General features: G+C 35.0%; 6 protein-coding genes across 6 annotated transcripts; 2 read left to right on the plus strand and 4 right to left on the minus strand.

Moving 5' to 3' along the window:
• The first annotated feature begins 4,194 nt into the window (after nt 1-4,194).
• Nucleotides 4,195-156,541, plus strand: LOC148167651 (serine/threonine-protein kinase pelle-like). The gene is made up of 4 exons (XM_088047862.1): nt 4,195-4,344; nt 127,172-127,299; nt 127,344-127,939; nt 156,428-156,541. Exons 2-4 carry the CDS (start codon nt 127,273-127,275, stop codon nt 156,474-156,476), a joined length of 672 nt encoding a protein of 223 aa, XP_087903988.1. The 5' UTR covers nt 4,195-4,344; nt 127,172-127,272; the 3' UTR covers nt 156,477-156,541.
• Nucleotides 22,814-24,103, minus strand: LOC148167652 (uncharacterized). Its single transcript, XM_088046923.1, has 2 exons — nt 23,895-24,103; nt 22,814-23,557 (listed from the first exon to the last, which is right to left on the minus strand). Exon 2 carries the CDS (start codon nt 23,279-23,281, stop codon nt 22,814-22,816), a length of 468 nt encoding a protein of 155 aa, XP_087903049.1. The 5' UTR covers nt 23,282-23,557; nt 23,895-24,103.
• On the minus strand, nt 65,303-65,854 carry LOC148167653 (uncharacterized). Its single transcript, XM_088046924.1, has 2 exons — nt 65,827-65,854; nt 65,303-65,781 (listed from the first exon to the last, which is right to left on the minus strand). The coding sequence occupies exons 1-2, from the start codon at nt 65,852-65,854 to the stop codon at nt 65,303-65,305; spliced, it is 507 nt and encodes a 168-aa protein (XP_087903050.1).
• Nucleotides 156,542-220,334: 63,793 nt separating the features above from the next.
• LOC148167654 (uncharacterized) lies at nt 220,335-221,711 on the minus strand. The gene is made up of 5 exons (XM_088046926.1): nt 221,531-221,711; nt 221,176-221,496; nt 220,938-221,125; nt 220,734-220,877; nt 220,335-220,568 (listed from the first exon to the last, which is right to left on the minus strand). The coding sequence occupies exons 1-5, from the start codon at nt 221,709-221,711 to the stop codon at nt 220,335-220,337; spliced, it is 1,068 nt and encodes a 355-aa protein (XP_087903052.1).
• A 10,162-nt stretch (nt 221,712-231,873) lies between these two features.
• On the minus strand, nt 231,874-233,146 carry LOC148167655 (uncharacterized). The gene is made up of 3 exons (XM_088046927.1): nt 233,077-233,146; nt 232,970-233,010; nt 231,874-232,905 (listed from the first exon to the last, which is right to left on the minus strand). The coding sequence occupies exons 1-3, from the start codon at nt 233,144-233,146 to the stop codon at nt 231,874-231,876; spliced, it is 1,143 nt and encodes a 380-aa protein (XP_087903053.1).
• A 43,135-nt stretch (nt 233,147-276,281) lies between these two features.
• LOC148167656 (uncharacterized) lies at nt 276,282-278,600 on the plus strand (the record flags this gene model as incomplete). Its single annotated transcript, XM_088046928.1, has 4 exons — nt 276,282-277,389; nt 277,441-277,730; nt 277,761-278,043; nt 278,089-278,600. Coding segments are annotated over 4 exons (2,193 nt in total), but the record flags the coding sequence as incomplete, so codon positions are not given.
• Between the last annotated feature and the right edge of the window lie 9,758 nt (nt 278,601-288,358).

Genomic DNA, 288,358 nt, shown 5'->3' on the forward strand with positions numbered 1-288,358 from the left:
TTGGCCTGGTTTTCAAAGTAGCTTTTAAAAAGTTAAATTTTTTAAAGAAATTGCCCGGTTTTTCGAAATACTTTGTTTTTTAAGCAGTTTAGTCCTATTTTAACAGTCTTCTTAATTAAAAGATAAAATTTGCCTTTTTTGCTCAGTTTTTCTATGGAGCCACTTCAGCACACATATGAATATGGTTTCGGCCAAGAAAAGTTACAATTTAAATATACTTAAAATTCGTCTTTTGTCCTGTTTTCAAAGATTTTACCCTGTTTTGAATTTTGTACTAGTAGGCCCTCTCAGAACACTTTGTTTTTAATGCTTTTAGTCTGGTTTTCAAAAGTTTTTAAAAAGATAAAATTTTTAAAGAATTCGCCCGGTTTTTCGAAGTCACCCTTTTTAAAAAAGTCAAAATTTTAAGAAATATATCTTGTTTTATCAAACGTGAATACGGTTTCGGCCAAGAAAAGTTACCATTTAAAAATACTTAAAATTCGTCTTTTTACCCTGTTTTTTCTGTTGGGCTACTTCAGAACAAAAATGAATACGGTTTCGTTCAAACAAATTTCGGACAAAATCTCCATGAGCGAAGCGAATTTCCCTTTCAAAAACACTCAAAATTAGAGATTTTACCTTTTCAAGTATATTTTTCAGACTTTCCCTTGTTTTTAAAAAAGTTAAAAGTTGAAGGTACTTATTTTTTATTCAAACATACATTTTTTTAAGTTAATACACTATATGTTGAAACAATAAGTAGTTAAATATATGATATATTCTAACTCAGATTATTATGCCTAGTTTTCTTAGTCATTTTCCTATTTTCTATGCATTTTTTTCAACAAAAACCCGTATTTCTAGCATCAAAAACATCAAAAAACAACATTGAACTTTAATCGATAAAACTCTAGAAATTTAAAAAAGTACATTGATTTACAAGTCGAGCCCAGTCAAAAACACAAGTATCCAAAAATTGAAAGAATTTAAATATTTTTTCAAGGTATTTATTTATAGGTTTTGGGTTTTACAGTCTTTTCTTGAAATGAAAATTATGGTGTTAGCTTCGACATATTTGAAAGCTAATTGTCTTATTGGTAACCTATAAAATCCACCGGTAGCAGGTAAGATTAGAGACGAGGATTATTGTGTAAAATTCGTACAATTAAAGACACAAGTGGATTCAGATTTTTTTAAAAATAGTTTTTTTGCATAATAACATTAAACGCCAATTTTGCTTTTCCTGAGTGGTTCTGGCTTAAAAAATATTAATTAGGGAAGTATTTTTATTGATTAGTGGGATGTATTATTATGAAGAGTTAACTTTTAAATCACAGAAAACAACAGAGTCTAAAAGGTCCAAAAACTCATGTGTCAGGTAAAAGGTTTGGTTAAAAAAAATTAAATGCGTTTTTCTCAAATAAAAATATTAAAATAATAAGTAATTTTAAAATTTCCCCGGCGACCAGTGAGGAAAAATTTTGGATCACATTTACGAAAATTACATTTTTCAATTAAAAAAACATTCTTCCATTACGTACTATGGGAACTGGAAATTTGGGGATTTTATACATACATTTTCCATTAATTGAAAAAAAATTACACCCGTAAAATTTTTGTCTACTAGAACCAGAAATTTCACAAGCTCAAAACGCAGAGAAACTCAAATCCGGATATTTTAACTCATCTTTGGTCCAACACGAATTTATTGTTCCAACCGCTGGGTTTCTTAGGAAATGTGCAGGTCAAGCGACCGTTTCCATAAAGTTTATGATCCGCTCATTACCAAATCCTCGGTAATCCCTTTTGGCAGCTGTCAATCAAAGGTGTTGTTAAAGTTGCATACTTTTCAAACACGAAATTTTCGGGCAGGCTCGTAGACCCTTAACAATACTTTTATTCTGAAACGTGTTTGCGTTTCAGAATAAAAAAAGTTATTTTTATTATAGCACGCAAAACAATAACTTTTTTTGGTTATGTTGGCTATGTTATTATGCCGACACTCGAACGTTGAATCAAAATCTCAATGCCAACCATCCATAAGGGTGAAAATCGTCTGTAAAATTAGCATATTTTCTACTACAGTTTAGTAATGAACCAGGCAGATGAGTTTGCCTTGTTTCGGAGTTTGTTTCGAACGTTTTCCTGATTTCGAAATATTATGTCCCTCGAAAAGGTTTTAATAGAGAAATAATTAATAATGTATGATCTAATACACTTTATATTTCAAGTAAAGAATGTTGCGTTAACAATGTGTACCATCACAATTTTATTTTTAAAATTACACTGTACACAAATTCAAATTAATTTTGAATGTGTTATGTAATCCAACAAAGTACTTACCCAAACAACATCCTTACCTCAAAAACTTCACATCCTTTTGTTATGTCAATTTTTAACATAAGTAGTTAAAAAAAAAGTAGAAAAGAGATTCTTTTTTTTAGTTTACTTATGATTTTAATGTATGTATGGTTATCAAAATTTAAAATACAAAACTTATATTAAATCATAACTTGTTTAGCCGCCAACTTTGATACAATTTTTTTTAATCTTTACTACAAAATTCGATCTTTTTACACTATTTTTAAATTGATTGTAATTTGACAATGTAGACTTTTATTTTGAAAACAAAAAAGTTTAAAACTTACAAAATCATAAACAGTATACTTCATTTTAAAATTAAATTTAAAAATTGTTGGTGACTTGCGGTTAACGGCATATGTTTTCTAAAATGGTGGGCTACCTATAGAACATAACAGTTTTTTGGCTCTTTAAACTTTGTTACGCGGTGTTATAATCGATAATAAATTTAAATAAATTAAATTTAAATATTAATTCATCTTGTCATTTCTTGTGCTTCAACGCATACGCTGGTATTTAATAAAATCAATTCCACCTAATTTAGAAACGGATATTTGGGTACTTTCGAATAACACAAAATATTACAGGTAGGTAAAAAATATGTTCTAGAGCAACAATTTTTTTTTATAGTCGATATAAAGCATTTACGCTAGCTTTTGACAACGCAAAGTTGTCACTTTGTCGCACTAGCGCGATAAAATTGCTTTCTGCACTGTCTTAAATCTCATTAAATACACCAACTATTACGCGTGAAATTTGAAATTTTAAGTTTTACGAAGTAGTTGGCCTTTGATTTGTGTGTTTTTTGTAATGAAATGATAATCGAAGCACGGATAATCGAACGATCACCCTTGCACGGATAATCCGCGTCCGGATAATCAAGGTTTTACTGTCTTGCCATTGGCTGTGGTCTAATGAGAAGTCCTATTGAAAATGATAAAATGTTGTGCTCTCAAATTTTAAACTTCATTTACATTAGATTGAAAATAAAACTGATATATTTTTAACACAGTTTTGTTGCTAAAAATTACAATTGTTAGGCGTCGCGATGACAAACAAATCGTGATAAAAAACAATTTTTTCGAGATAAAATTTAAAATATAAATATTTAGTCAAAATTTCCAGTTCGCTGTATAGATATTTCCGACGATGGTTTATTAATGTCTAAATTAACAACAAATTTATTTTCAAAAATTAAACTTTAATGTGCGTCATTAACGTTCAATTAAAATAAAGTCAATAGAAATGTCAAACGTATAATCTCGATCTAAATGCAAATACGAATCCACCTTCTTCCACGCGAATTTTGACATTTTAAAGTTGACAACATTTCTACCGAAGCTCTGAATCCTCTTTAGATGTAGGAGACTGCAAGTAATGTGACAGTTATGTTATATTACTTTGACAGCGTGACAGCTAGCTTGGCAGTAAATTTTGATGGTCGAGGAAATTAGAAGTTTGAGTCTGATTGGTAGTATAATTCCACTTTTATATGGAGAAAAAATATAATCTTGATTGCTTAGCAACAAGAAAGGGTTTATTTGTATTTTGTGAATATTTTTATCATTCCAAGTAAAAAAGTGTTTGTTTTATTGCTAGAGAAAAATGAAAAACATTCAACTTAATTTTTAAAGGCAATCAAAAACTGTGTTTAATTTTTGGTAGTGTATGCCGAAATCATTGTTTAATCAGTTATCAGTTTTTCAGTCGTGAAACGCCATCTGTTTGTGCTTGTGCTTTCAAACATTTCACAGCCTTGTTGGAGCAGTGCACCGACGCCTGAAACAACTTTCTGTTTGGGGAATTGTGAGTGTAGGTTGGCAAGAGAAAATCAGCTGTTCAATTCCCTAACATTGTGCGTCGCATGTGGCGTTGTTAGCACGTGTTGCGTTGGCCGGTAATTGATTTGTGCTAATAAAATGGAATAATTTAGTGTTGTGAAACCGTGTCGGATAACTTTTGAATGCCAGCCAAATGCGGAAATCAATACCGATGACCAGGGTGAGTGTTTCAATGAAAAATTAATTTACATTAATATTAATGTCAACACACCCGCTACATTACTCTTTCGGGTTAGCTATTGAACAACGTGAACGAAAAATTAACTCTTTACCGCATGATTTTTTATTTTCAGTTAAAAAATTATTCCACAGAAAAATTAATACAAAAAACAATGGTTAACCGAAACAATAAGACAAGAATTTATAAAAATTATAGTTTATGACAAATTTGTGACAGCATGCAATAAATAGTTATTTGTTTCACTAGGCTAGAAAATGGTCATTTGGAAATGCAAGGAAAGTATTGAAATCCGAGCCCGGACGGCGAGGATTTCAATTTTCGGTAACCCAATTTCCGAGTATTTCCAAAACATTTTCTAGCCGTGTCAAACACGAAATTTTGTGCGCCGACAATTATTAATAGTTATTTATTTTGACTTTGGTTTGAATTTGAAACGTCATTTTCTCATTTAGGGGAATTCTTCAGCTGGGAAATTGGTTGGTAGCACTCCATACAAATCCATCCAAATCGGCACACAAATTGACACAATTGACATTTATACAGCGCTGCCAACTAAAATAAAACTAACTATTTGAAATGTCATGTTTGACTGCCTAGACATTCAAAAGGTGATTTTTTTTGCCACAAATGAGTATCACAAATCTCATGAAAAATGACGGAAGCGCACAATAGTTATTTGTTTCACTAGGCTAGAAAATGGTCTTTTGGAAATGCAAGGAAAGTATTGAAATCCGAGCCCGGACGGCGAGGATTTCAATTTCCGAGCATTTCCAAAACATTTTCTAGCCGTGTCAAACACGAAATTTTGTGCGCCGACAATTATTAATAGTTATTTATTTTGACTTTTGGTTTCAATTTGAAACGTCACTCCCTCATTTAGGGGAATTTCATCAGTTGGGAAATAGGTTAGTAGCACCCCATTCAAATCAAACGATTGCAGATTAATGTAAATTCAAAGGTGTTTCAGCAAATTTTTTTGGAATCTCCACTTAATTAATTTACCTTTATTATTTTCGATGGTCATTGGCCTCCAAATCTGCACACAAATTGACACTATTGACATTTATGCAGCGATGCCAACTTGTGAAATAAAACCAACTATTCGAAATGTCACGTTTGATTGCCTAGACATTCAAAAGGTGGTTTTCTTGCCGCAAATGAGTATCACAAATGCCATGAAAAATGACGGAGGCGCACAAAAAATATTATCTGTGTGAAATTTCAGGAAACAATTTCGATCTTTTTTTAAACACAATGGAACATTTTATTAATTAAGGGTTAATAAGTTATAAGTACGTAAACTGTTAGTAGAGAAATACACAAATAATAGTATTGTTATTGTACACCGTAAATTACACAGGTCGACAAATTTTTTTTCTGGATTTCTGTTTTAATGCATAGATTCTGGTGCTAGAAATCGAAAAGCACTAAAATTCTCAATCTTAGCTTCTTAAGTTTGCTTTGTGTGTGTTACGTCGATAGATAATTTTGAAAATTTTTATTGATTTTACGAGCAGAACGTGGTAGTACATTGATCAAAACGGTAGAAAATTGCATATTACAGAGTAGTGAGTGTTTACTTGTCTATCATTATAATAAAAACCGTTTTTGGATATAACTGAATTAGAAAATGGGGTCAAGATAGTGTAAATATGATATTGATACATTCTGTTTAATTTGCGATGAATTTATTAAAGTATAAAGCAAACAAATTTTTTTGGCAACAAATTTAAAGCATTGTGAAGCTTAAGAAGACTATTTTAACTTCCTAATCCGAAATCACCTTGGGTACCTCATTTTGCCTATGTTGACTTTAAAAATACTTTAGAACATATTAATATTTTTGTAACTTGAATATTCAATAACTGACATAAATTTTTATACGGAAAAATTAGCAAAATAAATCCCAATTTATCTTAATTCTCATATAAGCAAAAGAAAATCACAAAATAATTATTTTTGGACTCCGAAGTTCAGCAAAAAACTGTGATTGTATCGAGCGTTTGAAAAAAACGGATCAGGTCACTTATGAAATTTTTCGTAGCGTATGTCGCATGGTTTATGTTGAAATGGCACTTGATATTACTAATGCTAGTCCTTACCTCACTTTATCCTAGACTCAAAAAATTAATTAATCGCAATTTATGAGAAAGTTGTTTTTGATGTGAGACCACAAGTCAGAGAGGCTGAAGTCGTAGGCCAAGGATTTGCAGTATTTCAGCCACGAATTCTAACCTCAAAAAATTCTCAATAGGGTCAATATTCCTTGTGTACAATCAGGAGTTGCTCTGTCCTGCTAAACGTAACTCTGTTGCAGTTTGTCGTGGAATTTCTCCGTGGACCTTCACTCACATTTATTAGTTGTCACTAATGTCATTCTCAAATAGCTTAGATTAATGACATACTTCCACGCTGACAAAAGCATGTCGAAGGTAACTGTGATCCGTTTTTTATTTGAACGCACGATACTTTATAATAAATTTATGAAAATTCAATCAAGTTTCTTAAAAATTCGAAAAATTGCTCTGGTTTTTTACAAAAAGCAAACACTGATCAAAAAAAAATTTTTTTTTTGCTGGTAACGTGGAAGAAACCAGACAAATTTGACATTCAGAAGCAAGACCCAAAATCGTGTCGACCGGTGTTATTAATTACTGCTGATTAAATAAGGTGTGAAGGACGCTAAAATAACACTGTTCTTTTTCGAAAAGAAAATGTTTTTTCTTATTTAGAGAAGAATCTTTTTTTTTTGTTTTGCTTAAAAATGCCATGTCTCCATTTAAGTTAGTTTTAATGAAAGATTTTGTCATTACTATTTAAAATAATGTGGTTTATACATTTTTATTTTCTTATACATACAGTCGACTCCGCTTATAACGAACTTAAAGGGACCAGATAAAATAGTTCGTTATATCGGATGTTCGTTACAGGCAACATTATTTGCAAATACGTTATCTGTAGAAATGCATTTATTAAGTTTAATACTTATATCGTTATACATTATATATAACAATGTGTCAACAAAAAATATAGTATCAAAAACAAGTATTCTTGAGCAAAAAAAATACATATGTACCGAGGTACTACAATGTCAATATTTAAAGAATACAATTATTTCTCAAAATAGTCGGTGATTTTTTTTTGCCTCGGGGAATGCTTCTAAAACTTTGAGGGCGGCTTTCGGGCCATTCTCATTACATTTTCTAAGAAAATTCTTCATTTCCTCATCCTTCCTATCTGTAAAATGAGTCATACTCACCCTCGTCCTATGAATTCTCTCCACAAAGGCCTGATTTTGCCGCGCAAGATCAAAAGAAATTCTGTAATGAAAGACACGATTTCAAGATAGGTAAACAATGAATAGCTTAAAAAATAATTTCAAGTTTATGAAGGAGTGAAATACATAACCAAGAATTTTGCCGTTTTTTTCGGGATTGTAAGCGCAGGGGGAGTAATATATTGGGACGCTTAGCTTCGTTTTACACATTTATTTAACTTCTTAACCTACTTACATTATTGCGTGTATTCTCGTGTCGATCTGGCCCTTAGTCTTCTGGGCACCTCAGCCACCAACCACCAACTCCGACACCCACCACAAATTGACTACCTTATCACCAAACTCCGTTGGTCAAAAAACCGATGAACCCCCGCAAATCCTATTGCTGAATTGCATGGTCTGATCGTACGACAGTTCATTGATTTCATTGACCTTACATTGTGTCTATTAAGTGGTTTTAGTGTACGGGGTGCCCATATATTTCAGGATTTTAAGTTATTTGCTTACAATTACTGTCATATACTGTTTATAGTAAACCCAGTTGACATATACCTAGTAAACATTTTATGCCTTAAGTCAAACCACCCTTAGAAATAAAACTGGGTGTTGTAAATTGCAAGTAGGTGTATATTAGGGGGTATATGAATAAATGTGCAATGTATTTTAAATGGGACTTCCGGTCGGTGAATGTAATGTGGATTTATGTAAGATCTTTTATATCAATCCAACTTCTCTCCCTCTTTTTTCCTTCGGTTAGCCATTGTACATAAAGTTTATTATTTTTACGTCGAAGAACTTTTTCAATCAAATAAACATCCGGATATTTTGTTTTTTGCAATTCGTAGTTATAAAATCCTACTTTAATCGGTCTTTCGTCTTTATCTTCCAGTAAATATGTTGGAGGGGATGTATTTTGAACTTTTGTAACGTTAAAAATTTCCGTTGACCAATTAGGTGTATATCCTTTTTCAAATAAAAATTTTTCTTTGCTTACTCTCACAAAATCACCTGGTATAAACTTTACTTTCGTTGTTCTATCGCGTGCAGTAGGAAGCGGTAGATATACGTTTTTTATCTTGAGGGATGCGGTTTTATCGTTAACTATATCAAGTGGTTTCATTTTACTTGTACTATGAACTGATTGATTATATTCGTTCGTTAAATCCTGTATTTTATTAATCCATTTCTGAGTCGCATTTAATGTAAAATATTTATATAATTTAGATTTAATTGTTCTTATTACTCGTTCAGCCATCGCAGCTTTGGTTATGCTGTATGTACTATACATATTAATGTGATGTTTTTCATTAAATTTTTAAAATGAATATTGTAATATTCGGTCCCCTTATCACATAAAAGATTGCGCGGAATACGATGTTGATTATTATTTAAAATAGATTTCATTGCTTTCGCGACTTCATCCCCTTTTTTACTTTTTAAAGGTTTGGTCCATAAAAATTTCGAAAACGAATTTATTACTATTAAAATATATTTATAACCTGCATTAAAACGTGATAAGTTTTGCATGTCGGCTAAATCACTCTGCCATAGATCGTCCAAAAATTTAACGATTGTTTTGCGTCGTTTAAATTTCTTTCTAGAAGGTTTAAAAATCTCATCAACAACTTCTTTACATCGCCAACGGAGACGTTGCGTCGATGGTTTACCATGATGATAATTATTTATTTTTGCTCTGATGGAGGTCCATACGGGACTCGACACAAACAACCTACTGATATATATCCCGGGGAACATTTACTTAAATCCGTATTTAATGGTTTAATGGTCACTACCCCTTTTTCTTCGAGTTCTTCATAAGAATCTCTAATCGTTGATGATGATGATGATGATGCTGGATTTATTCTTCTTCTGTTTGACCATGAGACGGGATTGTTAACTGATTCGGAATTTGTTTTTACTAGTTTTTCCTCTTCTTCGTTATTTTCAGGTTGACGCACATTAATCACTTTAATCTCGTCAATGTGATGAAATTTATTCTCAAGTTTAGCTATTCTAATTGATAACTCTTCATTGTTATTCATCAGTTGTCTCCATTTATCTTCAATTTTCACTTGAACTTTTGTATTTAATTGCGATATTACAAGATCATTATCTTTTTCACTTTTTAGCAAGTTTTCTATATGGTTCGAGATATTTTCCTTTTGGTAATTAGTTTATTTAAATTCTTTTAAATTTCCATAAGCTTTCCAATCATTTTACTAATTTCCGCGATGTTGATACGCACTTTTTTCAATAAATCATTAAAAAGCAAATTCCAAGTTTTATCCCCTTTTTTTAAATATACATTTAATTCAGAAATTGCTTTCACCAGGCTCGTGTGATGTGTAAAGAAATACTTTTTATTCACTAAATCCAATGGTTCGATGGGATCACTCACGTTACAAATTCGTTTATTTTTAAAATCACAATTTCCTTCGGTATTTTCAAAAAATGGTAAAGCACTTGACATCAGCATAGATTTTGCAGAACTCAATGAATTATTGCTACTCATCGATGACAAATTGATTTTCCTTCCGAATAAATCAATAGGCATAGTTGCTCTTTTCTTCTTCTAATAGGGATAATTTATAACTGACTAATTCTTGTGTTACATTATAATTTTATATTCTCTGAGCAGGTTTTCGATTGATGCAATTTCATTAGAATGCGATGAATTTCCTGCAAGTCTGCTAGCATGTAACAATTCTAGACGTAATATAATTTCGTTTATATCGTTACAAAATACGAACTCTTTTCTCATGTTAGTGAATAATCTATAACCTCCTTTTGTGTTACTACTACTGCTAATACTACTAGAATGTAGTGATGTTGATCTAGTTTTATATGTGGCTGACGAAAATTTTGTGAATTTTTCCAAAAGAGCTTTTATGAAATTATATTTAGATGAATTTGATTTTTTTAATTCTTGAGTAGGATCGTAATTTCGTCTATGCTGATTGGTAATATTTAATATTTCGATATAGTTTTTGTAATCGTTATCTGTAATTTTATTATAATCGCTACTCTTTGAAGGATTAATATAAAAAAGTAACGTATATAACCCCGGAGTGGCTTTAAATGTTTTTTGTCCAATCTCAATATTACCGCTATCTTCTCTGACATTAAACGGTAACTTCCCCATTTTAAATTGATTAGAATTAGGATCATATGTTGGACCATAAATTTTATCGTTTACATCGTTTATTACTTCATTGAATGCGTTTCTTGTCTCACTAGGATATGATAATAACTGATTTTTGGATTTTTCAAATTTGTTAATTTTTCCTAAGGAGATATTATCAGAATTATCATTAGAAGCATCTTCATACATTGTTTGTTCTTCTTCTTCTTCTATTAGATTCTTCTAATATTTTCTTTATATATTTTTTTTCGTCTTTTAGGGCAGCATTTAAATATTTTGGATGTTGAAATGATGTTTATAATTTTTTCATAGGTGTCGATGTATTAATTCCGGGCAGTGGGGGCGGTGGTTTTGGGGGTAGTGCTCTTGATAACGGAGAAGCAATTTTGTTTGAAATTTCTTGAATTGGTTCGATAACCGGATTAAAGAGTTTTTTTAATGATTGATCTTCCATATTTATTCTATATTTTATTGCTTTATATTTTTTTCGAATGTCAGAAGCAGTTTTCAAAATTTTTCTTGTTAATTCTTTATTTATTTTATCAATTATCTCTACCATGATAACGATGAATACAAGTTGATGCATGCAAGTTACTAAATCTATATTTGAAACAATGATCTATTTATAATTTATTTCATAGGTATGTATATAGAAAATTACCTACCTACATATTTTATTTTAATATATTATTATTATTATTATCATTGCTAATATTTGATATGATTCCGTCAAAATCTTTTCTATAGCGTCCTGAATTTAATTCGTCTTTTTTCGATATCAACAAGAATCCGTATTTATTATTCCAGCAATCTCTACAAATTTTACAGAATTCCTCAAAACTCATATCGGTACTACCAACATGATCATCATATATATGTTTTAAATTTGTAATGTCTTGTTTAAGAAGAATAAGTAGATTTGCATTATCACGAATTAAATGTTTCGGAATTCGTGTATGTTTGAATTAAATAAAAACTGCTAATAGATTTATGCCTTCCCATACTGAAATACTCTCGAATTTGATCTTGTTTGCATGTAGCAATATCATCAAATATGAATACACTATTGTTTTTCGCACTATTCGGATGGATAATATTTTCATTGTCTTCATACTTATAATAACCCATTCCTTTAATTTTTGATAGAACGCTCTCCAAGAATTTATATTTTGGTTGATACAATGATTTAGAGAAAATGTAGATATTTTCATATTTCAACCCGTTCGGATGACATAGTAGCGATAATTAAATATTTGTTTTACCCGAACCGGACGGACCGCAAATTATACATCGATTACTATTCGGAACTAATTCATTATGAACACGTATTTTTTTCGCTATATTGCCCCCGATAATATCATTATTTCCAACAGGTAATTTCAGATTATGCTTTGTCACTTTCATTTTTCATACTAACCTAAAATGATTACGACAATAATATTTATTTGCATATCAATTTTAAATTTAGTCATTTCAATGTTAGTTGTCAAACGAAGAGGTTCTGGATTAGTGAATCATCTAATCAATAAACTTCCTATTGAGTTACATCTAGCCGGATATAACTATGTATGTATAATCAGTTCATTTTGAATAAATAATAATAATATTCTTAAAAACGTTAGTGTGGTCCAGGTACAAAACTTAAACAAAGACTCAAAAATAACGATCCGGGAGTGGACGAATTAGATACCGCTTGCAAGTTCCATGATATAGCATACAGTCGTCATTCAAATCTAGACGATAGACATAAAGCTGACAGGATATTAGAAGATAAGGCGTGGAAACGAGTAAAATCAAAGGACGCAAGTTTCAGAGAAAAAACAAACGCTTGGGTTGTAACTAATATTATGAAAGTTAAAAGAAAACTTTGAATGGGGATATCGAAAAAAAAGAAGAAAGGAAGTAGAAAACGAAAAGGTCAAAAAAAGAAAAAAAAATTTTGTTTTCGTAAAGCAATTTTGGGATCATTAAATCCGAATTACTCTAATGATATTAAATCGATAATAAATGAGAGCAAGATTGCAATAAAAAATGCTGGAGGACGAAAGCGTATTAAAATTCCTCGTGTTATACCAATCAAAAATGGAGGATTTCTACCATTTTTACCGTTACTATTTGGAGGACTTTCGGCATTGGGAGCATTAAGTGGTGTGCTGCGGGTATCTCAAAAGCATGATGTATGCATGTATGAATGATGCAAAAAATGCTAAACAAAAACTTGATGAAGCAAAACGTCATAACCAAACGATGGAAGCAATAGCAATTGGAGGAAAGAATAATAAAGGAGGAAGTGGAATGTTTTTAAAAAAAAATAATAAAGGAGGATATGGATTGTATCTGAGAAAATTTCCAAAAAATTACCAATAAAATTACCTCGAAGACCACTCACAAATATCGATCTAATTCGATACGTTAAGAGATTAAAAATTAAGAATTTTCGAGGAATTTTTATGAAAGATGAAATATTATCACTACTACGACATCCGAAAAAATACGAATCAGCAATAATTAATTTAGATAATAAAAAAGGACCTGGCACTCATTGGGTTTGTTACAAAAAACGTAACCAACGAGTAGATTATTTTGATAGCTTCGGAAATTTGTTACCACCGAAGGAATTAATTAACTATTTAAAAAAATGTAAAATCTACTATAATAACGATAGATTTCAAAATCTTGCGTATAATTGCGGTCATTTGTGTTTAGCATTTTTATATAATGATAATGATAATGAAAATAAAAATTGATATAAAATACACGTTTTTAATATTCCCTATTTAGTCATGTATAAAACATTCTCATTGAAAGGTGCAAAAAGTACTCTCTCTGAAACTTATAATCCTCCTATAGAATTAGATCCCAATTTAAATTATTCACTTGCGCTAATAGGATTTTACGGAACTAATAATATTCCGAATATCGAACCCGGTACAAATAAATTTTATTATTCCGGAATATTAAATAAACATCTATTTACACGAACACAAGCGGAAAGGAAAGCGAATAAGGGTAATGAAGAAGAAGAAGAAGAAGATGAAGTGATACCAGAAGCTGATATTTCTGATTCGAATGAAAAAGTGATAACTATTCCCAAAGGTGCATACGAAATTGAAGCGATAGAAGCATACATTCAAGATTATTTGTGTGGTAGATTAGCGAGCGATAAATTAAAGCGTGATACGTTCTCACTAAAACCTAACGGAAATACATTAAAGTGTGAAATCATATCAGCATACGACATTAATTTTACTCCTACGGACAGTATCGGAAAATTATTGGGATGTTCCAATAGAAAATTAATTGCGAATAAATTACATGAAAGTGATCTTCCCGTAAACATCATTAAAGTTCATACGATTCGAATCGAATGCAATTTAACTAAAGGTTCTTATTATCAAAATAAAGAATCGCATACCGTTTATGAAACAGCATTATCAGTCAGTCCAGCCGAACAGTTATTTATTGAACCGATAAATCCTATATATTTACCGATAATTGAAAATTCAACCATTACCCATTTAAGCGTTCAAATAGTCGATCAAGAGAATAGATTGATTGATTTCAACGATCAAATAATCAATATTCGACTTTCATTAAAAGGAATACCAAAAGAAAAATGGGATTAGTATTTAATCGAAATAATCGAAATTTGAATTCAGTCTTTACTCAAAGATTGCTCCTGACACATCGCAGCATTGAAATTTTAAAATCATTGGGATATCATGTCCTTCTCAACGGCTACAGCAAGAATGTTATTGGATCCGGTAGTGAAAATCTTCGATCAACCTCTAGTGGACGATTCAATAATGAGAGCAGAACATCATACATATAATCCGGAAACCAAATCATTCGATTATAGTGATGAAATTCATATTGTAATTTCGCAAAAGGACATCTGGATCGACTTGACAGATTCGTATTTGGAGATAGCTGGAAAATTTGAAATCATTGATCCTACTGGAGCGGGTGTAACTGCTAGCGGTGAAGTCAAATTAACTAACAATTTTGGATGTTATTTGTTCGAATCGTGCAGTTACAAGTTAAATAATAAGGAAGTAGATATGGTGAGAGATGTCGGAACTGTCTCTACAGTTAAGACATTACTATCAATACCGAAAGAAGAAACAACAGAATTAGAAACAGCTGGATGGATTAAAAATGATAACGAAACCGCAAAAACATATTCAACAACAGATAAAACTTTTCAAATAAGAATTCCTCTCCCGCATATATACAATCTTCCGTATGATCGTAAAGGAGCGCTATGTGGTGAACATAAATTTCGATTAATACGATCTCTTAATGACACGAATTGTTATATCACTAACGGAAATAGATCAGGACAAATCGTTATCGATAAGATTGTATTAAAAGCAAAGCATGTCTATCCCAACGACGAACTGAAACTACAAATTTTAAATGACATTAAAAAAGATAGAGCAATTCCAATTGCATATCGAAAGTGGGAAATACATGAAAGATCCGCTGTCGGAATAACTGATAACGATTCCTGGCGTGTTAAAACAACTACTAATTTAGAAAAACCACGATACGTTATCGTTTTCTTTCAAAATAATAAAAGAAATAAAAAAACCGAAGACGTTACAAAATTTGATCCCGTCTCTATTCGAAATATCACATTGCGGTTGAATAGCAAAACATATCCCTACGAGCCATGGCATATGGATTTTAGTAAAAATAACTACTTTGATGTCTATCAATCGTACATCGATTTTTATAAGGAATTTCATAATGAAGAAAAAGCCCGACCCATTTTGGATTACGCTGATTTTAAATCAAGACCACTATTCGTTTTCAATTGTAATAAACAAGCTGAACCTATTCTTTCATCGATGATTGATTTAAGCTTAACATTTGATACTCATATTCCATTCTCTCCAAATACTAGAGTATTTTGCCTTATCGTTCACGATAAAATCTACCAATACCATCCGCTAACAGGTGAAATACATCCGTTATACTAATTTAGAATATATACAATAATCAGTTAGTATATATTTAGTTGTTATATGAATAGTAATGTGTGTATGTGTGTGTCCGTCCGCAATGTTCAAACAATTTTGTTGTGAAGAAGCAAAAAAATTTTCTATACGTAACATCGAAAATAATGCGTATGATTCAATGTTCCAATTTTGTCTTAACAACAATAATAATGGTGTATATTATGATATATATAAATTTTATAACGATCTTATTTATGCATTAAACAAGTACTTGGACGAAAAAATATCTTTTGAAGAAGTTATGAACGAAAGACACAAGGCAAATCATTTTTATAAACAATTAAGTGGAAGAATTCCTCTCATAAGATGGATTTTTAAAATCACATGTAAAAATTGTAAAAAAAGCGGAAGAAGAAGAAGAAGAAGATGAAGAAAAGATATAGAAAGAGGGAGAAAGAGACTATGTGTTTATTACGTTGACAACTTTTATCGGACATTTTTTTAAGGTATAGTGGGGAATTTTCTTATCCAATCATAATAATAATTCGTCTTCTATATTGTCACACCTTTCAAAAAAAAGGTCGGTAGGTGACACCGCACCGGTGCTCTTATAGCCTTTGGTGAGCTGGTGTCGTGGGTCAGAGAGTCTGGGCGCCAAGAACTTAGTTGATCTAAAAGTAGCCAAGTCGCTCAATGCTACGCGGAAGTAAAATAAATGGTTTAATAAATTAGGCTTTAATAAAAATTATGAAATTAACAATTGGTGAAAATTGAGGTGATGTTGGTTAGTTAAATTTAAATGACAGGTTCGATACCGTGTCACAGCTGTGATTGGTTTACAGAATGACTATGTTAAAAAAGGTTAAATATTAAAAATAATAATGATCAGTTAAATTGGACTCAAGAAATAAATTAAATCAGATTACAGGCAAGCGAGACTCTCGATGGAGTCGATAAAAGCACGCTGTCGGCGACGTCGATAGTACGACTCAGGCGGTGACGCAATGAAACAATAATATCGCAAAAAAGGTACTTATTGCCGTCGGGAACGCTCCAGGTGCCTCTGTCGTCTGGTCCGGGCTATATGTGGCCGCTCGGGGTGGTTGTTAGCGGGCGAGATAGTCTCGGCTACTCCACGAGGTCGATCGGGGACTCAAGGCGACGGGCAAGGGTGTTGTAGGCGTACCGGCGAGGATCGGGTAGTCGTTCGTGCGAGAGTTGTAGGCGTCCGTGCGAGAGTTGTAGGCCTACGAGCAAGAGTTGTAGGCGTCCGTGCGAGAGTTGTAGGCCTACGAGCAAGAGTTGTAGGCGTCCGTGCGAGAGTTGTAGGCCTACGAGCAAGAGTTGTAGGCGTCCGTGCGAGAGTTGTAGGCCTACGAGCAAGAGTTGTAGGCGTCCGTGCGACCCTAATTTTCTAAATTAGTATCGTCAAGAAAAAACGTGAAATATTACCTCTCTGAGGGTGAACGATACCTAATGCGGTTCTGGGGTTCTTAACCGCAAGTACGGGACTTCAAATAGTACTAGGAAGTGCTTAGACGGTAAAGATACGGTACTTTAAGGTAAGATACTACGTCTGCTTCCTTCGAAGCCCAAAACGGAAAAGAGAGTTAAAATACCACGAGGAATCGTAGGTGGCACTACCTGTGATTTCGGGGATGATAAGAAGATTCCGACCTCTGCGCGAGTACCGCGGGCGCTCTCAATGTCGCACTTGTCAAAGAGTCGTGATTGACAGGTTATGTTAGTTTGTTGTTGTTGGTGAATGTCCGCAATAAACGTAGGTTGGTAAGTGATACTGTTATCTAACATAGTAGTCGCGAGAGGGTTGATCTTGAAAACTAAAATGGTTGTTGTAGGGATTTAGAGAAAAGTACGGGAACCAGTCATGACGAATTCCTGGACTGGACAACATAAAGGGGCTTTAAACCACACCGAGTCGCCCTTGGTTCGGTGCGACGATACAAGAAGGAACGTGGGCCCTGAAATTCACCGGAAGGGTGCCAACACCTTCCAGAGGGACAGTCGAAAACGCTCAGGGGTGGTCTGCGCCTCACCAACCCCTTCCTGGCGAACACACGAAATTTTTGGGGCAAAGGCTTGATCCAACTTCCCCTAGGATTGGAGCCGAAGAAAAGATAAAAAAGATAAACGCGATAATAGTAAGTTTTGAACTGTGGAGACTTACTAGACTATTATTCATTTTAGGTTGAACACTGATGTTGTCGTGTCAACGGTGGAAAAGTACCCAGGCATTTATGGGACTCCTAAATCGCCTCCCATACCAGCGGTGTCTCGCGTTTATCCCCTAATTCATAAAAATCTTAATAAATGACCTTGTTCTCATTTTAGAAACGTTACACTGCCCCCTTCCAAAAAAGAAGAAAAAGATGAAGTCTTTTTCTTAAAATAATCTGTCGTCAGGAAGAGAAAAGCTCTACAATAATCAACTCTTTGTAACCAATCTATTAATCCGGTAAAATTTCCGTAAATCCGCGTCTTAAAGGTCGTTACATCTGTGTCATGTGACAATTAAAAGCAAAACAGTGTCGGTATCTGCGCGTACCATACGCCTCGGGAGGGTCAAAATCAGTAGTTTCCGTTTTTTTTTTTGGAAACTGTCAAAATCGGTAGGGGTCAAAATTGGTAGGGGTCAAAATTGGGGGTTGTCGAGGACTGTTCGCAATTTAGTCTGTAGCATGAGGCTAGATAATACCTTGCGCGTGAAAAAATCGGTAAATGAGGTAGAGTAGTTTTAATCGTAGGGAAAAATAATTTAATCGACCAGGAATATTTCGATAAGAGGACGCGGTATCGTCCAAGGTAGTCGGTAGATTAAATAACGGTAATTTCGGTAAAAGAACGTCGGTAACGTCCTAGCGGTAGGTTGACAGATATTTTAATTTAGGTAAATGAGGAGTTGACAGTAACGGCAATAAATGAGAGAACGAGGGAGAAAAAAGTTAGTCTGAACTTTCGGTATCTTGGGTCGAATTCGATTCACTGTCCGAATCGTCCGTGTCGGTAACATCGTCATCATAATAGAGCTTGAGATCTTTTACATGCCATTTACCTGCGTCCGAGCCATCTTCGTTGCGGATGCGGTAAACTAATCTGGACACCTTCTGCGTAATGGTACCAGGAACATATCGAGGCGCTAATTTAGCCATGTATCGGTCAACAGCTGATGAGAGAGTTTTATTTTTCCGCCATACGCGATCGCCAACGTTAAACTCTTGGTCGCGACGGGAAGCGTTATAATAAGATGATTGTCGACGATATGCTCTATTGAGATTGACACGAACTTCACGAAAGACTTCACGTAACTGATCGAGATTATCCGCATAATCACGCCTATCGATAGTGGTGAGGTCGAGTTCTTCGTCGTCAAGATCGTAAGAATCGTAAAAGTCACCTGATAACGGTACATGTCGTCCAAAATTAAGGAAGGATGGGGTGTAACCGGTGCTTTCATGACAAGCTGTGTTAATCGCGCATTGAATTTTTGGCAGTTCTAGATCCCAGGTATCGTGAGTTGTCACATATGACCGAATGCAAGCGCCAATAGTTCTATTATTCCGCTCGACGAAGTTAACTTGAGGATGGTATTTTGCGTTATACCAGATTTTTTCTACATTATAGGAATTAACGAAATTTTTGAAGGTATTTCCGATAAATTGAGTACCATTATCTACCATGATAAATTGAGGGACTCCAAAGATAAGAAAAACTCGTTCTTCCAGCAATTTTATAACGGGTTTTGCCGTAGCTTTCTTGAGAGGGAACAATAGCGAATATTTAGAAAACCAATCGGAAATTACTAACAGGTAACGATGTCCGGCTTTTGACCGAGGAAATGGACCCATGAAATCTATCGCAATTATCTGCCACGGAAAATGTACGACCTTTTCACGGCCCGCGAGACCAAAGGGAGACGTAGTCGGAACTTTCTGGGACGCGCAAATTCTGCAAGCACGCACATACTTGATAACGTCTTTTCGCATACCTGGCCAAAAATAATTTTCTCTAATCCGCCTGAGAGTTTTAAAAACTCCTAAATGTCCGGCTTCCGGAGGGTCATGACAAGAACGAATCACGGTATGGCGTTGAGACTTGGGTACGACGATTTTCCATTCACGGTAGTTCGCGTTTAACGGATCTCGATTTTCGCGAAGTTTCAGTAATTTGTCGTCTTGTACACGCCAGTCAGGGTAGTCATCGGCATTGTTGTTGACTTTTTGTACCATCTTGCGATACCATTTGTCATTTTCTCCAGGTTCGATATTAATCAAGGCAAGTTCCGGGAGTACGGTACGATCTACATTTTCAATGACCGGTATACGTGATAAAGCGTCAGGAACGATATTAAATTTTCCTTTCCGGTGGACTATGTCAAACGAGAACTGCTGTAATCGTAGAATCCAACGAGCTAAGCGACCAGTAGGTTCTTTCATGTGAAAAAGGTAAAGTAGAGAGTGGTGATCGGTAACAACTGTAAATCGAGTACCCTCGATGTAGGGACGGAATTTTTCGACGCAGAATATGACTGCTAGGCACTCTCGTTCGGTAACAGAGTAATTCCGTTCGGCTTTAGAAAGTGACCGACTGGCAAAACAAATGACACGTTCGTTACCCGCAATATTTTGAACAAGAACTCCTCCTAGACCGACATCGGACGCATCGCACTGAACTACAAAAGGCTGGGAGAAATCCGGGGAGCTTAAAACCGGAGCTGAGCTTAGGGCTGTTTTGATGGCGTTAAATGCCTTATCGGCTGCAGCGTTCCACGAAATATTTTGACCTTTCTTCTTAGTTTTCAACAGTTCATTAATTGGGGCAACTAGTGACGAGAAATTTGGAACGAAACGACGGTACCAACTACAAAGTCCCATGAAGCGCTTAATTTCCGTGGTGGTGGTCGGTTGTGGGTAAGCGATCATGGATGCTACCTTTTCCGGGTCTGTTCTTAGGCCTTCAGAATCGACAATGTAACCGAGGTATTTGAGGGAGTTTTGGAAGAATTTACATTTGTCCGTATTTATCGTGAAATTGGCGTCTTTCAATCGCGCTAAAACTTCTTCTAATAGCCGAATATGAGTCTCAAAATCAGCCGAGATGATGATTAAATCGTCCAGGTAAACAAAGACATTTGGCTCGAATTTGGGACCGAAGATGGTGTCCATCACTCTTTGTAGGTTCTGTGCGCTATTTCGAAGACCGAAAGGCATGACCTTAAACTGGAAAAGTCCGCGACCCGCGACAGCAAAAGCGGTTTTTTCCTTGGACTCACTGGACAGTGGGACTTGCCAAAACGCTTTTCTCAAATCGATAGAACTGATAAATTTGGCGTCACGTAAGAGACTCAAAATGCGATCTACGCGAGGTAAGGGATAGGAATCATGTTTGGTAACCGAATTCAGCTTGCGACCGTCGAAACAAAATCGGTACTCTCCAGAGGGTTTCTTAACTAATAAGACGGGGGAGCAATACGGACTCTTAGAGGGTTCTATAACGCCGAGTCTGAGCATGTCGTCTACTTCCTGGTTAAGTTTCTGTTGCATGAATGGCGATAAGGGATACTGGTACTGTCGAAATGGCGCAGCGTCTTGAGTATCGATGGTCAAAATCAACTTATTTGTTAATCCTATTTTATCGCCACCGATTAGTTGGAATCTCTCGACAATTTCACCGACTCGCGCTTTTTGGTTTTCATTCAACGGTAACTCATCTTTTGACTCGATATTAAAGATAGGCACGGAGTTCTGCTGAGGTACACACGTTTTATTCAGAAAGTCTAACTTTAACGAGAATAGTAGGCAAAAATCGCTTCCGAGGATGATGGAGTGTTGAAGGGACGGTATTACAAGAAAAGTCATCAATTTAGTTACACTCGAAAAAGACACTTCCACTTCAACCTCTGAATCGATACTATGCACGGTTCCGTCCGCGGTTCGAGCAAGTTGAAATTGTGATTTCGTCTGGGAAGGTTGGAGACGTTTCAATAACCAAAGTCCTTTCGCGCCGATAATTGACTTAGAGGCACCGGAATCGAGAAGACAAGTCATAAGCTTACTGCTTATCGAAATTTTGACATGAGGTCGATTATCTCTTAAAGGCTGCAAAAAGACTGTGTTTACTGAAGTTGACTTTATGCCGGGTTTACAAAATTTCCGCACGCGTTCTAACCAGGAAGTCCAGTCAGTAGGAGATGTTTTAACTTTGGTGCGAGCCCTGGGGATCGCACCCATGCTTAGTTTTTTGACTTGCACGCAGGACAACTAGATACGGTAACGTCGGGGGTACCACAACGATAACAAAAACGTTTCCTAGGTAAGGTACAGCTGGCGTAAAAGTGGTTGGTACCTCCGCAATTAAAGCATTTGGTCACTTTGTTTCCCGGAGACGAATTGGGGACCTTTTTTGGAGTTTGTTTATTTTTAGAGGAGGGACTTGATGTTGACGGTACGAGATTTTCCGGGTGTGCTTCTAAAGACAACAACTGAGGTTCTATTAGTCGGTATTTTTGTTTTGTTCCCGAAGATCTGAGATCAAATGACTTCTCCAGTCTTTTACATAAGGAAATTAGTTCGTCTACGCTCGGGATTTCTTGAAGAGCTAGAGGCGTTACATATTCGGGTCGAACTAACTTAAGCAAAGTCTTAATTTTAATAGTTTCGGAAGCAGGTTCAATAAGACGGTTAAACAGAGTTTCCATCACGGCAGCAAAAATGCAAACTGGCTCGTCCGGGTGTTGTTGTCTTTGGCGTATTTCAGCCCACAAAAGTTCGTCATAATCGCTAGGAAGAAAATCTTTTTTTAAGGCCTCCTTGAGGGACTTCCAATTGGTAAAAGACGATTTCCACTTGCGATACCACTGTAAGGCAGGTCCGTCAAAGAAATCTACCGCAGACGCGAATAATTCCGCTTCAACACGCTTCAACACGCTCTAGGAAAGAGATTAAGTTATCTCGCGGCATACCGGAGTAAGAAATTCCCCATTTAAAAGCGGGAACCGATTTAGTTGAAGGGAGTTTAGCGGCATCGGTAAAAGACATCGTCGTAGAGTTAGTTAAACCACGGACGCAACGGATTCACAAGAGTCGCTGGCGACAACAAGAGACAATCTCGAAGGTCTGCTTCGAGTTTGAGAGCGGTAGCATACAGTTCGTCACGTTGTTCGAGGGCTGCATCTTTATTCTCAACCGGAATGGGTACTCGCAAAATTCGCTCGCGAACATGATTCAGTCTCGAGGTAATCCGGCGGCACAAGGAGTCACCCGGCGGTCCTGAACCGAATTCAAGGATGAGGGTCGTTACCGATTCCAAAGTGGAGGAAATTTCGCGAATGTCTGACTCAAAGATAAGATATTTTGTAGAGAAATGAACTGGATTTGACCTCTCCTTAAACAGTTCATGTTCTAACAAGCGCCTTTTTTCCTCAATAGGACGTTTAGTCTTAATTCGCCGAATTAGAAGTTCATAGTTAACCTCCGCCTCCGACAGATATTCCGGTACAATCATTATTACATCCATGTTCGTGTAAAGCCTGTTACTGATTCTATTATTTAAAAAAATACTGAAAATAGATACTTGACTTAACGAAAACTAGGCCTACTTGCCTGACAAAAAAATTAAGTTAAATCGGGCCCCACGTTGGGCGCCAAAATCTTGTGTCACACCTTTCAAAAAAAAGGTCGGTAGGTGACACCGCACCGGTGCTCTTATAGCCTTTGGTGAGCTGGTGTCGTGGGTCAGAGAGTCTGGGCGCCAAGAACTTAGTTGATATAAAAGTAGCCAAGTCGCTCAATGCTACGCGGAAGTAAAATAAATGGTTTAATAAATTAGGCTTTAATAAAAATTATGAAATTAACAATTGGTGAAAATTGAGGTGATGTTGGTTAGTTAAATTTAAATGACAGGTTCGATACCGTGTCACAGCTGTGATTGGTTTACAGAATGACTATGTTAAAAAAGGTTAAATATTAAAAATAATAATGATCAGTTAAATTGGACTCAAGAAATAAATTAAATCAGATTACAGGCAAGCGAGACTCTCGATGGAGTCGATAAAAGCACGCTGTCGGCGACGTCGATAGTACGAATCAGGCGGTGACGCAATGAAACAATAATATCGCAAAAAAGGTACTTATCGCCGTCGGGAACGCTCCAGGTGCCTCTGTCGTCTGGTCCGGGCTATATGTGGCCGCTCGGGGTGGTTGTTAGCGGGCGAGATAGTCTCGGCTACTCCACGAGGTCGATCGGGGACTCAAGGCGACGGGCAAGGGTGTTGTAGGCGTACCGGCGAGGATCGGGTAGTCGTTCGTGCGAGAGTTGTAGGCGTCCGTGCGAGAGTTGTAGGCCTACGAGCAAGAGTTGTAGGCGTCCGTGCGAGAGTTGTAGGCCTACGAGCAAGAGTTGTAGGCGTCCGTGCGAGAGTTGTAGGCCTACGAGCAAGAGTTGTAGGCGTCCGTGCGACCCTAATTTTCTAAATTAGTATCGTCAAGAAAAAACGTGAAATATTACCTCTCTGAGGGTGAACGATACCTAATGCGGTTCTGGGGTTCTTAACCGCAAGTACGGGACTTCAAATAGTACTAGGAAGTGCTTAGACGGTAAAGATACGGTACTTTAAGGTAAGATACTACGTCTGCTTCCTTCGAAGCCCAAAACGGAAAAGAGAGTTAAAATACCACGAGGAATCGTAGGTGGCACTACCTGTGATTTCGGGGATGATAAGAAGATTCCGACCTCTGCGCGAGTACCGCGGGCGCTCTCAATGTCGCACTTGTCAAAGAGTCGTGATTGACAGGTTATGTTAGTTTGTTGTTGTTGGTGAATGTCCGCAATAAACGTAGGTTGGTAAGTGATACTGTTATCTAACATAGTAGTCGCGAGAGGGTTGATCTTGAAAACTAAAATGGTTGTTGTAGGGATTTAGAGAAAAGTACGGGAACCAGTCATGACGAATTCCTGGACTGGACAACATAAAGGGGCTTTAAACCACACCGAGTCGCCCTTGGTTCGGTGCGACGATACAAGAAGGAACGTGGGCCCTGAAATTCACCGGAAGGGTGCCAACACCTTCCAGAGGGACAGTCGAAAACGCTCAGGGGTGGTCTGCGCCTCACCAACCCCTTCCTGGCGAACACACGAAATTTTTGGGGCAAAGGCTTGATCCAACTTCCCCTAGGATTGGAGCCGAAGAAAAGATAAAAAAGATAAACGCGATAATAGTAAGTTTTGAACTGTGGAGACTTACTAGACTATTATTCATTTTAGGTTGAACACTGATGTTGTCGTGTCAACGGTGGAAAAGTACCCAGGCATTTATGGGACTCCTAAATCGCCTCCCATACCAGCGGTGTCTCGCGTTTATCCCCTAATTCATAAAAATCTTAATAAATGACCTTGTTCTCATTTTAGAAACGTTACAATATATAGGTACACATTTACTCTATCGAAGAAAGAATTTAGTAGTTAAATAACTAGCGTGCTTGCTAGTTGTTAAAATCTAAATATTGATAGTGTTATTGTTGAACGGTGTTTTATTCCCATATTCGAAGAAATGAAGCTTCTTGTGTGCGATATTCAAGGATTTTGGGTTCCTGATTTTATTGCAAAAGAAATTACATTATACGATGGAAAGCAGCAGAGCCATTACTTCTTCAAACCATCAAAACCGTACCATTTTCTCGATGGAAAAATACGGCAACAAGTTAACTACCTGGAGAAGCAACATCACATGATGCGATATTCTTCAGGGATAATTCCGTACGAAGAAATCGATAATGTATTGAATTTTCATTTCAAATCGGAATTCGTCGAGCGAATTGACATCATTTAAGTCAAAGGAAGAGTGAAAGCAAATTTTTTGGAGGAATACTTCCAGCGACAATCCAACATCGGGATATGGAAACCGCAAATAATTAATCTAGAAACAATCGAGGACGATGAACACGTGTCGACTCCCATCGCCGCTGCTCGTTTAGAAAAATTCCCGAAAAGTATCCCAATGTGCATGTATCATGAAAATGCAATAGGAAATAGAAAATTGTGTATTTGTACAATTAATAATTCTCATTTCTTGTATAATTGGGTTCTTAATCATAACATTTATGTATAATAAATTTTTATAATCATCCATTTTAAGTGTTATTAATCGATATATGTGTATATATATATATATATATATATATATATATATATATACAGTTTCCCAACATTCCACCCTTCAAACCGAGCGCGTGCACGTCTCAAATTTGATGTGTCATCATAATCATCTTCTTGACCGTTTATTTTGATCGATAATCATACAAAAATTTTAGATCTATCACGCTATAATATACTTAATTTGATTGATTGAAATGTGGTTTCGAGCGATATGCAAAGGAATTATTTTATTTCAAAAAGTTTTTAGTGACACAACTAATAAATTTTTCAGAATATTTTTATGTACACTATGTTTTGAAAATGGATTTCTACCTCATTTAAGTAACCAAGATAATGACTACGATAACAACAACTATGAATTTATGTCAATAAATACAATTTGTAATGAAAGAGAATTAAATCTATTAGTAGGTCAATATAATGAAATAGTATGTTTTAAATGTAAAAAGAAAATATTCCACTTTAAAATACATCATGTTGAAAATGTAATGTTCACTTTAATTGAATAAATTCATTAAAAAAAAAAAAACAACCAATCGATTTATAATTATATATATATTTATATTATATATTTCCATATTTCATTCCTACACAGTAGTCAACCCCATAGTCAAGTTGAGTGATAGGAAGGTATTCCTTTTCTGTAATTTCATTAAATAAATTATTAAAATCAAACTGAAAAATATATATACTCACGACATATAAAAATAGCCCGTTCGAGCCATTTACTTCCGCCCCCATTGCGTTGTTTCCCAACACTAACGGAATTGCATTAGGCGGAATTATTTCCACCGGAATAATTGCTAACTAAAAATAAATAAATACTTTACACGCAAAAACTTACACACACAAATGAAGAACTTACATATCTCACATTAGGCCATCGCCTTTTAATATAGATTTTAATTTGATCCATTTTTTAAATGGATGTGAATATTAGAGAACATTTCTCAAATTTATATGAACTCTCTCTCCCACACACTTTTACATATTTCCGGTACCACCCCACAAGATTTAGAATACGCGCGCGCGCTCAGTCATTTTAATTTCCTCTCATTTCGATGCGCGCGCGATCGACGAGATTTTTAAATCTCCCGCCATTTAGACGCGCACGCGCAAATTGAACTGTTTATCGGCCCGCGGCGCCTCCTACAGACAACCTCTCTCAGGATACAGACATTTCGACGAGTACACGCACACACCACATACACATCCACCCAAGTTTCAAACCATTGACTCGCCGATAGATGGCGACTCTTTATTTGCGCCCGATTGGCAGACAACCCGTAAACATTACATTCACCGACCGGAAGTCCCATTTAAAATGCATTGCACTTTTTTTCATATACCCCCTAATATACATCTACTTGCATGTATCATGAAAATGCAATAGGAAATAGAAAATTGTGTATTTGTACAATTAATAATTTCATTTCTTGTATATTTGGGTTCTTAATCATAACATTTATGTATAATAAATTTTTATAATCATCCATTTTAAGTGTTATTAATTGATATATGTATACAGTTTCCTAACATTCCACCCCTCAATCCTATCGCGTGCGCGTCTCAAATTTGATGTGTCATTATAATCATCATCTTGTTGAGCGGTTATTTTAATCGATAATCATACAAAAATTCATACATCATACAAACGCTATAATATACTTAATTTGATTGATTGAAATGTGGTTTCGAGCGATATGCAAAGGAATTATTTTATTTCAAAAAGTTTTTAGTGACACAACTAATAAATTTTTCAGAATATTTTTATGTACACTATGTTTTGAAAATGGATTTCTACCTCATTTAAGTAACCAAGCTAATTACTATGATAACAACAACTATGAATTTATGTCAATAAATACAATTTGTAATGAAACAGAATTAAATCTATTAGTAGGTCAATATAATGAAATAGTATGTTTTAAATAAAAAAGAGAATATTCCACTTTAAAATACATCATGTTGAAAATGTAATGCTTACTTTAATTGAATAAATTCTTGAAAAAAAAACAAAAAAAAACATCGACTTATAATTATATATATATATATATATTTATTATATCAGTAGATACAGTAGTAGTAGATACAGTACTATACAGTGGATAGCCCCAAGGACAAGTCCAGTGAGCCCAATGTGTTCCTTTTCTGTAATTTCATTAAATCAATTATTAAAATCAAACTGAAATATAAATATATACTCACCACATATAAAAATAGGCCATTGAAGCCATTCGGCTCCACTCTCATAGTGTTGTTTCCGATAACGAGTTTTATTGAATTCGGAGGAATATCCTCCACCGGAATTATTGCAAGCTAAAAATAAATAAATACTTTACACGCAAAAACTTACACACACAAATGAATAACTTACATATCTCACATTTGGCCACCGGGTTTTTATATAGGATTTTATTAGCTCCATTTTTAAATGGATGTGAATATTGCAGAACATTTCTCAAATTTATATGAACCCTTTCTCTCGCACACTTTTACATATTTCCGGTACCACCCCCACAAGATTTAGAATACTCGCGCGCGCTCAGTCATTTTTAATTTCCTCTCATTTCAATGCGCGCGCGATCGACGAGATTTTTAAATCTCCCGCCATTTAGACGCGCACGCGCAAATTGAACTGTTTATCGGCCCGCGGCGCCTCCTACCGACAACCTCTCTCAGGATACAGACATTTCGACGAGTACACGCACACACCACATACACATCTACCCAAGTTTCAAACCATTGACTCGCCGACAGATGGCGACTCTTTATTTGCGCCCGATTGGCAGACAACCCGTAAACATTACATTCACCGACCGGAAGTCCCATTTAAAACGCATTGCACTTTTTTTCATATACCCCCTAATATACACCTACTTGGGAAATAGGTTGGTACAACCCCATTCAAATTAAACGATTGCAGATTAATGTAAATTCAAATTGTTTCAGCAAATTTTTGTGGAATCTCTACTTAATTAATTTATCTTTATTATTTTCGAAGGTCATTGGCCTCCGAATCTGCACACAAATTGACACAAATTGACATTTATGCAGCGATGCCAACATGTAAAATAAAACCAACTATTCGAAATGTCACGTTTGGTTGCCTAGACATTCAAAAGGTGATTTTCTTGCTGCAAATGAGTATCACAAATGCCATGAAAAATGACGGAGGCGCACAAAATATAACTTATAACCTGCATTAAAACGTGATAAGTTTTGCATGTCGGCTAAATCACTCTGCCATAGATCGTCCAAAAATTTAACGATTGTTTTGCGTCGTTTAAATTTCTTTCTAGCAGGTTTAAAAATTTCATCAACAACTTCTTTCTTTACATCGCTAACGGAGACATTGCGTCGATGGTTTACCATGATGATAATTATTTATTTTTGCTCTGATGGAGGTCCATACGGGACTCGACACAAACCACCTACTGATATATATCCCGGGGGACATTTACTTAAATCCGTATTTAATGGTTTAATGGTCACTACCCCTTTTTCTTGGAGTTCTTCATAAGAATCTCTAATCGTTGATGATGATGATGATGATGATGCTGGATTTATTCTTCTTCTTTTTGACCATGAGACGGGATAGTTAACTGATTCGGAATTTGTTTTTACTAGTTTTTCCCCTTCCTCCTCTTCTTCGTTATTTTCAGGTTGACGCACATTAATCACTTTAATCTCGTCAATTTGATGAAATTTATTCTCAAGTTTAGCTATTCTAATTGATAACTCTTCATTGTTATTCATCAGTTGTCTCCATTTATCTTCAATTTCCACTTGAACTTTTGTATTTAGTTGCGATATTACAAGATTATCTTTTTCACTTTTTAGCAAGTTTTCTATATGATTCGAGATACTTTCCTTTTCGATAATTAGTTTATTCTTTTCAATTTCCATAAGCTTTCCAATCATTTTACTAATTTCCGCGATGTTGATACGCACTTTTTTCTATAAATCATTAAAAAGCAAATTCCAAGTTTTATCATCTTTACTTCTATTCGTAAAACTACCCCTAAATTATCGAATTTTTAAGTCATTTAACTTTTAAATTAAATGTTTTTTCCAATGTTTGCTACTTAGTTTTAGAAGAAAATGTGAATACAAGCAGTTGAGAATAAGAACGAAACTTATACATTAAAAAATAAGCGAAATATTTAGACGATACTTTACATGGGATTCTCCATAAGAAAAATGTCTTGGCACTCGCCTTAACAATTCCATACCTGAGCAAATCTGAATGCACAGCAGTTGAAGAAAACTGGTTAGAAGACGACGCTGAGCTTCCAAACAGTAAAAACACAAACTTATTGTTTAAATGTTGGTATCACTTTTGTGCAGCTTCTGTGTTCTTCGTTGAGTCCATGTGGGCTATAGCGTTGATAACGCTCATATTGTGGAAGATGCTAAATAGGAACTCGATAACTATTTCTTTGTCGTCACAAAAGAATGCCATTGTCGACATAGGACTTATCACAGGCCAAATGAGAGCGTTTTTTTTCTTTCTGTGGTAATGTTTTTGAGAGGGTAATGCGCCTTTTAACAATTTCAATTTTATAGAAATGATAGATGAGAACTTGTTAACTTTTTATTTGTCGTCACAAAGGAATGACTTTGTCGGCAGAGAATACTAAAAATTCTTATCATAAAGTATAACACCGCCCGATAAATTCAAATTAATTTTGAATACCCTTTTTGAAAGTTAATGTTTAGTCATCAAAACAAAATACTGACAGTGAAAGACTTACAATGTTTATTCACTAAATTAGTTAAAAAAGTCGACAAAATGTTTTTTTTTTTTAATTTTGCAAAACATAAAGTTAAACTTATATTCATAAGACCAAGTCTTCAATTCGGTAGTAACCTTGTTGGAGTCAAAGGTCAACCGCCAGTTTGTTGGGATTAGAGACCTCCTGTTGTACCTTAGTTCGTAACAATTGGTATCAGAAGCGGGATAAGAAAGAGTTTTTTCGCCTGATTCAATCGACACGAGAAAAATATTAAGTCAGTAGAATAAATATCCTCGTAAAGTTATGTATAAATTTAAAATGTTATTATATAAATAACATTAATAATTATATATTAATAATTATTTAAAAAAAAAATATATAAAAAGTATTATTATTATTAGACTACTACTACTAAACCCTTGTAGCTGCGCCAGAAACTGCGCAGTTAGTTTAAGCATGGGAATTAAGTTGGTCAAATATTAGTAGTAGTAGAACTGCCCAGCAGCAATGCCATTTATTGGGCAGTGTAAAAGAAAGAAGAAAAATACCAAATATTTAAAATAAAGAAAAAATAAAATTAAACGATAACCCCAAAAAAAAAATCACAAATTCCGAGTCTATCATGAAACACATCTACACTACTGCACACCTTGTTGAAATTACTCATGGCTGTATGGAGTGGTGACTTTACTCCTACATTTGTTCGTGGTGTTTCAAGCCTAAAGAACTCAAAATGCCGAGTGTTGTATGCAGATATATTAATCGGCAACATAGATAAGAGTCCGGAACGCTGCACAAAGTTAAAATCTTATATTAAAACGATATTCCACTGACAATTCGCCGAGTGGACAAAGACTTATAATCATACTTATTAAGCAGAAATGTTTGCTGAGTACCTCGAGCCGGGTACTCTCCTGAATCAACTAGGTTTAAATATTTCAAAAAACGCCGTTGAACTTTTTCAATACTAAGAGAGTGTCCGGCATAGATAGGTTACCAAAAAACCGGACAGTACTCTAGCTTAGTCCGAACCAGTGAAGTATACAACAATTTGCAAACACAAATATTACTAAAATCTTTACAGTTTCTTATCATAGCCGAGTGTTTTAAATGCTGAAGACACCATATTTTCTATGTGATTTGAGAAACTTAATTGCTGATCGAACGTAACTCCGAGGTCTTTGATATAAGATACTCTGGCTATTTTAATATGTTCTAAGGCATACTGATGCTTGATAATACTTTTTTTCTTACTATATGTTACTACAAAACATTTTTTAAGGTTCAGATCTAACTGATTTCTTTGGCACCACTCATTTACCCTCAAGAGATCCTCTTGTAGGAGCCTGCAGTACTCCTCTGTCTGAATATCTCTATATATTTTGCAATCGTCTGCATACAGTAACTATTTGGAGTGTAGAACTACATCCGGTAAATCATTAATATAAAGCAGAAAGAGAAGTGGGCCTAAATTTAATCCCTGAGGTACACCAGAGACTTGTCTGTACGATGTTGACTTAAACCCTTCGATAACAACACTTAACTCTCTATGCGACAGGTAGGACCTGAAAAGTTCTAACAAGTTTGTTGAAAAACCAAAGTTATCCAACTTGGTTATCAAAGCATCATGAGAGATTCTATCGAAAGCCTTCGAAATATCCATGTATATTACATCTATTTGTCTATTATTATTAATTTGTTTTGACAGAAACTCTGTAATGCAAACTAAATTAGTGAGGCACGATCTTCCAGAAATGAACCCGTGTTGAAAAGTTGAAATTTTGTTTTGAAGTAAAGCTAAAATCTTGTCGTGCAAGATAATCTCAAAAAATTTTGAAAAGTTGGAATGAATAGAAATTGGTCTAAAATTATTTAAATCAGAACTATTGCCTTCTTTGTACACTGATACTACTCTTGTCTGCTTCCAGATATCAGGAAAAACAGATTTCTTATGGCAACTGTTAAAAATAAAACGAAGAGGTTCACAAAGAACCGAAATACAATCTCTCACAAAGAATGAAGGAATACCATCTAAACCTGCGCCATAGAGTAAACACATATAGAGGAATCATGCTTATGGGAGATTTGTAACGAGCCAACTTTTGCAAACTTGACAATTTTGTGCCTAAGGAAGTGCATCAACCTGCCAGTGGGTAGCTTAAAAAATAGTACCGTTACAGTTATCTGTAATAGTTCGGTAGCAAACCCAAAAACGGACGGTACTAAACAAAGATAGATTATTCGGAAAAGCGTTTATCGAATAATATGCTGACGATTCAATTCCTGGTATCGGTTTTATTGCAGGATTGTTTTCGTTTCTTTTTTTAAACAAAATTATTTGATAAGCTGAAAAGCACTACAAAAATCTTTGTCTCTACTTATAAAGGGAACTAAAATCAAATCACATAATATAACAATTTTTATTTCAACTTTTTGGAATACATACACTTTCAATACTACATTGAATTATATTATATCGTATACATAAAGTAACAACTAAACTAAATTACACAAACCATATTTTTTGATCGATGGTAAAACATTCTTGCTTTTACGTTTATAATAATTTATTTCGTGTACGAACTAAACAAACCTAATTACCTATATCTTAAAAAATATATAAACACTTAATTATGAATGAATTTACAAAATGTTATTTATGAGTAACATTCTTAATTTTACGTTGGACTTGTTTTGCATCTGTTTCACTAGACGATTTTGAAATACTGAACAACTTGGTATTTAAAAGCTTATTCACTAAAAATGTCCTATGTTCTAAGCAACTGTCTAAACCTGTCAACCATTGTCTGATGGAATTGTCACAATTTATTTTATTTTTTAAAAATCCTTTAATATTTGATAAATGAGGTTCTCTGCTTGTAACTTGGTGATAGATTTTTAACATTTTTTTAACAATTTGATAAGTGTCGATCCGGGGCCTAGTGAGATATTTGATCGAACTGTCACTGTAGTCTCTATTAAGTATAAGCAATTCATTAGTATCAATCTCTTGTTCATTAGCCTGTGTTAATTTAGTTCTGCAATTATTGCATTTAAATTTTTCTATAGACCGTTGTATTACAAAACCAGCTAAATAATTAACTGAGCAGGTTTCTAAATTTGGAATATTGATAGTTTCATCTTTATTATGAGATTCGGAAGACGATGAAGATGAAAAATGTGTGGAAATATTTATTTCTGACTCCTGAGAATATTCTTCAAAATCACTTTCAATTGCTTTACTGTCAAAGTTATCTGATTTGAACATGTAAACATCTTCATCGTTTTCACAGTTAGAGCTTTCAGTAGATTTATTTAAAGACGCTGATATTATAGTTTGTAGTGCAAGCCGAAAATGTTTTGTTGAAGGATTTGGATCGAATCCTCTCTTTTGCCTAATTTGGGAAAACAAATTTTCCAACGGGTCTTGATTTAGACGACTTGTAAGCAGATATGAATATGTCTCTTTATTATCACGCCATAAAGTTAGTATCCCTTTTATTGATTGAATTAAACCATCGAAACAATATGGTATGTTTTTCTCTACAGTCCACGTTTTAATCCATTTTACCGCATTTTCCAAATTATTTTCAACTTGTGGATTTTCATCAGAAAAAGCACATTTATTTGGGTTTCTGTCAAATTTAAATTTAGAATTCAAATTGTCAAAAATATCGTTAATTTTTAATAAAAAATCTGCTGTTGCTTCACCTGATTTTGACTTTAACTCTTTTGTCGCAATACAAGTATTCATTGCCGATGAAAATCGTCTACTAAATATCTGCGCTGCCAGTGACACACTCATTTTTTGAAAATTGTTAGGAGAAATATGTTTGGGTGTAATTTTTGTTATTGAATCGGACAAAATACTCCTCTTATTAATGTTATATGTTTCAACTACATCGTTCCAAGATACGCATTTAGAATCACAAATGATATCACGTTTCAACAAAACATTTCGGATACTTTTTATTAAGTGAGGAACGTCAAAAATCGCTAAAATTTTATGTTCATTAAAAAGAAAAGGTTTATCTTTTGTTACATTTAGCTTGGTATAAAGCGATCTATTATTACTTCCTTGATCACAAACAATAAGTTTGACATCTAGTCCTACGTTATATTGGTGTGACAAACATTCTTTGACCAGTTTCTCTAAATTATTTCCAGATACTGTACCGGCTGAAACAAAATATGCTACAGGTATTTTCCAGTTATCGTACAAGCCTCGAACTTCAAAAGTCAACGCGTGATTTCCTAATTTATTTGCTCTTCCCAAATTACCCAAATCTTCAAAACCCTCAATTACATCAAATTTTAAATTATAATCCAAATGTTTTTTTATGGACATCTCATCAAACAAGAGGACACATTGTTTTTCTCGTGAAGTCATTACTGACACTTTTGCACGGATTTTCTGAAAAAGCATATTACAAAAGCCGGGTCTTAATCCTAAAACATTTATCCACTTTCTAACTGTAGATACTGCGGGAAGATTAAAATTCAAGTAGTGTCTCATAAATTTGTAGCATGAAGTTGACTTATGGAAAATACTTATTGCGAGTTTTTTTTCTGTTTTTTGCCATGTATGTCTTCTTTTATATTTACTTTGCATTTCGATAAAAGTGCGAATATTACTATTTGTTTTAGTTTGAGGAAATATGTTATTAAGAAAATTATTTACTGTAGGTTTCATTTGAAAAAGTTTCTTTTTAATTCGTCTTGTCGTTTGTCTAGATGTCACTAAATTTTTCTTTAATCGTTTTTTACGCGGAGTATCTTTGTTGGGTATTGAGACAGGTTTTTCTAAAGAGGGCGAATTTTCAAACACTGATTCAGTTAATTTTAAAGGAGTCGAAAATATTGGAATGTCCGATGTTTCAAAAAGTTGTCGTTTAGCAAGAGTTTCTGATGTAAAAATATTTGATAATTTTGATTTAGAATAAGTTCTTTTAACTGGCCCGATTATTTTTTCTGGAGTAATAATTGCCTGCAAAAAAAAGTGTGAATTAAAAAAAATCTTATGAATTTATTTACCGTTTCAATATTGCAGTCTGAAGTGGTTTGTTTCTCTATTTCTGAAGCTATTGATGATCCTTGCAAGAGGTGAGGTATAGGTACTGCAGAATGAATTAATCTGTGATGACTTTCGTTCACAAAAGATCGCTCAGAAAAATGACTTTCACATATACACATATTTTTAAGTTGATTTGCGTTAATTCCTGTAATAATAAAATTCGCACATTTTTAATAACATTATATTGTTAAACTTACCAATTAATCTAGGATTTCCCGAGGCTTTAATCCACTTTGCACATCGTTCAGTATCGTTCACAGGGAAATGATAAAATTTTAAATTACTTCTTCTTTGCAGTTTTCCACAACCGGAGTAATTACATTTCGTGTAGGACATTTTTTTAGGTTGTTCAAGTATATGTTTAAAATTGGGTATAAAATTACAAAATTATATGAGCCACGAAAGAAAGTTTGAAGTTTTTCCACTCCAATCCTTTATTTGTAAATTCTAGCGGTTTTACCACCGGCTTGAAAATACAGCAGCTTATAATTTTGTATTGTCATTACATTATTCACATTTGATTTAAAATATATTTATAGAATATTTATTAAAAGCCACAAAAAAGTTCGAAGTTTTTCCACTCCAAGCCTTTTTTTATCTGTAAATTTTAGCGGTTTTACCACCAGCTTAAAAAGTACAGGAGCTAATAATTTTGTGTTGCGATCACAAGACTCGCAAGTAAAATAATGAAAAATTGCTTCCAAACTCAAGCTTTTATATTGGTTTTTAATGGTTTTCACGTGTCTTCTGAATTCTGATACGTAATGCAATTTTAGCTATGTCTCGGTTCTCACAGATATTTTATTTTGCTAGAATTTAATAAACATTTTAAATGTAAATGTATTGCAATCAACTGAGTGTCACTTTACGAAAAATAATATTGCGAAGATAAGAAAATTTGGGAACGGATCAACAAAATTATGACGCACCAGGCATTTATTTCAGTATTTGTTTTTAGGATTAGTCATCATAAAAAGCAACACGAACTAAGTAATTAAATAATCACAAATAGACAAAGTTAATTGAATTTATTCAGATATATTTAAGAGCAAATATATAATAGTTATTATTTTACAGTTATTATTACAATCAGATACAAAAAATTTTCCTAGCTTTTTCATTAACAAATTTTGTAATTATTTTATTACGACATATTTCTATTTGTATTATGTATAATTATTATATTTATAATTTTAAATTCAGTTGACATAAGTACTAGGCCTACCAAACGATCATGTAACATGGTGAAGCATAATTAATTATAATAAAGTAAATTGAACTATAATTAATTAATTATAATAAATCAAGTTTGGCAGTTAGATTTTATTTTATTAATTATTACTTTTATTTTATTATTTATTTTATTATTATTAAAAAAATGAAATTCGCCTTTGGGCGGATGGTGCCTCTCGACCAACTTGCCCAAGTCTTCAGCCGCCCCTGTGCATCACGATTGAACTAACACGCCTTTTTCAATTTAAATTTTTTCGATTTCCAAGCAGATTTGTCGTTTTTGACAAAATAAAATTTTAAACTAACTCGAGAACATTTCGAAAACTTTTATTGTTCAAAACAACGGAACAAACTAAAAAATTTACGGCATAGCTGAAGATGGAAGAACCTAATTAAAAAATTTAAGATTAAGCTGCTTCATCCAACTGTATCGATGTGCTCGAGTTGCGGTTTTGTTTTGGTTACGTGAATTTCATTCTATAAACAAACAGCCAACATTGTAGACGTTGAAATGACGTCAACGTAAGTCGTACTGAGCTTTTGGTTACGAAACATTGTACCCTAGAGGTCTCTGAATTTCATCATTTCAATTTAGTTGTTAACATTGTTCGCTAGGCGGATTTAGTGTCGCCCCCTGGATGTTAGTGGGTTCGTTTTGTTACAAAATTTAACATTGGACGATTCCTCTATATGTGTTTACTCTATGCCTGCGCACAAATTACCCTTCAGTTTCTTACTGGCTTTAACTATATCTTCCTTACTAGCTTCATCTATATTAAAGCAGGTTGAAAAAGCAGCACCTGAAACGCTACCAAGAGAAGAATTAGAGCCGGATGAAAAGTTACCGGCAAAATGAGTAGCTAATGCATCGACCATTTCAGATTTATTTCTGCTTCCAGTAGAAGTAAGAAAAGATGGAATAGTATAGGCGGACCTCTCGCTGTTAACAAATGTCCAGAATAACTTTGGATTCATTCGAATATCATTTTCAATCCGTTTCAAATATTCACGGTAGTCGTTTCTTTGTAATTGTTTTGAGTGAAAACGTGCTGTAGAGTATTTTTCGTAGTTCTGACTTGTCTTATTGGCTATATATTTTTTAAACAATTTATTTTTATTTACAAGCGACTGTTTTAATTCAGACGAGAACCAACTTGGATATTTCCGATAAAACATTTTTAACGAAGAGGCTAAAGTACGAAGTTTTTGTTTTTTTACAGTTTGTCACTACATTTTTTGTACACCATTTTAAATTTTTCTTAAATTGAGGGTGTCATGAAAATCAAAATTTTTCTGTGCACTGTAGTTAAGGAGCTCATCAACTGCTTCCATTGCTTGACTTGCCTGATTTTTTTCCTAACGTCGCTCTCATTGTCCATGTTGGTCTGAGTGGGTACGACTAATCGAGACACGGATAATCAAGGTTCTACTGTACAGTGGAACTTCGATTATGCAGGTTTTCATGCCGAGACTATTCCCGGAAAACATGGATAATTGGATACTCAAAAACGTGTAGCGAAAACAAGTATTTGTTTGTTTACATACAAATTTTTATTTTCAACGACTACATACAGGCGTGTTCCTTACACAGAGAACAAAGACTTATGGAGGCAACAATTCTAAATCAAAAAACATTCTATTTTAAATGTGAAATATCAAAGACGCAAAGGCAAAGGTTTTTATCGCTTCATTTGATATGATCACTTTTGATGCATACGTCACTACTCTCACTTTTCCATTGTTTTCTGGATGTACATCGAAGATTTGCCTCAAACTCCAAAACAAGGGAGGCGCGTTATCGCCTGGAATTGGTTTGGAAATTGCTTCTTTATCAGAAAGGGAGTGAGGGAGTACTGTATGATATGCAACAAAGTCTTGTTGGAACCCAAGCTATAAAGCTAGCTGCGTTTTAATTGGCGTAGTTAACCGGGTTAAAAAACTAATACAAACTCACTATTTTTGAAGGCTCCTATTTCTCAATCCCAGAACTCCTGAATATGTTGTCATGAGTCTAAAATTTTCAGTGGTTGAGTTAAGTGGCATCTTCAAAACTTCAATGCATTGGCGGTTAATGACAAGAGTAATGATTAGGTATTGCATACAAATGTTGAATAATAGAAAATCAAGTTCAAAAATAATATTTGTTGGTCATTTTTTTATGTTCTCGTATTAACTCCAAATGCAATCTCCTGTCATGTTTATTGTCAACTTTAAGAGGACTATGTGCCGAATTTTCACTTGATAAAAAATATCAGTCTTGTTCATAAAACATGCATATGACTTTGCCAGTACAAATTACAAAAAAATTTCTCTTATATTCATTTTCCTTTGCCTCTGAGTAAACCAATTTGGGAAGTAAACAATCCAAGAAAAATTTATTAATTTGGGTTTCATTTTTGACTAAAAAAAAGATTGTCGCGTTTAATATACTTGACTTTAATTTTATTTGGGCCTGTTCTCACCCCTAAAATACATATTTTTTTATTTTTTATTTGCAATTGGGCTTGGATTTGGTAATACCAATCGTGGCTGGTATTGATTGTAAAGTGTTTGTGTTTACATTTTACATTTTACATTTTACATTTTACATTTTACATTTACATACAGTTGATCACTATTACCGCCCACTTTTCTTTATTGAACATTTGGAAGACATCTCTTATTCTTTGTCTTATGTTCTCTGGTGTTGTCGGTTGGTTTCGTTAAACAACTTCTTTGACAGCACTCCACGTAAAAAATTCCATGGGTGTCAAATCCGGCCAAGGAACTTTTTCCGATCCAACGATGTCTAAATTGTTCGTTGACAGCATTCCGGGCAACTGGGCCAAAATGTGGAGGAGCGCCATCTTGTTGGAACCATAAATTTTGATGAACGTTAAGTGACAAATCTTCCAACAAATTTTCCATATTGTTGTTCAAAAAATCCGCGTAACAAACACCATTCAAATGTTCCATGAAAAAAAAAGCACCAATTAGACGATTGTTAAGTATTGACCGTTTAATGATTTTGGTGGTTTTGCTGTAACATCCAATGAGGATTCACAGGCGTCCAATAAATAATAATGCATGTCTGTTCGCGTGGCCAGTGGTCTTAAAAGAACACTCGTCAGCAAACAAAACATTTTGGAAAAATATTATGTTTACCCTTAAATTCGCTTGAGCTCACAACCAAAATTCTTTTCGGTTTTCAAAATCATTCCCATGGAGTTCTTGATGCAATTCGATGTGGTCAAGTATGCATTCTGAAGATTCTGCGGACTTAAGATTCGCTGATTCCCGTGTCGTTACTGATTTTCTTAACGCTCACTGGAGGGTTGTTATCAGCAATGTTAAACCACTGCTTGCTTTAATTCATTTATAAAAATATAATCAATTTTGACATGTCAAATCATTTGCTATAATTGTTTTGAAACTTTTTCACTTACTAGGTAGTAGAAACATAAGTTAATTACTAGTGAAAAAAACTGAAGAAAATTTGAGTTTTTTAGTTCTCAAACAATAACAGAAAAAGTGTATTTCTATGTCAAAATTAAAAAAAAAAACATTAGTTTATAGCTAGAAAAAAAATTGTTAAAAAAATTACACACCCGGTTTACAGAAGGAAAATTAAATCCATAATTTAGATCAAAAATTTTTACGAAACCAAATAATGTTATGTTATGTCTGAAAAATCATGTTTTAAAAACTAAAACTCGAGAAAATGAGTAAATTTATGCTTCAAAAATTATAAGTGCTAGTTGGACATAACTAAGTAGTATCATGATGTAAACAGCTTAGCAAAATCAAGAAATTGCGAAAAGACGGATTTAACATCACTACTAGTGTTGCCAAACTTTTAACAGCTCTAGGGTTGTTAAATTATACAATCTACTGCTAAAGTGATACTGTTACTCTAACAATTTAAAATGAAATGAAATACTCGCTCTGTTTCAAAATGAGTGTGCAATTTGACTTTTTTTTTGAAATTATGTAGATAAATAATGTTTATGTTTATGGAGTTGTGAAAATTCGCGTTTATGGAGTTGTGAAAATTTGCGTTAAAATCTCTTTACATTTTTTTTTTTTCGAAAGTGGACACTTATTTTGAAACAAATCAAAATCCACAATTGGGCACGTATTTTGGAACTGAGTATTTAACATTATGTTAAAGGGACATAATTAAGTTGCAAGTTTAATTTAATTATTATTGCGGTAAACCGGCCTATACTTAGTTATTTACTATTGATCAAACTTAAAAATTGATTGTTTTAAAATTTACTTTTTTAGCAACTAAAGTGAATTGTATGAAGAAGAATGAACGTTTCAGCAGTTAAATGGTCGATGTCAGTCCTTTAAGTCAAAGAAAGATTTAAAAAATCATTTAAGGTTATGAAACGAAATTTTTCAGTTAAAAGTCTCTTTAAGCAAAAGGGGGTTTTAAATTGGATTATGAAACTGGCCCTTAGTTTTTAAGCTTTTCGAGGCTTGGATCTATGTGTTGCGTATCTGAATTTTTGACTGTCAAATATATGTGGCAAAACGCCAAGTTTTATTTTCATTTTACGACTTTTTTATGACATTTTAAAAATTTATATTATAATGTAAAATATGCTACACTCTAAGACATTTAGACAACAGTAATTTGGAGTGAACTTGAAATGCCTCAAATCCAGCATCAATATGGAGTGCGCCGAGTGTAGTAACCGTGGAGTGACTTCACGCCCCGTTTCCTAAATCTACACTTTTGGGAGATTTTTTCTAAAGAATTGCCGAAAACATTTAATTTTTTGGGAATCGGTTATTTAGGCAAAGCACTTTCAACTTACAAAATAAAATAAAACTCTGAACGGGCCCATTAGATACGTATAATCCCAGTTCGTCTTTTTTCTTGAAATTTGTAGCTGTAAATTTTTGAGATTGTCTTTTAACGGTTTTTTAGCCTTTACAACAATAGAGGGGGCAAATAAGAGCTCGCTTTAGAAACAAAATGTCTTATTTTTTTGTTTTTGAACGAAAAAAAAAATTTTTAGTTTACTCATAAACATGCATAAAATCAATTTAACAATAAGACGTATAAATTCTGTTTGCTTAATATAAATTCTGCTAAAAATCCCACATTGGTAATTTTTGATGATCAATGTGAAAATGGCGTCTGACAATACTAATTTTATTCTTTACCTCACTTAATTCTCAGAGATTTGAAATAAATTAAAATGCGCTTAACAACTTATTTGTCAATATATAAACTGTCAAAAAGTATAGATGAAGAAAGAGGGGGGAGATACAAATAGGATTAAAGTAACTAAATAATGATATTGTGGTCCAAATCTTTGCACTTTATTCGGGTTCACCCTGTATACTACAAACTTTCCTTACAATGAACAGCGTATTTTTGGTATGAGTGCGTTTAAAGCAAACGTACGCGAGAGCAATCATTCGGAATAAACACTCTGAGCAACTGGGTGATATAACAAATATTGTAACTTATTCTATAAGATATCGCCAGACTATTCATTGTGTAGAACACAGAAAAGTTTTCGTTATATGGAATGCATATACATTTTTTATAAATGTCTGTTTCTAACATTGAAAATGAAAACTGTAGAACATTCCAGAGGATAATCATAAAAAGAAGCACTATCAAAAATGGTTCCCGTAATCTTTTCTTTATCAATTGCTGCAATTTTAAACAGTTGTTTATTTTTCAATCCAACATAATTATCTTTATCATTTATTTTTAATGAAAAATCAACACAAGGCAAAGCAAATTTGATAAAGATCTCGGACCACAGATTTCGTAATCAAGCTTAGAACATGCGCTTTGCTTCCTGAATCAAAGGCTTATGTGGTGTTCGAATTAATTTCAACATTTTACCTAAAAAGTTTTCAAATGAAAAGCAATTTATTTTATTTAATTTAAACACAAAACGAACAACAATACGGCTAATAAAAATAGAATAACTCTCTTGGAAAAAAAACTATTACTTAAGAAGTTGACTTCTGGGCCAGTCTGTATTTCCATCTAATGAAGAAATTTTGCGCTTTACTTCTTAGCTCTGTGGTTCGCATTCATGACAATCACAATTAAGAATGTCGGACTGCAGGGTTTTTTTCTCTTAGACTCGGATATTCTCTTGCAACATCTATTAGAAAGCGATCAAATTTAGCCGTTAAGTCATCGGGAAGGTTGTTCAAGATGTTGCGCCGCTACATCTACTTTTCGATGTAACCATCAGCTAACTCAACATTATTGACTGTTCGCAGTGTTTTTTTTTATTTCTCTTTGAGAGCATTCACACTTGTTCGTAGAAACGCGATACGTTTGTTCCATACATAGAGGACGAAGGCCGATCAATGTTTCCAGACATCTAGGCTGAAATGTGTCTGCCGGTGCCATGGATCCTAGTTCGTTGGTGGAAATACATAGTTTTCGCTACGGTTGACCATCAAGTAATCGGCAAATGGTTGTCGTACTACTCGATGATATGCTCGCCATTCGTCCAAAAATATCATCGTGCATGGTACTCCGGTGGACCACTCAATTACCACCTTTCAAGGTGGTGCGCCCCTTTCCAGACATTCTGTATTTTGTTATTAAAACATTCTAGTTTAATCTGGTTTTTTTTCTATAATAAGTAAAAATAGTTCCGATTCTTTTCTTATACTTGCTATCGCCAATCACTGGTGAGTGAAAATACTATCTTGAAGTGTCATTTTACACCAATCGGTAAATTTAACTGTATATATGTAAAATATGTTGCAAAACGTATAATGTCAAGAAAGTTCATTCATTAAGGAACCAAATGATATGAGTTATACAGATTTTTTTTTATATGGTTAGTATCTAGTCTAATATTATTTCCAAGTATAACCTTAATAGGCCAATCACTGTATCTCTTACTCAATTCCAAATCTCTTTTTTTCAATTTAGTTTTTTAAGAGTGAAACACCGTATTGGCAAAAGTACCTCGTTTCCTTTTTAGCGGAGATCGCATAAAGCGAAAAAAAGCTTTAGAGTGGTCAATTCCGTTTCATCGCGACAATAACTGTCGAAACTGAATACTGAAATTGCAATCAATTGATATTGGATGTTATTTAAATATATTTCTAATTCTGGTAAAACGAAAGTTGGTTGCTTCCGCGGTGTCTTTTACCGTTCCTCCAGTTTTATTAAGCGAGGACCTGTGGACTTTTTCTTTGCTAGACGTGTGACAGAAATTAATTGGAAATTATTTTCTTCAGGAGTAGTGGATGATATTGTACGTTGAACCATTTTATAATCATTTCTGGCATTAACTTTGGATCACCTGGTGACTCTTGGATTCCGCTAATAATCACATTGCTAGCACGATGGATCTTGTCTTCGACTTCCTCAAAAACAGTTTTTTCAAAGTTCAATATGTTGTTACACTCTCTATTGCAAACATCGCAATCACTCCTTTTGATATTTAATTCTTCAACCTTATGGAAAAAGTTCTTTTCTTTCTTTAGGTCGTTCACGAGCATTCTTATCTCCGCTATCGAAAAAGATAACGCTCGAATCGTCGCAACCAAACCTTTTAATAGACGCCTCCATGTGTGGCTCCTCTGGGGTTACGTTTCCTTGTGTGGCATTACAACATTGTTTTCGTTTGGCACAACCAGCCCCCACAATCTATTCGTTTTTTTGCCGCGGGTTTTTCACAAACGAAACTAAACAAGATATGTATATGTAAACCAACTAAATCTCTAATTTCATAAACCACATTAATTTTAGTGGAAAATGGCAGAGAACCAACTAGTTGCTGTTCTAAAATGTCATTGCCAAGCATTACTGAAAGAAACCCACATCCGTAAAAACGAGCACACGATGTGCTCAAAGTGGGCCGCATAGTCAAAGCGTTGTCGAAGCTGTCGGGGGGCCTATAAGGACTGCCCGAAACTTTCTTATGCAAGATATTGCTGAGATTTTTTCTGCTGTTGCTTTGAAACTCGGTTTGGTTCCCAACGCACTAGTAGTGACTTCACGTCTAAAGTGTAGACAGTGTGCTTTAAAGTCCGCAAAAGAGCAACTTGTCCAACACGTTGTGGATTACCATGAAGCGATGATCTACGAATTTTCCAGTAGAAAAAGGAGCAAATGCTTTTTTTTTGTCCGCGGATATTTTTTACCCAACTAGTTCGCTACACGGGATCTTTATTTCTTATCCACATAAAATTTTGTGCAAACCGTAATTTATGTTTAGTAAAGGTTGCTGTGATAAATGAAGAGAGGCGCAGCTACATTTATAAAGTAAATAGTGGAATAATGCCGATTGCAGTAAATTCTTACGAAAATTTTAAAACTACTGAAGCGGTGTTTTTTTTGTAATCCAGTAATAGTGGAAATTTCACGTTGCGAATGAAATGCTTCTGAGGAGTTATACTTGTTATACTTGTTATACATCAAACTCAATATTTTTTAATTTTGTTGGGAGGATGCTATGTTATAACTTGGTTCACTTTTTTATAACAATATTGGAACAAAAAACGGGTTTTTTTCGATTTTTTGACTGTTAATTTTAAACTAATGTTATACAGCAAAATGTGTATTTTTTTATTTTGTATGGAGGATGCTATGTTATTACTTGGTTCAGTTTTTTGTATCGTAATTAAAGCAAAAAAATAGGTTTTTAATAATGTTTTTATAATATATACGCTAAATCTTCATAGAATGTCACAAAAATTGGTACGAACATTTGATATGTCAATATAAAGGGCGCTATCTTGATAAATCATTGTAATCTTTTACATTTGTTTAAATATTGTCACATTGGCCGAAAATCAAAGTTTCGCTTTTAACAATAACAATTTATTGTGCATTATGATCACTCTCGATAATTCACAATTATTCCACTTTACAAGACTTTCAAATACTTGACTTTTTACATTTTATTGCTATTGCCTTATATACAGATATTTCCCCTACCACTAGCCTAATGCTGGAGCGCTGCGAAAATATTCGGGAGTTCCGCGTATGACTCAGCCTTATCCTACGAAACTACGAATTGCCGAGTCTAGAAGTTCACCGCATGTTCCAGTGCTGGCGCTAGAAGCTTCCAGAATCTTCTCGTAACTGTGATGTCGTGTATCTGGCTTTTAATGATACATTTGCTTAAGTTGTATTTGCTTTATTGAATTTGTGTTCATCCGAAGACAAGAAGTATCTTCTTCGGATGTTGAAATGAGAATGCGAGAATTCACACTAAAACTAACTATGTACAGTAATGGCTATTTACAACAGGGCCGACGCCAGGGTCGGAGCAGGTAAAACCCTAAAACCCTAAAATATGTTGGTACACCCAACGGCGCCTTGAAAACCCTAGTTTTTAAGATAATTAATGAGAAATGAACATATTTATATAATACAATTGCAACGTATTAATACGGCCCCGTCATCTTGACTTCGAATTTGCGTGACGTATTAATACGTCCACGGCCCTTAACGGTAGAATACAAAAGGACGTATTAATACTTCAACGGCCATTAATGTGTTAATTAATTTTGGTTTGAATTTTGTGTAGATATCAAAGCCCTAGCTATAAGGCTAGCTGCGTGTTACTAGCGTAGCTAAAAGGGTTAATTATTAAAAAACTATGTTTGTTTGAGAATCATGTATGCACAAGAAAGAAGAAGAGTCGCTTGGTTGAGAAAAAACATTTATTTGACGAAAATGACAACTGCTAATAATTCTATAAGTCTATAAGATAATTAAAATATGGTAAAATGTTGTTTTTCAATCATTTGTTTTTGTATTTTTCAATGTAGGCCATTTAAAACACTCGAATTTCTTTAAGGGATAAACGGCAAGAATATTACTTTTAAATATTGTATTCGTTTTCAAAACCATCAGATTTTTCTAATATATTGCCATCCTTCAACGGAGCCAATTGGTTATTTCTTCTTTTATTCACTGTATTGACAATAGAGTTATATGTCGCTGCTCCAACTTCAACTGTTGTTTGAAGTTGTTACAAAATTTTCAGCCTGAGCGCGTAAATTCCTTTTGTGTTTGTCTGTGTTTAAGTGATCGAAGTTCCTCTTGCGTTTGTGAGCAATATTGAGATGAGAACTGCACACGTTGCAAAACTACTTTCATCTACCTTTTTTAAACGATGGAAAATTTTGTAATACATTATCCAAAACTCTCATACCCGTCGGCACGGTTAAAGCTTAATTCTTCAAAGTACAAACTCAATGATGTATCAATGTATTATAGTATGATTCTATTCTGGTAACTCATAAAACAAAGAACAACACCAGACAACAGGACAACAGCGTACAGCAAAACCAAGGATGTGGAGTATGGAAAATACAGAACAATGCTGCGCGATTAGCACTCTAATAGCCGCCATTTTGTACGTACTCGTGAAAAGAGAAGGCGCACATTTTAAAATCAATTAAGTTGAATTTTCCGTGGATTTGATTTGTTAATTACAGCTTGATTTAGGAAATAGTGGTCGTAATTCTAGAGTTTATTGCCGGTAGAAGTTAAGTATTTGAAAGTTAGTCGTGAATCGATAGTCGGTATACTAGATAAACTGAAGCCAAAAATTTGACGGGTTCGAAGACAAGCATCAATCTTCATATCGCCTATGACTTTTCAATCGTAAAAGTAGTTTAAACCAACCACAAAGAAGGAATTAATTGATTTAAACATGTTTGGCTTTATTTCGTAGTGCAGGAGTTTTAAAATTATCAAACAAACTTGACTTGACGGACACTTAAAACAACAACAAAAAAATAACAAGAAATTCTTCACAAGCTCTGCTGTTTATTGGTTGATGTTAAGATTAAGGGTTTGGAATAACACAACCAGTCGGTCGGACGGTAAGAACAAGACTACTTTATTTGCTAATATAAAGGATAGGTGGTGTAAGAGAAGATAAGGGAGCGCTAAATTTGAAATAGTTTTTGGTATGATTTCAACACCCCCACTTAACAAAAACACTATTTCATACTATGCTTAACTAAACCTAAGAGTTGACAAAATTTGCCCATTTTGACAGCTGGCAAACTTTTTGTCAATAAATCTGCTGGCATATCGTCTGTCGGTACGTATCTTAACTCTACATACTTATTACTAACACTATCCCTGATAAAGTGAAACTTTATATCGATATGCTTCGACCGTCTGTGGTGAATAGGGTTAACTGCGAGACACTGCGCACTTTGGTTATCGTTACTTAGTGAGATGCAATGGATCTGGCTTGTTAACTCCTTCCACAGGTTTCGCAGGTATATCGCTTCTTTCGCCGCCTCACTAATGGCCATGTATTCTGCCTCAGTGCTCGACAGGGCCACAGTGGACTGTTTGCGGCTTTCCCAGGACACCACCGAGCCAGTAAGTTTAAAAACAAAACCAGTATAGGACTTTCTGTCTGTTGAATCACTTGCCCAGTCAGCATCAACAAAGCCTTCTAGCTCGCTGTTGTCCCCCTAAAACACTAAACAATGGTCTATCGTTCCTGCTAAATACCTTAGAACCCTTTTAGCACATTTCCAGTGTTCTAGTATAACATTTGTTAAATTGGCTAAGGAAACTAATCACGTAAGTCAAGTCAGGCCTAATCAATACCGACAAATACATCAAACTACCGATGAATTGCTGGTAAGGCAAATTTTCATTGCAAGTCGTACCCTTGCTTAAATTTATTTTCGTTTCCATAGGGGTTTTTACCGATTTGCAATTTTCCATTTTGTATTTCTGCAATAACGTTTTAATGTACTTTGACTGATCCAGTATAATTTTTTCATTCTCTCTTCGAATCCTGACACCTAGGCAATTTTTTAAGTCACCCAGATCTTTGATCTTGAACTCATGTTTCAAAGCATTTTTTAATTTCTTAGCATTGTCGTCATCGCTAGAGAAGATGAAAAAATCATCAAGATAAAGCGCTACAATAGTCAATAAGTCATTTTTCTTAAGAGTATACAAACATGGCTCAATCTCCGACCTTTTATATCCTAAGCTAATTAAAAAAAGTCAACTTTTTGGTTCCATGCTCTCGATGACTGTTTCAAACCATAAATTGCTCTTTTGAGCTTACAAACTTTACCCTCCTCGTGAGCAAAACCTTCAGGTTGTTCCATGAAAACATTTTCTTTCAATTCTCCGTTTAAAAAAGCTGTAGGTACATCTAAATGAAACATGTTTAAACATAATTTCGCGGACAAAGCAATCAACAAGCGCAATGTTGAATGTCGAACTACAGGTGCAAAAGTCTCTGTGTAATCAATTCCCTGACTTTGAGTAAACCCTTTTGCGACTAACCGTGCGCGATATTTCACGTTTTGATGTATATCAGTCTTTCTTTTGAATACCCACTTGCATTTGACGATCGTTCCATTATCTGGACAGCTTACCAAGTCCCAGGCTTCGTTCTCTTCGAAAGACTTCATTTCTTCTTCCATCGCCTTTTTCCAAAAAACTCGATCTGGTCTTGACATGGCTTCAGCTACTGTCATGGGCTCTCTTTCTGTTTGTGTGTTGTTGCAGTTTGTAAAGAAGGTCACAAACCCGTCAAGGTTCTTCGGCTTCTTTGGTCTCTCAGATCTGCGTGGTTCGGGGTCTGGTTGGACAACTTAGGTACTTAGGTACTACCGCTTCAACTTCCTCCACATCTTCTAAACTCTGAGCTGCTTCAACATTATCTTGTTGGGTTTCTTAAGGTTGTTCTTCTTCAGTTGCTTGCTGCTGTTCTTTAAGGGGTTCCACCATTTCAGCCCCCACTGAATCGACGCTTACAAGAGGAACTTCAACTCTCTTCTCACACTGTTCGATTATTACAACATCTCTGCTGATGGTTATTTTTCCTGTTCTTGGATCGTACATTCTATAGCCCTTCGTGTCCTTACTGAAACCCATGAGGATCATCTTTGCTGCTTTCTTGTCCCATTTTAGTCTGCGTTGTTTTGGGACGTGTACCATGACTTGGCTCCCAAAATCTCGTAAATGTTCCCACGTGTGGCTTTCGACCGGTCCACATTTGGAATGGAGTCACCTTCAACCCTGAACAGACAGAACGGTTTCTCAAATACACAGCAGTATTAACCGCTTCTGCCCAGAACTTCTTATCGAGGTTAGCATCAAAGAGTAGACATCTGGCCTTTTCGACAATGGTCCTGTTCATTCTCTCCGATTTACCATTTTGTTCGGGCGTGTAAGGGGTTGTCGTCTGGTGTTGGATGCCCTTGTTTTCTAAGTACTTTCTGAATTCATTGCTGCTGAACTCAGTACCACCATCAGTGCGAAATGTCTTCGTTCTTCTGTTTTGCTGGTTTTCAACGAAATTAGTGAAATTTCTGAAACAATTAAAAACTCCGCTTTTTGATTTCAAGAAATATACGAACGTCATCTTCGTGTAATTGTCTTCCAACATCAAAAAATATCGCGAGCCCCCAATTGACTTGTGTTCCATGGGTCCACAAACGTCTCCATGAATGAGTTCAAGTGGTGAAGACGTACCACTCTTACTACGCTTGAAAGGTAATCTTGTTTGCTTTCCCTCACAGCAAACTACAAAAGGGGTCTTTCGTTTTGTTGTGTCCTTGCACTTCAGTCCAACAACGACGTCACTGGATGTCATTTCACTTAAATCTTTGAAGTTAAGATGACCAAATCTTCTGTGCCATAATTCAGGATTTTCACTCTGCACCGATAACAAACACTGTCCTTGGTTTTTCACATGCAGTCTGTATACATTTTCCACTAAACTTGCTGTGGCGATCAGTTGATTTTGCCGGTTGTGGATCAAACAGCCATCGCTCGTGAAAGTCACTTTGTTACCGTTTCTAATCAATTGACTAACTGACAAATGGTTGGTGCTCAAACCTGGCACAAAGGATACTTTTCGAATAACTACGTCGTGAGTCTTATTTCCAACTACCGTCTGTACGTTCACTTCCCCTGAACAAACTACTGAGATTTTTGTTTTATGGGCTACCATTATTTCCTTTGGCTCTGTGTTCGTCCTGACATTGATGAGCCAATCTTTCTTTGTTGTCAGGTGATTGCTGGCTCCTCAATCAATGTACCAATCATTCTCACCAAACGATCCACTTAGGAACACTGCACTAAAAGCATTTGACGTTCTTCCCTTTCCTCTGTTTCCAACATTGGGACATCTGCTCTTGAAGTGGCCATACTGTTTGCAGTGGTAACACTTTACGTCATTCCTGTCAGCTGTCATGTTGTTTCGGTTGGTACTACCTGTACCACCAGAGTACTGATCTTGGTTGGTATTGCCGGTTCTTTTTGAGCTGTTTGAGCTGCCCTCTTTGAGCCTGTTTCCTGAACTATTCCAACTCTTTCCTGCAAATGCGCTACCCGCTTTGTCGCCATCTATCTGCATATCTAAGAGTTTCGTCTTAATGGCGTCTGTACTTATTTTTATCCCAGAATGTTCAATCGCCATTATCATTGGGTTAAATTTTTCTGGCAATCCCGCCAATAGTAAAGAGCCTACCCATTCATCATCAATTTTGAAACCCGTCCTGCTCGATTTCTGGGCCGCTTCTATGACTTGAGTCACGTAATTCTCCATTGTATCATTCTCTTCTAACCGAAGTGATATCAAATTCCGGAGCAATCCAATTTTTCGCGTAAAGCCCGAGTCATCATAAAGGGATTTCAATTTGGTCCATGCATCCTTCGCAGTTTTTGCCTCTTTAATGTGTCCAAAGTTAGGATCAACTTTGCTTTGGCTTTGGCGTCCTTCTCTAGGTCCTCCATCACGGTAGTAAGGCATTTATCCAGCCCATCCAGAATTAGATAATTCTCAAAAGCAAATTCCCAATCATCGTAATTTTCTCGGCCTAATAACTTCGGTACACTCGCCATATAATTGATTGCCATGACTGACACTATTCAACTTTTTGAAATCACCAAAAAAGACACACACACAAACAGCAAACAACAAAAATGGCGGACACTAGCGTGGGTCTGGGCCCATAACCTGTTAAGATTAAGGGTTCGGAATAACACAACCAGTCGGTTGGACGGTAAGAACAAGTCTACTTTATTTGTTAATATAAAGGATAGGTGGTGTAAGAGAAGATAAGGGAGCGCTAAATTTGAAATAGTTTTTGGTATGATTTCAACAGATATGCAACAAACTGTCTCTTGCAAATTTATAATTATGTTACCTTCCATTTACATAACCGAATTTTTTTTTAATAATGTTTAATAAGAGAGATATTAAGTTGCATCACTAAGTATTCTACTTTAATTTCTTTTTTGTCTAAATAATATCCAAACGGTATTGCATCAAAGTTTTCTAGAATAACTCTCTTGTCAAAGAAAAAACCAAATTCCTTTGTTTCTATTTTATTTAAAAGTTAGTTTTTCATTGCCAGATTTCCTTTTATTTTTAACAGGTAAAACGGGGTAATACAAACCTCTTGGTGGTAAAATTGCACATTTTATTAAACCATACCATTTTGAATATACGTAGGAGGTTTGAATATTTTAGTAGGATGTCCAACTGGATAATCATGATAACATTGTACTGTTGGATATAAACTACAAATATCTATATATTTCATTTTCTTTCCCTTGACTTTCAGTTTTGTAGCATTAGTTCTTCCTCCGAAGAACGCATTTCTAGGATTAACTTCTTTAATTTCTTTAGATTTGCTTTTAATTTGTTTCATTTCTTCTTTATAGCTTTTTTCATTTGCTCGCTTTTTTCGATAGTTTGTTCATAAAGATCTTTCATAGTTCTTTTATTCCTATTATTAATAAAATCTGAACTATAACATTTTGTACATCCATGCCAAAAACAACCGTGGTATTGATAGACTGTATTAGTTTTTTCATCAAAGCTATCAACTTTTGATCCACATATTCTCTTTTCACCATCGTTTAATGCATGTTTTATATTTGGATTATGAAAACTATTCAACCAAGAAATTGATTGTTGAGATATATATATATATATATATATATATATATATATATTAAGAAAGATACAATTGCAGTTGTTGATAATCTGAAAAATGATCAATATTCTCAACAACTGCAATTGTATCTTTCTTAATATATTTTGATCTATATATAGTTATACAAATACTAGCAATTGTAATGTATCTAAAAGGATCTATGTTAGCTATGTCTAGAAATTGTTTTTTTAATTCAAGACATCCTTTTGTTAATATATCCACATCAGAATTACAATAATCATAAAGTTCATTTTTAAAAACAAACAAATAATTTTCTTTCCTTTTTTGTTTATGCCATTTTAAAAACTTATGCCTATCTTTTATTTTCATAGAATTAACATCATAGTATTTTGTATTCTTTTTGCAACATGGGGTTGAAATTTGTCTTTGCAAATTGGGAGGGTGAGAATTTCTGTTCGAAAGAAGCGCTCCACATAATTATAATTGAACTTCACAAGTAAGTTCGTTTGATCATTAAATTATGTTCGCGCTTCTTTCGAACAGAAATTTGAATTTTACCACTATGTTAAAAGACTGCAAGTGGTGCAAAAAGAAGATTTAGACGTAAGTTTAATTAAGGCCTAGAGAGGTTTATCGGTTTATAGAAATAATACCTCTATTGCATCTATTGCAACAATAACACATAGAAAAATGGCTTTCTAATCCTTCTTTGTTTTGAAAATCGAATTTGCCAAAGAAGTGGAAGATGAAGCAATTGGCCTGTCGTTGAATTTAGCGAAGGTGGTTGATCGCTCAGTCCAACCTGAAGTCTTGAAAATTGCATCAACTGGTACGCCTTGTCTCAGGGCAGCTGAGGTTGAGGCGTGTCTTGTTGAGTGTGCTGAAAAAGTGGAAGTATTTGTTTCACTATCTTTTATAAGACCTTTGACCCACTTATTGAGGGTTTGTTTGGAAGCTAGGTGATAGGGTTTTCGCGAAGAAATAAAAATACTGTCTTCTGTGGGATTTCTCATTGGTCCGCTCGGCTTTAAGAAATATTCGAGAGTGGTGGCAGGGCAAACTGCGGGTTTGTCTTTGTCAAAAAGAATATGCAAATGAGGCTGTTTGCTATTTTTGCCTGCGGTCTTAAAGTGGTCGATAATAAATATATCGAAGTGCTCTTCAGTTCTCCTAATGCAAGAGACTCTGATCTTAGAAATTGTTGGCAGGCGTTGTCCTGTACAAAGGACTAGTAGTACCGGAAGTTTTCTAGATAGTTCCGCAAAACTGAAGTTTTGGTTTCGGGGTAGATTTGATCCCATCCCAAGTACTATTTGGGGGTCCCAAGTCGTGTCATATTTTGGCATGGACGGTCGTAGTCTAGATATTCCTTTGAGAAATCTTTTGACTAATAGGTGGCTTCCTATGTCACCAGGTACAATAAGTGATAAGGCCGAACGGTGTGCGTTAAACGTGTTGTATTTGACATTGGAGGTTGCCAACATTGTCTGTAGGAATTTTATGAGTTCCTATGGCTCGGTCTTGAATGGATTGGTATTTCTAATGGAACAGTAAGACCCCGAAGCTTTGTAAGTTGAATTTTACTGTGCCATTGTTGACGATGAGATGGAATTTAGGATGGTGTCAAGTGCCTACTCCGGGATGCCTCTTATGCGGTAGGCCGCCCTGATAACCTGGCGGCTGCCAGGGTAAGGTCCTTTGTAAAACTCGGTGATGTTCTACGAGCAGAGATTAGAGAATTAGATTTTACATGAAAATTTTAAATTTTGCTCTCTGCTAGTCTTATGAATAAGGGGTACCAGGGTTGAGAGGGCCATTGTGGTACAACTACTATACTGATTCCTCTATCATTGATTATCTTTCTTAACACTCTCAGAATCATACTGAAGGGTGGAAAAGCATAAAAGTAAATATTTGACCAATTAAGTGTAAATGCATCTATTTTGAAAGCTTCGGCATCTCGTTCCCATGACACGTACTTTTCACATTTGTGATTTGTACTAGACGCAAAGAGGTCTATTTCAGGGTCACCCAGTTCTCTAACTATCGTATCAAAATTTTACGGTGAAAGTTCGAATTCTGTTTCAAGTGGGAGTATTCTGGACTCCTCGTCAGCAATGTTATTATCTTTGGATGTAATATATGAGCCAAATATCCATAAGTTTTTAGATTCGCACCATTGCCAGATAGCTCTTGTTAGAGAGCAAAACTTAGGATGTTGAACACTCCTTATGTGGTTAATGTAAGCAATTGCCGTTTTATTATCTACCCTCAGTAGTACATTGCGATTAGATTTGGAACACAGAAAGGTTTTTAGACCGAAAATACTGCAAGTAGCTCAAGGAAATTAATATGATTAGTTTTTTTTCTCTTCGGACCACCATCCATGTGCTCGAGAGTGACCATCGAATGCCCCCCAGCTTGAAAGGGTGGCATCTGTGAACGCTCTGATAAATTGGTTTCGAATAAATATTCGTCAGTTGGAGTTGCGATTGCAGTATCTTTGATTTGTTTGCTCAAAGTGAGGTTAGGCTTTCTATTGGTGGTAATTGTATGTCTTGAGTAAGTCCTCCTTAAGTTAAAAATCAGGGTCTCTATTGTTTAATAACAAAAACATTGTTTTTCCCAGAGCTGCAATGCTGCCAGCTATTTGGGAATGGAGTTCCACCTGACCTGACCTGACCTGACCTGACCTGTCCCGTTTTAGGGGAGAAGCACTTAATGCACCAGTTAGTTCAGAATTGAATATAGGCGTTTTCAGTAAGGAGCAGTTCTCTGGAATTGGGTATTCGATAAGAATGTCATTTTTGTTGTGTGCTCCAAGCCAGGATGGACCGAATTTTTGCTATTTTTGCATTTGTGTTTGAGGTGTGGCACTTATTACTTTCAACTAGAAAACTAAATGATATTCAATGATTAAATAAAAATTAAAATTATAATTTTACACGTGGTCACTGACAGAATTGTCAGGTGACAATTGGTTCCAAGTCTCCGAGGATCTGTTTGACAGCTTCCTCTAATTCTTCGTCATTGAATACAATGCTGTCCTGTTGAGGGGGTGAGTAATGACAACCACCTTGGTTCTATCAATACTATCGTTTATTCATAAAAGCCTATCTAATATAATATTAAATTGAATTAAATATCACAGTGATGCTAAAAATGTTAACCAAAGCTATTGTTCGTAAACATTACAAACGACGTAACTAGTTTACGGTCGCTGGTACGCAACCGTATTCTGCTGTCGATGCATCCACAACTAATTGTCACATCAGGATTGCTCCACCGTGGACTGTGAGCCGCTCTACTTTCGACACTTCCAGGTGAACAATCCCTGATTAATCGATGATTAATCATATTGGCGAGGGCGACGAAATGGGTTGTGGACCTCTCCAGCAGAATGTTGTCTCAGTCGTGGCATTAAAGGTTGGGTACTGCGGCCTTGATCCCCTGGATGATACACTGAAACATCAGCTGACCACAGTATTTTGTTTCACATCAAGTTATTTATAGTAGATATATGACATTTGTATTACAACTACTTAATCCCCCTTTAAAATAATTGCTACATGATTAAGTACAAGGTGTTTATAAATGTTTCTAGCATCAAGCGTGGCTTTGGAATTCCAGTCGTACACTATTTTGCCGCTTTGTTTTCATAGTGAATATAACTACATTGAAAATTATTTTAAATGTTACTTACTTCCATGACGTTTTAGTTACGGTTTTGTGCCCAAGTTTTCGATTTTCAGGTTTCAAACCACAACTGGAACAGTTTATTTCTCAAAACTTACTTTGCTTCATGTCTGAGGTTAACTGCAAATGTCAATTGAAAAATTGAAACCCATATTTGTAATGAGCGGCAAATTTCTTTGACATTTTATAGCCACCTTTGATGCTAGAAACATTTATAAACACCTTGTACTAGTTTCCTATAAATTACTAATTCCCATTAACAAAAGAAATCTAACTGGCTTAACTTAAGTTCGCGACAACCCTGATGTGGAGTAGTTATGATATAGATCCAGAATCCCTAACGGTTGAAGCTCCACCACTTCCTGTTGTGCTTTGTCCCTTGATTATTTGAATCCTCCTGGTTTCCTGTTGGAATCTTCACCAACTTGTGAATTGGGCGTTTTGCTTCCAGTCCGGACGCCCTTCGAATTGTCACGACCCTTACCAATCCTTCTTGTCCCTTATGAACTTGTTCAATTTTCGCCAACGGCCACTTACTGGCAGAGATGTTATCTTCTTTCACTAAGACGACATCTCCTGGCTTCAAATTTTCTACTTCTGACTGCCACTTGTTTCGCTGTTGCAGCTGGTGTAGGTAATCTGTCGTCCATGCCTTCCAAAAGTCCCTTTTCATCTTTTGCATGACTCTCCATCTTCCCGTTAGACCGTCACAACTTTCTAACGCTACGGGATTGGTTGGTCCCACCTGACAGGCTGCTTCTTCCGTAGCAAATGCAGCTTGCGATCCTGGATCAATGAGCGCTCGCAAGTACTCCAAATCTCCAGATGCATTCTTTACTCGAATTAATGCCGTCGCCAACAAAACCGTTTCGTCATGACGTGCGATGTGACTTGCTACCTTCGTCAGTTGATGTTTTGTTTTTTTCTGACTCCATTTTCTTCTGATTGACTGATCTTTCTTCATCCCGATGCATTAGGATATGATGAGTTTTCCCACATACGCGACATTAACTCTGCGAGTAGCATTTCTTCCCAAATTCATGACTCAAACAGTTGTAGCAAAGTTTTCGTTCCCTCGCGAAGTTAAACCGTTTATCAACATCAAGCGATTTAAATTCAGGGCATGCATGAATTGCGTGAGACAAAGAACAAAATTTGCAACTTGCCTTATTTGATGTTGGAGACTCCTTAAAGCTTCTTGCGTTTTCTCGTTCCGACTTCTTTCCAAGATGATGAACTGCTTCCAACGCCTGGAATCTTTTCATCAAGAACTTGAGCACACTCTCCAAGGATTGTACTTCGAAAGGGTTGTCTATCGACGCTTCAAAGCTTTCATTGGTCTTCCAATTCCACTTGTTTGCCATCACACAAACAATGATTGGATCCCACGATGAAACCTCAATCTTCTGTTGCTTTATGGCTTCTAGACACTCTTTCACTGTGTTGTACATCGTCTTCAGTTCTTCTGCTCCGTCATCCTCCTTCATTGATGTTAGTTGCAAGATCTTGTTCACTAGTTTGTTCACGATCAACCTCTTATTGTTGAACCTTTCTTGAAGTTCATCCCAAGCACTGCTGTAGTTGTCTTCAAGAATCTCAAAATGTTGAATGGCCCGTAGCGCTTCACCGCTTACGTACGTCTTCAAGTACTGCAGCTTTTCCACCTTGCTGAGACTTGTGTTTGCGTGAATGATCTTCGTGACTAGGTCCTGGAATGTGGGCCATTCTTCGTATTTGCCTTCAAATACGGGTATCTTAATCTTTGGCAGCACCACACTCGTTGACCCCGAAGTTCCATTACCTCCGCTTGGACTTTTCATCTTCTCTTCCAAATGAATCATCACTGCACGATACTCTGCACGCATCGTGCCAAACCATTCCTCTTTGAAATATTTGGACTCCCGGTTGCCCCTCGCACACCTGCAGAGTTCCACTTCCTTTTCTCGGATGGTTTCCCATTGAGTTCTGATGTCTTCAGAATACTGTCGGAACCCGTTTGTTGCCGTCTTTGTGCTGTTAATGTCAATTCTCAACAGCTCCATCCGACGGGCTTGGTCGATTAAGTTTATTTTCAGCTCAACTTCTTCAGCTGATTCCACCTTGGTTTTAAGCAGATCTCTACATTTGTCTATGTAACTTGAAACCTCCATGTAGGCTGCTTCAATTCCGCTGTAGCTATTGTTTACGAAATACTGACTTTTTTGCTCACGATCCAGAGCCTTAATCTTCGCATGGTTAGATTTTAGCTTGGCCACAATTGAGTCTATCTCTGCGGCCTTTTGGTTTAGGTAGTGCTCCGTCTTCCTCTCTTTGGAGTCTTTCTTCATATTTATCAACTTCCTTGTAAGCTCATCCTTCCACTCTAGCTGCTCGCTTACCAGGTCGTTGATTTCTTCTATTTCACCAGGTAGCACTCTCACTTTCCTGGCACAAACACTTTTTGCCACGAACAGACACTCCCGTTTCGCGAAAACTTTAGGAATTTGGCAAAGTTTTGCCCACTTGAATCTTGCACACTTTACAAAATTTTTCCACGAACAGGCACTCCCGTTTCGCGAAAACTATAGGAATTTCGCAACGTTTTGCCCACTTGAATCTTGCACACTTTACAAGATTTTGCCACGACGATAAACTTAGTTTGCTCGAAGGACCATGTTGAGGGGGTGAGTAATGACAACCACCTTGGTTCTATCAATACTATTGTTTATTCATAAAAGCCTATCTAATATAATATTAAATTGAATTAAATATCACAGCGATGCTAAAAATGTTAACCAAATCTATTGTTCGTAAACATTACAAACGACGTAACTAGTTTACGGTCGCTGATACGCAACCGTATTCTGCTGTCGATGCATCCACAACTAATTGTCACATCAGGATTGCTCCACCGTGGACTGTGAGCCGCTCTACTTTCGACACTTCCAGGTGAACAATCCCTGATTAATCGATGATTAATCAGTCCTCCTGGGGACCATCTTTGATAACTTTTTCAGGCCGTGGAGAAGATCTCTCTGGCAGAACGTTGTGTTCCCGCCTTGACACAGGTGTTGAATTACCTGGTGGGCACCCTGCATCGTTACGAGAGAGAGTAATGCTACGAGAGCCGTGTCTAGATGACGAAAAGAGATCGAGATCGAGAATTTCGGTAACATAGGCGCTCCGTATGTTCCATTCTCTTTTCAAGGGACTTGAGATGTTTCAGTACCTTTTTTTTCAGCTTTTTTCCTCCCCCTCCTCTTTCTTCTGATGAGTATATGGATGATCTAAAAAACTTTAGATTTAATTAGTAAAATTGATGCAGCAATTTATTTGCGGCACATAACCTAGCATTGAAGCGTGGAATGACATTTTCTGTGTTACCGCTCTTCGGCACGCACCCGTACCCTTGTTACAGTTTTCTTTAAAAAACAAGAGAGAAGTAATTGTTTGGTCAAGAATTGAATTAGAAAACGTTGACTTTAAAATTAAATGTAGCATCATTTACAGATTTATCGCTATGTTTTTACATATTTGCACATTCGTTAATTTCTGTGTCCATATTTTGCATCATTTTGCTTAAACTATTGATTATTGATAAAATCTTATGCCAAACTATAAGCGAACATAAAAAATTATACTTCTGAATTATCAAAACCAATGATTTTGCTTTGTGTTGCTCAGTTTGATCCAGATCGTTATTCTCTACCATATGTTAAAGAAGGTCAAAAATTTCTGAAATCTGGTACCGAAGTGGCCTAATTGCATCAATTCTTGATGACCAGCGAGTATCACTTAACGGTTTAAGAGTATGTGCTTTGACAGAATTCATTAATCAACTCCACCTTTTTGTTGAACATGAAAAAAAATCGTACAGTTCGTGAGCAATGTAAAAGAACCCTTTTGTCTCGAACGAAATTTTTACGGCATTGTTAACGACCAGACATAGACTATGAGCCGAACGAGGTACAAAAAAAGCACGAGGAATTATATTTAAAAAAAAAATTTGCAATCCATTGCGTTTTCCACGCATATTGGCACCATTGTCATACCCTTGACCTCTTATGTTGTAGATAGAAATATTGTATTGACACCGTTGTCATACTCTTGATCCCTCATATTGTAGATAGAAATATTATATTGAATATTGTATAATCTTTTTAAACAATTATTAAAAAATGTGTCCCTGTGGATGAAGATATGGGACAAAAAGTGATAAAATGTTCCTGAACTGTAACTTTTTTTGTAGACTCATTTTAAGGAACGAAGCGAAAGATCACGGTTATCTGTTTGATATGACTAACATCGGGAGTACAGTTCAAAATAATAGAAAAGTATTTAAATTTTTGAATATCATCAGTTATACATTTTCGAATTTGCTCACTTAATAATGAAATAATTTCATTTTGGATTTTCTTGTCTAAATAATTTGGTAATCGACTTTGCATTTTTTGCTCTTTTTGTACTTTGTTAACGTGCTCCCGCATTATGGGATCAAACTGAGCAACCATTTCCACAGCATTGAAAAAATTACCATTATCATGCTGGAATAATTGACTTGAAGAACCTTTTAAAGCTATACATTGTCTGCTAAAATAACGAATCATAAATATAATTCTTCGAATTACGTCATTCCAATATTTTGCTTTTAAGTCTAACCGTCCCAACTGTTCATCATTAATTGTTGATTTTTGTTTCAATCTTAAATTCAATGTGTTTAGCACTTGTTTCATGTCTTGAACAAGCCAAAGATAAATGTTGCCAATCACAAAAGCCAGAAGAAAAATTTGAAAAACTTTTACCAAAAAGTAAACATGCGAAACAATAAACTGATTTTTTTTGACTGAACATATTAACCCTCTTTTAACGTTTTCTTTATTAGATAGTATACGATAATAATAAATTATTAACAATTATCACCTGTACAGGGCCACGATTAACCAGAGTTCGAACTTCATCAGCTGAAAGTTGTTCAGGCCATTCTGTTTTTTTCCACTGGGATTTCCTCCGATAGGAATTCCTAATCAAGCGGATAGGTAATGTCCGTGTCTAACTGGATTGAAGGTCCTGGCTGAGATTCTTCAAAAAAAATTTTCAATTATCCAGCCAGTTTTTCCTTCTCCTTATTCCCCAACTTTTTTTTGACAATAAAAACTCCCTAAATCTTTCTATGGATACAATAATTTTTTGTTTTAATTTTTATGGATCATTTACTTACCGTAATTATGTATTTCTTCGACACAAAAAAACTCTAGTTTCTCTCTAGTCAAACAAGATAACTAAAATCCATTATTCAATTAATCACAATGTTAACATGCACAAAAATTTTCAGTTTTTTTTCTCTTGAAAACGCAGTCCGTTATGGATCGATCACTAAATGCAACTAACAGTAAAAATGTCAAACCTGTTTAATTACACATTTTAGTTGCACAAAAAAATGCCAAAAGAGCACATAAATATGTCAAATTGTACGTGCCTATCGACAAAATAAAATTCTGCTAAATAAAAATGAGGGTCATTTAAGAACTGTAATTCAATAATTCCCATTTCAGTTTGAGAAAATAAAAAACATATAACTTCTGAAGTAACAAAGAAATATCCTATAAATTCTGCGGATTATGGGTCAGTTTTCACAATAATTTTATTGAGATTAACAATGACACCATTTTAACATAGAATAAATACTTAATTTCATTTAAAATTGAACTTAGAACTGATAGCCATGTTTATTTTTAAAAGCTACTGAAACTTTACATTTATAATAATCGAAATAGGAAAAGGAAATAATTGTGAGAATTTATAACTATTAATAATATTTCTTGGTATACTACTAACACTATGAATGAAATCGGTGAAATAAGCATTTTTAATTCGAATTTTTATTTTGCTTGGGTATTTGTAATTTTGTTATTGTTAAAACGAATGGCCTGATATACTAACAGCGGTGACTGATTCTCTTTTTTTGAAAAACGCTAATTTAAGAATTTTGAATACACGCGGTGTTTTCTTACCTCGTCATTCACCACGAAAAAACTTTTCCACCTCGCCTTCGCTCAGCATCGCGATAGGAAACGTTCAAAAAAAATTATATTCACTACGAAAGTAGAAGTACTGGGCGTGTATTAATTGAAATTAAAATTTCTTACATACTTTTTCTTTGGAAGTGATGCGAATGTATATCTTGCTAAGAGCCCTGTAATATCATTCACGTTAATTTTGTCATAATTTGCAAAAAAAATGACCGATGGTGGCGCTGCGATCGTTGCAAAGATGGCACACGCGAAACATATTCTGAAACTACAAACCGATGTGTACCAGATTTGAAGCGTTTCGAGACAAAATTGCAAACTACAATCATTGTTTTATAAAATTTTGTTAACTCGTCTTGGTACTCCAGGATGCATTGGCTTCCCGACGCCCAAATAGTTGTCTTAAAGACTTTGTTAGTCATACTTTGGGTATTTAATGGAGTTTACCTGGTTTTATTTTAACATTCCTTTGAGGTTACGTTTGCACTTTGTCAGTCATTTACTTACTGTACCTCAAAGGACGAATTACCCACAACGTATCCGTTCGCTATTCCTTGGTTTATTTATCTAAAAGTAGATTTATCAGTGAAAACCGTTCCTATTGTTTGATTTGCTGGTTTGGTTTGTAATGTGAGCCATGGAGAGTGCGGGCACTACCGCCTGTAAAGTATGCAACCTTGCACTGTGGATGATCAACAAACAAAATTCCGCCATAACGCTGTTACGTGCTTTGTTAAGATTGTAGTGTTTTATTGCATTTTTGATGTCTTTGAACTATCGTGTATCAACAAGATGACACATTTAGTACCAGATGACAATGAAGTGCGTGATAGGTACCAAGAAAAAATGAATTTAATGATGGGAATTGATCCCTATCAATTGGACTTCACGTTGTTTAATAAGGATATTGAACATTTTTCCTAAATACATTATTTTAACATTATGGATTATTTGCCACACTCAATTAGTCCTTACACCAGAGAGGAATTGAGGAACATAAAAGCAACAAAAGCGTGTAAATTTTACTCTAGTGGTTGGGTGCGAGATTTAGGAGTCAAGATGATTCAACATCATGTCTTGATAATGGCTCAGGTAATTTTACAAACTTATTAACTCATAACAACTTTGCATTGTATTTGCAAAATTGCAAAATTTTAATAAAAATTGTCAAACTAAAACCTGGTTTTTATACGTAATGCATTCTCAGAGACTGAACGAAAAACCTCTTCGACCCGGGATTCTTTGTATACCGGGGGGCGAAGTACTTTGTGCCCATTGTACGTATATAGCAGGATTGGGGGAAAGTTGTTCACATGTAGGTGCAACGCTCTTTGCCATTGAAGACTCAGTTAGAAATTCTGAGCCAGTATCTGTGACAGGAAAAAAAGCGTATTGGGTAACAGCTTCAAAAAAAATTGGTGAGCCATGTACCATTTCTGCAATGGTGTTCAATGTAGGGAAAGAATAATTGAAGAAAAGCCAAATTCCACAACCTGCAAAAAAAACAAAAATCTATGTCTGAACCAACTTCAGAAGAACAACGAGAATTTCTAAATCAACTTGTCCCCCATGGAAGTGCAGTGTTGAATGTGACTGCACCCTTTTGTTATTCTATACAGGAAAAGAACGAGGAAGTAGAAGATCGATTCTTGACTGCATTGTATTCTGAAATCCATGTGGACAAAGCCTTGGATGTTCTGCAAATGTTGTCCAGTGATATAGATATTTCTATGGACGAAGAAGAAAACCAAAAGATTGAACAGCATACAAGACCAGCAACCGGGAATAAAAAGCTGTGGTTTGGATTTGGCAGAGGAAGAATAACTGCCAGTGTTTTTAAACGAGCGAGCAGAACATTAATCCAAAATCCATCTATATCCCTAATTAAGCAAATTTGCTATCCAGAGAGTTGCAGCTTTTCGTCTGTGGCAACAACCTATGGATGTAGTCATGAGAAAGTTGCTTTAGAAGTCTATAAAATGGAAATGGTAAAAGCTGGTCACACCAGCTTGCAAATTTCAAGTACGGGATTAATAATTAACAACAAATTTCCTCATCTGGGAGCAACGCCGGACGGCTTGGTTTCATGCGATTGTCATGTAGATGCATGCATTGAAATTAAATGTCCATATTGTGTGCGAGACATCAATCTTTTTGAATTGCGTAATTTAAACAAACTGTGCTTGAAGAAAGAAGATGAAAAACTCGTCCTCAAATCAGACCACAGTTATTTTATCCAGATTCAAATGCGAATGGCACTCTCAGAACGAATGTTTTGCCGTTTCATTGTTTGGACTAAAGAAAGCATTTTTTGCAAAGGGTGCCATTTGATGAAAAATTCTGGGTTGAAGAAGAAGAGATGGCCTCGAGATTCCATAGGGAAGTTGTTATGCCCGAGCTGTTGGGAAAGTATTTCTCTCAAAAACAGGGGATGGATCAAAGCCAAGAAGAAATTGTTTGGTGCATTTGTCGCCAACCAGAAAATGCATTGCCAATGATTGCGTGTGACAGTATTAACTGCAATATTGTGTGGTACCATTTGAATTGTTTAAATATGGAAATAATTCCGGTGAGTCCGTGGTACTGTAATACGTGTCAAGCACAAGACTGATATTGTTGTATTTATGAGTGATTTGTTTTTTTACTTTTAATATATAATTATAATCTAAATTATTAAAATTTTAACCAACAGTTTAATCTACAGTTTTGCCTACAACAACCGATGGACATAAATTTACTGTGCTGAACAAACTGTAACAATTTTATCCAAGGCCGAAATGTCATCATCATACATGTATTGGATAACATCCATGGTGATGAACTTGTTTAAAATTGTATATTTTAGTTGCAGGCATCCAATTACCCTTTCCACATGCACCCGAACTCTTGACAATTTTCTACTCATTTCCAATTCTCTTGGTGGCATCTGAACTTGTCCTTTTAAAAAAGCAGGTGTCTTTACTTCCGCCAAAGTATTTTCGACTACTTCACTTATTAGAAACCCCCTGTCTGCCAGAATCAAGTCTCCGGGAAGCAACTTATCAATGAATCCACTTGTCTGTGTTATATGTTTATCACTAGCTCTTCCTCGATAAGCCTTCGATATGAACATGATGGTACCTTGAGGTGATATGGCGATTAGAGATTTGATCGTTTGGTGGTGTTTATAGTGCGAAAACATTTGAGACTGAGCATTTACGTTCGTTGCCTTCTCTGTAAAAACTTAAAAGCAGTCTATTATTGTTGTAACTTTGTTACCAAAAGCCCATTTAAAGCATGTTGGCATCCAAGCACGTAACTCCTCTCATTTGGGCCAATATACTAGCCATTTTAATTTATAGTACAGGACATGTAGACATTTGTAAAAGATTCGACTTGCTGTACGTCTATACAGGGTGGCCCATCTAAGACTTTCGGGCTCAATATCTTTGTCATTTATGAACGGATTTTTCTAAAATTTAAAATAAAATTTCTTGAATAGGTAAGGATGATGTGACATTACCAGCGTCATCCTTGTCTTAAAAATGTTAATTTTACTTGTCTTATTTTCAAATTTAATTAGTTAAGATTCATGTCATTTTATAAAACATCAATAATTATCCGAGTGTGCCAAAACTCAACCGTCTAGCTAGTCAAGTTGCCGAGAAAAAGAGAAAAAAGACCCTCAACATTTCCAAAAGATGCAAAATCATAGTCGGCTATGAAAAAAAATAATTTCCCACGCCCAATTTTGGACATCCCTGCGTTCGGTCTGTCAATAATCGCTGACGTCAGTGACGTTCTTGACATTTGTAATATTTCTCATTTGAGGTTATGTTTACTTTTGAGCATGATGATGAAAATCATTGATTTAAACTTGCGCAGAACGATTTATCTCGATCTTTGAAATTGGAAACTAATCACAATACATCAGGCAACGTTTTGGTGCAAAAAATGCGTAGGCACAAGAAAATGTGAGTAAAAAACTTGTTGAAAGTTGGTCGTCACCAAAAAAATGATTGCAGAATGGTTCGCTATGAGGTGCAACTAGAATTGACGACTTCTTTAGATATGTCACTGGTTTATTGGAAATGGAAATTCAGTGACACGTATGCAGTGAAGCGATTTGACTCATTTATGATTGCATTTACGTTAAAACAGTTATTTCAGTTGTGATGGTGACAGAATTAGATGATTTCATCCTTTTTCAGCAAACTTCTTTACTGTGCCTATAAAATGTATGGTACTAGATAGTTTTAACATTTTTCTTTTATTTGATAATGTCATTAATCCAAAGTAGATTAAGCTCGAAGCTCCAATATGTGAACTGCCGTAGTCAAGAAGTTAAAATTGGTTCAAAATACGTATAAAATCTAGGACGTAGTGCTGCTATCGAAAAATGCTGGTGCAGAATTAAGCTATGAGCCATTTGTGCGCACTAGCTTGTACCTACATGAGTGTTTGAATCACTTGATTCACAAGTGAATGTCAGTAGAGTTGGTATGCAAAAGTAACGAAGAATGCTGTATCGTTGAGTGGCCCAGCACCTACAAGACCAACGACAAAGACAAGTTTACCCATGTTAAAACGGAGTTTTATGGTATTTAGTGGCTATGCGACTAATAAATTCGTATGTTTCAATTATGATTTGTAGAAACTAGGTAGAATTGACAAATGTAGGCACAATTTTGCACATTTTTAAGACCGCCATACTAAAAGGTGTTATCAAGAAAGTTTCTTCAAGTCCAAATTGGCCGTACAGTACCATTGGCAAATGAAACTTCGAATAGGAAATCAACTAATGATACCAAGACGTATAAGTAATATGGAAATCAAATACATGTAGGTACTTACCTACAACTACGCGGTTTTGGATCACCAAAAACGCATGATAGTGAGTTACATTTTCTAAGGTCATTACAAATTGTAGGAAAATACTGTTTACATCTGATATTTCAGATTCGTGTTTTCAAACCGAATATGGTGCATGATGTTGCAAGTTGTATTTGTTGCTTCAACAAACCTTGCGAACTACCTAATGATCTAGGACGACCAGTATGATATGGAAAATGTGCTTGCACGGTGTCACGACGATTTCTCACTAAGAATGAATAACGAGTCAAAGAAGTAGTACAAGAAAAAATGAAACAAAATGACAATGAACATCATCTATACCTACGTTCCAATGAAAATTGCACACATGATATTTCTAACAAAGTATCGTCGGTCGACTCTTTCTATGGGACAATTCTTTAAACGAACATTAACTTTAGGGCATTGCAACATTCATTATGAGTGAAAAGACGATCAAGACTGAAAGCAACACACTGAAAATGATGCAGTACTTCAACACGGACTGTTACTTTAAATCTTGAACCTGTTCTTTCTCATTGAACCGCCAAAAGATGCAAACATGTAAGGGACGTTTATTGACACCCTATCGTACCCTGTTGAAAGCATTAAGAACGATTGCAAAACGTTCTGGACGGTTTTGTTAACCACCATGAACGACTATGCCACTTGGATTCTTTTCTAACATGGGTGGATATGTTTGACGGACAGTAACCAAGCTGCTAAAAGTGCAAAACCCTGCTTGTTGATGAATTCGATGAAGAGTCGCCGCAACATGATATGGTAAGTGTTCAGCGAAGGCAAGTGACTAGTACCATCGAAGCAATTGTTCCAGTTGAAAGCGACAAGCGATTTGCTCGGACCAAGGTATCGCAAATTTATTCTTCACCATCACAGAACATATCCAAAAACTTATGCTGCCCCTAATTTTTTTGTTCACTTCGTTACAAGGAAGTTCAAGAAATTAGTTGATAGTAAAAAAAAAGCCAAATCTCATCGCCAACAAGCAAAATGGCAGTGACCAAACGCTTACAATATTCCAACATTATTGGCACTTGTTTTAAATGTTCAAAGTACAGAGACATGTTGTAACAGTGTAAATATCTGATACATTTGTAAATTTTTGTACATTCGTTCATTACTATTGTAGAAAATATGGTGTTACATTGCTATAATTGTCACTGGTATAGTTGATTCACTGTTAAAACTTTGAACTTTAAAATTAAATACCTTGTGACATATTATTTGTTAATCAAAGTAAAGTAGTTTCCTGAAAAAGGACGAAATCTTGTGATCATCTAATTCTGTCTCCATCATAAGTGAGATTACTGTTTTAACGCAAATGCAATCATAAATGAGTCAAATCGCTTCACTGCGTACGTGTGACTGAATTTCCATTTCCAATAAACCTGTGACATTACTAAAGAAGTGAATACTAGTTGCACCTCATTGCGAACCATTCTGCACTTATATTTCTGGTGACGACCAACTTTCAACAAGTTTTTCGCTCACATTTCCTTGTGCCTATGAAATTTTTGCACCAAAACGCTGTCTAATGCATTGTGGTTAGTTTTCAATTTCAAAAGATCGGGATAAATCGTTCTGCGCAAGTTTAAATGAATGATATTCATCATCATGCTTAAAAGTAAACATAACCTCAAACGAGAAATATCACAAATGTCGAGAAACGATGCTCGGTTCAATGCATTGTGATTAGTTACTAAAAGATCGAGATAAAAAATCGTGAATGTGCATGTTTAAATCAATAGTCCTTATCATAATGCTCAAAAATAAACATAACTTCAAATGAATGTCACAAATGTCATGAATGTCACGGATTCATCAACAAGTCAGGGATGTCCTAAATCTAAACTCGCTGTAGAAGTCAATTGTTTCATAGCCGACTATTAGTTTGTATCTTTTGGAAATGTTGAGGTCCTTTTTTGTCTTTTTCTCGGCAACTTGACTTGCTAGACGGTTGATTTTTGGCACACGCGTATAATTATTGCTGTTTTATAAAATGACATAACTTTTAACTAATTAAAATTTAAAATAAAACAAGTAAAATTTACATTTTTAAGACAAGGATGACGCTGGTAACCTCACATCATCCTTACCTATTCAAGAAATTATATTTTAAATTTTGGAAAAATCCGTTCATAAATAACAAAGATATTGAGTCCGAAAGTCATAGATGGGCCACCCTGTGTATTAAATCTATACCCTAAATCTGTAAATAGAAAGTTGTGTCGTAATTTCATCAATGTTAAAATTAGTTGTTCATCTTTTTGAACGGTAGTTTTATGACTAATCAAAATGTCTGCCTGAACAAAATTATAAATTTTCTTTAAAAACTCAAATGAATCTAATCTAGTATAAAATTTAGCTTTACCATCATCTCCTCTATATGAATCAAAATTATGCTTCAGTTTTTTCAGTGATAATTGAACTGCATCTATTGGCATAGATGCAGTAATTTCTATTTCATCATGTAATTTTTCAACATTTTCTCCTGTATTTTCTAATATCTCAGTTCTTTGAACAAGTTCGTCGTGATTAGAAACCTTGATATATAAAAAAGCATTAAAACTTATGAAAACGTATTTTAAAGAAAAGCAATGAATTCTCCAAAATAAAATAAAATTCTTGAGCAATGTATCATGCCGTGAAGCAAAAATACTTATTATAGCAGGCTAAGCCCTAAGATAAGTAAAGCAGTATAAAGTTGGACATCCCAAGCAATAATATAAGCAAAGCACAATAAAGCCAGAACATGCCAAGCAATAAGGTAAGCAAAGCAAAAAAACTGAATAGTATTCTTAATAATTTCCTTGTGAGGAATTTCATTATTTGTTATATTTTACCGTCGCAATAACTGTTGAATCATCTAAGATTTTCTTCGTGTTTGTTCTATTTATATACCTGTTTGATCGTTTTTTTAAGTACATGTTTAATACTGGTTTATTATATCTCGTATTAATTGATGGCACCCAATCGGGGTTTTGCTCTTCATATTGTCATGTCTGTGACGGGGCTTTTCAATAATGACACAGTTTTGGGAGTATGTATTGTTTATTCCTAACTATTCCTACTAACTACATTGACACTAGAATATAATAAACTTAAAACTACTTACAATATGGATAGTGGTAGGCATTTTCCCGCTTGATCCAAAGGCTCGCTAACTTAATAATAATCACTGCTACCACTCGATGACCACTACCACTAACACTAACTCCGTAATCTCTACTACTACTGACTAACCACCCTTTGTACGTCGCCCATGTCACCTCGTTTCCGCAAGCTGACTTTGCTAGTCCTCCGTTTTGGAGTGCTAGCTAAGCCACTTGCGAAAACCCGGTGTTAATTATTATTAATTACTGACAATATAATGCAGCTGGCTTTCCTTAAGTACAAAGGATATTAATAATTGACATTATCCACTATATATTATTACCTGAAATAAAATGCTTAGAACAAACACTGGCATATTTTAGCTTTTTTTTCTGTTAAATCAGCACGTTTAAGGGCTATAATCCATAATTCTCGTCTTTTTTTACAAATTCCCGTTACTTTTCCGCTGTGGTCTTTCACGGAAGGAATTCGAAAAAACCTAAGCTTCTCCTTTGTACCCCTAGTGCTACCACATTTGTAAACTGCACAAAAACGCTGGCATTTTTTTAACACTATTTGGGCTAAAAATGTCTTAAATTATACGTGTGCCACTTACTTATAATGTAAACAATACATTCTATAAAACTTTAGCACAAACACATTGAAAACAACACCAAAATTAATCGAAATGCTTAATGTAAACAACTTGCGCAATGTTATTTAAATGGACAGGCACGGTTTGTTGATCCTCCACAGTGCAGGGTTGCATACTTTACAGGCGGTAGTGCCCGCACTCCATTTCATGTAATAACCTTCAACCATGCGTTACCAACACATGAATTTATTGAAATACATTAGAAGGATTTAAACTACTGCTTTGAAAATGTTAATACACCTGAGAAACATGATTGTTTTCGGCTATAAATGCATTATTTCTTATGCACCTTCACAACACTTATGTTTCTCAACAGTGTTAAAATGCGACACCAGAGGTCGTATCGGAACATTTTCATCGCGAATGCTGGGTCTATATGAAAATCTCATTCTTTGCTATTGAAAAATCTCGTTTTCAACAGTTTATGACTGTACATTTTTGTTTTAAATCATATTATTTCTTTTTAATTCTTAATTTTCATGCATATCTGCGCTTTTCTAAATTTATTTTAATCATTTACGTTGATTTTCATATAAGACAAAGACTTAAAATTTGAATCAGAATTAACTAATGTCAGGATCTCTAACCTAAAGCAAAGCCTGGGAAAATAGGATTTGTAAAATTATAGTTTGTTGAGTTGCAGTACAGTGTAAAATTTTGAAACTGTATCAAGCTACGTTTTTTCAGGCAATGTTGAAAAGGGTACAATTTTATAAAAATCTCAATTTTCGTAAAAAATGCAGTTAGAAACTTGTCATTCCAAACCCGCGTTTTGTCAACAGAATTTGCCATACTAAATGCATCTCGGTTTCTTTTACTTACTACTACTACTCAACGTAGAACTGAATAGTTCATAGGTGTTATAATTAGTTTAAATTAAGGGGGCTAATGAAAATGGCATTATAATTAATCGAGAAAAAGCAGTTTTCAAAAAGTTTGAATAAATTTGTTGTTACTAAATTTGTTTCTTCATTTAATAATGATGATAATAATAATATTTGTTATGGTTCAGTGAAGGTTTTTTTAAACTTATCGAAATACATATACTATAATATTATTTTTAAAATATTGTCTACCCATTTTGATGTTGAATTATTTTCAGACACGGTGATTAAATCGAATGTTCAGTGTAATATTATGAATCGTATTCATCTTCCTCACACCAATTGGTAAAATTGCCGCTTTTGTTACTGCTGCACTATGTATTAAAACTGTGTTAATCACCATGGACACTCCTTAGAGTAGGCTGTAAACGTTCAGATATAATTTATGGCCGTTTTGGGCGGCCAACTGTAGGTAGTAAAAATTTGTTCCTATATATTTAGAACAAAGGCAAAAATTGTATTTACATTTATTTACATTTGAAATAAATATATTTATGGTGGACCAGTGGTATTTGTAGTCAAAAAGGGTATACAGTGGAACCTCGATTAACCGTGCCCACCAAACATGTTATATCTAGACGGTGAAAAGCTGGTGGTGGGGGTGGAGATGCATGGGTCATCTTGGAGATAGCATTTGTGTATGCAGTGATATAAATCTGATACACCGGCGTATCAATTGTTCGTATCTGTTTTATACAGGTGTCCCAGAACTCACGCCTAGCCGAAAAAGGGCGGATGCCGGCAGCAATCAGGACGCCAAAAATGCAATTTGTTTTGTCCTGATGTGCATTAAAATTGAGGAATTGCTTAACGAAAATGACCAATCCCAGACGCTCAAGCACAAATAATATTAATGTTGCTAGGTTTCATAATTAAATCCTAAAAAGGAAAATTGATTTGGTCCACTACATTTTTATAACTGACATCTAATGTCAATTTGACAGATGAAAACCACACAATGGCGGTTCTAAAAAGAACCCTTTTATTACAACAAGAAACAGAACAAGGCACATGGTGTAATAGTTAAATCAAATGCTTGAACAAACCACCATTATTTTGGACACACAGATGAGCTCTCCTAACCAAACTTTGACATGCATTTTAAATCATGTGATACGTGATGCCATCCACAGTTTCCTGAATGCGTTGTCTGAGCTCTGCTTCAGTATTTAGCGGCACCACATAAATAACACTTTTGAAGTGACCCCAGAGGAAAAAGTCTAGCGCCTTTCAATGAGTAACCATTTGCGAAAACCTCTTTGACCGGATAATCTTCAGAGAGTAAACGTTGAACACTGGTATAGTGGTAAAAACGGGTGCCGGTGATCTGTCGCGAGAATTTTTTGTACAGAAGATCGTCCGATTTCTAACTGACGTGCCACAGTTCGGATACTTTGCATAAAGTGTTCATCAACCGCTTCCAAAACGGCTTCTTCATTTTCAACAGTTCTGCCTTGTCTTGGTGCTCCAACTTCGCGCCGATCTGTTAATAACTGTTCAGTGTGTCCAGCCAGAGAAATAACACTAAGATTGGTTTTGTTGTCCGGATAATGATCACGACCTGGAAAATGTCCTCGGTACGTTCTTGCTGCTAACGTCGAATTTCGATCGCACTCTTCAAAAATAAGACGCATTTCGAGGCATTCTGCCGCCGAGTACTTCTGAACCCTTTTAGACCAGAAGTCTTGAACCCTCTAGTCAATTCCTAAAGTACGCTGAGCCGTTTCTGCACACTAAGTTAAATACGAGTTAGATTTATTGAAGCCTGTCATTCTAACGTCAGTGAAATTTATAGTGGACCAGATTGTTTATACAAAATTCAAAGGAGAAAACTTAAACTGGTTTCTTAGCAACACGCGAGTGTATCCTCCAAACCATCTCCACGAGGCCTTGTGATTGGTCAACTTTGTCATGTCTTTTCTCAGTTTCTGTTGGAGCTGGAACTTTTTTTTCAGCAATTTATACATTCACACCTTTTCCCAATATTCCCGGTTTTCGGCTGGGCATGAGTTCTGGGACACCCTGTATTTTGAAAGGCAAAAAAGATATTGTTATAGTTTTGTTGTTGTTCGTATTCCAACGATCTCATTAAAACAAGTTGACAAGCGTTGTCATTTATTAAAATAATGAGATTCACAATAAAAATTTATTTCTAAAGCGTCTGTTTTCTTTATTGTCGGATAATTTTCAATGATTTTTTAATAAACTAGTTTCTACTGTATCGTGATCCAATGATAATAAGTGCAAATACTAAATGGTCTGTAGTTTTTGTAATGTATAAAAATAAATGAAAATGTAGGAGAAATGATCATTTAAAAAAAAAATTAAATTGGTTAAATAAAACTTAGTTTTTTTCTATTAAAATTCTTCATTATTATTTTGGTCGTTCAGTATACAACTTGAATTTAAACTGTAAAAAAGCAAGAACTTTGTATTTTGTCCCTATAAACTTGGTAACATGACATCTACATATATGTCATACCAATTGATAGTGTGGCCCCCATTTTAGTGTTAAAGAGTATATACACATTGAGCAGTGTATTGTACTATGCTAGGAAAATTTGGAAAAGTTGGTATGACTTGGAATATAATAAAGTAGAGGGGGATGATACTGTCAAAACCACTAATTATGTCAGTTTGTGAAATTGTATGTTTACTTTAACCTATAAACAAAATTTATTGAAATTAGTTGCTTTTCAAAAAGTGGATTATAAGCGGATGAAAATGCGTGCACCAACGTTAGAAATAACGGTAAATGTGACGCTTTATGAGAACTGTATCAATGTGTAAGTTTCCATTTAAGAAATCACCTAAGGGTTATTTGTTTTAAATTTTAGAATACAATACTACCAGAACGTATAACATGGGTACAAAGGAATATTTTCTGGCCAATATAAAGTTCACTGTATGTGTTACAGGCAAAAGACAGGTGGTAGGTTATCGTTTTACCTTTCAAGAAAGCTAAACCTAACCAATTTTTAATTGGTGATGTTACAGTTATATTATAAAATGAACGCACATTCAAGAGCACTGGAAACTCTAACTCTAGAAGGGCCAAGTTAGATATAGTGCCATGGAGGTTAGTAGAATGAGTTATAGAAGTAGAGAAATAATAAATGATTTTGTTTAGACACATTAGATTTGTGGAACGAGAAATTAATGCATTGGGCATGTTGGGAATCATATAAAAACAGAAGAAGACTGCTATGATGTTAAGAAATTACGACTGGAGATGGAACGAGTACAAAAGTTGTTATAAATCCGTCGTTCAACATAATATGTATTCGAAAGTGAAGCACTGGTTTACTGGTAGATGTATTATTGTCCTTATGTAGCAAAATCACTGTTTTAAAATTCAGTGCCACATTAACCTTAAGAGATTTAATATGTTAAGTAAGGCATATTTTCCTATGTCGATTTTTTCATCAAACTAATTATCAGATAATATTTACAATGTTAAAAACAGACCAAATTATCAGTAGTAGTTTTATCTACAATCTTTTTTCAGTTTTTAATATATCTCAAAAACTAGCTAGCTTATTTCATTTTTATAATAATTCCACTCTCCTTTGTACCTTTGACACAGAAATGGCAAGTACATCAAATAAAGTGGTCTTACGCAAACGCCTCACCGCAAGTGAGAAGTGTGCTGTCGGTAGGTGCTTTTCTGAACTACAGGAAGCCTACCCGACAGCCACTAAGGAATTTATATTGAAAAAAGTGTCATTTATATTTTCGGTAACAATGAGCTTATTTTGGAATATTTACAATACTTGCTTTATAGATCAGTGTTAGCCAAGCTCGGCAAATAGTTAATGGTGCCCAGAGGAATGAGCCCATTGTAGATTCGAAAACTGGGCGAAGAAAAAGGGCCGAAATTTATGATGACTTCTACTTCAGAGAAGAACTTTCTCTAAAAATTTTTGAATTCCATAAAAATAATACACATTTTACCCTTGATGATTTGTTTGATCACGCAAGGAAAGAACTTGATTTTAGATATTCAAAAATGACATTGTGGAGAATTGTAAGGAAAATGGGGTATAAATACAGAAAATGCAACGGGAGGAAAATTTTAACTCAGGGACCATACGTAATTGCAAAAAAAATAACGTTTTTGCGCAAATACCAACAGTATCAAATGTCGAGTGAAAAAGTAATTTTCGTTTATTTGGATGAAAGTTGGATATATCAAAATGGTAGTCCAGTACGAATGTGGTGCCACGACAGCGATGTAAGAGGGAACCCATCTCGTGTCAAACAAGAAGGTGCTCGGTTCACCGTGTTGCATGCAGGCTGTGCGTCTAAAGGTTTTCTCGATGGCTGTGAGTTTTTCCTAGATAGCAAAATTCAGCATCGAGATTACCATAAGACCATGGATCAGCATGTCTTTAAACGTTGGGTGGAAGATCAGTTATTGCCAGCAGTGAGACGGCTTGAGGGGAAAGTCGTGGTCGTATTGGACAATGCTCCGTATCACTCGGCAATAATGGATAAGCCACCCACGTTAGGATCCAGCAAGCTTGTAATGCAACAGTGGTTGACAGAGAATGGGGTGTCCTTCGATGATGGGTTCACCAAAAAACAACTCTGGGCCTTGATAAATCCTCTGACCAGAAGCCGCTCCAAAAAATACGTGATTGACACCATGCTCGAGGAATTCGGAGTAGAAACTCTTAGACTACCTCCATACCATTGTCAATATAATCCAATTGAAATGGCATGGGGGTGGTGTAAGAGTTTCTACAATAAACACGTCCGAGAGAAAGTCGTGACGAAAAACGGAGTTGAGGCGCTATGGAAAGAGGCTCTGTCAGGGTTTACTGTCGAAATGTGGCACAATTGTGTGAGGCATTGTGAGGATCTGATAAGGAATGACTGGGTGAAATGCATGGGTGAATTTACTAGTTTTGAGGATATTCCTCCAATCATAATTTCATTAGCCGAATCAGATTCAGATTCAGATTTTTCTGATTGTGATGATGATTCGGTTAGTGAAATTATGAATGTTTCAGAGAGAAGTTTGAATGAGAGTTTAATGAATGTTGATGGAAGTGATTTGATGATTGGCGAGGGACGGATGGATTGGTCAGATGTAGAGTGTGAGGAAATAATAATATGTGTGAGTGAAGATGAAAGTGTTTAGACGAAAATTACTTTTTCAGACATTTGGTACTACGTTGGAAGAGCAGATGGTGCAGCAGTTAATAACCAACTACCCCTGGTTGAATTAAGTTCAAATCTCATCGAAATATTAAAAAACGTTTGTCTCTTTTATTTGCAAGTGCATTCCAGGTGCGTTATTTGCTGGTGGAATAGAAAGTTTCTGGATTGGGGTTCATTTTACCTTTTTTGATTTAAAAATTGATTTTTCATACTTCAAACTTCTGGAATAGCACAGAACTGTTTTGTACATCCATTTCAAAAACACTTTGTATAATAACCTCCACAATTTTTGATTTATATCGTTCGATCCAGGTAAATGTGAATTATTTTTATAATTCTGAAATTTTTTTAGTGGATAAGCTCCTGCAAATTGAAGTAGAAGCTCATACGTACGTAGATTCAAGGGCCAAATTAACACATTATTAAATGACTTCAATTTCAGGCCCAAGTCAGTACCTTTCTATACTGAGTTCCATAAAAAATGCAACACCTAGAAGCTGTAAGCAGATTTTGATGAAATTTGCAAACAAGCTTTATTTCTGCATAAAATTGAAATGATGAAAATTTCATCAAGATATTTCAACTGGTTATGACTTCCAGAGGGCTTCTTGCTGCTTGAGAAAGTACTTTTAAGTGTGTTTTTATTGAAGAAAAATTCGATTTGTATCAGTTGCATCGACACATTCTTAACGAAAGCCTTTTAAACAATGCCTCGAGTTCCACAGAATTGATACTTCAACAAGTGAGTGATTTTAAGCGAGAACGAATTATTGGGCTGCGGGAGGCTGGTCTTTCTTTCCGAGCAATTGCTGTTCTACTTGGATTCAATGTGAATACCGTGTTACGCCAGTGGAGAACATGGTCTGAGAAAGGTCGTTTTGGTTGTCGTCAAAGATTTGGACACCCTAGAGTCACTACTGACTGGGAAGAATGGCGCTCACGACTATAAGCAGTTAGGGGTAGCCGACCCGATCTATTAAAAATGTTTGAAGGGAAGGTTTGACCTGAAGAGAATCGATGATGTCATAGGCTATTTTTGTTCATAAAACTCACTCCTCGACATCGGGCTCGCAGGTTAGAATGGTGCAAAGAACGGGTAGATTGGAGGGAAGAGTAGAACGGATGGTGTGGTCCGACGAATCCCGATTTTGATTGTGGACTCATGATGGTCGAAATAGGATCACATGTCAACGCGGCGAAAGACGGAACTTGGACTTTGTTGTTGAAAGGCATGTTTCTCTTACACGGGGTGTCATGGTCTGGAGTGCCATCACTGACACAGACTCCTTTAGTTTTTCTGGCAGACAATTTAAACGCGCATCGTTACGTGAAGGACATTCTGGAGCCTTTTGTAGCTCCACATACCGCAGAGTTGCTTGAGAGTTGAAGATGCTCACATTGATCGCCGATTGAACATGTCTGGGATTTATATGCTCGGTGTGCGGCTGCAGAATTTACACCATCTCCCAAACAATTTACGGGACCTTCGTGACCATATTCAAGAAGCTTGGGATGACATACCTCAACCCACAATAGACCATCTGATTTCGAGTATGCCCAATAGAGTAAATGAGTGTACTAGAAACCGCGGCAGGCCGACATATTAAATATCATATGTATAAATAAATGTATTATGCCTTTTTGCTCAAATTTTAATCATAATTATATTTATTAATTATGAACAAATAGAAGTTTTGTATAAATTTCACCAAAATCGGCTCACCCCTTCCAGGTGTTGCACTTTTTATGGAAGTCAATATATATTTGATGGTTTGGTTATTATATAGTCGATTTGGTGCATTTTTGGGACATCGCAAATTGTAGAGAAAAACACCGTTCAAGTAGGTACTTGGTAGGTACCAGAAATCTTAAAATTTTGCCATTAAAATGTTACAACTTCGTTAAACCTCACTGTAATGGAAAGTTCTGAGCTAACTCTTGATGTACGTCTAGGTATGAATTCCACAAAAACTGATTGATCATTGGAAAACAACATTTCATTTCTTTTTGGTCTGTGAGGTTAGAATTCATCCAAATTCTGCACACTTAAACTAAGTATCTTTTCAAAATCTTCGATGGTTGAGATGTTTACCCAAATACAATTTGAACATTAAAAGATTTAGTAAATTCTCTATTTGTTTAGCTTCTAACTACGTCTAAGATAACTACCTAATATTCCCAATTCTAAAAGTGCTGGAAGCGAACAGTTAATTATTTCACTGTCAACAACTACAACAACAAATCACTTGAACTTCTATTAAAACCAAGTAAAAGCCATTTCAGTTTTAAAAGTAACTCCAAATTTTCATAAATAGGAAATCCAATTGTCAATGTTTACAAATTTAGACGTTTCTGTCAAAATGTTGCACACAGAGTAGGCAATTTTTGGTGTATAAAAATGTCCCTAAAAAGTACATTCCTCCACACAATTCTTTGGTACAGTCCCAAATTTCGAGCCAAATTTGACATTTGGACCACACTATCAATTGGTATGACATATAGATAGGTATACGCTAATGTAGTAAGTAATTCGTTAAAAAAGTAGTTTCCGTGCGACTTTTCTTTTCCATTACCTCGAATAATCGTGGCTCCACTGTATTACAATTTTATAAATTGCAGACAAGCAAACAGAATATTTTTCGTGGAATTCTTCACTGCCTCCCCACCACCTTCGGAGGTTTTTGTGGCTTGACGGCCGCAGTCACACTCTTAGATGAAAGAATATATAGATAGCCCACTCTACAGTAAATGTTTGGAACTTGTTCGGAAATCCGCCTACCTCAACATAAGGTGGAGACATCTATAAAAATGTCACACAAGCTTTGCAGAAAAGTTCAGACCCAAACCAGGTCGAAAATCTAGGACGCAAACCATTCCTTTATTTGTACTGGTTTGTATGCAGGATATTAATAAAGGCAATTTCAATTGTACATATTTATTTATACATTTTATATACATTTACACATACATATATTTATACATTCATATATTTCACAAAGCCACATAAATTATATTGGAAGAACAAAAAATGTGTAACCAGAAAACAAGTAGGTAACATGGTAATTAATATACTATGTAATATAAACATAAATTTATTATTCTATTTTTTTTTTGCTCGGTCACTTGGTTTGACCGAAGGGAGAGGAAATCCTTTATGGACCCCTCGCGCGACAGTTCTTATGCGCCAGGGAGTGTGGGAGTCTGAGTCCCTCCAGGACCCCATACCCACTAAAACCTCTCCCTAACTTACTCGAGGAGAAAAGATCATTGACTTGATCACAGATTTGTATCCGTTTACCTACTAACACCTTGGTATATGTACCATATCTATTTAGTCATGACCTAATGACATGCGTTAGTACCGAATAATACGTACTAATAAAATATAGTACCAAGAGATGCTATTAAATTGAGTCATGGTCATATGACACATGTCTTAGTACTAAAGTGTACTAATAATAATGTAATGTATAGTACGATAGTCTCGATACTATATATTTGTTATGAATTAAAAATAATTCATAAGTGAACATGGTACATAAATTTAATTTAGCAGGTATTAATTACGCACGTAAAATTTGTCGCAATATGTCACAAGCTTAACAATGCCATCATATGCAAAAGTATTTTTTCATTTTCTTCTTTTTAATGATTTCTGATACTTAACGAATGCTAATTCTGTTAATTGATCGTGATTTTTTCTACGAAAATCTACTCCTCTCAAAATTCGGTTCAAGATTTTAATATAGTAAAATAGCACCAAATTAACTAAAATATTTAAAAATTTCTTTAAATTTTCTTTATGATCATTACAGAATATGTTTTGCAGTGGGGTACCCAAAACGTCAATGGAATTTAATAATTTAGATTTTACTCCGAACGAAGTAACAATCGTAGGCATTAGTGACAAAAGCGAACGTCAATTGACCAGGCTTGTACTCATGCAATTCTATTAATGCATTATGTTCAAGTTTCAGTTGTATCTACTTGTACATATACAGGGTCCGGCAACACTTGTGTCCACCCCTAAAATCATCTTTAATTTTAAAGATAAAATTTTCAAAATTTCCATACGCTCATGGTTGACAAAGCTCTAGAAGCTGACGCAAAGATTTGTTTTTTATCACTAATAGTTTTGGCGTCGCGACGCCTTAAAAATGTAATTTTTAGTTAATTGTGACGTTTTGTGATCTCAACCTCTAATTTATTTTTTTTTCAATATAAATGTGTTAAAAATATCTCAGTTGTCATTTTAGATTCAATGCAAATTGTCTTCAAAATTTGAGAAAAAAATGCAGTTTTATCAAGTTAGTTTCCAATTTTATTACGTCAAAATTGGGAACTACGTTTACACCCATCTGTCAACATCTTGTGTCACAAATGACATCTATTCTTTGGTTAGCTTTGGATTGTAACAAAAGTCTTACTTGGTGAAATTGTCGCTTTGTCGATGTTAATTAACGATTTCTGGTGTCCATAAAGTGCAACATGCCCGTGTTAATCAAAATGAACCTTTATAAGAGTGAATGAAGTGACTTGTGAAATTTTGGTGTAAACGTAGTTTGCCACTGCGCCGTCATAATTTTGAAAACTAACTTGATAAAGCAGCGTTTTTTTCGCAAATTTTAAACACAATTTGTATTTGATTTAAAACAAAAACTCAAATATTTGTGTTACAGTTATGTCGAAAAAAATTTGAATTCGCGAATATTTCCGCAAAAACTCAAAAATCGCTAAAAATTATACTTCTTAGGCGTCGCGACGCCAAACAAACCATGATAAAAAACAAAATTTTTTGTCAGCTTCTAGAGCTTCGTCAACTCTGAGCGTATGCCAATTTTCAAAATTGTAACTTTAAAATTAAAGACGAATTTGGGGGTGGACACAAGTGTTGCCGGACCCTGTATAAAAAACTCATTTTTAAAATTGATGACAACCTGCCTTGATATGTGTACAACAACGCACAATATTTTTTTAGTATGTAAACGTATGCCGCATTATTATAGTAAGTTATTGATATACAAAATTTTTAAATGTTGAACTCAAAATAATTTAGAATTTTTTTTTTTATAAATATTACCTTTAATCATGAATACCAATGCATGATCAGCAAATGCTGGTCTCCTGTTTCCATTTCCAAAATCGACAAATCCCTGCATAGAATCTGTTTTGCTGTCGTACAATAAACCTTCTTGTAGTTTCATTTCATCAAACATAAGTACACAATCTTTGTCCATGTCTTTCATTTTTTCCACAGATAATTTTAATTGCTCAAAAATATGAGAATTAATTCCACAAGAAGAGGGCAAACGATTCAGAACTCTTTGGAGAGTTTTTCGTGACGGCAAACTAAATACTTTAGCTAAATATCGGTAAGCTTTGCCACTTTGTTTCATAATAGATAAAGCAAAAGTTTTATCTTCGTCGGAAAATCTTCTGCCTCTTGATTTCAAAGGCTGATTTCTTACTTGGCTCTCTATAAAATTTAGAGTAACCGAATTAAGCCTACTCAAACCTCTCAAGAGTTGAGGTTTATCTTCAGCTTGCGAAGAGTCACTTGCAACGTCTTCTTGCCAGCCTTTAATCTTTGAATACGTTTGTTAGCAGCTTTTATTGTTTGTAACAATATTTTTTCCCTGGTCGTCACCGTCAATTTCGCTTTGGCGTTGACTTCTGGAATAAAAATATTATTGCTTTAATTTCCAATTTGAATACGTTGATGAAGAGTTAAATAATCAAAAATTTTAATTAAAACTGAAGAGTTAGTTTAAAATTTCGCAATTTAAAAAATCAAGTAGCATACTTTTTTGTGGTGAAACAGGAGGGGGAAGCTTAACGGTATCGATAGCAGAAGATGAACTTGGAGAATCTTCAAATGTGGACGTTGAAGGCATTTGTATGTCTTCACTTGGAAACAGCTGCGATTTGAATCGTCCATAAACTCTTTTTGTAGTTCCCCTAAGAAGTTTGATTTTTGTTGGACTTTCAGCTGATGTCACTTGTGGCTGTTGCACTTTTTTAATTGCTTCTAAAATAGTTTATATAAAACATGATATATTTTTATAAACTCCGATCAAAGCAAATTTCCCACGCAATTTTTCCGGAGTAATGAAAGTTGCATCTCCTATGGGGCGACAAAAGCAAGTCTCATGGCTAGACTCTTGTTCAAAGTCTACAAATAGAATACATTAAAATCCATACAAGTATCTGTATATTAAATTTACCAGGGAGATAAAGGGTTGGTAATGAGTACCGCTTCAGTTTGTCATTATCCAAACACAATTCATGAAAGTGTCGAGCACAAACTCGATAATTGCTCAGCAGATCCTCGTCCCGATTTTGCAATTTTGGGTTTTTTATGCGATCCAGCCAAATTTTACGAACGTCCACATTTGTGGGAATACCGAATCTACAATACATACAATTTTAACAAAACGAAATACTTACAAACATGTTTATTATTGTTATTGGTTCAGATTCGGCCATTTTGTGGCCGACCAAGAATATTCATATGAATAAATAAATTATATTGCTAATATGCACCTGTATGATATGAAGATACAACAAATAAATTGTACATACCTTGGAAGACCCTTGTTGTCACATCCAGGAACACAACATGGTCTCAACCGTTGTCCTGAGATCATTTTTGTAATTTCAAAAATTGTTCAATTTTACCCACAAAACACGATTTGCAAGTTACTATAATAACTGAATGAATTACAAATAAATAACATTCAAATGTAAACACAAATAATTCAAAGAAAGAACTCAAAAAGTAAAAAACACAGCAAGCAATAAATTGCGCAATATTCATTAAAGCACGCTATACTTTTTCTGCTGACTATAACAAATTTTTGTTCGTATCAACACGGACCTTCCATAAGAAAGCATTGAATGACTTGGAGTATCAATTTTATTGTAAAAGTGATTTTAATAAATTTAATTTTTGTTAATCTCCTTTCCTTTTTTTATATAAATCCAGTGTTTTTAACTATAATTATAATTACAAAAATACTGATTCTTCCAAGGTCACAGAAAAAAAAGTGCTTTCAGGTCGTTTATGTTTCTTTTAATTGTTATCAAATCCTAGTTTGGGGTTTAATAATCAATTTAACAAAATGGAGTTTTAGCCCGCTAATAAAATCCCTGCAAAAATTAAGTTCGAAGTGAAATAAATATGAAAAATTTCACAAATATTTGTGGCTTTGACAACGAAATGTATAAATTATTTTGTGTAGAACATCATTTTCTTCGTATTTTTTCCATAAAAAATTATAATCAATTTTGTTTAAAAATTTATTTAAAATAGAAAAAATAGATACGTTATACTTTTCTAAAACAAAATTGTAGTTAATTGTTTTCACTTTATCTCTATCTTCTTACGATCCCTGATGGAAGGAGTATTCAATGAGGCCAATCATTTATGAATATATATTTTATTAAAAAATAACAGAAAAAAATAAAACAAACAAAAAAAATTCTATAAAAAAAACTAAAAAAAACTATTACAGAAAAAAAATACAAACAAACAAAAATTCTATAAAAAAATTAATTATTGTAAATGTATAACGTGCCACCACCATGAATGGTGACATGGCTGCGGCCGGCTCTGTCCTCACCATCCCCTTGGTGGCTGCCACCACTGCCACAACCACCACGATGGTCACCGCCGCCACAACCACCACGATGGTCACCACCGCCGCGACCACCGCGATCGCCGCCACGACCGCCACGACCTCCATCGCCGCCACGACCGCCACGGCCTCGTCCACGGCCGCGACCGCCCCGGCGAAGTCGCCGCCCTCGGTCTTGCCACAATATTCTCCTGAAAAATAGAAAATACATGTAAATAAATCAAAATTACAATTAACATAATAGTTTACGAAAATTTTTGTGCAATTAGGTACTCTATATATCTTCACTTTTAAATTCTATGTATTTATGCAGTATATACCAACCTCAACATGTTATTTGATACTTCGTATCTCCGAAGCATCGTGAGGGCCGTGTTGTCCGCCCTTTCATCCTGTTGGTAAAAAAAAACAATTAAGAATTATTTTACTCGCAAGCACATGTATAAAAAAACAAAGTAGTACAAATATTATACAAGCAAATGTTTTGTAATAAAAGCAATTACTTACAGCTTCCCTTATTTCTTCTTCTCTTCTTCTCTCCACTTTTTCTCTTCTTCTTTCTTCTTCTTCTCTTCTACTCTCCTCCTCTTCTCTTCTTCTCTCTTCTTCTTCTTCTTCATTTTTTCGTTCACTAAAACACATAATAATTAAAGATTCGAAATAATTTTTCCTTAATATTTACTTACTCAGTTTTTTGGTTTTCATTATTGTCAGACATGCTGCAAAAATAAAAACATAAATTTAAGTATTCTTCCAAAAATTATGCAGTACTTACGCTTCTCTTTTTGTCGTTGGTCTGTTCACAACTGGAAACTTAACCGACAAAACGGGCAAATGAGGTGATGGGGATGACAAGTTCTTAGAAAATAGTGACGAAAATGTGGGTAAAACTCGACTTAAAAAACACTTGAGAGTGATATAAAATTCCGTCGGTCAGTCTGTTTGTTGTGACATTTCTTGATGAGGGTCGAGCAGATGAGGCAAATGCAGCAAATATTAGGGGTGCAAAAATAATTGAAAAAAAGTCTTAAAAACTTTTCCTAGAATAACTCTTGTAGAGATATCAATGCGTCTACTGTTAGTCAGAGGACAAAAAAGCAAAATTTAAACGAATTACTTTTGTAATAGGTATAATAAAAATAATTCTTGAGGCAAAATTGCATTAAAAACAATTCATAATAGTTCTGACATTTCCATGGAGGAATACGTAAAAACATGTCCATTCAACAATGCTAACAAATTAAATTTATTACGAGTTAGATTTATTTAATAATTTGTAAGATTTGGACACCCCATACACTAAAACCACCTAATAGACATAATGTGAGGTCAATGAAATCGATGAACTGTCGTACGATCAGACGATGCAATTCAGCAATAGGAAATGCAACGTCTTGATTTGAGGGGGTTCATCGGCTCCTTGACCAATGAAGCTTGGTAAGACCAGAGTCAGTGGTTAGTGGGTGTTGAAGGTGGTTGTTGGTGTCGGGGGTGTCCAGGAGGCTAGCGGCAGATCGACACGAGACTACCCCTCAAGAATGTAAGTAGGCTTAAGAGTAGAATAAAATATAAACGAAACTAAGCGTCTGAATATGTACCCAACACCCTGATCTTACATGGTGGAGGCGCCCTGTTACAATCCCGTAACATTGATTAAAAATGAATGAAACCGTTAAAAAAAAATTCAATTAACACTTAAAAACTTAAATTTGAAGGGTGAAGTATATTGCAAGACGTAAGATAAACTTAGATTACAAACTCTAAAAGTCCTGTAGATGCACGACAAGTCAAATGAATCGTCTGTACGGGTAATCAAAGGTAAAACCGCGTTTGATGCGGCAGCAATTAAAAAATTCGCACGATCACTTACGCTTATACATATGTCATTAAATTAATGTCGGGAAAAGGTAAAAAAGGCGGAAAGGTAACGCAACAAGACAACGAAGTACCACAAGCAGGCACATACAGAACGTTCAGGCCGCCAGTTAGAAGCTCCGAACTTTTTATCCGGGACGTTCAAACGGGTCAGATAACAACTGCTGAATACATAAGAATCGCGGGGACAAAACCAGAATCATCAACGCATGAACTAGAAAAAATCGAAGAGTACGAAAAGGAAGACGAGACAATAGATTTTTCAAGTCCAAATTCATCACCGGTAGAATCTGATATAGAGGAAGAAAATCCTGATAAACAAATAAAAGAAGAGCCAGAAAACACAGCAATAATGGCAGACGACACCATTCAGGCGGCGATTCAAAAAACAACATCACCAGCAATACCAAAATTTATTTCACCCCCAATCTTCAATCCTACGGACACGAATCCGACAAAATTTATAAGCAGTTACGAAAGAACAAGCCTGAGCAACGGATGGGACGATGCTTTGAAGATCAAATATATGCCAAATTTCATTGAAGGAGCAGCACTGGTCTGGTATGAGGACTATGTGCAGAACGTCGCAAATTCAACGAAACACTGGAAAGACCTCAAGGTATGTTTTCTAAAGCACTTTGAGGGCCCGGGAACTCAGAAAGCGATTAAAACCAAGTGGCTAACAAGACGACAAGGAAACAACGAAGATGTAAAGTCGTATTTCTTTGACCTCATTTCAATAGCACACGGTTCGACGCGAAGATGGAGGATGAGACCTTTAATGAACACTTTGAAAGTGGACTGACTGACTCTGTGGCTCAACTGTACACGCTATTTAAATCACCAACCATGAACAGGGACGATGTTCGAAGGCTAGTTTTTCGTCTGAGCGAAGCACAACAGAAAACCATCAAAAGAGAGACGACACTGATGTTAACAGAAAACCAAGAAACAACGAGAAACACAAGATTCTATGATGGAAGAGCGCATAGATACAATTACTCTACTCAAAACTGGAACAGTCAGCACAATCAACAGCATAAACAAAACGGGGCTAACACACGCGACAATTCGAACCCGAACAACAACCGTCAAAGATATAAAAACGGGGATGGACCGAACTCAAGTCAAGAAACATCAGCTTTACCGGATACGAGGACAAAGAATATGCATCCAAGATGCTGGAATTGCGGCAGAGTGGGTCACTATGTAGCAACTTGTTGGTTCAGGGCCCAAAATCGCGACAATAAGCCTAAAGCTAACCCAAACGATTCCGGACGGCAGGGTCAGTAGGAAGCTTTGTCACCGTCCTCCAAAATTATCTAAAAATTCCTAACATTCCAAATAGCATTCTCGTGTTGCGTGGTAAGATAGACGGACGTGATGCAGAAATAGCGTTAGATAGCTGCGCGGGGAAAAACATAATAGATTTAGAATTTGCACAGAATATTTCGAAGTCGTCCGCGGTGACCAAATTGCGTACAGCGGGGGGCGTCGTAAAAACTATCGGGGAATGTAGAGTAAATATTAGATTAGGAAAATGTAACTATAGTTGTCAAGCGCTCGTGGTCAAAAATCTCTCAACACCACTGGCCCTTAGTCATACCTTCCTCCATGATAACAAAATAGACTTGATATACTCGGAAGGAAAAGTCCGACTGAATACGGAAATCCAACATCCACAGAATCAGTTTAACGAAGTCGAAGAGATTCCGATGATGATTCATCAACAAAAAGATCAAATAACGCAAGGGAAGATACGGACGCTTAAGGTCGTGAGTACCGACGATTATATCATGCGATCTGGAGAAAAACTGAATATCGGCGTGAAGTTAAAAGGATAGTCTACACTGATGGATGACAAATACGAATTCGTTCAAAACGATAAGTTTGCAATTCCAAACGGGCTCACTATCGAGTTAAGTAACGTAAACCCACCAGAAGAAAGTCTAGAAGTCACGGCTGAAGCCAGAAAACCTGTGAAAATTTTTAAAGGAACAACGCTAGGATTCGTAGAACCAATTGAGGACACTACGTCACTAGAAGAAACGTATTTACACACCCAAGTTGATGATGAAATTGAAGATAGCGACCATAATCTCGACGGGGACGTAGAAAACGGCGTAAAAGATCAGCTGCTAAAACTACTACGGAATTATGATGAGGTTTACGCAAAAACGACAGCTCAGCTTGGTCGTACAAGTGTCGGTGAATTTGCAATCGACGTAGAAGGACAACGACCGATAAAATGCAGACCACACAGAATTTCCCATACGGAAAGACATTTTATAAAAGAACAAGTAGAGGAAATGAAAAAGCACAACATCATCGAATTATCGGACTCAAAGTGGGCGTCACCCATTGTACTCGCCAAAAAAAAGATGGGAAGTTGAGGTTCTGTGTCGACTATCGGAGATTAAATGACGTTACTAGAAAGACTGTGTACTACAATCCAACGATTGAAGAAATAATGACATACCTTAACGGCTCGAAATGGTTTTCCACAATCGACTTACAAGGCGGATACTGGCAAATTCCAGTTGAACAATCATCAAAAAAGTACACGGCTTTCGTGGCCGGTGATAACCTATATCAATGGAACGTAATGCCGTTCGGAGCGTGCAACGCCCCAGCAACGTTTTGTAGGATTATGGATAAGGTGCTAGGTGAAACTAAATTTAGGGACGCTATTATTTATGTAGACGACATCATCATCTATTCTCAAACGATCGAAGAACATTTACAAAACTTAGAACGGGTCCTAAAAAAATTGAAAAACGCTGGGTTGACGCTAAAACCAGAAAAATGTAAATATTTTCAGAAAGAAGTCGATATTCTAGGATTCCGGGTAAGCGAAGCAGGTCTACGTGTAGATGAAAAAAAAACTTGCAGCCGTGAAACAATTTCCAACTCCAAGAACCGTCAAGCAGGTTCAAAGCTTCGTGGGCTTGTGCAATTACTACCGAAAATTTGTAGAAAATTTTTCACGAATTGCGAGACCTTTACACGAACTGACGAATAAAGGAAAAATATTTGAGTGGGAGTCCGCACAGCAATCGGCATTTGAAACTTTAAAGAAAAAACTTACAACGGCTCCAGTTCTAACCCATTACAACCCTCACAAAGAGAGCGAGTTGAGAATCGACGCATCGCGTAGTGGGTTAGGAGCGATTCTGTTACAGGAAGACAAAGAGAAACAACTTCATCCCGTTTGCTACTTGAGCAGAAGCCTAACACAAAACGAAAAGAATATACCTACCATCACCGAACTTGAATGTCTGGCGTGTGTGTGGGCCGTAAGCCACCTGAGATACTTGTTATTTGGAAAAAAAGTGAACATAAAAACAGATCACCATGCACTTTGTTGGCTGAAGTCACTTAAAGATCCCATCGGTAAATTAGGCAGATGGAGCTTAAAGATGTCGGAATACGACTACACGGTAACACATAAACCCGGTGTTCTAAACGGAGATGCTGACGCACTCTCTCGTTGTCCAGCCTTCAATGCAACACAACAAGACGAAGATGACGCACTAGAGATTCCATTCCTACTAATATCAACACCAGAAGAATGGGGAAACATTCAACGAGATGATGAAGAATGTGCGAAAATAATGAAGTCAATTGAAGAACCTGACGGGACCGAAGTTACTATCGCGATGCGTCGGAAAGCAAGAAATTTTACAATCATCGACGAGACGCTGTACAAGAAGAATGAAAACGTAACAGGCAACGGTCTTGACTACCTGGTAGTTATCCCAAAGGACAAAATCGGGGAAATTCTTTTTGCCCACCACGCAGAGCCATTGGCGGGACATTTGGTGGTTGTGAAAACCATGCACAAACTCTGAGATCGATATTATTGGCCTACAATGCAAAGAGACATAGAGGAATATGTCAGAGGGTGTCCTGATTGTCAAGCAAGAAAAGGCGACTGGAAAAAACGTGCAGGACTCCTCCAAGAGATCCCTGTAGGACTTGTGGGAGACAAATGGTGCATTGACATTCTGGGACCATTAAAGAAGACGGAAAGAGGAAACACAATCATAGTCGTGGCAACAGACTACGCTAGCAAATGGGTCACCGCAAAAGCAATGCCAGACGCAACGTCAGCGAGAATAGCGGAATTTATTTTTAAGGAAATTATAACTAAATTTTCCGCACCGAGAGAATTCGTTTCGGATCAAGGTCGTAACTTTATGTCAGACTGCTTGAAGGACTTGGCGCAAATTATGGGCATCGTCCAACGCTTTAGTTCAGCATATAACAGTAAATCACATGGACTAGTCGAACGATTTAACAGAACCATCGAAGACATGCTGTCAAAATTTACAGATACTGAACACAAACAATGGGATTTATATGTCGACCACGTTGTCTTTGCGTACAACACAAGTGTTCACGCGGCAACAGGGTTCGAGCCATTTAGACTAATGTTTGGAAGACCACCAATTTTACCCACAGAAGCCACGTTGACGAAGCCAGCTAAAACACAGGGCATAATCGAAATGCGTGATAGGGCATTAGCGGTACGAGCAAAAGCAATAGAAAACATCAATAAACAACACAGATACAACAAACAGATCTTCGACACGAAACACCGTGACGCTACATTTGAAGTCAACGACAAGGTCAAACTGTTCGTCCCAGCAAGCATACCCAACAAAAGTAAAAAATTGCTCCTGTTTTGGAAAGGACCATACAAAATTACTCGGGTAGTGGGACCAGTTAGCTATGAGATCGAGAAGAATACAAGAAAAAGCAAGAAAAAGAAATCGTTCATGTTAGTAGAATTTTACCCTATTACGACTCTTGGCAGGAACTGCAAGCGCAACGAGTCAAGAGGAAAGAAAATTAAACATAGGCTAATAATAAATATAAGTAGTTTTAGGTTAGACAAACTTTGAACCATTAGAAAACACCACCTACGATCCACAAAATCCACCTAATATCAATTACAAAATTAATAACATTTCATTGCAGGTATAAGCTATTACTTGTTCTTATTATAAAAGCTACCCAAATAGAAATGGTTCAAATAACAACAGGAGCGTTCTGGGAAGGGTTTCCCACAGATACGTTATTTTACGAAGCCACCGTCCCAATTGTGTATAAAGCAGATTTTGTCATGAGAAGCGACGATCAAAAGCAGGAGAAGCAAACAACATGCCCAAACGGATCAACAGAAGAGATCATGCAGTTCAGATGCAGACTTTTAAAATCAATGCAGGAAGTAGGCTCCCGATGTGATGAGGACATTTAGAAATTAAATGAAGAAATAGTGAGTATCTCAAATACGAACCTATCGAATAGTTTCAGGCACACGAGGTCCATCGAATTTATAGGAAACGCTCTAGAATATTGTTGTAACGTGGCTACAGCCACACAACTGAACAAATTGGCGGTTGATGAAGGAGAACTAGCGGAGAAAATTGAGAAAATTCAAATCTAAACGTCACTAATCATTCATAAACAATCATTTGCAACAAAGGCCCTAATAATAATAATCTTTTAAAGAATTAACACAAATTAAAAATCTCCTAATTAAATCAATTTATGCTGAATTATGGTTGACTTCCGCTGTTAAAAGGGTTAGTAACTATATCGAGGGTGGTATCAAAATGTAGAGAAACTCTTCGCGAGATTTGTTGGAATCGCGTTGTCCCGATGAATGGTTGATTATGATCTTAATTCGCGAATTTTACAAATTACGGTTTTGGTCACGTAGCCCCCAAAATCAGATACCTCCCGAACACATGTGGTTTCGCTGTCCGCGCGGTCTTTTAACCACTTATCTGGTTATCTCATTATCCCCTAGATTATGCTTGCCAAAGCGTGTGATTTTTTCTTCTTTAAAGTTGGCCAATTAATTGGTGCACTTTGATCACGTTACTTTTCCAACGGTACCGGACGACTTTTCACGGGTTAATTTTGATTGTGCGGCCCCCCGTCGCTGCCAGTACTACATATTCCGAACATTTAGTTTTCTTAATTTAATTTCTTTTTTTAACTGATCCTAATTTCGATGTCAGCTAATCGTGATTACGTCATCTAACGTTCCTGTAACCAAATTTTACTCGGATTGTCTTTATTTCCTGGGAAGCAGGCAAAAACGATTTAAATTTCTTTGTTTGCATAGACGCGGGCTGTTTCTCGATTTATCACAACTAAAAAGGGCCACTGTAGCAAACGCTTTTAAGAGCTCAGTTTTCGGGAATCTTTAACACGGTTAATAAGTGGATGGCAAATTTATGGTGCTCGACCCGCACCTCCCCAAACACGTGTGGCGTCGGCGGTGGGAACCGTGTTCACCCTACATTCCGATACCGGGTACATAGGTTTTAATTCGTTTCGTACAATTTTTTATTTGAACGCGAGCGCGGTAATTTCTTCTTTTTCCATCCAAACAATAAACGCAAGTTTTAAATTTCACATTCAATTTCGCTCACTTTAAAAGAGGGAAACCTCAAATCTTAAGTTAAAAATGCAACTAAAATGCATCATTATCGCTTATGTGCCATTAAACTTTGGTAAAATTTCCTATTGTCTACGCCAATGGCGGCGGCTATCCTTGTTCATGCGCGTGTTTGGTGGTTTGGTGACCTTCATAACATTCCTGTTGCAGTTTGATTTTTTACTTACATATCACCTGTATATAATAACGTTTCAATTTAATCTCACGTAATAGTCTAGATGATATCTATAATTATGATTTTAGCAGTTACTTCCATCTGTTACAGTTTAGTGCTTTACTTACATAACACCGTGTATAATAAATCATTTTAGGTAAATTTTTGGTTTAACTTACCTCGTGGAAATGTTCGCCTCGGTTTTTCATCATATCACTTCATGACTTTTAGAAACCAATACAATCGATTTAAGCTACCAGCACAAACAAAAACAACCGACACCAGCAACACCTAAAGTCGGAAAGAAGTGTGACCCTAGATAAAGAAGCAAAATTGGGGGCTATTCGGGTGTCAATAGATGGCGCCACCAAACTGAAAATGGCGGTTTTAACGGTGAACAACAATATCTAACAAGCAACAAAAATTTGCATTTTTGTTTGTTTAAAATGCCCTTCGATGCAGATAATTGTCTTAAAGAAACAAGGATTTTTCGGGCATTTAAAACAAGGCTGTTGTGGACTTATGCCGGTTCAGGTTAATAGTTCTTGACGATTTTATTCTGTAATTCGGCTCTGGTTTTAAAAGAAAGTTACATATTTATACAATAGTCACGAAAATGATGCACCTGTGGCTATTGAATGTTTTCCAACAATTTTTTTGCAAGTAAAATGCATAAACTAACATCAACGTAGCTGTATTTGGCTTTTTTCAATTTTATAATTTTAGTGCCTGCGTTTTCTGCCAATTTTCAATATCTCATGAAACAAATTGTTACTACAAGACTTCTTCCAACATTTAACAGCGTCAGTGAGCCTGATTCGTTTAGTTATGTTAACATTTCTTGCCAATTTACTCTTGAACAATGACACATTTGACCATTGAATATTACTAAACAAAACGACAAATCACTTTTGTCATACGCAGAAAAGGGCCTAGACACAAAGTAAAAGTATTTCAAATTGTTAATTTGCAAAATTCAACAACGAAAACGGTTCAAAAAAACTTTTCAAAGACAGGCCGTTTTTGTTGTTCACCGTTTCGGCGTTTCAGACGAACGACGATAGATGTCGCACCCTTCGCCAATTTTCCCAATAGATAGACCACTCTCTTACACTTATTGTAACCATATGACTTTTACCGCCATCTATGAGATTGACGCAGACATTTAGTGACCCAGCTGCGACACGAACCACTAATGCAATGAGGTTGTTGTCGTAACTTATTTATTGCTTTGGGGTTTGTTAATTTTTTGAAATAAAATACAATATCAATTTAGAATTGTATTAGCAGCACAAGATACATCCTGGAAATAACAAAATCTGTACAATTATCAGTATCATCACCCTACTCTTCACACATGTTCAATGAAAAAATTTCGATAAAACACCTTTTAAAGCACTAAGCAACACTAATTCAACGAAATTTGTAGTCACCGGCACCAAAAAACAGTTCAAATAAAGAAAACATAGGCTGACATCACACTTTAACTTGTGAATTTGCAGAACTTGTAAAATTTTCAACGGTTGAACCTGATGCTCGAACACACGTGCTTGAAACTATGACTTGTGGCGGCACCTATGCGATTGAATTTGAAATTATTTGAAATAATAATTTATTTATGCGTCAATCTCAGAGAGGGAGCTCCGAAACGTGATTTCAATTGATTCATAAGAGTGACCACCCCACGAGTGTGACCACGGGGCGGTCACTTCATAGCCGCTTATTGGGATTGGATGGGATTGGCCGACGGTAGCGAGCTCTGTGTTTTTGTCACACAAGTTATGCATCATTGAAGGAATGAGTCTAGATTTCTGTTTTAATTTAGAATGATGTTTGCAGAGAGATACACATAATTTAGAGAGAGAATCAAAATACTTTAATTTGGGATAAGCGCTCTTATGTAGGAAAATCCGCCTAAGGCATTTTTTTCAGCGCGATATTTAAAACATTGTCATTTAGTTTGTCTTTAGATTTCTTGACTCACCTTTAAATTTTCTTGTCGTTAATTTTTCTACCAATTTGTAAGATCAGGGTGTTGGCTACATATTCAGACGCTTAGTTTCGTTTATATTTTATTCTACTCTTAAGCCTACTTACATTCTTGAGGGGTAGTCTCGTGTCGATCTGCCGCTAGCCTCCTGGACACCCCCGACACCAACAACCACCTTCAACACCCACTAATCACTGACTCTGGTCTTACCAAGCTTCATTGGTCAAGGAGCCGATGAACCCCCTCAAATCAAGACGTTGCATTTCCTATTGCTGAATTGCATCGTCTGATCGTACGACAGTTCATCGATTTCATTGACCTCACATTATGTCTATTAGGTGGTTTTAGTGTATGGGGTGTCCAAATCTTACATCCCCCCCGTTACAAGGTCGGCTTCCAGACGACACACCCCTTTCAATTTGGTATACATTTACCAAAGAATAAAAAATGAAACTTAATTTCTACCAAAACCCTAGCCTGACTACAATTATCTAATTTCTACAACGCTAACCTAACCTTTAATCTATATTGTTCTCACGACACTATCACAAAGATCTGACACACTACACAGAATCTTCTTCTCGAGCCCGTCAACTGCCTTTCCATGGATTACGTTTTCGCCTCTTTTTTTTTTCATTGTCCAGTTCTGCCCTTCCCGTTCCTCCGCCGGACGACTCATTGCTGTTTACGTTTGGAATCCTGACCATGCCTATGTTGGTCCATATTACGTCCTGTCTCGTGTGGCACTTTCTCCTGACCTTGCCTTGTTTTGCTGGCGTTGGTGTTTTCTTCATGCCACATCAGCTACTTTGTGAGTTGGTTGGCCTTTCATTTGTAGAACTGACCCTGGAAGTCCGTTGATGGCTTCCACCTGGGACCTTAACTGGCGGACGTGACCGTAGAGCCTTCTTGGGCTCCCCTTGTCACTATCCCGGATCATGCTGTTTTGGCAACTTTTTGGGTCCTCGCTTCTCTTTCAGTCGGATCTCGGAAGTCGTTCCGTACCGAAGGTCTGAAGAGGGCTGGTTTTTTCGGCGCCATGGTTGGTTTGTGCAGTTGTCGTGCTCTGGTCGATTGTGGTTCCAGTGTGTCTACAAGATGACACAGTTTGCAGTATTAAGTGTCATGAGACAATGCGTGCGTAAGCGCAGTGTTTACACTGATTTGAAACTTAAGTCGGCTTCGCTTACGCACCAAACTTATTTTAATGTTGAAAACATCTCCCCCCCCCCTTTTGTTTTTTTTTTAATACTTAACTTATGGTTCTTGTTCTTGTTTCGTGATAACGATTCCACCGCCTTCTCTGTTTAGGCTCAACCTGCTTCCAGCTGCTGCGCTTACGAAGACCCCCGTTTCCATTTCGAATTCGTCCATCTTAGCTTTTCTTGACTCCCTTTTTGGGTTGTTTGTTTCATTTCTTGTTTCTTGCCTTTTCCTTTGTTTATCTATTAAACCTTTTATTATTCTGCAAAATAAACATAAAACAAACATTATAAACGTAACAGCAATTATTAATAATAGGGCCTCATGTGTCCATGTGGTCCCGTCACTCTCCGCTCTTACTGGCGGAAGTAATCCTGCCACCATAACTTCTTGGTGTCCTCTTCGAAAAATTAGATAAACAATTGCGATGCTCATAATGAGGTTCCAACCCCAAAAGAATGCATCTGCATGACTTCCATACTTGTCACTGAATGTACTTACATCTACTTGCCGTTGCTCTATTATTCTTTTGATCTCGCCTAGATTTTGCTCCGCTGTTGTTAAGTTCAGATGAATCATTTTAAGGGTCCAGTTGAGATTTACAATTTCGGTCCAATTTGAGAATTCTATGGGAGAGTCCATTGAGTCAATTATGATATTTTTTGTTTTCAACCAGATTGCTGGCAAAATGTGGGTTATTGTCGGAATGTTAAGTGTTCCGCTGTCACATGGAAACTGCTTGCTTATGATGACGTCGCCTTGCTCCTTCAATTGACATCCGCATGGTAACTTCACCTTTAACACTCCTGGTTCGTTTCTTTGTTTAAGAGTTATGTTCCTTTTCCCGCATTCAATTTGCATGCCCTCCTTGGGGTGTGTAATCGCAAAGGTCTCGCTGTTAATTTCTGTAAGACGCATCGCTGTTCCGTGAGTGCACGTCATCGTGCAGAGTTCTGCCAGTTCATCAATCGATGAACTGCGGAACAGCTTTCTCATGCATGATGGTCCATGAAAAACGTCTGTGGTGACTCGCGGGATGAAGCACATTGAGTCCACCAATGGTTTGCAGTGCTGAAGTGCTGCTCCCGTTATTGTTCTAATATCTTCTTTGTTGGACACAGCGATGTACGTTGCGGCCTGGTGGAATATACAAGTCTGGTCTTGCCACGCGAATGGAACGGTAATTAACTTAAACAGTCGCCATAGTTGGTTTGCTGTTGTGATTGGGATTCTTACATGGATGACGATCATCTCTCCGTTGATAGCGCAGTCACCAAGAGGAAGTTGGTAGTATCTTGACATTTCTGAAAGTGAAATTGCCAGTTCGCTTCCAGAGGCTTGAAGGTACTTTCTGATTTTGCTCAGATCGTGTGTTAAAACTGGCTTGGTGCCAATGGCGTGCGGTATCATGTGAGCTTTGCATGTCATTAAAATTTCTTTCCGTTCCAATGACTTGACAAGGTTATTAAGTCTCTTAGTTTCCCAGTATTGCTGAATCAGTAACTTGTTGATTGTCCTGTCCTCGTTTTCGATGTTCAACTTGATGTCATTTGTTATGTCCTTTATGTTGTTTTCAGCTAAATGGATGTGATATTCTAACTCTTGCATGTTTTTCTTCATATTTTCTTGAGAACTCTTAAACATTTGAGACCTATCCCCGATGTTCTTTAATGTTTGAGTCAGTCCTAATTAAATCAAACAGGTAATAACTGTTCTATTCAAAATCTGGTTAAGCCTTTAGAAACCATTGTCCGAACTACCTTAGTCGACACCGCTAAATTTTACTAACATAGAAATAGAGCATGCCAATTTCGGGAAAATAGAACTGATAAGGGAAATTTAGAAAAAGGGATTTCCGATTTCACAAATCATCCCGAGAGTGCCATCTAGGTCGAAACGGCCGAAACCCTTATCTCAATTTCTTAATCAGAGTTAAATTAGGTTTACACATAATTATAATAAACGAAACAGGGCCGAAGGCCACGTTTGTTGTTGATTTGGTCAGGTATAAAATAATTAGATAATTTTCAACAAATTAACAAAAACATTTAACAGCAAACGGGTCAACTTCATCGTAGAAATTTCATTCTTTTTTTATATCGGTGATGCCTAGTTGAATACAACATAAAGGTGCCTTGCGATATCTTCAATTACCGATATGAACGTAATAATTAAATAATGGGTAATTAATTTGCATATGTGCTAAGAGAGTGGGGGATGAACGCGAACCGAAACCACCCTCAAGCGTCCAATAGGGAAACACAAGTCAAAATTAAAATGCGCGAGCAAATCCGGCTGAGCCGTTTCTTAAAAAGCGAAAATTAAGGAAGAAGAGGCAGTCATTAGACGATCTTTGATTCCTGCAGTCGTACTTTCGGGTGACGATCTGTTTTATCGAAGTAATTCCGTGCTAGTGAATTTTCTTGTGCCGTGCACTTAAATTTAAATTGTTTCATTTAGATTTGTGTGTTTGTGCTGTATTAATCGTTTCTAGTTTTTTTGTAATTTTTTTCTTTGTGCGTAACAAACTTTAAACGCGTTAACCTTACCGAGTGGTAAAGTGTGCAGTGGGTGTCCCCGTCCCTATAGTCGGAGTTACCGGGTGCCCAGCGCCAAGGTAAGATTTTGATTACAAATTGCGCGGGCTTGAGGTGTGGGTTCGCGGTTAGAAAATAACTAAACTACTACATCGGTCGAGAGAAGTCGGGGAACCACGCGAAAATTCGAATATATACAGGACCGTGGATTTGACGAAATCCCCAACGTAATTAACGATTTAACGAATTTTACACTAAACAAAAATATCGAAAAACCGAAAATTTGAAAAATCATAAAACCACCAGCAAATGAATTTCGTTATCGTTCTTGTACGGGTTTTAGCTAACGCAAACGTTTTTTGGAATAGGGGTCCGGGGGGGACCTGAAAGTGCAGTTCTGAGATGAAAAAAAAACTTATTTATTTGGGGGCTCGTGTCGTGAATCGTACGGGTCCTTGCTCTTACGAGAGCCACCTTTACTTTAACATCGTGGGAGGAAACAAGAACATTCAAGCAAAGAAACGGATCCCTCAGTTAACTGTAATCCACTGGTCATTTGTTCGCAAATTCAGTTTGCATATTCCGAGCTTCGTTTGTCGTACATTCGGTGTATTTTGCTACGAGTCGAATTCTAGACTTTGTTCGCGTGTGGCGTTCCTGCCAATCTTAGACCGGACTTGGACCGTCTAGCTAGGGCGTAATCTAAAAACCCGCGATGTAAACCAACCGTAAACTAAACACTTATTTCCTAAAATCCGCGGCGCCCATGTCTAAGTACGGTGTAAGTTCGAAGTGTCAAAATTTGTCTGGAAATCGAAGCACATCAAGAGACCTGAAGTTAGGGGCAGTTGAAAAAGGTATTATATTTGGGAAATCTCTTCAAGATGCCCAAAACTCGGTTTAGTTCGAGAAAATCTCTTTCCGAGATTTCCGAAGAGGAAGTCCGCCAATGAATTTACTTGCGCCACCCCGCGTCGTGCAGGAGTTAACTTAGACGCGTTGCGTGATTTAGGCGAAATAACCCCCTCTGCTCTGGCCCATATTATTATCATTTGTATTGTTTATGTTGCATGTTATTGTCTTCCGGATCTAGAATTTCGGACTTAAGATTTGGCCCTGTAAATTTAATTGATGTGTGTCAAATAACTCCTTTATATGTATTGCTGCTTTTAAATGGGTGAACCCCCTCCTTTGGTGTGTGGTGCTACTTGGCGGGAACGCTGAGGATACTGAATTTTGACCCCGAGCATCCTTCGATGTCGGGAATAAAAAGAAAAGGGGTAATTAGCTACCCCTACTCAAAATACACAACGTAGGGTAAGTGAAGATTCGATTCATCTTCGGTGACGATCACGCGAGCGCATCCGCCAACACAGCGGGAACTAAACGTACCCCGTTAGGGAACAACAACGTTGGTTGGAAGGAAACAGTCGGAAAAACCGAGGTCTGTGGGCGAAAACCGTCGTGTTGAACCGACAGTTTTGCCCACAGACCTCGGTTTTTCCGACCGTTTCGTTCCAACCGTCGAAAACGTCGTTCAGAAACGTCGTCCAAGAACGAGGTTTGTGGGGCCCTTTTTTACAGCAGATACCAAATAGTGATTTTATGGCTTACTCACTACACAAAAGCAATAAACCGGTAAATTAGCAGATTCGGTAAAATTCACCAGCCGCTTGTCTGATGGTCGTTTTTTTCGGGTGAGGATGGGTGTGGACTGTGGAGATCTGTCTCGACTTTCGATAAAATCGCGCCAATCTATTTTTTGATAGTCGAAATTTCAAAAAAGAGCCCGTTAGATACTTGCTATCTATGCAAATTTTTTATACAGAGTGTCAACAAATGTTTGTCCATCATATGATGATTTGTGATAAATAATGAATTCGTGCTTGTAAAGAGGAGTTTCGAAACATGCTTTCAGATGTTCAAGTGTAAGTTACGCATACATACCGAGAAAACACACACCTTGATGGTCAAAGAGATCCTGTATTAAAACAGGCCGAATTCGATTAATAAATCAATCTTGGCTAATGTTTTTTTCGTTGCTCGGACCGATTAAAATAAGTGCCGAAACAAAAAAGTCGCTACCGTACATGTTACGTATACAAAAAAAACAGACCCTTTTCTAAAACGGTGAGAGATTTTTATGACTCGCTCGACATAATGGTTATGGTTTTGTCCCCGCGACAACCGATGTACGGCGATATTTAAAAATCGCCACTTTGTTAGTTGGAAACTCGTCAGCAAAAGGGCAAAAGGAGCGAAAATGGTTTGGTCGTGAAAACTGTCAAATTTTTGACGTTTGAAAAAAATTGTAGATTTTGTTAGACGGCAGAAAAGTGGTACTTTTTGTCGTGCAATTAAGCTGTAGTAGCAAGGCGAAGCGTAGCGTATGCAAAATTGCGAGACAGCAAAGCCACTTTTCGCCCAAATAACAAATACTACTTTTTAGAAATCAAAGCCTGTTATTTGATATTGAAAGTGTATCAATGCAAAGCCTAACAATCTATAAACCTATGAAAAAAATTTCAGTGTCACAAATACGTTCAGTTCAATTCAGAGTACTTCAATCAATCTCCGATTATGTTTTGGTCGTCGCTGGGATCGATTTCAAGTGGCAAAAAAAAATCACTACCGTAAATGTAAACCCTTTTGGGTGGCCGCTTTTAAGTCAATAACCGTGTTTACATCTCAATCCCCCAAGAATTTTTCACTATGTCGACGAAAAGCAAAAGTCGGAAAAGGACGAAACTACACCCACCGTAATTTCGGGAAAGTGTACGTTTGGGAAAGCTCGGCGAAAGTGTCGAGAAAAAATCGGTCCAAGAAGGTATTCGCGCAAAAGTACGTCACCCGTTCGCCGGTATTCTCGTTTTAAAAGAGGGGTTCCGCCTGTACACGTTTTATATATATAGTAACAATTGACGGTAAACTGTCACTTTCCGTAATTAATAATAATTTATTTATGTTTTTTTCTAAATAAGAATTTTTAGATAACTGCAGCGGTCTGCATTTACTTATCAGTAGTTATTCAGTTTGAGTCCATGACTGGAGATAAATAAACATTTTGACAATTTTTTTTAGGAATGGAAATAAACTGTACGGCACGCAATTGGAAATCAACTATGATTTGCGGACAATTCGTCCCCAAACCTTTTAGTCCCCGGTCAATTTGTCTCCCGGTTAATTGCAAATTTGTCCCTAAAAGCTTTCATTACATAATAAGAGCATCAACTTCAATAAAAATGTAATGCGTTTTTCATAATATCTGAATAGTGTCTGGCAATAATTGTAGCTACCCCTAAAATTGTCGTTAATAATAATAATTTTTTTTTATCGTGAGAGTTTAAACAACCTGGATTTATTTTATTAATATTGAAGAAAACTAATGCGCTCATTCAAAGTTAGTTTTTAGACGTTCTCTGCATCTGATTAACAAAATGTTCTTGTTAATATATTACGGATGTAATAATTTTATGTAATTTTTTCATTTGGGAGACACGGACAGAGTTAAAAGTTGAAAATTCATTTGCAGATGTTTGCTCTTAAAAAGACATTTTTTTCGATCATTGAAAATGATTTAGAATTTTTTTTCAAACAATAATACTACTTATTTAATTCTTCGTCGGACTCTTATTTTAGTACATTAACTAGGTGGACCTCGGAATTCTGTAGATCTCGCTTTTTTCGTGAACCTCGCTTTTCTGTGGCGTTGGATTTTAATTTGAGATTTATTTTTTATCCTATGAAAAAAAAAGGCCTCGGAAAAGTTAGGTTCACAAAAAACCGTGTTCTACAGAATTCCGAGAGCCACCTAGTAAATTGTATTTTGTCATTTAACATTTAGCAAAGACAGCTTTAAGATAACTTCATATTTTGTCTTTTTCGTTTTTTGAAACTCTGATACAAATACTTACGCATGGCAAAATGTAGATTTTCCTGAAAATTTTAGAATATAAAAAAAAAACTTTGCATAGCAATTCATAGCAAGAAGAAAAGATACAACAGAATCTTGCGAATTTATATAAATTGGCGAATTTATATAAATTGGCGAATTTCTATAAATACAGGTGATTTCTGAGTTGGTGTCCTCTAAGCCATAAAATGGGGCTGTTGTAAATCAGTAATAATCACATCCTATTTACCCAACTTACGATTTTCTTTTGTGAATGTGGTACGGGTACGACCCTCGGCTAAGTGTTTGCTATTTTTCTTCACAATATCTGATAACAGGGGTTGGAAAAGAAAAACAACAAACCATCGATAATAGAGCAGCAGTTACAAAACTGGTTCAAAAAAAATTATGAAGAATAACAGGGTTCGCTCTCTTACTAAATTTTTATTAAATTGAAGAAATAAAAAATAATAAATAAATAGAATGTTGACGTAGCGGTGATGTTAACGGGGATAATTTTGAAGTTACAAAATTTGTTCTATCTTTTATGATAGGTTTTGCGTTTGAAAAGTTTTGGTACTTGTCATAGATCCCAACCATTTTATGACCTAGCCGACATCTACTCAAAAATCGCCTGTAATTTCGTTAATTGGCAAATAAACATTGCATTTCAATATCCTCGATATTAAGAATTATTATTCACACAGGGTGTTTGGGATTTTCGCTGCCATATTTGAAACGGACATACAGAAAAATGACCGTCTCAAAAAAAAGGATTTTGAGATTTTAGCAATAATTATAAATGGGCTACAATAATAATTTATATTTTGGAACTCATGGTTTGGAAACGAACTATTTGTTTAAGTTTATTCATTCATAAATTGGTATTGACCAGAGGCTGAGTCCACCTGATTTCCTCGCTGACTGTCTTGTAATTTCGTCTAACTTCCCCCTGATTTTCTTTTGATGTCTACTCCTGATGTACAATTGATATCTTAATGTCTTAATATCTTAATGATTTTTTCTTATTGTCTAGTGATTTGTCATTGATGACATGACTTGTCAGAGGTTAATACTTCTCAAAAATGGCACACCCTTAACTTCCTTTTATTTTCTCCCTAATTTACCCTGATTTCTTTGAGATTTCGTCTGACTATCCCTAGTTTCCTATTGATTGCCCCTGATGCACTAATGATTTTCCAATGATTTCGTCATCTTTTTTTGATTTTATTTTATTCCGTCAAGTTTCCTTGATTTCGTAACGAATCCTCTGATTCATAGTAATTTATTAAGACTGATACACTGACTTCCCAGGAACATTCATCTCAGAAGTTCAATTTTTCAAAAATGGCATACGCCAAACTTTCCTTGATTTCTTTGTATTTATTTTTGTCTAACTTCCTCGGATTTTCTTGTAATTTCGTCCAAATTCCCCTGATTTTCTTATGACTTTGTCTAACTTCTTCTAATATTCTAGTGATTTCCTCTGATTTCCTTTTGATTGGCCCCTGATGTTCTAATATTTTTTCCTGATTTTTTAGTGATTTCGTATAACTTCCCCTGATCTAGTGATTTTCTCTGATCTTCTATTGATTGACCCTAATTTTCAAGTAATTTCTTATTAATTTCCCTGATTTCCTCGTGATTTTCCTGGGAGGTTAACCTCTCGGGTATTGATAAGCAGATCCGCTGTTTGCAAAAAAGGTTTATTTGCGCTCTTTCTTGAACTCATGCAATTACACAATAGATTCTCAGTTTTTGAAGAAAGACTGCTGTTAATAATTTTTGTTCATGACGACAGTTCAATTTATGGAATTCCACAGTAATTAAGGCGATTTCTGAGTTAGTGTCCGCTAAGTCATAAAATGGTTGAGACCCATGACAGGTACCACAGCTTTTCAAACGCAAAAATGGACAGCAAAAAATTTTGTAACTTTAATTATTCCCGATAACATCACCGCTACTTCAATATTCTATTTATTTTGTATTATTTTATTTCTATGTTTAAATAAAAATGTAGGCAGAAGGCGAATCCTGTTATTCTTCACAACCTTTTTTGGATAAGTTTTGTTACTGCTGTTCTATTATTAATGCCGTTTTGGTGGTTTGTTGTTTTCCTTTTCCAACCCCTGTTATCATAAGCTATGAACGAAGATGAAGAACACTCATTTAGTCGAGAGTGGTACCCGTACCACATTCACAAAAGAAAATCGTAAGTCGGGTAAATTGGATGTGATTAATACTGATTTACAGCAGCCCCATTTTATGGCTTAGAAGACCAACTCAGAAATAGGCTATACCTTCCGAAACATTCTTTTTTTACCAAAATAAGGACCTAAAGAACTCATTTAACACACCCAAAGCAAATCTTTGTATCCGAAACATGTGTAAAAAATCTATTTTCTTGTAAATCGAGAGTACGGTTGTAATTAATTAATGTCAAATTATGTTTTTTTTTCAGAGCTCGGACTGATTTTAATAAGTGACGTTTTTCTCTCTCGAGGAAAAGAAGCCGCTACCGTAAACTATATTTTATGTATTTAAACATTTGGTATAAACATCGTGTAATTGTAGATGTACGGTTTGGGGTATGTTCAAGGGTTCTGTTTTTTTTGTTGAACTACAATAAAATGGCCATTAAGATGTTCGTTTTTTTCTGGTGAGAAAGGGTATGGACTGATGTCGGTACTTGTCGTAAAAAACAAAACTAATTAAGAATCATGCAATGTGATGGTTTACTCTTTTTGTGTAATAAGTACTCTAATTAAGCCATACATACTTGGATTTTTAGTCTCTCTAATATCTACTGCTTTAGATCGATTAAAAATCGGCCGAGTCGTAAATAGAACTTATGTTTTGGGGTATTTATGTTCAACGATTCTGTTTTTTTTTAACTACAATAAATCAGGACGTCCGATCGCATTTATTGTATAGGTTTCGCATTTTTTATCTCTTGTTAATTTATTGTTTTTTTCGAGTTCATATTTGTTTATCGGTTCATTCGTAATGAACATTATTTTATCCTTAATTTATTTACTCGAATTACTACAGACCCTGCGAAAGAATCGAACAACATTCGAAGCTCGGCTATGAACTTCTAGTTGTCGGTACTAAATAATGATTTTATGGCTTAATTGGGGTAGTCACTACCCAATAGGACAAAACCACCAAATAGCAGATTCTGAAATTTTCTCATTGTAAAAGTCATCGGTAAAATTCGCCTTATTTGTTTAATCCCTCTAATATCTACTGCCTTACAACGATTGAAAATTCACCGAGTCGTAAATGCCCACCAAAATTTGAACTCGTCGCATCAATTTAATTTATCTGTTGAAATTTTGTTAACTGTAAGTATATAGTATCCTTTTTACGTCTGCTTTGACTTTCGATAAGATTGTGCAAATCAGTTTGTTGATATTTAGTCCGAATTGACACTTTGAAAAAAAATGCCTGCTACTTGACATTAAAAATGTATCATTGTTGTGTATTAAATATTAAAAATAAGCGCCGAACAGGCACTTTGATGATTTTTTGTTTTCTTCGAGTTGTTTATCCGTTTATTCATTATTATGCAAAAAATATTATTTTATTTATATCATCAGAACAGAATAAGTTAGGATTCATTTGTAGATTTTTTTTGTAACTTCTCTCCGTACCAAAATCACACGCTTGCAATAAAATTTCCATTGGTAACTGTTTTGAAAAATATCCCAATATGCGAAACATGCATGAAAAAACGTATTGTCTCGATACGCTACGGTTTTGATAGATAATAAAGTACGACTTTGTTATAGTAGAACAGGAATGAAGTTAAATTTAGAAAAACGAAATTCAATACACGTTCGGTTCTTTGATTATTAGTAATAAAATAAAATCTTTGTCACCCGGAAGGGGCGTTCCAGTTCCAGATACCACTACAGATCCCGAGAAAAGAGGTAAAAAATACTGGTCATAATACTCGGGCAACATTTGAAGCTCCGCTGTCAAGTTACAGCAGGTATCAAATAGTGATTGTATGGCTTAATTGAAGTCCTCACTACACAAAAGCATTAAACCGGTAAAGAGCAGATTCAGTAAAATTCACCACCCGCTTGTCTGATGGTCTGTTTTTTCGGGTGAGGAGGGGTCGGTACCTGTCGGTACCTGTCTGTTTGTCCATCAATTGATGATCAGTGATTAAACAATGAATTCGCGCTTGTAAAGAGAGGTTTCTAAAGATGCTTCCAGATTTTCAAGTGTAAGTTACGCATACATACCGAAAACACACCTTGATGTGGTCAAATAGATCCTGTATTAAAAATAAGCCGAACGCAATTAATAAATCAATTTCCCCTAATGTATTCTTCGTTGTTCAGACCGATTTAAATAAGTACCGAGACAAAAAAGCCGCTACCGTACATGTTGTGTGTACAAAAAAATCAGACCCTTTTAAGTTGTTTATGACTGTGTCTCTCGACTTAAGGCGAGTGCCAAGACATTTTTCTTATGGAGAATCCCATGTAAAGTATCGTCTAAATATTTCGCTTATTTTTTCATGTATCAGTTTCGTTCTTATTCTCAACTGCTTGTATTCATATTTTCTTCTAAAACTAAGAATCAAACATTGGAAAAAACATTTAATTTAAAAGTTAAAGGACTTGAAAATTCGATAATTTAGGGGTAGTTTTACGAATAGAAGTTTATGTCCGATTTTTGTGAATTTTTAAACTTAGAATTAGTAAAGAATACTTTCAAAATCACTTTCCCGCTAAATTTAAATCGATATCATTAAAATTGGTCTAGTTATGAGTGAGATAAACTAAAAAATTTTCAATCGAAGCTCTGAGCTTTGCAGATAATTTACGACTATGGTGATTTATAACCGAACCCTCATTTGCGGTTTCTTGACCAGCTTTGGAAGTTGTAAATCAAGGGATTTCTTCTAAAATTTTTACCTGCTTGTTTCGCACAGAGGATAATAAAATGGTTACAATTAGAAGAGCGTTATTAAAAGTGCTAATAAGTACAAGCACATCGAAGTTTCATAATGCTTGATGTATGAAATTATAGAAACAACTATGTAGTATGAAAATTCATTTAATTTATAGTCATGTTTTCAACTAAAGTCTTTTAATGACACACGAATTAATTTCTCGACTATTTCACGGTGTTGGACGTAAAATTTAGAAAATGAAATTTAATAAAATAGTAATTTATTATTATTTTTCTTATTACATATTTTATTATTTATGTTTATTTTTTTCTTATTTCACTAGAATTTAAAAGTTCATCAATGAATAAAAAATGTTGAATGAAACAAAATTGTTTTGAATGGTATGACTCTATGGGGCGACCTGACCGGATGCAATTTACCTGATGTTTGCAATATTGGATTAGAGTTTATCTAAGAAACTGACCGGAGTTTTACTAGGTGATGACAATTTCTTTCATTTTGCCGCCGGCCGGTTCAACTTTTACTGAAAAACCCACTAAATCTTGTTCCTTTGAGAACAATATAAATTTTTTTTGGGAGAATAAAAAGGTTGACTTCTGGTAACTAGAAAAAAATGGAACATACATTGTAAATTCAAATCATAATTGGTATTACCAAATCCAAGGGCAGTTAAGAATAACACGAAAAAAAATGTGTATTCTGGGTGTTTGGTTTGGACAAGAAAGTGATATGAAATATGAATATATTTATGAAGACACAACTTTTTGGAAAAAAAAATGGAACCAAAATTGATTAAGTTTTATTTTGATCACATGTTGCTGGAATTAATTGACTCTAGGAAACAAAGATTGTCTATTCCGATCTGCCGTCATTGAGTTTGTATTACCTATGTATTAGTTAATTGTCAATATTGTAAATAAGTACCTATTATGTAAATACCACTTTTCTTATAAATACTTACTAACATGTACATATTATACACATTATTATACTATGAATTTTATATCTTTTGAGTATACCTTCTTACCAAATACGTATCTATTTGAAAACAAATAAAATTAAACATAAAACAGATAAGTTTAGTTTTTTTTAGAAAATTTCTGTTTGGCATTCTAATATTAAATAATACTTTAATCTATTTATTATTTGACTAGTTAAATTATTTTTTGAACAACGTACTAATGTACTTACAATTTTAAAATAAATTTTTTTGATTCATATTATTTTACCCATGAAGAAGTATTTCTACCAGACAGAGGCAAAATAAGCATTTATCATTTTACAATCACTTTACGATAGCACAGTAAGGGGTGTTGTAAACAGAGGTACCGCTTGACAACCTTCCCGATGTGACAGCTCAGCTCGAATTCTGACCAGCGACGAGTCTTGGCACTCGCCTTAATGGTTATGGTTTTGTCCCCACGAAACCGACGTACGGCGAGGCTCCAGAAAACACAGGACTCGTACCCAGAGTTTTAAAAATTTATTTTGAGAAAACCAAACGGCCGAAGAGGACGAAAACCGGCCAGTTTGTTAGTTTGGAAACTTGTCGATTTTTGGAGCGCGGCAAAAGGAGCGAAAAAGGTACGGTTCGGACGTGAGAATTTCCTTAAATTGGCATCTTGTCGAAATCGAACATCTCAACTTCAGAGAGAGGCTCACCCAGCGCGTTTTAGTATAGAGTTAAAGAAAGTGTTTTATAGTGGCCAATTTGGTAGCCGTAGGCGAGTTTTGTATAGAACGAGTGCACCAAATTGGCCATTATAAAACACGTTTTTTAATATACTATTAAGAAATTTGGTTTAAAACATTTTTTGTCCTTCCATTGTTCCTTCGAAAAATCTCTTCTGTAAAGAACCCTTAAGAACTGTTTTCGCTTAATTTAATTATTTGCTATAATAATTTCTTATCGTAATATATACCATAGCAACATCAAAATCGCATCCTTTGAAATTTTGCCACGAATTTTATTTTGAGTTAGAATTTTTATTCATTGTCAGTGGTTGCGATGTTGTTTTTTGCTGGTGAAACTGAATTTACACGTGAGGATATTGTGGGTTATCCACTGGGGAGCATTTAGTCATTTTTCGTAATAACTTAAAGAGCCCCACAAACCTCGTTCTTGCACGACGTGTTTGAACGACGGTTTCGACGGTTGGAACGAAACGGTCGGAAAAACCGAGGTCTGTGGGCAAAAACCGTCGTGTTGAACCGACAGTTTTACCCACAGACCTCGGTTTTTCCGACCGTTTCGTTCCAACCGCCAAAACCGTTGTTCAAAACCGTCGTGCAAGAACGAAGTTTGTGGGGCCCTTAAGGTAACGTTTTTATTATTTCGTTTCTAATTAAAATTTCAATTTTGTCCACAAAATTAAATATAATAAGTTTAAATAATATGTCATAATTTTGTGCTAATTCTGTGCTGCTTGATGGTGCAATTTTCAAATTCTGTGCTCTTTTCGTTTTTGAGTTATTTAAATAAATCTACAAAAATAGTAAGCAACCCAAAATACAGATTTCAACGACTTTTCTTTGAACCATCGTCAAATGATTGGAGCTTTTTGATATTCATATTTAGAATTAAAACATCTTTGTTTTGATTACCGGACATACCAAATGTACATACATAATTTAATTAACGCCCTTTATATTCTTCACAATTAAAAATTTGCTGAGTAAGAACTGTTCTATCATTTATTTTCCTCTAAATCACGTCGTAAAATGAGTGTTCTAGGAATAGTTGGCCAGGCGCGTTAGAATAATGTCTTTATAGAATATTGCTCTATGCAAACACAAATACAGTCGAATTCTGTTAATTCATATTTCAAGGAGGGATAAATATACAGGGTGTTATGGAAATGAGTACACAAAATTAAACTGGTAAGAGAACTCAACATATGCAACAACTTTTCTTAATAAAAAAAATCCAAAATGCTTTCGTTTTCGAATTAAAAATCAATGAAAATTTGCTGTGAAAAGCATTACCCGCCTATGCATTAAAGATACTAACCTTCATTTATGCGGCAAAAACCAATGCTTCATAAAAACGAGTGTTTACATCCAGGTGATACTTTGCCGTTCATTTGTTTGTACGAAAAAAAAACAATAATAAATTCACAAAAGCACAATTGTCCAGGAGTGCCGAATTTGCTTATAAAAATTGCTCAAAATGCCGTCCTTCACTATCAATGCATGCCTGAATTCTCTGGGCCATTGAAGTTTGTATTCTCACAATCATCGCGGGGTTTTGGCGAATTGTTTCAGCCACAGCATTTACACGTTCACTTAATTCTTCCACTGAATCCACGGGGTTTGCGTACACTAACTGTTTCATATGCCCCCACAAGAAAAAATCACAGGGATTTAAGTCTGACGGACACTGTCTGTACATTTTCCCCATACAGAAGCACCATATCCGTGTATTCCATGTTGGTATAAACCATTTTGTACCACCTTTTGCACTTTAAGAACAATCTGATAGCTTTGACACTGTGAAAATTCACGACAAACTGAGCGTTTTTAATTAAACTACAGCTGATCAGTCGTTTTTGTGACAAAAAGTTGTGATAAGGTTTAAGTCAAAAAACCTCCTCGTTGCGGAAATGAAAGTGAACTTGTTTAGAGATATCAAACGGTTGGCCAAATTAAGGGCGGAAAAAGACGAAAATCAAAATGCGTTTACGGAAAAAATTATCTAGAAAAGATGTAGATCTTGATACGTTCTAACCGGTTAAATTTTGTGTATTTAATTTCATAACAGTCTTATGAATTTTTTTAAATAAAATTTTTGTAAATTCCCAATTTTTTTTAGTTTATCTTAAACTTAACAGGGCTAAACACCACCGCCCCCCTCCTCCCCCCAAATTAGTTTAGAATAGCCATTAATAAAGTTTCTTACGGGCGGACTGATAACGCAGAGTTTTTTGTGCTTTTTTGTTCCTTAATTTTATAAGCAATTCAATGGCAGGTGGGCGACTCGTCAAAATATGGGGGGGAAAAATTAGTTTAAAAACATGCGATTTCGAAAAAAAATTATTAAGAAAAGTTGTTGCAAGTGGTGAGTTCTCTTACCACTTTAATTTTGTGTACTCATTTCCATAACACCCTGTATAAATACAAGGTGTCCCAGAACTCATGCCTACCCGAAAACTGGGGATATCGGGAAAAGGAGTGAATGTGCAAATTGCTGAAAAAAAAGTTCCAGCTCTAACAAAAACTGAGAAAAGACATGACAAAGTTGACCAATCACAAGGCTGCGTGGAGATGGTCTGGAGGATACACTCGCGTGTTGCCAAGAAACCAGTTTAAGTTTTCTCCTTTAAATTTTGTATAAACAATCTGGTCCACTATAAATTTCACTGACGGGCTTCAATAAAACTAACTCATATTGAACTTAGTGTGCAGAAACGGCTTAGCGTACTTTTGGAATTGACTAGAGGGTTGAAGACTACTGGTTGACAAGCGTTGAATGACGAGAGACACGACGGAGGACAACTGACACAGTGAAAAACCAAGTGGAGTGTGAAACGGCGTTTCTTTCGGTTTTCCTCGCTTGCTGGTTTCCTAGTTGGTGTTTGGTGTTAACAAATATCCTAAAACGGTTCAGGAGTGTTCAGCGGCAGAATGTTTGGTTTGGTTAGAAGAGCTCATCTGTGTGTCCAAAATAATGGTGGTTTGTTCAAGCATTTGATTTAACTATTACACCATGTGCCTTGTTCTGTTTCTTGTTGTAATAAAAGGGTTCTTTTTAGAACCGCCATTGTGTGGTTTTCATCTGTCAAATTGACATTAGATGTCAGTTATAAGAATGTAGTGGACCAAATCAATTTTTCTTTTTAGGATTTAGTTATGAAACCTAGCAACATTAATATTATTTGTGCTTGAGCGTCTGGGATTGGTCATTTTCGTTAAGCAATTTCTCAATTTTAATGCACATCAGGATAAAACAAATTGCATTGCTGTATATTAATTAAGCAAAGATGTAGACAAGCAAGATTTTGGCATAGCACTCAATCTCTTTTGCGATATATGATGCTCAAACTTAACGATCGTTCAAATTTATTTATTTGAATAATTCAAAAACGAAAAGAGCACAGAATTTAGAAATTGCACCATTAGTTAGCACAAAATTATGGCATAATATTTAAGCTGTTTCGTGATGCATGATGCTCAAACTTGACGCTTCTTGAAAAAAAAAATCGTTGAAATCTGTATTTTTGGTTGCTACTATTTTTTGTACGTTTTTTGAAATAACTCAAAAACGAAAAGAGCACAAAATTTAAAAATTACAGCACAAATTAGCACAAAATTATCAGACTAGTTTGATTTATTTTGATGACATATGTTGCTAGGCGTCCAGTTTGTCATTTTTGTTTCATGAATAACTCAAAAACGAAAAGAGCACAGAATTTAAAAACTGCAGCACAAGTTGGCACAGAATTAGCATAAAATTATGGCAAATGTTTGAATTTTTTTGCAATGTATGATGCTCAAACTGGACGAACCTATTTTCTGTTAACAATTCTAAAAACAGCTGTGCACCAATAAGTAGATTTACTCGATTGACCGGACCGCTTTTGTTAAAATGGTCGGCCAAAAGAACGTTTTTAGGGATATTTATCTCTTCAATTGAAAATGAGTTTGATGGGATATTTGCTGTTATATTTTGTAAAACAAGACAATTTATTGCGGTGACAAAGTTGCCATTCCTTGAAACTGTCTTGATATTGATTGACTCACTAATTTTGTTCGAATTCATATTGATACCTGTTATTTGATGATTAATTTTATGAATATTTAATTTTAGTTTGGTGCACAGTTCCTTTGTTATAAAATTTGATTGCAATCCTTCGTTTAATAAAACACGACATTCATGAGTTTTTCCGAATTTGTCAAAAATGTAAATAATTGCAGTTGATAGAAATTATTCGGCTTTGAAATCATTACAATTTTTGTTGATACTAGAAATGACTTGTTTAGTGTTATCATGAATTAAGCGGATGAATTAATCAGATCGAAGACAGTTTTCAAATTTCAAATTTTAAGAAATTCGTGCATTGATAAATTAAATGGTTGTTCTTCTTGCATAAGTTACATTTAATTTTGGGCTGACTTTGATAAGCAAGTCGAATAGTTAAGGCCTTCTAAATATTGCTTTTACGCAATCTTGTAACATTTGCATTTCTCTTTTGAAAACCTAAGGTGAAAATTTCGGCTTGACTGGAAGTGTGTTAGAAAGGGTAAATTGTTGTGACCTTTTGACACCTGTAATTTATTGGTTGCCTATTTTGGTATTGCAACATAGCGAATTACAATTAATTGTTCATAACAAATTCTGTTTAATTGACTTAATTTATTAGTAATTACAGTTTCTTGGTATATTAGGGCCCGATTTCATGTTGACTTGCGGCATTGCAAACCAGAGTTCTTTGTGAAGCGATGAAGACTTCCGTTTGAATTTCCTAACGTTTCAAATTTAGTTTCCATCTCCTTTTTCCTTTTTCTCATACTAATCCACTCCCTAAGTTTTCGCTTTACGCTTGCTACATTTTGTCCCTTAGCTAACATCACCGCTTATGTCATTTTTACCAATTTTACAGGAGACGAAAAAAACTGTTTATTTAAAAAATTGGTAAAATTTTTCTGTTATTGCTTAATAAATACTCTAGGTAGCGGTTAAGAAATAATTATTTACACTTATTTTGACGATTTACTTTTTTAACTTTTATTAACTTAAGCTGTGTTGACTAATACAAAGTGTTTATAAATAAATGTTTCTAACATCAAGGGGGGCTCTGGAATTCCTGTCATGCGCTATTTTGCCGCGTTGTTTTCATAGTGTATACAACTATGTTCACAATTATTTCAAATGTCACTTATGTCTACGACTTTTCAGTTACGGTTTTGTGTCAAAATTTTAGATTTTCTGCCTTCAAACCACAACTTGAACAGTTTGTTTTTAAAACTAACTTTGTTCAATGATTGAGGTTAACTACAAATGTCAGTTGAAAAGTTTAAATCCACATTTGTAACGAGCGGTACATTTATTTGACATTTCATAGCCACCCTTGATGCTAGAAACATGTATAAACACCTTGTATTTTATTAGATTAAGGCGGTGTTGTTTTAATAGGTCAATATTAAAAACATAGTCTTTAATAAACTCCAACGAAACAAGGTATAATAGTAATAAAATTATAAAAATTAAGATAATACTCAAAATCTCTAGTCTAATAGTTAGTTGCATCATAAAAAGAGTGGCAACTAGATAGTAATACACTTTTTAGGTCTTGCAAATCAATTTTCAAACTTTAATTAGAATCGATAATATTGGATTTTTTATTTAATTAATTAATTCTATAATTTGAAATTTTTCCTCCCGAACTTTCGTTAATTTGAAGTCCCTCGCGTGGGCATACAAGAAAAACAGAAAACTTCTGAACACGCCATTCTTAAAAATTCGATTGCACCTTTAAAATCAGATTTTACATTTTTTTGACTCATGTCTTTTAATAAAGGGTTCTTGGAAGTTTCGTCATAACATAAATCTGTTTCACCGGAAGACTTAATAGTTTACAAAATATAAGTTTTACGATATTTCGTCAAATTGGAGTTATTACTTACGATTTTACGTTCGCTTCTCTGATTGTTTTCTTTATTCTGACTATTGTCTGTTTGCCTGTAAACTCTCGTTTATTTGAATTTTTTCTTGTCTTTTCCTCGATTATTTGAATCAAATAATATTTTCATCTCTCGATAATTTGAACTTTTTGCCAGGTCCCTTGAGTTTCAAATCATCTCTGGCCCAACATGAATTTATTGTTATATCCGCTGGCGCTGGGTTTCTTGGAAAATGTGCAGGTCAAGCGACCGTGCCTACAAAGTTTATGATCCCCTCATTACCGAGGGATTACCAAGGATTTGGTAATGAGGGGATCATCAACTTTATGGAAACGGTCGCTTGAACTGCAGATTTACCAAGAATGTTTGCTTTTAAGCCAAAAAATTATAATTATGCAAAAACTTTTTTCTAAATAGGACATCTTTATCCACTTGAGTCTTCAATCCTACGAACTGTACATGAAACTTCTCTCTCAAATAAGCTAATCATTACCTGCAACCGGTGGATTTAACACGATCCCAAAAAAGACGTTTTGCTTTCAAAAATGCCGAAACGAACAATATAATTTCCATTTCAAGAAAATATTGTAAATCCCTAAACTTCAAATCATCCAAAAGCAATTTAAAGTGGATTTCGTTTTCTTAGTATACCTACTTTAAAAAAGACTTTTAGAGGGTGATAGCTCCACTACTTTATCCCATTACTGGTTATGAAAAATGTTAGGAGGAGTTACAAAAGAGTTTTGAGTCAGAATAATCACTTGAAGTTTTTGAAATAGAAAATTTACTCAAAAATGGTCTAGTGCGGTTACGGCTTTGACTTTTTAAATCGTTTACAGCCACCTTACCGCAAACCCCCATAAACATAATAATCCTCAAGTGGTTGGGTCTTATCTGCCTTGAAATGAACCGTAATAAATATTTTTACCCAGCTGGTCAGTCTTACAAATCGAAACAATGAAATTCCTCAAAATATCTAGCGTTTATCATTCTGGTAGAGCAGTTATTAGAAATTCTACAATTACAATTATTATTAGTCGTACGAATACAGCGGGGGAAATTCTTAAAATAATTCTTTTTTGAGTAAATCATTATCGACAATGGAATGAATTATTTATTATCGTTAACTTTTAAAATTACATATCTGATTTTGGACGTTTCGTTTATTAATATACTGAATTAAATTGACCTATAATAATTAAAACACTACATTCAAAACACGCCTAGGATGATCGGGAGTTGCTATGTTTTTTTCGGCATTTTTGATCTTTGACCCTCTTAACCTGCAGGCAAGGGCTAATGAGAGTATAAAATTTTTCTTGGAAGGTGGATGAAAATGGTTGGCATAATTTGATTATCCCAGGTATATAAACTCACCAAGACCCCAAGTTTCTGGAACTTTTCAGTTTCTTTTATCATGTCGGTTTAAAGTTAAAGTAAAAGGGCAAATGGTGGGGGTGAGGATTCACTTTACTGCATCCACTTTAGAAAAGAATCAGTCTCTAGTAAAATTCAGCTTCGCCAACGTGGGTCTTCCTGTTTTTTCTGTGTCTTCTTTGGTTCCTGAGGTTCGAGTTCGAGTTTCAAGCAGTCTTTCTCAAGACTAACAATAGAAGATCCTTATTTTCATAAAGGTATGTTTTATGTATTTTACAAGGTGGGCCAACGAAAACGAAAGGCTTTTGTTGCGTTTTCGTTACCCCACCCTGTATATATTATATAAAATCTGGGGTGCGATTTTGTTTCTCGATCGAAGCGATAAATGTCATTGCGTAGCTTTTAAACTTTTGTTTGCATTTATTCTTTGTATATAAGCTTATCAAATGCTCAAAAGTTTACAATTACCTTAATTTTAAAAACTTTAACTCAGAATTACGATTTTGAACTTCTATTTTGACATAAATTTCGAGGTTATGTCTCCAAAATTTATCACTTCATTCAGAGCTATCGCGAGAATATCACTTTTTACCACTGGAATTTTACCTTGAATTTGAAGAAAATACAGAGTTATTGTTCAACTCGGTCAATAAAGTTGTAAGCATTTTAAAAATAATTCAGAAAACATGGCAGTAAGCACCGTTTTTTCAATTACGGAATTAGTCCCCTCATATGACGGTGAAACCAGCGTTCGTGATTTTATTGATGCAGTCAAAAATTTTAAAACTTTGTCGCAATGACAAGATGATAAAGTGTTGATACTGGTAAAAACAAAATGCACAGGAGCCGCACTAAGCTTCTTGCAGTGCGATCAAAAGGTCCGCGAATGTAAGACTTGGGCAGAATTTAGTGTTTTATTAGCAGCGCGATTTGAACGACCAAAAATTCCGGGTCAAGCACATTATATTTTACAAAACTGTAAGCAAAAGGTAAATGAAACAGTTCAAGACTTTGCTGCGCGTCTCCGTAAGGCTATAAACGACACAATAGTTTGGGGTGAAAACGAAGAAGAAAATAAAGTCATAACTAAGCAAACCGAAATTAGGGCAATTCAACATTTCATTGACGGCGTTTCAAAATCATATCGGAAGCATTTAATGATTACCGATCCTAAAACCCTGGAAGAAGCGATTAAACAAGCGATAAATTTAGAAATAATTGAGAAACGATTAGAGGCGGGAAGTGCTGAATCAGACTTTGGTGAAGAACAGCGGTTAAAATCTATTAGGAAAACGGTATCTTTTCCATCCCCAGTAAATTCGCGCAACGCTTCGCGAAGTCCATCACCAAGTACCTCGCGTGGAAAATCTCCCAATGCGCCTCGATCAGAAAATAATAAAAATTTTGGAAACCCCCAACAAGTGGAAGTTCAAAGATCCGCGTCACCACGGCAAGATATGTCTCAAAATTTCCAAAACCAATCCGGGAATTGGCGAAATCAACGGAATGACTGGCAATCGCGGCCAAGAAATTTTCAACGGCAATTACCGCGAAATGTTCCGTCGCAACAAGCACCGCGAATGCAGTGGAATTCGCGACCACCATCCCCGCGATCAAATCAAGTACCCTGGGCAAATAGGACACGGAATTATCGTCCCTCCTACTTCAATTCTCAATCAGGATGGGAAAATCCGCAATTTACGCGACCCAGAGGAAATTTTCAACCGCGCCATTTTTACACTCCATCGCCAAGGCAAAGTCCTCCCCAAACGCAACGCCCTCAAGGTTCACGAACACCTTCGCCACAAAACGCCGGAGGTCAATGTCGGATATGTGATTCACCTCACCATTGGGCAGCAAACTGTCCCCACATAAGGTGTTGGTCATGTAATGCAACTGGTCATTTGTCCACGCAATGTCCAAATAAAAATTTAAACCACTAAGGAGCGGTGTAAATATGGGCCAGATACGCCACTCCCATAGTTCTAGTGTACGCATTGCTAAAAACGCTTTTTGCTTAAAATTTAGGAAACGTAATGTTAAGTTAGTCATAGATAGTGGAGCTGTCACGAGTCTCGTGAAATTTTCATTGGTGAAAAATTTAGATATGGAAAGTATACCCCAGTCAATTAATTTGAGAGATATTCAGGGATTTTTCATACCAATTTTTGGAGAACTCGTGCTGAATCTCGAAACTCCGGGCGGCCGACAAATCCAACATAAATTTGTGGTAGTCAAAGATACTCTAGATTTTGCAGGTGAATTTTTAATCGGACTTGATTTTCTCGTGAAATATAATTCAACAATTAATTGGAATCAAGAGTAGATGTCAATAGATAATGAGATTATTCCCTTAGAAAAGGAGTCGAATAGTTCGACTTATGTAATTTTGCCTGATGGAAATCACTGTTATCCATCAATGTCAAAGCCGGTAGAATCGCGAAGTGGTCAGATCAAATGGCATCGGCCACAAAATTCGGATTCGATAGCGTCTAGTTCAAAGTTAACTAACGTTAATAATAAAGTGTCTGAATCAAGCCATACCAGTCGAGAATCAAAAATTAAGTTGTCACATGCATTAAAAATCCCAGCACGATCCCAAGCGATCTGTTTAGGAAAATTAATTCATTTTGTGCCAAATGAAGAGATCATTATTGAACCAAATATTGTACGAATTCATGGAATTCTTGTTGCCCGATCAGTGTGTTTAGCAGCCGCATCCGTCCCAGTTAAAATAATAAATGTCACTAATGCTGAAGTGGAGATTCCAGTAAATATATTATTGGGAATTGCATGCCCGGACGAAGCTTCGTGTAAAAATTCGCGAAAAGAAACTATACGGAAAATAAGAACGACTATTAGTCCGCAAGAACGCGAAAGTATATTAAGTCAATTCAATTTAGCGCACCTAGCACCTCCAGAACGTCATAAATTAATCGCCTTACTCGATGAATATATCGATATTTTTAAGTCACCGCGCCGAAAACTTTCATGCACCACATATGTAAAGCATCGAATTATTACGGAAGAAGTTCCTTCCATCGCAAAACGACCTTATCGTATTCCGCACATGAAACGTGCCGCGTTGGACAAAGAAATACAAACTCTGTTAGAAGACGGTGTGATTCGCGAATCAACCAGTCCGTGGAATAGTCCGGTTGTTATCGTTGAAAAGAAACGACATCCGGGCGAAGAGTCGGAAATAAGAATATGTATAGATTATCGTGCCTTAAATACAATTACGAAAACTTACTTCTTTCCGTTACCATTGCTGACTGAAGCACTCGATCAACTTTCGGGTGCAACTCTATTCAGTGTCTTAGATTTATCAAAAGGATATTTTCAATTAGAAATGGACGAACGTGATATAGAGAAAACAGCATTTTCAACACCTACGGGTCATTATGAATTTACTCGTATGGCTATGGGCCTTAAGAATGCCCCGGCATCATTCCAACGAATGATGTATGCAGTATTTTCTGGGTTAGTTGGTTTTCATTGCCTAGTTTTTCTTGATGACGTTTTAGTATTTAGTTCAAGCAGTATTGATGAGCACCTTTATAGACTACGCACAGTCTTTGACAGAATGCGTGAATGCAGGCTAAAATTTAAACCCACAAAATGTAATTTTATGCAAACTTCTGCAAAATATTTAGGACATATTATTTCATCAGATGGGATACAAACAGATCCTGATAAAACAAAGGTGGTAGAAAAATATCCGCGGCCGAAATCTAAAAGTTCGCGCTTTCCTTGGTTTATGTTCATTTTATCGTCGTTTTGTTCCCAAGTTTTCCGGAATTTGCAAAACCGTTGACAGATTTGACAAAGGACGTCCCATTTCAATGGACAGAAGCTCAACAGGCAGCTTTTGAAACCCTGAAAAACACTTTAATTACGCCACCGATTTTAAAATATCCAAGTTTTCAAAAAGAATTCATTTTAAATACGGATGCATCTTCAACTGCAGTAAGTGCGATCTTGTCACAAAAAGATGACAAGGGTAGGGAGCACCCAGTTAGTTATGCAAGCCGAGTTTTAAAAGACGCAGAACGTCGTTATTCAGCAACCGAGCGAGAATATTTAGCAATTGTTTGGGGAATTCAACATTACAAGTATTACGTAGTGGGAACACATTTTAAAATTATTACGGATCATTTACCGTTAAAATACATTTATACCGCGAAAAATCCGGGATCTAGATTGGCCAAATGGGCCCTTGCGCTAATGGAATATTCATTTACCATAATTTATCGGAAGGGAAAGGAAAACACTAATGTTGATGGGCTCACCCGCCTTCGACCAATTGATACGGATCAACCCGAGATAGCGTCGGTAGTACGCACCATAAATCCAACACCGGAATTTCAACCCTTGTTATGTAATCTAGAGACGATAAAAGTCTTTCAACAAAAGGATCCGGAAACGCAAAACTTATTAAAGTCAGATAAATTTTATTTAAGTTCTAATGGATTAATTTATCGACAACGTGGAGCACAAGAAGTTGATGATCAATTTGTGATTCCATATCAAATGCGAAATGAAATCATACGGTTACATCATGATACCCCATTGGCGTGTCATGTAGGAATTCAGAAGACGAGTGAGTTAATTCAACGTCATTTTTATTGGAAAGGAATGCAAAATGATATCCGCGAATTTTGTGAAAAATGTCATAGTTGTAGTATCCATAAAACTCAACCACAGTCTCCAGCAATGTTACAAAATATACCTGTACCTACAGGAGTGTTTGAAAAAGTTTCAACAGATCTCGTGGGTCCTTTAAATTTAACAGAAACAGGAAACCGCTATATTTTAACTTGTATCGATTATCTTACGCGTTATGCAGAAGCCATTCCAATTCCCGATATCAAAACTACGACAATTTGTCGCGCTTTAGTAGATAATATTATAACACGTCATGGAGTCCCTGCCATTTTGTTAACCGATCGAGGTAGTCAATTCGTGTCAGACTTATTTAAGAACCTTTGTAAACTATTAGGCATCACAAAAATTCAAACTACCGCGTATAGGCCTTCAGCAAATGGAGTAATTGAACGATTACATAGATCACTTAAAACAATGATCTCCCACTATGTAAGTGAAGATGATCTTAATTGGGATTATTGGTTGCCGTTTGCAAGAATGAGCTATAACAATTCAGTTCATTCTTCCACAAACTTTACACCTTTTAATTTACTTTATGGTCATGAAATGCCATTACCATTTTTAACAACCTTAGAAGCTTCACGCCAACGATATGATATAGATGAAAATTATGCCGCGGAATTAAGTGAACATCTCAATAAAGTTCGGGATGTTGCTCGTGCAAATTTAGAAGATAAAGCCGATGAGCGTACAGATAAATTTAATAAAAAGGCTAAAGAGCGTACTTTCAAAATTGGGGATAAAGTTTATTTAGATTGCCCCGCGCCGAAAGGTAAAAACCTTCCAACAAAGTTCCGACCCAAATGGGAAGGACCATTTACGGTTATCGGCCAAAAAGGCCTTGTTGCGTATGAGATTCGATTCTCTGACGGAAAAATAGATAAGGTACATGCTAATAGATTAAATTATGTAAGGGTAATGAGCAACACATTCCTTCACACCGAAGGGAAATCTCGCTTAAAGATGTTGCATCCGACCCTGATACTCAATATAAAACAGAGCCGCGAAAGGTTCAAGTTTTGCAGAAAAAGCGCTTTAATTCAGTTCAAGTACGAATTTGTCTAGTTGAAATTACGCGTACAATTTATCATTGTGGTATGTTCTCACACACGAGTGTTGTCAATAATGGCTACGATTCGTATATTTATCCGGTGGGTGCAGACGCTTGTGATCGCATTCACACGTTCCACGAATGGCGAGGACCAAGTGGACACCTAGTGGCAAGAATTCAACCGAACTCCACCACAACTTCTACAGTGTTTTTAGCTGGAACAGCCAGCAGCACTGGCTCTTGTCAGGGCTCTTCGTACCATGAAGATGGAAATTCATGGGAAGATGTAGTAGTACAAGCACTACTTAAAGTTCATAATGAAGACTATTATGCACCAGTTACCCTAGATGAAAACAAAGTACATCTTAGGTCTGGAATTGCATGCGATTATACAAAAGGACATTGTATGGATTTAAGTGTGGGCGAGGCCTACTGGACACTCAATCCACAACAATCATGCGCGGAATATTTTGCGCTGTATGCTGGACCTGGTCATCAAATTACAGAACTAGTAAACCCCAAGGAACCAATAGATTATGTGGTAGTAGAAGCCCAAGAAAAAGTGTTCGCCCTACGTCTCGGAAAAGATACATACAACTGTGGAGCCAAGATGTTTAACACTGATCACCCTGAACTATTAGTAATTTTGTACAATACTACGGAACCAATTCGTGAATGGACTCAAGACTTTCAAAAAGGAGATATTGACTTAACAATCTACGTGAATACTAAATTTCTTTATGTCGAACAATCCCTAAAAACTTCATTGGCAGCAGCTCATACCTATGCTGTACATCGCCGTTGTCTTTTACATCGAGAGATTCTTCTAAATCGCCTAGCTCTTGCACCAGTTTTACCTTCTGTTACAACATCCTTAATTCAACGCAGTATGGGATAACTCGGGAAACTCGCAGGCGAGGTCTTGTATATCCTTCAATGTGTACCAAAAGTAGCTCACATCCGTCGCGAAGATGTTTGTTACGCCCAACTTCCAGTCACAGTAAATAATCAATCATACTTTATGGCACCGTTAACGAGAATTCTTCAAACCACAGGTGAAGAAATACCTTGCAATAGTGTTATACCTCCTATGTACTACATAGATTATAAATGGGTTAGTTTTCATCCTAAACCAGCATCATCTCAACCACCCAAAGAACTCCAAACCGAAATCGAGACAACGGAATTATTTCAACCGATCCAGAATGTTGGATCTGGTGGCTTGTACAAAGAAATCGAAGTCAAAGAGGCACAAAAAGCATTTGTTTTTGGACTTGAAAGAGATGCTTTAAACAATATTTTAGTACGAAAAGTATCAGGCGAACCTGTCAATTCCAACAAATATACGGGATATAGTCTATTAAATCAAGAAGATTTGGAACGATTAGCCCAAGATACAACGAAAAGATTGTATGGATGGCTTACCTTTATTGGAAATTGGACCAGTACTTGTCTGGGAATTTACGTCGTGTGTCGACTATTTAAGTTTATGTTGGAAATCGTCCTCAACGCTCTAACAATTCACCGTAGTGAAGGTGGATGTACTTGGAAGTTTTTTGCTTCCTTTTGGGATACCATGACTTATTACGTTCTTCACTACTCATATAAGAAATTTGTACGTCCTACCACTGAAGAGACCGAGTCAAATTCCTCGGATTATGAAATACCAGTCAAGTCGGATATGGAAATTGCAAAAGTTACATTGCCACCTCCTAGCACAGCGCCTCCACCCCCGCCGCCGCGTCCTACATATCTTACCTTACAAAAACACGTTGAGAACGAACTGCAAAACCCGTTCCCAAATTACAGGGGTTGGATGTAATTGATCAATACTCTAATTATAATCTAATCTTAATACTGCACATTTTACTCCTTACATCTATTCTAATTACACATAGATATAAAAGGAAAAGAATTTATAGTAAATGACCCTTGTATCTTTACAATTTATCTCCCAATAATAATATATTCTTTAGCACTTAACATTAAAAATCTTATAAATAATCTACCTCACCTACTGCACTTAGCATAAATCAAAGATCCATTGCACAATGTACACCCTTCGGGTTTCGCGAGGTGACAGTAATAAAAGTTCAGTTCGGGATTTTGACGATAAATACTTTTAGTGCTTCTGTGTCTCCTTACCTACTGGACGGTAGGGTCTGCAGCACCCCTACCGGGTACTCTGGCATTGGGAATCATCCCAACCGTGACATGGGCCGGCATGTACCGTCACGTGACGGTCCCGACAAACCAATGTCTTGTCCAAGTGGACCTAACTGCATTGTCCAGCCCACCATGGGACCACACGTTGGTCGTCTGGACAGACGAGCAAATGGGTGACTTTCGCACCCTGAAAACCACCCTTCCCACCATCCTCCTCCAAGGCCATGTAGATCGATCTTATAACGTGACCATCATCTCCATGTCCTTTAACAATAACACTTCCTCCAAGCTGGAACGAAGATATACCACGATCCATTGTTTGCCCCCATCCCTAAATTACCGGTTCTTTCTGGCCGGTTGGATAACTGGCCTCCTTTGTGGCCTTTTCGTCGTGGTTGCTACCTGCACCTATTTGGCCCATCGCATCCAGAACCCTGCATCCCCTCTCCGTCGCCTTACAACTATATCCCAAGAGCAGTCCACCCCCTTAACAACACCTCCTCCAGCCACTTGGCGATTTGACGAGTCAGACCAACCCCATTATGCAACTCCTCGAGTCCCCCGTCGACTTTCCTAATTGGGAGCCAATGTAGCGGCCCCTTTACAAAGCATCATTAATCTGAATGCACTTGTTCAAAAATCTATCATAACATTGCCCAAAAAGAATACACCCATTGCTTTTAGCTGTGTCTTTTAAGAAATCAATACCAATACATCTATTCTAAAAATATACCATGACATTGCCTCAAAGGAATGCACGCATTGTCTTGCATGCGTACCCATAATAAACCTTCAAGTTTATGAAGGCAGGTGCATGCCCTTATCTTTAGGACCAAGTTGACTCATCCTCAATTGCTCACTCAATTGCTCTCAAAATTGCACCCCCACACCCTAAATACCAATAAGGAATAAAATATCACTATGCAGCAGGTACAAGGGGGCCGCCCAGGACAATAGAACCACCCATATCTCAAGTATTAAATACCGATGTAACAAGAATAAACTATGAAACGGGGTTGACAATTATTAGACAGGCTAACGTTTTATAGTATCATTAACACCTAAAAATAGGATTTCTGAGAAACTCTAAAAGCTTTTAAGGATAATTGGATAATTGTAGTTGGCATAATTTGAAATACTCTAAAACTTTAGATTTGAGTAATTATCTTTGATTCTTAATTCTGATTTGTTGGTATACTAAGAGATAATGATTTTAAAGTCAAAAGACATTATAAACAATTAATAAATGATTTTTAAAAATAATAAACTTAGAAAACAGACACACAACGACATCTCTTTTCCAATAGCTGAACTAAAAAAAACACCCCTAAATTAGAGAAAGGGAAGAATTTAACTCCCTAACCAACCCCTAGCAACCAATCGGATTAGGGCAAAACAAAAACAACCAATCAAATATGATTGCTGGTATTACGACCCATAATCATGCAAATAATGGACTATATAAACTCAAGAAATTTGGTAAAAAAAAACTCTCAGACTCTCTAACTCTCTGAATCTTTTCATCTTTGAAAGTTCAGTTTTCCATTCGTTGAAGTGCTTGTGCCATCAAAGTTCGCTAAATTCCATGATGCAAACCATCACGAAACAAATAAATGCATTCGAATTCTGCTATGGGCCGCCGCGCCACTCCACCCGGCCCTATGGGCTCTTTGTGAGAAATGGTGAGAAAGAAAATTGACTTTGTTTTTATAATTCAAGTGATAATTATTACTAACATTCTTACTCTACTAACTCTTGTGTCGCACGCCCTTGTATGTTTAATATTAAAACCTGGATCTTTGATACAGTGGTTTATTGCCATGTTCCTATGTTACGCTACCATTTATTTTGAGCCAACATTGTATTAGCCTCCGAAGAGAATTAAACATTAATGGCTCCAGGAGGGTTCAATTGTAAGTTAACATTTGGCCCGAACACTCCTGTGAGTTAGAGCCGGTAATGGAAGATAATTGCTCGGGAAACTTTAATTAAGACCTTCACCGGCTACAAAGTGAGTCTCTACAACGCTCTTTACTCGGAATTCGCGAATTTTGAGAAATCTGTATAAGCATTGAGAATCGAAACATTGATAACTTTCCTTGCTCATTGAACCTCAATATTTTCACTTATTTTGAGTCTAAACCCAAATTCGATTAAAATGCAAAATGGTTGCCTAAAAGTTTAATTCAGAAAAATAGACGATTTGTTTACACACATGTTTACTAGTCAAGAAAAGACTCACATCACGTATAGAAATTTTTTATTATCCACCTCTTATCAAATAAGACTTAAATTTGCGTGCGCAGCCATTTTTATAATTGATCAAAACTAACAAAATTCTTACAACTCAAAACAATAAAATATTTTCTCTTCCAGGTTCCCAAAATGCGTATTAGCGACCTGCCCTACGACGAAAGACGCACAATTTGCACCATTTTGGAATCTGAGAACTTTTTCACGAATTGGGTTCCAACTACATGCAGTTAGAAGCCCCAACCCTACAGGTGAACCCCTCAAAACACTCTCAATCTACAATTGTTTCCCTTAGGCTATTCTTTTAGAATGTAACAAGTCCAGGCGCACCCCCATAGACACCCTTTTGAGCGAATGGAATACTTTCGGACACACAGTCCTAGAGCTGTTTATTCTCCTTTATAAAGTGAAACAGTTTGAAGCCATGAAGGTACTAAAACCATTCGTTGATCGAAAGTTTTATCAGTACATTAAGGATGTTGCGCAACCCCCTCAATCGGTAAAAATTTTAAATGGGGCTCCACATGACACTATCCAAACTCGTGATGTCACCACTGACCAGAACGATTTGGTTAATACGAGGTCGGCTTTCCGGAGATTTGTGGGAGTTTCCCATACTTCCATAATGATGGAGTCTGCAGGGCTGATTCCGCAGATCCCTTATGAGGAGTTGCAAAAATCTACGAATAATTGGGACAACGCGAATATTCGGGGGAAAGGAGGATTCGGGATTGTCTTTAGAGGGACGTGGAAGTTCACGCAGGTGGCCATCAAGAGGCTTGAGACGAAGGTAGACACTCCCAAGTCGACTTGCGAGCAGATTGTGCAGTCCAACACTAAGCTGCACTGTTTGAATGCTTATCGGCATGATAACATTTTACCACTATATGGGTGAGTAGATACTTACAGTTTATCAAACGTTCTAGTGCGGTTATGGCTTTGACTTTTTAAACCGTTTATAGCTACCTAACCGCAACCCTCCATAATCATAATAACCCTCGAGTGGTTGGGTCTTAAGGGCCCCACAAACCTCGTTCTTGCACGACGTGTTTGAACGACGGTTGCGACGGTTGGAACCAAACGGTCGGAAAAACCGAGGTCTGTGGCCAAAAACCGTCGTGTTGAACCGACAGTTTTACCCACAGACCTCGGTTTTTCCGACCGTTTCGTTCCAACCGTCGCAACCGTCGTTCAAACACGTCGTGCAAGAACGAGGTTTGTGGGGCTCTTTATCTGGCTTGAAATGAACCGCAATAAATATTCTCAATCCCTTTTTAAATATGCAATTTAAAGCGAATTGCGAGTTATTGATGACTATTTATTTCAAATCGTGCGTAATAGTCGTAATTTTTTATCCAAAAATATTTTTTGGGCATGTTTTTACGCTTGGTTCCTTATGCTTCTAAGAAAAATTAAATTATCTGGACCTAAGTCCCACTTAGTAAGTGAAACTTTAAAAAAACAAACAATGTTTTTACAAAAAAAAGGTAATACGTTATTAGAAATAATGGCTAACGAAGATATATTAATTAACCCAAATTCAGGAACTTGTATGGACTATTTAACCTTAAAAAAACTCCCACAAATTTCGTCATTGCGACACCAAAAATGTCGAAATTAAAGGGCGTTCAAGTTTTTTCTGTAGTTTTTTTAGCTGCTCGAAATAAAAATTTCTACAAATTCTTTTTTTCGGTCTAAATTTTTCTAATTTGACATTCTTAATAAGACAGTCGAGAGTGATAATCTCCACAAATGTCGTTAAAATCGCATAAAAAATAAAGAAATTACAAAATATTAAAAAAAGTTGGTGAAATTTTTTTGGTCTTACAACATAAATTTTTAAAAATTCGACTTTTTGATCTAAATTTTTGCAAATTAGTGATATTACTAAAACAAACAAAAGAACCAACATGCACGAATTTTGTTCCCGTCGCACTAAAAATAACGAAATTACAATGTTGAAGAAAATTGACATTTTCACAGTTGACCAAATAAAAATTTCTAAATATTCTCCGTTTTGGTCCAAATTTTTCTAAATCGGTACACTTAATAAGACAAATAAGACAGTCAAGACCTATAAACTCCACAAATTTGGTTATAGTAGCATCAAAAATGAAGAACTTACAGATCGTTAAAAATTTTTGGTCAAAAAACAAAAATTTTTCTTGGCCCCTCGAAATCAAAATTTCTAAAAATTTAAAAAAAAACTATAAAAAAAATTTCGTCGTTTGAAGAGCTTCTATCGCTTCTTGAATTGGTTGCTGATCTTCTGGTGTGTGAAAGAGCGCAGAACGGAGGACTTTGCAGGATAACATTTCTACTGGCTACAGCAACGGGCAAAAGTAATTTTTTTAAATCCTGTCAACAAGCAAAAACGCGAAAACATGATAGGGGGAGTAAAACTAAGAAAAGAGCGGCTTAAAGGGCAATTAAGGCAAAAAACTTTAAGAACAACATCAAAAATAAATGCAACAGGTCGACTCAAAAGGTCTGTATATTAACTATCTTTTCCATGAACATTCTGCATTTGACTATTATATAATTTAGGCTACACGCTTGCAAGAAGAGCTTGATAAATGTAAAAAGCTCTGCGCCAACATTGAGGAAAACGTTCTAAACCACACCATAGAACATTTACCTAAAGAAATGCGAGAAGCAGTTAAAAATTGTTAGCGGTACGCTAAGTGTGAGGATGAGCGAAGAAGAGTGCGGTACAAAAGAGAATGGATTTTGGAGTGCCTACTGATACGAATTAAGAGCCGCATAGCTTACCTTCATATTCGCAATCACAACATTTAACCTCTGCCAACGACAACACTGAGCAAGTATGTGAACCCTCCATTCGGCTTTTATTCTTCTGATTTTAATATGCTTAAGACAAAAAACTTATCAATAAAGGCTGAACAAAGACGAGGTAAGATAAATTCAACAATTACATTAATCCAATGCCGCCTTTTACAAGAATTCTTGTCTTAGACGAAATTAAGTTGAGCGAGGGAGTTTAATTTGAGACCAACAATTTGGCAGTTGTTGGTTTCACAGATCTTGGATTACATAGTCCAGAAGAGCCCAAAAAAGCAAGATGGGACCAAACGTTAGTCTTTCTTTTTCAATCCTTTCGTGGGCAATTAAGCCACACCCCTCCTTCATTTGACCAAACCCCTTCTTCATTAAACACACCTTTTTTCTATAGGTCATACCCCTTCTTCAGTAAACCACACCTTTTTTCTATAGGCCACACCCCTTCTTTATTAAGCCACACCTTTTTTCTATAGGCCACACCCCCTCTTCATTAAGCCACACCTCTCCTGCGTTTGGCCACACCCCTTCTCCGTTAAACCGCACTTTTTTTCTATAGACCACACCCCTTCTCCATTAAGCCACACCCTCTTCCCCTCAATGAGCCACACCTATTCGCCATTAAGCCACACCCCTCTTTCATTTGACCACACCCTCTTTTTCCATTAAACCACACCTTTTTTCAATAGGCCACACCCCTCCTCCATTTGACCACACTCCTTCTTCATTAACACTTTGGTTACCTTGTGTCACCGGTGACTCACCGAGTTGAGTTACCAAGGAACCAAACCGATTAAAGATTTTTTGAACTAAACCTTCCGTACAGATTCTACCATTTTAAACTTTTATCTTTGCCTCGAAGGGGTGTAACATAAAGTAGCAGCCAATAGAAATCTAATGCGCAACTTTTGAAAACGTATCACCGGTGATTCACATCGTCTATAAAGGCAACTTTAACTCTTTTTTGTACACGTTTGTATTTTGGTGTCAAAAATGGTTTACAAAGAAGATGAAAAATTGTTACGTCGGCTAAAAGAAGAAGAAGCTAGAGGTAGGATAACATGATTATCATGTATTCAGAGCCAGAATCATCCGAGGAGTCCGAAAACTCTAAATTAAGTTCTTCAGAAGTCGATGGTCCAGCCACAATGCAATGGAGAAATGTATCTGGTACCTCTTTGAAAACTTTTACATTTACGGATGTTGGAAGAACAAATATTCCTTTTTATTCGTAGAAACCTACAAATCGATAGTTAATGAAGACATAATAAATATGATTGTCGACGAAACTAATAAAAACGCAAAAAATAGCAAGCTAAGTTGGAAGAATGTTTTATTTGAAGAAATGGAAAAATTGTTTGCCATAGTACTGTATATGGGGCTGGTAAAATTTCCAAAAATATCTGACTATTGGTCAAGGAATTTTTTTTACAGACATTTTTTAGTTCGACACGTAATGCCGAGAAGTAGATTCCAAGAAATTCTTCAAGTCATTCATTTTGCTGATAATGAAACAGCTGATAAAAATGATAGTTCTTTATAAAATAAGACCTCTGACAAATATGTTGACAACACAATTTAAAAAATTTGAATTGAAAAAATATCAAAGATACTCTCAAAGATATCCTGAGTGACAGAGGATTAAAATAGAGAGAAATAAATGGAAAATAATGTGGAGGTAAAATTATCGCAAACTGGAAAGATAAAAGATCTGTGAGATTTATTTCCACCAGGTATACAATAAATTTGGTAAATATTAACAAAAAAATAGAAAAGGTGAGGACGTTTTCAAATCAGAAGCAATAATATTTTATAATAAATATAAAATGGGCATCGATTTATCGGATCAGATGTCATCTTCTTTTTCCGCTCTACGTCGGACAATAAGATGGTACCATAAGGTGGCCTTTGAATACATTTTTGGGACGTCGGTAATAAATGCACTTATCCTCTACCAAATTTCAAATAACAAAAAAGTACAACAAAATTTGTTTTAGGATTATTAGATGATATCCTAGACAAAACAAACGATTCAAAAAAAAAGGTAAAACATATTTTACAAGAAACAAATGACAAAACCAAAGATAATAGAAAAACAAGAAGACGCTGCATTGGATGTTACAGAATTAATCTTAATTTATATAAAAATTCCAAAGTCGCAGCTACAAAATAAGCTGGTTTCGACATATTGCACGGAATGTCCCGATCAACCATCAATGTACATTAAAAGTGTACAAAACATTAATTTAATTTAAATTTATTTTTTATCGAAATGGCGTTTTAGGTTTTTATTATATACTTTTTGTAAATAAATCTTCTTGAGGAAGCCTTTTTATCACGAAGTTTTTCGAATCATACTTTATTATTTCCCAAAAATTCAATTCCTATTCCATTATGTTACTTAACCTGTATGTTAGAAATATCGCAATTGTTATCTTCAATTTTAAGCAAATTGTGGAAAAAATGCTGTTTTATCAAGTTAGTTTCTAAATTCATAACCTCAAAATTGGAGACTGTCAACATTTTGTGTCATAAAGGATTACTCGTCATTCATACTTGTTTAACTTTCACTTAATTACTGATTTAAAAAACATCTTCAAAAGTGCCTATTGCAAAAAATTAATTTGTTTGAAATAAATAGGACCCTCAAAAAGGCCAATCTTTATTTTGATTGGTCCTAAATGTGACGTGTGAATCACGCCACATATTTTCTATGGCACTGAGATTAAGATCTGATTGTAGTCTTCATGGAGTTTTTAACTTTCATGCCGTTTCTTTTTTGCATAACCAGTGTCTGAAGATGTGGGCAACTTCAGTTCCTAGTGTTTGTTAGAGCCTATTGTAGGTCGAGTACCTTAACTATTTTAGCAGGAATTCCCATTTTTTTTTAACTTTCAATTGCATCAATTTTCTTAAGTTAAATTAGAATTAAATGCTTGGTCTTCAGATTTGTTATTACTTGTAAAACTACAAACATTTTCATACATTATATTACTCTTATTATTGAATTAAGTTAATTCTTACAAATTGGTTTTTGCCATTGAACTTGTAGGTACAAATGTGTTTTCGTCTTTTTCCATCTCCAAGTTTATAGCCCTAAAATTTTATTATTAATTTGTTTAGTTATTCTTCTAGGGCTCATTACTATCAGTCCACTTATTAAAAAGTAAAGTTGCTAGTAGTCCCTAGAAATTTTTATCGAAAACAGTTGGCAGAAAAAGCTAATCGTACTGCGCAAGTCTGCCAAAACTTGTTTAATCTTTATTTAAATCTCTCTTTTGGAACTTATCTTTGATTAATTCTAAACTAACGTGAAATGTTGATACACTAAACTTTGACAACGTGTTAACCTTAATTTTATAAATAAAATAAATAAAATCAATTTTCACCCAATTTTCTTCCTAAAAAATTGAAAGCCGGATTAACACCCAAGAATTTTAGAAAATTTATTCAGGAGAGTGGACTGATAGTAATCTGCTGGACTTTATACTGCTATTTCTTGATATTATAAAATTGAACGGTTTTAAAAATGTTATTATGTTATGTTATGTTTATTATGTTGGACTTTGTGTTCAACTAGAAATAAAAAGTTTGATAAATTATTTGAACTAAATAAATTAGAGTCGCTTAGGTTCTCCTATATTTATTTTACCGTTATTTACTTCGGTTGAAAATCCAGGTGAAAATGTAGTTTAATTTTGCAATCGTATAAGCGCCATCTGTTAGTGCTTCTGTGTACCACACACAGCGGTCTTGTTGGAGCAGTTTACCGACGCTTCAAGCAACTTTGTTTGGGGAATTGTGAACGTAGGTTGGTAGTGGTTGGTAGCGGAGAAATCAGCTGTTCACTCTTGTTGTGTGGCGTCCCGCGCAGTGTTAGCACGTGTTGCTTTTGCCGGATATTCGTTCTTTTTTCAAGAAAACTTTCGGATTGTTTTAGTTAGTGCGGTTGCTCAAGTGGAAGGTTATTTGGTTAGCTATGGGCTCTTGGGTCTAGGGTAGAAAGAGTTGTCCCATAATGTTGAAATTTTGCACACATGTTTTCCTTGGCCCCAATATAACGTAAAAAAAAAATCAACCCCAAATTCCAAAATTTAAGGGTGGCATGTTAGGGGTAGGGGGTTGAAAACAAGAAAAAGTTGAGTTTTTTATTTTTTTTTGAACTCTCCAAGTGCTCCAAAGCCCTTATGTCAAATTTGGCGTTTCTAGGGGGATTATGGGACTCACAATAAATTTATTAAAATTTAACGAAATTGTCAAAATTATGGATAAGGACTTGATTTGTAACGGATAAACTAGCTCAAAAATTTTGAAAAAATTCACGAACACATTGGAGATCAAAACAAACTAGAAAAAAAATATGCCATAAATTTTGCCCATTATTAAGGGGGTGCATTGGGGTGAAGGGGTTGTTTTTTTTAAGAAAACAAAAATGTAATTACCACACGTTTTCGACGTCAGCCAAAGGCATCTAATCTGAAAATCTCGTATTTTTTGCTCAAAGTTTACAATTTATCCAGATAAGGGGGTTTTGTAAAAGCGCATCCTGGAACTCGGCGGCGATTAATAAGTGTCAAGTTTACCACGAAAAAAACGTTCAAAAATTCTGAAAAAATTCAGATGTGCTAGGTTGATTAAGGTGATAAGGAAAAAAAATACTTCACTATTTTAGGCCTTCAGGAAAGGGGTGAAATGGGGTGAGGGGTGGTTTTTTTCGACCAAAATAAAAAAATTACGTACACGTTATTTTGGTTTCTACTAACAGAATCCTCCTCTAAAATTTCATATTTTTTTCTCCAAGTTTGGTTTCAACCCCAAAAGTGGACTTGGAAAATAATCTTTCGAAATCGGCCACCTGTGGGCTGTTGGGTCTAGCCATGTTAGAGTGGATCGAAAATTCTGAAAAAAATCAGGTATACTAGGTTGACTGGGCTAATAAAGAAAAAAAATACTCCACAATTTTAGGCTTCCAGGAAAGGGGTGTAATGGGGTGAGGGGTAGTTTTTTTCAACTAAATCGAAAAAGTAACTAGCACGTTATTTTGCTTTTTAATATCAGGATCTCCCTACTAAATTTCGTAATTTTTCTCCAAATTTTGTTTCAACCCCAAGAGTGGACTTTGAAAATAAATCTCGGGAAACCTGCCGCCTATGGGCTATTGGGTCTAGCCCTGTTAGAGTGGCTCGAAAATTCTGAAAAAATTCAGCTATACTAGGTTGACTAAGCTAATAAAGAAAAAAAATACTTCACAATTTTAGGCCTCCAGGAAAGGGGTGAAATGGGGTGAGGGGTGGTTTTTTTCAACTAAATTGAAAAAGTAACTAGCAGGTTGTTTCGCTTTTTAATAGCAGGATCTCCCTACAAAATTTCGTAATTTTTCACCCAACTTTGTTTCAACCCCAAGAGTGGACTTTGAAAATAAATCTCCCGAAATCTGCCGCCTATGGGCTATTGGGTCTAGCCCTGTTAGAGTAGTTCGAAAATTCTGAAAAAATTCAACTATACTAGGTTGACTAAGCTAATAAAGAAAAAAAATACTTTACAATATTAGGCCTACAGGAAAGGGGTGAAATGGGGTGAGGGGTAGTTTTTTTCAACTAAATTGAAAAAGTAACTAGCAGGTTGTTTCGCTTTTTAATAGCAGGATCTCCCTACAAAATTTCGTAATTTTTCTTCAAATTTTGTTTCAACCCCAAGAGTGGACTTTGAAAATAAATCTCCGGAAACCTGCCGCCTATGGGCTATTGGGTCTAGCCCTGTTAGAGTGGCTCGAAAATTCTGAAAAAATTCAGCTATACTAGGTTGACTAAGCTAATGAAGAAAAAAAATACTCCACAATTTTAGGCCTCCAGGAAGGGGGTGAAATGGGGTGAGGGGTAGTTTTTTTCAACTGAATTGAAAAAGTAACTAGCACGTTATTTTGCTTTTTAATAGCAGGATCTCCCTACAAAATTTCGTAATTTTTCACCCAACTTTGTTTCAACCCCAAGAGTGGACTTTGAAAATAAATCTCCCGAAATCTGCCGCCTATGGGCTATTGGGTCTAGCCCTGTTAGAGTGGCTCGAAAATTCTGAAAAAATTCAGGTATACTAGGTTGACTGGGCTAATAAAGAAAAAAAATACTCCAGAATTTTAGGCCTCCAGGAAGGGGGTGAAATGGGGTGAGGGGTAGTTTTTTTCAACTGAATTGAAAAAGTAACTAGCACGTTATTTTGCTTTTTAATAGCAGGATCTCCCTACAAAATTTCGTAATTTTTCTCCAAATTTTGTTTCAACCCCAAGAGTGGACTTTGAAAATAAATCTCCGGAAACCTGCCGCCTATGGGCTATTGGGTCTAGCCCTGTTAGAGTGGCTCGAAAATTCTGAAAAAATTCAGCTATACTAGGTTGACTAAGCTAATAAAGAAAAAAAATACTTCACAATTTTAGGCCTCCAGGAAAGGGGTGAAATGGGGTGAGGGGTGGTTTTTTTCAACTAAATTGAAAAAGTAACTAGCAGGTTGTTTCGCTTTTTAATAGCAGGATCTCCCTACAAAATTTCGTAATTTTTCACCCAACTTTGTTTCAACCCCAAGAGTGGACTTTGAAAATAAATCTCCCGAAATCTGCCGCCTATGGGCTATTGGGTCTAGCCCTGTTAGAGTAGTTCGAAAATTCTGAAAAAATTCAACTATACTAGGTTGACTAAGCTAATAAAGAAAAAAAATACTTTACAATATTAGGCCTACAGGAAAGGGGTGAAATGGGGTGAGGGGTAGTTTTTTTCAACTAAATTGAAAAAGTAACTAGCAGGTTGTTTCGCTTTTTAATAGCAGGATCTCCCTACAAAATTTCGTAATTTTTCTTCAAATTTTGTTTCAACCCCAAGAGTGGACTTTGAAAATAAATCTCCGGAAACCTGCCGCCTATGGGCTATTGGGTCTAGCCCTGTTAGAGTGGCTCGAAAATTCTGAAAAAATTCAGCTATACTAGGTTGACTAAGCTAATGAAGAAAAAAAATACTTCACAATTTTAGGCCTCCAGGAAAGGGGTGAAATGGGGTGAGGGGTGGTTTTTTTCAACTAAATTGAAAAAGTAACTAGCAGGTTATTTCGCTTTTTAATAGCAGGATCTCCCTACAAAATTTCGTAATTTTTCACCCAACTTTGTTTCAACCCCAAGAGTGGACTTTGAAAATAAATCTCCCGAAATCTGCCGCCTATGGGCTATTGGGTCTAGCCCTGTTAGAGTGGCTCGAAAATTCTGAAAAAATTCAGGTATACTAGGTTGACTGGGCTAATAAAGAAAAAAAATACTCCAGAATTTTAGGCCTCCAGGAAGGGGGTGAAATGGGGTGAGGGGTAGTTTTTTTCAACTGAATTGAAAAAGTAACTAGCACGTTATTTTGCTTTTTAATAGCAAGATCTCCCTACAAAATTTCGTAATTTTTCACCCAACTTTGTTTCAACCCCAAGAGTGGACTTTGAAAATAAATCTCCCGAAATCTGCCGCCTATGGGCTATTGGGTCTAGCCCTGTTAGAGTGGCTCGAAAATTCTGAAAAAATTCAGGTATACTAGGTTGACTGAGCTAATGAAGAAAAAAAATACTCCACAATTTTAGGCCTTCAGGAAGGGGGTGAAATGGGACAAGGGGTAGTTTTTTTCAACTAAATCGAAAAAGTAACTAGCACGTTATTTTGCTTTTTAATAGCAGGATCTCCCTACAAAATTTCGTAATTTTTCTCCAAATTTTGTTTCAACCCCAAGAGTGGACTTTGAAAATAAATCTCCGGAAACCTGCCGCCTATGGGCTATTGGGTCTAGCCCTGTTAGAGTGGCTCGAAAATTCTGAAAAAATTCAGCTATACTAGGTTGACTAAGCTAATGAAGAAAAAAAATACTTCACAATTTTAGGCCTCCAGGAAAGGGGTGAAATGGGGTGAGGGGTGGTTTTTTTCAACTAAATTGAAAAAGTAACTAGCACGTTATTTTGCTTTTTAATAGCAGGATCTCCCTACAAAATTTCGTAATTTTTCTCCAAATTTTGTTTCAACCCCAAGAGTGGACTTTGAAAATAAATCTCCGGAAACCTGCCGCCTATGGGCTATTGGGTCTAGCCCTGTTAGAGTGGCTCGAAAATTCTGAAAAAATTCAGCTATACTAGGTTGACTAAGCTAATGAAGAAAAAAAATACTTCACAATTTTAGGCCTCCAGGAAAGGGGTGAAATGGGGTGAGGGGTGGTTTTTTTCAACTAAATTGAAAAAGTAACTAGCACGTTATTTTGCTTTTTAATAGCAGGATCTCCCTACAAAATTTCGTAATTTTTCTCCAAATTTTGTTTCAACCCCAAGAGTGGACTTTGAAAATAAATCTCCGGAAACCTGCCGCCTATGGGCTATTGGGTCTAGCCCTGTTAGAGTGGCTCGAAAATTCTGAAAAAATTCAGGTATACTAGGTTGACTGAGCTAATGAAGAAAAAAAATACTCCACAATTTTAGGCCTTCAGGAAGGGGGTGAAATGGGACAAGGGGTAGTTTTTTTCAACTAAATCGAAAAAGTAACTAGCACGTTATTTTGCTTTTCAATAGCAGGATCTCCCTACAAAATTTCGTAATTTTTCACCCAACTTTGTTTCAACCCCAAGAGTGGACTTGGAAAATAAATCTCCCGAAATCTGCCGCCTATGAGCTATTGGGTCTAGCCATGTTAGAGTAGTTCGAAAATTCTGAAAAAATTCAGGTGTGTAAGGTTGCTTGAACTGATGAAGAAAAAAAATACTCTATAATTTTAGGCTTCCAGGAAGGCGGTGGAATGGGGTAAAGGTGTTTTTTTTAAGTTAAACGTAAAAGTGTCCTATACATAGAATAATCGCCCTGTTTTGAGAAGATTTACATGAAAAGGTGGTATTTTTTCGTTAAACAACTTCGGGCAGAAAATACTGGTTTTGTGACAAATTTGTAGGTGTCCGACGGCATTTGTCTGCCAGTTGTATTAATGTGATATTGTGAGCAAAACAAAGAAAAGAGTACCTCTATGTATTATGGAACGTTTGAAAAAGTAAAAAAAAACGGGGACGTTTTATGAATAAGCAATAATCCTTGAATTTGTAAGTTTGAGTACTCTTAGGAAATGAGAATGTGCTTCTTTTTATACTAATGTAATGGATATGGTCTCCTTGAAACTTTAACCCTTATTTGCAGCCTGCGACGTTTTGAAAAAATTACTAATACTGAGCGTTGGGTTACTAATACCAACCCTACCACAGATTATATTCGTCTCCCCACCAGCAGCCGTCAGAAGAAAAGATAACCGCTTCATGTGAATCTGTAAAAATGGAAACGGCGACATGGGTGTCAAAAGAAAGTAACAAACGTTTGGATTTATCTCTCGTATCCGATGTACCCCCTAACATCAGCTTGGGTTGTGATTGTTTAAACAAAATAAACGGGTTTTCCACTGGCAACTCAGAATGCACTTGTGTATTGTAAGTTGCATGGTTAGAGTCTCACCCTCAATACAGCTCGATAAAATCGATAGGAAAGTATAAAAATGACAAATAATTCGTTCATTTATTCTACAGATTTCATTTACCCACACCTGCCGTCATAAAGAAAAAATTCCTGTTTCCGTAAATCGGTAAAAATGAGAATGTAGCACGGCGGTTTGGGTGGCAATAAAAGTAAAAAATGTTTGTGTTTATCTCTCGTATCCAGTTTACCTTTGCCGACTGTCGGAAAGTAGGGTTGTGATTGTTTAAACAAATTAAAGAGTTTTTCCCGGCAATCCAAAATGCACTTCAGTATTAATTTACGACCATGATGATATCTTGACTGTAGATAGCCTCACCAATTTGAACTTTTAACTTCCCAACCTTTTTTTTACATATCTTTTCTTGAAAGCAATCTGGATTGGTAAAATGTCACTGGTTTGCTTGCATTGCAACCATTAAATATAAGGATGCCATAATAAAACACAATGGGCAATTTTTGGAAATATTTTATTATTATTAACAAAATGTGGCATAAATCTTTGTTCTCTTGGGTGGTTTTGTGGAAGAAATAGGCATCCTGATAGGAACCGACAGGAAGCCAATGGTCAAGCGTTAAAGTTGTTTGAGCATTGTGAAGTATTACCGACGCGAGACCAACAAAATGCGCGTTGTCCTGTTTGCAACGTCCCATTCAATCGAAATCCTCCTGTTGTTTTGATGGGGACGATAACAGACAATGCAAGAGAGGGATGGCGCTTCTGTTGCCCCAATGGCCACAAACGCTCACGCTTTTGTGGCTCCTTCCTCGAGCGTGCTCGGCTCAACGATGTGGGGGGATCCAGGATTCTGAAGATAATATGTTGCTGGTTACAAGAAACCATACTGTGCATTGTACCACCGACACCATCAACGCGTGGTACAGTTATTGTCGCGACGTTGCGAGGAAAATTGCGTGGCACGACTTCGTTCCGATCGGCGGTGACCACGATATTGTGGAGATTGACGAAACCCATCTCTTCAAACGGAAGAACCATGTTGGGAGATACACACAATGGACGCATCATTGGCTATTTGGGGGAATCTCACGCACTACTGACAAGAGGTTTGGAGTAGTGGTGCCCAGACGTGACAGGAACACGCTTTTGCCATTGATGCAGCAATTTGTTGACTCGGACTCGGTGGTATTTTCGGACGAATGGCGAGCATATCATCGAGTAGTAGGACAAGCATTTGCTGGTCACATGATGGTCAACCATAGTCGAAACTTTGTATATCCACCAAAGGATGAAGACCCACTTTGGGCACCGGCAGGCACATTTCATCCCAGATGTCTGGAAACATTTATCGGTCCTCGTCCTCCAGGTATGGAACAAGCGTATCGCGTTTCTACGAACAAATGTGAACGCTCCTGGAGGGATTTAAAGAAGACGCTGCGAACAGTGAATAATGTTGAGCTGGCCGACGGTTACATTGGGGAGTGGATGTACCGGCGCAACATCTTGGACAACCATCCTGACTTAACGGCCAAATTAGATTGTTTTCTAAGAGATGTTGCTTCAACAAATCCGGGCTTCAGAGAAAAGATGCAGGTTGGCATTCACAACTACGATTGTTATGAATGCAATCCATAAAGTCTAAAACATAAGAGGTGAGAGTAGTGAGCATAAGTATTACAATGTATGACAAGGTTTTGCTACCTTAAAAACTTTTAGGGGCAATATAATCTATATTTTGATACAATCTATAGTGTTAATCGCAAGTTCCTATGATGTCGTGTTTAAGAGTTATGTGCATATCTTTAGAAAAAAACCGATTTTAAAGTTTATTATTAAATCAAGTGGACTTTGTAAGAATTAAACCATTCTTTTTCAAAAACCAAAGACTAACGCTGGTCAATTATAATTGATTCAAAATTAGTGCATAAAAACAGATTTTTGTGAGTGTAAAAATTCACATCAAAGTTGGCGGCTAAACAAGTTACGATTTGCAGATAAAATGGTTGTTTGGTCACGCAGTTATCATAGTGCAATATATTTTATAAAAAATCAAAATGCAAAGTCTTGAGCACAAAGCAGCGTTCTTTTTAAAATAAAATTTAATTAAGCAAGTACTTTGACACGTCTAATATGAGAACAATAATTGAGATGTTTCATCGTTCTTAAAGAAATGAATCGCAAAAAGAGCTCAGCTTTATTTCTGTGTAATGAAAGACTTTACGCCTTACCTTTTAACTCTATGGATCGCATTCATGACAGTCACAGTTGAGAATGTCTGGCTGCATCTTCTTTCCTCTTAGACCCGGATATGCTCTTGCAACATCTCTCAGAAAGCGATCATATTTAGCCGTTAAGTCATCGGGGAGTTTGTCCAAGATGTTGCGCCGGTACATCCACTCCCCAATGTAACCGTCGGCCAGCTCAACATTATTCACTGTTCGCAGCGTCTTCTTTAAATCCCTCCAGGAGCGTTCACATTTGTTCGTAGAAACGCGATACGCTTGTTCCATACCTGGAGGACGAGGACCGATAAATGTTTCCAGACATCTGGGATGAAATGTGCCTGCCGGTGCCCAAAGTGGGTCTTCATCCTTTGGTGGATATACAAAGTTTCGACTATGGTTGACCATCATGTGACCAGCAAATGCTTGTCCTACTACTCGATGATATGCTCGCCATTCGTCCGAAAATACCACCGAGTCCGAGTCAACAAATTGCTGCATCAATGGCAAAAGCGTGTTCCTGTCACGTCTGGGCACCACTACTCCAAACCTCTTGTCAGTAGTGCGTGAGATTCCCCCAAATAGCCAATGATGCGTCCATTGTGTGTATCTCCCAACATGGTTCTTCCGTTTGAAGAGATGGGTTTCGTCAATCTCCACAATATCGTGGTCACCGCCGATCGGAACGAAGTCGTGCCACGCAATTTTCCTCGCAACGTCGCGACAATAACTGTACCACGCGTTGATGGTGTCGGTGGTACAATGCACAGTATGGTTTCTTGTAACCAGCAACATATTATCTTCAGAATCCTGGATCCCCCCACATCGTTGAGCCGAGCACGCTCGAGGAAGGAGCCACAAAAGCGTGAGCGTTTGTGGCCATTGGGGCAACAGAAGCGCCATCCCTCTCTTGCATTGTCTGTTATCGTCCCCATCAAAACAACAGGAGGATTTCGATTGAATGGGACGTTGCAAACAGGACAACGCGCATTTTGTTGGTCTCGCGTCGGTAATACTTCACAATGCTCAAACAACTTTAACGCTTGACCATTGGCTTCCTGTCGGTTCCTATCAGGATGCCTATTTCTTCCACAAAACCACCCAAGAGAACAAAGATTTATGCCACATTTTGTTAATAATAATAAAATATTTCCAAAAATTGCCCATTGTGTTTTATTATGGCATCCTTATATTTAATGGTTGCAATGCAAGCAAACCAGTGACATTTTACCAATCCAGATTGCTTTCAAGAAAAGATATGTAAAAAAAAGGTTGGGAAGTTAAAAGTTCAAATTGGTGAGGCTATCTACAGTCAAGATATCATCATGGTCGTAAATTAATACTGAAGTGCATTTTGGATTGCCGGGAAAAACTCTTTAATTTGTTTAAACAATCACAACCCTACTTTCCGACAGTCGGCAAAGGTAAACTGGATACGAGAGATAAACACAAACATTTTTTACTTTTATTGCCACCCAAACCGCCGTGCTACATTCTCATTTTTACCGATTTACGGAAACAGGAATTTTTTCTTTATGACGGCAGGTGTGGGTAAATGAAATCTGTAGAATAAATGAACGAATTATTTGTCATTTTTATACTTTCCTATCGATTTTATCGAGCTGTATTGAGGGTGAGACTCTAACCATGCAACTTACAATACACAAGTGCATTCTGAGTTGCCAGTGGAAAACCCGTTTATTTTGTTTAAACAATCACAACCCAAGCTGATGTTAGGGGGTACATCGGATACGAGAGATAAATCCAAACGTTTGTTACTTTCTTTTGACACCCATGTCGCCGTTTCCATTTTTACAGATTCACATGAAGCGGTTATCTTTTCTTCTGACGGCTGCTGGTGGGGAGACGAATATAATCTGTGGTAGGGTTGGTATTAGTAACCCAACGCTCAGTATTAGTAATTTTTTCAAAACGTCGCAGGCTGCAAATAAGGGTTAAAGTTTCAAGGAGACCATATCCATTACATTAGTATAAAAAGAAGCACATTCTCATTTCCTAAGAGTACTCAAACTTACAAATTCAAGGATTATTGCTTATTCATAAAACGTCCCCGTTTTTTTTTACTTTTTCAAACGTTCCATAATACATAGAGGTACTCTTTTCTTTGTTTTGCTCACAATATCACATTAATACAACTGGCAGACAAATGCCGTCGGACACCTACAAATTTGTCACAAAACCAGTATTTTCTGCCCGAAGTTGTTTAACGAAAAAATACCACCTTTTCATGTAAATCTTCTCAAAACAGGGCGATTATTCTATGTATAGGACACTTTTACGTTTAACTTAAAAAAAACACCTTTACCCCATTCCACCGCCTTCCTGGAAGCCTAAAATTATAGAGTATTTTTTTTCTTCATCAGTTCAAGCAACCTTACACACCTGAATTTTTTCAGAATTTTCGAACTACTCTAACATGGCTAGACCCAATAGCTCATAGGCGGCAGATTTCGGGAGATTTATTTTCCAAGTCCACTCTTGGGGTTGAAACAAAGTTGGGTGAAAAATTACGAAATTTTGTAGGGAGATCCTGCTATTGAAAAGCAAAATAACGTGCTAGTTACTTTTTCGATTTAGTTGAAAAAAACTACCCCTTGTCCCATTTCACCCCCTTCCTGAAGGCCTAAAATTGTGGAGTATTTTTTTTCTTCATTAGCTCAGTCAACCTAGTATACCTGAATTTTTTCAGAATTTTCGAGCCACTCTAACAGGGCTAGACCCAATAGCCCATAGGCGGCAGGTTTCCGGAGATTTATTTTCAAAGTCCACTCTTGGGGTTGAAACAAAATTTGGAGAAAAATTACGAAATTTTGTAGGGAGATCCTGCTATTAAAAAGCAAAATAACGTGCTAGTTACTTTTTCAATTTAGTTGAAAAAAACCACCCCTCACCCCATTTCACCCCTTTCCTGGAGGCCTAAAATTGTGAAGTATTTTTTTTCTTCATTAGCTTAGTCAACCTAGTATAGCTGAATTTTTTCAGAATTTTCGAGCCACTCTAACAGGGCTAGACCCAATAGCCCATAGGCGGCAGGTTTCCGGAGATTTATTTTCAAAGTCCACTCTTGGGGTTGAAACAAAATTTGGAGAAAAATTACGAAATTTTGTAGGGAGATCCTGCTATTAAAAAGCAAAATAACGTGCTAGTTACTTTTTCAATTTAGTTGAAAAAAACCACCCCTCACCCCATTTCACCCCTTTCCTGGAGGCCTAAAATTGTGAAGTATTTTTTTTCTTCATTAGCTTAGTCAACCTAGTATAGCTGAATTTTTTCAGAATTTTCGAGCCACTCTAACAGGGCTAGACCCAATAGCCCATAGGCGGCAGGTTTCCGGAGATTTATTTTCAAAGTCCACTCTTGGGGTTGAAACAAAATTTGGAGAAAAATTACGAAATTTTGTAGGGAGATCCTGCTATTAAAAAGCAAAATAACGTGCTAGTTACTTTTTCGATTTAGTTGAAAAAAACTACCCCTTGTCCCATTTCACCCCCTTCCTGAAGGCCTAAAATTGTGGAGTATTTTTTTTCTTCATTAGCTCAGTCAACCTAGTATACCTGAATTTTTTCAGAATTTTCGAGCCACTCTAACAGGGCTAGACCCAATAGCCCATAGGCGGCAGATTTCGGGAGATTTATTTTCAAAGTCCACTCTTGGGGTTGAAACAAAATTTTGAGAAAAATTACGAAATTTTGTAGGGAGATCCTGCTATTAAAAAGCAAAATAACGTGCTAGTTACTTTTTCAATTTAGTTGAAAAAAACCACCCCTCACCCCATTTCACCCCTTTCCTGGAGGCCTAAAATTGTGAAGTATTTTTTTTCTTCATTACCTTAGTCAACCTAGTATAGCTGAATTTTTTCAGAATTTTCGAGCCACTCTAACAGGGCTAGACCCAATAGCCCATAGGCGGCAGGTTTCCGGAGATTTATTTTCAAAGTCCACTCTTGGGGTTGAAACAAAATTTGGAGAAAAATTACGAAATTTTGTAGGGAGATCCTGCTATTAAAAAGCAAAATAACGTGCTAGTTACTTTTTCGATTTAGTTGAAAAAAAACCACCCCTTGTCCCATTTCACCCCCTTCCTGAAGGCCTAAAATTGTGGAGTATTTTTTTTCTTCATTAGCTCAGTCAACCTAGTATACCTGAATTTTTTCAGAATTTTCGAACCACTCTAACATGGCTAGACCCAACAGCCCACAGGTGGCCGATTTCGAAAGATTATTTTCCAAGTCCACTTTTGGGGTTGAAACAAAACTTGGAGAAAAAAATATTAAATTTTAGAGGAGGATTCTGTTAGTAGAAACCAAAATAACGTGTACGTAATTTTTTTATTTTGGTCGAAAAAAACCACCCCTCACCCCATTTCACCCCTTTCCTGAAGGCCTAAAATTGTGAAGTATTTTTTTTCCTTATCAGCTTAATCAACCTAGCACATCTGAATTTTTTCAGAATTTTTGAACGTTTTTATCGTGGTAAACTTGACACTTATTAATCGCCGCCGAGTTCCAGGATGCGCTTTTACAAAACCCCCTTATCTGGATAAATTGTAAACTTTGAGCAAAAAATACGAGATTTTCAGATTAGATGCCTTTGGCTGACGTCGAAAACGTGTGGTAATTACATTTTTGTTTTCTTAAAAAAAACAACCCCTTCACCCCAATGCACCCCCTTAATAATGGGCAAAATTTATGACATATTTTTTTTCTAGTTTGTTTTGATCTCCAATGTGTTCGTGAATTTTTTCAAAATTTTTGAGCTAGTTTATCCGTTACAAATCAAGTCCTTATCCATAATTTTGACAATTTCGTTAAATTTGAATAAATTTATTGTGAGTCCCATAATCCCCCTAGAAACGCCAAATTTGACATAAGGGCTTTGGAGCACTTGGAGAGTTCAAAAAAAAATAAAAAACTCAACTTTTTCTTCTTTTCAACCCCCTACCCCTAATATGCCACCCTTAAATTTTGGAATTTGGGGTTGATTTTTTTTTTACGTCATATTGGGGCCAAGGAAAACATGTGTGCACAATTTCAACATTATGGGACAACTCTTTCTACCCTAGACCCAAGAGCCCATAGCTAACCGGTTATTTAGTTGGAACTTTTCATTGCCAAATGCGGAATTCAGTACCGATAACCAAGGTGAGTGTTGCATTCATAAGCTTCAAAATAACGATTTACACTGGATTTGAATAAATTTGCGAACTCATCTTTCTAGGTTGAGTTTACCTTCATCTTGACCCTGACAGATTCAAAAATTAATTAAATTACCGAGAATGATGGAGTGCGGGCACACCGCCTGTAAAGTATGCAACCTCCCACTTTGGAGGATCAACAAACCGTGCCCGTCTATTTAAATACCATTGAAAGCGTTGTTTAGATGCAAGATTTAATTATTTTTGACTATGTTTTTACTATGGTTGGATTGAAACCTTTTAATATGTATTATCTATACTGTCATTAAACACTAATTGTTTATTTTAGGACACTTTTGGCGAAATTAATGGTCCAAAAACGCGAACGAATGACGAGTTTCCAAATTTGGCATTTTAAAAATCGCAAAAAAAGTTACAGGCGTTTGTCGCTTGACGATGAAAATTATAATAAAATGAAAATATCTGCAGATTAGACAAATAAATAATAGTGCTTTGTATTTTAAAAGAATAAGCTTTTATCTTCGTTAATTTTAGAAGAAAGAATTTGAAAATGATAAATTGTCCACGAGTTCTTGAATAAAGTGAACTTTTCCTTGGTGTTGGACGTCTTCGATTTTTAAAAAAAGTTGCTCAGAATACACTTTACAAAATTTCAACTTAAAATTCTTATTTCGGTTTTCTTTAAGGGGTTATATACAGTTAGAAGGCCGAAAAAAAGCGAATTTTCCAGAATTTTTTTTGAGAAACTTTTTAAATTTATTGATCTAAATTTTTGAACATGTATTATGGTATCTTTTAACAATATTTTCAGACTTAAAACTAGTAAAAATATTAATTTGAACAGGAGCTACAGCTGATCTCCGGGAGCTCCTCTCAAAAAAGACGTTTTGCGGTGACCACTATTTCACTGAACTGGATCCTCTGAAATTAAAAACCAAACAGATTTCGTTAAAGTAATGTTAAATCTAGTAATTAATCGAAGGAATAAGCAAAAAAAATTTTTTTGACAAAATGGTAGTTTCTAGAAAAAAAAATTGATTTTCGGCCTTAAATTGTTTATAAGAAAAAAAGTATTAATCGGTAAGATAAAATCTTCGATCAATTACTAAAAAATAAATTTAAGAAGCTTGTGTCAAAATTTGAGAACAATCGGTTTAGCCGTTTTTGAGTAATGTTGGTCACCGTCTTTGAAAAAACCATTTTGAGAAAAACGCGTTTAAAGTTTGAAAAGCACTTTACATAGGATAATTTTTTTTTTTTCAACTTACATGGAGTCGTCTATTCCAGGACCATATAATAGACCCTCCATCGCTTTGGCAGCTTCTAATAACTCGAGCTGATGTTGTTTCCGAGCCATTCTTCCATCTCGGGTGCTCTCACGCGCTCTAATATCGGAAATGGTCACGCGCTGCTCATCTTCTTTTTCAGCATATGAATGCGCATTAGGTCCAAGTGTGATTCCTATTGCCTTCATATAATATAATAGTGATGCCATTCCTTCATTAAATATGCCAGCAGCTATGTATGCAGCGATTTCCACAGTTGTCGAACCAGCCGGAACAATTTTGGGAGAGATTTTCCAAATTAGTTGATTGTAGCTCTCGTTGTTGTTTTGGTTAAAACCACCTACACATCTTTCTAATAAATTCTTACTGCTGAGATCTGTGAAAATCGGAAATATAGCCACAGCAACATCTTCTGGTAATGGCTGATAATCATTGTCGAAAGTGGATAATTCATCGGAAGCTGCAGCCCTCTGCCAGCTGCACCATGAGTCTGGTCCGTCCGGGCACTTATCGTGTTGAGGTTTTTCGTCAGTTGAACAATAATGATAATATGTGGCCCATATAGCATTATACATTTTTTCAACGGAATCACAATTTCTCCTTATCGCTAAGCCATAATAAACTGTCAACTTATCGATCATCTTTCCAGTAAGTTTGCCTTTTCCACCGAGAGTTTTTTTTTTGTTTTTTTTTTCCTATTTTGTTTTCAACTGTTTCAACATTTTTTTTGACACAATCTCGGAGTCGCGTGCCCATTCGTTTCTGTACGTGTCCAATACATTCTTTTTTCACAACTTTTTGATTACCGTAAGGTGCAGCTTTTAAAATTCCCGAGTACGTTTTAGAGTCACCGTCTCCGATGTAATTTTTGTACATGACTCCAAATTTTTCCAATGAACGTTGGAACATTTCAACGACTGAATCTACTTCCATTTTGCCAGAAGAACCAGAATGATTTGCAGTGCAAGTATTTTTATGTTCTTCATACCATTCATTGTATTCTTCGGTATTGAGTTTCTTCTTCCAAGTTTCACACAGTTTGCAGTAGGCACTTTTTACAACAATATCAATGATTTTACCAGAATAGTATCCGATTAATGATGTCACACCGTACAAGGAAGTAAACCCTCGTTTTTTCCATGTGCCATCGCCAGATACAGTTAATTCTGTCGAATGTTCATCTCCTTGATGTTCGGAAGTCAAATTTTTTTCTTCAGTACAAGCATGTTGAAAAAGTTTTTCGGTGGCTGTTTTTACACTGGAGTGAATATTATTAATTATTAAATCGTAAGTGGACTGTGATATAAAAGCCCGCATATCCATTAATCCACAAAATTTTGCTGCACCTTTTAACCCTAATCCGAGGACTCTCATGACAAATAAAAATCGTCGATTTATTTCATAAGAATGCGCGACAAAAGGACTAGAATTTATGTTACGATCTGCACACTTATCACACAGCAAAACTATTTTAAAACCAAGTCCTCGTTCAGAAGCAGTTTGAAACTTCACATTTCCGTCACAGGTCTTACATTTCACATATTCAGAAATTGCTGCAAACACTGTTATAAAATTTAAAATGCGATACTCAACAGACGGATCATGCGGAACTAAGATTTCCTCTTGTTCTTTAAATTTTTTTGCCGAGGCACTGAAACTACTTTCATCCGTTTCGGCTGTTTTTGGATTATAAACATTTTTTCGCTTTTTTGGTCTCGACTTACGTATGTTAAGAGATTTTCTCATTTCTCTAGAAGCCTTCATTTTCAAATTACAAATAAAATTTTAACGAACTCAAAAGTTTACTGCTTGGCTTAGCTGCTTATACGCTTATACTGACTACCACTCTTAAATATTTTTCAGTTTGGGGAGAGCAAAATTAAAATTTACCTTTCGGGTATAAAAACGATAATAACACACTGATGCTTTACCCATCTAAATACATTAGAAGGGAACATTTACCATAGGTAGGTGCGCAAAAGAGACAGCGTTCTAGGTAAGCGCTGCCGCTCCGGCCTTATGCTTCCAACCGCTCTGAAACGCCTTTTAAAATTTGCGTGTAACTTCGAAAATACTCACCGGAACGATATGAAATTTTCTGTGTGTATTCTTAAATATATGTACATTAAGAAAATAAAATAAAAAAAAACACGAATTTTTGAAAATTCTAACTGTATATAACCCCTTAAATATTAATTTTTTTAACCTGATCGTTAATTATTGATAATGAAATATTATTATTTTGTTCATTTCAGTTAAATAAATGATTTTGTTTATTTTTTAGTTCACATAAATTTATACTTAGTGGGAACTCAAAATTTAAAGTTGAAAGTGTTTCAAAATTGTGTAAGAGAGCATGGACAACATTGTATGTACTAAAGAATTCATGGCTTATTTTGGTTCGCCAATTCTTATTATACAATGTATTACTGCTTAAAAGAACTGTATGTGTTCAAATAAAAATTGGAAATACATCGCGACCTGAGAACTATAAGGTTCTAACTAACATTTGCATTAAATTGATCAGTGTTTACGTTATCAACGATATCTCTTCAATTTATTAACTATTTATTTAAAAAAAATATAGGATCTATTAATATCATTTTGGCTTGTTAAAATATCAAATTACTTCATTTTTATACTTGATAGAAAATGTTTAAAAAAAATGGTAAAACAAACAATTTGAATTTTCACCAAAATCATTTAAAACTTTATAATTCTAACGTCACGACATATTGCATATTGTTGCAACCAGCAATACAGTTGTAACTACAACCCCGGAGAAGGGGTGGTTTCCCCCACTATTGTTAAATTATAATTTTTTAAATGGTACAGAGTTGAAGTAGTACGTTACGAGACTCAGATACAGAAACTTCACTGGTACCTATGTACATATTGGGTTAAATACACAAGTTATTCCAAAACAGTATTTTTATACCCTGGTCCTTCGAACAATACCTTCAACATCAAGGCACCTCAACGATCAAACATTGGTCTATTTTTAATGACTCTAGAGCTTTTAAATTTGAATTTAGTTTGTCCGTGAAAGTTCTGAGAATACTAGGTGAATCCTTTGTTACATTTGGTAGATCGAATAGTGCCCTTAAATGACTTTTAACTATTAAACGTTTGTGTTCGTACCTTTCTATCAACAATTCCTTGGCGACCATGTAATTTTCCGCGGTAACCGCTAAGTCGCTAATGATATTGGATGCATCTTTTTTAAGTGCCGATTTTAAATACTGAAATTTTTGTACATCATCTAATGCAAATTTTTTATCAATTAATGACTCAAACGTATTGTAGAAGTTTTGCCATTCCGTAATTTCTCCGTTAAATTGAGGAATGTCTAATGTTGGAAGTTTAACTTGCGTACCATTTGAATTGTTTTGTGAACTATGATTTGGATTTGAAATTGTAGGCTCAAATTTAGAAATGAAGTGTTGAGAACGTCTCATTACACTGTAGTATAAATTTTCATACATTTCGCGTGGATTTGATAAGTCCTGCTCTTGGACATTTTCTTCGCTCTCATCCGATTGAACTACCGCAGCTTTTAACGCATCTAGTTCTGTTTGCACTTTATCTAATTTATCAAGAATTGGCTCAATTCGCGTCAGTCTCAATTCGAGTTCGATGACGTCTTCGTCGCTATTTACATTATTTAAAAATGACTCGAATCGTTGCAATTGATCAGTTAAAGTCGTGAAGTTTGAATGCAAAGCAACAGAACGCTCGGCTTTAGGTGGCATATTAAAAGAATAACGATGTATGCAATGTCAAACAATAGATATGAATGAGCAACTATGAAACTGAAGCATGTCCGTTATGAAGGAGTGGATAGAAAAGGAAAAAGTCCACCAACCTTTGACGACCTGGTCTGTCCAATTTGCTGTGGTGGTTGTCTGATGTGGAGTTGTTGGAATTGCGGGTGATGATCCATTGTGTAGGAATGCTGATCACTGCCGCTGAGTATCCCTGAATTGTGTGTTTTGTGATCAACGGGGTGGTGCCTTGAAGATGCCTGCCACTGCTGCCGGTTTTTTTTTACGATTTGTAATTTTCACTTCACTAGTTTTCTTGCTGAATCACTGAATTCGTAAATCCGGCTCGATATGGACCAATGTTGCACCCTTGAATCCGGTTCGAAGGACCAATGTTTGATCGTTGAGGTGCCTTGATGTTGAAGGTATTGTTCGAAGGACCAGGGTATAAAAATATTGTTTTGGAATAACTTGTGTATTTAACCCAATATGTACATAGGTACCAGTGAAGTTTCTGTATCTGAGTCTCGTAACGTACTACTTCAACTCTGTACCATTTTAAAAAGATTATAATTTAACAATTGTGGGGGGGAAACCACCCCTTCTCCGGGGTTGTAGTTACAACTGTATTGCTGGTTGCAACACATATATAGGTAAATATCCCTAAAAAAGAACTTCACAATTTTATCAAAGTTTAACTTAATATGCCAAAAATTAAAAGAGATATCCTTATGTATTCTGGCTGAAATTAAACATGTACCATTCTCTGATCAAAATTATCATTAAATCAATACATTTTAAGAAGTTGCAACCCAACTACAATACAAAAAATAATTAAATATTGCATCTAAACAACTCTTTCAATGGTATTTAAATGGACCGACACGGTTTGTTGATCCTCCAGAGTGGGAGGTTGCATTCTTTACAGGCGGTGGTGCCCAAGGTTCCTAAATTAAGCAGGTTTGCTCGTTACTGGGGGGTTGTGCACTTTGGGTTTTTGTGTACAAAAAGTTCCACTTCCAAAAAAATTCCACCAATTCTAGATAATTCCAAAATGATTGATCTAATTCTAAATAATTCCAGTATTTCCACAAAATTCCACCTTTACTTCCAATTTCAGTTTTTCAATTTTCATTTTATATGGATTTATACAGATACAATAATAATTATGAAATTATGTATTAATTTTTTACATATTTATAAGGTATACTTAACGAAATTCTAATTCATAAATTGCCTTAATCTATGAGCGCTCACGCGTTTGCTCTCCTTTTTTACCAACATCGGAGACTTATGTTCGACCTGCACACTCATCGTTACAATTCTTTGAGGCAGTTGGCAAATTTAAGGTCTTACGGGTCGATTTCAAGTCACTGCGTTAACGCAAATTTGCAACCGTTGCCAAGGTATGAGCAATGTGATTGGCGTTGCTATGTTGCAAATGGGATTTGCAGTAACGCAAGTCGCACTTGAAATCGACCCCTTAGTGCTTTTGAGGTTATTCAATTCTGCAACATCCACTTCTTCCACGAAATCACCTTGACCTTCTTCAGCAAAAGCAATGTCATTTTCTTCGTCGTTTTCTTGAAGATTATAGATCTATAAAAGCATTTCATGCTTAAGATACATAATCTAAACAGATACCTCCTGTGGTAGTTTAATACAATTAAATGTAGTCACACAGTCTCCTTCTACGTTCAAGTCAAATAGAAATCGAAAGAGAAGCTCGAGATCAATCTACTGGCTAAATTTGAGATCGATCGGACAAATAGTTTACGTGTTATGGCCAATATTAAAAAAAATTGAAAAATTTTCATCGATTGAGTCGGAATTTTTTTTCGAAAAATTGACTATCGAATTTTGGGGTTTTGATAACAATAACAAACAAAAATTTCTAAAGCACTCCCTCCGTTTTTAACATATCTAATAATTACCAAAAGTTGAGAACGACACGTTATAAGTCATCTCATCTACCTGCCACGAAGAAATAATTGAATTGTTAATTTCTATTTCTAGTTTTGAATTACAACTTAAGCAATCGAATCCAAAAATTGAATTATTATGAAAGAAATTCTTTAATATATCATTTCGTTTAGACATTAATAAAACCACTTCTTTAAAATTCTTTTTATTCAATGATTCTCGACTTTCGTTGTCTCCGCGAAACGATAGTTCCTGATTAGAAAGAAAGATACAACTGTCAACAAGTATTTTTTCAGTTTCTTTATTTTTTTTTAACTGAATTTAAATTTTAGTATTTCGTTCTGACAGGCTGTCTATCAGAGTTGATATGTTTTGTGTACTTATCTGCAAGTACAAGCGATGTGCTCTTGGCTTTTTGCATTCTTTTCTAAAGAAGGACCCAAATTTTTTTATATTATTGTAACCCAATTTTGACCAAATAAAATTTTTTTGGCAGTGTTAAAGTACCAGTTTATAATTTACACTTATCGTAGCACGAATTTACGACACTGCGTGACGGTAAAAAATAAATAAACATGGTAATACTTAAATATATATATATTAAAAAAAAAGAAAATTAACTAAATGAATATAAATGTTACAACTACTTGCAGTAAAATAAAAATGCATATACAGTATGTCCCCGGATTGAGTTCACAAGAGGGAAAAAAAGTTTATTTTCCATTTTACAAAAAAATGACAAAGAAGTGACATTTTTTGCTTATTTCAAAACAGATAAATTTGACATTAAAATTTCAAAATTATTAGTTTGTACTCTTAAAATTAATTTTTTCATTGTTTTTGTTATTAAATTTTGTAATCGTATTTAAATAATAGCAGGCTGTGGATTAACAATATCAAATAGTGCGTTCAACATTAAAGGAAAATTTAGCCTATAATGATTAAGTATTAAAAAATTGGAAAAGAAATGCAATTGCATCCTTAACAGTAATTGAGAAAATTCGAAACAGTCTTAAAGAATTACGAGTTAGAATTGAACTAGGTGCTAAAACAGGTTGATTTTCGTTGTTTTCTGGCTTGAATTCGCCAAGAAGAGCACAAAATCTACAAAATCACCACTTTGGGTCCATCAAATAGTGGAATTTGGTTTGAGATAAAGAACAAATTTCATTCCTTTGACATTTTTTAAAATTAAAAATAAAAAAAGTTCTTCGTTATTTTTTGTTTTTTTCGATTTTAAGAACACAGCTTGATAATATTAAAGTTTTAATTCAAGATTTATTTATTTTAAATCAAGCAAAAAATATTATTCCTTTGTAATTTTTTTGTAAAATGAAAAATAACGTTTTTTTTCCTCTTGTGAACTCAATCCGGGGACATACTGTATAATATTAATTTAATTTAATTGTTTTAATCGGTTTTTTCTAGAAACAAAAAATTTAACAATTGATTTATTGATTTCTAGACCGGAGGCACTCTCAAAGCGACGACGTACAGCTTCTAAAAATTAGAAACAAAAGTTTAAACTGCGTTGAGAAAATTACATATAATTTACTTTTAAGCACAGTGCTTAAATTTAATGCTATCAGTAGCGCTAAACAGCAATGTTGCCTGTGGTGTAACGATTCTTTTTAATATTTCGTAAATCGTTCTGTGTATGTTCTCTCCGCCTATAAGAGCCATGAAATTCAGCAAAAAAAAAAAATAAAGTAAACCCGTTTAATTAGTTCGAAATGTAAAGCCCGTTTTTGAGAAAATTTGATCCAAACATGCGATGGTCATTTTATATTAAGCTTGCTGACCCTAAACCAATTTCGAAGCCTAGAAAATAAATTCGTCAAACGCCCATATACGATTTTAAAAACATCTTTTCTCGATTTCGATTTTTATTTCTAGAAACGCATTTTTTAGGACTTTTCGATGACTGCCTGCTGAAGATGTTGCTTTACAGTTATTACAAACTCATCAGTACAGGCGCAAACTGTTTCATGAGAAAAACTGTGAACTTTGCGACCGACAGTGATATAAAATAAATTCAAAATTAAAAATATAAAATGTTTATTCTGTCAGAAAATTATAAAACTAATAAAAAAAACACCATTCTAAAAAATACTATAAAAATTTAAGTTCATTAAAAATATATAAAAAAAAAAATTAAACAACAAAAAATAAATAATTCTGTTAAAAAATTAAAAAACAAACATAATAAAACATTCTAAAAAATACAACAAAAAATATATAATTCTGCTAGACAACTAAAAACAAATATAAAAAAGCACGTCTAAAAATTAATTGAATAAAAAAAAAATAATTAAGCAACAGAAAACACATCAAGATCTATTAATGTTAAAAAAATTATATTATTAAATTATTAAAAAAATATAAACCTAAACTATATCGAATTTAAATCTAAGCTACGTATGTATAATTAATAAAACATTGTTCCAACATTACTTTTAATGAATTAAAAGTAATGTTGGAACAATTCTTTAGCACGTAAGTGCGTTTCTCTAATGACACGTTGCCGGAAACCTTTGCTGCAGAGCGTTGCTTTGCTTTGCGTTGTCTCCACATCTTTTTTCTGAAAACAAAAATTTTTACTTTCAAAACGAAATTGCACATAGCAGATTTGCAAAGAAATATTTAGATATCCAACATTTAATAATCTCAAATATCAAGTATAAAATTTTTTTACTTCAGCGTGTTTTGTTTTTATGTTGGGATTGTTTTGTTTATTGCAGGGGCCTGTCTTCCCATCAGCAGTTTTCTCCTTCGGATTTTGCCAGCTAGGGCCAGCTTCCCTGTCGGAGAACATTTGGAACGTCCTCCTCCACCACTGGTTTACTGGCCCATCCTCATTCTGGTGACTGTGACTATGATTGGAATAATCAAATGAATTTTTACCGATAATAATAATAATAATTCATTGAAAAACTTACGTTTGTTCTTTGTTGGGGGAAACTGATAATCGCTATTATTATCAGAAGAAGAATCACTGCAAAAAAAATGCATTTCAATTTTAACTGTTTGGTTGAGTTTCCATGTTTGCTAAACTTTCATTAACTGATTAGTAGCCTCAAATAACAAAATGGCGGTCATGACCAGTTAACTAACAATTGGAAAAACAAGCCCGTGGAGTAATTTTGTAATTATTATAGTGATTAAAATTAAGAACTTACTTTTTTTCGGCGATATTTTCATCGGTAGACTACAACAAAATAAAATATTAGTAGGTATAGTTAAGCCAAGTTGGTCTGAGCTACCATAAAAGTATAAAAATTTGCGGGCTACCGCAACGGGACAGCTTCAAAAGATTCTCAAGTGCACATAATGAGGGTTTATTTCCTCAAGTTTGCACCCTGCGATAAGAACAGTATCCCTAAACAGGCAAGATGTCTCGTCATAAATGACAAAATACCGCAAACTGTCCGGTTGCGGTTGCCGTCTAATTTTTATGATTTTATGGCGGTTCAGACTAAGGGCCAGTTTCGTAATCGGGCCTTAAAAGCGCCTTTAACAAAAGGTACCTTTACGCTAACAGCTCCTTTAAAGCGGCCCGCTGTTTCATAAACAGTGACAGACGAATTTTTAACTAAAAGCGCTTTTAGGGGAAATCACATTCTAAACTTCACTAAAAATAGGGAGTTTCGTGTTAATGTTCGCATAATCAACCGGGAACTTTGAAAATTCTGTTTGAGTATGGATAGTAGTAAGTGATTTTTTTTTTTACATAGCTACTAAGTACATGTTTGAACTTGTATGTAGTGTTGGAATAATAAATTTATGGTACCTGTTTTTAATTTTTGGTACTTCAACATTTGGAGCAAAAATGCAAGGGATGTTTTTAGCTATTTGAGGCTAGTTTTAGTATTCCGATTATCTTATAAACAGCAAGACGAACAAATTTCATACTTTTCACAATGATTTTCGTTATGTGAGACCAAAATTTTATGAAAATGTCTCATCGTAGACCGGATCTTTTAGATTTGTTCGATGGTCAGCCAATAAAGACAAAAAGTTGAAGGAAACAGCATTTTCTATTTAATACATTTTTAAACAAGTTTAATGAAGTGTGCCAACCGGTTGGTTCTAGAAATTATAAATATTAAATGTTTAATTTGTATTAACTAAAAAGTCAGTTTACGTAGATGTATCAAAGAATTAGTAGATCCGAACGCACAAATGTGAGCAGTTTTTGAGGTTAGAATTGCTTTAAAGGCGCCTTTTAGCAGTTAAATGGTCGATGTCGGTCCTTTAAGTTAAAGGAGGATTTAAAGGAACATTTAAGATTATGAAACAAAATTTTTGAGTTAAAAGTCCCTTTAAGCTAAAGGAGCTTTTAAATTAGATTATGAAACTGGCCGTAACTTGGCTGAACTATACATCTAAATACAATTCAAATAAAACCACTCACCATTCCTGTTTAGGAGATCACTCGCAGCACAAACTACTGATGGTATGGGGTAGTTCATGATTGTGTTTAATTTTTTTAAAACTCCGAAATTTAAATTTTGGCAAAAGTATGGCTATTAGTCAGATTAGACGTGCATGCGCACTACAAAAAGTGTCTTTGAACATGTAGCGCCACCGTTCGTATTGCGGTCTACTCCTATAATGGACTAGGGGTTGTGGAGTAGAAAGAGTTTCCTTGACCATTTAAAAAAAAGACAAATAATATATGGAACTAGATGGCCCTCGGAAATTGGTAAATCTCGCTTTTTTCGTGGACCTCGCTTTTCCGTGGTCTTTGATTTTAATTTGGGATTTCTTATTTAGTATACTATAAAAACAAAGATGGTCACGAAAAAACAAGATCCACAAAAAAGCGAGATTTACGGATTGCCGAGGGCCACCTAGTTATATGTATACGTAAAAATGGTGACTACATAGGTCAATTGTATAACTTAAATAATTATACTATATACAAAAAATATCTACAAAAAATGTATGTACAAACATAAAATAAATGCTGTTATTTATTACTATGTATTTGGTTATCGTTTTCTAGATTTTAGAGAACTCATGTGAGCTAATTTTGAGACGGGGTCATCATCAACCCGTCTCAAATCCTGTCCTCTTAAAATACAATTAACCTTTAATACATAGTAATAAATATCAACATTTCCTAAAATATTCATAAATGTTGGAATATTATCTGCATGAGAAGAACAAAATAGTGGCCAAGGATCTGGTATTTCATCCAAATTCAACAGTTGTTCCTTTAGTTTATACTTTATGACCAAATAAGGTGAACGATTCAAAAAAATCATTGCCGTATTTCTAGCATATTGGGTAAATTGAGTACTAGGTGGCACAAGGTTGTGTAGTCCATAATTTCGAAGCGCTGTTAATGTATCCTGTGGCAGTTGGTGTTTTGTTTCATGAATTTTAAGACATTCAGAGCATTTAAGCAACTGCTTCCGATTTTTTTGCCTATTTCACCTGCGACATAAGCAGTCGCAAAGTCCTAATCCCTTGTCTCATCCACATGAACATGGGGGGCAAAAATTGCCAAATCTACTTTTACTTCGATAAAGCTTTTTAATGTGTCTAAGTATCCAACCGTTTCGTCGGCCTCGCAGTTAGCTCCAACAGAACGAGAAGAAACAAGGTTATTAATAAGAACAGATTTAATAGTGGAAATGAAAGAAGAACATATAGGTTTAGAATTCGGCCCTGCGTAGGCTCTTACGCATGAAAAGAAATTTTCCAATGGATCTTGGTTGAAAGCTCTTGGCGCCATTTTGAAAGAGAAAGTATGATTGTAGTTTGTTGTGTAGAAGGTGAAATGAAGTACATAGACTCAAGAATAGGAATAGCAGAACGCCAGAAAGAAATGTGTGAAGAATTCGAGCTAAGTGCGCACTTCAGTATTTTACTTTTTTGAGGCTTTAATTGGCTACTGTTGACACTATCAACAAGCTTTGTCGCTTTTAGTTCAACATTTAATTCTTAATAAATATCTGATGGAATACTTAAAATTCTAAAAGTAGAATTAATTTTTAAAATGTAATATTTTTAGAATCTGAACTCAAATTGAGCAAAAACAGATAACGAGGGATAACGATAAGAACTTTTGAAACTTACTTTTGGTTGACTTTTATGTCTAAATAAAACAAAATACTGAAGAATTCTAAATTAACATTTATTACACAACAATTTAAATTCGTAGTTTTATCACGTATTATCCACTTAAGAAATTTAAACACCCGAACCACGTTCTAGTGATTTTAATGAAAAACTAGCTAATTACTGATTATGAATGAAACACTATAACGTTAAATTCATACTTACAGTCAGAGGTAGGGGATAATTTTACTCTTGGTCCCCTATAACCCTTTTGAGTTTCAGTTTTTTGGAGCTTTGGTTGGGGACTTAATCTCCTTTTTCAGGTGTCTCTTCTAAGGAGGTCCACATCAGACTTCTAGCCAACGATTCTGTTAAAAGTTTTAATTAATATATATATAAATATTTAATTCCTTGCAAAACTTACTGTGCACTTTTTCAAGGGTAACTATTGCACTGTACCCTATTTTACCCTGAAAGGGGAAAAGTTTAAAAAACCCTAACTTTATAAAATTCTTGCTGAAGACTGTGGATTTTAAAAGTGCTCGCGCATCCCACTTAATAAATAATTAATTGGATTATAAAAAATATACATATGTAATTTTGAATTATTGACGGCGAATGTGTTGAATCCGTTTTAAGGGCACTAAATTAATATCTAAGTTTGTTCAGTTTAAAGTTTTTTAATGAGAATATTTATGCTCCCCTGCCCTGCATGTGTTAAGATTTTAATTAAACATACGTACATATTATGTTTTTGTGGTGAGAAGTTTGTCTTGTGCAATCAAAATGAGAATGATAAGCAGACGATACTTTTAACAATTTTATTATATATTATTACATATTTTTATACGAAAGGATATTGATCAATTAAACACAGTAAAAATTGCCCGAAAATATTCGTGTTTTTTTTTAAATTTGTTTCGCCACATAAATTCATGCATATACGAGACGAAAAGGGCTTGGGGGGTGCCAAACTGTCGCCGCAACTTCATTTTCGCCCTCATCCACATGTTTTCTGCGTTTTGAGTGTGGACATCAGGATCTTGAGGATCCACAAAGTGGTGCCCTCCATCCATCAGACACTATAATTGTTCCTGGCAATATCATCCTAAAGAATTTTGAATTATAAATAATGATAAATTGAGAACAGTAAAAATAACAATAATCTTTAAAAAACATGCAATCCAATTTTGTTGCAAAAACAAGGGAAGCGTAATCTATTTCGTCTGCTAAAATTTGGGCTCTTGTTAGAATTTCGGCCGACTCAACAATGAATTGTGGGGCAAACGTTCTTCCAGCTAAAAATAATTCAATAAAAAATAAACAAAACTAAATAAAAATAAAAAACATACCTGCCATTTTAAAAATTGTCTGAAAAATATAAAGAGCGGGGGAAAAGAAACAATAAAACAAGCACTAAACTACACAAAAGTGGAGAAAAAGCAGGCAAGTATGAAAGCAATGAAGAGTTATTAAAACTAAATTTTTAATAAAACTATGAGTACACAAGTACCTAACTAAAAAAATATAATATAAACTAAAAATACTAAAACATACTCTAACTATAACACTAATAAATTGAAATTAGACAACACTAAAACTACTTTAAAGATAAACTAAAGGCTACTAATTAATACTACGAAAAAAATCAAACTAAATAATCAGAAAAAATCGGGATGCAAACTAGATACTGCTAAGAAGCCAAATAAAAGTGTGCAGGGTAAAATTTCTTAAAATTGAAAAATTTCAAAGTGGGGGTAGGTTCTGCAGCATTGCGCAAGTTTGTCATTATTTGAATTCACTTCCTTGTGTTCCAGATTTTTTGAAAATATTTGGTCTTTATATACATCCATTTACTGGCAACAATTTATTTATTCGTCGACAATGCGAATAACGAAAAAAAAAAAGAAAAATCTGCGATATATCCGACATTCTGTAAACTGTCTTAGAAAGGAAATTACAGGCAACTTAGGCATTTTTCTTTCTTTAAATGTTCATCATATCAATAGTACAATTAATATTTATATAAACGAATTACCAAACAATAAAATAATTATCCTTTTGCCTCTCGATGGTGGTGCATCCAAAATACAATTACCCGAATCGTCAACCCAACCTCTTGTGACTACGTCATAGGTATCAAAAAAAGTTTCGTCGAAGTAGACGAAACTTTTTCTACCTTCTATATTTCTATATTTTCTAATTTTCCCAATAAATTCCGTACACCACCTTTTTTGTAGGTGAAACCGATTTTATGTAATAACATCCGTAGAGCAGAATCTGAATAATTAAACGGAATTTCACCCTCGTTGAGTGATACTTTAATGGATTCCACAGTTAGTACGTTCTCTTTGTAAAGCTTATATATAATTCGCTTAATTTCCAAAAGTTCGTGTTCACTAAATTTAGTGCAAATATTTGGCCTACTAGTTTTTTTTCGTTTTAGGTCTTCTTCGTCAGCATGAATAATTTTGTGCACTGTGCTGTACGGAACTTTTGTTAACTCGGCTGTTAATTTAATTGGGGCTGGTGCATTTTTGGCTTTTAGTCCGTGGAAAACATTTTTGATGAGAATTTTTTCGCCTTCGCCGAAGTGTTTTCGTTTTTTGCCAGTGCTTGATTGTCCGCTGACAACACCTTCAAGGAAAAACATTTAACTTTCTGTCTAAAAATTTGAAATAATACATACCATCATCAGCCTCTTCGTCACTATCATCGATTACGATTACGTCTTCTCCGTTTGGTAGATTCTCCGCTGATTCCAACCAAGGTTGCCACATTTTTTCGCTATGAAACAGACACTAGCACGTAGTGATATTCAGTCAAAGATCAACTGTTGCAAAGAAATATTAGCAATAACTTTAAATAAGGCTCCAATGTCATTAAGTCCCGAAATAAATTGGGAGGGATGAATGACACATACCGATTTGTACCCTAATGAGAAGTAATAATTATTACTCCTATTAGATACTTACAAAGCAATTGAGTCACCATTATTAGGTAAACCTAAGATTATCTCTTTCCCTTAAATGATAGGAATACATAATTATCTTCCGTAATGAGAAGTTTATCTTTAACTCTTTGTATAACCAAATATATTAAGAAACAAAGTCGCTTTTTAAAAAGCAACCAGGTAGTATATCCAAATTGTTTGAAAATTTAAAATGCACCCCGAAAATGTACTGTTTTCCTACTCAACTACCAAGGCTCCTGCATCCAATTGTTTCTCCAAATCTTTAAACTACCCTGAGACGGCGATAAACCGGTGGTCAATTTTGCCGGGGCCGGTCATAAATAACAAGATATAAGAGTCAGCTAATGCGGTGGTTTAGTCCCTTTGTGCAGTGAGTACCCCAATTAAGTCATAAAATCACTATTCGGTTGCGGAAACTGTACCATCATCTTGTGGTCAGGACAATAGCTAATAGTTTTGACTGCACTGATGGCCAAATTATTATTGCCCATGGCCAGTAAATCTTAAATAATTTGATATTTAGTAGAGTCCGATACTTTACAAATTTCACCCATAAAACTTAATATTTACAATATCTCATTATTATTAAGTCTGATACTTTACAAATTTCACTCATAAAACTTAATATTTACAATATCTCATTATTATTATTTAATGTTTATCATCATAAATAAATTAATTTTTTCCCGAAAAGGTGGGATTTGTGTAATTGCAAAAATCGAAGAATTAATATATGCACCGAGATCTTCGAATTTTGTCCAAGATTTTTGTAAATGTAACAAAAAATTGTGAACATAATTATAAATAATAATTATATTCTGTTGTTTTAGTGATTGATCTATCTTTTAATACCTTTAAATTACGAGAAATTTTTCAGTCTTTCCACCACCCCTAAGTCATAATTTTGACATCAAGACGTTATACTACTGTCTGGTTGTTCTCAAAATATGTATGTGTGAATTTTGAAAAGGCTACGCATGTGAAATGCTAAAAATTATTTCGCTTTCAGCCAAGTTTTCGTATTTAATTAATCAAAAAGTCATTAAATATTTACTTTACAGAAATTGTATATAGCATTTAACATAGTGCACGTTGAACAGATTCATATGCAAAAAACAGAAACCAATTTACTCAAGTAGTTTTCGAGTAATCGTGTTTGGAAAAATACATTGAATTTGCCTTATATTGAAATTTGTTCAAGATCTCCTTAAAAAAATAAAGATAATGGCAACTATTTAGCACCTAAACTATTCTAAAACAATTTAAAATCCTAATTCATCAGATATAAAGTTCATAATTTTGAAATAATTATCCTCAAAGCTACGTTCAGTTTTAATGAAAGAGAAAAATCTTGTTTCAGGCAAATTTAAAATTTTGTGTGTTTATGGAAAAGCTTCAGTTGTATAGTAAACCCAGTTGACATATACCTAGTAAACATTTAATGGCTTAAGTCAAACCACCCTTAGAAATAAAACTGGCTGTTGTAAACTGCAGCCGAGAAAATTCTAGGTAGAAAGTTGAACGATGGTTGAATTGGCGTGCGCCTATTTTTATGGTCCCCAACCGCAAGGATTAGACTGCCCGGTCCTTTCATAATGTGACCATAAACTTAACTAGGTGTATGTCAACTGGGTTTACAATAAACTATCCCTTCGGCTACAAAATTGATTTATGGTACCCGCATTTCTACCTACCAGACAGACCTCTCTGGTACAGAGAAAAGAGATGTCACTGCTAGACAAGGATAACATGCTTCGAATATGAAAATTTCCAAACACGATTTCTCAAAAACTATTAATTTAAAAAAAATCGGTTTGATCGACATTATGTAAAATTAGTCTCCGCATGTGGAGTGCTAAAAATTATTTCACTTTTAGCCAAGTTTTCATATTTAATTAATCAAAAAGTCATTAAAGAATCATTTTACAAAAATTATATATAGCACTCAACATAGTGCACGTTGAACAGATTCATATGCAAAAACAGAAAGCAATTTACTCAAATAGTTTTCGAGTAATCGTGTTTGGAAAAATACATTGCATTTGCACTATACTGAAATTTGTTTGATACCCTTAAGTCAAAAATGTGATTTTTCAGAGTACCTATTTTGCTAATTTTTTCATTACAATGATTTATGGATTTAAGCTTCTATTCATACTTATACTGAAGTACCGCTGTATGAAAACGCAAATTGGAAAGCTTATATAATATATAATATATATAAATTTTATTAACGTTCAGAATAAGTTTGTAATAATTTGCTGCCACCCTTCCATCCTTTCATTTTTGTTAAATTTGAATTAAAACTTATTTTTGAAAGTCTGTTTTAAACTTTAAAAACTGGATACACGAAAAAATAACAGTAATTAGTAGTAATAAAAGTGTTTTCCAGCTCGTGAAAAGTTAATTAACTCGCCTTTGCACTCATTCGAAAACCAGCATTTTTCATTACTTGTAGAACAATCTACTATTAATTGTTGTTTCCTTAGTTTATACTTTATGAGCAAATAGGGTAAATGATTCAAAAACATTCTCGCTGTATTCCTAACATATTGGGTAAATTGAGTACTAGGTTGCACAAGGTTTTGTAGTACCAGGCAAATTTAACGTGGGCAGAGAAAAATTCTTAAGTGTGTCTTCATAGAAACATCTGCTAGCGAAATGACCCAAGCAAATTGTATAATTTTTGGTGGACTCGCCAATCTTAGGATTATTTATCCGCTTCAGCCAAACATTCCTAATATTTTTGTTAACTGGTATGTGTACTCTGAAAAAATTTAGATATATATCTTTCACTATTAAAATAATATTGATTTTTATTTTTTGGATCACTACACTCAGGAACACAACACCCTCTTTCTCCTGGAGTCATGTTTTAATAAAATAACTAGGTGGCCCTCGGAATTCTGTAGACTCGCTTTTTTCGTGGACCTCGCTTTTCCGTGGCGTTGCATATTAATTTGAAATTGTTTATTTGTTAGATTAAGAAACAAAAAAGGCGAGTTTTACAGAATTCCGAGGGCCATTTTGTAAAATTTTAATTGTATTTTGTCATTTAACATTTAGCAAAGAAAGTTTTAAAATAACTTCATATTTTGTGTTTTTTGATTTTTGAAACTCTGATACAAATAACTACGCATGGCAAAATGAAGAATTTTCTGAAAATTTTAGAAAAAAAACAGACTGAAAGGTTTAAAAAAAATAACCAACGGAGTTCGCTATTAAAAATTTAACAGTACTACGCTGTTGATAATTTTTGTTTATGACGACAGTTCAATTCATAGAATTCCACAGTAATTAAGGCGATTTCTAAGTTAGTGTCCGCTAAGTCATAAAATGGTTGGAACCCATGACAGGTCCCACAGCTTCTGAAACGCAAAACCGACAGCAAAAAATTGAACAAATTTTGTAACTTCAATTATCCCCGATAACATCATTGCTACTTCAATATTCTATTTATTTTGTATTATTTTATTTCTATGTTTAAATGAAAATGTAGGCAGAAGGCGAATTCTGTTATTCTTGACAACCTTTTTTGGATAAGTTTTGTTCTATTATCGATACCGTTTGGTAGTTTATTGTTTTCCTTTTCCAACGCCTGTTATCGTAAGTTATGAACGAAGATGAAAGTTATGAACGAAGATTAGTCGAAAGTCGTACCCGTACCACATTCACAAAAGAAAAGGGCAAATAGGATGTGATTATTACTGATTTACAGCAGCTCCATTTTATGGTTTAGAGGACACCAACTCAGAAATCGCCTGTACCTTCCAAAATATTCTTTTTTTTTACCGAAATAAGGACCTAAAGAACTCATTTAGCACACCCAAAGCAAATAATTGTATCCGAAACATGCATGAAAAATCGTATTTTCTTGTAAATTGAGAGTACGGTTTCGTAATTAATTAATGTCAAATTATGTTTTTTTCAGAGCTCGGACTGATTGTAATAAGTGGAGTTTCTTTCGAAGAAAAGAAGCCGCTACTGTAAACTATATTTTATGTATTTAAACATTTTGTATAAACATCGTGTAATTGTAGATGTACGGTTTGGGGTTTGTTCAAGGGTTCTGTTTTTTTTTTGTTGAACTACAATAAAACGACCATCAAGATGGTCAGTTTTTTCTGGTGAGAAAGGGTGTGGAGTGATCTCGATACTTGTCGTAAATAACAAAACTAATTAAGAATCATGTAGTGTGATGGTTTACATTTTTAGTCTCCCTAATATCTACTGCTTTAGAACGATTAAAAATCAGCCGAGTCGTAAATAGTACTTAGTTTTGGGGTATTTATGTTCAACGATTCTGTTTTTTTTAAACTACAATAAAACGACTATCAGGACGTCCGATCATTTTTTATATAGGTTTAGCATTCTTTATCTCTTGTTATTTTATTGTTTTCTTGGAGTTCATATTTGTTTATCAGTTCATTCGTAATGAACATTATTTTATTCGATCGTACATCATTAATTCCATCAGTTCCTCTCAAATTACTACAGACCCCGCGAAAGAATCGAACAACATTCGAAGCTCGGCTATGAACTTCTAGTTGTCGGTACCAAATAATGATTTTATGGCTTAATTGGGGTAGTCACTACCCAATAGAACAAAACACCAAATAGCAGAATCTAAAATTTTCTCATTGTTAAAGACATCGGTAAAATTCGCTTAATTTGTTTAATCCCTCTAATATCTGCTGTCTTACAACGATTAAAAATTTGATCGAATCGTAAATGTTCACCAAAATTTGAACTCGTCGCATCAATTTAATTTATCTGTTGAAATTTTGTTAACTGTAAGTATATAGTATCCTTTTTACGTCTGCTTTGACTTTCGATAAGATTGTGCAAATCTGTTTGTTGATATTTAGTCGGAATTGACACTTTGAAAAAAATAGCTTGCTACTTGACATTGAAAACATATCAAATTGTGTACTACATATTAAAAATAAGCGCCGAACAGGCTCCTTGAAAATTTTTTGTTTTCTTCGAGTTGTTTATCCGTTCATTCATTATTATACAATGAAGAATATTTTTTTTATATCATCAGAACAGAATAAGTTAGGATTCATTTGAAGATTTTTTTTTGTAATTTGTCCTCGTACCAAAATCACACGCTTGCAATAAAATTTCCATGGGTAACTGTTTCGAGAAATATCCCAATATGCGAAAAATGAATGAAAAATCGTATTTGTCTCGATACGCTACGGTTTCCAGAGATAATAAAGTACGACTTTGTTGTAGTGGGTCGGGAATGGATTAAAATTTAGAAAAACGAAATTCACTACAGGTTCAGTTCTTTAAATATGCTTTAAGTAATAAAGTCTTCGTCACCGAGAAAGGGCGGTCAAGTTTGTTTATACCACTTCAAATTCCAAGAAAAGAGGTAAAAAATACTGGTCATAATACTCGGGCAACACTTGAAGCTCCGCTGTCAAGTTACAGTTACAGCAAGTACCAAATAGTGATTTTATGGCTTAATTAGAGTACTCACTTCACAAAAGCATTAAACCGGTAAATTAGCAAATTCGGTAAAATTCACCAGTCGCTTGTCTGATGGTCGTTTTTTTCAGGTGAGGATGGGTGTGGACCGTGAAGATCTGCCTTGACTTTCGATAAAATCACGGCAATCTATTTTTTGATAGTCGAAATTGCAAAAAAGACCTCGTTAGATACTTGCTATCTATGCAAATTTTTTATACAGAGTGTCGACAAATGTTTGTTCATCAAATGAACAATTAATTCGCGCTTGTAAAGAGGAGTTTCGAAACATGCTTTCAGATGTTCAAGTGTAAGATACACATACATGCCTTGACGGTCAAAAAGATTCTGTATTAGAAATAAGCCGAACTCGATTAATAAATCAATCTCCGCCGATGTTTTCTTCGTTGCTCGGACCGATTGAAATAAGTGCCGAGAAAAAAAGCAGCTACCGTACTTGTTATGTATACAAAAAATCAGACCCTTTTTTGGAACGGTGATAGATCTTTATGACTCTCTCCACATTATGGTTATGGTTTTGTCCCCGCGACGACCGACGTACCGCGATATTTAAAAATTGATTTTGCGAAAATCAAACGGCCGAAGAGGACGAAAACCCGCCACTTTGTTAGTTTGGAAACTCGTCGGCAAAAGGGCAAAAGAAGCGAGAATAGTATAGAATAGAATAGTTCGGTCGTGAAAACTGTCAAATTTTTGACGTTTGAAAAAATAGATTTTTTTAGACGGCAGAAAAGTGCTACTTTTTGTCGAGCAATTAAATTGTAGTAGCAAGGCGAAGCGTAGCGTATGCAAAATTGCGAACAGCAAAGTCACTCTTATTTATCCAATTCTCATATACCTCCTTCTTATCTCCGCTTGAACAGTTGTCGGCATTACTTTAAAACTCACTACACAATAGTACCAATTTACCGAATAGCAGATTTTGTTATTGATGAAAAACATCGGTAAAATGTGCCACCCGACTATCCATGTCTGAAGGTCGTTTTTTTTTCTGGTGACAAAGGGTGTGGAGTGGATGTCGGTACTTATAAATACTCATAAATAACAAAACTAACTCAGATGATGTACTCTTTTTGTGTAATAAGTACCTTATTAAGTCATACACACTTGCACTTTTAGTCTCGTCTAATATCTATTTACTGCTTTAGAACGATTATAAGTTGGCCGAGTCGTAAATGGTACTTGCGTTTTGGGGTACCTATTTATGATGAACGGTTCCCTTTTCTTTTTTTGTTAAACTACAATAAAACGACCATCAGGACTTCTTAATCCCTTGTTAATTTATTGTTTTCGTCCAGTTCATATTTGTTTATCGCGACTATCGCTGTGTGATGGTCGTTGTTTTAGTTGTGTGAACAGGAATGCAGTGATGTCGATTTAGAATTAAGAATTAAATTATAAAGAATATTTTATTTATATCGTCAGAACAGAATAAGTTAGGATTTATTTGTAGATATGTTTTTTTTGTAACTTCTCCCCGTACCAAAATCACACGCTTGGAATAAAATTTCCATCGGTAACTGTTTCGAGAAATATCCCAATATGCGAAAAATTAATGAAAAATGATACGCTACGGTTTCGAGAGTTAATAAAGTACGACTTTGTTGTAGTAGGTCGGGAATGGATTAAAATTTAAAAAAACGAAATTGATTACACGTTCGTTTCTTTGATTATGCTTGAAGTAATAAAGTCTTCGTCACCCGAAAGCGGCGGTCCAGTTTGTTTACCACTTCAGATCCCAAGAAAAGAGGTAAAAAATACAGTAGTATTTGAAGCTTCGCTGTCAAGTTACAGCAGGTACCAAATAGTGATTTCATGGCTTAATTGCAGTACTCACTATACAAAAGCATTAAACCAGTAAATTAGCAGATTCTGAAATTTTCTAATTTTTTACTCCTTTTGTGTAAAGATTTCCCGCATTTTTAGTCTCTCTAATATCAACGATTAAAAATCGGCGGAGTCGTAATAAAATTCGATAATCGTCACGTTCATTTCATTTATCTGTTGTACTTTCGCATAAGTATCCTTAAAAATAGCCTCTTAGATACTTGGTATTTATGCAAACTTTTTATACAGAGTATCAAGAAATGTTTGTCTATCAAATGATAATCTGTGATTAAACAATGAATTCGCGCTTGTAAATTGAAGTTTTGAAATATGCTTAAAGATTTTCATGTGTAAGTTACGCATACATACCCAAAACACACCTTGATGGTCAAAGAAATCCTGTATTAAAAATAAGTCGAATTCGATTAATAAATCAATCTCCGCTAATGTTTCCTTCGTTGCTCGAACCGATTTAAATAAGTGCCGAGAAAAAAAGCCGCTACCGTACATGTTGTGTGTACAAAAAATCAGACCCTTTTGAGATGTTTAAAGTAACCCAAAAGCTATAAGGCTATATTGCACTAATAAAAATTTTGACCGTCAATTATCATTTCTTTTGTACCCTTATCGGCAAGCGCGTGTCCCAACAATAAATCATGGTTTGCCTGAACTTACCAGAACCGGCTTAAAATATTTTAGTAATCATAAAATTAGGATTTATCTGCGGTGCTAAATTTACCATTTATTACATTCTTTAAGAAAAACAATAGAAATGTGGGTAATCTGCGATTAATAATAATCTCTTTGTCCAAGTTTGATGTAATTCATGCACATGTTTCTGTAATTTTTAAATATTATTAAGCCGGGACTGGTCGAAGTGACCAAAGTAAGCGCTGCGGTACAACCAGATGGTTTACAACTCTGGGATGTTTTCTATTGTAGACAAGTTAACTTTTACACAATGGGATAATTTTACTGCTGCTATATAGCCTTATACCTTTTGGGTTACTTTATAACTGAGTCTCTCGACTTAATGGTTATGGTTTTGTCTCCACGAACATTAAAGCATTTTGAAACATCTACTACGTCAGCAAAGGCGGACGAACGAAAACGACTTTCAAAAGTCTCTCACGCGAAAAGCAAAAATCGGAAAAGGACCAAACCACAACCACCGGAATCTCGGGAAAGTGTACGTTTGGGAAAGCTCGGCGAAAGTGTCGAGAAAAACTCGGTGAAAGAAGGTACTCGCGCAAAACTACGTAACTCGTTCGCCGGTATTCTCGTTTTATTAGAGGCGTTCCGCCTGTACACGTTTTATATATATAGTAATATAATGTCTGTTTTAACTATGTAATTAAATTAGGTACTAACACTACACTAACTTAACAATATTCTAGGCACTATATAAAACACTTAACTATACACTAAACTAACAGGAAACTTAGAAAATAACCAAAACTTTTTTCAATAGAAATGAGAAAATATGCATCTTTTAGATCGATTGTTGCAAAAAACATTTTTCATTGATTAGTCTTGCTACAGTGCTAGTGTCTTCAAGTTTGAAGTGTTTAGTTTTTAAATGTTTGTTGAGACTCTTTAAATTTAGAATTAGACGTTTAGTTCCGTCTGGTTTTGGACCCAAAAAAACATTAGAAATAAATTGGTCTCTACAAGCTGCAACTCTACTAATAGCTCCCATTTTTGTTAATTTGTTTATAGAAACCTGTAAGTCTTGTGCCTCAGAAACCGACCATTTGGGTTCCTTTGGAGTAAATACTTGCAAAGGCTTTGTAAAAGTTTCAAACTTATACGACTGAATGTGAGATAAGATTTTTCTTTTGCATGTGATAGCTTCTCACTTATGTTTATAAAGAGCTAATCTCTCTACCAGTGTAGTTATTGTCGCATTTGTGGGCGACGATGTAGATTGGTTCTCTGGGTGTTCTTTTAATTTCTGAGTAGTGTTAGGATGGCAATTACTCTTTGGTTACATAAAAAGGCCACGAACTTAACAATTGGTATATTGAGATACTTTTTACATGGACGAACTACGACTTGCGTAGACGATTAAGACTCGATACAATACTTGTGAATAATGGATAATAATTAATTTTTGTCGAAAATGGACGCGAGTATTTAAATGATAGTGAAACAAAGGAAATGCATGAAATGTACGTGACTTCCTAATCTACATATTCGAAGAACGGATATCGGCTGAACTTTGGAGGACCAAAGTAACAATTATACAAGAATAGACCATAACATCCCTCCCCCCTTACATTGAGGTTAGAAAGTACAAAAATATAAGTAAAATAACACATTCATAAAAATAGTATAAACAATAAAGTAAAATGTTGAATAATTTGCGAGAGAAGAAGAAAGGAAAAACAAGTCTATCTCCGTGATCTTAAATTATATGGATTTCCGATGACAGGTTCGGCAACAGGATCATTGTCGATTTCGGCAGGTACTTCATCGGCATTTTGTTCAAAATAGACTGTTGGTTCCGGGGTGTTGTTTCTTCTATTAGTTAATTGACGGAAAAGTACACTAATTCCCCTGAGACAAGGAATCTTCTTCCGATTGCAACAATAAACTGAAATGCAATACCAACAGATGAATGTAAATGAAAGTACTATCAGAATTGCAATAAAGATACCAAAATAGCTTAAATGTTTTGAAATGAATGGTTGATTCAAGTTTTCCCTCAAGGTGTCGTCAAATTGCTGAAGACGATGTTTGGCAAGTCTGAGTTCATCGAGGCTTACACTGTCGACACGAATCGGTTCCATTTTCACGCCTTGTAATTGATCTTGATTGTTGACACAGCAATCATCCAAGTTGATGTCAGCATTAGGAATATAGTTGGTATAATTGTGCGTGACATTAGAAGAAGCGAAAAGACTCGTTGACAACGTGTAGCAGCGGCATTGAGGAGTTAATTCGAGAATACCCACTCCATGAAGGGTTATCTCGGAAACCTTCTCGAATGAATATCCACAGGAGATGGTAGCTGGTACTGGTTCACTTAGTGCGTAAAGCCATTGGTTGTGACTGAGTTTGTGCCAGATCTCCATCTCAGCCTTGATTGACTTTGTTGAACAATCGTCCGGAATCTCCCCGAGATCTTCTATCCTCAAACGAACTTCGCAGATAGGTCGCTGGGAAGACAGCATGATGATTGGTTTCGGACAAAGGAATCCGGAGTCCGACAGTTCCGTGCAGGATGAGATATCATCTAGTCGACCATAATGTGTTCTGGTAATACTCATTAGAAGGAAAGGAAATCTAGGACTAATGTAAGAATAGACATTAGGAACTTGTGATAATGAAGGAAGAGGTATCAATTTATATAAACTAAATTTTGAACTATCTACTAAAGGTATGCGAATGATAAAAATTAAATTGGACCCATCATAGATCATTGAAATTTTGCTTATTGAGAAATATTTGTGGATTTCAAATTCTTGATCAAGTGAAATGGGTAGATGATTATCATTGTTAAGCTTGATCGTTAATAACTCATTTTTAAAATTTGTAGGAGTGATTATAAAAGGGTGTAAAATGTTTTGTTTTGCAAATAATATGGACGAGATTATAATATCGCATTCTTATATCAACTCTAAAGATAATTCCGTTAAAAGTGTCAAATGACTGGGTGCAGCTTGAGCTGAGACCACATCGTTAAAATTTTTAATTATTTGTGAACTGAATTTGTTAAATTGATTGATATTATTATTTAGACGTGCTTCATTTTGCTTTAGAGATTGAACAGAGTTATTATAATTGATTATGGCTGAAGACAATATGTGAATTTGCTGTCTCATTAAAGTAATCGTTTCACGATGGTTGTCTTGCATAGAATGTATGGCTTCTGAATAAAATTTCGCATCATTGGCATCTGGAACACCAAATAACCATTTTAAACCCGTTGAAACGCCATCAATGAACCCACGGCGGTTTCGAGTTACTTGAAGAGTATGATCCGTTAAATGACGAATGGTTTCAAGCTTATTTTCGATTTGAGTTATCAAAAATTTTAAATTAACTACTGATTTCTTACAAGAAATTCTTTGGCCATTGTGGTTCTCACAACGCGAGCAAATGTCTATACTTTTTTCGTGATAATTTTTTATTAAATTAAATTTTTCTTGATAAACAAACATGTTAGTATAAGATAGAATCGAAAGAAAATTATCAAACATTTTGACTTGTCCAATATTTTGATAAAATATTCCCGAACTTGATGTGATAGGAGTTATTCGATAAGGTTCTGTTGTTTCAGAGTGTGGAGGAATTATTATTATTACGAATAAAAGGAAAAATGAGTACAAAGACTGGGTAACCATTGTGATTTAATCTGAAACAAAAGGTTTCAATAAATTCTTATGATATGTCTTAAGCTTATTTCCCATTTTTACTACAACCGTCTGATTTGGATTGATTTTTTCGATTGTATACGGACCCTTATAATTTGCCGATAATTTTTTGCTAAATCCAGGTTTGTTGGACTTATCTTGAATAAGTACCGAATCGTTTACTTTAAAGTCCTGATTACGAGTAGTTCTATCGTAGCGTATTTTAGATTTTTCTTTACTTAGTGTAGCATGGTTTCTGGCGATTTCAAAAGATTTGTTTAACCGAAGTTTTAATTGATGATGATAATCGTCAAAACTAACGAAATTCAGGAGCGGAAATGATTGTTTGTGGTAATATGGCTTTATGTCCATAAATTAGCTCATATGGTGTGTAATGAGTTGTGGAATGAATGGAGGTGTTATATGAAAACATTGCACTTGAAACAAATTGATCCCAATCAGTTTGTGATTTGTTGATAAAGTGTTTAAGATAATCTTTAAGTGTAGAATGTGAACATTCTAACGCTCCGTTACTTTGTGGATGGTAAGGTGAAGTTGTAATATGACGTATTTTAAAAAGTTTGTTAACTTCCTTAATTAGGTTGGAGGTAAAATCTGTCGAGTTATCAGTTACAATTGACTTAGGTATACCAAAAAGCATGATGAATTCGCATAATTTTTCTGCAATTTGTTGTGCCTCGTGATTTGAGCTTGGATATGCATATGAAAATTTGGTTAAATCGTCTTGTAAAGTTAGTATGAAGCGGTTATTACTTTCAGTAATTGGTAATGGACCAACGATATCGAGAAATAATTTTTCGAATGGTTGAGTTGCTGTAGAAGTTATTTCCATTGGTGCTTTAAGTGGGTGACGATTTGTTTTGTTTAACTGGCAATCTTTACAACTTTTTATGAATTTCCGTATGTCCCTTTTCATGTTTTTCCATTTGTATGTTTCTTTGATTAATTGATACGTTCTAAAAAATCCTCTATGGCCTGCGATAGCGGTATTATGATTTTCTTTCAAGATTTTGTTAATTTCTTCTTCGTTTTTTGGCTCTTATTTGCAGCGATCAATTATGGAAATTTCAACATCAACTGAGTTGAAAATGAAATGAATCATTTCGTGTATTAAATCTTTTTTAAACTTTTTGTTTAATAATTGTGGATTGTCAATGAAAATTTTCCTCAAATTGTTTTCGCGAAGTTGTTTTCTCAAATTTTGCAAACTGTAGAAGATATCTTTATAAGATGGTATATCAAAATGATTAAGGTGTGAGATCAAAAGAAATGTTGTTTGTTGTTCATTATTTGTCAAAGTTATCGTATCATAGATGTTGATGTCGCGAGGAATTAGGTTTAGATCATAGCGGTCAGATATTAAATTAAAATATTTATTATTTTGATTGAAGTCTTTTGCAAAGAATAAGGCATTAGGAGATTTTGCGAATGGAGTATCATGTATGTGAGGTATTTCAATAAGGTCTTTGTTTTCGTAATGAAAACGAATGAATTGATCGTATGTTTCTGTTATTGACATGACCGGATTTCGTGATAGAGCATCCGCATTCAAATTTGTGGTTCCAGGTTTATAGTGAATTTCATAATCATATTCTTCTAATTTCAAACGCCAACGAATTAATCTTGATGAAGGATCTTTGCAATTAAATAACCATGTCAAAGGTCGATGGTCGGTAATAATTTTGAATTGTTGCCCGTAGAGATATGGTCTGAAATGTTTAGTAGCCCAAACGATTGCGAAAGAGTTCCTTTTCGGTAGTACTATAATTTGATTCTGCCCTATTAAGGGTACGCGATGCGAAAGAAATTGGTAAGTCCCTTCCGATTTCTCCCTGAGATAACACAGCACCGATAGCAAAATTGGATGCGTCTGTTGTTAGAATAAAAGGTTTTGAAAAATATGGATATTGAAGTAATGGTTCGTAGTAGTGAGAGAATGGGGAGGCAAACGAGGTCATCCCAAGGCCATTCTAAGGCCACCTCCCACCCTAGTTTTTCCCCAAGGTCAATTGCGGCAGTGTCCACCCGACCACCGACCAGGGACAGTCTCCCTTAACTCTCCATCTAAGACAGTCATGCGCTATTTCCGTTTTACGTGTACTGGTGGTAGTTTGTTTAGTGAAACTTGTTATTTCAATCAATTGGGCCATTTGGACTTGGATGGTAGTTCCCTGCAAAGATTTTTTACTTTGTCAGATTATTGCAAGTGTTGCTACGATAAAAGAAAGGAAGAAGCAAGTCGTGTGACGCCCCCATGTGAAACGTTTGATAGTACCGAATTTACCATCGACGTCATTTGTGATGAGAAGAAATTGAGGGAATGCATTCAAGAATATGGAAAACCGTGTAAGGATTGTAAGGAGATATTTTTCAAAGTGACTTCAGTGGAACCTTACAATACAACACCATTAGTGACAACATGGCAGTGATTACCAAATTATTATCGACATACATTGATTTGGGTCTCCTAACAGTTGAACGCCACAGAATAGTTTATTTGGCCTTGAACCCAGTGCTCACCAGTCTCGCTCTCCGTCATTAATTGATGAGTAATCGGAAGACCATGACCGAAGATATTATCGAATACCCGTTGAGACAAATGAAGTGTTTTGAAGATCGGTTGTTGACATTTCACGATTGGCCGCTAAAAGATGTTGATCCATTAAAATTAGCCAACAACGGGTTTTACTACCTCAAGAAGTTCGATATTGTGCGCTGTTTTCATTGCAACATCGAGCTGGGATCATTTCGTTCAACGGATGTAATTTCCGAAGAACATCTCAAGTATTCAAAGGATTGTGGTTTTGCAAAACTCTGTGTTAGTAATAAAAAGTTTTATAGGATTGAATATATTGTGATCATCCTACTTATTACAAAAATTGTATGTATAATGTTGACTTATAATAAATACTGTTAAAGAAATGTTGTTGACCTTGCGGAGACGTTGACCGAATAATGCACACCTATGACTCGTCATTGCAGCCTGCAGCTCTACGGTTTCTTTTTAAGATCGATTCTCGATCTTCAGAAAAACCTTTCAAGTCGGAGTTTTTCAGCAGCAGTTGCTGCTTAAAAATGACGGAAAAGTTAAGCAAAGCTGAGTAAAAAAAGTGGCTTTGAACACCACAGAATGGATTGTTTAATTTGATGTCTATGCAGGGTCTCCTTAACCTTGAACGCCACTCATGTAAAGAATGGATGGATATTTTTTAAAAATGACGGAAAAGTTAAGCAAAGCTGAGTGACCTTGAAAAAAAGTGGCCTTGGAAAAAAGTGGCCTTGAAAGAAAATGTAACCTTGAAACTAAAAAAATGCTATCGTGTATAAATTGAATGGTGTAATGGAATAGAGGGTTAGTTCAAGATGTGTTCCGAAGAAAATACCGTTGACTATGTGTGTCCTCCATATGCAAACCCCATGTTGGTGGGTGAGCGTATGTTCTTTTTAAACAAGAGCAAATCAAAGTATGTGAGTGTCGGTTTAGATGTGAACGTTCGTTTTACCCCAATTATCCATTTGGGTAAAATACTTGGTGTACCAACGGGTGTGGAGCTGACGAAGGAAGAATTTCTCACTTTTTTGCAACACAAAGAGTGGATCTTCAGCGCTTTGGATGGAAAACAACCAATGAATATCATGAAGTCAACACCCACATTCACCCTCCGAGTAATCGAACAGCAATACAAGATGTTGTTGATCCAAAAGAACAATGGTATCGATCATTATTTATATTTTGGAAAAGAGTCGCTACAAAAATTATTTCAACTGAAACCAGTACTTAATGATTATTTGGGGAAACTAGGACAACACCAATTTGAGGAATTCTTTGAAAACACCAAACGAAGGGTAATTTCTAAGCAGGGTGGTGACCCTCTTAAACATATAGAAGAGTTGACATTTGACAACACCCCTAACAACAACATATTGATGGAGTTGCGATACAGATATCCCGAGTTTATTATATCACAACTAAATGAGTTTTATAGATGTAAAATGCCTTTTTGATGTATCAATAAACAAATGATTATATATATATTTATTTTATTAAAAAAACATTTAAGTAAGGATGTTTGATAGATTAATCCAAGAGTTGTGCTTATCATCCATTTGCCACCATTTCACATAAGCCTTTTTACCTTTCCTGCGAAGTATTTTTTCAACCAAGTGTACACCGTGTAATGAAGGTGGTACTAATTGTAATTCTTGCTCGTAAAAACTCCCGGCTATGTTTTCATTAAACATGTCGCGTAATAAATATGTACGTGGGTAGGTGTTGTTTACCTTATAAACGGTAAAGACCTCATTTGAATATTTTGGTAAGTAACCCTTTTGAAAAATCGACCTATATTTACTAATTCTAACGACATCATTCAGGTGAAAGCGAGGTGTTTTAGGGTCGACAGTTTTTAATTTATCGTATACATTATGTAAGATGTTTTTAGCATTTCTTTTATTAACTTTTCGGGGCTCCATTTGAATCGTTCTGTGTTTGGTAGCATTGTATTTTTCCACTATTGAATCTAAAATATCTATCCATTTATAGTTGCCTCTATAGCTGAATTCTTTCCATAATTTATTTTTTAATGTGCGGTTAACTCTTTCTACAATACTGGCTTTTAAATTTGAGAATGTACGATAGTGTTGTATTCCATGCTTTTCCATTAAAGCTTGAAAATGTGTATTTAAAAATTCTTTTCCATCATCAGATTGAATTTTTGAAACGGGATATTTTATTCTATCCAAAATGGTACTCATCGCTTTGGTTACTTCAAGACCTGTTTTAGTTTTTAGGGGGATACAATCAACAGATTTTGAAAACACATTTATGTATACTAAAATGTAATTATATCCTTTATTGGTTTTTGAATAATCACGCATATCAATGAGATCAACTTGACCCAAATCTGTTAAGCCTTTAATTATTACATGTCTACGAGGATAATGGACCCTGGCTGATTTGTGTAATAAATTAACCAATTGTCTCTTGAGACTTGTTTTGTTGACCTCCTTTTTGCGCTGTTTTGGAGTGGGTTTCTTCATTTAAAAGTTCCAGTCGTATGAGTAGTTCGAAAAATAACGTAGTGTCCTGCGTGGCCGAAACTTGTCTGAACCAAATCAAATCTCCTTTGTTTAAAATTGATCCTTTCTTCAAATTTGCTTTTGTGTTGTGCACGACTTCAACTCCAGATGGTTTGCAAGTATAATTTATCACTGTGGCTTTATCGTAAGGAAAAATGTAATGTTGTGATTTATGCGGAAATAATTTATAAATAATTTCTGAGTCTTCACGGGTTGCATATAAATGTATGTGGGTTGTTGAATAAAGTTTTTCTGATGGTTGTAAAACTTTTGTAGAGTTTTTCTCAAACAATCGTTCAAACTGATGTTCCGAAATGTGATTGTAGAATTTATCTATCGTCATGGTAGCTGGTATACTAAACAATTTTCCATTACTGATCCATTAATATATTATTTTTGCTTCGCGTAACTCATCGATAATTTCATTAATCTCATTCGTGTGACTGGTATTTCCAGCTTTTTTCGATGCCATCAAGAGTCGTAAGCGATTTACCAATTTGTTAGGGTTTTTCCACGGTACAAATTCGACATTTTTTTTCAAATCATCCAGACGCATTCCTTTACCTCTGCGTACCGGTGTTTCATGATATATCGTTGACACGCTACCACTACGGGGACGTGATTGAATAATATTTTTATACTTGTATCCAACATTGCCACTAATCTGTGATGTGGGATCGTAATTCTTTCTATTAGCATTTGTGGCTTGAACAATCGAGATGTAATGATTATGATCTAATATTGTGTATCCATGTGGAATCTTTTTAAACAATAATTCCATTAATCCAACTGTTTGTGGAAATTTGAGTCCTTTGACGTAAATCATAGTATCATCAAAATCAATCTCAGAGTCACCAATATAACATTTAGCCAATTCATGATCAAAACGTACTCCATATTTATGATCAAACGCATCTTCAGTGTCTGTAATCATTTGTTCAATATAGTCTCTAGCTAGACCACTCCACTGATCTAAAAACTCTTGAAATTCCTTGGAATTTTGCAATGTTAGTACTTGGCTTTTTAATTCATCGATACTTGGGGATTCAGGTGAGTCAGGTTTAAATTCGGTCACTGGAACACTTTTTAAAAAGTCCGGAGTTTTAGAGGTCGTTTGTTGTTGTTGTTTAATCGGTACGGCGGGTGTGGATGTAGTGAAAGATGTCGGGAATTCGGTTTTAACCATTGGTTTTTCTCGTTTGAGTTCAGTTAATAAACTGTGAATGGGGTCAGTAATTGGTTGATATTGACGTTGTATTTTAGACTGAGACATAACTATATCAGTATTAAGGGATCGTAACTTTTGTTTAACATTGCGTCTTGCTTTGTCTAACGCGAGAGCGGTATGTTTATCCATATTGCAACGACTACACTGAGATAAAAATGCTTTTCAGGGATTAATAAATGTATCAAACTTTTGTCTATAATTACCGTTCATCACATCACTTTCTTTATCAATCACAAGAAAACTAAACGGTTCGATCCAACACTTTTGCGCCATTTTTTTAAACTGAATAAATGATAAACCTGTTTGATTCCCGTGATCATTATATATATGTTTTAAATTTGTTTCATCTTGGGGGAAAATCACTAGAAAATTCGCATTATCTCGAATAATCTGTTTTGGAATTGCCGAATATGTTTGAGCTAAATAGAATGGATCCAAGTTATAATGTCTACCATATGCAAAGTAGTCGCGAATAATATTTTGATTACTTGTAAGAACATCATCAAATATAACAACACTATAAGGTTCAGCTTCTTGTGGTGGTATGATGTCTTCATGATTCTCGTACTCGATGTATCCAATTTCAGGAATTGCTTCAAAGACCTTTTTTAAAAACTGATACTTGGGTTGATTAATAGTCTTACTATATAAATAAATATTACGATAGCGTAGACCATTATTTTCTGTTAAAAGACTAATTAAAGCATTAGTCTTTCCTGAACCGGATTTTCCAATAATTAATCCTCTTTTGGAATTGGCACCAATTAGAGCACTATGTCGTATAAAAGAAGGAATATCACACACATAATCATGGTTAACAACTTTTAATTTTTCCTTTTGTTTTACAAGCTCCATTCTTACGACTAACTATATACAAAGTAAACATATTAATTTATACAGATTTTAATGCTAATTCTAGAAAGGTGTCAAACCTAATTTGACGATCTATATCGAAATGACCCCAAGCGAGTGTTTTTGGTGATTTTTTTATTAAAAACCTTTTATCGTCCAAACCAGAAAGAGCGACCTTGTTTCGTAATTCAGAAAACATTTCGTGTAAATAAGATTTAAAAACAGACATACAACAAATAATTGTAGCATTTGTTTCAACAACTTTTACATAATCCAAAAGTTGTAATTTAGTTTCGGTGATGTGTTTACTAATACCTTTAGCTCTTTTAATTAGTTTATTTTCTAATTCAACACAATAAGCTTTTGCACCCGTTCCATAAAACGCTTTCACCGTCTGTTCACAAAATTCCACTTTAAAATTTCCTAGTTTTGATTTATTTGGGGTAATACCATAAGGGTTATTGCGTGGGAAATTTGATAAATCAAAGCGTTCACTGTTTGCTTGAATATCTTGGTAAACATCATCACAGAAAATCTCTAAAATGAATGAATCGGTGTCGGTGTATAATAAATTTAGATTATTTCTATATTGGGGTTGTAAAAAGTCATAATAAAAACCATACATGACATACTTGGCCAATTCTAAAATACAAAATCCAACATAAACAGGTTTATCATACACGATTTTCACTCTATTCATTTGAATTGCAACCAGTTCTTCACAAAAAATTGTACAATTTTTAAAACTTGCTTTAGATATCCAAGTTTCAGCTCCAAATTGTTTCCCTCTCTTACCCCAGTGTGAAGCCAATTTTATATCAACACGTTTATCAACATTTTCTATACATTTACCATACACGCTATTAACGAGTAATTTAAATAAATCTTTTTCAAATTTTGTTTGTGCTTTATTGCGTAAATTTGTATTCAAAGCAACATACTTTTGAAGCCAATTGGATTGTTTAAATTTTAATATTCTATGAATTTTTATCAACTGTAAGCCATGTTTAAGACACTGCTTTAAATTTTTATAATGAATAATATAGTTAGTTTTGTTATATAAATTTGGAATTAATTTTGGATATTTACTATTGGGTGGTAATATGCTTTCGGGGCAAAACGGCATATCATTATGCAAATCATGTAAATCTTCGGGATACTGCAAATCAACTTCCAAAACGTATCCGATATCCGACTCATCTTCAAGTGTAAAAATATCGAAAAGCTGAATTTCTTCATCAGTTAAAAATTCGAACGCACCAAAGGGTAGTTTTTGTATCATTGAATAACCATAGAGATTAGTAGCGTCAAAATAAGTTATATAACTTGTTGGAAGTGAGTCATCATAATTTTTTAAATATTTATTATTGGCGGTGGCATATCGTTTGATACAAGAACTAACACCACCTCGAATACCTTTTTTAAAAAAATGAAGCATATCTATATCGGTTAAAAGTTCCAATTTTACTTTAGTAGATTTTAGCATTGCATCCCAACTAAGCGATGGAGCGGTTACATAATGAGCAGGATCTAATTTATAATGTTCCAAACAAATACTTCTAAAATTTTCAAAAATATCAGCCAATAGTAACACATCAGTTTTTAAATAAATATCAGAGTAATCAGCCAAATTTGTACATTTAAAAACATTCCATACTTTTTGAGCTCTCTCATAATCCGAATCAGATATTGGTTGTTCTCTAAGGTTATCGAAAAATTCATCTTTTGTTGGTAAATTTGGATAATTTAATTTTGAAAAATCATCAATGAAGGAATAGGGGAAAACACCCTTTTGTCTAATCAAACAAAATTCCTCATCAATACTAAAATATTTGTTTACAATATTACATTGGTGTGATTCCAATGTATTTGCCAATTTTTCCAATGATGTAGCTAAAAATTGAAATGAATCCACGAATCGTAATTTTAAATATTTTGGTTGAATTTTGCCTGTTGCATCTGGATAGTTACCGACATGAACATACTTTCCAAAAGTTATATATTTTTCGGTAGTTTTACCAATTACATCCAACTTTTCTTCATGACAAGCTAATCTTTTGATAAATAAATGACAATCATAATTTGATAAATTGTGAAATACTACTGGTATAAAATTTGGAATCTGATACTGCAAGTTACATGATTGGTGGGCTGTACCGTTAAAACTACCTGTAAAATGATTGTGATCGCGAACTTTTACATCATTTTGTTTAAAGGGTTGTTCACATAAATAGCATTCCGTTGCCATGAAATGTTGATATTGTTGTTCTGGAGTTAGAGGAATCATTGGTTTTATAACACTAAAATAATTTTCGTATAAATGACGAACTTCAGCATCCAAAGCTGCTACAAAGTCATCAATACACTTTTCACCACGAAACAGTACAAATTTGGATAGAGAATCATTAAACGAACAGTGCAAGTAATATGCACAAGAGTATGGAATGTGTTTAAACGTTTTCATAGAAAATGATTCAGTTGGATTAGGTGAAACTGTACTTAAAGGTGTCAACATGGCTTCACAATCGCAATAGAAAATAAATGGGATTGGTAATTGACGTTGGAAAGCAGTAAATTCTAAAATATCTTCCCGAACTGTTTTACCAAATTTATTAATAACTGGATCTTTTGAGGGTAATTTCGTAACAATGTGGTTGCAATCATTTTCTAAATGTCTATCAAGTAATTTTTGAGTAGTGAACGATTGTAAACAACCATCGCAGAAAAATATTTTACCCTTATGTCTTGACATTTGACTTCTAACAAGTTTAGGTAAATTTATTATTGTGGCATAATGTTGATTACCACAACCATCTTCCAATAATAAGAGATTGATATGAGTAGCTCTTTTATTTGTTGTATAGTATAAAGGTCCGACTATATCATGAGTTCTCTCACCCTGGTTTGAACACGCTTCTAATCCATAAACATTTATAGAAATATTGTTTTGAGATTCAAAAATTTTTATCTGATCTAATTTAACCGGAAATTCAATATTACTAAAATCACATACGCTATTAAAGTCTTCGTAAGATGTTGTTAAGGTCTTTTTCCCATTCGGTTTTCTTAACGCAGCCACTATGGCCCAGGCGAAGCAAAATACATCTCTGTTGACTACGTTTAAAACTGCCTGCTTTTTCGCAATGTACGGTGGAAGTCTGATGTAAGAAGAAGCTCGTAGTGGGTTGTAATAGTTGATTTTAATATCGAGGTGTAATAATTTAATTAAAGACCATCCTAAAATAATAGAAAATTAATTCTACAAACATGATGTAATGCTTCTTACCAGATTGTCTCTCTGCAAACTCCAACATTTTTTCATGCAGTTGCTCCCTCTCATCATTTATGTAGTCTGTTAAATCTAAACCAAAAGTGATAATCTTGTTTGGAGTCGTAAACGATTTGACCTCAAACTCATCCTCAGCATCCGACTGCTTTACGTAAAACCCAAACAATTCTAGATTCACTTTTAACGTTTTCATTTTCTGTAAATGTAACTTTAGTAACTGTTTGAATTTTGAATCAATGCTCGCAAAAAACTGTTTCAAATCTATATAATCCATATCGGGGTAAAGTCGGTAGGTCGCAATTCTACTTTTAAACGCACTTTGAATTAACGCCACACCATCTTCTACTTTAAACAAACTTTTTTGTAGATGTTGAGCACTTTTGTAATGGTTGCAAAGAGATGTCTGAGGAATGGTGATTTGACAGCTTTCACAAAATGCTAAAAGTAAAAAATTAATTAATAATTATTAACAACTTGTCAATTACCGGTTGATCTTTTTGAATTGGGTACTGAATCAACCGCTCTCTTCCTTTTCCCTTGACTACTCTGTAAACGTCTGTTGCAAGCAGCTTCACTATGCTTCAAACGGGTTTCTTTGGTTTTGAATAGAAAACCACATTTTTCACATGGGAACTTGATCTTTAATTAAAACCAATTAGTACCCATAATTTGATAAAAATTATCACATACCTCCTTTGTAAAAAGAGTATCCTTTATAAACAATGAAAAAACATGATAATTTTGATTTATACTCCTCCAACATTAAACATAAAAACAAGACATAAAAGTGTCGATTAAAAAATATCTTTTTTACGCAATTTAATCAAACACTTTCTTTTTGATATGGCAGCTTTACGTTTTCTTTCAATTCTATTAATAATTTTGTCATCTAATTCTTCATGTACTGGGGAAGGAATATTTGCATATAGGTCATCTTCCTCATCAGGAAAGGGATTAGGAGAAGGAGGAGGAGGAGGAGGAGTATTTATAAACATTGTTGGAGGTGTTAATAATTTTTCCAAATTAGAAGTGTTACTATCGAATAAGTTTGGTGAAAAAATAATTTCAGATTTTGGGGTAGATGTTATAGAGGGACTAAAATCGAACGACTCATCGGAGGAGGGGGCTGCCTTTCCCCACGACTCGTTAAAGTCAGATGCATTAAATGAAAATGATAAAACACTCTCACTTTTCGACTTTACTGATGGATCTGAATTTGAGCGACGTGAGATTATATATGTTTTTGAAAGTGGAGAAGGACTATCAACAGTTTCAAACAATGAATCTGATAAAACGGGTAACGATTTGTCAGGGGTGGAAGGGTTTGGAAAAAACGATTCAATTAGTTCTTGAGTTTCAAGGTTTAGCATTTTCGAAATATAATTTTGAATATCAGACTCATGTTTTATATCTAATATTGTAGGAGTCGTCACACTTCGTTTAATGTCTAAAGTGGTGGGTGGTTGCACCAAAATATTTTCAAGAATAACTATTTTTTTGTAAGGGTTACAACCAGGTTCACCCTCCAGACATCTTTGTAAAAGCGTGGTACTTACGGGTTCTGATGAAGAATGCTGTGTTTCAACATGTGGAGTAGAGGGTGGATTCTCTACGTTCTGTTGTGAACACTTATGACACTCACACCCTCTCGACGTAGAGGGTTGACTACACGGTTGAAAAGATTCTATAAATTTTTTCATTGTTTATGGTATAATGTTTACAGTGCTAACGAGAAAGCAAACTGAAGTAGGACTGTACTCCGTAATCTTTTATATGCAACTGCAACCATGCAATTCTACAACCCCCCTCTTTTCTGGAAATCACAAGGTTAACCTTGTTTTAAACATTATTTTGAACAAAGGAAATAAATCTGTTTTAATTTTTTTTATTAACATCGATATTAAAAAATGCCTTCGCTAACATCTTAACATTGCTTAGAGCACAGATACAATTTTGTGATGTATGACTCATACAGGAAGGGATACCGTATTGAAGACTTGGATTTTCGGGAAGTAGAATTAAATCCTTGTTTAAAAATGTTCGAAGATAATTAGCTTTTTCAAGTCCTTTAACATAAATCTTCTTAACATTCTTCACCACTGTTTGTAGAATAACCTTGAACTTTTCCTGTTCAATCCATCCGGTCTGCCACTTTATACAATGGTGGAACTTCATAAGCCATTTAGCTTGTCTTTTTCGATCGTTGGATAATTTTGAAAATTTAAAGGGTTCTTGGAAAACATAATGTTCCATTTGTAGATGGTTATTTAAAATTGCCAATTCTTTAACAATAAATGTTTTCTTTCCCACATAAAAACCTTGAACGTCCACAATCACACTATCGGTCTCCATTTCACACTCCTTTTACAGCTTTCGTTAGAGGATTATATGAAAACATTCGATCTGATATTAAAAGGGCAAAGATATTTGTATTTGCTTCGATAGGTTTTTCTGTTTCTAACTCTATTCTAACAGATACAGCTTGTTGTGCTAAATTGCTTCGTTGATTACTGGTATCGATGTGAATCAGTGGATATTTTGTTATAAACTGCTGTAGTGTAATGTTGACTTCACTTTTATTGATATTATAAAAAGTTGATCTAAATTGAGTGAACATTTCATATAATGTTGACACTTGATTCTGCTCAAATGAAACATTAATGTTTTCATATGGATATACCTCATTGTTTAGATAAACTCGAATATTTGTGATATTACAATTATCAAATTCACTGAAATCTTTTTTTAAATTCCCTTCTCTATCAGTTTGGAAGGCTATTAAAATGTGTCTAGGCGTTTCAAAAGTGGTTGTTGTTTTTACTGGCCAATTATGTTTTTTTGTTCCTGGTATGAGAGGACATGTATGTAAATCCCACGTTCTAAAGCCGACCATCAAATCTTTTCCTTTTTCAATTATTTTTGTTAGAGCTAATTCTTCTTTTAAATTTGGTGTAATATGTTTGTTTCTCCATACAATCTTATCAATGACAACGGTAGCTTCCTCGGTTGAATTTTCTTTTTTGTTAATTAGTGCGTTTTTATCGGTATTACTTCTAATTAATATTAGTTCTTGAGGCATATTTACAAGAACTTTATCAAAATCTTCCATCATACCGAAAATCATACTTAATGGTATGCAAGCATTAAATTTCCCATTTTTTACAATCGTACAAGGTTTATCTGGGAACCATCCTGCATTTCCTAATTTAATACTTTCAGCTTGATTAAACGAAACCAATCCTTTTATGGTTGAAGTTATTCCTGGTTTTGTACAAGAATCAATCTTATGACCATTGAGCTCTAGTCGAATTTCGTTAAATAGGGATAATATACCGTTTGACACTAACTCTGTATCTGTTGCAATTTGTGAAGTATCATTTGCCTTGACTATTTTTCCCGAGATATAAAGATAACTGTCTTTTGGAAAAACACACAAATCTTCCTTGAGACTTATTCTGATTTCATCATTGTGATTAAAATTAGAAAAATAACTTAGCGAAGATTGAAATTCCTTTCTAGTTATACTATCATCGATAGATATTGGATCTTGAACATTCAACATTTTACACGAGTTTAAATCCAAGACTTATTAAAAATTGTTTGTTAGTTGTAGTTAACACTTCCACACACTTCTTCTTACTAACTAGTTTCTTACATGAATAGGGTTTATAAGGTTTGAACAAAAGACCCATACCTTAACCTTGCTTCTGTAAATTTACTACCACTGTCACGGTTTCGTTTTGGAAATTGATGAGTTTCCCCTCTTGATCTACTATTTTAAGGGTTATATTTCGAATCTTATCGGTATTGAGTGGGAGGTATGTTACATGTTCAGGGGCCTCTATTATTTTGAACCCTGGTGGGACAGAGATACTAAATAAATGTAGGGTATGCGATTCTTTTCCGTTTTTAAAACTACCCACTGTCACATTAGATTCTATACAAATACTAGACACTCTCATTATTTCCGCTATGTTATCTGATTCAAGCCCGGTATTTTTTTTAATTTTTTTCGTTGAAGTGAAACCAAAAAGTGGTCCGATTGAGTTAGGTACATTAAAATCTATTTCATGTGTTGACTTAATATGTGTGTGGAGAGTATTTGGATTTCCATATAATTCCAAAACAGCGTCGGGAAACTCTTTTCCAATTTGTTTATTTAAATAGTTCGAAATATCTTGTAACTGATAACACCCAATAGGAATTGTATACACCTTTCCACCAAACTTGAACACATTAATGTCTGAATCTACATTTGGAATACTATTGAACGCTTCAAATGAAACTAATCCTAACACATATGTCCCATCTTCAATTTCCACGGGTGGGTTGAAATCAGCACTTAAAACAGATGATTTTCCAGTAAATACAAACAACATTTTGCTTCACTTATTTCTCCTTTAATGATCGATTTCTTCTCCGAACATTTGTATATAAAAAGTTTACACACAATTGTCCACAATTATGTGAATCAAATTTTTGATATCTATCATGATTATATCTGATTTTATTCATCCGATTATCACTTTTAAAATATTTCACAGCTTCTCTTGGGGGTGGTAATTGTCCCATACTGTCGAAATAGATTATATTGTTTCGTCGTTTTATATAAGCTGTCCAATGTGTTCCTTCACCTTTAGAATGATCCATATTGATGATACCAGTTTCGTATAATTTAATCCGGTGGGGTAGTTTTGTTCTCATAAAAATCCCACGGAAATATGGAATTTTTAATTTTTTTACTATTGTAGCGAGTTCAATATTATTTAACGCCCGTTGCGTTTTCCAGAATTTTTTAAATACCATTGATAAGGTCCTAGATATAAACCATTTCCACTTTTCTTTCCCAACCCTTTCCCTGTACTAAGAGTATTTAGGCTTTCCATAGCTTTATTATGGCGTTGTGTTTCTTCCAACATTTGTTTATCTGATTTAGCTTTATTTACTGCTGTAGCAATACCTGCAGCTCCACCCCCTAACGCTCCAAGAGCCCCTAATAATGGAAGAAGAAAGGGTAGAAACCCTCCACGTTTTGCTGCTGTAAAGTTGGGTGCTTTTACTACCCGAGTTTTACGCGATTTTCGTTTACTCTTCTTCACACCTAAACCGATCTTCACTTTACCCTTCATTATATTTTTAACTAAAAAAGCTGCTGCTTTTTCACCTACTGAGGCGTCTTTTGATTTAAGTCTTTCACTCGCTTGTTGAATTAATTCACGATCAGCCTGATGTCGGGTTGGTAAATCGGTGGATTTACTGTATACAATGTCGTGTTTTTTACAATACTCGTCTAGTGGATTAATACCCTTATCACCTCTTGCTAATCTTTTATCTAATTGAGTTCTGGGACCGCAGAAGCTTTTAGAGGAAAGAATATTGTATTGGGATGGTATATATTTTTTAACTTACTTATATGAAGGAATATGCCACTCTATATTCTTTATTTTATCTAATGTTCTTTTAATAATTGAACCTCCTGTTTTCTTCTTAGTAACACACGATTTTCTTTTCATGCTTTTAATCTCTACACATATTCAAGACTAATACAATATATGTTTTCACATGCCTTATATACCTCTAATCACTACTTATCTCATCATCGGACCAAGATTCAAAACAGGTTTCATCCCCCAATCCACTATCACTACTACTTTCGAATTCTTCATCAGTGTCATAATATATTTCACTTCGCACTGCAGAAGTATAGTCTATATAATACATAATTTGACACTCCTCTTCACCCCTACAACTTCTTGGTCCCTCATCACATATAATTAAATTACAGTGATGACACTGATAATGAGTTGGTCCGACTGAATGGATATGATAAAGCGTCAACCAATTTTTTTGTTGAAGCTTAATGCACCATTTACAGATGAAATCTTCCTCTTCATCTTCCCAAACTTTATAACAATACATATTCTAAAAAATAATAATTACTTCTGGTACCCATAAATTACTCACTTGTTAACCTTTTTCACTTTCACGTATGCGGATGCAACTAAACTGCATGAAGGTGCATCCGACAGCAATAAGGAAAACTAAAAGACCTTGAACCGTCTACCTAAAGTCCTTCGTAATAAAGGAGGGGACTTCTTATAAAACACTGTCAATCATATCAGTTGATAGTTAGTCGCAACAATGGGTAAGAAGCTCTTCTGTAAGTATTCTTCCAATTATTAACAATTGTTAATTACTTTATTTTTAACAGTGGTTCAATGTGGTTTGGTAAAAAACCATTGGGTGAAGCCCAAAAACTTGGCTAAACATTTAGCCAAGTGTCGGGCTGCCTTGGTCGCGCCGCCTCCACTGCCAGAGGACCCATGGCAGCCACCATTTGAACCTAAGGAGGAGCGGTATAAGTTTGTACAACTCCCCATCTTCTTTTGGGATGAGGAGTTGTGGGCTTAAGACCCTAAATATGTATAGTTTTTTTTTTATAATAAAAAACTTTTTTTTAATCAACTGTTTATTTAACCCAACTCGTAAGTATGATAACAAATATCCATCCTGTATATGATCTACAATTAAAGAATATCCATCCTGAGTGAGTATAAGAAATGAGTAAAAAATATCCATCCATTCTTTACATGAGTGGCGTTCAAGGTTAAGGAGACCCTGCATAGACATCAAATTAAACAATCCATTCTGTGGTGTTCAAAGCCACTTTTTTTTACTCAGCTTTGCTTAACTTTTCCGTCATTTTTAAGCAGCAACTGCTGCTGAAAAACTCCGACTTGAAAGGTTTTTCTGAAGATCGAGAATCGATCTTAAAAAGAAACCGTAGAGCTGCAGGCTGCAATGACGAGTCATAGGTGTGCATTATTCGGTCAACGTCTCCGCAAGGTCAACAACATTTCTTTAACAGTATTTATTATAAGTCAACATTATACATACAATTTTTGTAATAAGTAGGATGATCACAATATATTCAATCCTATAAAACTTTTTATTACTAACACAGAGTTTTGCAAAACCACAATCCTTTGAATACTTGAGATGTTCTTCGGAAATTACATCCGTTGAACGAAATGATCCCAGCTCGATGTTGCAATGAAAACAGCGCACAATATCGAACTTCTTGAGGTAGTAAAACCCGTTGTTGGCTAATTTTAATGGATCAACATCTTTTAGCGGCCAATCGTGAAATGTCAACAACCGATCTTCAAAACACTTCATTTGTCTCAACGGGTATTCGATAATATCTTCGGTCATGGTGATTACTCATCAATTAATGACGGAGAGCGAGACTGGTGAGCACTGGGTTCAAGGCCAAATAAACTATTCTGTGGCGTTCAACTGTTAGGAGACCCAAATCAATGTATGTCGATAATAATTTGGTAATCACTGCCATGTTGTCACTAATGGTGTTGTATTGTAAGGTTCCACTGAAGTCACTTTGAAAAATATCTCCTTACAATCCTTACACGGTTTTCCATATTCTTGAATGCATTCCCTCAATTTCTTCTCATCACAAATGACGTCGATGGTAAATTCGGTACTATCAAACGTTTCACATGGGGGCGTCACACGACTTGCTTCTTCCTTTCTTTTATCGTAGCAACACTTGCAATAATCTGACAAAGTAAAAAATCTTTGCAGGGAACTACCATCCAAGTCCAAATGGCCCAATTGATTGAAATAACAAGTTTCACTAAACAAACTACCACCAGTACACGTAAAACGGAAATAGCGCATGACTAGATGGAGAGCTAAGGGAGACTGTCCCTGGTCGGTGGTCGGGTGGACACTGCCGCAATTGACCTTGGGGAAAAACTAGGGTGGGAGGTGGCCTTAGAATGGCCTTGGGATGACCTCGTTTGCCTCCCCATTCTCTCACTACTGTTCGTTAATCAAAGATTTTTTAAATTCTTGAAAGGCTTTTTCTTGTTCGGCATTCCAAGCAAAAGTTATATTTTTCTTTAATAAACTTGTTAATGGTTTCGCGATTGTGGAAAAGTTTTTAATGAATTTACGATAGTAACCCATTAGTCCCAAGAACTGTTTTATAGTTTTTTGATCGACTGGAGTTGGATATTCAATTATGGCTTTAATTTTTTCTGGATTTGGTTTCACGCCTTCGTTACTTATTACGTGACCCAGGTACGAAATTTCTTTGTGTAAAAATTCGCATTTCTCTGGTTGTAATTTTAAATTATTTGATCTTAATCGATCGAAGACATTCCTCAGCCTTTCGTTATGTTCTTCAAGTGAAGAGGCATATATTATGATGTCATCTAGATACGTAAAGCACTGACTACCTTCTAAACCCGTCAAAACTAACTTCATGAGTCTACTAAAAGTAGCTGGGGCATTTTTCAAACCAAAAGGCATTCTGAGGTATTCGAAATGTCCATTCGGTGTTGAAAAAGCAGTCTTTTGAGTATCTTCTGGTTTAACTGTAATCTGATTGAATCCCGATGCTAAGTCTAATGTTGTAAAATATTTACTGTGACCCAATTGATCTAAACTGGAGTTTGATTTGTGGTTATTATCTCATGTTGAAGACTATTTGTATGAGTTAAATTATCACCCGGTAGATAAAAGATGTCGTCATACGATTTACATAGATTTAAAAGTGAAGATTTTTCTTCGGAATTTAAATGTTCAAGTCGTAGGTTATTTTCAACAAGGGTTAATCTGTTAGCAAGATTCGCGTTTTTATTGACGTCGATTTGAAAACATTCTCGAATTGAATGTTTTTCTAAAAACAAATTAAGTTTATCTATTCTCACAGTTTTATTTGATGTATTTAAAATTTTAGTGTATGCTTTGCCATTTGAATTGACTTTTAAAATTGCCTTTGCCAAATATACATCTTCCATAATTTCGACTTCTGGAGTTATACCCTCGGAAATGTTTTTGTTGATTATTGTGGCTTCTACAATGGTTTCTGACCTTGGCGAAAGATAATAACAAGTGTCATTTTTAATGTTAGCTTTACGACAAAGTTTTAAAGGAAATGGAACATCTTTTAATTTAATTTCACACTTTTCATAATTAATTTGCGATTTCTGTTGTTCCAATAAAAAATCGTTGCCAATTAGGCCATCGAAGGGTACATTCGTGTCGTTGTTGACAATATAAAATTTAATTGTTAGATTATGGTTGTGGATTTTAAATTCGAGCGACACGCTACCTCGAGTGTTGATAGGACCATTTGCACTAAGACCATTTAGTAAGACTATCATTTGGATTAAAAAAAACTCCCTTTAATTTTTTAAGTTTGTCTGATTTGATTAAGCTAAGGCTTGCTCCCGTATCAATTAGAAATTTGAAATTTAGATTTTGATTATTTAGACAAAGATATGACGCCGGACTTGAATTTGATAAAAAGATATTTTGAGTTGGCGCATGTTTGTTTTCGATTACTAGGGGTGAACGATTTGAAGAATTAGATGTATTTGGTTTGTTATCGTGATATTGTGATCCATTTATAGCTGTTGGTTTGCATACATGATTTTCGCACTTTGTTTGTTTATTTGCCGATTTTGAATTTACAGAGAGTCCACAGATACGGCATTGATCTGGGACTTTTGTAAGTTTAAATGAACATCTCGATTTTCATTTTCTGCTACTTGATTTCGCTTTCTATTATTATTATATTCCCGTTTTCTGCATTCGTTGATTGTATGACCGGATTTTTTGCAATAATTACAAATTTTGTTAGAGTTTGATGATGAGGCTGGGATTTTATGAGATTGATTAGATTGCGAATTAGGTGAATTTGATTCCGAATTAGGCCTATCATGAGAGTTATGCTTATTTTTTAGTCTACAATCTTTAGAGAGGTGACCAGATTTTTTGCAAAAGTTACAAATTTTTACATTTTGATGACTGCTACTAGAATTGAAATGTTGTGGTTTGCGCGCCTGTAAATACTTTTCTTCTAACAAAGCTTCCGATAAAGCAGCTGGTAACGACGTTGGTTTGCACCGACGGAGTGCCATTGAAATTTCATCAGAAGAGTGTAATACAAATCTTTGCAAAACCATTTCGCGAACCGATTCTTTTCTTCCCGCAAGATTTGGATCATTTGCGTGCTTAAAAGATATTGCATTTAGGATTCGCGTTTGGATTTGGTCGAGTCTGGTGTGGAATGAAAGAATATTTTCGAATTTGTCTTGTCTTAAACCATGTAATTCTTCCATTAACTGCGTTAAATCTCTTCTATCTGAAAACGTGTCAGTTAATGTTGACTTCAATTCGTCCCATGAGTTAAATTCTTTTTCGTGAATCTGAGCTCGCGCTGAACTCTTTAATCGTGATACGATGTAAACAAGGATTAGCTTTTTCTGAGAAGCGTTACATAATTTATGTGCATTATCACAATTTTGCAGGAATTCGTAAAATTCTCGTCTGTCTCCAGAAAAAGAATCAGGAATTAACGATCTTATGTCTGAGAATGAATGTTCTGGAGTTTCTTGAGGATTTGGCATGATTTTGGGATGAGTAAATTACGAACACACAAGAAGAAAGTCGATAGAAAAATATCTCAGCCTACCTTGTAGATCCGCGCTGGATGTGCCCTTTATTGACCAAAGGATGATGATGATGATTCCCCACAGAGTTGTCTTCTCTGGATCCAAAATTTTGTTGATAAGGAGTCCCGTTTTGTTTTTCGAACTTGCAATCCCACTTCTGACACCACTTTGTTAGGATGGCAATTACTCTTTGGTTACATAAAAAGGCCACGAACTTAACAATTTGTATATTGAGATACTTTTTACATGGACGAACTACGACTTGCGTAGACGATTAAGATTCGATACAATACTTGTGAATAATGGATAATAATTAATTTTTGTCGAAAATGGACGCGAGTATTTAAATGATAGTGAAACAAAGGAAATGCATGAAATGTACGTGACTTCCTAATCTACATATTCGAAGAACGGATATCGATTGAACTTTGGAGGACCAAAGTAACAATTATACAAGAATAGACCATAACAGTAGGCTTGGGTCTTAGGGCAATTCCAGACTGTTCGATGGATTTTGTTGCTTTTACGCGAGTATCCAAATCGCTCCCAAAAAGCCAGCCATCCACTGTGGCTTTCTGGAGAGTTGGTTTTAACTCTGGTTTGATGTTGAGCAAAACAAGTTTCCTCCTGGCTACAGATTCTCTGAAATGCAAGTCGGCTAACATGCGTCCTGCATCGCTCAATGACTCCACAATGGTAAGATCTTCTCTCCCCCCCCCCATCCCCCTTGTTTCTTCAAAATTAATGTAAGGGCTCTTCCTATTGCAGATATACTTGCACCAATTTCGGATTGTAAATCTTGCAGTCTCTTGTCTCTACGACGGTTGGATTCAGCAAGTGCTGGAGGTTATTTCCACTATGGAGTCTAAATGGGGAAAAAAAGATTCTGTATTTTATTGTCAAACTCAGGAAATAATAAGTTCATAGTTTTAGAATGATGGAATAATTAAAAAACTAAACTCTAAAACTTCAAGAGGTGCAGTCTTTGGCAGCCACCATCATCTTGAAAGGGGTTGTACTACATTGACGACCAAAAAACAGTGTTTTCATGGACACTTGTTTAGTGTACTCATTGACTCTTGTCTGTAGTGTACTAAATGTCACCAGTCAGCAGTGTAACAAGTGTAACCCTTGACACCTTGTCTGCCGTGCTCTTATTGACATTTGGTTGCAAACATCCCATTTCACATGGACCATTAAGTGAACTCATTGCCACTTAATGTTGTAGGCATTTCATCATACCTAGAAACTGATGCCAGTAACTTACTTCCGTCATTAAAACTTTTGGGAGAAGGCAAGGTGGAGTTTGGTTGATGGTGAACCTGTGCTTCCACAGACACGACCGTTGGAGCAATGGCTGCCGGCGTGGTCGCCACGTTTTGTTATTCAAAACGTCTGCGAGAGTTCCATTTGAACGAAAGGATTCGGTTCTGGATTTAGAATGGGTTCTCTTGTGTTTGTGGCGGCGTTCTTTGGGCATTTTGTATTCACAACACTAAACTTATGCGTACGGCTTGGCATAGTAACAAAGAATGGCGCACTGGGCGGATGGAGTGGGAGTTAGGGATTTTATGTTTCCCTAGCTTTAAAACTGTGCGTTTTGGCGTAGTACCACTGGAACTACATGTTATTATTTTCCAGACTAGGCCGAAATATAATTGAAATACAGTCGAATCTCAAGGGACCAGAAAAAAAATTCGACTTAGGGAAATTTCGAGTTGGAGAAAATAACAAAAAATAATGATATACAAAATTATGTGTCTATTTTAAAATATTCAGTAATTTTTTTTTGAGTTGTGTTACACCATTTTTCCTTCTCTACAAAATGTTCGAGTAAATTTAAGGAATTATGTACAGAGTCTGGAACATGTTCTCTAAATTCCATAAAAGTACGGAACTTCTGAAGAGATGCATTAACTTGGTCGAGTGTGGGCATGGAAATAGATTGGTATATTTCGCCTTCGTCACTATCATCATCGGATTCTAAAAAGTCTTTGTAAAAATAATCTAAGATGACTCAACGTGTCTAAATTATTACCGTCTGCAGTAGGAATACGACTATCTAAGACGCTGGCTAATATATCTTCGTCTGTTGGATAATCCATGGTAGATACATCATTATCTACGTTGACATAATCTTCAAATGTTACGTCCATTTTGATAACAGTGCTATATGAAGACCAAAAAACATTTAAATCCGACAGTGGCAAAAGGTCTTCGTCATCCCAGTCTCCTCGCATTCTTGTGGCAATTCGTCTTTGGTAAATCCTGCTTTCCGGAAACAATTAACAATTGTTTGCTCTTTTACATCAATACTCCACGTTTTACTAAGGTCTCTTATCGCGTCGATCAATGTTCTAATAGTAGGGGTTTCTTCCTCCATATTTGCCAACTTTTTGCACAATCCTTTTCCGGTATAGTTGCTTTAAATTTTTTATTATACCCTGGTCCATGGGCTGTAGCACTGAAGTCATGTTTGGTGGGAAATACGCAAGTTTAATATTTTTCAGTTGATTTTCGATGTCCTTTGGGTGTGCAGGACAGTTGTCAACAAAAAGTAAAATGTTTCTTTTTTGAGACGCAAATTTCTTATCTAGCTTTAACAACCATTGCTTGTAAATTTCACTTGTCATCCATGCTTTTTTGTTATGTTTATAATCCACGTCTGGTGATTTGATTCCTTTGAAACAACGTGGATTTCTTGATTTGCTAATAACAAGCAGTTTTAATTTATCGATCCCCGTCAAATTACAAGCAACCATCACAGTTATTCTTTCTTTGCTGTTTTTGCCGCCATCTTTCATTTTTAAAAGTTAGTGTTTTGGTCGGTAAACACTTAAAAAAAAGCCCTGTCTCGTCAGCATTAAAAATATCATTTTTATGATATTGTCTTATTAGATTAGGTAATGCATTGTCAAGCCAATCATCACGAGTTTGCAAATTTACTGCTGCACTTTCTCCACATAACACTTTATGCACAATATTATGCCTTTTTTTAAACTTATCTAACCATCCCACGCTAGATTCAAAAGCTTCATGTCCCAAAGCCTCTGCGAATTCTTTAGCTTTTTCTCTAATTATTGTTCCCGAAAGGGGTAAGTTTTTAGCCCGTGCCGCAGTCACCCATTGAATCATAGCTTCGTGTATATCGTCGTAGACACAAGTTTTTAGTCTTTTCCGTTTACCTGCGTCATCAAACTCGCTGGCTTTCTTTAAGATTGTATCTTTGTTTTTTAAGATGGTAGATAACGTGCTGGCGGGAATACCGAACTTGGCAGCAATGTCCTTTTTCTTCTTGCCACTTTTTTCTATTTCATTAATTAATTTTCTCTTCAAGTGTTAAGATTTTTAAGGTACGTTTCGCCATTTCATAGCCGCTTATATTACCCTTTATACCACGGAGAAATCGCCTTAATCTGTGCAAGTGCTCGACTACACTGCAACTAAGACAAAGAATAATTTCTGTTCTAGGTATTTAGGTTTTTCCCCGTGAAATTCGAATTGTAGAAATATTCCGGCAAAACTTTAGTTCGAGTTACAGAAATATTCGAGTTATAGAAATTCGACTTAGAGGGACAAAAATACATTACATATTGAATGAAATGTTACTGTGTAGGATAAAAATTCGAGTTACGGAAGTTCGACTTAGAGAAGTTCCACTGTATCTACATTTTTGCTCAGGTTTGGAGCAACATGAACAAGTCCATGCTTGAGCTACTTGCGTAGGTTTTTACGTAATTATAAGGACTGTTCAAAAAAGGGTACAAATTTGTTTGATATTTTTAAATTAAATTACTAAAAGTGAATAATTCTCAGTTTCTCTCGTATAAACGATTAAAATATTGTTTCCGACATATGACGTTTAAATCATTCCTATTGTTATTATTAACGATCATAGATATTTGTTTTTTAGACAATACATGTGCTAACAGTGTCAACTGAAGGATTTTGGCACGCGTGTTCTTTAAAGACACCTTACAAAAGTGATCTTTGCCTATGCAGTCATTGTAAAAAATCGGTTCCAATCGTGGTATGTTCGTTCGTTGTTGGTATCTCTTGTCAAAAGTTTAGGAATTTATTTTTGATTTTCGAGCAAATACTTGGATTCCTCTTCATTGTAGTTTTTGAATATACGTGAAAAATCGGGCATATTTGTAGTTATAAAAAGATTTTAATTTTTAATATTCTTCATTTTGAAAAAAGTGTTTTAATGGTTTCAAAACAAGTAAACTCGGTACTGTTTATAAATTACACTTTACCATAATGAAGATTGATCACCATAGTGGTATTTACCTAAATTATTATCTCAATGAAGACAATATTTCTATTTTTGAAGTCATATTAAGACATTTTTTATGCAGCGCCATCTTATGTACTTTTTGTACACCAACTACAAAATTGACTGAATTGACAGATGATCAAATTTCAGATTATTTCAATTAAAAGAACACAAATAGTTGGACAGTTTCTGTGGCGTAAACTCCAAACTCATCAGGATTAATTTAGTTTACAGATCCAATTACTTGAAGTATTACTGCAAACCTTTTTATTAACTCTTCATCAATGCAAACTTTTGGATTTTGAAAAAAATTCCGAGCAGTATTTCCATCATGTGTAGTTCTTTTTCCTTGCCTGTCTTGATCAACTATCAATTACTGACGTTCACGAAATTTTTCTTGAATTCTTTGTTTTGATGCAGATTGTAAAATTTTGTGTTCTTGAGATTTGACTGACCACTTTGTAGCATCTTCTTATTCAGAACCGTGCAAACACAAAGCAAACGGCAGCTTTTCGCCGGAGAGCATTCAGGTCGAAGTAAGGACTCTTATAAATTTCCAAAACAGGCCGATAAAGATAATGGGCGCCACTGCGGTTTAACACTATCAGCAACCCCCGCAGAAGGTCACTGAAATGAGACTGAATAAAATGAAAATTACTAATACAAAAATTGTCTATTAATGAACTCTACATAGTTGGTTAAATTTGACTAATACAAAGATAAATGTTTTGAAATTGCTAAGTCAGGACATCTGTGAAGCAGGTCCTGATCGAACAATTTATCTATTAACTAAAGAAGATTCAGATCTGTTTCTTTTACAAAATGAAAATAAAAAGAAAATACACAAAAGAGACGAGCTTGACGCTACGGCATGTGTCGCTCACTCACATGTCGGTAAGGGCATTGAAACTGCCTACCAACTCGCCCTTCTAAGTCGATAGGAAATTACAAATACAGGTAATTAAATCTCAAGAGGCGCCGGTGCAACTTAACTCGACTCGAGGTTCTTGAACGTAAAACTAAGGGGTATCACTTATCTTTGGTTTTATCTGGATCGCTGACAATGGGCCGAGGACGACGGCATCCGCAAAAAGGAACGGGACGCCCGAAAAGGTGGACGATTGTCCTATGTCCTCATGGCGCTCAATGTGGTTTCAAGCGGTATTGTGGCTAGCTAATATTGGGACTCTCCCAAAGAAGTTTCTAACGGGAATTTAAAATTAACACGGGTATTGCGAAAAATTCAATAATTACCTCTAATCTAGAGAAACTTCTATTCGGTACGCTACGATTATATCGACATCCACTGGCGGATCGACGGTAGAAATGAGGATCACTCCTCGCACCTCGTGGTACGATATCGAAAGTCACAATGATGTCTTCCTCATCACGGAAATCTCTCGCGGTACTCGATATTATAAGGCGGTAAAATAAATCGCTTAAACCCGTAATGAAAAAGTGTCATATTTTGAATTCACCGGAAGTCACAATCGGTTATGCGCACTCACGACGCTTGTCGCCAACACTCGTCGAAGAAAGTACCAAGATACTCTAACCTATGACCTGACAGGTGACAGGCCGGTACCTTGTTTACATTTGAGGTTAGATTTTGTAAGGTGCGACTGGACCGATATTGAGAGATGGTAAATAAATGCGCTAACGGGAGATAATTAAATTATGAAATTTTAGATGGGAATAGAAAAGAAGAAGAAGAAGAAGAAGAACAAGAAGTTCGGACCATTGTACTCGAATGGGACCGAAACATAAACGTTGTGAAGAGATAAGAGAAGATAGGAAAGTTGAAACGGGATTACCGAACCCAACGTGAAATTCGGGTGGAAAGTTGTAGCACTTCCACTAGCTGAAACTCTGAGGCGGTAACACGTGGTTGATCCGCTGCCTCAAGGCGGCCACAATAAAAAATAATTCCTAACACGCATACAAGGTTAGATAAACGGAATGACGGTAATTAAACAAAAATTCATCTCATACTGACAAAACTACCGTTTCAGTTTTTTGAGATGATAGCTCTACTCTGGCTTCGATGTTAACGCCGTGATGTTATGAACCCAAGCATCTGAAGAAGTCCCTAAAGTATTTAATTATTAATTATGCCCTTCTTCACCGGCAAATTTTGAAACGCTACACCATCCTCCTCCCAAAAGAAATTTTCGTAAAGCAGTTGCGTAAAATTGAATAGGGCAAAGAGATTCAGGATGAATAACGTCCTGTTAAAAACAAGAAAATACTTAGTTTTCCAATTGACTCGCGAAATCAAAAGAAAGGGGAAACAACTAAACTTACCTAAGGAACCTAGAACTAAACCTAAACTAACTTAATCTAACCCTAATCACTAAGATAATAATCTTTCCTTTCTTTAAGGAAAACCGAAACTAAGTGAGTTTCCAGGGAGGTATAGACTGTTTATCGTCTAATAAATCCTAACGATAAATTTAAGGGAAATTTTATATACAAAATTTGGTTAATTCGAGCGTCCTCGATACCAAAAGGGGAAAGATAACTCTTCATTTGGAAGATAAACGGGAATTATAAGAGAAAACTGAATAATCTTGATTATTCAAAATTTGAAAAGAAAACTCTCAATGTTTTCTAAGATATGTGCCTACTATTTTATTGAGGCAAAAGGGAGATAGATAAACTATATGGAACTATCCAAATGGGATGTCTAAGCAGACAAGTAGACTGAGGTGGATAGTACCATGAAATAGGGATTTATCCAACAGAAACGTCGGAACTAGAACCGTAGTATGGTTTCAAATCTTTGATGTGCCAATCACCGGCATCAGATCCATCAATATTGTCGAGAGAATAAATCAGCTTAGAAATGCGCTTCCTAACCTTACATAGGACATATTTACTAGCTAATTTAGCGGAAAATTGTTTTGTGGCATCCGATAAAACTTTATTTTTGCGCCACACTCTGTCACCTTGATTAAATTGGATATCTTTTTTACGAAGATTGTAGGTGTCTGCATATCGCTTATGCGCTGCGTGAAGTTTTTGTTTAACGCTCTCAAAAACTTCCTTCATACCCTTAATATCAGAAACGTAATGGTCTAAATCACACGGTTCAATTTCCAAACCCTCGGTACTGTTAATTTCACCATAATAATCTCCAGAGAGTGGAACATTCCGAGCAAAGTTAAGAAAAGCAGGAGAGAAACGGGTGATTTCGTGAACAGCAGTATTAAAGGCAGATTGAATTTTGGAAATTTCGCGATCCCAGTTCTGATGTTTTTTTATGTAGCAGCGGATAGCTGTTCCTATAGTACGGTTATTTCGCTCGACGAAGTTGCATTGTGGTGAGTATTTGGCTACATACCAGATCTTCTGTACTTTATATTCTTTTGCCAATTTCTGAAATTCATGGCCCGCAAATTGAGTACCATTGTCGCATAGGATAAACTGGGGCACTCCGTATACCAAGAAAATATTATTTTCCATGAACGAAATTATGTTGGAAGCAGTAGCTTTACGTAACGGACAAAGAAGTGTGTATTTTGTTAGCCAATCACTAACTACAAGCAAGTGAGTAAAACCACGGTTAGAACGAGGAAACGGACCAACGAGATCACAAGATATTATTTGCCACGGAAGTTGAGGTTTCTTCTCTGAACCCATCAGACCCATACGCGCAACTCCAGGAATTTTCTGAGAAGCACAAGTCAGACACGATTTAACATATTTTAAGACATCCCGTCTCATTTGTGGCCAATAATATTCTTGTTGAACACGATTTAAGGTTTTAAAGAAACCGAAATGTGATGATGTGGGTGGATCATGGCAAGAACTGATCACTTCTTTCCTAAGACTTTCAGGAACCAAAAGTTTATATTCCTTAACGTTAGTAGAAATAGGTAAATTTGATGGAACATATTTGTAAATGAGACCGTTCTCGATTTTCCACTGGGGGTACTTGTCAGGGGATTGAAGAATATTTTCACGAAATTTAACATAAAAAGGATTAAACGAATCTGGTGTTATGGAAATCAAAGAAATGTTTGATTCAGGAATCGCACGCGATAACGCATCGGGCACAACATTGGTAGAACCTTTTCGGTGGATGAGAGTAAAATTATGCTGACGCAAACGTACAGCCCATCTGGCCAGTTTACCAGTCGGATTTTGTAAATTGTTTAGCCACAGGAGAGAAAAATGATCGGTAATGACTTTAAACCTGGTTCCTTCGACGTAAGGTCGAAATTTATCAATCGAAAATAAAAATTTTGTTAGCAGCTTTTATTGTTTGTAATAATATTTTTTCACTGGCCGTCAATTTCGCTTTGGCGGTGACTTCTGGAATAAAAATATTATTGCTTTTCTTTATAATTTACAAATTGCAATTAATACTGAAGAGTTAGTTTAAAATTTCGCATTTATAAAATCAAGTAGCATACTTTTTTGTGGTGAAACAGGAGGGGGAAGCTTAACGGTATCGATCGCAGAAGATGTACTTGGAGAATCTTTAAATGTGGACGTTCAAGGCATTTGAATGTCTTCACTTGGAAACAGCTGAGATTTGAATCGTCCATAAACTCTTTTTGTAGTTCCTCTAAGAAGTTTGATTTTTGTTGGACTTTCAGCTGTTGCACTTTTTTAATTGCTTCTAAAATAGTTTATATAATAACATGATATATTTTTATAAACTCCGATCAAAGCAAATTTACCACGCAATTTTTCCGGAGTAATGAAAGTTGCATCTCCTATAGGGCGAGAAAAGGAAGTCTCATCGTTACACTCTTGTTCAAAGTCTACACATATAATGCATTAAAATCTATACAAGTATCTATATTTTAAATTTACCAGGGAGATAAAGGGTTGGTAATGAGTACCGCTTCAGTTTGTCATTATCCAAACAAAATCCATGAAAGTGTCGAGCACAAACTTGATAATTGCTCAGCAGATCCTCGTCGCGATTTTGCAATTTTGTTTTTTTTTTTATGCGATCGAGCCAAATTTTACGTATGTCCACATTTGTGGGAAAACCGAATCTACAATACATACAATTTTAACACAATGAAATAGTCACAAACATGTTTATTATTGTTATTGGTTCAGATTCGGCCATTTTGTGGCCGACCAAGAATATTGATATCGTCGTTGATTCTGCAACATCTGCTATGTGCAAAAACGCAAATTATTCAGGAGACGCATAAAACTAATTTTAAAATGAATGATTTTATATTCATTTCTCTTAATGATACTACAAAGTCAATATTGTTCTAAAGATATGTTTAATTTGCAGAAAAGTGCACTTCCGGACCAATTGTTTTGTAAAAGTCCAGAAAATTTCCTTTTCTTCACATAGCAGATTTTTCACAACTTGGTTTTCGCACATGTCATTAATTACCTTTCAATTGCAAGTTTACTAAAACGTCAATAATTACTATCTATTTATTAGAAAATTATTGTTGAAACGTTACAAAAGAAAAATATGTAATTATAAAAAATATACTCAAGAATTTATATACTATTTTTATTGCTTTTATTCTGATCTGGTTTAAATGGCAAGGCATCATAAAAAGCTTGATGATCTTTCTCTATAACTTTCTTTAGTTCTTGCAACTGACGGTATTTTGATTCTGCTATTGGAACTGCAGACGTGTACATTTTTTTAGGGTCGTTTGATCCCGTCTTCCTTCTTTGGGGAAGTGGTTTCCAGTTGCCAGAAAAATCTAGTTGGAATTGAATGTCACCGTTAGGCGAATATTTAATTTGTCTTATATCTGTAACTGTAGGGTCACCAGTTTTTTTTCCCGGTCTTAATGATGGTAGGTTGGTATTCAATTCATCATATTTAAAGAAAAAATTGTAATTAAGTACATTGCCGTTGTACGGTTTAGGTCTAGCTAGCCTCATTCGTGCAATGTAATCCGTTGGTGAATTTATTGGAGGTTTGAAGTATTTTCTAAGGTGGCATGAACATTATCAGCTTCCATCATCGTATGGCCTTTTTCGAGAAACAACTGTTCAATTGTTATCGATTTTGATTTTGCTAGATCATTTAAGTACTAGCTAGAACTTTATTTCGGTTCTGGTAATTACAACCATCAGAGATTAGAACGACGTGTTTGTACGACTCAGATATCACATCAGAAATATAATGGGCAATGCATGAAGTGAATTCGTTACTAGAGACTCCTCCATTCGCTTCATGCCAAACGTACAAGTATACATCTCCTTTGTTTAGTTCGTATATTGTAAAGTTATGAACCTGAAGTTTTTGTTTGTAGTACATGGATGAAGCATCCGTTTTTAGACGAAGGACACTTTGTAAGTTCATTGTAATAACTAACTTTTCTGAATTAGCAGTTTCTTTAGCTGCATTCTTAGCAGCACGTGCATCATCCTTTCTTTTGATGTGGCTTCTATGTTCTTCATCGTCAATAGTACCGACTTTGAAGCCACAACATACGTTGCATTAATCTTTCCTAGGATGATGAACTGATATTTTCTGTTTTTTTAATGTAGCTGTGAACTGCATTCTTCCACTTGCCGACAATTCATGTTCTATACACCATTCCTTGTAAACATTGTACATGTGAAGTTTAGATCTAAAAGTTGATTCAACCTATGTTTTCGTTGATGAAGTACGACAGTAATGACTTGGCACTTTTGGGAGTAGAGCCAACCATTCTTCCACTGTTTGGATCTTTGTTTTAACATTCGGGATAACATTGGCAGCTTCCTCTTCGCTCTCAGAGGACGAAGAATTGTTAGAAACATTGATGTCGCGCTTAACCCATCTCATCAATGTATCTCTTCCTAGATCTAAAGTGTTCAGGAAAAAAGTACGACAAACTTTCACTTTCATTCCTGCCTCGGTTGGAAGAAATAAATCGTGACCTTCAGACTTTAGATGCTTTGTACCAGTTTGCTTTCTTCTTCTTTTGATACCCCTACTAGTTACCAATCCCTTAATGTAAGCTTTTTTCTCCTGTCATGTTTTTAAAGTCTTCCAAAAATGATGAAAATTATTGCTTCTATCTTGGTCGCTTACTTGACTACACGCAAAAGAATTTGAAGTTTTCTTTTTTGGTAAAGAATTATGTTTACAACGACTTTTCATACTCTTAGGGCTTCTCATTTTGTTGTGCGTAATTTCCTTTTTAGATGTTCTTGTGTAGCCAATGTAACCCTCGCCGATCATTCGATTTTGAGTTGCTTTTTTCCTTCTTTTTGAAATAGTCTCTCTTTTTTCATCGCCTCAGATTTCCATATTACTTGTTGATGCTGTTACACTCTTTCTATTTATTTTCTCTGCGGTATTATGCCCTATTTCTTCAACAGCATTCTCTGTTGCTTCATTGTATTCAATCAAATTCATTTGGGGTATTCCTGGTATAGATGGTTCGTCGAAATCGACATCCATGATTTCTTCATGTCCTATAATAGTTTCTTGCTTCTTAAAGTTTATTTCAATTGGAATTTCTTCTTGTGGGGACGGCGTATAATCTCCAAAAAATGTTTTGAAAGTATTAACATTTTTAGAACAATTTAGTTCAGCGATGTTAGGCGTATTATGTTGTGATTCATCAGAAGTGTTTTGGGATACTATTTGAAGTATTTCTTTATCAGGAATAATTACTAAATCATTTGAACTTGGTTCTGCATGAGGGATGTTTAGAAGACTTTTTTCAGAAGAATTGGCAAAAATATCTTCTTCATCTTTCGAATTGGAACGTTTGCTCATCAGCGCCAAATGTAACAATTTTTTGCTCCGAGTAGACATCTGCAAGGATTACAGTTTTGTAGAATTTTTAAATTAATTAAATGTCAACAATTCATTATTTATACATAATCATAATTAATATTTTACTCGATTTTAATGTTTTGAGGTTATAGGAACGTAACATCAAAGTCTGCATCAATGTGAAATTAAACAATAATGATTATTGCATCAATAATACCTATAACTTATCATACTTACAGTTATTTGTTGTTAAGTCACATTAAAAATTTACAAAACCGCACTATTTTCTATCACGATTTTCATGTAATAACAACTGATTAAGCGGGAAATTCTTGCAATGCAGGTTTAGCAGGAGAAGCGCAAACTGTTATGTGCAAGAAATTGGCAGCGCTTGGGGGACGTAATACCTGCTATGTTTTCTTCTGGCACATGACATCTATTCGAATATCAACACATAGCAGGTTCTTTATATTCAATTTAAAAAATAGCGGGAAATTTTTAACACATAACAGCTATTACGAGTCGATGCGCATGAGTTAATAGAATTACATCATGCTTGAACCTAAAAATGGCAAAAAAATGCACATAGCAGATGTTGCAGAATCTACGACGATATGAATAAATAAATTATATTGCTAATATGCACCTGTATAATATGAAGATACAACAAATAAATTGTACATATCTTGGAAGAGACTTGTTGTCACATCCAAGACACAATTTGGTCTCAATCGTTGTCCTGAGATCATTTTTGTAATTTTAAAAATAGTTCAATTTTACCTCACAAGACACCATTTGCAAGTTACTATAATAACTGAATGCATTGCAAATAGATAACATTCAAATGTAAACACAAAAAAGTTAAAGAAAGAACTTAAAAAGTAAAAAACACAGCAAGCAATAAATTGCGTAATATTCAGTAAAGCACGTTTTACTTTTTCTGCCGACTATAACAAATTTTTGTTTGTGTCGACACGGACCTTTCATAAGAAAGCATTGAATGACTCGGAGTATCAATTTTATTGTAAAAGTGATTTTAATAAATTTAATTTTTATTAATCTCGTTTCTTTTTTTATATAAATCTAGGGTTTTTATCTATAATTATAATTATAAAAATACTCATTTTTCCAAGGTCACAGACAAATAATATTGCTTTCAGGCCGTTTAAGTTTTTTTTTAATTGGTATCAAATCCTAGTTTGGGGTTTAATAATCAATTTAACAAAACGGAGTTTTTGCTCGCTAATAAAATCTCAGCAAAAATTAAATTCGAACCATACTAAAAATGAAAATGTTTACAAATATTTGTGGCTTTGACAACGAAATGTATAATTTATTTTGTGTAGAACATCATTTTCTTCGTATTTTTTTCATAAAAAATTATAATTAATTTTGCTAAAAAATTTTTTCAAAATAGAAAAAATTGATACGTTATAATTTTCTAAAACAAAATTGTAGTTAATTGTTTTCACATTATCTCTATCTTCTAACGATCCCTGATGGAAGGAGTATTCAATGAGGCCAATCATTTATGAATATATATTTTATTTAAAATACTACAACTAAAATAAAAACAAACAAAAAAAATTTTATAGAACAAAAAACTAAAAAAAATAATATTACTAATTATGTACATATTAATTATTATAAATGTACAATGTGCCGCCACCATGGCTGGTTAATTACAGTTTCCCTTCTTTCTTCTTCTCTTCTTGCCTCTTCCTCTTCTCTTCTTCTCTCTTCTTCTTTTTTTCTCATTCTCTGTTCGTCTCTTCTCCTTGCTTCATACCTTTTTCTTTCTTCTTCCTCTTCTCTTCTTTTCTTATTCTCTGTTTTTTCTTCTTCTTTCTTCATACATTTTTCTTTCTTCTATGTTTTGGCCTTCACGCTCCTGTTCGCTAAAACATATAATAATTAAAGATTTTAAATAATTTTTCTTAAATATTTATTAACACAGTTTTTCCATTTTGATTAGTGTCAGACATGCTGCACAAGTAAAAACATAAATTTAAGTATTCTTGCAAAATCTATGAACACTTGTTTGGCTCAACCCCAAATTCCAATCGTTTCCGATGCTCCGCTGATAGCAGCCAGCTGCATAAAAGCGCGATGCCGTTAAAACTGCGATTTCAACCGACACGCCATGCCTTCTAATGGAATTATGCAGATGTGGTTGTAATTCGTAGATTAAAATTAAAAGGTTTGCTATCATTTCGTATCTCCAGCCTATTTCTTAAGAGATTGAGATTTTGTTCCCTTTGTGATGTTGGGGAGAAGGGAAAACTCACTCTTTCTGTCACCATTAATTTATTGAGTAGAACTTAACAAAAATCACATGATGCACGTACGTTCATTACATTGGACTCTTAATAATAATTAGGATACTGCTCTCTACAATCGTCAGCTTATATTTATAACCTTTCAATAGTGCTATAACATCAAAATACTTATTACCATAAATGGGCATAGAATCGAACGATGGGCTTTGCGGAATAAGCAATTGATTACATCATATCCGACCACATCGTTCGATCTACGTTAACATAAAATAGTGCGTTGACACTTTTGCAATAATAGTTCAACGACTTAATTTATTACATTACTACACCTTCGGGGTGGCAGAAAAAAAAATTGTATTTTACTAATTTTTTTTTTGTTTTTACTTTAGTGACCCTCTTATAGCTAACTAATCTTATACTACTTAAATTTATAAAACTACATAATTACTTAACTAAAATTGATTTTACTTTACATTATGTACAAAACTATCTATAAAATATTTCTAAGAATAATATGGTTTAATCCTATTTTTATGTACAGTAATTGTCTTGACATTTTCTTTTATTGCTACATTTGACATTCCTATATCGGTAATTTCATATGGGCCTTTAAATAATTCTTCTAGTTTATTACTTATTGCATCAGTTCTTAATAAAACAAAATCACCTATTTTAAATTTATATTTCGAATTGAGAGCATTATTTTGGTCATAATAAACCTTCCTTTTTTCTTTAGATTTAAGTAAATTATTTCTTGCATCCAAATTTGCTTGTTGTAATCTAAATTTCAACTCTAATGGATAATTTTCGAAACAATACAAAGGATCTACATGGTTGTCGATGTTTGACGGTAAAACTGCTACTTTTCCAAAAACTAACTCGTATGGCGTGTATTTCGTTTCAGAATGCACGGTGGTGTTGTACGCAAAACACCAAAACGGTAACCATGAGCTCCAATTATAATTATCAGATGATTGCATCCTTAAAAATGCTGTAAGATGTTTATGCGAATTTTCAATTGCTCCAAGGGTTTCATGATGATAAGCTGTAGAATTTAGTTGTCGAATATTTAAAATATTGCATGTGTTCTTAAAAATTTCAGCTATAAATTCTTTGCCTTGATCGGTAAGGATTTCTGATGGAATTCCATACCTCAAAATAAAATTATTTACGAATGATCTAGCTACAGTTTCTGCTTCTTTATTCTCTAAAGGATACGCTTCAACAAATTTTGATAAATCACACTGAATTGTTAAAATGTATTTATAATCATCTGAATCTTGCGGTAAAGGACCTACTAAATCTAGAAATACTTTCTGAAATGCTACGGAAGATGTTGTTGTAATTTTTAAAGGTTCCACATAAGGTTTGGAAAGTTTAAGACGTTGGCATTGATCACAACGTTGAACAAACGATACAATACTTTTATGTAATCCTTGCCAATAGTAGTATTTCTTTATGTTATTAAACATTCGGTTAATTCCTGCATGTCCTCCAGAAGGAAGCATGTGAAAATCATTTAAGATTAATTGTCTTGTCGGTAAATCGTCAATTATTTGAATATTTCGCAAAATTGATACTTTAATATTTGCTTTCTTAAAATCTTTGGAAAGTTTAATTATTTCTTTGATAGCTATCACATTTTCATTATTTCTTATAATTACTAAATGAAAAATATTATGTTGTGCACAAAAATTATTGAGATCTTTCAACGACGACCTAAGTTCTGACGTTGAACAAGAATTACTCAATTTCAAATAAATCATTTGCAGTACTGCATCATAAATAATAAAGTTTTTATATATTTCAAATTTCTTTCCATCTTTATTTATTTTAGTAAACTCTTTATCTATTTTAGTAAATTGTTCATAGTCGACTATTTTAAGTTCAATTGCATTTTTTGGTTTTTTCAGTAATTCAACGATCCAAGGTTGATCAGTCCTTTTCTCGTCACCCGAAATATTGTTATTACCGTTTTTTGACGTATTATTATTTTCTTTAATTTTCCTAGAACGACTTCTAGTAATTACATGTATTGTTTCGTCTTTGTTTTTTACCATCTAGCGTAAATCTGATACTGGAATTTCAATACGAGATAAAGCATCAGCTGTTACATTAGTTTTTCCTTTTATGTACTGAATTGTAAAGTCATATTCCTCTAATACAAGTCTAAATTTCGTTAAACGACTTGACGGATTTGTCATGCCAAATAAATAAATTAAAGGACGGTGATCTGTTTGAATGATAAATTTTCGCCCGTACAGATAGGGTCTGAAATGTTTAACACCCCAAACTATTCCTAATAACTCTTTTTCTATAATACAATAGTTGATTTCAGCTTTGTTTAAAGTGCGAGATGCATATGCTATAGGTTTATCATCATTATTACACAAAACAGCTCCGATTGCTTTTCCTGAAGCGTCAGTTTTCAAAATAAAAGTGTTAGTTTCAGAAAAATCTGGTTGTTTTAAAATCGGTGGGTTCGATAAATGTGATTTTAGATCTTCAAATGCTTTTTGACATTCTAGTGTCCAGTTAAATAGATATTTTTTCTAGTTAATTGATTCAAAGGATTAGCAATATGTGCAAAATTTTTGATAAATGAACGATAGTAGTTGGCAAATGCCACAAATCTTTTTACAGATTGTGCATCATTTGGTACTGGAAATTGTTGAATAGCACGCGTTTTTTCTGGATCGGGAAGAACTCCTTCTCCTGCTACTATCAAATGTCCTAAATATAAGATTTCTTTTCTTAAAAAGTTACATTTACTGGGATTTAGTTTTAATTGAACTCTACGTAATCTTTCAAATACTTTTATTAAATTTCGATTGTGATTAATTAAATTATTTCCAAATACGATCAAGTCATCTAAATAGACAAAACAACTTTCATTATTTAATCCCGACATTGCTATTGTCATAGCTCTTGAAAAAGCACTGGGACTGACTTTTAATCCCATTGGGAGTCTAGTCATTTGAAATTGACCTTGATTTGTCGTAAAAGCTGTGAATGGTCTACTATTTGGATCTAAATCTATTTGGTAATATCCTTGAGATAAATCTAGATGTGAGAAATACATTGTCCCCGATAATGAATCTAATATTTCCTGAATGTTTGGCAAAGGAAATTTGTCATCTTTAATTTTTTGATTTAGCAACCTATAGTCAATTACAACTCTCCACTTCCGAACACCGTCTTTGTCTGGTTTCTTCGGAACTATTAACAATGATGCTGACCATGCTGACTGAGCTGGTTCTATGATCTTATTTTTCAGCATTTTTTGAATTTCGTTTTGAATTTCTTTTTTCTGTGCTTCTGGTAAGCGATATGGTTTTGTATATGAAGGTGTAACGTTATCTTCCAGCTGGATTGTATGTTTATAAACATTAGTGACCGTCAAAGGGTCATCGCTCAAATGAAACACATCAGCATATTTAGCACAAATGTGTTCCATTGACACAATTTCTTCTTCATTTAACCCGTCAAAGTTTATTAATTTAAGCACTTCTTCAACTCTATTAACTGATGATGTATTTGAACCTCTAAAAGAAATGATTTGATAATTATTTGCATTTGAAAGTTTTGGTTCAAAATTTCTAAGTTTTACGTTTCGATCTAAAGTATTTAAAAATTGAACTGGAATTAAATTATTTGAATTAGAACGAGTAAGACTTCCTGCAATGAAAACTCCATTTTGTAATTCTTCTGGTAAAATTACGTAGTCATTTGGTTTACTTACACTGAAATATTTAATTACTTCACACCGTGGAGGTAAAGTTATACTTTTATCAAATTTTGATTTCATAGGCAAGGTAATGCGAGTATTATCAATTAAAATTGAAAGCGAAAAATTTTCATAATCAATGAAAGCTAAATATTCTTCGAAAAAATCTGCACCTAATATTCCATTTATTTCATCGTCAAAAGAGTTTATTATTACAAAGTTATGAGAAAAATTTAATGTGTCAACATTTAAAGAAATATCTGCTGATCCATGTGATTCGGTCGCATCTGAGATACCATTTATTTTAATCTTATTGGAATAATCTATGTTTTGTAAAGCTGTATTTATACTGTTTAAAAATATTGCCGAAATTGATGCTCCAGTATCTAATAATAATCGAATATTTTTGTTGCCATATCTTAATTCAATATATTTAATTTAGACTGTCTATATTAAAAATAGAAAATTTTGAATTTGTTACATTTTTATTTTTATTGTGAGACTCGAAAAAACTGTTGTCTCATAGGATTGTTTGACGTTGCTCCTTGAGATTGATTCTGTTGCGGTTGTTCAACTGCCGTATTTATTCTTTGCTGTCTTTGTTGTGAGTTAAAATTTTGATTTGGTTTAAAATTTGAATTGTGATTGTTAAAATGATTTCCTCTACAAGATCCCCGCTTACTCTCATTTTTTAAATTTTGACGAAAATTATTATTTGGATTGTTATTTCTTGTGTTGTAATGAAACCAATTGTGCTGACAGGGTCTACTACTATTACTGTGGTTATGACCTCTGTTTGCACTGCGATTAAAGTGTGAATTTCTTTGATTATTATTGTAAGAATTTTTCGCGTGAAATAAATTTTGATCTTGTACATTTTCTTCCTTTGCTCCAACAATTGCTTCCGCTAAGGATTTATACTGCCTAGATTTAATAATAGTTCTAAGCTCACCATTACGAATTCCCCTTGTAAAAACGTCAATCGCAATTTTCTCATTCTCACTACGAAATACATCCATATTCTCCGGTTTATCCCTACATTGAGACAAAGTCAAATCAGCCATCAAAGACTCTATAGATCTTCCATACTCCTCGATGGATTTTCCACTTTGTTTTGAATTTTGAAGTTGCGCTGCTAAAGCCGCGGACGAATGTTTAGGTAAAAATTTAATTTTTAAATCTTTGATTAAAGTTTTGGTGTCATTATAAGTTTGGGCTAGACGAATTTTATGATGACGCGAGATGCAAGCTTTTAGTACATAATTAATCAATGCCGGTTTAGCTTCTGCATTTAATGTAGGCTCATACAATTCGATTCCTTCGATTAAATTATGTACTGAGTTTTCGTCATCAGTAACTTTTCCAAGCAAATTTGCTGCAATTTTGAAATCAAAATCCTTTCCCATATTGGTAAGTGTATTGTTGACCAAAATAACCCCTATAGCCTCTAAACGCGATTTTACGATACTTTCGGATTCTCTTAATGAATTCTTAATTAAAACTAAATATTTTTCTAACTTTTCTACTTGTTCTTTCTTTATCTTTCCGCTCTCTACGCTTTTCTTTAATTCGTTACAAAATTTATCATAATATTTTTTCAATGTCTCTAAATCTACCCACTTACGTTTATTATAACTTCCTTATCACTTCTTCTCTGAAGATTGTCTTTCGTTAAATTTTCTCTAAAGTTCTGTACCTTGTTGTAGAGATCCAACAACGTTTCCTCTTCGGTCATTGCATATTTTTCAACACTTTGAACCCTTTTGTTACTCTAAAAACCTCACTGCACACACTTCACTTCAAGATTTCTTCTTCCTTTGGCCGTTGATCCTCTCCTAAGCGTCTTGAATACCATCGTCCCTTGATCCGTTGATCCGCTGATCCGTCGTTCTTCTCAGTGCCGCCCTTTCCATTGTTAGTCGGATTCTCTTGCTCTCTGACCTCTTCCAGTTTTTCACCAGATACCACAGCCCACAAACTAGTACCAAGCAGAACAGCCCGACCATCATCCATTCGCTTCTGTTTAGTGATGAACTTTGGGAGGCATCAAGACATGACAAAGTTGACCAATCACAAGGCCGCGTGAGATTGTCTGGAGGATACACTCGCTTGTTGCTAAGAAACCAGTTTAAGTTTTCTCCTTTGAATTTTCTATAAACAATCTGGTCCACTATAAATTTCATTGACGTTTGAATGACAGGCTTCAATAAATCTATCTCATATTGAACTTAGTGTGCAGAAACGGCTCAGCGTACTTTAGGAATTGACTAGAGGGTTGAAGACTACTGGTTGACGAGCGTTGAATGACAAGAGACACGACGTGAGGACAACTGACACAGTGAAAAGGCAAGTGGAGTGTGAAACGGGGTTTCATTTGGTTTCCCTGGCTTGCTAGTTTCCTAGGTGGTCTTTGGTGTTAACAAATATCCTTAAACGGTTTAGGAGGACTCGGCGGCAGAATGCCTCGAAATGCGTCTTATTTTTGAAGAGTGCTATCAAAATTCGACGTTAGCAGCAAGAACGTACCGAGGACGTTTTCCAAGTCGTGATCATTATCCGGACAACAAAACAATTTTTCGTGTTATTTCTCGGTCTGGACACACTGATCAGTTACTAACAGATCGGAGCGAAGTTGGTGGAGCACTAAGACAGGCCAGAACTGTTGAAAATAAAGAAGCCGTTTTGGAAGCGGTTGATATACACTCCTCGTAAAATATCCGAACTGTAGCACACCAGTTAGACATCGAAAGATCTTCTGTACAAAAAATTCTCGCGACAGATCACCGGCACCCGTACCACTAAACCAGGTTTCAACGTTTAGGGCCAGTTTCATAATCGGACCTTAAAAGCGCCTTTAACAAAAGGCACCTTTACGCTAACAGCTCCTTTAAAGCGGTCCGCTGTTTCATAAACAGTGACAGACGAATTTTTAACTAAAAGCGCTTTTAGGGGAAATCACATTCTAAACTTCACTAAAAATAGGGAGTTTCGTGTTAATGTTCGTATAATCAACCGGGAACTTTGAAAATTCTGTTTGAGTATGGATAGTAGTAAGTGAATTTTTTTTACATAGCTACTAAGTACATGTTTGAACATGTATGTAGTGTTGGAATAATAAATTTATGGTGCCTGTTTTTAATTTTTGGTACTTCAACATTTGGAGCAAAAATGCAAGGGATATTTTTAGGTATTTGAGGCTAGTTTTAGTATTCCGATTATCTTATAAATAGCAAGACGAACAAATTTCATACTTTTCACAATGATTTTCGTTATGTGAGACCAAAATTTTATGAAAATGTCTCATCGTTGATCGGATCTTTTAGATTTGTTCGATGGTCAGCCAATGAAGACAAAAAGTTGAAGGAAACTGCATTTTCTATTTAATACATTTTTAGACAAGTTTAATGAAGTGTGCCAACCGGTTGGTTCTAGAAATTATAAATATTAAATGTTTAATTTGTATTAACAAAAAAGTCAGTTTTACGTAGATGTATCAAAGAATTAGTAGATCCGAACGCACAAATGTGAGCAGTTTTTGAGGTTAGAATTGCTTTAAAGGCGCCTTTTAGCAGTTAAATGGTCGATGTCGGTCCTTTAAGTTAAAGGAGGATTTAAAGGAACATTTAAGATTATGAAACAAAATTTTTGAGTTAAAAGTCCCTTTAAGCTAAAGGAGCTTTTAAATTAGATTATGAAACTGGCCGTTACTCCCTGAGGATTATCCGCTCAGATAGATTTTTGCGACTTCTTCCTCTGAGGTCACTTCAAAAGGGTTATTTATGTGGTGCCGATAAATACTGAAGCGGAGCTCAGACAACGCATTCAGGAAACTGTGGATGGCATCACGTATGACATGATTCAAAATGCATGTCAAAGTTTGGTTAGAAGAGCTCATCTGTGAGACCAAAATAATGGTGGTTTGTTCAAGCATTTGATTTAACTATTACACCATGTGCCTTGTTCTGTTTCTTGTTGTAATAAAAGGCTTCTTTTAGAACCGCCATTGTGTGATTTTCATCTGTCAAACTGACACTAGATGTCAGTTATAAAAATGTAGTGGACCAAATCAATTTTCGTTTTTAGGATTTAATTACGAAACCTAGCAACATTAATATTATTTGTGCTTGAGCGTCTGGGATTGGTCATTTTCGTTAAGCAATTTCTCAATTTTAATGCACATCAGGACAAAAACAAAATTGCATTTTTGGCGTCCTGATTGCTGTCGGCATCCGTCCTTTTTCGGCTAGGCGTGAGTTCCGGGACACCTGTATATTTTACAGCAACTATTTATACAAACATTGAGTGGTATCAGCAGATTCACCTGCAATAATCATTACCATATATGGAAGTATTTCGCTAAAGGTAATGAGTATTGAACTCATTACTTAATTGCATTTTCAGCAATTTTATCATTACAATTTAATTTTAAATAAAGATTTTGAATAAAGATAAACATTTTTAAATTTAAGCCCTCTTTCACTATAAATTAAAGAAAGCAATGCGTTCGTTGCGTGACGCAATCTCAGGCCTAGCGCGCGTTTTGGGTATCGGCTCGGCCAACCCTGACGGGAGGCGGGGGTTCAAGAACAAAAAAAAAAACAGATGGGCGCCACGGGTTTTCGGTACCAAAACTCAGCGCCACTAGGCTCGTTAAGAACCCGAAAACTTACCTTGTTAGTGTATAGGGGGTTGAGAGAAGGGACAACAGTAATGCCAGAATTTTAACAAAAATCTATATAATATCTAACGAAGTTAAAATGACAAAAAAAAAACAAATATGAATAGTTACAGCAATAAACAAGATACTCTAGAAACAAGCAATTATCAACAAAAATATAAAATATTCAAATCCACGCAGTTCGACCGGTTAGCGCTACATGACCAATTCCGCTCTTTGATTGTTCGGCGCAATCACCCACCGTCTAGGCGCACTTCGCGAAAATCGCAGCTGCAAATTTCGGCCTCCGCTCGCGCCCGCGACAAACAAGTGACAAACCGGCAATCAATCGATCTTAACTAACCCAAACCTGAATATTTGTAAGGTATTACAGTCTGAAGGACTTAAAACAAAGAAAAATTGAACCTAATGTCTGAAGGACTTAACACAAAAAAAAAGGTTGAAACTAACGCGTCTGAAGGACGTAACCAAATGGGATGGTACAAAAATTGGCCTTATCTCAGTTAATCTCGCTGGGACGTCTTCTGGCGGATGCGTCCGGCTGGTTGGTTCTACTCCTTGCCCTTCTGCAGTGACAGAACCTACGGACCACTCCTGGAATCGGTGGAGCCGAGATGGAAAATATTCGCCGATGTTGCCAAGATAAAACGGAGACGAGAGATACGAGAAAGAGACGAGGGTGAGAGAGGCCTGTAATTACAGAACTTACTTCTGGGTCCAAAAAAACGACTATAATCCCATCACCGATTAGAATACGTGGACACGAAGGAAAAACTAAAACCGGCACAAAAATATAGAATTACGAAGAGTTTTAGGTGGACGATCACAGAGTGCTTACAATGGGGATGATTTTTACCTTTGGATGGTGGGCGGCCTCAAAGATTTACAGCTTTGGGGTGGTTCCGGAACACTCAAAATCCGACCGAAGTCGAGGGCACTTCACTGGCCCAAACTAGGGTATTAGGGTGTTACATCCGACCTAGCGTCGTTTGCTATAAAAGGTCTTTACCAATGTATTGTATTCCCAGTGGAATAAGGTTATATGCCCTCCATAAACCTATTTAACTCCGTTTAAGAGGTAGCCACCCACCATAATTTGTACCATTGTTAAAATGATGGGGACGCTTGTAAATCAAAGGCCTGCTGTAATCCGGGGAAACAGCCAAATGTAAACTAGATAGCCAAGCAAAAATTTTTAATTTATGATGGAGGTAGTTTGGATAATTTCGCCTATTGAAAGAGGAATGACTTCACAACAATAGCGTAAGCAATATAACCTTAAGAAACTGGGAATTCTATACAATTTCCACTTTTGAGGCTTTTTCACAGCGTTTTCCCGGATACGTTCCTGTCAGTACGACCACCAAAACGGAAAAGAATGAAGACCAAGGTGAAACCTCCCACTCACGATACTCCAGAAAAAGTATAGACGTAGGTTACAAAAACTTTCCACCTTCGCGCCGTTGGATGCGCGTTATATTTGCCTAAAAATTTCCCTTCTGTTCTTCCTTCTAAATTTGACTGTTACAACATCCACTGAGCCCACAAAAAATTGCTCCAAATGAAGTTGGTTGTAGTTTGGATATGAATTTTCGGTTTTTCAAAAAAATCTAAATTAACTATGGGTAGAGTCTCTTCTTGTTGTGTGCACTGCATTCTAACATAAACTGATGATGGAAATAAAAAGAATTGTTTATAACCTTTTATCACCGTCATCACTGTCCACTGTCAAAAAACATCAAACATACTTTACAACAATCAAGTAAACTGCATGATTCTAATGATGATGTTGATGATGCATCATTTTTGATTAATTTTTCGAGTATACATGTACAAGTATCAGGTCCACATGTGGCGTTTGGATTCGACCGTGGACATGTCACATAATGAAGTCCATATTTATCATTGTATATTTTTTCTGGTTTGTTGGTATGTGCTTCATGCATTTTGGACCAATATCTAAAGAAAATCTACAACATCACCTGAAATAGATCTGATAGAGAGAGGTTGATTAATAAAAGGTTAAAAACTCTAGCACTTATTTATTTTTTTCACCCACTGGTGCAAAATTACACAGTTTACATGAAGTTTTTTTGATTAAAGTGATTAAAGCATTTTGGGCGTTGTTTTTAAACTTGGTTTCCAGGACCTTTATAAATCCATGTAGTTGTTGGTCGAACAAAGATTCACACAACCTCACCACATCAATGTTCTGATCGATGTGTGTGTCAGTATATAAAAGTTTGCAATTACTTTCATTAATTTTTTTTAACATGAATTCATAATGAAAATCATAGACACATGGAAATATCTACAATAGAAATACCAATGTACAATGGTTTATTGAATATGAGTTCAGTTTTTGCAAGCTGGACCGCGATAAGATTTTCACTAAAAATTGTACGAATTTGAAATCTGGTTCTGGATATTAAATTTTTTGCTCCGTATCTCTCTTCCCACTGGTATACCAATTGTACAATTCGATGTTTTCGTATTTTTAGCTGGTGCACGTAATTTTTTGCTAACTTCAATATACGGTTTTAACTATGGGGCTTGCTTGAAACTTAAAATTTTATGAATCTTTTTAACAACTACACCGTTATGTATCGCTTGTTTTAAATTTTGATAATGAAGGATATAATTACTTTTTTATGTAGGGTGGTTATTAATTTAGAGATTTTTGAATTTGCTGGTTTTCGGTGTTCAGCACAAAAAGGTAAGTCTTTGTGCCGATCATGTATATGTGGCGGGTATTCAAGATCGACTTCTAAAATGTAACCTCTGTTGGATTTGTTGGAAATATTTGTAACATCAAAATCAGTAACATTATGTACCTATTTAAATTCTCTATAGGGTAAATATTGCTGCATGGCCCAACCATAAAAATTATAGACATCCAAATACATTAGATATTTGTTTGGTTTGATAGCATTATAATCGGCACCCAAATATTTATTATTTGCTTCTGAGTATCGATTGCAACATTGACTTATACCACCGCGAATACCTCTTTCGACAAATAATAACATATCAATATCTTTAAGAATTTCGAGTTTACCTCCAGTGTATTTTAACATACAGTCTTATGTATAAGCGGGTAAAGTGTTGTACCATGCGGGGTCCAAACCATACGTTTTATGCATCGCGCGAGGGAATTTTTCAAAAACATCGGCCAATAGCAAATTTTAATTTTCATATACAAATCTAAGTATTCGCCCAAGTTGTTAATTTTGAATTTGGTCCAAACGTTTTGACCATATTGATAATTTTCTTCGGAAATGTGCGAATTATTTAGTTTACTATACAATTTTTCGTTCGGTGGTAAACATGTTTCTGCTAATTTTTCAATTGAGTCGAGGTAGTCGTATGGAAATACACCTTTACGTGCGAGTAATTTGAAGGAATCCTCATCTAAGTCTATAAATTCGCGTTTTAAATGTTGTAATTTATCTGCTTCTAAAGTAGATACCAATTCATCTAAGGATGCATTCATAAATCAGAGAATCAATGAACCTAAATTTTATATCAGTATTTTCATCTTTCAGCGTGAATGCGATGTACTTTTCTAGATTGATTGGCAAAAGTGTGATTTTTCCTAATTTTGAAATATCTTCAAGGAGGAAATGACTATCATATCCCGATAAATTGTGGAAAACAATGGGAATCATAAATCGCTTTTATCATTTAAATTACATATTGAATGAGCAAATCTTCTAAATATCGATGTAAAATGATCATGATCTCTTACAATGTTTTTTGTTGTCTATCTTGTTCGGTAAAACATTTCCACATATGTGACATAAAACAGCTGATTTAACCCTTGGACTTTGGACCCATAGGTTTAGCTTTGATAATTTTTTCAGAGACATTTCTTGCAATTTGTTTAAGCTTATTTGTAAACTACACAGCAACATTCCACGATAGAAATCATAAAAGGACAGATTATCATCAGTTACATTTCAGGAATAGCTCATCACTGCACGCTTTATGTTGTTGATTCTTGAAGGTTTTGGATGTATTTTTACAATTTTTTTCGATAGGTAAAAGCACAGACTCAAAATCGCACTATAAAATAAAAGGCAGTGTCTGCTGATTGATATAATTTGGAAATTCTACATAATCATATTTTGGAAATGAAATTTTCCTAAAATTTAATTTTTCACATTGCTCCGAATGTAGAAGTATCCTCCTTCTTGAAATATTTAAGGCAACGCTTACCTAAATAGACTTTATGATTATGTTTGTTAAGTTGACTAGAAACAAGTCGAGACAAGCTTTTAATCCAACAATAGTGATACTTTATTTCGGTATTATCCACATCGTCATTATATGGAGCCTCATAATCGTTTAATTCTGGAAAATAAACGTTTTGGACTTTTTTTTTTAGATGTTTTTCTAATTTTTTTGATTTAGTTTGATTTAATTCCAAAACGTACACGTTAATTGAAATATTATTTAATTTTTCAAATGTGGAAATTTGATTAATATTGACAGGAAATTGTATCCCCTTCATATTTAATTTTGATGACCAATGGGGATACGATTTAATTCTATCAGAATGACTATTAGCGGGAAATAAGGCCGAAATGATGCTTCAAGAAAAGCACTCGTTATCATAATTTTTGACTTTAACACAGGCATCTTTATTAGCAATTTGTTGTGGAAGTCTTATGAAAGATGAACCTTTCCCAATTTGACATCTATTTATATTGATTTCCAACGAAATAATTTTATGAAATGCCCAGCCCGAATCGCGAAGTTGCGAGTTTTCCAGTTTACTTAAAATTTTGTCATTTATATAATTTTGAAACCAATCTTTAATATTTCGCCCTTGATCCAACAGTCCATTCCTGGTGTTAAACGATTTTTCTTCAATAATTTCACTTCCATCGTTCAGATTATTTTTAATAAATTCACCATGAAAACATCCGTTCATTTTAAACAAAGTAATTTTTTGAAGCAATTTTTTAATGCGAAAATTAAAGCAGGACTATGCATCATTTAAAAACTGAACAATATCAATGTGACTTAAATTAAAAATTATACCAGTTCGAACGCGTCTTAAAAGCAGTTTTCAATTCTTCCCACTGAACCCTCATTTGATAATTTATCTTCAATCCTTGACCACTGATACCATTATTTGCACACAAACGTTTAAGTATGACGTGAAAATGTTTTAATTTTATTAAATTAGAATTAAGCTTGAGTCAAGCACCAACACCCAATTTCAGGCTTTTAAAAGGTTTTGAATAAAGCTTAAAACAACTTTGTTAGCGCTTATGGTGGCTAACGTTTGTATATGAAGGTGCGGATCTTGGGGTGCAAATTAAAGCTTTGAGATTTGCTAAGAGACTATATTTACCAAAACTATTTACAAGTAAAGTAACCTACGGGTACTGGGGTAGTTTTCTCCCACTCTGCGCCGACTACAATTTAGTCATTGGTGCGCTGGGACGCAACATAATCACTGCCCTTGACACGATGTAGGTGTCAACAAGATGCAATAATTAAACTGAATGACACAAAATACATAAGATACATAAATTCATTATAAGTAGCATGCACTATACTAGGTATAACAGTACACAAGAAGATTGTAATAAAACCAATTAAATCTTAAATCTTAAATCTTAAATCTAATTAATTAAATGTTAAGTTTGTGACACAAAGCATGTGCTGACACACATATAAAATCAAAACACAACTTAAAATTAAATTCAAGAACACAATCACTGTTTAAAGACAGTCCCTTTAAATCACTCCGACACTGGAAGCGCGCACACCTTGGATATTTCTCTTTTATAAAGACCACCTGGGGTCTTCACCGTGACCACTCGAACTACGCCGTCCGCTCCGGGATGTACTTGGTGAATTCTGCCGAGAGGCCAGCTGAGCGGCGAGATATTATCTTCCACTAACAAAACCATGGTGCCTTCCTTCAATGACTCCTTGTTTTTCTCCCATTTTCCGCGAGTCTGCAGTTGACATAGGAACTCCTTTCTCCATCGAACCCAGAAATGCTGTCGCATTCGCTCAGTCCGTTGCCATCTGGACAGCCTGTTTATTTGGATGGCGCTCAGGTCGTGTTTAGGTGGTGCCGTCAACGGTTCCCCGATGAGAAGGTGTGCGGGAGTTAGGGCAGATAAGTCGTTGGGATCGTTGGATAACAGGATAAGGGTTCGAGAGTTGAGACAGACTTCCATACGAGTTAATAAGGTATACATTTCTTCATAAGTTAATCGGGTCTCGCCAATCACCCTCTTTAAATGCGTCTTTACTGACTTAGCGCCTGCTTCCATTAACCCTGCAAAATTTGGCGAAAATATCCAACTGATACCATCGTTGGCCAATGGGGCAACTACTTTGTCAGTAAACTCTTTGCCTTTAAAAAATTGAGTTAACTCTTTCAACTCCTTATTGGCACCAATGAAATTTTTAGCGTTGTCTGATCTAAGCAATTTTACGTAACCGCTCCGCGATATCATCCGTTTTATTGCATTGAGGAATGATTCGGTCGTAAAGTCATTTACAAGTTCTATGTGTAATGCCTTTGAACTTAAGCATACAAATACGCAAATATTAGCCTTGGTAAATCTTTTTGATCGTTTATTTCCTTCCTTTATATAAACTGGACCCGCGTAATCAACTCCCGTCTTTAGAAAAGGTCGAGCAGGTTCTAATCTATCTGCTGGTAAATCGCCCATTTTTTGCTGCCAAATAATTGGCCTTGTCTTAAAACATGGAACACATTTATACAAAACTTGCCGAACTTTACTCCGACCTGCTAATGGCCAATAAAATTGACGAATTGCCGCTACGGTACCTTGCGTACCTGCATGTAAGTGCTTGATATGAAAGTATTTTATAATCAATTCGGTCACACGTGGTGATTTTTGGGAATCACGATCGGGTGTTTTTGATCACGGGGACAGTTGGCGTGTCGCAATCTGCCTCCAACTCGTATCACGTCATGTTCGTCGAGAAAAGGACTAAGGTTAATTAATCGGCTTGATTTTGGAACCTCTTGCCCGGATTTTAATTCTGAATATCCTGCGCAAAACTTTCTTGTTGACTTAAACTTATTATAGTAATTCTGGCACAATTTAATTCGTCACAAGTTAAAGTACCACTCTCTCTTTGGTTTGAGTTTTTGAAGTTGTGAATAAATCTCCGAATGTACGCGGTGACTCTAATTAATTTGGAAAAACTGCTGTATTTTGTTAACAGCTCACTCTTTGGAATAATTGTAACCAGTGAAATAACCTTTGATTTCTTTATTTCGGGTAAATTCTGCATATCAACATCTAGATCAAGAATCGACATTGGTGAATTTGAAGTTTTTGGGCATTTTAGCCACTCTGGCCCATGCCACCATAATGAGTTGTTAAATAGATTTGCTGGTGATGTTCCTCGCGATAATATGTCGGCTGGGTTGCCTGCACTTGAGACATGATACCAATTTTTGATGTCCGTATTCGATTGAATTTCGGATACCCGATTTGCGACAAACTGTTTACATGTTTTACTGATTATGGCCAACTAGCATTTATAATTTTTGAAGCGTCAATTTATACATTTTCTCGAGTTTTAGTTTTTCAAACATAGTTTTTCAGATGTAAAAACCCCAATAACGTTCTTTGGTTTCGTAAAAATCTTTGATCAAAATTAAGGATTTAATTTTGTTTCGGTAAACTGGGTGTAAAGTCCGTTTTTTTTATTAAAAAAACCACCAACACCGCACTCTCCCACCACTTTACAACCGGCAACGTCGTCGATGGTGACATTTTGGTGATAAAATCAAATAGGTTAGCTGCCTAATTGACAATTTGATTACGCAAAACGGCCTTCCTGGCTGTGCCGAGTCTATTAAATCCTGATTTGCAATCCAACAGGCTGTAAAAGAAACACGTTTTTAACGGAAACACTGCCTAATTTTCAGAAATGTCAAAAAATTGACAAATGTTTTCTCACCAAAAATCTCCCTAGGCAACGTTGTCGGGTGTAATGCAGGGGAAAATTGCGGTTTTTTTTAAACGGACTTTATAATTTTTTTAATTATTTGTCTCTAGCTATAAAATATAGTTTTTTTTTTAACTTTGCCATAAAAATACATTTTCTGTCATTGTTTGGGACATAAGAAACTCAAATTTTCTTCAATTTTTTCACTAGTGATTAACTTATGTTTCTACTAACTAGCAAGTGAAAAAGTTACAAAACAATGAGAGCAAGTGATTTGACATGTCAAAATTGACAATTATATTTTTATTTAATTTAAGCGAAATTTGAAAAATTTTATACTGCACTTTTAAGCTAATCTAAATTTTATTCATTCGTCAACTCTATTATTACAAGTTAACATTAGATTAAAACAAAACTTAACTTCACACGTTGAGTAATCTACTATATTTTGCCTGTATGTCCTAAAACTTTATTTCCAAATATTTTTTCCCCAATTCCAGTAAATTTGAATTAACAAAAAGGCTGTAAATTATTGGGGATCAATTCTGGTCATCAGACAAGACCCACCACTTGAGGGTGATTATGTTTATAGGGTCTTGCGGTAAGTTTGGTGGAAACTGTTTAAAAAGTTAAAGTCATAAACGCTCCACCGTATTTATCCGTTTCTTTTACCATCACAGCACAGCAAAATAAGATCTAAATAATTTTAGAACAGGGTTTTTTGAAAAATTACCATTTTTTGACTACCCAGATGTGCTGGGACGGTCAAGAACGGACTTGTACAATTGCGTCCAAAAATAATGCACCATCCCATTGCTTATTTCCAAACAGCATCGGAAAACATTTTGAGGGCCTCGCCAGGGCAGGTATACAAGTCCGTTCTTGACCGTCCCAGCACATCTGGGTAGTCATAAAATGGTAATTCTTCAATGTTTGCAAAAACCCTGTTCTAAAATTATTTAGATCTTATTTTGCTGTGCTGTGATGGTAAAAGAAACGTATAAATACTGTGGTGCGTTTATGGCTGTAACTTTTTAAACAGTTTCCACCAAACTGACCGCAAGACCCTATAAACATAATCACCCTCAAGTGGTGGTCTTGTCCAGAATGACCAGAATTGATTCCCAATAAATTACAGCATTTTACTGGAGTTAGGGAAAAAATATTTGGAAATAAAGTTTCAGAACATGCAGACAAATATAGTAGATTACTTAACGTGTGAAGTTGAGTTTTGTTTTAATCTAATGTGGACTTGTAATAATAGAGTTGATGAATGATTAAAATTTATATTATCTTAAAAGTGCAGTATAAAGTTTTTCAAATTTTGTTTAAATTAAATAAAAATTTAATTGTCAATTTTGACATGTCAAATCACTTGCTCTCATTGTTTTGTAACTTTTTCATTTACTAGATAGTAGAAAACATAAGTTAATTAATTACTAGTAAGAAAAATAAAAAAAAATTAGTCTCTAACGGGTCGATTTCAAGTCACTGCGTTAACGCAAATTTGCAACCGTTGCCAAGGTATGAGCAATGTGATTGGCGTTGCTATGTTGCAAATGGGATTTGCAGTAACGCAAGTCACACTTGAAATCGAGCCCTTAGGTCTCAAGCAATGACAAATAATTAAAAAAATTATAAACCCGGTTTACAGAAATAAAATTAAATCTTTGATTTTGATCAAAGATTTTTACAAAACCATATAACGTTATTGGGGTTTTTACATCTGAAAAACTATGTTTGAAAAACTAAAACTCGAGAAAATGTATAAATTAATGCTTTAAAAATTATGAATGCTAGTTGGCCATAAGTAGTATCCAAGATGTAAACAGGTGGGCAAAATCAAGAAATTGCGAAACATCGCATTTACCAACACTAATATTGTTGCCAAATTTTTAACAGCACTAGAATTGTTAAATGTGCCTTTATACAATCTACTGCTAAAGTGATACTGTTACTCTTTACAATTTAGAATAAAATGAAATATTTAACATTATTTTAAAGTGACATAAGTAAATTGCAAGTATAATTAATTTCAATTAAATTATTGCGTTAAACCGGCCTATACTTAGTTACTTACTATTGATCAGAATTAAAAAGCGATTGTTCTAAAATTTACTTTTTTAGCAATGAAAGTGAATTGTATAAAGAAAAATGAACGTTAGAATAATCAATAATTTTAAGAAATAAATTAAAATTAAAAATTACATCTTTAATTAAAATTAATATTTAATTCCATCAAATGTCAGCAACCAAACTTAAATGCGAGATTAAATTAATTGCAATCAACTCATAGTAGGAACGGGGTCATTGATTAAGAATACAAACATTGATTCTAAATTTCTTTCAATATTCCTCAAACCATGTCGTTGTGTCGACTCAATCTGAATGAGTTGTCGAGTGAGTTGTAAATAAAATTTGGTTGTCTGATGCACCCCTGTACGAAAACTGACCGCTCAGATCTGAAGCAGACCAACCCAAAAGTTCTAGGGGTAAAATGTATTGTTGGGTGCATAATCTGTTCATACCATGGTGCATTATTTTTGGACGCAATTGTACCTGCCCCGGCGAGGCCCTCAAAATGTTTTCCGCTGCTATTTGGAAATAAGCAATGGGATGGTGCATTATTTTTGGACGCAATTGTACTATCATTCCGCCAAAATATCCTGTGTAAATCCAGATCTCGTTCATTAATTTTGATTTGTCGGTACATTTTAACGATGTCTGTACTAAAAATGTATTGGTAAAGTCTTGTTGTAGGCTAGGACTAATTAATAAGTTGTCATTAAGACTTTGACCGTTAGTAGTTTTCATGGATGCATCGAATACAACATTTTGCAATGCAACATTTTGTTAAATTTTAACCATATTTTCGCACAGATTGAAGTTACCTACGTCGGAAATTAACAATTTGAGCTTAGAACGAGAGTTTTGAAACGTTAGACATCGTTGTTAGCCCTCCAAAACGAATCTCTAGATCTTTAAAAAGTGAGGTTAGTTTGGACTCACGGTGATTAACTCTGCTGTCACAATGACAAATATTCAATTTCAAATGTACCGACATTCCGGCGGGAACTTTAAAATTAACCGTTTTTAATTTGATTTTTTTTAATAATGCTATAAAAGCATCGAATTTAAAAAAATACGGTCTGATTGAGAATCATTCAAAGAATAATTCACCGCTGACCAAATTCAATTTGGAAGTTCGAGAGAGCAGGAAAAAAATTAAATTCATTTTCCCATGTTATTTCCTTATGTTCACCAGTCGCTGGAACACCCGGTACCATTCTAGATAGGATGAAAATAACAAGTTCTATTAAAGACAACCTGGTAAAAAATTAAAGTTTTCCAGAAATCTTCATAATGATGACAATGATCACGAAGAAATTGCAGAGAAAGGGGAAGAAAATTAACTTTCAAATAAGCCATGATTTAAAATGTGTACGTGTTTTCTTAAGGGTCTACGCTACGCATATACCCGGTATATGGCTGACGATTTTTCGTTTTTGAAGCGCATTTTGGACTTTGAAAAATCGCTCGACCTCTGTATGTATGTGTCTCAGGTAGAGCTATGGAGGTGACATCTTCGAATTTTGAAAAAGTGAAAAATTTGACTTTAATTAATTAAAAACTGAAATTCCCATTTTTCGTTTTTAAGGAATATGAAGCAACCTACGAAGTTAAAAAAAATACCAACATGTGGAGAATTAAAACCTCTATGGAGGTGACATTTTTGTTTTTGTCATTATGCTATAATTTTGAAGTTATTAATAAAAAAACAAATCAAAAATAGGCAACCAATAGTACAACTAACGCAAATCATCTTATGCAAATCTCATGATTTACGACCGCTCACTAGGGGGTCACTGACGTTCCGCCCAATTGTAATAAACTGCTATCGGGTAAAAGCAGGTAAAGACCCAACTGGCCGCTCTCGGCAACAAACATCGAAGACACTTGTAGCAAGTGAATTGAGAAATAATATTTTTAAACTGTAATATAATTCACTGTTTTCCACACCACCCTTAGGGTACAGAGAGACGGCGCGTTTTTTTTTAAGTGCACTCCCCAATAGGCCTACTGCAATTTTTTATCATCGTCTATAAACAAACCGCAATTTTGAACTTTTAAACCCGTGATTTCCATAAATTTATTTGTGGCTTTTTCTTCATTATCAACACCGTATTGTAATGCATTCGGTAGTTTTTTTGACCTCAAACCAGAACCATATAACAATGACTTTACCGTGTTTGACGTGTCTGTTCCGTCTCTCATTTTACTAATTTTTCCGAAATTACTCGCTGTCAATCTAATTTCCCGTTCTTTGTTCCATTCATCGCTATGCCGCTGCTGAACTGTTTTTCTTTCAATATCTAAACCATTGGCCAATGACAGCTCATTTAAAAATATATTTTTTCTTGTTTCGTACTCCTCCAATAATATGTCCGGAACTACTTCGTTGGATTCTGAGTTTTTGTTACACGCACCATAATCCGAATCTGCACTTTGTAATCTAACATTAATTTTTCTACCATGCTTTTTCTTCTTTTGTTTTAATTTATGTACCCGAAATTTATTAACGTATATTCCCGGAGAATCAAATCCCGCATTGTTTTTTAAAAATTTATATACAAAAGTATGATCACTATTAAAATTCAATGCTGCCGCATAACATCTCCCTTGGTAAGACCCGGCAAGAGAAAAGTTAATTCGTTTCCCACCTACAAATTTATTAACGACAGAATTGAAACATTCCACTATGTTATTATCCACGTCGTAAAGTAAACTAACTGACAAATTCGCGACTCTATTTAATGCAGGTAAAAATATATCGTAGAGAGAACTATTTTTAAAATTATTATACTCAATCAAATTTGTGGTATTTCCAACTTGAAGGTCTGTTCTGGGAATTTTTGAAATTTCGCGCAATTTTGTACAATAATTTCTTAAAACATGATTTCTACACTCAATTTTTTGAATAAAATATGTTGGTCTATATGGTCTTGCTTTTTCTTATACACACTACTGTCTCCATCACCGATAATAAATTTAAATCTTAAATTATGCATCTGAACAGACTTTTTAAAAGCCTCTAAAATAACACCTGCCTCCATTGATGTGGATGATTTTTTCAAATTTGCAAAACATTTATGGCGGGGCACTGATTTCTTATCAGTCTTGAATCGTTTACAAAACTTGCATAATTTATTTTTAACAGCCACATATAAAATTTTTTTGGTTCTCGCACCGATTACACATCCAACTCCCGATAAAGCATTATAATTAGACTTATAAGAACGCTTGGACCATGCTCCATCAACAATTACAGTAATAAAAGGTACCCCATCAGCATCAATATCACCTAATTCCACCGCTAATTTACTTTCTTCTTGTCCAGCAGATAGCATTTCATCAATAGCCAATGTTTGCGTTTTTTCAAAAACTTTTCTTTTCGTGTTAACGTATTTTTTAGAACTCATTTGTGGAATATCTAAAGCGGCACCTACTAGAACCAGAAATTTCACGGGCTCAAAACGCAGAGAAACTCAAATCCTGATATTTAAACTCATCTTTGGTCCAACACGAATTTATTGTTCCAACCGCTGGGTTTCTTAGGAAATGTGCAGGTCAAGCGACCGTTTCCATAAAGTTTATGATTCCCTCATTACCAAATCCTCGGTAATCCCTTTTGGCAGCTGTCAATCAAAGGTGTTGTTAAAGTTGCATACTTTTCAAACAGAAATTTTCGGGCAGGCTCGTAGACCCTTAATATTGCCCCTTCTCACTACCACTACCAGTGACAAACCGGTGGTGAATTTTGCCGAGGTCGGTCATAAATAACAAGATTTACGAATAAGCTGACGCGGTGGTTTAGTCCTTTTGTGTAGTCCAATTAAGTCCTAAAATCACTATTTGGCCGCGGAAAGTATACAGACGAGTAGGTTCCAGTTTGATTTTACCATCCAATAAAAGTTCCAAGAATAATTCGGTTCCCAGCAAAATATCGATATTTCCCGAGATATTAAAATCTTCGTCAGCCAAATTCAAATTATCGGGAATCTTTAGATCATTGGTCGAAAATGACACTGACGGCAATAAATCAGTAATCTTATCTAATATTGAACATTTGATTTTCGCGTTATACTTCGTGACACGTGATTTTAAATGTAAATTTACGATCTCGGTGGTGAAACCCTCCTGGTTGCCAATACCTTTAATGACATGGCTCGCCTTTTCTGATTTTAACCCGAACTTACTGCACAACTTTCGAGAAATAAAATTTAGTGCACGACATTTCAAAAATTGACCATTTATATGTTGTACTAAAATCATTGCAGTTGACAGTAACATTTCTAAATAATTAAGACGATTTAGAGAGGAATGATGATTAGAACTTATGCTAGGCTGATTTATTTGAGTATTTTCTATTACTGGGTGTAATAAGGTATGGTGTTTTTGATTGCACACGCGACACACACCCTTTGACAAGCATTGCTCAGTAGTGTGGTTGTTTCGCAAACAGTTATTGCAGATTTTTAGCCCATTGATTTTTTCTATACGTTCAGCGACGCTTAGTCTTAAAAATTCGTTACATTGATTGATATAGTGGTTTAGTTTTTTGCAAAACAAGCATGTCAATCTTTTTCCCGTAGCAAGATGCACAAATGACGGGGTTTTAGTTTTGATGTTATATTTATTTGTATTTTGCATTGGCTGGGTTTTGTTATAATTGATTATTTCAACAAATTGGCAACGCGTATTCAAAAATTCAAGCAATTCTTCCGTAGATGGAAGTTCGTTTGTGAGTTTAGCATGCCATTCTTTGCCGCTGTGATAATCCAACTTATCGGTAATAATAGGAACTAAAATGGCATACCACTGTTCGATGGGGATTTTTAGTACCTTTAAAGCTTCTAAATTTACTTTGACGTTATCAATCAGTTGTCGTAGCCAGAAAAGTTCCGACAGTCCTCCAAGTCATCGCTTGCAGTTGCTTGCAATTCTTTCCTAGGTTTGTAAATTAATTGTAATTAAATTTATATCTTTGAAGCTTCAATAAGATTTTCTGCAAACGTGCCGGGGTTGAGCTGAGCGGTTTGTTTACGAGAGCCAGTAATGGTTTATGATCGGTTTCGACTGTCATCGACCGTGCGAAAACATAATCGTGAAATTTGGAAAGACCGAACTATCTCTTTTGTAATCTGCGCTTGATTCGTCTGACTATCCGTTAAAACTTTAGACGTGTACAATATTGGCTTGTTATCTTGCATTAAACATGCAAAAAGCTCATTTTAATTTGCATCCACGGAAACAGTAATTTGTTTTTCCGGATCAAAAAACTTTAGAACCGGACTCTATATGAGATCATTTTTTAGCTTTTTGAATGATTCGTCACGATGCTGCCTGCTCTCACGACAAATGTGAAACTTTTTTTAACTGAGAACTTTTGTCTCTTCCGAAAAGTTTGGGATGTATTTACTGATCTAATTTATGACACTCAGCAATCGTTGTACACTCAGCAGCAAATGTATTGAGCTCATGGGCGGAATGGGTCGTAACGAAGTGCAGTAAACTCTCAGCGGGTGGTGTTCGTAATCTGCACCCTCATAAATCAAATTTGCGGGACTAAAGAAATTTCGAAGCTTTGTTGTTGAAAAACTGACCAGGGATATTTGTGGGGTTTTAATTTACACAGTCGTGAATTCATGAACGACGAATTTCGTAATTTCGACCGGCAAGTTTTAACTGCTAAAATCTTACGATTTAGTTTTGTTTTTCTAAGGTGGATAAAAGGTTGAATGTAATGATTGATGAATCAATGTAAATAAAAAAGTCACGAGTTAAAGGAAACAAACAAAAAAAATTAACTTTATCGTAAACAAAAAATTAATAAAACAAATTAAAAAAAGGCTTAAATATGAGTAAAAAAATTTAAGCAAAAGGAAACAAAAAAATTAATCTTTATTGTAAGCAAAAATTAAATAAAACAAATTAAAATAAGGCTTCGGTTATTTTGCCCTCTGGCAATCCACCTCTTCACCTCTTCAACGTCGTTTCCTAAAAAGAAAAAAAATTGAATATTGCAATGGAAAAAGTGAATAAATTAAAATATGTTTATTAAACTTACCGATAGATTGACCCTTTCCGATATTTTACCCGCCCGCTCGGCAACTGAGAATGAAACCCTTGGTTTCCAACGTCGAGTTCTTTATTGCTCTGGCAAACGTGGTATCTTGGAGAAAATTAACAAATTATTTTTTTCAAATGTTTACCGCATAGTTAAAGAGGTAGAAGATAATCCGACAGATATGTGGTCACTTGAAGTGGGGATGCGTGAGTATTTGCACTCAAAAACGTAATTTTTTAAACTTTTTAAATTTTTATTAATTATGATTTCAAAATCCCAAGAAAACATAACCAAAATACTCTCAAATAGAGTTTGCTACATGAACATTAAGATATAAAGGTAGTAAAACTTCGTGCAGTTTCAGCACTTTTTTGTCATTTCATTGTTGCGCTAAATTAGCAGAGAATGCATTTAACACGTCAAAGTAGACAATAAGGGTCCGATTTCATGTTAACTTGCGGCACTGCAAATCAGAGTTACGTCTTAGCAACCCCAATTAAACAGCAACTGCGTCAACGCTACTTTCGCCACTGACTTGAAATTGGGCCCTAAGGGGTCAATTTTAATTCAGTGCCGCAAATCGGTTACCCAGCGGCAAAGTTGCCGCACTGTAAAATGCAAAATAAAATTAAGCAGAGGGCGCTAAAGCATGGTCGAGCGTTATATTTTTTAAAAAATGGGGAAGACAAGTAGTTAACGAAACGACTTGCAGCATTTCATTGTAGTGTTAACCAATTAAGCAAGATTTAACTCCAGAATTTGGGTAAAATTAATTTGGGGTCAATTTCAAGTTATTTAGCGACGTTGCTCTTTAGCACTTTGTGTTTGCGACGTAGCAATGCTAACTATATCACCTTAGCGACGTCGCAAACGACTTGAAATTGAAATTGAGCTGTAAAGATAAAAAAACAGTAGGTATATTTCACTTATTTAGTTAATTAAGGAATTTTATGGTAAGTAAATAATTCACGGCAAATTTGAAAACGCTTGGAACTGCATGAGATCAATATGATTGAATATGTTGAGAACAAAATTGTTGGTTCAAATCTTGGTGTTGGCAAAAATTATCAAAAATACAATTTATTCCCAAACACCAAATTTCGTCAAAAATGCTGACGCGCGTTTCGATAGCAATGCCACCATCATTCAAGTGATTAACTCAGTTTAATCAGTTTAACCAGATGATAGCATTGCTATCGAAATGCGCGTCAGCATTTTTTGACAAAATTTGATGTTTGAGAATAAATTGCATTTTCGATAATATCATTATGTTCAGAAATATATAAAAAATTTACTCTACCGACATGATTTTGAAAACTACTTTGATAAAACAACGTTTTTTCTTCTCAAATTTTAAACATGATTTGCATTTAAGGTTTAAAATAAAAATAGAGATGTCATACAAATTTTTAATTAGCGAGTGTTTTCTCAAAAACTCAAAAATCGATAAATATTCCAATTCTTAGGTGTTGCCAAACTAGCACTAGTAAAAAACAAATTTTTGCATCAGATTCTGGAGCTTGATCAACCGTTACGTATACAAATTTTGCAAATTTTTATCTTCTAAATTAAACACGAACTTGGGGGTTAATAAGAAATTATTAAAAAGTCAAGATCGAATAAGTATATTTGAATTTTTTTGTCAAACGTTCTTTCAAAAATTCCAAATAGGTGCAAATTATTCTGAAATTCTTAGGAAGGATTACAGTTGATCCGTTTAGTGGAAATAGGATTACCTGTGTTTAACCTAACCTAATGACCTTACTTTGACTGTTGCCGACTGCCGCTCTACTTAACAATTAATACAAAGTGAAGTAACTCTTTTTTTTATCTTTATAGTTTTATTATTGTCTACTTTGACGTGTTAAATGCATTCTCTGCCAATTTAGCTCAGCAATCAAATGAAAATAAATTGCTGAAACTGCACGAAGTTGTGGTATCCTTATATCTTAATTTTTACATAGCAAACTATATTTGAGAGTATTTTGGTTATATTTTCTTGAGATTTTGAAATCATAATTTGTAAAAATTTAAAAAATTGTTTAAAAATTTGCGTTTTTGAGTGCAAATACCACGCATTTTCACTCCAACGGACCACATACCTGTCGGATTATCTTCTACCCCTATAACTATGCGGTAAATATTTGGGGAAATCAATTTGCCAATTTTCTCCAAGATACCACGTTTGCCAGAGCAAAAGAACTCGACGTTGGAAACCAAGTATTTTATTCTCGGTTGCCGAGCGGGCGGGTAAAATATCGGAAAGGTTAAATCTATCGGTAAGTTTAAATTATTATTATTATATTATTAAATTATTTATTATTAAATAAACATATTAAGTTTAATTTATTCACTTTTCCATTTCAATATTAATTTTTTTTATTTCTAGGAAACGACGTTGAAGAGGTGAAGAGGTGGATTGCCAAGGGGCAAAATAACCTCGAAGCCTTATTTTAATTTGTTTTATTTAATTTTTGCTTACAATAAAGTAATTTTTTGTTTGTTTCCTTTAACTTGTGACTTTTTTATATGCATTGATTTATCAATCATTACATTCAACCTTTTATCCATCTTAGAAAAACAAAACTAAATCCTGAGATTTTAGCAATTAAAACTTGCTGGTCAAAATTGCGAAATTCGTCGTTCATGAATTCACGACTGTGTAAATTAAAACCCCACAAATATCCCTGGTCAGTTTTTCAACAACAATGCTTCGAAATTTCTGCAGCCCCGCAAATTTGATTTATGAGGGTGCAGATTACGGACACCACCCGCTGAGAGTTTACTGCACCTCGTTACGACCCATTCCGCCCATGAGCTCAATACATTTGCTGCTGACCGTACGTCTTTCTTTGACTCTGGCCTTGGGAAGTTATCTATTGCTGCTAGTTTGTCGGGATCGACGGCCACCCCTCGTTCTTTTCACTTTTTTTTGTTAAAACTAGTGGATTAACCCAATGACTTGGCCCTTCGACTCTTTTTATATTGTTAATTTGTTCCAATTTATTTAATGTTGTTTTTAATTTGTCCATTAATGCAAATGGGACCCGAACCAATTCCCGAAAAAACGTCTCCGTAAGTTTGGTACATTTTATTTTGGCACTTTGCATCGTTAATTGTATTAATTGACGCTTGTACTGAACTATCCGGCATGTTTTTAGCTATTAGTTCTAAGTTAATACAGATTTCTAAATCCAAAAGCGGCTCATTTATATTATTTACAACAAAAACTTTATTTTGTGCTCTTTATTTTGGTTTTTGCATTTTAAGTCGACTTTACCTAATATTGGCAATACGTCACCTGTGTATGATTTCAAAATAACTTTTGACTCTTTTATTAGTGAGAATGGTATTTGAAGTTTTGGAACTCTTTAACAGAAATTATGTTAGCCATTGCGCCAGTATCAGGCTTAAATGTAATTCTTTTGCTATTAATGACGAGATCTCAGAGCCAAGCTCTAATTTGATTAATTTTTGTATTACACTGATTTTGTTTAATAGATCCTATGTACATTACTTGTAAAAGACGACAAAGAGAAGAAAACGATGCGTTTTTGTTGCCTGATATCCGGTAATTATTAATCCTGAAAATAACCTTTTGAATGTCTAGGCAGTCAAACGTGACATTTGAAATAAAGTAACCCAGAAGGTATAAGGCTATATTGCCCTAATAAAAATTTTGACCGTCAATTATCATCTCTTTTGTATCCTTATCGGCAAGCGCGTGTCCCAACAATAAATCATGGTTTGCCTGAACTAACCAGAACCGGCTTAAAATATTTTAGTAATCATAAAATTAGGATTTATCTGCGGTGCTTAATTTACCATTTATTACATTCTTTAAGAAAAACAATAGAAATGTGGGTAATCTACAATTAATAATAATCTCTTTTTATTATTAAACGGGGACTGGTCGAAGTGACCAAAGTAAGCGCTGCGGTACAACCAGATGGTTTACAACTCTGGGATGTTTTCTATTGTAGACAAGTTAACTTTTACACAATGGGATAATTTTACTGCTGCTATATAGCCTTATATAGTAGCCAGCTTTTACCATGGCGTACCTGACTTTTAGAGTCGAATATTATCTTATTGCACTCATAATGTGGAAAGTGTAAACAGGCTATTGTGTCCGAAAATTAAAATTTACGACATCTTCAAGTAGGTAGAAAAATGTGGACCCGTGCCGCTTCCAGGTATTAGCGCGGGGGCTTAAGATGATTGTTGATCCCTTCACCGTGTTATTTTTAATGACGTTGATAAGCTTTTAATTTTTGTTTATTAATTTAAATTTTAAACAAGTTAAAAAAATCGAGGGCAATCAAGTTTTCAAAATTTTACAATGAGATCGAAAAAATTAGCATCATTTTAATGTTGGAACGTGTATTTTACATAATTATAAAGAATTTTTTAATTACAGTAAATTTCTGACACTTGCTGTGCCGTTTATAAATTTAAAGGTTATAAAGACAAAGGACAGTTTACAATTTTTAAACATCAATCAATTTGTTGTGGGAAATTTTAATTTCACGATAGTAATTCAAAATTTAATATCAACAAGATGTTTCTGAATTTGCGAAATAAATTATATACCTACATTCGTTTCCTTCTCATTGTTTTTTCCCAGAACGGTAGGTACCATTTGCACTCGTATTTGACATACGCAAAATTAGATTTCTATCGCAATCCAATTTTGCTGTTTAATTAATCCACAAATAGGTAGTTTCCAGAATCTTTTGTAAGAAGTCTGTTTAACTATGTATTTGTTCTTAATTCTTTCATTTTTAGAAAAAGTGGGGACTTTAAGTCAAACTTTAAAATGTCGTTAAACTAATAGGTTTTTTTAAACAATCTATTTAGAGTGGTAATATGTGTAAAGACGACCGATAAGTATGAAAAATCATTTTGATGTTAACTGTTTGGCGAATTTTGTTCACTTTGTTTTCTTTACAACTTATTTCATGATGTGGCAACCTTGGTTAGATCAATCTAATGAAGAAGTTTGAAAAATTTATGTCTCTCGGGTTTTTCAAATTAATAAACAAAAATTAAAACTTTAATAACGTTTTTAAAAGAAAACATTGAAGGGATCAATAATAATCATCTCGAGCTTAATACCTGGAAGAGGCACGGGTCCACCTTTTTCTACCTACTTGAAGATGTCGTAAATTTTAATTTTCGGACACAATAGCCTGTTTACACCCTCCACATTATGAGTGCAATAAGATAATATTCGACTCTAAAAGTCAGGTACGCCATGGTAAAAGCTGGCTACTTTTTTTATACCTTCTGGGTTACTTTAGTTAAAGTTTTGCAGATAGAAATTGGTTTTTATGGTAGGGTCCCATTGTGCCGCAGTTAAGTATGCCAACAATGGAGCAATACCGCAAATATTACCCTGTCATAAATAATATGCTGCTGGTCTTGCCCAGGTCCGTATTGTGTAGTGAAGCGTAATATTAACGCAAAATTTTAAAATTCACCTACTTTGAAAAAATAAGTAACTTTTTGTAATCTTGGATCATTCATACAGTCTGATCTTTGAATATGTGATATAGCTACTTTTGACTACCTACTTATACAGGGTGTCCCAAAAGTGACGCACCACCTTAAAAGGGGATAATTGGGTGGTCCTCCAGAGTACCAAAAAAATGTTAAAAAAAATTCCAGACTCTCTGTTTTCGCAGGAGGAGTAAAAGAAAATTAGGAAAATGGCAACATTGCAGAAGTGTACCCCCCTATGATTTAAATTTCCAGTAGTCAAAGCCATAGTAACGTTGCTGTTGTATTGTTGGCGTTAGTCAGGTCGGCTCATGAACGAGTATTGTAACTATGGTTTCACGTGAACGATGCCACACTGATCGAGATTGTTAATTCAAAAATTTTCTTAACAGTTTTTAGGCATTTCTTACAAGATTTTTCCGATTTTTTTTGCACCATGCCATTGCGCAAAATGTTCTTTGGGTAACAAATTTATTTGAACGTAAAATTATTGCACAGAAATCGTTAATTTTTGCATCAAACTTTGCCTCTTCAACCCATCGTATCTCGAAAAATTGAAGACATGGATTTTTTTTAACATTTTTCCGGTGATCTATGGCATTGTCCGATGATACAATTTCACGGTGGTGCGTCACTTTCGGGACACCCTGTATTTATTATTGGTTCTTAATGATCTGATAATGCATTTAGAAATATTAAATATTGTCGTCATTAATCTGTAGCAGAATTTATTGTGACAAATTTTTGCCGTTTCCCTTTTATCTGTTGAATGATAGCACCAACCCTTACTATTACAACGTAGCTCGCAGGTAGTACTCTCAGCGTGTAAACAATCCCGGCCCTGTGGAATATCGGAACAATATGATTTATTGTGGGTACGGTCAGCTCTAGGAGGGCTGTGGTAATGACTAGATAATTTTTATTTCGCTGCCATAAAAACCAATTTCTATCTGCAAAACTTTAGTTTCATTTTGCTAGTTGGCATCACTACATAAACGTCAGTGGTGTCAATGTCAATTCGTGAAAGAGATTCTGTGTGCCGTTGTTAATGACCTTCGAAAATAATTTAATAAATTGCTGCACCATCGTGATCAAGTAATCTCTTTTGGTAAGTGGACAGGTGAAATCAAAAATTAGCTTGTATATTTTTTAGGTTATGGAGGGAAGATGAAAGCATAAAACAGATCTCGATGCAAATTCTTTTATTAACATAATGAAAAGTGTTATTGATTAAAGCAATAATAATAATAAACAATACTTAATGAACTTATAATGAAGTGAACTAAATTATTTGTGAAAATTAAAATTAATAGTGCAGTTTTTACAATCTGTGATACTAATATTTTGCTGGTTTGCATCACTCATTTTTAGCTTAATATTATGAGTGTTAGAAGAGAGTGAAGAGGGTTCTGTATGCTGAAATTCTTCTAATGACTCTTGGTTAGTAAATACTGATGGTTCTTCAAATAAAGTAGAGCTTGTGGAAGCTGAAGTGAACTTGTGTTAATTTATTGGTAATTGCAATTTTGGAAGTTAGGGTGTCTTCATTGTATAGTTCAGCCAAGTTGGTCTGAGCTACCATAAAAGCATAAAAATTTGCGGGCTACCGCAACGGGACAGCTTCAAAAGATTCTCAAGTACACATAATGAGGGTTTATTTGCTCAAGTTTGCACCCTGCGATAAGAACAGCATCCCTAAACAGGCCAGATGTCTCGTCATAAATGACAAAATACCGCAAACTGTCCGGTTGCGGTTGCCGTCTAATTTTTATGATTTTATGGTGGCTCAGACTAACTTGGCTGAACTATAACCTTCAGCAACCGTGTTACTTTTCCAGCCACCGTGCTTTTTTAATGTCAATAGGTCTCCACCATTTCCCGCTAAAGCAGTGGCACTGCTTCTTCAAAAACAGTGCCCTGTGTACTCTCGTGGATTATTCAAGTTCAAAAACGTGGCAATTTTTAACGACATTTTGCCAAATGAATGGATTCCGATTGGCTGTCTAGAGCATTTGTTTTTCAAATATTTCAAGAAAAATCTGATGTAATTCCCCTAAATGACTAAATGACGTTTTAAATTTTAACCAAAAGTCAAAATAAATAACTATGAATTGTCGGCGCACAAAATTTCGTGTTTGACACGGCTAGAAAACATCGATTTGGCATTTCAAACCCGTGCTAGAATAATAAACAATTATTTTAATGAATATCGCTTCCTTATTTACCTGTTCGTATTTTCTCTATTGTATTTCACTTCTGCAACACTACTACTGATTTCCTCTTCGTCAATCACCATGTGCACACGACCAATTTCTACCATTTTTCATTATGTCGTTTACTTTGTGCGCAAATGCAGATTTTTAAAAAGAGCACAGACCTCACGTAACGTGTCTTTTGTGTTGCAGATGAACATAGAATTATGTTGAATAATTCAAGGTGTATCAGATCACTTTCAATTGCCTTTCTTTTGCTTATAAAAGCAAGCATTTCTTTGAACAGAATTTAAGTTTAAATGCCATTAAAACATTAAAAAAATACAGTGCAAAAAAAGACTTGTTGGTTGGTTTCTTCAGACTAATACAATTTCTCACAACTTGCACAAGCGTAATAAAAAATAATTATTCCATCGTCCAGCATAGTCTGGCCCCAGGATTTGCGAGATCTTCAGATCTAGCTGATTTAGTAAAACTAAATCTGGATATTCACTGGGGCCAGCACATCCTGTTTGTCCCTGCTTTTTCCTCAACGCCATGGCTTTCGCTTTCGTCGAGGATTTCCAATCCCCCCAGCACTAAAATTCATACAAAATTATTTTGGATTTAAGAGGTGACCATACTAACCCGTTGCCACTGTTTTTTGTCCTTCCGGACCTCGCCAGACGCATTCAGGCCTAAGGTTGAACACTTTGACGGGGTCAGAGTCCTGATGGGGAGCGAAAGCTAGATGTTTTAGCATAAAGTCCACCATCAGGCTCTTTTACTGAGGCAGTGGCTTTCCTGCACGTTGTTTTCCTTTACCTTGGTTCATCTAAATTAACATTTAAAACATTGTAGAATTCTTGATATGTTGTAATTTCATACGGTTTTTACATATCTTTGTTTACGTAGGCGAAGTGGCGGCAAAACTGGTGGATGAAACTCCCACAATGCACAAAACCACTATAACAGTCTCTTCAGCACATTTTGTTTTTTCAGCATTTTATCTTCGATTTTTAATGGTCTTTTAAGAAGTTAAAATTTTATGGCATCTATCCCGTTTTTTAAAGTATCTTTGAAAAGTTTAAAATTTTAAAGCAGGCACCTACCTTGTTTTTTGTTGGGTCACTCTATAACACATGAATACAATTTCGTTCAAACAAATTTCCCTTTTATGAAGGTATATTTTAAAAGCAGAACACTTCGTTTTTTTAATCATTTTGCTTCGTTTTTAAGATATATTAAAAAAATTAAGATTTTTCGAAGATTTTCCCCTAATTTTAAACGTATATTTAAAAAGCAGATATTTCAATGATTCTGTCCTGTTTTTAAGGTAGAAGGCATATTATACAAACCTATGTGGATAACGATTTTAAAAGAAAATTGATAGATTTTTCCGACGGGATAAAACACCTTGTCTGTAAAATTGATGTAAAACTGTATTAATAATGATTTAGGATTATATATTATATGGACCTATTCAATACAGAGATGAATACGGTTTCGACCAAAAAAAAATCACGTTTTGAAAAGCAAATATGTCAAGGATTTAAAAAAGTAAATGGTTTTTGAAATTAGTTAAAATATAAACTAATTAAGTATATACAAAATTTTATCTGCAATGATAAACACACTTCAATGGAAGAAATATAAAAAACTCTAAGGGTTGGGTTTTTCCAACTTTTAGTTAACAACAGTTAAAAATAGCTAGAAGTTAACTTCTAAGTAAAAATTTAAGTGTTTTTCCACAATATTTCAGCTTAGAGTTAGTTTACTGATAGTTAACCAAAAAAATTGTTATGTTGTCAAAATTTAAATGACGGTTTCTAGTGGTTTCTAGTTATTCTTGGCTAATTTTTGACTTTTTTCCAAACTCCATAAGATCTCTTTAAAACATTTTTTGTTTTGATCTGTAATTCGTTGTATAAATAATTTTCTGCCATATTTCAAGTTTAGCGTAAACAAGTAGGACTTCACAAGATAAGCGCCATTTCCTAAAAGAACACAATTTTTATAATTACCAGCTGCAAACCAACGCATCAGTAAAAAATAACAAAAAATATGCGCATCATAAGATCCTGGCCAGCGAGCAACAATATCTAAAATATTTGTGATAGTTTGCACATTGAATGAAAAATATTGTTTTTGGTTTCTGTATAAATGTATAAATTAAGGTCTAAGAGAAGCCAAGGCCTTAGTAACCAACCCAATTTGAATTCGCAAGTATTTTTGCAAAAACTCAAAAATCGCAAAAGTTATACTTTTAGGCGACGCGACGCCACAACTATCGGTGATAAAAAACAAATTTTTGCTTTAGCTTCTACAGTATGTCTCCGGATTAAGTTCACAAGAGGGATAAAAGTTTATTTTACATTTTGCAAAAAAATGACAAAGGAATAAGATTTTTTGCTTATTTCAAAACAGATAAATCTGCAATTAAAATTTCAAAATTATTAGTTTGTACTCTTAAAATTAATTTTTTCATTATTTTTATTTATTAAATTTTGTATTCGTAATAGCAGGCTGTGGATTCGCAATATCAAATAGTGCGTTAAAGATTAAAGAAAAATTTACCCAATAACACTGGTCTGCAACAAAATCCTCCTTCAAAAAATTATGTCATAAATACCAAGATTTTGATGCTCTAAATCTGTTCTCGGTGGTCGATATTTTTCTGAATTTTTTTCCAAAATATAATGTCAGGATTTTTTAAATCTTTTTATGCGTTAACATTCTAAACAATGTATATACATATATATGTATCATAACTGTCTTGGTAATACAAAAGCTGACAACTACCGACAAATGATTCGCCAGCTTCTTTTTGCTTACAAAGCTTTAGGATGCAATATGTCACTCAAAATCCATTTTTTGGATTCGCATGTAGATTTCTTTCCGGAAAATCTCGGTGCCGTATCAGATGAGCATGGTGAAAGATTTCATCAGGATATTATGCATACTGAAAGACGCTACAATGGAAAATGGTCACCAGCAATGCTTGCTGATTTTTGTTGATCGATTTGCCGACAATACTTCATGGAATCGATGAAAAGAAAAAAATCTACAAAATAACTTGAAATATGTATATTACCATCCTGACATAAATATACTTTTTCTATAACTCGTAACTGTAAAATTAGCATATTTCGCTGTAAAACTTAGACCGCAGTCACTTTCGCTTATGTAATTGTTGTTATTTTCATATCTTATATTAAATTAATTGACATAATTTTTAAAATACACCTGCTGTATTTATTTGCATGTTAAATTCCGTGTTTAGAGTACCGACAATAATGCATGAAAACATGAAGAAAAAAAAAATTTTTTTGCAGACCAGAGTAATGTATTAAAAAATTAAAAAATGCAATTGCATCCTTAACAATAATTGAGAAAATTCGAAACAGTCTTAAAGAATTACGAGTTAGAATTGAACTATGTGCTAAAACAGGTAATGGGTCAATCAAATAGTGGAAATTGGTTTGAGTTAAGGAACAAATTTCATTCCTTTCATATTTTTTGCAAAATCAAAAATAAAAAGGTTCTTCGTCATTTTTTGTTTTTTTCGATTTTAAGAACCCAGCTTGATCATATTAAAGTTTTAATCAAAGATTTATTTATTTTATATTAAGCAAAAAATATTATTCCTTTGTCATTTTTTTGTAAAATGAAAAAAAAAATTTCCTTTTGTGAACTCAATCTGGGGACATACTGTAGAGCTTTGTCAACTATAAGCGTATACAGAGTTTTAAAATTTGATCCTTTAAATTAAAGACAATTTTAGGGCCAGACCCTGTATGTAGCCGACAAGCGAAAGCATTGGGAAAATTCGTTTGCCTCCTATTTTTCAAAATGGTTTACTCGTTGTTCTAACAGACGACGTCTTCTCATAGGCAAATAATCCTCACTATTATTGTACACATTTATATAATATCAATTATCTATTGTGGCACTTGTAGTAGAATTTGTAAATTCTTAATTCTGTAAATTAACGTTAAACTACAAGTTAACTCGAACTTCATGTACTAGTCAAATTAAATTGTGAGTTAACTCAGAACTATTACTTTAGGGCAATGGAAAAACACTTATATGGTAGTTAACTATTTGTTAATTAAAACTGTAAGTTAACTAAAAATGGAAAAACCCAGCCTAAGTAAACAAAAAACAGGTTAAAATACTGATACTGATGTCATTTTTTTAATTACACTCCTCCGATAGCCATAAGTTACTTATTTTGTCAATTAGATAAAAATTTAGTGGAGTGCAATTGCACTGTAGATAAATTGAAACTCTAAAATTCTCCTCCTTATAAAATTTGATAGAATACTTTTTTATATTGGTTTTGAATGCAGCTTTGTGTCCTCAGTCACATGGTGTAGAGCTCTTCTCTTCCAAAGAGGTTGCCTTGATTTTCTTTAATCATTCGATCTTCAGGATCGATCTTGCAGGAGCAGCACATCTCAAATCCACAAGGTTTACTAACTGAAGTTAATCGTTTGATATATACAATTTTCACGTTAACTGGCCAAAAACAATTTCGGGGAAGACATGCATTAATTCTGTTTAAAAAAGATAGTTTAACGCTCTACAGTGTTGTGACAGCTTTGCACTTCTGACGTGTTCTGTTTTTTAAATCTTCCACATTTAAGGGGATATCTAACAAACTGTAACGGTAAATTCTGCTTCAAAATTCTGCGTAAAGGAAAAATTATATGAAACATTTTATACTTTTCCAAGTTGAGACTCGTTATTATGGCCCTGCAATAACGATTACCGCAAACATTAGCAGTGGTTTCGAGGTTGTAAAGAACCCTGTCATAAATTAGTTCTTAGGTAGTCCGAGAGGTCTCAAGCCAGGACCGGACCGCAATTTTTTTTTGGTTTTCTCCTTTCATTTTAAAATTTACTAAATAAAATAAATCCCTGATTAGTATAATTTGTATAATAAAACAAAAAAAAACAAACAATTGAAACAATTAATCGGAATCATAATCACTTACAGACTCATCGCTATCTTCTTCTAAATTAATTACAAAAGGTCTAAAATTTGGCGACACAAAAGTCTTCTCTACATCGACAACATGCCTGATACAATTTTTCCAAGTTTCCGACGTTATATCTGCAGCTTCTTGGCGGATTAAATCTACAACTTTTGAGCTTAGCGTCGGGAAAGTATTTTTTCTTCTAATTGATCTTTTTAATGTGCTCCAAATCAACTCGATTGGGTTGAGAACACAGTAGCATGGCGGAAGACGAAGGACGATGTGGCCCTGTTCTTTTGCATATTCATCTATCAAGGAGTCTTGAAAAAGACTGTTTTAGTAAAATCACAAACAGAAAAACAAACAAACAAACAGAACGCAACCGAACACCAAAAAAAGCTCCTTACTGCACTGAGTACGAACGAGAAATAAACTTCTACGTGAAAATAGAAAGTTTGCTCAAGACTACCTGATTATCCCTTAAAACCTGCCCTTATTAGGATTTACCAACGGGTTGAGGGTATTATGGAATTATCACTAAATTTTCCAACAAGACAAGTTTTTCTAAGACTATTTGAATAGAGTTCAAGCAACCTTTTGTACCTGGCAGACGTCATTAAATTATAATTTGTACAAAATCTTTTTTTCCAAATTTTTCACTAAATGTTGCCCTTGTGCTTGGCTACAGAAATTGAGATAAACTAACTCTTGTGATAGTACAGTTTCAGATACAGAAAATTGTTGGATCAAATCTTGGTGTTGACAAAAATTTTTTTATCAAAAATACAATTTACATATTTCCAAACACCAAATTTCGTCAAAAAATGTTGACGCGTGTTTTAATAGCAATCCTACCATTACCAGAGCGATGATTAAACAGTTTAATCTAATTTAAAACTAATTTTATCCTTATCCAATGTACAGCATCATTACGCTAATTCGCAAACTTTTGTCAAATTATCATTGGACACATCAACAGCATTTAAATCATGACAAAAAAAGTTTTGATCGTATTTGATCGAAGAGTTGGCACCAAAAGCACTGTTGGGTCCGGTGCGGTCCTGGTCGAACCCTAGTGATGAGTTGCAACCACAATTTATGGTCTGCATTGTAGAGCCATTTAACTTTTACACAAAGACGTACCCTCATAAAAACGAGTCTCAACTTGGAAAAGTATAAACATCCAAACGTCAAATGTAGCATCTCCCTCAACCCTCATTATTTGTAGACGGCACTCTTTTAGTGAGTTACCCCTGGTCAGTCTGCTTACTACAATAATAAAACCATAAATAAAAACCCCAGCCCGAGTAGTTTAGATTATTATTCCCATCATCTTGTGGTCAGGACCATAGCTAATAGTTTTGACTGCACTGATGGCCAAATTATTATTGCCCATGGCCAGTAAATCTTAAATACTTTGATAGTAGAGTCCGATACTTTACAAATAACACGCATGAAACTTAATAATTACAATATCTCATTATTATTATTTAATGTTTATCTTCATAAATAAATTAAATTTTTCTCGAAAAGGTGGGATTTGTGTAATTGCAAAAATTGAAGAATTAATACTGAGATCTTCGAATTTTGTCCAAGATTTTTGTAAATGTAACAAAAAATAGTGAACATAATTAGAAATAATTAAATTATAAATAATATGAAGTTATATTCTGTTGTTTTAGTGATTGATCTATCCTTTAAAACCTTTAAATTACGAGAAATTTTTCAGTCTTTTCACCACTCCAAAGTCATAATTTTGACAACAAGACGTTATACTACTGTCTGGTTGTTCTCAAAATACGTATGTATGAATTTTGAAAAGTCTACGCATGTGAAATGCTAAAAATTATTTCGCTTTCAGCCAAGTTTTCGTATTTAATTAATCAAAAAGTCATTAAATATTCACTTTACAATAATAGGATACAGCATTTAACATAGTGCACGTTAAACAGATTCATATGCAAAAAACAGAAACCAATTTACTCAAGTAGTTTTCGAGTAATCGTGTTTGGAAAAATACATTGAATTTGCCTTATATTGAAATTTGTTCGAGATCTTAAAAAATAAAGATAAAGGCAAATATTTATCACCTAAACTATTCTAAAACAATTTTAAATCCTAATTCATCAGATATAAAGTTCAAAATTTTGAAATGATTGTCCTCAAAGCTACGTTCAGTTTGAATGAAAGAGAAAAATCTTGTTTCAGGCAAATTTAAGATTTTATGTGTTTATGGAAAAGCTTCAGTTGTAAACTATCCCTTCGGCTACAAAATTGATTTATGGTACCCGCATTTCTACCTACCAGACCTCTCTGGTACAGAGAAAAGAGATGTCACTGCTAGACAAGGATAACATGCTTCGAATATGAAATTTTCCAAACACGATTTCTCAAAAACTATTAACATTAAAAAAAATCGGTTTGGTCGATATTATGTAAAATTAGTCTACGCATGTGGAGTGCTAAAAATTATTTCGCTTTTAGTCAAGTTTTCATATTTAATTAATCAAAAAGTCATTAAAGAATCATTTTACAAAAATTATACATATATAGCATTCAACATAGTGCACGTTGAACAGATTCATATGCAAAAAACAGAAAGCAATTTACTCAAATAGTTTTCGAGTAATCGTGTTTGGAAAAATACATTGAATTTGCCCTATACTGAAATTTGTTCGATATCCCCTTAATATTGGTGTGTCACCCTTTGATTAATAACCCCTCATAAAAAAAAATCTAATGGTGTCAAATCAGGACTTCGAGGTTGCCACATATTCTCAGATCCTCGACCTATCCATCGATTTCTAAACCTTTGATCTAAAGATTCGCGGGCAATTCTATGGTAATGCGGAGGAGGTCTATCTTGTTGCAGCCACAAATTTCCTCGGGTATTTAGATCAAGATCCTCCAACAGTTCAGACTACTCAGTTTGTAAAAAATTCAAGTACATTACACCATTAAGATACCCATCAAAAAAGTAGGGACCAATGATGTGATTATTTATATTGCCAGCCCAAACATTAACTGAGAATACATTTTAAAAATGTGTTTCACGAATCCAGTGCGGATTTTCTTGGGCATAATAGTGGCAGTTGTGGCGATTTACTTCTCCGTTATTATTGAATTTGGCCTCATCACTGAATAGTAAGTAAAGTAACCCAAAAGGTATAAGGCTATATAGCAGCAGTAAAATTATCCCATTGTGTAAAAGTTAACTTGTCTACAACAGAAAACATCCCAGAGTTGTAAACCATCTGGTTGTACCGCAGCGCTTACTTTGGTCACTTCGACCAGTCCCGGCTTAATAATATTTAAAAATTACAGAAACATGTGCATGAATTACATCAAACTTGGACAAAGAGATTATTATTAATCGCAGATTACCCACATTTCTATTGTTTTTCTTAAAGAATGTAATAAATGGTAAATTTAGCACCGCAGATAAATCCTAATTTTATGATTACTAAAATATTTTAAGCCGGTTCTGGTAAGTTCAGGCAAACCATGATTTATTGTTGGGACACGCGCTTGCCGATAAGGGTACAAAAGAAATGATAATTGACGGTCAAAATTTTTATTAGTGCAATATAGCCTTATAGCTTTTGGGTTACTTTACTTGATCTAGGAAATTAGGATATTCATTTAGTTTTCTTTGCGCTCATATTTTGTCTTTGACCAAATGTACCCTATAAGGAATTTAAGCATATTTTTGCAACAGCTTTCTTTCCAGGATTATTTTCTATTTTACCCAATTCAAAACCTAAATTTTCTTTTTCAGCTTTTCTATATTCTAAAATCTAAAAGGCGGGTGACATCCCCCATCCGTCAAGGGTTGCACCACCAATGGGGTGGAATGGAATATTCCACATCCCGCGCTCTTGAAGTTAAGTTAAAACTTCAACATAAAGAGGCTGATTAATGAATATTTCAAATAAACAATTACATATTATAGAATAATGCAATATTATACACAAGTTAGGCATGTCTTATGACTACACTGAAAAAAAATGAAAAACACTTTAAAAAGGAAACAAAACACACCTAAAACTAAAATATCTGTACATAAAAACAGTGACCCTGCATGAACATAATGAAAAAATCAGAAAAATTAAAAAACTAAGGGTTAATGAACTTGATCAATAACTCCTAACTAATTATTGTCTATTGGTAAGATGCACACTTTTTTACCGCACGTTTAATTACGCCACTTGCTGTTTTGATTGACACTATGCGCACACAACCGTCACTACCTGGGTGCACCTCTACTACTCGCCCCAGCTTCTATCGTAGGGGTGGTAAATTGTCTTCGAATTCTACACTAGGTCGTCTTTGGCCAGGTTCGTCGCGTTTGCAATTACTCTTTTCATGTGGTTTTTCATGTTTTTAACTCGTTTCCCAAAGTTCTTCAAAATGGGGCGAATGGGCGGGAATGAAATTAAATTTTACACCCTTTGATACAAATGGGTCGGATATTTTTTCTTGAAAGTTTTGTGACCAAAGTAATTCCCTTTCGGCACCTTCAAAATTGGTATCGTTGTCGCAAAAAATTTCGGCAACATTTTCTCTGCGGGACATAAATCGTTTGATTGCGCCTAAAAAGAATTCTGACGATAAATTTCCGATCAGCTCGAGATGGATTGCTTTGGCAGCTAAAAAGATAAAAAGAGCTACGTACGCTTTGACCTTTCTTGAGTTTATACTTAGATTTTCTTTAATTAAAAATGGTCTGGCATAGTCAACGCCTGTGATGTAAAACGGGTCGGGCTAGTTGTACCCGTTTTTGAGGAAGATCTCCCATTTTAGGAATGGAGTTTTTTGGGCTGGTGCGGTTACATCGAATTTAGTAATGAATCACTTTGCGTACTATGCTTCCACCGGCTATTGGCCAATACGTTTGTCTGATGGCGACCTCGTTTTCCGCGTGTAACTCCTTTTACAATTAAACGTGTAACATGGTGATCTTTCATATAAAAGTCCCGTTTTATGATTTCGCTAGTTTCGGGGTCTTTGTTTTTAATTTCGTCGTCTAGTTGATGAAGGGCTCGAACAGCCAAAAAAGAGCGCAGGTATTTTATAAGAACTTTATTCAACAAAATAATACAATGAATAAAGCATTGCCGGGTTTGCCGGTAGTGCACATTCCTGAAACCCGGTAAATGGTAATATAAACCTCTATATAAACAGTTACGCTCTATCTAAACAATGTACATAGTATTGGGGGCCCTATTGCACACAAATCTAGAACACAAACGCCCGCGTGTACAAATAAAAAGAAAAATGACAACATATACACAAAAAACGCAAAAAAAACGCAAGACAAAGCTTTACGCCACTGACCCTCTTCCCACGACCCCCATCCTCAGCCGCTGTGTCTCGCCGCTTCCATACCCGGGCCATAAAGGTACGGTGGGCGGAACAGCCCCATCGTAGAACCGACGCGACGCACGACCTCCGCACACTTCTCTCAATTCCCAAGGCAGCGACCGCTGGCCCGTTGCAATCCGGCTAGATGCCCCGAGCGCCCAGGATCAAGGGGGTGAATGTGAGCTCGGTCCTCGGCCACAACCTCTCTGCTGCCTCCCTAAACTTGGGGTTGTCGTACACCACCCGCTTGGCCTCCCAGATGGCGGACATGTTGGGCCCGACCTCCTAGCTGACCTGGACATCGGCCACCACCGCACTCCCCATTCCATTCGAGATTACCAAGTCGGGTTTATACAGCGTGCCATCCGGATGTCTGACGTGGGGCTCCTCCAAAACCTCTAGGCCGTGGCGACGGCAGTGAGTGGCCACCTTGGATGCCACGGCATGTCGGGTCAAGCTTGCAGTATATGACAGATTGTTTCTTCCTCCCGGCCTCCCCCACGGCATCTGCGGGCCTCGGGAGGGTTGGAGGGTATGTCCACCGTAGGCAGATTGGCTGAGCGAAGATGGACGGCCCAAACCCAATCTCCCACGCTCCATCCTTTTGGGCGATATCCAATCCAACCTCCGGACGATTCGTCTTGCCCCGCTGCCGATAGTCCCCTGGTGAAGCAGCCCCTCTCGATGGCCTCCCTATGATGCGTCCTGGGGGATGCAGGCATCGCAGAGACTAAACGTTGTTAACTTCTCCATCCTCTCCATGGTCATTATACTCGCCAGCACAGGATCTACGCTACTAATATTTCTCAGCGCTTGCAGCCTTTTGACCATAGAAATAGGGATTAACGTCGTAACCTCTGTAACCCCCAGACCACCGTCCCGGATCGGAGCATGAATGGCGGCATTGGAGGTGTGCATATGGAGGTGTAGGATCCTATTGACATAGTGTCTCGTCACACGATCCACTGCTTTTAAGGTGCACTGAAAAACTTTTGGACCCGCTAGGGTGTAATAGAGACGCGTCAGGAGATACCTCTTTAGAAGGTTAAATTTTTGATCGGGTTTAAGGGGCAGGGCATGTAACCTCTGCAGCCACACCGCATAGTGGGCTAGTGACGACTTCATGGCCCCGTGAGTGTTAAAGTTGTATCCCAGGTACCTCATCGGATTTAGGTCCGTCATGGCAGGGATGATAGCGCCATTAATGGAGATACTTGGCCTTGGACTCTCCCTCACCGAACCATGCACTACTGTCTTCACCACAGCCATACATTTCGCGGTGTTGATTGTCATGCCCCTTTTACCAAAGAATGTAGCCGCCCGGTCTTGCAACTTGCATAGGCTAGTGCGATCCTCCGCTAACAGATCCAAGTCATCGGCACAGGCCAACGCGTTACACCTCGCTCCTCCCGGCAATGGGCACCCCTCCGAAGCCTATATAAGGTCGTCCAACAGTTCGTCCATAACATGTTGCAATAGAATAGGGCTTATAGGGTCACCCTGTCTCACACCACTCCTAACCGTAATGGGCTCAGTTTTGTGCGGACCACATGTGATGGTGGTGGTCGTCGATCCCATTGTTTCCATGATGTAGTCCCGAAGGTAATGGGGAATGGACATACGTTTGTTTAAGGTCCAGGGAAATCAAACCAGCCTCTTCTGCCCGCCGTATTGGTGTGCATGATGGTGTCTAGGATGAGTCGATTTGCTAGACACCCGTCAACCTTTACAAAGCCCCTCTGGTTTACATTCATGGTCGATAGAGCAGATAGACGCTTCAGAATAACTCGGTGGAACAATCTCTGAACAGCTGAGCCAATGGTTATCGGTGTCCAGTTCACCGCTCTCTTACGATCCTTTGCTGGCTTAGGGATTAGGACCGTCCTCATTGTACGCCAGTCGGCAGGTTGGTAAGCCGATCTCAAAATGAGGTTGAACAAAAGAGCCAGTGGTTTGGCCGAATCTACCTTCCGGTGTTTGCGTTGTGTTTTTCGTAGTGCTTTTCGCATTCGACTTGTTCTGGCGTCCATTTGGTATTAAATGATGGCGCGACTTCTCTTGACTCCAAAACTGAGCAACTTGATCGCTTAGTAGTTTGTCCTTATCCAAAGAAATAAAATTGCATGATAAAGGCTTATTATAATTATCGCGAGCAGAATAAATATCTCTCAGCCTAGTTTAGTTTGTTGAAAGTATGATTGATTCGGTTTAAATTGAATTGGGCTTCCCATTAATAACTGCCGAAATATTTCAGCTCCAATAAGCATGTCAATGTTTTGAGACATGTGAAATTCCGGATCTGCAAGTACTGTTTCGGCAGCAATTTCAATTAATGCTTTGTCAAATGACTCAGAAGGAGATGGTTTTGTTATTCGATTTAAAATAAGACACTTGAAATCCGCCGTGAAATTTAACTTTCTTGCTTGTATGAACACATTCGCACATTGACTAACCGAATTCTCCTTTAGATTTACACCGATTTTCTAACATGATCGCGCTCGATTTTCTGTTTTGCGTGAGTTGATCTGCTGAGATTTCTTCAGATGTTGGCAAATAAATCAGCTTGTGGACAAGTTGATTCACAGTCGTCCCACCTGATTTCATAACTGTCACAACCCGTGTTGTGCCCTCATCATCCGGGTTCATCTTGATAACACTTGCAAGCGGCAAGAGTTGATGCAAGTATTCTTGGTGCGAAATTTTCCAAAAATCCTGGTTCATTTTTTAAATTAACTTCCATCTATTGTTCAGATTTTGATCAATTTCTTCTGGAATAATTGTATGAGGTGAAAGTAGCTATCTTCCAATCATGAAGTGTCCTGGGGAAAGGACTTGAATAGTGTTTATGCCATTCGTTAACGTACAGAGTGGACGTGAGTTCTGACTGACCTGACCTGACCTGATGTGACTACAGAGTGTGGCGAGCCGTTCGTAGGTTAGAGTAGAGTCGCCTATTACTCTCTTTTGATGAAATTTTGTTGATTTAACGCCTGCTTCCCAATTACCGCCAATTGCATTTCTTGCATCGACAGGTGTGCTGAAAAATTTGATGTCTTGGATCGGCAGCGGTTAATGAACCTTTTACAATATCCTATCACGCGAACTAGTTTAAAAAATGACGAAAATCTCGCAATTAGTGCATTTTCTTCAGTGACGTTGGCAGAGATCATGCAAGACGTCACCTAAATCTTTTTTGTTTCTTGCTCTGTATAAATGACTGATGGTGCCCTGGGATATTCTGTATTCTGAAGCCATGTTGGACCATTCCACCAAATAAAATGTTCTTTCATTTTACGTGGGTCAATTCCTCTTGACACTGCGTCAAATTCTGCTTAACCTATTACCGCTCAGTGTCCTATATACAGAATGTCCCAGAACTAACGACCCAGAGAGCAAGGGAGAATGCCGACAGCAATACAGATGGTAAATTTTCAAACAAAAATTGCTTAAGCTTAATAGAATTCCAGAAAGGATAAACAATTAACCAATCCCGGAAGCTTATTCTAGAGATGGAGTAAAATTTCCTAGGCAACGAGAATGTAACGTTCATCTGACCAATGGACGATAGCATGTGTCCATAGTTACCGATTTTTAAATTTTGTTCAGCTTCCGGATTGGCTACCGTTTTTTGAGCTAGAAAAATTTTGTTTAGAAATTTTGGTTCAGATTAGTTGCCTTTTTTCTCTGGGTCACGAGTTCTGGGACACCCCCTTTATAACCAAGCATAGACGGTTTTGAGTCATGTTATATTGGTCAGTAATAGTATATTACGCAACGTGTGGGGTAAGAAGCTAATTACGCACGAGGGGAGAAATTATGCGCGAGGCGAAGCCGAGCGCTATAATCTCACGAGAGCGTAATTGGCCTTACCCCCGAGTCACGTACTATACTTTTTCTACGACTTTTTCTCCCGCAGCCGTGTAAATTTTTTCGATTATTGATAAATTCCAACTAAAGTTGAATTTTACATGATGTTTATTAAGACATTGGAATTTCAAATATTTATTATAAGGAACAACAAGAACAAAGAACAATTTTCACAAATTACGAACAATTTCACAATGTTTTTTAACATCTGTTATGTAAACTATGAATTACTTGAATCTATCCAATTGTCTCATCTATCCCCGTAATTTCTCGTAATTTGCAATATTAACGACGTGTTTGAAGGTTAACGTGGTTCTCAACATTGAATAAGAAGCCCATAGGGACGACAAAGGCTTAAAATCTTGTTTTAACTTGCTAAAATACGCTAGTAAAACATTGTCTGTAGTTCCTGACACTCAGTTCGGATTTCTTCCTCATAGATCTGTATGGTCAGCTGTTTGAATATGTGGACAGCTGCAGTTGACAAATCATTCCCAATTGATATTATACAGGATGTCCCAGAACTCATGCCTAGCTGAAAACCGGGCCTGTCGGGAAAAGCTGTGAATGTGTAAATTGCTGAAAAAAAAGTTCTAACTCCAACAGAAACTGAGAAAAGACATGACAAAGTTGACCAATCACAAGGCCGTGTGGGAATGGTCTGCAGGATACACTCGCGTGTTGCTAAGAGACCAGTTTAAATTTTCTCCTTTGAATTTTGTATAAATAATCTGGTCCACTGTAAACTTAATTGACGTTAGAATGACAGTCTTCAATAAATGAGTTAACTCCTTGAACTTAGTGTGCAGAAACGGCTCAGCGTACTTTAGGGATTGACTAGAGGGTTGAAGACCACTGGATGACGAGCGATGAATGACAAGTGACACGGCTCCGGTTTCCCTCACTTGCTGGTTTCCTAGTTGGTGTTTGGTATTAACAAATATCTTAACACGGCTCAAGATGTACTCGGCGACTGAATGCCTTGAAATGTGTCTTATTTTTGGAGAGTGCGATAGAAATTCGGCTTTAGTAGCAAGAACGTATCAAGAACGTTCTCCAGGTCCGGACAACAAAGCGATTCTTCGTGTTATTTTTTGGGCTAGACAGACTGGTCAGTTATTACCAGATCGACGCGAAGTTGGTGAAACACCGAGTCAAGCCAGAACTGCTGAAAATGAAGAAGCCTCTTTGGAAGCGGTTGATGAAGACCCCACGCAAAGAATCCGAACTGTGGCACGCCAGTTAGACATCGGAAGATCTTCTGTACAAAGAATCCTCGCGACTGATCATAGGCACCCGTACCCATGTACCAGGGTTCAACATTTACTCCCTCAGGTTATCCGGTCAGAAGAAATTTTTGCGAATGGCTTATCAACGAAAGCCGCTGACTTCTTCCTCTTATGCTATTTATGTAGTGCCGCTAAATACTGAAGCGGAGCTCAGACAACGCATTCAGGGAGCTATGGATAGCATCACGCATGAAATGATTCAAAATGCATGTTAAAGTTTGGTTAGAAGAGCTCATTTGTGTGTCCAAAATAATGGTGGTTTGTTCGAGTATTTGATGTAACTGTTACACCATGTGCCTTGTTCTGTTTCTTGTTGTAATAAAAGGTTTTTTTTAGAACTGCCATTGTGTGGTTTTCATTTGTCAAATTGACATTAGACGTCAGTTAAAAAAATGTAGTGGACCAAATCAATTTATCCTCTTTAAGATTAAATTATGAAACCTAGCAACATTAATATTATTTGTGCTTTCGCTTCTGGGATTGGTCATTTTCGTTAAGCAATTTCTCAATTTTGATGCACATCAGGACAAAACAAATTGCATTTTTGGCATCCTGATTGGTGTCGGCATCCGCCCTTTTTCGGCTAGGCGTGAGTTCTGGGACAGCCTGTATATCTGGAAAATGCGTTTGAGCGAGTGCCACACATGTTGCTTCTTCATAAACTAGAACATTTGGGTTTTCGAGGTTTCCTACTATCTTGGATAGGGTCTTTTCTTCTTAATAGAACATTCTACGTTAAGGTTGCCGACAGTATTTCCGACACCTATTCGGTAACGTCAGGAGTTCCCCAAGGGTCCGTATTGGGCCCACTGTTTTTTGTGCTCTACATATCTGACATAAGTGCATTATTAACATCGAAACATGCTTTCTATGCAGATGACTTTAGATTGTTTGCTAATCCATTAAACAATAACACCCTGCAATTAGACCTGAACACTATTGATCAGTGGTGTAAAGATTGGTTAATACCCTTAAATTATTCGAAATGCGAAGTGGTGCACGTAGGTAAAAAGAATCCGTCAACGCCCTACTCCCTAAATGGAATTTATGTCAAAACTGTCAAGAGTCATAATGATTTGGGAATTCTAATTACTAATGATCTGAAGTGGTTTGAGCACATTGCGCATACAGTTAAAAAAGCCAACACTAAATGCTATATATTATTCAAAGCTTTTATCAGACCTGAACCCAAACTATTTGTAAAATTATGTAAGACCAATATTCGACCTTTACTTGAATACGGCAATATTGTTTGGAATGCCGCAACTAAACACGATGAAGATTTGCTTGAAAAAGTTCAGCGCCGTGCGACTAAAAAAATATATAAATTCAGACATGTTGCGTATCGAGAGAGGTTGGATAGACTTGGACTTAAACGCATCTTAAATAATCTTAAACAACGAAGAGTGCGAAACGATCTAATCTGGACATTCAAAGTTTTTCATAGTCCGCAGTATGAGAGACTGCAAGCTTTATTTGATTTAAGAGTAGGCATCACTAGGGGACACGCATTCAAACTGAGAAGAGAAAAGTTTAGGACGAGCGTAAGAGGGAATTTTTATACCAATCGTGTTTTTTACCAATGGAATTCACTTTCTGATGATGTCGTCAACTCAAATTCTTTGAATATTTTTAAAGCAAAAATAGACACAGTCCTTTGTTCTTGTCTTAGCTTGAGCTAACAACGTAATGTGTTTTACGTTGCTACAAGGAAAGAGCATATAGCAGAAAATATTTATGTGGCGCTTTATAAGACATCTGTATCAGCTCCACCGTTTCTTAATAATAATTATACAGGGTGTCCCAGAACTCGCGCCCCAGAGAAAAAGGGCTTATGGAGGCAACAATTCTGAACCAAAATTTCGAAGCTACATTTTTTAACTCAAAAAAATAACCGAGATAAGACAAAAAAACTGTAGCCAATCCTGAAGCTGAACAGAATTTGAAAATTGGTAACTATGGACACATACTATCATCCATTGGTCAGATGAATATTAGACTCTCGTTGCCTAGGAAATTGGAATGGCCTTTTACTCCACTTCTCGAATAAGCTTTCGGGATTGGTTATTAACTTTTTATCAGTTCTTGAATACTATTAAACTTAGTCAATTTTTGTTTTGAAATTTACCATCTGTATTGCTGTCGGCACCCTCCCTTGCTCTATGGGGCGCGAGTTCTGGGACATCCTGTATACTCCAGAAGAACAGAAAAAAGCAAGAGGGGACCAAGCGTTAGTCTTTCTTTTTCAACCCTTTCGTGGGCAATTAAGCACGAAACAACAGTTCAACACTCTTCATACCTCTTCGTGAAAAGTCATTTGAAAATAGAGTGAAGACTTTTAAATATATAAACAAACAGTATAAACAAAATAGTGTTAAATATTTAGGACATGTATTTTCTGAGCCAGGTTTACAAATTGATGCAGAAAGAGTAAGAGCATTACAAGCAATTAAAAAACCTACAAAGTGTATTAGGTATGTTTAGCTTTTTACGTGCTTTTATGCCAATTTTTTCTTTTTTTTTTTAAGAAAAATTTAGAATTTCAGTGGATATCTGCTCATACTCAAGCATTTGAAACTTTAAAAACACAAATTTCAACTGCACCGATTTTGGCTAATTTTGATACATCAAAAGATACAGTTCTACAATGTGATGCCTTACAAAATGGATTAGGCTGTGTTCTTCTACTCAACCAGTGAGTTTTGCTTCTCGTAGTTTAACAGAAACAGAAACGAATTTGAGAAAATTGAGAAAGAATTTCTAAGTATTGTCTTTGCTGCACAAAAATTATATTTATACATTTATGGTAGACCTATCAAAGTCCATACAGATCATAAACCATTATTAGGTATTATGAATAAGAAAATTTCTGACATTGCATCTAACCGCATTAAAAAAATGTGTATAAAACTTGAGATGAATGGCTAACTGAAGAAGTTAATACTATTTCGATCGGTTTAAATATCACAGATGAAAGAAAACATGACTTTCAATGTGCAACTGCAGCTGATCTAGTTTTGTCCAAAATACATAGTTTGGGGTTTTTAGGGGATAAGCACCCTTAATAAATCATGTGTTTACTGTATGTTTTATACCAAAATATTGATTGTCACTATGCGACTTGCTTCATTAGGTTCTTGGGTGGCAATTTTGGGTGCAGCAGCGATGGTATAATTATAAGGCATGGACAATTTCCTACTATAACTTGATTGTCCAGGGTCGTTAGACCCGTTGCAAAAAGATACAAAAACGATTTTGATCAACATCTTTATCAGAAACTGTTTTTCGCCAATTAATGTCAAAATTGAATCTATCAAAAAATTTAACTTCAACTGAAATACCCTGCGGTTATGAATTGCGCTGTTCTTCCAAATTCGACCCCGAGGATCGCCTAATTAAAGAAAATGAGGGAAATATGTTTGGAAGAGAAGAGTTTATACACTAAGTTATTGCAGAAAACATAACAGCATTCAAAATGAACATAAAAAAACGTTCGATAAAATTTGATGACAAGGAAAAATTTCGAGTTTCTATTTATCTAGACTGCAACTGTGTTGTGCCAAATTTTTGGCTATGCCTATGTGACAAAATAAGTAACTTACGGCTATCGAATTATTAAAAAAAATGTTATTAATGTTTTACCTGTTTTTAAAAGTTAGTTACCTACAATTTTGAATTTTTCTTCAATTGACCTATTTGTAATGATTAATATAATAATAAAATAATTTATATTAATGTTGACGCCGGTGTTTTGAACAACATATGCAAGAAGATATTCCTCAACATTCGCGGGTTCGACATTTGCGAATTCAACATTCGCGACCCCCCTGAAACGGTAAAGAAAAACAGTAATATGCGGGGATTTTAACGCCAAGTCAGAAGCATGGAAAAAGGACACAAGAGGGAAATTTCTAGCTGACTGGTTTGCAGCAAAAAGACTAGTGATCCAAAACATAGGCACACAGCCAACTTTCACTAGAAACAATTCTTCCTTCGTGATAGATATCACACTAAAACTGAAAAGTTTGCAAAAAACGTTAGTGGATGGACAACACGTTTAGATGAAAACCTGAGTGACCATCTACATATTATGTTTGATGTTATACTAGACGAACAAAACGTGAATATTAAATGGATTTTAAAAAAAAGAGAGTTGGTAAATTTGTAGAACAATTTCAATGGCACATAGAGCGGGAAGACACAAAGATAAGATGCTTAATTTTAGTGAAGCTCTAAAAATGCATGTAAGAATAGTTTTCAAAATATAACAATGGGACGTGGACATAAAAGAAGTGTATATTGGTGAAACAATGATATTAAAATAGCACGGACGAGCTGCCAAAGAGCACGGCGCAAATGGACCGGGGCCAAATCAAAAAATATCTTAGAACTAGACTTACTTAAGAACAAGTACTTTGATAAACAAAGCGAGCACAAGAAGAAAATACAAGCAGTTAAGGAAGCAACTTGGTAACAACTTATTAAGAAAACGGATAATAAAAATGAAAACGAATGTAACATGTTTGACGAAGCAGAACTGATGCAGGCAGCTAGGAGTTTGAAATTGAAGAAAGCTGTAGGCACGGACGGTATTCCTGTGGAAATAATAGTTAGTTTGGTAAAGAATTAGACCACGACCGTACTAGATCTTGTAAACCACTTAGTTCAAATAGGCAGTTTTCCGAAAGAGTGGAAAGAAGCTAGGTTGATCCTTATTGAAAAACCAAAGTTAATTCCTTTAAACACCCAACAATATCGGCCAATATGCATCCTAAATGCAGTGGGTAAGCTATTTGAAATTTTAATTATTTTAATTAGTTATGAGCAAATAACTAAATGGTCATAATTAAGGTATTTTATTTCTTTGCACAATTCTGAGATACAAGTGCACTAACACCTAAAAAAATTGTAATAAAATGTTAAAAGAGTTAACAAGTAAAACTAAATGTATAATAAAGCTATGTTCTAATATGGCTCCTTGACCATTTTGTCTCTTTGGACAAATACTTTTACGAGCCCGTTTTACAAAAAAAACTTTTCCATTTTGACCAACATTATTTTGCAACATTGCGGTCGTGCAATTGCAATCGTGAACCACACGTTCCACAAAACAGTTGTGATTACAAACAGGAATATGTTTCAATGGATTGTAAGTTAAAACAACATGGGAAAAATTGTGGTTATCAAAAATTTTCTCTGGTAATTCCTCGATGTTGTTACCTTGTAATTGTAAACGAATGAGACCATTAACTTTAAAATCATCAAAGACATATTCATCAACTACAGAAATATTGTTACACATTAATCCAAGTTGCGGAGATCGAAATTGCAGATGACCAAAGAAACCTTTGGATAAAGTAGAGATATAATTATTTTGCAATGACAAAACACTGAGTTGTACAATGTTGATGAAACCTGCCGAATTAAAAGTAGCCATTCGGTTAAAAGCAAAGTTTATCAAACTTAGATTCGTTAAATTGACAAAGGCAGCATCTTCGATCGTCGAAATGAAATTTCTATCAAGGTCTAGTTCTTTAAATTTTAGATTTGTAAATGTGCCCCTTTTAATCACCTTCAATTTATTGGAACTTATGTCAAGTTTTCGGGAAACTTTTTGTAGTTTTTCAGACAAGCAATTTTCTTCTAACATTGAAATTTCACAGTTTGACAGAAACAAAATTTCAAAATCGCGAGTAAAATTTAAAACGTTGCAAAGATGTTTCGGAATATTCCGATTTAGAACTTTTAATGTTGTGTGGCTATGATTAGTAGGTGGAAGAGAAATAATTTGTGAACTATAGAATTCTTTCTTAATCGAATCCGAGTATGTTATTTTGTAGTTTAAAACTGTTGATTTGGTGTTCAAAACACACAAAATATTACAAATGTACGACAACGAAAGAATGTTTAGTTTGAGCGACATTCTGCTCTGGAATGGCAATATTCGAGAAAAATAAAAAGTCTGTGGCAGTTAGAAAGTGTTTAAAATTATACTATATATAATTATATATAATTACCCCATTATAGCTTAAAGACTTCTAGTTAAATCGTCAGTAGTGTAATTTTGAAACGAATCATTCAATGAGTGACTCAATCGTGTCGTATAAATTGGTTTTAAATTACCCTTCTAAACTCACACGTGAGGTTTAAAAGTCTTTATTTAAAATATACAGGCGTCCCAGAACTCGCGGCTAGCCGAAAAAGAGCGAATGCCGACAGCAATCAGGACGCCAAAAATGCAATTTGTTTTGTCATTATTTTGGACACACAGATGAGCTCATCTAACCGAACTTTAACATGCATTTTGAATCATGTCATGCGTGATGTATCCGCAGCTCCCCGAATGCGTTGTCTGAGCTTTGCTTCAGTATTTAGCGGCACAGCATAATTAACATTTTTGACGTGACCCCAGAGGAAGAAGTCTAGCAGCTTGCGCCGATCTGTTAATAACTAACCACTGTGTCTAGCCCGATAAATAACACAAGGAATCGTTTAGTTGTCCGTTTAGTTGCTGCTAACGCTGAGATATTTGTTAACACCAGACACCAATTAGGAGACCAGCAAGCGAGGGGAACCAAAAGAAACGCCGTTGGATTTCCACTGTGTCAATTGTCCTACCGCCGTGTCACTTGTCATTCAACGCTCGTCAACCAGTGGTCAACCCGTAAGCACAATATAAGGATCTATCAGTATGGACAACTAAAGGATTTGGCATATACCGATTTTTTTGACGTTTTTTTTGACGTTAATAACCCACGTAGGCGTTATTTTTCCAAGCAATTAAGTCTTTTTTTAATTCAGCGCTTTTGAGTAGCGACATCTACAAACAGTAGCAATAAGGACCACCAGCGCCGTCGAAGGTCATGAAAAGCTGCAAGTCAACTTCAAAGGGGCCGACATGAGTTGTCCATACTGAAAGATCCTTATATTGAGCCGTAAGTGCAATATGAGTTAGATTTATTGAAGTCTGTCATTCTAACGTCAATCAAATTTACAGTGGACCAGATTGTTTATACAATTTTTTTATGTAAACTTTTATACAATAGCAGAATTTTATGATAACCATATACGTTAGCTCAGTTGGAAAAGTACAGTATGTCCCCGGATTGAGTTCACAAGAGGGAAAAAAAGTTTATTTTCCATTTTACAAAAAAATGGCAAAGAAATAACATTCTTTGCTTATTTCAAAACAGATAAATCTGCAATTAAAATTTCAAAGTTATTAGTTTGTACTCTTAAAATTAATTTTTTCATTATTTTTATTTATTAAATTTTGTAATCGTATTCAAATAATAGCAGGCTGTGGCCTCACAAAATCAAATAGTGCGTTAAAGATTAAAGAGAAATTTACTTAATAATGCGTAAATATTAAAAAATTGAAAAAAAATGCAATTGCATCCTTAACAATAATTGAGAAAATTCGAAACAGTCTAAAAAATTACGAGTTAGAATTGAACTAGGAGCTAAAACAGGTAAAGGGTCAATCAAATAGTGGAAATTGGTTTAAGTTAAGGAACAAATTTCATTCCTTTGACATTTTTTGCTAAATTAAAATAAAAAAGTCCTTCGTTATTTTTTGTTTTTTTCGATTTCCAGAACACAGCTTGATAATATTAAAGTTTTAATTAAAGATTTATTTATTTTAAATTAAGCAAAAAATATTATTCCTTTGTCATTTTTCTGTAAAATGAAAAATAACGTTTTTTTTCCTCTTGTGAACTCAATCCGGGGACATACTGTATATGTCGATTTCACTGTATGTGACAATTTCGCACTATAAAACTCACATTTCTCCACCACTATTAATGTTAAACTGACTGGAACTTCGATAAAGACACTTCTGCCACTTGTTTATTAGCGTTTTTATTCCCAACTTATTTTGATGGCCTGGACTGAACTTGACAACGAACTGACTTGCCATAATAGACCTCAGTGGCGCACATCAGTTTCTGCAGAAAAGCATAATCTTTTTTTTCTCGGAAACGGTGACGTTTCGGAACCCGAAATTTGGCGATTATGTCAAACTGCGTTGTGTGATATTGGGGTTAAAATCTTTGTACTTTATTCGGGTACACCTTGTATTTCTGTTCACAATCTTTACATTTAATTTCAAAAATTCCCGACTTTTCTGTTGTTCCTACTTGTTCTTTTGGATCGCCTAAAAGACTTCGAGTTGGCCAAGTCATGAGTACGGACGTGAATATTGTTTGCTGCCTGTGTTCAATATCTTTTTCTGATCAAAAAGATATAATCCTGTGTACAGGTTGTTTTAAGTCTTTTCATAGTAAATGTGCAAATGTGGATCTTCGTGGTTTTCACAAAAAGAAGTCTGCGTGGAAATGTGCTAAGTGCAGTGTTCCTCCACAATCATCTGCTGATCTTTATTTATCATCTGAACCCAACAAGAAAAGAGCACGTTATGAGGGATCATCGATGTCCATGGACGACATTATGTCACATTTTGCCAACCTTACATCTTTGGTCGTTGATCTGAGTCGATATGCTTCTTTCAGAGAATAAAAAGCTACATGTCGAGATAAGGAATCTAAAAGAAAGAGATAACACTCTCACTAAGATAAAACCATCTTTTTCGAATGCTGTAAAATGTAAAGGGCAAGTAAATTTGTTAGATACTGCACAAAAACACTTCCCTACTTCTGTCATTGAAACAAATTGTAATGGATTTAATTTCACGCCTTCAATATCATTTAATAAAAATACAAAATTACCTAATTTTGATTCAACGTGTTTGTCGTCACTCAATCTCCCGTCCAATCTATCTTCGAACGTGCCTAAATTCAGTACTGATGCTAAAAAGGATAACGGTGTGGGTGTTAGTTCTCATAGCCTTAATTTTAATATGGAGAGGAATAATCCTAGTGATGTTGTTGGTTACAATGTCCTGACAAGATCCCAAAAATCTAAATATGTCACTGGAACTGAAAAGTGTATTTCTGGTCTGAAAAGTGTTCCACGTAAAAAGTATCTGTACGTAGGCAATCTTGCACTTGACACAACGCCTGATAATGTGCAGGAGCATCTAAAATGTAAATTCCTGAATGAAGAATTTACAGTCGAAATTCTTGCTAAAAGAGATCATGCCAAGAGTTCTTCATTCAAAGTTACAGTCAATGAGAATATTTTCTCTTCATTGCTTGATGGTTTACACTGGGCCGAAGGAATTAACATTAAAAAGTTTTTTTTTCTACAGAAAAAATCAGATGTACCACCGATAAGGCAGGTCGAGCCAGATGTACAAGTCAAGTAAAAAGTCTTTGAATTTATTATCAAAATGTTCGGGGATTGAAGACAAAGCTTCAAAAAATATATTCATCTGTATTAAGTGAAGATTTTCAAGTTATTGCATTAACGGAAACTTGGTTATCCCCAGATATTCAAAGCAAGGAAGTGTTAGATGACAGATATATTGTGTATCGAAATGATCGCAGTGAAAAAAATAGTTTAAAAAGCTCTGGTGGAGGCGTTCTATTGGCAGTTAATAAGGCTTTCAAATATACCCAACTTAATGTCAGCACCTCAACAGAAGAAGTCTGGATAAAAGTTTTCTGTGATAATCGTGAGTTAATAATTGGTTGTGCCTATTTTCCTCCTGGCTGCGATATCTTAAAATATTCTAGTCATCTTAATTGTTTGGAAAGCATCTGTGATAAAAATTCTGTGATGTTGTTGTGCTCGGTGATTTTAATTTGTCGTGCATTGAGTGGTGTCAAGCAAAAGGGAGCGCTGAATTTATTCCTATCAAAACAAGTCTTCCAAGTGAAATCATCGTCTGTGATACATATTTTAGTCTATGTTTTAGTCAATTTAGTGGTTTCAAGAATGTCTATGGAAATACTCTTGACCTGTGTTTCTCGAATTGTCTTGATATTGTTTCGTCACTTTGTAGTCCATTAATTAAACCAGATGACTGTCATCCTACATTTACAGTCACTCTAGAAATAGGAAATAATCATGTTTTATTTAACAAAAATGAATGGTTTTATGATTATAATAATGCTAATTATATAGCTATTGATAGGTATTTGTCTAATATTGCATGGCCTTTAATTTTAAAAAATTTGGACATTAATGAATCTGTTAATATTTTTTATAATTATTTATATTTTGCTTGTAACTTATATGTAAATCATCAGCTTCTCAGTTTCCTCGTTGGTTTAACACTGAGATAATCAAATTAATTAAATTAAAAAAGGCCGCTCACAAGAAATATAAGATGTCGGGTAAGACTTTGGATTATTTTGTATTTGATAATTTAAGGCGTGATTGTAAGAAAAGAATAGCTGATGCACATGATGAATATTTGGTTCGAACTGAAATTAGCCTGTCTAATGATCCAAAATCTTTCTGGAAATTTATACGAAATAAATCAGTTGATAATAGTTTTCCGCTACCTATGAATTTTAACAATACTGCGCTTCATGATATTGAGGCTGTTTGTGATAGTTTTATTAAATATTTTTCTAGTGTATACGTTACTGATAATAATGTCAAATGTGATTTTGTATATGACAATGTTATTAATATTGAAACAATTAGTATCACTGCATCAGATGTTGAGAATACTTTACGAAAACTTAATGCCAACAAAGGACCCGGTCCTGATGGGTTACCTTCTAAATTTTTTAAGAATCTTAAAGTATCCTTGGCACTACCACTTTATGTAATGTTTAATAAATCCTTACTAAGCAGCACGTTTCCATCAGTCTGGAAACATGCACATGTTGTTCCTGTTTATAAATCTGGCCTACGATCTACAATTGAAAACTATAGACCTATTTCAGTTCTTTCAGTACCGGCTAAACTATTTGAGTCCATCATTTTTAATAAATTATTTCCCATCTTCAAAAAATTAATCTCTAACAAACAGCATGGCTTTTTCGATAAAAGGTCTACTATTACCAACTTGTTTCCTTATGTCAATTTTATTTGTGAATCTATGAGTGACGGTATGGAGGTGCATTCTCTATATACTGACTTCGCCAAAGCTTTTGACAAAGTCAACCATTCTCTTTTAATACAAAAATTAGCTGCACTTGGAGTCACTGGCAAAATGCTAAAATGGTTTCAGAGTTATTTATGTTTACGATCGCAACAAGTCAAAATTGGAGCTCAGTTTTCGGTTGTAGAGCGTGTACCTTCAGGTGTTCCTCAAGGTTCTATCCTTGGTCCTTTCTTATTTCTTCTGTTTGTTAATGATATAGGTTTAAATTTCAAATGCAACTATTGCCTATTTGCTGATGACTTGAAAATTTTTACCGTTGTTAAAAACCCAAATGATGTCAAACTTTTGCAAAAAGATCTTGATGCTTTAAATAATTGGTGCAGAGTCAATCATATGTTTCTAAATATTGACAAATGTTGTATGATTAATTTCAGCAGGAAGATGGTCTCTACTTTACCTATTTATACATTAAATGAATGTCAAATTCAAATTAAGACAGTTGTTAAAGATCTTGGAATCTTTCTTGATAATAAACTTTGTTTCACTTATCACTATGACCATGTGATAAGTAAGGCCAACAAAGTATTAGGATGTGTCAAAAGATATTGTCGCGATTTCAAGAACATCAGTACAATGAAAATTCTGTACATGACCTTGGTAAGGCCCATTCTTGAATTGAGTGTGATCTGGTCACCGTTTTATAAAGTTCACATCGACAGAATTGAGAACGTGCAATATAAATTTTTTAAGTTCATTAAATGGAAACTTCCAAGAGCTTTATTGTCAGATTATGATATGGCTCTTAGTTATTTACAACTGTCCAAGCTCGATCTAAGAAGACAATACATGCGTATTTGTTTTATTTTTAATGTTTTAAATAATTATATTGATGGTGATGATATTATTCACAATATCTACTTTCACATACGTTGCTATAGGAGTAGATCGATGCCTGTTTTTCACATTAAGATTTTTAAACAAAATTATGTTAAGTTTTATCTACTTTCACATACCTTGCTATAGGAGTAGATCGATGCCTGTTTTTCACATTAAGATTTTTAAACAAAATTATGTTAAGTTTTCTCCAATGAATATACTATTGCAGTCTTGCAATGATGCAGATATTGATTTGTTTCGGTATAACTCAACTGAAATTTTTAAGTCTAAGTTAAAAACAATGTTGTAATGTTATCTTATGTTGTGTTCTTTCTGGTTATTTGTTAAATGTTAAATGTATGATTAGGTAATGGCTATTAGTGGCGTCAATAAATTATTATTATTATTATTATTATTATTAAGACTTTGGAGGCTAGGACCCGAAGTTTGAGATCTAAACCCTGGAAAATTCTTTCCAATCCGTTTGTCACTGAAGGTGAGCAAGGAATTGTTACAAAAAAAGTCTTCTCAGGTGTTTTAGGAAAAGTAGAACATTCATTGACCAAATTTTTAAATCTAAATTTTTTTACTATTTTATCAACAATGTTGGAATAGAAACCTTTACAACTGGCAGCATTTTTAATTCTTTTTTTAATCTAAATTTGTTTAATGGGAAATTCAAAAGCCGGTAAACATGAAAATTCAGACTCGCCATCTTATGTCGAGGACAATGATGGGAGCCTGCAGTGATGTAGCGAAGAGTACTGGTTTCTTTCCTATAAACATTTAATAAAAAAGCCAAAAGAAGATGTGCAAGTGAAAAAAGTTTATTACTAGAAGAACAAAATCTGCAAGTGAAAAAAGTTTATTACTAGAAAAACAAAACGCAAGTTTAGAAGAAACTGCTACCTTAATCGGAAATATGAAATGTAGCAATAAAAATGCAATGCAAGTTTTCCAGAAATAAATTCTAAGGAAACATATAACGTCACATAATTAATTACACATCGCTTAAATCAAGATGCATTAGAGAATTTTTTTTCACAAATTAGACATAAAGGACGATCATCCATCGCCCCTAAATGCAATCCATAGAATCAGATTAATTATGTTAGGGAAAAATCCTGGTTTGATACAAGAGAAAACAAATTCTCAACCAGGACAGCAAATGGACGAGTATATAGTGGCAAACTAGAGTAACCATTTCTGTTCAGCCTCCAGAAAATAGCAAAGATATAAAAAGAAAGTTATTTGGAAATCAAAAGTAAATATTTAAAGCTTATTTATTGAGAAGAAGTAAATTACAATAAACATTCAATATATTCACCTTTGATATAAGAAACATTTGATATAAACAGCCTTTGATATTGTCAACTAATTTAGTTTCCGTCATTCGATATAATCACATCAACGCAGGGTTGAAAAGTCTTTATTAAAATAAGTACAAGGTACCGTAACATGTCATTGGTGCCAAAAATAGTAGTGTTCGAAAAAATTAAAAATTCAGTGGCAGTTAGAAAGTTATTAAAAGTTTTACCACATTACGGTATAACGACGACAAAATTAAGTCATCGGTTAAGTAATTTCGAAACGAACCAATTAGTGCGTCACGCGTGTGGTATAAATTGTTTTTTTCTACTCCTATTATAGTAATCTATGAATTATAAACTGTTGTCAAAGTAAATCCATGATTACACATACTGCAATGCAGGTGTGTCGTAAGTTGCGGATAAACTCTCTACCACTATGTTTGGAAAGTTAAATATAATCTGTTGAAAAAATTATTTTTGTTAATAGCACACTTCTTGAGATATTGAGTGGTATTCTTGAGCTAATTTGGCAACACTGTGACTAGTATGTACCAATAAAGATTGACTTTAATAAATCTTGTTACATAGTAACTTGCATTTTTGAATTCAGAATTAATAATGTATGTACTAGGTCATGATTAATTTATTGAATATTTCATAACATGTTAGTTTATTTCTCAAATAACAAAAAACGCAAAACAAGTTAAATTACATAAATTATAAAAGATGTTCAAACACTCGACCCTGTGCTAACAAACGCCTCACTCAGCTCGTCTGCGTAAATTGCCTACAATTTTGTCCAACATTTGGTCATTAATATGATTTACTGCATCAAAAATTCTTTGTTGCAATTCTTAAACTTCTTAAACTTCTTAAACCATGTCTTTCATGTATCTCCAGAAGAAAAAGTAATTGATAATTATGTCGATTAAAAATACCATTCCTTGTCAAAAGAGCTTCATCTCTCCACAAAATGTTTTTTAAAAAATCAATATTTTTCTCCAATGTCCATCGTGAAAAATTCATCCTTAGTGAATAGTCTTAGGGAAGCAAAGGCTGTACCTTAGTGTAATGATACGGATGTAACTTTTCATTCCTAATAACACGATTTAAGATTTTAAATGGTACATCAAGCTGTCGGCTTCAAGAATCGCTTCTTCGGTCCTTATAGTGCTATTGGTTCTTGGACGGCCAGGAAGAACTCCTTTCAAATTTGGAACTACGCTTCTATTGTCCCTCAGCCTTTGATCTAATATTCTTATGGTGTTTATGCTAGGTTGCCATCTCCTCGGATGATATTCTGATATCACAATACTCATTTGCAGAAAATTCCATTATGTGAATGTTTGTGAGTAAAATCAAACTTAACAAAAGTCATTTTTTTGACAATTGTTAATTAAGTTTTGACGTTTCCGTAGTTTCACAAAGATGTGATTATACAGTGTTGCCATGTTCCAGACACAACCTTCATTACAAATTTAAGATTTTCAATACCTAATAATACTTTTGCTTTGTTTATTAAAATTGGTTGCATTCGTTGCAAATGGTTTAAAACGATTTTTATGATTGCAGTTTTCTTTAAAGCTTACTGAATTTCCTAATAAAAAGGTATTTATCTGCTTGTTTCAACTGCTTCTGTCTTAAGAAGTGAAACTGATATAAGAACGAAAACCACGGTTTTTTTAAGTCACTCCAAAATAATTTCTTTCTTCCGCTTTTGTTTGGCGTTTTTTGTTTTCATGTTAATATACTTCACTGATGCTAACAGTAATTTTTTTTCTTTTTTCAATGTTTTAGAAAATATATATATTTTTTATTTTTTAATGTACTTTTAAAATTTTCTAAAAAGTTATCGTTTGATATATTTTCGCCATCCATCAGCCTATAAATGCAAAAACGAAAGTGTTGATTAACGTTTACCGTTTTTTTAATATCGTGAAGGTGTTTGACAAAAAAATTTCTTTAATTTGTGTTTGCGGCAGTTTAATTGTTCTTCAAGTTTTTCTCAAAAAATTAGTGACAGTTTTGTACAAAAATGGTGAAGAAAGTTAAGTTACGTGCAATGATTATCACTTACCACAGAATCAGCAGAAATAACCGCGAAATCGCAAAAGAATTAATAATATTTTTAAGTGGACAAACGCTGTTGAGCGGTAGTGTATATTTACAAGCGACCTGTAGACGTTTACACACGACGTGCGGTAAAAATTGCCCAAATCGTCTGCTCTTCAGATGCGTTCATAAACTAAAATCTCTTTAGTATAATGAGGATTGGTCAACAAAGTGGCATCTACTCAAATTATTTTATTAATTAAGATGTTACTTCTATTTTTAAAATCAAATTGTTTTTTTTATAGCGCCATCTTGTGAACTTTTTGTGAAGCATCGACAGAATTGGCAGATGACAAAATTTATAAATGTCAGATGTGACAGTTCCCACGAATTTTGAAAAACTCAATTATTTTAATTAAAAGTTCTTCGGTCAAAAAACTTTGAATTTAAATTCACGCAGTAACAAGAATTATTATTAAATCTGGTTTGGTAACAACATCGATATTTGCTAACGTTTTTTCAACCCGAACCTACATCAGTCCTACTGGAATAATCAGAAGTGAAGCACCATAGCCTGCCAAAATTACAATTGTTAGCCTTCCCTATGAAATCTCAAGAGATAACATCTAGTACGACTCTCACTAGAAAAGTAAACGAAATGTCGGGTACTAGTCTAGCAGCTATTACTCAAAAGGTTGAACTGTTGCATTCAGATCATGACACAATCAAGCAATCTTTATTCAACAAGAGTGATAATCTCCATCTGTGAATCTGTTGAAGAGGACTCTGATGATGAGCTGGTAATTGACTCTGACCATGATGATCGAAGTCATTAGACCTCAGAGGAAGAGGAGAAGAGTTCCTTCTCTGATTATGTGAAAAGACTTCCGAAGAAAACCTCAAGATCAAAAATTAGACCAGTTAAAGTTAAAGGTCGTGACTTTCTGACTTCTACTTTCGTTGATTGAATAATAAAAAATTCGTGTTTACTGTGGATTTATTTAGCAGTGCTGATGGTCCCAAAATCCAACGTCAGTACCCTGTATTACAAAACGAACTTGCAGGTTCACACTTGTGTTTTTGTAACCTCGTAGCTGAAGGAGGTCTTCATGCCGAAGAATTTTTTAGAATTTTTTTAGCCCTTAAGGGGATATCAAACAAATTTCAGTATAGGGCAAATTCAATGTATTTTTCCAAACACGATTACTCGAAAACTATTTGAGTAAATTGCTTTCTGTTTTTTGCATATGAATCTGTTCAACGTGCACTATGTTGAATGCTATATATAATTTTTGTAAAATGATTCTTTAATGACTTTTTGATTAATTAAATACATAAACTTGGCTGAAAGCAAAATAATTTTTAGCATTCCACATGCGTAGACTAATTTTACATAATGTCGACTAAACAGATTTTTTTTAAAGTTAATAGTTTTTGTGTAATCGTGTTTCGAAAATGTCTTTTAGAATTTCTTTTATCCTTGTTTAGCACAGATGTCTCACTTCTCGCAACCAGACAAAGTCCCGTCGATTCTCTGCGTTCATAAATTAGTTTTGTGGTCGAAGGGATAATTTACAACCCACAATCTTCCATAAACTCATAAAATTAAAAGTTGACGGGAATCATGGTTCTATTTGTCTGTTTTAGAATCACTTGAGGGGATCCCGAACAAATTCTAGTATAAAGGAAATTCAATGTATTTTTCCAAACAGGATTACAGAAAAACTACTTGATGAAATTGCGTTATGCTTTTTGCATACGAAGCTGTTGAACGCGCACTATGTTCAATGATGTACAATATGTTGATAACATGATTCTTTATAGACTTTTCGATTAATTAATCACGAAAATTTGACATACGTGATTATAAGTTCTCGAATGCACTTTTTTTGTCAATTAGATAAACTTGTTTTATTAAGAGAAAAATGAATGTTTCAGTTTGCTTTAATGAATTTAATAGGAACTAGTTTAGTTATTTTTGGGAAAAAACCACATGGGGTACGGTATGTATACCTAGAAAGAAAGTTTTAATCCTATTGTGTCGGTGTTGGTTAAACTCAATGGGATTTTGCGTCCTGATTCTTGAATGACTGGGGATAAGATAACAGAAAATAAACATTTTTCTTGTGTTTTTAGAACTAGCCGCTTTATAATAATTATTTTTATCACATAAGCTTTTATCCTAAAATATTTGTTACAGCAGTTCTGTAGGGAGTTCAAATGTCCCAATGTAAATTATAGAATTTTATTTTATTATTTTAAATTAAATATTTACTTTACAAAAATTATATATAGCATTCAACATAGTGCACGTTGAACAGATTTATATGCAAAAAACAGAAAGCAATTTGCTCAAATAGTTTTCGTGTAATCGTGTTTGGAAAAATTACAATGAATTTGTTCTACACTGAAATTTGTTCGAGATCCCCTTAAGAAACGTTCTATATTCAGTCCCCAAGTTTTCAAATCTCAGATTTGACGATAATTATGAAAAAAATAAAGAATTCTCGGTTAAAAAAATTCAAAATGAACTTGGCAATTTAACGACTTAAGCCGCCGTATGTGAAAATCTGGTCAATAAAGTATAAAAAACATTAAATGTGTTTTTGGAACGATTTCATTTAAAAAAAATTGTCACACTGTCTTTTTATTCACTAAGAGCTTCACTTATGATAAAGTCAAATACAATTCAAAAACCTATGTAGTTACAAAATTTTCGCTATAATATGATAATACATATTCTAATTTTTAAAATTATGTACCTGAGAAAGTATTAATTCTGTAGTTTCGGTCAACTTCAAAGAGATAAGGGCGGGTAAGTATTATAACAGAAAATTTATTTTTCTTATGAATTAGGAAAAACCCTGCAAGGCATTTCTAGGAGCATAGAGGTATCCATAATATCAATTTTACTCTGTTATCCCTACCGCTTTTCAAATTTTAGTTAAATTCCGAAACAAATATTCAGAATTTTCAGTTTTTCGAAGTTCTTCCTGAATCGAAGTTCTTTGTGTGTTTCGTATTTGTTATTATTATTAGTGAAATGGGTTGTTTAAGCAGGCGTTTGCGTAAGAAAAAACCTAGTGCAGCGATGAAAAAAATCTTGCAACAAAGGTAAGTTTTGAATACAATTATAATAGTCTTTGGATAACATTTCTGATGTGATTATCACTAAGTACTACATATAAAATAAACAATAATGTAAAAACTACAAATTTATTAATACAATGTACATAATAATTATGTTCCATTCAGAAAGACATGCCTTTTTATTTTATTTCACGGTTTTGATAAATATGTATAATAAGAATTTCAAAACAACTATAACAGCAAGCATATTATTGGCAAGATTTTTTAAAAGTTGAGGTGTCTTGATTGGAAATTTCAAAAGTCATAAGAATGTAAAATTTTGCTATTAGTTTGTGGCCGTAACATTCTTACCTATAACGCCTTGCGAATAAATTTTTAGTTTTAGTAACAGATCAAGTTTAGTTAAATGTTTAAAAATTTGGTGATAGCTTATTCAAAAACATTACAATTGGTCAACTAAAATTAATTGTCTTGTTGTAATTAGTAATAAAATTGAATATTGTCTAAAATTCCGGTCTTTATTATTTTAAACAATTTTAGGAATCAAACAAATAATGGATCATCTCCACTACACGAAACAGTTGCTTCAGATGACATTTTATTGAATTCTAACGACTTTGCTGGTCAAAGAGTGTAAGTTATTTTAATTTTTTTATATTAAAAAATCAATAAATACGATTATTACAGTTGTAACGCCGATGCGCAAACTGAAGGCAGGAGACTAGTCTCAATTGGACAATTTATACGAACAATACTGGACTTTCCACATTGCGAATTGTTTTCCTGTACAGGGAAAAATGTAAACATTTCTAAAGAAGTCATTCGAGGTTTGCAATCCGTCATAACATTAAAATGTTCGGTTTGTAAAGTGAGCTATGAAGTTCAAACAGATGCACCATCTACAAGAGAAACTCCAGTTAACGCGGCCGCTGTAGTTGGGATTACTTCAATCGGTGCTGGATACACTCAGTTAAAGGAGTTATTGGCATCATTAAACATTCCATTTTTTTCATGGCAATTTTATAACAAAATTGAGAAAGAAATTAGCAAGGATTTTTCACAAATCGTCCACAATTCCATGCTGCAAGCTGGAAAAGAAGAATTTGACTTGGCCTTAAAAAACGGAGACACATGTAATGATGGAGTACCGTTTATTACAGTTATTAGTGATTGTGCTTGGTCTAGAAGATCCAACAAATCAATTTTTAATGCAAATTCAGGAGTGGCAACGATTATTGGACAACGTACAGGAAAGGTGTTACACATGGGCGTTCGAAATAAATATTGTTTTTTGTGTCAAATGAATGGAAATAAAAATGAAAGTAATGATCATGATCACACTTGTTATAAAAACCATACTGGTTCATCTAGTTCGATGGAAAGTGACGTTATTGTTCAGGGTTTTCAAGAAAGTGTAAAAACTCACGGTTTACGCTATAAATATTTAATTGCTGATGGTGACAGCAGCACATTCAAGAAAATTTGTGAAACAAAACCTTACGGGAGAGAATTTTTTGTTGAAAAAATTGAATGTAAAAACCACCTTCTTCGAAACTTTTCAAGCAAAATTTTAGAAATTTTAAGAAAACGATGCAGTTCAACGGGCCAAATAGTGCCACTACAAATAAGAGCAAAAATTAAGTGTAATGCTCTACGTTTGCGAATAGCAATTGATTCCGCGATTTGTTACTATCGAAAGAACAATATGACAGAATCGGAAAGTATTGTGCATCTAAAAAATGATATCGATAACAGCGTCCAACACGTTTTTGGTAACCATAAAAGTTGTGCATCATACTTTTGTAAGAGAAAAGACCCATAAGAAGAAAACTTGATAGAACAGATGCAAAATTGTGGTGTTTTAAATGATATCCAAACGGCATTACATCGCTTAAAATACAATGCAAGGAGTTTACTGAAAAAAATGACCAACAACCTTGCGGAATCTTACAATTCAATTGTGGCAAAATTCGTTGGGGGCAAATGCATAAATTATACTTCCCGAGGAGGATATCGCATGCGTTGTTTTGCTTCTGCGATTTCTTTTAATAGTAAAGGAAATTACTTGAATGCTATTAAGAATGGCAAATCAGAATTTTACACACAAAAATTTGTGAAACAAAAATTACAACTTCGTATGAAGAAAAAACAAACAAAAAAATATCGCTCTAATCAAAACCACGGAAAGCCAGATGCCGATTACGGGCCAAACGCCGATTGGCCAGGTCTTTGTGAATCCAATCCTGAAGATTATAACAGGCGGAAAAAACTGTTTTTAGATCACCTCAGAAAGAGATCCCTAGAACGAGACTTTATAATGAAACATACAGAAGGCCAACGTAACAATTCATTATGGTTCGAAGAAAGAACAAAAAGGTTGACATCGTCAAATTTTGGACTTATTTGTAAATTGCGGCCAACAACAAGTAGAAGTAACACCGTAAATAGAATTCTAAAACCAAAATTTGCAGGTAACGTGGCTACAAGATATGGGAGTGAAAACGAATATAAAGCCATTGAACGATTGGAATTGGTGCTTCAGGAGGATCATCCTGGTCTGCGAATTAGACCGTGTGGACTAATAATTGACAAAATACACCCATTTCTGGGTGCATCACCGGATGGATTGATAGGCAGTAGCGCCATTGTGGAAGTGAAATGCCCATACGGTGCAAGACATTTAACTCCAGAGGAAGCAATTTTGAAGAAAAAAATAAATTTTTGCTCTATAATAGATGGCAAAATGACTTTAAATCGTAAACATAATTATTATTACCAAGTCCAGGGTCAGCTGTACATTACTGAACGTGAAGTTTGTTTTTTTACAATATTTACTCCCCGCGGCATTTTATTCGAAAGAATTTCCAAAGATACAAAATTTTGCTTTGAAATGCTTCCAAAGTTGGCATTGTTTTACGCTGAACATTTGCCACCAGCAATTATAAATCAAGAATTTTTGTTGGAAACAAATTCTCTTTTATAAACGAATTTAAAAATTATTTTTATTATTTTTTGTTATGATTGTAACAAGGCACTTTTTGGGATTTTTTTTATTTATTTATTAACTATTTATTATTTATTTTATTATTTATTAACTATGTAACATATAATTTTGTATTAAACATTTAATTTCTAAAAAAATACTTATTTATTTATTATTCTGCAATTTTACATGAAACAGGAGTGGATATGAGAACATTCGAAATATCAACACTGGTGTCAAAGCTTGTATCTCCGACCAGAATTGCGGTTTAAAAGAAATATTTATTTATGCTTTTATTACGGTCGGGTATGAATTCACTACCGGTCCTCACTAAAGGAGTTCCGCCAATAAATGTTGGGTGTTGAAGCAAGATGGTTATACAATACTTTTGACTGTCAAAATTTGGATTAAAATTTTCTACACGTCATTATTTGCAGCAGAATTTACCGTTACGATTTGTTAGACATCCCCTTAAGTCTATTAAAAGCAATGCCGCTGGTGCAGACGGAATATCTAAAGCTATGTTCGAGTTAATTGTAGAATATTTTATAGAACAATTTATTCCCAAACACCAAATTTTAACAAAAAATGCTGACGCGCGTTTCGATAGCAATGCTATCATCATCAGAGCGATGATTAAACAGTTTAATGATGATGATAGCATGCTATCATCATCAGAACGATGATTAAACAGTTTAATGATGATGATAGCATTGCTACCGAAACGCGCGTCAGCATTTTTTGTTAAAATTTGGTGTTTGGGAATAAATTGTAATTTTAATAACTCAATAGGTAACGTTATTTGGTTTCGTAAAAATCTAAGATCAAAATTAAGGAATTAATTTGGTTTCTGTAAACAGGGTGTATAATTTTTTTAATTATTGGTCTCTAGCTATAAAATATAGTTTTTTTATTTCGCGTTCATAATGAAGATATTTCGATACGCATTTGAGCGTATTTCGGTATCGTAATGGACCAATCCCGTGCCAATATATTCAGGAACTTATATTTTTCTTAAGTTTGCAGCAGACAAACCGTCAACCTGCCGTCAACGTTGACAATTTAGATTTTGGTTTTGATAAACCATGATAAATCGATCAATACACCATTATTTCTTGTTGTACTTGGCTTAATAATTCATTGGAGAAAAACTCTTTTGATGCAAAAGAACCATCATGATCATGATCAACATCCTCGCTCTCTTGGCTCCCTTGTGCTCCGGTAACCTCAAAACGTCACACCTGTCCAACTGACTGAAATTGGATTTGGCTATTTCGAATTTTTTTCTCGAATATTTTGCAAATGACGATTACCCTAAAATTCCCTAGATTTCCAAATCAAGTTTTTTCGTCTAAAATAAGGCAAAATAGAAAAAATAGCGTATGATACTTGTTCATAATGCATTTTGCCGCACTTACTACTTTATCTCGCTGGCCTCGTCGTGTCATAAAAACGTACGTGCGGCAAAATGTTCATTATGAAACGCGTTTCATAATATACTATTTTTCAACTTTGACATAAAAATACATTTTCTGTCATTCTTTGGGACCTAAGAAACTCAAATTTTCTTCATTTTTTTCACTAGTAATTAACTAATGTTAATGTAATAGTAATGTTTCTACTAACTAGTAAGTGAAAAAGTTACAAAACAATGAGAGCAAGTGATTTGACATGTCAAAATTAACAATTATATTTTTATTTAATTTAAGCGAAATTTGAGATATTTCATACTGCACTTTTAAGCTAATCTAAATTTTAATCATTCGTCAACTCTTTTATTACAAGTCCACATTAGATTAAAACAAAACTCAAATTCACAGGTTGAGTAATCTACTATATTTATCTGTATGTCCTGAAACTTTATTACGAAATATTTTTTCCCCAATTCCAGTAAATTTGAATCAATAAAAACGCTGTAATTTATTGGGGATCAATTCTGGTCATCAGAAAAGACCCAGCACTTGATTATGTTTATAGGGTCTTGCGGTAAGTTTGGTAGAAACTGTTTAAAAAGTTAAAGTCATAAACGCTCCACCGTATTTATACGTTTCTTTAACCATCACAGCACAGCAAAATAAGATCTAAATAATTTTAGAACAGGGTTTTTGCAAACATTGAAAAATTACCATTTTATGACTACCCAGATGTGCTGGGACGGTCAAGAATGGACTCGTACCTGCCCCGGCGAGACCCTCAAAATATTTTCCGATACTGTTTGGAAATAAGCAATAAGATGGTGCATTATTTTTGGACGCAATTGTACGCCAAATAAGTGCAGACCAAGACAAAAGTGTTCAAATAATACTACACGGCGACGGTTGCACATATCAAAACAAAAACTATCTAATGCTCTATTGAATCTAGTAATGAAACACAAAATCATAGTGGAGCAGAAGTTTTTAGAGAAGGGTCATATCCATATGGAGGCTGATTCAATGCATTCTACTATAGAACGCCACGCCAAGGATAGAAACATAAACTTGCCTGCCGATTATATAGCTTATATAGAGCATAATATTGAAGATATTAAGGAAATAAATTTATTTTTAAGTATTTATAAACTTAATTTTACATTGAAAATATAAGTTGTTTTTTTAAACTATAACTGGTTTAGAAAATCTCCTCGGCCTTATACAGTAATAGCATATTAAGTATTAAGAACGGTAAGGACACTTTACCGATCAAAGACAATTGTTTGGAGGAGCGAAGCGGACAAAACCCAAAATTACAAAGTTTTTACGCTCAAAAATTAACACTTTCAATAATGGAGATTTCTTCTAAAGGTACGTACTTTTCTTTGTCTTGCTTTTGGTTGGTAAATGGTACCATACTATTGCAATATCAAACCCAAATTAAGGGATATTTTTTCGTTGTCAATCAATGAGCAATGATTAATAAAGTTCTCTGTCATTCTCTGTCGTAAAATTTATGTCAGAATTTAGTATTATTGCTGTTCATTTGGCGACCAAATAATTACTGCCGGATTTAGCCGGTTTACAAAGATTTTTGTGTTTTGATATTAGACGAAATGTGCTCTTGGAGACAATTATTCGAATTTTGGAGAGAACAAACAAGTGTGGGATGCAGAAGTGACAGTGTTTGCCAGTTTCTTTCAGAAAAATTAAACCTTAGCGATTGTGAAGGAGAAATGATTGCTGCTGTGAAAACTGCAGTTAACAGTTTCTGTATTCATGTCAAAAATAGGTGGCAACAGAGTCACTTCAGCGTAAAGACTTTTTTGGCCAAGAATTCCAATTGGCTGAATGGCAAAATACATTTGCCAAGTAATGTTTTATCGGCGGCTACGCTAAGAAGACCCGGAACTTGAAGAACTCGCTCAAAAAGATTCAGGATTGGCAACATTCAAAATTTTAGGTTTCAAATTTAATGTTGACCAGCATGATCTCCTCAAATTTTATTCTACATTGAAATTTAAATTACTAAATTTTATAAAAGACAAACGAGCTGCCTTTAATGTTTACAACAAATATCCAAAAAGTAATCACTTTTTACAAATACTATATTTCGGAATTATTGACACCTCGGTAGGCGATGTCTGTGTAAAACGCCTCTAACAATGTGAACGACTCTTAGCATTTTGGTTCTAAAACTGTCAATGTAACATTTTGAGGTTATGAAGTAAATTACTTTTTTTAAGCTAATGAATTGATATTTTAATCAGATTCTGAATCTACAGATTTCTAATACAGATTTCTTCTGCTTCAGATTCCAGTTCCTCTTCAAAATCTAATGAATCAGATTCTAAGTTGACGTGACACACATTACATACGCATAGGGATAAATATAAATCTAAAAACACTAAATACGCTTATATTAGAAGATTCTGCCAAGATAAATTTGAATTTCCAAGGCACACAGAGATGTCAATAATTCTGAAATATAGTATATATGTACATTTTTTTAATTGTATGACCGCGGTCATGAAAAATGCAAGCTTGCACATCCAGGAAAGTTCATTGAAATACGCGATCTTTGACTTTGATGCAATCATTTGATATGTAGATATTTTCTCTGAGCACTGACGTGTCATGCAAAAAATGCAAGCTCGATAGTTTTTTCAATTGCGCATTGAACTTTCCACTTCCTTTGAAATTCATTTTGAAATTTGTGACAAGTGACAGTTCAGAGAAGGCAACCATCAATAAATTTAATTTAAACATGAACAAATCATCTCCTGTGAGTATAATAATCGTACTACATAGATAAGTATTGAGAATTACAAGTTGATTTTATTTCAACAGTTTGCCTGTATTTTATGTACTTGTTTTTTTTTCAGATTATCATCATACATAGTGACAATGAAGATGAATCATCAATAAATATTCTAGAGGATATTTTATTCAAAGTAAGTAAATTATGAAATTTTTTAATACTACATATAACAATTAATAATATTTTATTTTATTTCAGAAAGCAGATGGAGTGAGTGTGAGTGAGAAGGCGAAATCCCAAGAAGAGGATGAAATATCATCTATGAGTACATATACTTAATTCATTCTCACATAGTTTTTCTTTGCCAATTTTAATTTTTATTTATTCTTTTTTATTTATCTTGCAGGTTGGCAAGACCGTCGATGATTTCGTCAGATGTCTGGAGCCTCCTGGTGTGCCACCACCCATGCGAAGGCTGAATGCGTTGTCATCAGTTTCGACAACTTCAAGGGGTGGAAAAGACCTAAGCGTTCTAAAAGACTGCTTAGGTGAAAAAGCTCTGGATCTTTCCTTCCAAAGCTCCGGTGTGGAAAATGATGAGACAGAAGATTCCTCAGCGTCCACACTTAGGAGTTAACGGAGACGATTGGTTTAGAAAAGCGGAAGCATAAGCATCACCTAGAGAGCGTTTCACGAGCACTCCATAGGCTAAATAATGAGGAAAAGAAGGTTCTGTCGTTTTTGCAAGAAAAACAACAGAAATTATCTCAAGAGGCTGACAACCTAAACTGTCAAATAAATAGATGCAATTTAGTAATTGAAAACATTTCTGAAAATCTAAAGTAATTGTAATATAAATTTTTTAATAATTAGAAATTAAAACCTTTTTATATTTTTTAAAAGCTAATAAAGATTCCGCGGAACCTTCCTCCCCAAACTCTGGTGAGGAAAATGCTAAGGCAGAAGACTCCACATCGTCCACACTTAGAAGTACTCGGAGACGACCTGGTGTATGAAAAACGGAAACACATGCACCATTTGGAAAGCCTTCAAAGAGCACTCTATCTGCTAAGTGAAAAAAAAAAGCTTCTGGCGTTTGTGTTATGGACCACCACAAAATGGACGTTTCAAGTTAATTCGCTGATGAAAATGAAAAAGTTTTCTTTTGAAAGAAAGTCGCCTTTACTGGGCTAGCATTTTTCAGGGAAACTTGGTGAGTTGGACTAATTTCAAAACGGAATGTTTGATCAATAAAATCATATCTTAACCAAACAGAATTTCGTTGCAATACTAACTCTGATTTCCAAATTAAATTTTAGATCAATACGATCATGTCACGACTAAACATGATTTTATTGCCAAATTAACTGATCTGGCTTTTTCTCCTTACATCAAATGTCTTTCCAACGATAATTAAAGACGACAAGAATGATGAAGTAAGAACAGAACTTCAAAGATACACCTCTACTAATTGTCGGTATAAACGATCCTAGCAATGGCAGAAAGTTTCTTTGAAGCCAATCGGTTCGAAATAATTTTATAGGTCCACAGCGTACTTGAGCAGCATGCATCAAAAATCAAGATAAAAATGGTTTAATTCGACAGCATTTTCAAAATTAATCATCTTCAAAACTAATAATTCATTTCATAAAACTTCTTTGCAAATCCAAGCCAGAAAACGGTGAAAATCAGCGAGAAATCGTCGTTTAGCATCGAAATACGCGGATTTTTCTAAAAATTTTGATGATTTCGTGCATATTTCTGCTGTTTTCTTGCAATTAAGCCGTTGAATCTTGATAAAAATTGGTGGTTTTGTGGATTTCGAGCTCTTCTTTGCAAATCCAAGCCAGAAAAAGCATGGCATGACGCAAGTCAAAAATTAGTTAATGCAAAGATTAAACGTAAAGAAATATACGATCAGCATACTTCTAAATTAATTAGTTATAAGTCAGGTGATTTAGTTTTAGTAAAAAATAATGTGCAAAATAAGATGCAACATTTATTTAAAGGACCTTATTGTGTAGTTAAAGAAAATACGCCAAATGTAGTTATAAGTTTAAATGATAAGGAAATAATTGTACATAAAAACCAGTGTAAGCCATATTTTAACTAAAATGTTAAGTATATAATGTTAGATTGTATAAATTAATTAATTAAAATTGTAAAGTAGTTAAGAACAATTTAGATAGGGTTAGGTAATGTTAAGTTATAAAAAAAAAATTGTAAATTGTATTTTTTTTTCCTCTTGCGGGGGAGGTGTAATGGTAAAATATCTTAATAAATTAAATTTGCTAATAGTTTAAAGTCCAACAAAGCGGACAGTTACCTCTACCAATTGCTGAGAACGCAATTGAGTAATGAGTTCAATACCCATTACCTTTAGCGAAATACTTCCATATATGGTAATGGTTATTGCAGGTGAATCTGCTGATACAACCCAATTTGTTTTGTTATAAATAGTTGCTATAAAATGTATAGTTAGTTAGAGTCATCGTCCTCACAATTAATCTATTGTTAATGCCGAAATGTGTGTAATAGAAAATGTGAATAGAACTTCCCCGTAACTTGACTTCAATTATTTTGGTACCCGAATCCCATCATCACAACCTGTACAAAAAAATTCAAACCCACATTGATAATTAGAAAGAAATTGTCTTAAACAACAGAAGCTTTTTAGGTCCAGAACAATTTCAATTTAAACTTGGTCAAACCATATACAAAAGAAATAAAAAAGCAGATAAATATAAAGGACCATATTGGTTAATCGAATTCCTTGATCATAACATAGTAAAAATTCAAAATAAAGAATCAAAAAAGACTGAAACAGTTCATTTAAAAGAATTGTTCCTAATGGAAATATCAAAATTAACTTCAATCAAGATCCATGACCTTAATAACAATCCAGGCATTCTACCAATACGCCTGGGTAAATCAGAAAACATAATTAATCATTGGTCATTTATCCAAATTTACGACATTGATCCAATAATCGAAGAGATCAAAATTCTTAAACTTCGATATCCAGAATTAAAAACAGCTATTCAAAATTCTTCTTCGAATATACAAAGAGGACTTCACAATTCTTATAATATTGTCCAAATTTTAGACAAAAAATAGAAATTAAAATTTTGCAACTTAATCCAAAAGCATTCAAAAAACGATTTAAACGTGGTGTAGTGTAGTCAGCAAGTCCAAAAATCAAACGCTGACTACACGCCAATAAGTAAGTTAGATTAAGTTGGGGATATGGTTATTTAAGACGGTAGAAATTAGAAGGAAAAGGAATTGTTGTTACGAGTGGTTACGAGATGTAGTGTGTTAAATAAAAAGTCATAAATGAAGTCAAAGTGTTTTGTGTCCCAAACCCTGCAAGTGAATCAGTGAATGATGTCCCACGTTATCACATGGCGATCCTGCCACCGAAACTAACGGAAAATTGACACAAAAAATTACCAAAGATGTGCGGACCGAGACAAACTAAGACCGAACAAATTATTGTGGAAGCCGCCGGAATGGGAAAAAACCAGGCAACAGAAGAAAAACTAGAACTAAATCGGACGGAGTGGATGTTAGTAGTCTTCTTCCTTGTTATACTACTAGGTGCCGGCTGGTACATCATACAAAGATGGAAAAAATCCCAAAAAACAAAAATTAGACGAGAAACAAGAACATCTGAGAAGATCGAGAGCCAACATCGACGAGGCGTAATGAGTAAAGTGAATAATAAAGTGAATACGTCACCAGTTAGGTTAGTTATAGTTGTGTTAAGTGCAAAACAATAGTGAAGTGTTTGGAAAAATGGAATGGACCTTCTTCGGGAGTTCCGGTACTTATACGAAGACATTAGAGTTTTTGCAAGAAACCTAGGAAAGGACAGCATCGAACGAAGACAAAATCTTGAAACCACCAAAAAGAAGATAGGAAAGGTTGGTAATTTTGAAAATCGATGTTTAGCTTTGCAAGATTTGTTTAATGCGAAAAAGAATGATGTAGCGGACATTCAAAAAGTAAAACAGTTTGTAGACGGTATAAATTCAATTATAGCGGAAGTAAATGAAATCTTAGAATCTAGACGGGCGTTGTCTGAGGGAACGTCTGAAGAAGGAAATACAGAGAATAAAAATAGCACAAATTCAGACCTTTCCTCAAACATGGAGAAATTTGAACTTAAAACGGCTTCTAGTTTGCTTCCAATAATGAATGGAAAAGAGCAAGTCACAAAACAGCTCATAGATGGTATAGAACTCTACGATTCATTGTTGGATGCAGACGGGAAAAAGCTTCTGACAAAATATGTATTAAAAACTAGACTATCGGAAAGCGCCAAATTTAGGCTAAGGAACGAGTATGCGTCAAATGCACTACTGTTAGGTGACATGAGACAGCTGCTATTATCAAAAAAATCTGCCTCCTGTTTGTCTTTACAATTAAATCAGGCTAGACAAAACGGTAGCTCAATTAACGAATTCGGTAAGAAGATTGAAGAATTAATGGTTGATCTAACAATTTCTCAAGCTGACGGAAATGCAGAGGCCGCAGAAATTTTACAAGTAGCAAACGAAAAAATTGCCATAAATGCTTTTTCAAACGGGTTGCAAAATAAAAACTTAAGCACGATAATCAAAGCGCGAAACTATTCAAATTTAAACGACGCTATACGTGGGGAGCTCTAGATGAAAATTTGTCACATCAGGAAAGTAATTTGTTTCATTTTAATAATAGAGGACGAGGTAATTCTTTCAGTCAAAGAGGAAACCGTGGTCATTATAGAAATAACTTTCAATATAACAAAAATACTAATAGAAACGACCAAAATAACTACAGACATAATGCGGGACAAAATTCTCAAACTAACTATTACTCTAATAATAACTATAGAAATAATTCGGGACAAAACAATCAAACTTATCAAAATAATTTTCGCGGACGAGGTAACAATTCACATCAGTCAAATTTTCAATCACAAAGAGTAAACAGAGGAAATAGCAGACCAGGCTTTTTCATGAGTAATAATTCGGAAGACAATCAAAATCAAACTCAATCCCAAACAGTTCACACAGAACACCAAGAAAACGCCGAATCGCGAAACATGTTTTTTCGAGAACTCAGACAATAAAACCGAAAACATTCTTCAAAATCCAATAATTCTAAATTTAGATGGTCTAAACTTTATTACATTACAACACAGAAACAAAAACTTAAAATTTCTATTGGACACAGGAGCTTCACTCAGTGTAATTTTTCCAAATTGCATTTCAACAAACCAAATTATTGATCGATCTAGGAAAATTACGATTAACGGAATTGCTGGGTCAGTGATTTCGCAAGGAACTTGTAACATCGACTTAAGTGCAAACGACAATTGCATAGAACACGAATTTTTGCTGATTGACGAGTTCGAATGCGGAGCACATGGTGTCATAGGTGCTGACTTCTTTGCAAAATATGGTGCAACAATTGATTATGAAAGGTATAGCTTTTCATGCAGGTTTAACGACCAGAAAGTGGAACTTCCAATGGAGTCCAGATATGCTTGTTTTACAGAAATACCTGCTCGTTGTGAAATCATTAAACATTATTACATC

This window comes from Gnatocerus cornutus, chromosome 10 (assembly GCF_029298725.1).
Source record: "Gnatocerus cornutus isolate USDA-ARS CGAHR chromosome 10, icGnaCorn1.1, whole genome shotgun sequence".
NCBI lineage: Eukaryota > Metazoa > Arthropoda > Insecta > Coleoptera > Tenebrionidae > Gnatocerus > Gnatocerus cornutus.

What these genes read in the sequence shown, in the direction of transcription:
- LOC148167653 (XM_088046924.1), bottom strand. Translation starts at nt 65,854, where the DNA reads ATGCCAACATGCTTTAAATGGGCTTTTG. An exon ending in ATGCTTTAAATGGGCTTTTG is followed by an intron (nt 65,782 to 65,826) that starts GTAACAAAGTTA and finishes AAGTTTTTACAG; the next exon opens with AGAAGGCAACGAACGTAAAT.
- LOC148167654 (XM_088046926.1), bottom strand. Translation starts at nt 221,711, where the DNA reads ATGATTCCCATTGTTTTCCACAATTTATCGGGATATGATAGTCATTTC. An exon ending in CCTCGCGCGATGCATAAAAC is followed by an intron (nt 221,126 to 221,175) that starts GTATGGTTTGGA and finishes CTTATACATAAG; the next exon opens with ACTGTATGTTAAAATACACT. An exon ending in GTGCTGAACACCGAAAACCA is followed by an intron (nt 220,569 to 220,733) that starts GCAAATTCAAAA and finishes CGTATATTGAAG; the next exon opens with TTAGCAAAAAATTACGTGCA.
- LOC148167651 (XM_088047862.1), top strand. Translation starts at nt 127,273, where the DNA reads ATGCAGTTAGAAGCCCCAACCCTACAG. An exon ending in TAGAAGCCCCAACCCTACAG is followed by an intron (nt 127,300 to 127,343) that starts GTGAACCCCTCA and finishes TGTTTCCCTTAG; the next exon opens with GCTATTCTTTTAGAATGTAA. An exon ending in AACATTTTACCACTATATGG is followed by an intron (nt 127,940 to 156,427) that starts GTGAGTAGATAC and finishes TGTTTATTGCAG; the next exon opens with GGGCCTGTCTTCCCATCAGC.
- LOC148167655 (XM_088046927.1), bottom strand. Translation starts at nt 233,146, where the DNA reads ATGACAGTCGAAACCGATCATAAACCATTACTGGCTCTCGTAAACAAA. An exon ending in GCTCAGCTCAACCCCGGCAC is followed by an intron (nt 233,011 to 233,076) that starts GTTTGCAGAAAA and finishes TTACAAACCTAG; the next exon opens with GAAAGAATTGCAAGCAACTG. An exon ending in AAGCGATGACTTGGAGGACT is followed by an intron (nt 232,906 to 232,969) that starts GTCGGAACTTTT and finishes GAAGCTTTAAAG; the next exon opens with GTACTAAAAATCCCCATCGA.
- LOC148167652 (XM_088046923.1), bottom strand. Translation starts at nt 23,281, where the DNA reads ATGGATGTAATAATGATTGTACCGGAATATCTGTCGGAGGCGGAGGTT.